The sequence below is a fragment of the Equus przewalskii genome, chromosome 12 (assembly GCF_037783145.1).
Source record: "Equus przewalskii isolate Varuska chromosome 12, EquPr2, whole genome shotgun sequence".
NCBI lineage: Eukaryota > Metazoa > Chordata > Mammalia > Perissodactyla > Equidae > Equus > Equus przewalskii.
The window spans coordinates 6,503,409-6,782,598 of NC_091842.1; the positions used below are offsets into that span (position 1 = coordinate 6,503,409).

The following is a 279,190-nucleotide window of genomic DNA, read 5'->3' on the forward strand; positions in this document are numbered from 1 at the left end:
GTTACGCCCACGAGCAAACCAGCTATTTCATTCGGTGTTCTTACAAAAATAATCATTAGACTTGCAATTTTCTACCACTTTAAATTTGTTCCTGGAGAGACACTGTTTTTGTGGGTCAACTTCTCTCCAGGAGTGGAATTACTCAGCTTTTGCCGACATCTTCGCAAAATCAGAGGTATGCTATGTGCTGCAGTTACAACCATAGTCATCACGGGCTAATCCATTCCTGAAAATAATTCTAAGATCAAAGGAGCCTATATCACATTCTTTTAAACGAGAAAATAAGAATGCACTCACCGCCTGTCCAAAAACTCCCAACCAATTTCTCTAAATATCGCTCAAACCCTCTTTAAACACCTAAAAATAATTCTCCAAACACTTCTGCATAAGATAAACATTTTAAACACCAGTTACCCAATTATTTAACACTTGAACTCCACCGTGATTGCTTCTGCGAGGAGTACACAACAATATACGCTCTATTGGATGAGAATTAAGTATTCCCTTTAACTTGCAACAAACATGTACTACAGAGCAAATAAACAACGTAATAATGTGTTAACGATATGTAATTAAGGCAATAGGATTTCACAAAATAAAATGACTTTTTTAAATGGTTACTTAACAAATGATTCTGGTAATGGAGAAATAGGGCAACAGAAAACTCTCTAATGACAATTAGAAAGGTGGACAAAATATACAAAACATCTACTCAAAGATAAGAGAGAGGTGATAAGGTAGTAAATAGCAGGTCAATATCCAAGAGGAAAGAGAACATCAGAGAGTGAGCCCAGCATTTTAGGACTGCTTTACCCCAAGGGCTATTTGCTGATTCCAGAACAGATGGCTGAGAGCCTGAGAAGTACTTTGAACAGCCTATCATGACCACAGAGACAAAAGCTGGAATCCAGGGCCCTCCAAGGATGAGAGTTCTGGCAAATGTCTCTTGTACTCGTCAGAGTTCTCCAGAGAAATGGAACCAATAGGAGAGAGAGAGAGAGACAGATAGACAGACACGCAGATAGAGATATACAGGTAGGCAGATAGATACAAAGAGACTTTATTATAAAGAATTGGCTCACATGATTATGGAGGCTAGTGAGAAAAACTCTGCAGAGCTGACGTCCCAGTTTGACTCTGGAGGCCAGAAGCTGCTGTGGAACCAGAAAGAGCCAATGTTCCAGTTCAAAGGCTGTCAGGCAGATAGAATTCTCTCTTACTTGGGGGAGGTCAGCCTTTTGTTCTATTCAAGTCTTCAACTGACTGGATAAGGCCCACCAAAATTACGGAGGGCAATCTGTTTTATTCATTCTACTGATTTACATGTCAATCTCCATAGCAAAATGTATTTACTATAGAGTTAAAATGCATGACAAGAACAGAATATAACTGTGAAGAAGGCTAATAATGGAGTTAAGCTTTTCTAAGACCTTTGCACTATCCAGGAAGAGAAAGTACTAATCAGTGGTGTGCTGGTAAATGTTTAACAACCAACTCTCCACAGGACAAAAGCCCTGATCTGCATCCTTTGCTACTTTCTATGCTGGCTGATCTCAAGCTACCAACAAGAGGTTACTGAACACGGAGTTGGGAAGAGATGGGCACAACTGGCTCTCCTGAGCCGGTGTGAGCCAGCTCCAGCACACCTCTGAATCAGTCCTTGAAAATGGAATAATAAAAAATAATCAACGCAAAAAAAGGCAGGAAAGAAGAGAAAAAGAAACAGAATAGCCAGGAGAAAAATCAAGCATATAAAAAGATGGTAGAGTTAAACTCAAATATATCATTAATTACTTAAAACGTAAGTGGACTGGATATTTCAGTCAAGAGATAAATACGCTATAAAAATAAAATGCAGCTATATGTTAAGGGCAACACATCTAAAAACATAAGGTAACAGAAAAGCTGAAAGCAAAAAGAGAGAAAAAGATACGCTACGCAAACACTAATGAAAAGAAGGCTAGTATAGATACATTAATATCAGAGACGTACATGTTAAGACAAAAAGCACTGTTAGAAAGGAACAATTCATAATGAAAAAACATTCATCAGAAGATGAATTTTATAACACAGAGACACCTATGATATAGCCTCAAAGTACAGTTTTAAAAATGACAGAATTAGGGGCCGGCCCGGTGGTGCAGCAGTTAAGTTCACACGTTCTACTTCGGCAACCTGGGGTTCGCTGGTTTGGATCCCGCGTGCAGACACGGCACCGCTTGGCAAGCCATGCTGTGGTAGGCATCCCACATATAAAGTAGAGGAAGATGGACACAGATGTTAGCTCAGAGCCAGTCTTCCTCAGCAAAAAAAAAAAAAAAAAAAAAAAAGAGGAGGATTGGCAGATGTTAGCTCAGGGCTAATCTTCCTCAAAAAAAAAAAAAAGAAGAAAAGAAAAAAATGACAGAATTAAGGGCTGGCCCCGTGGCCAAGCAAAGCTCGTGAGTTCCACTTTGGCGGCCCAGGGTTTTGCTGGTTTGGATCCTGGGCACGGACCTAGCCCCACTCATCAGGCCATGCTGAGGTGGCGTCCCATATAGCACCGCTAGAAGGATCTACAACTAGAATCGACAACTATGTACTGGGGGGCTTTGGAGAGAAGAAGAAGAAAAAAAAAGATTGGCAACAGTTGTTAGCTCAGGGGCCAATCTTTGGGGAAAAAAAAAGACAGAATTAGAGAGGAAACAGATAAATCCAGAATCATTTGGGAGACATTAACACACCTTTCTTAGTAACTGAAAGAATAAGAAGCAAAAACAAACGAGTAATGAAGCTGGAAATTATGCAATTGAGGTAGAAATCACTAACAAAAATATAACTTAAAACTCCCATGTTTAGAAACTAAGAAATGCCAAATCTATACAAAATCTTCCAGAAAACTGAAGAGAAAGAAATAATTCTGAACCCATTTTATGAGGCCAGAATTCCTGAGACCAAAACTAGAAATTACAAGAAAAGCAAACTACAAAACAACATCCTTCATAAGCAAAGATTTTAAATTAAATTTTAAATTGTTAAATTCTTAAGAAAATTTTAGCAACTGAATACAATAACGTATAAAAAGAATAATATATCAAGACGAAGTAGGACTTCTCCCAGCAACGCAAGTTTAGGTTAAGGGCAACACATCAAAAACATAAGGTCTAAAATCAATGAAAAACTATAAAACTTCTAGAAAAAACGAGGAGAAAATCAATATAACCTAGGATTAGGCAAAGATTTCTTAGCCATGACATCTGATAAACAGACTTCCTCAAAATTAAAAACTTCCGCTCTTTGAAAGACATCAAGAGAATGAATGAAGAGAAGCCACAGACTGGGGAAAAACAACTGGGAAATAGTAAATTATGACAATCAACTTGGTACAATATGTTTGAATAATAATTGCCACAATTTATTGAGTGCTTTTAATGTGTCAAGAACTGTCAAGCACTTTATGTACATTGTCTATTTTAATCCTTAGAACAACCCTAAGAGGTGGGAACCATTACCCTCATTTGACAATGAACTTAGAGTGGCTGGCCCGGTGGCACAGCGGTTAAGTTCGCACCTTCCGCTTTGGCAGCCCGCGGTTCACCAGTTCGGATCCCAGGTGCAGACATGGCACCGATTGGCAAGCCATGTTGTGGTAGGCATCCCACATATAAAGTAGAGGAAGATGGGCACCTATGTGAGCTCCGAGCCAGTCTTCCTCAGCAAAAAAGAGGAGGATTGGCGGCAAACGTTAGCTCAGGGCTAATCTTCCTCAAAGCAAAACAAATAGACCATAAACTTAGAGAAGTTGATTGACTTGCCCAAAGTCATAATAGCTGGTAAGCTGCAGAGTCAGTTCTATTTATTTCCAAAGTCAATGAACTCTCTTAAGCACTCCATCATACTACCTTTTTATTAAAATAATCTAAGATTGCATAACAACACGGAAAAAGTGTTAGAAACAAAATGCGTATGAAGTGGCGCTGCCTCCAGCAGATTTACAGACCAATGGCCTGCAGATTTATCAAATCAGAAAAACAATACTTGGTATTCATAAGTACGCTTATGTGCTTGCCTTGTAAGGATGGTATTTGTGACAGCATGCTATTTATATACCATCTGGACTACTTTATGCCCTTAGACACCCTATAAACTGGTCCCATCCCTGCGCTGTGGAAATGAACCGGGTGAGCAGCCTACAGTGGAAAAATCCACTTGCATTTTTCAATCCCTCTGCACTGAATTGTAGAAGATCCTTTCTACAGGAAACTTTCCCTCCTTGGCACGATACCCAGCAAATATGACAATATCTAAAGCCTAAGGATTAACACAGAGTATGCATTTATGTTTTTACCCTTTTGCTTATGCATAGTTTTTACAGGCACTGATTCAATAATATTTCCAACAGTCTCTGTGGTGAGTAGGTGGCAGGCACTGACCCACGTAAGACAGAAATGGAAGCAGATTGGCATTCAGTGTTCACTGTGGTTCAGCTGGTGGCACAAGTAAGAACCAATCTTCTTACTCTCCAAACCCACATTCCAGATACTAAACCAAAGCTCTCTTGAGCAGAAGGAAATCCTTAGGGCTTTGCAAACACATAATCTTTTGGATCTATAATTGGTGATAGTCCTGATGTGTCTATACAAGCCCCTCCCCCCCCATTCCCAACTGGTGGTAATCTCTGTGTTCTTTGAAATCCTAGACTGTTTATTTCATTCATTCATAGTTTCATTCAACAAACACTAACCAGGACCTTGCAGGTTCGAGGCACTGTGCATTTCCTTCTATTTAAAACTATCTGTGAACTGATCTTAACCCATTTTAAGTTCCTTGAGGACAGAGAGATATTAATCAACTCTTGAGCACGTTGCAGGAAATGCTTAACACAAGACTTGGCACTTGGTGTGTACTCAGTAAACATTTAATCGCATGAAGCTTGACCAAATTCCAATTCAATCCTATTCCAGTTCCAATTTAGTCAACAAAGCAGACAAAACCATCACGTGGCAGTGTCCAACTCCTCACTTCTTCCCATTTCCCATTTCTCAGTACCACCTTCCTTGAAACTAATTTTTTAACAGGGAGAGTCCTCATTTTGGATATTAAATCAGTGTCATTACACAAGTCTAAAAACTAAAAATAACTCACCCTCCTTAGAACCCAACGGCTCTTATACCCAGGCATGATGGGATAATGCGAAATGCTCTGGACTAGGCATCAGGACAGTGACTCTGGACTGCCGCTGACCTGTGTCAAAACTTTCATGAAATCTCAGAATCCTCTGGTCCTGTTTCCCCAGTTATAGAATAAGATGGTTTCCACCCAAAGAGCCCCTTCAGCAGTAAAATTCTACCATCTGGGATGACTCATAAAGTATGAAATGAAATGCATCAAATGATAAGCCTTGCTTAGGCTAAAATGCAAAACACGAACTCAAAAGATAGAACCAGAGATTAATATTAAAGGGCTTATTGATACTCTTCTGGGGCTAAGTTATTTCTCCCCTTGTCATCTATCATAAAACATCCGGTATTATTCATTTGTATGTGTTATTCTCATCTACCCAGATTACAAACTCCTTCGAAGAAGGAACTGCACTGTCCTTTGTAAAGAGGTGGAATCTAAATAAAACACTGTTGGCATGTAGACTCTGGGTACCAACTCCACATACTTCCGGGTTGGCTCATGTAACTTGCAGACACACGAGGAATCCTTGCTTCCATGCGGTGCTGTCCTTCCTTTTCCAAGACTTTGTCTCCGGGAGGAGGCAGTTAATCTACAATGATCTTTCCGCCGTCTCAATCTCTCCTCTATCTCCCTGGGACCCAAGACTTAGTAGCCACGGGACACAGTGACACCAATTACTTCCCGGGCACGCGTGCTCCACGAACAGCTGGATGAACTAGCCCCAGAGAACACAGTGTGGCTCGGTGACATCGGGAATTTGACGGGTTCACTAAGCATTGGGGTCAAACTTGCAAAGCACCCCAGGGAACCACACAGTTCCATCCGCAGTGGCCGCAAGGGCAGGGGTGCTGCTCCAGAATTCCTACAGGTTCAAGGGCGGCGGGTGTGGCCGGAAGTGGGGTTCAGAGCATCTCTAGAAGCCACATGGGCACAGCAAGCTCTGTCTGCACGTGTTTGGGGGGAGTTGCTAGATTCCCCCAATTTCTCTGTCCTGTGGCGCCATCTTGGGAGCAGGGTACAAGTGATCTGACCGAGGAAAGGTCGAGAAGGTTCCTCGGAGAGGGCTTTCCACAGAGGGGGACTGCCTCTGACGGGGGCACTCTGCGGGGAGAAGCACGCAGTCGTTCGTCGGCTCCATGTGGCTCGAAAGGCCCCAATTCTCAGTCATTCATTTCCTGACAACAGCACTCGTGAAAGCGCCAAGGCTCCACACTTCCGGCCGCGAGTCTGAGGAGCTCTTTCGAGGAACGGAGTAAGACATCCACGCCCTCTCGTCACCATTCTCCAGCCGTTGTGTGACGCCGCTTCAGGCACTCCGCGACCCGACCCTCCCCACGCCAGCCCCCGCCCGGGACCCGGGCCGCGCGCCCGAGCTGTGCGCGTGCGCAGACCGCCCGCGCGGCCACGCTGCGCAGGCGCCCTGGCCATTTCCGGGATCTGTCAGCCGCTCCCTCTGGGCCTCGGTCCTCCGCCCGCGCCCGCCGGAGCCTGTTCGCGTCGACTGACCAGAGTCCGCGAATTCTCCGCTCCGAGCCCGTCCGGACTGCCCCGACCCCAGGTAAGGGGCAGCTGGGGCGAGCTTCTGGCTCTGTCGGCGTCTGCGGCCCCGGACTGGCCCCCGCGGGGGCGGGGAGGCGGGGGCGTAGGCCGCGGGGCTCGAGGCCGAGGGGCGGGCCGGGTCTCCCTGCCCGGCCTCCTGAGGGGGCGGGGATGCCTGTTCTCCGTGGGGCCCGCCGAACCCCTGGGATCCCCTTGAGAGATCGCATCTCCCAAGATCTGCGAGCTCCAAGCCTCCTTCACTGCCAGAACTAACGAATCCTCCTGCGCTTCCATTGCCCTGTTTGCACCTCTTGTGGGCGTTCATCACAATTTGTGGAATTGTGGTGAATGGGAGCCCCTCCCCCGATCGAGCGTCACGAGGGCCCGTTCATTTCTCTCTTTAGCATCTAGAATAGGTCCCTGCACGCAGTCGTCGCGCGTGGGATGTCTAGGGCAGCCCTCAAGCCTTCAGCTGCTGGGGGACCCTCCCGAACTCGAGAAAAACCCTTCCCGGAGTTCTTTAAGATTCCCCCGCTCCGAGGCCTCCTTCCCTTGAGCTAGAATGGCACATCCTCGCTCCTCCTCGCTCCTTGTCTGTATGGAACCTCTTAGATGGCACTTGCGCGTTCCCACCCTCCCGTGGGACTGCCCCACTACAGTCCCGGCACCGCCACTCGGTTGGGGGACCCTGGGAAGATTGCTTTTCCGAGTCCCTGCTTCCTCATCTAAAGAAAGAAGATTTTTAGGGCTTTTCTGAGGATCAAGTGAGTTTGTTTGCATAAATTGCTTAGAAGAGTTCCTGGCCCGGAGAAGGTGCTCAATCAGTGTTAGCTATTATTACTGCTTCTGAGCATCCTACATCTATTCTCTCTTCCCTTCCTCTCCTACACCCCTTCCCCCAGACTTCGAGGACCAGAAAAGTGTCAGATTTATTTGAGTTTCTGGCTCCCACCCGGTACTTACTGTACACTGCTTAGATCTTTGATTATAAAGCCATCTGTTCTCATACTGCAGTTTTGGAACCTGAAGGAAAGGCTAACCTACTTTTTTCTACCTCGACTCGTTGCCTAAATGACCTGAATTATCCTACTTCTGACCTCATTTGTCAGTTTTATCTGCCCTTTTGTTTTGACCTAGGCCCTGGGTTCTTCGAGTATCTTAAAAAAAAGAAAAGAAAAACAAAGGACAATCCAACAGTCAGGAAGGTGTTTTTGCCCTGTGGCTGCTTCCTACCAAGGTGACTCTGTTGACATCACCATTAAAGGAAGGGATCATCTTGGAAAATGAAAACTCCTGCTTGGAGGGAGAGTGGCAGGATTTTGATCTAGTTAGCTAATCCTAGGCTGAGACAAATTCTGCATAAAGAAGTTTAAGATGGTCTGCTGGTGAGGCTGGCGCCTGGAGTTGGAATCTGTCTCTGGACGTGGTGGAGGGTGTGGTGACCTTGTTGGAGCACCTGGTACTGGTTGTGTAATGAGAGCAATTAGAAACTGGGTGAATCACAGTCTTGAAAACCGACCCTGAGCAGGGAACTGGAATTCCCACTGTACAAATACCTGCCAGCACCAGGGCCAAGAATTTAAAGCATATGTAGATGTTTCCATGTTCGGAGGATACCAACTGGTGTGTGCTTCTGGGGATAGTTCAGAAGCCTTGGGTCAAAGGAAGAAAGAGCACTAACTTACAGAGCATCTGTTTGGGGCTAGGCTTTGTGCTACATGCTTTCACTGTTATCTCATTTAATCCTCCCGCCAACAGCCTCGGGATGTCAGTGGTAGGTCCGTTTTACAGATGAAAAAATGAGATTTAGAGAGATTGAGTGACCTGCCGAGAGTCTCATAGGTAGTATGTGTCCAAGTCAGGTTTCATACCCAGGTCCCCCTGGCTTCAGAGCCCACAGCTCGCCAAACATCAGAATGACTGTACTCAAAGTGACAGGTAAAGAAAGGAGTTGGGGGCGGGCGTCTTCCTGGGATCATACTGTGCTATAAATCGTTCTCTCTGTCAGTGCTGGACAATAAAAGTTCATCAATAGAAGCTTGTTAAATTTAACGTCACCACCTTTTTGTCTGTCTGTTTTTGTCTTCTCTACCCCTCATTAAGACAGAGGTTTTCAGATTTCACTTAAATATTAGTCACAGCTTAGAACTTATAATTATCACCCTCCATGACAGAAGACATCTTTTCTTGGTGCAGGATTTAAGCTGCTATTATACTTCTGCTTTCACTGAGTTTGATGAATACATGCTGTGTTTACTGGGTGCCTTATAAATTTGACGAACCTGAGTGTTGTTTTGGCCCACAGACTCAAAATAGCCACATGATTATAGAACAAGTATAGGTCTGAGTCTTTGTCCAAATATGGAACTTGAATGACATAACGAAATTAGAAAGGCAATTTTAGAAGTAATTATGCCGTTGTGTAAATATTTACCTCTTTTGAAGGCTTTGCTGCATTGCTTATAAAACTGAGCTGAAAATGCGAAAGCCTTTGTCCGCAGCTCATGAAATGTGTGCTTTGATGGCATGTAGATATTCACATTACATTATTAATTTGCAGGCCAATTTTGTTTCACTTTGCAAAGGAGCCTATAAAATGTGTCTTTCGAACTAAATTGTTTTTAATTAAGGAGATATCTGTGACACATGTTATATTGAGTAACTATGAGTAAAACCTGTTGTAGGAGGTAAGCATCTGAAATCAGAGATAAAGAGGATTATGCAGTGAGCATCTGGAAGTTCCTTTTTTTTCTGAGGAATATTAGCCCTAAGCTAACATCTGCTGCCAGTCCTCCTCTTTTTACTGAGGAAGACTGGCCCTGAGATAACATCTGTGCCCATCTTCCTCTACTTTATATGTGGGACACCTGCCACAGCATGGCTTGACAGGCGGTGCATAGATGCACATCCGGGATCCGAACCAGGGAACCCCGGGCCACTGAAGCAGAACGTGTGAACTTAACTGCTGGGCCACCAGGCCGGCCCCCTGGAAGTTTATTTTTTAAAAAACAAATTAAGCAGTCTCATTTAAATTCCTGTAAAACATTTTTTAAATTTCCAATTAGAGGTCTTTATTTTTGAGTTGCAATTTGCGTTCTGGAACATGTAAAAGTAAAAAATTAATGACGTAAGTATCTTCACTCTTAGAATAGAATGTGAAACACTGACATTTCTCTGCTAGTTGCAGATATCAGATGTTTTATTTAAGGGTGCACTTATCTCTTTTGACCTTTGGGTTCCTTTACAACAATTAGCAGAGACGTTTCTTTTGCTTTCCGTTGAGATTGATTTCTGCTTTGTCTGCTGAACTGGTTCACAACTTTCTGGTGGCCCTTCCATTCGTTTCCTGCTTGCATCAGGATTCCTGTCTCACGTTTCAGTCTCCACCCTAGGTTAATGTGACTTGTACTTAAGTGTATTGAAATTTCAGAGTGTTGGTAGAGCCCCTCTTAGAAATGGTAAAAGGGGGGGCGGAGGAGCAGGGGAGGCTGGCTGCTTTTTTGAAAAAATGTCTCCTATTTCAGGTAGTGATTGCTTCTTCAATGGATCTAGGTTTGGCTGAGATAGAGAATTTTATATGATTTTTAATTTAATGATGTTTCACAGATTCCTGCTTTTCATTTAGTTACGATACAAAGTTTAAAGAGTGATACAACAAACATCTGCATATTCTGCCTAGATGCACCAGTTGTTAACATTTTGCCACGTTTACTATCTGCTTGTTCCAAAAGATTGAAAATAAGTTACAGAAGACATGATGACACTTCACCCCTAAACACTTCATCATATTTATGTCCTAAGTGCTAGGACATTCTCCTACCTAACAGCAAACAACTGCCATAGTTAAGAAATTGAAAATAATTCCTTACTGTCATGTAGTAGGTAGTCCAAATTTAACTTTTACCTATTGTACACAGTACATCTTTTATGGCTATTTTAAAAATGTCGATTCCAATCAAGCTTCATTGATCAGATTTGGTTTTCATAGCTCTTTCGATCTAGAACAGTCCCCCCAGCTCCATTTGCCTTTTTTGAATAGTCTAGGCCAATTGTTGTATAGAATGGGACACATTCTGGTTTTAACTAGTTTATTTCCCCTTGTGTTATTTAACTAATTCCACCCTTTATTTCCTGTAAACTGGAAATTAGGTCTGGATGTTGATTAGATTTAGAGTAAATACGTTTGGCATAAATACTTCGTAGGTAGCTTGGCCATCTTACCAGGTTTCTCCCGGGTAGTCTTATGACCTATTGTCACAGCGTGATTATTAATAGCGCCCCTTTTTGTTCTCTTAAAAGTGTTCTGGTCTGGAGGATTAATCATGTGCTCACTATTTATAAGTGATCACGTGCACTTCGTGTTGCTTCCCCTCAGAGGCCCATCAGATTAGATTGTTCCACTATTTATAATACTGAGTTCGATCACTTGGTTGAGGTGGAGACGTAGTTTTTTATTGGAAAGGCACGTTTTTCCCATTGTAATTAGTACGTAATCTGTGGGATGATAATTTGAGGCTGTGTGAATATCCTCTACCCCAACAATCTTTAACCCATCGTTTTAGTGTCCCTTGATGAGCCTTGACAGAATAAATTATACCTTGGTGGTTACAATGATAGTTGTATTTAAATGATTAAGTTTTTAACATTGAAATTGATTCTTTTTTAATGGGACAATAATGTTTTTGTTTATCCCCAAACATTTCAGGATTCCTCAGACAACTTAAATAGTGGTTGCTTGCCATTTTAAATGCTTTTTTCTGTTGCTCCTTGCAGCTTTCTGTCCTTTGAAAACACTAAGAATAATGTCCCTGCATCAGTTTTTACTAGAGCCGATCACCTGTCATGCCTGGAACAGGGATCGTACCCGTAAGTACACTGTTAACTTTGCTCCTTTATTTTGGTACCTTGGATACTTTGAGATTTAGGGACCTTTAGGGATCGCGCATTTCAGTGTCACATGTGAAAAAGACATAGACTTAGAAGGGAACTCAGTCAGTCCTTTGGTTTACAGCTAGACAAACTGAGGCCTCGATCACTGGACGGACTTTCCACTGGTTACACCAAGATGATGTCAGAGCCAGTTGCTAACACCCAAGGCTTCTGGCACTCTGTCCACGTCTTTTTCCACACTACCTCTTGGAGGACAGTTTGTATCAGAGAGATCTGTCATTGTCCTAAGAACCCAGTGTCTGGGGTGGTTTCACAATAACATCACACTCATCCAGCACTTACTAAGAATGCTAGGACCTAGAAATAACCTGTTGACAGAGACATATGGTTTACTCCGGAGGTACCGAGAGCAGTATGAACTAGTAATTTTTTTTTTTTTAAGACTGGCACTTGAGCTAACAACTGTTGCCAATCTTTTTTTTTTCTTCTTCTTTCTTCTTCTCCCAAAGCTCCCAGGTACGTAGTTGTATATTGTAATTGTCAGTGCCTCTGGCTGTGCTAGGTGGGACGCCGCCTCAGCATGGCCTGATGAGCAGTGCGATGTCCACGCCCAGGATCTGAGCCGGTGAAACCCTGGGCCGCTGAAGCGGAGTGCACGAACTTAACTACTCGGCCACGGGGCGGCCCCTGAACTAGTATTTACTATGTTATTTATAATAAGCTTAAGTTTCTAGTTTTCCAGCTCCAGCAAACTAGAAAGGGGTGGAGAAGACTCTCAGAAATAGGCACAAGGGGGCTGGCCCCATGGCCCAGTGGGTAAGTTCCTGCGCTCCGCTGCGGCAGCCCAGGGTTTCACCAGTTTGAATCCTGGGCACCAACATGACACCACTCGTCAGGCCACATTGAGGCGGCATCCCACATGCCACAACTAGAAGGACCCACAACTGAAAATACACAACTATGTACTGGGGGGCTTTGGGAGAAAAAGGAAAAAATGAAATCTTTAAAAAAGAAAAATAGGTACAGTACAGCAAGCAAAACGTCAGATAATATGACAAGGAGGAAGCAAAAAATCTAAAAACAGAGACAGAAGTGTAGTATCATGCCCATGCGTTATTTTAAAAAGTTAAATTATATTCATTATCTTTTTTTAAATAACAGCTGTATTGAGATATAATTCACATAACGTAAAATTCACCTTTTTAAATTATACAAGTCAGTGGTGGTTAGAATGTTCAGTTATGCAACAATCACCACTATGTAGTTTGAATATTTTCGTTACTCAAAAGGAACCCTCTATACTCATTAGTAGTCACTCCCAATTTTCCTCAAAACTTCCAGTCCTGGGCAGCTACTAATCTACTTTCTATCTCCATGGATTTGCTTATTCTGGACATTTTGTCTAAATGGAATCATACGCTACCTATGAGGCTTTTTGCTTCTGGCCTCTTTCACTGAGCATGTTTTAGGGTTCATCCATATTGTAACATGTGTTAGTACTTTATCCCTTTTTATGGTTGAATAATATTGTGTAGACACACCACATTTTGTTTATTCATCAGATAGTGGACATTTGGGTTGTTTCCACTTTATGGCTATTGTGCATAATGCTGCTATGAACATTCACATATAAGTTTTTATGTGGACATATGTTTTTGATTCTCTTGAGTACATAGGTAGGAGTTGAATTGCTGGGTCATATGGTAACCGTGTTGAACATTTTGAGGAACTACCACACTGTTTTCCAAAGTGGCCACACCATTTTACATTCTCACCAGCAGTATGTGAGGGTTCTAGTACTTCTCCACATCCTTGTCAACACTTGTTATTGTCTGTCTGTTTAATAATAGCTCTATACCCACTATATCCTAGTGCGTATAAAGTAGTGTCTATTTTTAGTTTTGGTTTGTATTTCCCAGATGATTAATGATGTGGAAGATCTTTTCATGTGCTTATTGTCTATTTGTCTTCTTTGGAGAAATGTCTATTCAGATCCTTTGCCCATTTTTTAAATTGGGTTGTTTGTCTTTTTATTGTTGAGTTATAAGAGTTCTTTATATATTCTGGATACAAGTCACTTGTCAGATATATGATTTATAAAATCTTTTTCCATTCTGTGGGTTGTCTTTTCGTTTTCTTGATGGTGTCTTTTGAAGCACAACAGATTTTAATTTTGGAGAAGTTGAATTTTATCTTTTTTTTCTTTTTTTGCTTTATCTTTTCTTAGATAAAGAAACCATTGCCTAATTCAGGGTCACAAAGATGTATACCTATATTTCCTTAGAAGAGTCATACTTTTAGCTCTTATATTTAGGTCTTGGATCCATTGTGTTAATTTTGTATATGGTGTGAGGTAGGGGCCCAGCTTCATCCTTTTGCATGTGAATATCTGTTGTCCCAGTTTCATTTGTTGAATACTATTCTCTCCCTGTTGAATTATCTTGGCACCCTTGTCAATCAGTTGACTGTCAATGTGGAGTTTTATTGGACTTTCAATTCTATTCCATTGATCTTTATGTTTATCCTAGTGCCAGGACCACACTGTTGATTACTGTAGCTCTGTACGTTTTGAAATTGGGAGTGTGAGTTCCTACTTTGTAGTTCTTTCTCATGCTTGTTTTGGCTCTTCTGGGTCCTTTGCATTCCTATATGAATTTTAGGATCAACTTATTAATTTCTGCAAAGAAACCAGTAGGATTTTGATATGGATTGCTTTGAATCTGTAGATTCACTATCTTTTTTAAAGCAGTTCAGACATAATTCACTCATTTTTAAATAAATCTTTGGTATATAAACAGTACACTCCAGGTTATTGTTGGATGAAGTGAAGACCTATATATGAGCCCCTGTCTTGGGTACTTGAAAATACGTTAACTTGGCAGGATAGTGAATCTAGAGCTTTTGTTTTGTGGTTGTCTCACAGAGTTTCGTAGCTGAGTTTCCTGTATCTTCTGTCTCCATTTTTCCATCTAACAATAGGTTTTTGGAGTATTTCCAGTTATTTTTAATAGAAATCCAGGGCTGGCCCCATGGCCGAATGGTTGGGTTTGTACGCTCCACTTCAGTGGCCCAGGGTTTTCCCAGTTCGGATCCTGGGCGCACACACGGCACTACTCATCAAACCATGCTGAGGCGGCATCCCACATGCCACAACCAGAAGGACCCACAACTAAAAATATACAGCTATATACTGGGGGGCTTTGGGGAGAAAAAGGAAAAATAAAATCTTAAAAAAAAAAGAAATCCAAGTTATCATTGTCCACATTTAAACTACTTGATAAACTCAATATATTGTCAGATTTTTTGTTATGCCACATATAATTTGAAATCTATAACATTTTCCAGGTTATAATTTGGGTTTAGCTCTTGAAATCCCTATATACATCTTAGAAATTTAGAGAAATATATAACTAGTTTCCAGAAAAGCACCTAAAGTCTTAGGATTTTAGCACTAGATAATTATCTAGTTCCACAGTTTCATCTGTAAAACAGATATAGCTTCCCTAAGGAGGGGAGAAAAGGTGATATATAATAGATGGGGGAACGTTAAATGACTGACCTAAAGTTTGGGTCATAGATCCCAATTTTAATTTTAAGAAATCACTGTTTTTTTAAAACTAGAAAAAAAAAATCAATATAAGTTCAAAAAAATCCATTATATATAGTTTTAATATTTCAGATTTGTCCAAGAGATTTCTCTTGAAAACAATTTTATTTTGTGATTTATATTGGTTTTGTTCTAAAGGAAAACTTAAATATAATTTATTAGCAAAATCAAGCTTTTTTAATAAACTAGTGGTTCCAACCTGAGTCCATGAAAGCTTAAATGCTATTTTCAGCGTTTCAGAAAGTCTAACAGAAATTAAATATTTATCGCTAATACTGTTGTACGGGTGAACTAAAATGTTGAATATCTTTGCTATGGGCTAAAATTGTGTCAGCTAAGTATAGTAACATTGTTATTTCTTGCTGGTTAGAATCTTTAAGTGACAGTTGTATATGTCTCTGATAAAATGAATTTTTAAATTTAGTTTTTCTACAAAACATTCAAAAATATGAAGTCCAGGGCCCGGCCCCGTGGCCGAGTGGTTAAGTTTGTGCACTCCGCTTCTGGGGCCCAGGATTTTGCCTGTTGGAATCCTGGGCACGGACGCGGGACTGCTTATCAAGCCACACTGAGGCGGCATCCCACGTGCCACAACTAGAAGGACCCACAACTAAAAAGACACAACTATGTACCAGGGGGCTTTGGGAGAAAAAGGAAAAATAAAATATTTTTTAAAAAATAACTAAATAATAAAAATATGGAGTCCAAATAGGTAAAAATAATGGAAGGAATTCTTCAGGGGTAGATATTGGGAATGCTTTTTTGGAAACAGCTTTCCTATTCCTTCCTTGAGTCTGTTTTTAAAATGCCAGCTGTAACATATCCCCTTTTTTGGTGACAGTTTCAAGTTCAGATGTTCACTGTTGACTTTCTCCTTCAGAGATTGCCCTTAGCCCTAATAATCACGAAGTGCACATCTATAAGAAGAACGGGAGCCAGTGGGTGAAAGCTCATGAACTCAAGGAGCACAACGGACACATCACAGGTAAGGGAAGACCACCGTGAGCTTCTGTTGTACTGACACATGTGCACTCTTCTGTTTAAACAAAGAGCTCGACACAGTAAGTCTGCCATAATGTTTAAAGTTGTGCAGCATTGGGCCGGCCCGGTGGCACAGCAGTTAAGTTCGCACGTTCTGCTTCTCGGCGGCCCAGGGTTCGCTGGTTCGGATCCTGGGTGCGGACATGGCACCGTTTCGCAAAAAGGCATGCTGTGGTAGGCGTCCCTTGTATATGGTGGAGGAAGATGGGCATGGATGTTAGCTCAGGGCTGGTCTTCCTCAGCAAAAAGAGGAGGATTGGCAGTAGTTAGCTCAGGGCTAATCTTCCTCAAAAACAAAAGTTGTGCAGCATTGACTGAGTTTTCTTTAGAAAATTTGAGGAAACGTCATAATAGTGATCTCAATTTGTAAGTGCTTCCTTTAGCCCCACTGGTGCACGGCACTCTGCTAGTGTCATGAAAAGCGCTGACCCTACTCTGAGGACTGAAGAGCTTAAATTAGGAGATGAGACGTGAAAGCGAAAACTAGACAGCGTGGCAGCTGTGTGAAAATGTAAGCCAGACTGCGTTCCCAGGTGCTGAGGGAACGCAGTGTCTTCCACAAGTTTCCTGCATGTTGTTTTTGGGGCAAGGAAGACATTCCAAAATACTGAAAAGAGCAAACGGTAATATAACGCACGTCAATATTCCCACCAAGCAGAATTAACTATCTTTACCTGTGCCGGAAAACTTAGGAAAGAAAGACTTACTAATAAGGAATATTATTCCAGATAATGGTAGAGTCCCCTCTTGCCACCAATCCCATTCCTCTCCTGCAGTCTGTAATTTGGTATGACATTGTCCCAATCCATTTTTAATACTTTTTCCTACCTGTCTATACATTCGTAAGCAATCTTTAGCACTACTGTATTGGCTAGTATTTTTAAATGTTAAGTAAATGGCATCGTATTGTGCATCTCTTGCAGCTTGCTTTGGCATTCTACGTTGTTTCTGCGCTCTATCTATGTTTGTGTATCTAGATCAAGTTTATTCCTTTTAACCGCTGTTTAGCATTTCAGACCTCATTTATTCACTCTTTCCTCCACTGAAGGGCATTTAGGTTGTTTCCAGTTTTTCCTTATTACATTCAAGTGCTAAGTCAAGCGTCCCTCTGCAGATCTCCTTGTTCACGTGTGAATGTTTGTCTGTGGCAGAGTTGTCACAGCACAGGGGTCTGTCCCTCTTCACCTTTGCGAGGCATCATCGGATTGCCTGTGTAAGAGTGCTTACTTTCCCACATCCCGTGCGTACTCGATATGGTCGCACTGTCTAATGAGTGAAAGTTGGTGTCTCTATAAGTTGCGTTTTCCTGATTAATAGGAAGGTTGAGTATATTTTCAGATGTTTATATGCCATCTGATTTCTTTTTTGTGACTTTACTGTTCATAACTCCTGACCATTTTTCTATTGAGTTTTTGTCTTTTTCTTGTTGACTTGTAGAAGACGGGATCTTAAAGCATTGGCTCTGTGGCAGATTCCTGAGTGTACATTAACTTTCATCTTTGACAAAAAGTATCAGTGAGTAGATGGATAGAGGGGGCAAGCACAGCAGTGCTAAGTTTTATGAAGCAAGTGTCAAATAAAGGAGGAGGAGGAGTCAGAGGTAAAAACGGGGAATTTTTGCAGTGGTTTTCAGAATTTAGTAAACCAAATTCTGATCCAAATTTCCAAAGAATGTATGGCTTTGTTCTTAAGTCATGTCTGGCTATTTTTAAAAAGCACATTTTCACTTACTGCTTTGTTCAGAAAGAAGTCTTGTTCTTTGATCCTTCCTAGTAGAGTTTTCTCATCCTGTTTTCTGGCAGACTTGACTCAACTGCTTGCTTTCAACAGTTTGGCCAAGCACATTAAAGCTGGTTCTCTATAGCTTTTCAGTTACGCATTTCTCACTGCAGTCTTGAGTTTCCCCTCTCCTCTCAATGACATTTGCACTTAAGTGGGCAGCAAAGGGACTGATAGGGATTGTTTGTTTAATTAGGACCCTGGAATTTTGCCTCTAATCCCCTAACATTCTGATTAACTTAAAGATATCCTTCCCCCAAAACAGAGAAAAACTGCGCATGTTTTGACCTTCTGCGCCCCAGCGAAAACCCAGGACCATCCCTTCTGGCTTTGACTGGTGATTTGTATGTGATGCTAGTGAGTGCTGGGAGCCGACTGACTGGATTACCGAACCAGCACCAAAAACATAATTTCTATTTTTGTCACTATTGCTTTCCCATGACCTTATTTCTATTAGTTTTGGCCTATTTTCTTGAAGTCCCTTTGCCAGTGGCTTTGTGGCCTAAAAATAAGAATGCTCATATTTTAAATGGGAATTTTAGCATTAGGAAATACTTGTAAATGACAAAGGGCTAAGATGAAAGACCAAAGAAATAGCAAAAAAAACCAAAAAGTGAAATATTTAGTTATGTCCTTTTTCTCCCCTGCTTCTCTTTTGGAATCCTTTGAACTTGGGCCTGTTTTCTGTCCAAATGCTCAAATGACATTTTTTTTAGATCTGAAAAAACTGTTGTTGGAAAAATCTAAATATAACTCTGTGGCAGGAGACCAAGGATCAAACATATTTTCTCAGAAGGATAGTAACTACAGGAAAAAAACTATCTTCTGAAGCTTTCTAGAAGAAAAGACTAATCAATCAGTACTACAGAGAAAAAGAGTATGGCAAACATCAAAGGGATGGCAGAGTTCTGGTGTTGTTTTCTGTAAGTTTATGCTTTTGTGTTAAATGTTTGATCACTGTCTCTCTTGAAAAAAACATTTTACTGTGGACAGTTTTAAACAGATGACAAAAACAGAATAGTGTAATGGGCCCCTATGTACCCATCACCCAGATTCAACAGTTATCAACTCACAGACAGTCCTGTCCTTTTCAACTCACCTTCCCTCTTGCTGTTCTATTTTAAAGCACATCCCAGATGCATCATTTCATGTTTGAGTTGGTATCTCTAAAAGATGAGGACTCTTCAGTAAAAACGAATACTCTAGTCTCTTCTAATTGGGATCCTACCAAGGTACACACATGGTTGTGATTGATCTCTCTCTTAAATCTTTTTGTTTTCTTTTGTTTATAGGTTCCCTTTCTTCCCTCTTTTAAGCCTTTGCAATTTATTTGTTGAGAAAATTGAGAAATCAAGTCCTTTGTTTTCCAGAGCCCGGATTTTACTGACTGCGAGCCCATGGTGCTTTACGTATTCCTCTGCCCTCTGTGTTTCCTCCAATTGCTAGTTGAAGTTAGGTGGTGGTTGGTTCTTTCATGAAGGAGGCACAGCATGTCTCGTCGTCTTTCTTTCTGTGATGTTAGCATCTGTCGATGATTGGTGCCGTCTCCTTTCATTTAGTAGTGGCTGCAACATGGTGATATTCTAAATCTACTATTTCTTCTCTGTTAGCGGGAATACATTTATAAAAGAGTCAATTACCTTCATTACTGCTGGGTTACCCTGAGACATAATTAGTACAGGAAAGATAGGATAGATGCTCGATTCCCCTCCTTTTCCTTTAAAGTCATCTGATGGCAGAAAAACTGAAAAAAAGAATATTTGCCTCTTACTGAAGGTTTTTTAACAAGTGTGTCTTTTTAAAAAAGTTTTAGGTTAATGTCATCTAAAATCGTTTGAGGCTCTAACTGTGGTTTACAACTCCCATATTCGAGTGAAAGATGTAGCTATAGAAGTAAGCTTAGAACTATAGAACCAAGCAGAAGGCAGTTCCCTGCATATTTCTTAGAGAGTAAGGAGCTATTGATTGTTATTTATTTACTTTTTTGGTGAGGAAGATTGTCTGTGAGCTAACATCTGTGCCAGTCTTCCTCTGTTTTGTATGTGGGACACCACTACAGTGTGTAGTGAGTGGTATGTATGTCCTCACCCAAGACCCAAACCTGCGAACCCTGGGCCACCGAAGCGGAGTGCACGAACTTAACCACTACGCCACTGGGCGAGCCCCTGATTTTGTTTTTTTTAAGCACCTCATGCTTAATAAGCACCTCACAAATTTTTGTAAAACATATATGTGTTTAATTAGAGTGATGGTCATTTGGAATAAAGGGTGAAATTTGAGATTGTCAGAATCGTTACAAAATCACTGAGCTTTCTCTTTACAAGGCAGTGTTCTGGATGTTAGAGGATATGTTAGTTTTCTGTTGCTGTGTAACAAATACTACAAACTTAGCAGCTTAAATTAAAACACATTATTATCTCACAGTTTCTGTGGGTCAAGAGTCTGGACATAGCTTATCTGGGACCTCTGCTTAGGGTCTCCCAAGCTGTTAGAAATGTAGGTGTCAGCCAGAGGAGGGTTCTCATCAGAGGCTCGGCCAGAGAAGGATCTGCCTCCAAGCTTCCTCAGGTTGTTGGTGGTAGAATTCACTTCCTTGCAGTTGTAAGATTTGTGGCGATTTGCTTCGTCAGAGCCAGCAATGGAGAAAGGGCGTGAGAATCTCTAGCAGGCGGGGCTCTGCACTCTGATGTAGTAATCTTGTACACTAATCACCCACATCTCATCACTTTCCAGCATTCCATTGGTTAGAAGTGAGTCACAAGTCCTGCCCACACCCAAAGGGGCGGGGTCACCCCAAGGGATGGGGTCACACAAAGGCATGGGTGCCAGCAGATGGGATCATGGGGACCACCCTAGGGTCTGCCCACCACAGTAGTTTCAAATACTTGCTTCCTCTTTTCAAGAAGTTTGTAACCAAGTTAGTCATAAAAATAAGAATATTTTGCATCACACTTCTGGGAATTTATCATAGATAATTTAACCAGAGCAAAAATGTATGTGCCTGAATGTTTATTCCAATTTTATCTGTTTTAACAAATGATTGGAAACTAACAAACTATTCAACAGTGGGGTGTTTTGGGAAATTATTATGAGAAGATCAATGTTCTAAAATAAAGTATAACCACTACTAATTTATAAAAAGCGGGAGAAAATGTTTGCCATGATAATATCATTTTGGGGGAGGAAAGTATGTGGAGATAAAGAACAGGGGCAGGGGCCAGCCTGCTGGTCTAGTGGTTAAGTTTAGCACTCTCTGCTTTCTGGGCCCAGATTCGGTTCCCAGGTGCAGATTTATACCAACTCATTAGCAGCCCAGCTGTGGCAATGACCCACATACAAAATAGAGGAAGATTGGTGACAGATGTTACCTCAGGGCGAGTCTTCCATAGTGAAAAAAAAAAGAAAAAATTGAGCGGACTGTTCATGTAGGTGAATGAATGAATAACTCTTCATACTATAAAGTCACTGTGCCTTATGACTGGAGACTCTGAATTTATATTCACTTTACTTTTTCCATACAAATATTAAGAATGCTAATTATTACTTTTTAGGGGGATATTTGTAATAAAAACTTAGTAGTAGTACTTCTATACTTTCATTGTGAAATTGCAGAAAATATCTCATCAATAACTATAAAATGACTCAGTCATAGCAAATTTTACTCTAGGTGTATAACAAACTGACCTTGACTTTGGGATCCTTCACAGAGGCGTCAAATAAGTAAAAGTCTGGTCAAATAAGAAAAATAAGCCTGGGGCTGGCCCCGTGGCTGATTGGTTGAGTTCACACGCTCAGCTGCAGGCGGCCCAGTGTTTCGTTGGTTCGAATCCTGGGCACGGACATGGCACTGCTCATCAAACCACGCTGAGGCAGCGTCCCACATGCCACAACTAGAAGGACCCACAACGAAGAGTATACAACTATGTACCGGGGGGCTTTGGGGAGAAAAAGGAAAAAAATAAAATCTTAAAAAAAAATAAATAAGCCTTACATTCAGATGCAAATTTAGGTCTCTTCCTGTTGAGGTGCGAAGATGCTCAAGGACTCTTTCATAGAACCTACATCATATCGAAAAGGTGTTTAGGTTCGTTTAAATGACAGTGACCTTTAGAAGAATATATAATGAATCTCAATTTATATTTTCCCCTCTATGTATTGAAGATTATTTTTATTTACACTGTATGTTGTTTTTATTTGGATGCCATATAGCAGACTTTCAGTTAATATCATGGAATGAGTCTATTAATGACTGGTATTAATGAATGAAGTTACTTTCAGACCAAAACAAAAAATTCTAATAGAGAAGAAAAAGATAATGGATCTTCAGGCCAGATATCTTCAGAAACCTGTGAGTGGGTAGAAAGAATGCCGTGTTTAGTTTTGTAACCTCTGCAATTATAAAACTGCATTATAACATAGCTCTGTTCTACCTGGCCTCATAGAGGATCCTGAGTTACGGGAACTTTGCAGAGAAACATCCTTGCTTTTGTGTGTGAGGTGGTGACCAGGACCATAGATGGGGGAAGGATGGGGCGGGGAGGAAGGTACCAGGCCCATATCTGGCGCCGCCTTGCCAGTACCCACCTGCCTGTGCCATGTCAGTGTCATTGGCCAAGCAAAGCAGATGACACCATGTCTTACCTATTACAGGCATCGACTGGGCTCCCAAGAGCGACCGCATTGTCACTTGCGGGGCAGACCGCAATGCCTATGTCTGGAGTCAGAAAGATGGTGTCTGGAAGCCAACCCTGGTGATCCTGCGAATTAATCGTGCAGCCACGTTTGTCAAGTGGTCCCCGCTAGAGAACAAATTTGCTGTAGGAAGTGGAGCGCGGCTCATTTCTGTTTGTTACTTCGAGTCTGAAAATGACTGGTGAGCAACATCTGAATATTTTTTATTTCTTTCTGTAGAACTGTACGTTTAGACCGCTGTGTCATTGGTTTCTTGAGGCACTAGGTGAAGCCTTAAATATAACTTCAGGTTTTTCCTCAGCTGGACCTTTTTTCCCCTCTGAAATTCTCCATTTTCTCTGATTGAGCATTTTTCCTTCTTAGGTGCACCTTAAGTCAAATCCCACCTCTTTCTCATGTTAATGTCATGCTGTGGCTTCCATGTACTGATCTCCTGACTTGTTTGTTGTTAAGATACTGCTGCTCTTCTCACGCTGTACTGTCCAAATTGCTGTTTTCTCCCTCTGATAGATAAATTCTAAACTCAAAGATTCTTGGTGCCCTGAGGAACATTTTTTTTTCTCTCTTTAACTATCAACTAGGATTCTTACAGATAACAGTGTTCTCCTTTCTTTAAAGTTTGTTTGCTAACCAAATCTGTCTTGAGATAATTATTTTACTTGTTTAAACCATTGAAGTATAAACTGACCAGAATCTTGGAAATATAATCAGACTGTTGTACTTTTTTTTTTTATAAATCACGAGTAGCTGAGCCAGTCAAAATACAGAGATTTGTTTTTATGCATAACGTAGTTGAACTACTCCTTCCTGCTTGCTTTGATAAGAAAATGACTCTGCTCTACCTGGCATGCATTCAGAAAGGGTGGGAAATACCTTTCAACATAGAGCTGTCATTCAGTATGAAACGGGCAGTGTTTGTATTTGCACTAAAAATAGCAGAGTACACATTACTCTTTGTGTTGGTGTTACTGTTTGCTTTCTGCTAAAATAGTGAAAGGAAGAGATTATCATATTAGATTTTGTAATTTAGTAAAACTGCAGAAATTTTGATTCTGTGAAACAAAAGTCTCTGAATTTGCAACAAGATTGATTTATGAATTTAAGACATGCATTTTTCTTTCAAGCATGCATAAAATAAATAAGGCTATCAGAATGTTGCCTGCTAAAAATCACTTGGAGTCTTGCCGTTAGGAATAGATGAGAAGCAACTTTTCTTCCTAGGTAACCTTCAACCTTAGCGATTGTTCAGATTTTTATTCATTGAAAAATGGTCTCAAATATAGGTCAATTGGGCTTTACTGTAGTACAAGGTACTGTCTTTTGAACAAGCTGTATGTTCAGGGGAGTTTCTCATTGGTACGATGCGCATACTTTAAAACAACGTCTGAAAAGCCTTTAGTTTTAAATGACTGCATTATAAAACAAGTTATAATATTGTCTGCTTTTCACAATGAAATTTTTCAGATAAGTTCTTAAGAAAAAGATTCTATAGAAGAGTAATAATTTAGCATTCAAGGAAAGGCATCTGGCTCGACATTAAGTCCCTCAACTTTTGAACAGCAGAACGTGTCTGGTTTTTAAGCAGCAGTTCAGGGGCAGAAATTTAGTTAGTTCAGCCAGAATAATGACTGATGTTAGACGTAAGTAAACTTTGGAGTGGAGCAGAGACCTGCCTAGAGGCCAGTCCCTAACAAGAGGTTCTGCTAAGTTCTCGGTGAAAAAAAATTGATGAAAAAAGAATTTGCAGCTTCACGGAGACTTAGCTATCTTACAACCTGAACTTAACCCAAAAAGAAGTAACAAATCACTGAATATTTGTAATGCAAATTCAAGTAATTTCAAACCTCAATTTTTGTTTCAGCGGTTAAAGTCACACATAAGCTGAAACTCCATGGGGCAGTACCAGAGTTAATCCATGAATATACTTACTAATGAGGGTCCCCTGGTAGCGGGGAAAGTTTGGAACCAGCTGCCCTCGTGGGAGAGTCAAAGCCTGTCTTTCAGGGACCCTTTGTGGCTCTCCTTCCTCTCTTCCTTTAGAAAGGCATCTTCTCCCTGGCAGGAGGCCTGGTAGCCACAAACCGTGTCTGGATGTCTTCACCTGACACACATTCTTGGGTCATTTGGGGACTGTTGCTTGATGTGTGGGTAGACTAAAATGGGTTTTCTCCTTTTGTAGGTGGGTAAGCAAGCACATTAAAAAGCCAATTCGTTCCACGGTCCTCAGCTTGGATTGGCATCCCAACAATGTCTTGCTGGCAGCAGGATCCTGTGATTTCAAATGCAGGTGGGAACAAATGAGAATTGGCAGGCAGACTCGAGCTGTTTGTTGTTCATCTTTCAACAAACATTTTTAAAGTTCCTTTTCTTTGCAAGGTACTGTGCTAGACACCGTGAGGGACTCTGAGATGAAAGGAGCTTGTGATCTAGAAAAGGAGCTAAAGCAGGTGCATAAATCACTGAGGTAGAAAGAAATGGACTCGGAGGTGCAGTAGGAGGGAGATGCAAGGGCGGGCCCCCGGAAGTTTTCCTCAGACAGAACGTCCATGGTTGGGAGTGAAAGGATAGTGTTCTCGGGCTGGCCCAGTGGCACAACGGTTAATTAAGTTCGCACGTTCCACTTTGGGGGCCCAGGCTTCTCAGGGTCAGATCCTGAGTGCAGACCTACGAACCGCTCATCAAGCCATGCTGTGGCAGGCGTCCCACATATGAAGTAGAAGAAGATGGGCACGGATGTTAGCTCAGGGCCAGTCCTCCTCAGCAAAAAGAGGAGGATTGGCGGCAGATGTTAGCTCAGGGCTAATCGTCCTCAAAAAAAACAAAAGAAAGAAAGTATAGTGTTCTCCCACCTCAGCCCCAACTACAGTATTGTTTGTCATTTCGTGACCCAGGCAGCAGACTCGGCAAATTCCAGAGCGAAACTAAGATTAACAACACATAGCTGAACAGTGCACTGCTGAGCTCTTATTGTACTGTTCCTTTCCACTTAAAGCTTTTTATTTGTCATTAGCATGAGGCTAGAAGAAACACAGCCACTTTGCTCAGAGCTTTAAGGATCATACCGTGTAATTTGCTTCTTAAAGTTGTTCTTTATCAAGAAGGCTTTTTTTCCCTTAGCCAAAAAAAAAAGCAAGTAAATGTTACTTGATGTTGACTGCGTGGTGGGTTGGGAGATGGGACACATCTTTCTTTAGTAGATTATGCGGAGAATTTCCAAAAAACCTGGATAGTGCTTTATATCCAAAAACATCTGAGGATTTTTTGTGTTTTGGGTTGATTTTTTTTTTTAAGATATGTGTGAGAGTGGAGGTATAGTAGTGTCAAGGCACTTTTTAGAAAAAGATTGGTTCTTCTCAGTAACAACCAATGCAACAGTAAAGATACATAGACATTCCCTAGATTTGTTTCATATTCAGGAGTTTTGTTGTTTGTGATGTGTTATCCGCAATCATTCTAGCTCCCTTAGAAGGAGGACTAAGTGGTACTGATCCATACCACCTGGATTATCAGGCTGTGTCTAAAAATCTGGTTGTGAAAATAGGTTGCAATTCTTTTGTTAATGTTGATTTCCACGTAGACCGCTTTGACTTGTGGTCCCGTGGGTCCGGGTCTGTTCCGTTCACACTCTCGAGTTGGCGGCTGAGAGCCCTCTGTTCTTTCCTGGCCTCTCATGGGTAAAGCAGTAGCCATCGTGGTGGTGATCGAAAGCACACAGATTCTGAGGTCACGTCACCTAACTGACGGACAACTCACTGTGCCGTTAGTCTCTTCAGTGCCCTGCCTCTTCAGAGCTGCTGCCGCCATTGTCATTTTGGGGGGAAATATCCCAGGTCATTTAGGGAGTCTTTGGGTTCAGAAGTTTTCGAAGAGAAGCTGTACAAAGTAAAAATAGCATTGGAGGGCAAAAGGGACTAAAAGAATAGATTCCCAGCTGGTTTTTTTTTTTTTATCACTTCTGCTTCCTATCTTTTGGTCAAAACATCCTCACATACAGCTTCATGGAATTAGAGAGACTAATGACACCAGGCTGTAAAGGCCCCTCCTTCATCTCCGACTATACCTGCCACAAAGGCTGGACAATGGCCCTGAGAGCTGAGGCCAGCTCTCCTCCTGACAGCACCAGGGAGAGCCTGCCCCCTCTCTCGCTGACCTCCCTTCACTTTCTCTTTGGAGATCCCTCTCCATCTTTAAATGGATTAATACCATTGGTTTATTGTAGGGAGGGCGAATGGTTTACTCTCTCCTAAACGCTGTGCTCATTTAGCAGAGTCTGTCGTGGGCCAGGGAAGAGTGGGGACACCCAGACCCTCCCCTAGAATGCGCACACCAGGAGAGAAGGGCTTTTGTGTTCGTTACTTCTAGAACCGCACGTCACAGCAGTGCCTGACACATCATCGGCGCTCTGTGAATGTCTGCTCGTTGAGTATGGATTTGCCAAACCTGGGGTGGCCTGCAGGCAGCTCTTAGAACCATTCTGTGTCTTAAGAAGTTTATGCGTCTGAACTTGTCCTTCATGTTTTGCTTTTTATGAATCAATCTCTTTGCGTTTTGGAATACCTTACAGCAGCTACCTGTGGCCTATTTCTATATACATATATTTTTATTTACTTTTTCCTTCTCTCCCTGCCCCTTAAACCGCAGAGTGTTTTCTGCCTACATTAAAGAAGTAGATGAAAAGCCAGCCAGTACCCCCTGGGGCAGCAAGATGCCTTTTGGTCAGCTGATGTCAGAGTTTGGTGGCAGTGGCACTGGTGGCTGGGTGCACGGGGTCAGCTTTTCCGCCAGTGGGAGCCGCCTGGCCTGGGTCAGCCACGACAGCACCGTGTCCGTTGCTGATGCCTCCAAAAGTGTCCAGTGAGTATTTGCCTTTGTTTGAATTTCGGACTGGGATCTCTCAGCAGCTGGCCGGAGACTCTTCTTCCCTGGGTGGAAGTGCAGGGTGTGAGCGTGAAAGGCCATCCCAGAACTGCCAGGCAGCCTTTAAAGTCACAAACACACTTAGATTGTCCATCTGGGGAAATTTTAAAGAGTTAGGTCTCACTTCCGTAAACACTCCTTAATGGGAGTACTGAGAGTGAGTCCTCTGAAGGACCCTCCTGGTTTGATAAGAGTTTCTGCAAATGGCCAGTTTAGTCCGCTACTGTGAATTTCTTACAACACGTAGATGTCATCCACCAGCCTCAAGTTAGATAGAAGAAATGTTCTTACTCTGTGTAGTCCGTGAACAATGACTCCATTAATTTGGAATTTCATTCAGTAATACTCAAACCCTTGATGCCAGCTCCTCTGGTGTGTGCCGGAAGAACTCGAATTGCGATGACTCAGTCGTGAGTGAGGTGCCTGCTCGGCCTTAAGGAGAGCGTGGGCATCTTGTCAGCCCTCACAACGCGTATTTGCTCCTCCCGTGCTGGAGGGAGAGAGGAGGTGGTTGGAACCCTCTTCCTCTTGTGAGTCTGTGTTCTTTCCTGGTGAATCCTTTCCACTGGCAGCTAAAGGGAACCCACCTTTAAAGCTTTCCTGACTTGTCGACCTGTTTGCCGAGAACTGGTCACATCAGGTGACTGACTCTGCTGTGCAGTGACATTTCAGAGAGGGTAATTTTTTCTGAACTGGATTGAATTTTTTTTTAAGCTTTGTTTTTTTAAAACATCCTCCCCCCATTATAAATGGTGTAGTCTTCCAGGAGATTTTTATACATATATGGGCACACACACATATATATATATATTTTTAGCACACGTGGGATTATGCTGTACATTTTGTGGAGTAGTTTGCTTTTTGTCATTCTTAATGTTTTGATACCGTAATTTGATTTATTTATGATTTGTTGTAATGCATAATAAGCTCTTAGTGTGTGCTTTTTACAAGCCCCTGTCTATCCTCATATTGATTTATTTGGCTTTTCCAGTCCTGCAAGTCAGATTACATTCTCCACTCTTCTCCTCAAACATAAATATTTCATCTAGTAAGAGCCACATGTGCCACAGTAAGGCCTTACGATGAGGTGTTAGGACCTTAATCTAATACCAGGAGTATTGGCAAGGGGCGAGGCGGGTGGAGGGCCAGTCTTCTGAGACATAGTTAGTTTTCAAAATGCATCATCTTTAATATGAAGGTATATGGTCCTAATTCATCAACAGACGTGTTTGCCTGCCGTATCTTTGTAACCTCTTGGCCAGGCGCTGGAGCAGATGACTACTGAGTATACGTGTATATGTAAACACACACCCAGCCTCTTTGCATGTGAGCCCCTGGCTGGCTAGGACTGCTGCTTGTTCAGTGGTAGCCCCAGCTCATAACCCACTGCCTGGTGGAGGAGAAGAATAGGCTCCTGTAAATATTTGTGGTCCCAGCCCTCTGGGGCCCACAGTGAGTGCAGGTGAGGAGAGGATGGCAGACTAAGATGTTCAATCCTGAGTGCCAGTGACAGTAAGAACTCCAGGAGGTCAGAGAAAGGAGAAGCCACTTTAGGCTGGAGTGGTCCAGGAAAGCTTCGTGGAGGCGATGAATTAGAGCTGAGCTTCAAAGACTAGGGTGCACGTTGGATGAGCGAGAGGAGCTGAGATGGCGTGTGGCTGAAGGGGTGTGGGAGCAAAGTCAGAGACAGGAAAAGCAAGGGCTTGCTGGGGACCAGTTTGTCATGAGTTGAGGAGGGGGCCTCCGAAGGGAGTGGAGCACCGGCCAGAGAGAGCTGAAGGCCTCCGTTTCTGTAGGTTATCTCAGGGCCGTCTCCCGCTGGAGGTTCCTGAAAGTCTGGGCCTTGGGGCTCGTTTTAAACATAGTGTGTGTTTGTACTGCCGAAGCCCCTGTGAGAATGGGGCCTTTGTCGTCTGTGTGGGTAAAGAAGCTGCGTGGTCCGTTTCATCTCGGTTTAACAAGTGTTCTTGTGTTCAGGGTCTCCACTCTGAAGACGGAGTTCCTGCCCCTCCTGAGTGTATCATTTGTCTCGGAGAATAGCGTTGTAGCTGCTGTAAGTATTTCTCTTCATTTTTCCTTGTAGTGCACCGTGTTTAATTCTCCAGAACAGGAACAATGTGTGCTCTGTGACTGTGCCCGAATACAAAGTAGAGCAGCCTTTTAGAAGAGCCGGCTGGCCTTTAATAGTCAGACATGCTTGTGGTGGGGAACGTTCTGCTGTGGGCTTGCTGGGTGGGCCGCGTGCCCTCCAGGGGCTGACTGATGTCTTGTTGCAGGGCCATGACTGCTGCCCAATGCTCTTTAACTACGATGACCGTGGCTGCTTGACCTTCGTCTCCAAGCTAGACATTCCAAAACAGAGCATCCAGCGCAACATGTCTGCCATGGAGCGCTTCCGCAACATGGACAAGAGGGCCACCACTGAGGACCGCAATACAGCCTTGGAGACGCTGCACCAGAACAGCATCACGTAGGTGCCCCCAGCCCCCGGGGCCCCCTGGGCTGGGTCTGACTCCCTGGACGCCGCCTGTAGCCAGCGCCCATCTGTAGACAGATGTTTCGGTAACCAGGCTGCCCTTCTTCCTGTCTCTTTCTTGATTGGCTCCCATGAAAGTTCTGTGAACTACCCCAGACATCCCTTCAGGAACGAGAGCAGCGAGAAGTCTGTAGCTTCCCAACTGCAGGTTCTTACTTTCAGCTTGTGAGAGAGCGAACCACCCCCACCTAGTCGTTCTGTCCTTCAAGGTCCAGGTGGTACAAGGTGTCGCTCGTGAGGAGCGCAGATCCTACTGCGAACTTGTGAGCTGGGCTGGCCTACAGCCTCTTCCCCGGCTTTGCCTCCTCAAAAACGTGATTGAGAACAAAAGGAGACCTTCCGTCATGTCACGTTCCTCTGGTAGTGATCACATGACAGGAAGATTAGTTCTATCCTGTTTGGAAGGGTACTTCTAGCTGTCGTTTCAACCATGGATTTCAAGTAACGTTTTCAAGTAAGAAGGTCATTTGTTGGAGAAACAGAATTCCTTAGCATCATTATGACAAAGCTGAGGAGGTTACTTACTTTTCATCAGGCATATGTGATTATATAAGATAGTTAGAACTGTGTTTGATCCAAGAAGCTTTATTTTTTTATTTCTAGAGGAGAAATGCAATATATTGTTGATATTTTAAGTTATTGCATTCAGAGTTGGCTACCATAGAATTTTCCGTTTTTGACTAGACCTTCTGTTTTGAGGGACTATGTTGGTAATGATGTTGGGAAGAATAATGGAAACCTCTAGACTTTCTCTTTGAGAGAATTATTAAACGCAGGTTGTGCTTTTCATCCTGTTCAGTGCAAATGGCCACTAGCCTTAAAATAGGCTGAAAATGTCTGTGCTGTATTGTAAAGTAATAGAAGTTGAAGGCATAGTGAAACTTTTCTGCACGCTTTTCAGATTTCTGTGTCTTAAATGACTTTCAGAATTGTTTCTTGTGAATTTTGTAACCTTCTATGCAGGCTCTGTATCAGAAAGGAAACAGCTCTCCTTGCCTCTTTGAGACTTTGAGGTTAAAAATAAAAAGACAAACTCTTGCAGATTGGCATGTCTACTTTTATCTGTAGATAGAAATCCTCTTTGCCCTAGAGCAGGGTCAGCCCTCTTTCTGTGATGCCGGAGGAAATATTTTAGGCTCTGAGGATCTTTGCAATCTCCATCACAACTACACAACTCTGCCGTGTGGCACGCAAGCAGCCGTGGACGATACATCAATAAATGAGTGTGGATGTCTTTCAGTAAAACTTTATGGACAGTGAAATTTGAATATCACCTAATTTTCACATCATGAAATAATAGTCTTTTAATCTTTTTTCAACCATTTAAAATTGTAAAAGCCATTCTTAGCTCACAGGCCGTACCAAAACAGGCCGTGTGTGCCATAGTTGGCCATCCCATTCCCTAGAGAGAATGTTCTAGACATTTTAGAGGAGAAAACAATATTGTCTGAGATGTGGAATTGATTTTCTTGAAAGCTCTGCAGATAATTAGGCTGAGACAAGTTGTTTCCTTAGTCTCTTCCTCTGCTTTGCTTTTTGGAATCTTGTGGTGGGTCTGCATGTTGCTAATGTTTATGGTGATTGGTTTCAAATGCAAGGAGAGCTCTTGGTTTATATGCCCTGGCAGCCTTGGAGGGTGACTTAGGAGGTTTTCTTTGGAGCCACTTGGATTTCAGTCATGCTTCGTCACGTCTCCAGTTTTTTTTAAATTGTTTCCATTTCAGTCATTGCTGTGGTCCTGCCCACACCCTGCTTCCAGGCAGTTTGCATGCTGTGTGGCCTGGTTGTCCTGTTTCTCACGTCACTCTAATTAATGCAAGTTCTTGACTTTTCCCTCTTTGCTGTCTTTTCTTTTCTGGACATCTGCTAATAAAGTGCGTTTGAATATTTTTTGAGTCAGATTGCTGCAGCCTAATATTGATGGCCAACTTAACATTCAAGAGTTGATAGACTGTTCGTTCCCTTAAAATGCCGTTGCACTGTTAGGAAGGGTGGGGCTCACTTCTCTCGCATACCTTACAATCTGTCTTCTTTTGGCCTTTTTTCAGTCAAGTGTCTATTTATGAGGTGGACAAGCAAGATTGTCGCAAATTTTGCACTACTGGCATCGATGGAGCCATGACAATTTGGGATTTCAAGGTATTTTTTATCTTTCAGAACAAATCTTGTTTGTGTTAAACTTTTCCCGTGAGAAGAATGTTTCTCATTTCTTGAAACAAAATGTCAAGTCCAGCACACATAGAAATGTAGGCCATTGGACTAAAGTTCTCTCTAAACCCTACAAGTCATTAGCAGGAAGAAAGCACGCTTTGTCAGGGCGCTGGAATACATACTTCTGGGTGTCCATTTAATCCTTGAGGAAAAGCTGAGTGCTGTTTTTGTAGTGGGCCCTGTGTTGGGCACCAGTCTGCTTAACTACAGACATAGATTTTTATGGTTTACACTGATTAATCTGATAAACATTGAGTAAGTGCCCACTGGGTGCGAGGCGTGGTGTGAGACCCTGAGGATGCTGAGGTGGAGGAGCTCTTGAGGAGCTTGTCTGGTGAAGAGGGGGTGGCGGTGGGGGCTTAGGCGGAGCTCCAGAGGAGAAGCCAGTGCCTCTGTTTTTATTTTCAGGACTTTGGGGGGATGCATGGGCTGTCAGCACAGCAAGGAAAAGATTGTGCCTGAGCTGCGTGTCCAGATGCAGTGGGATTTCAGGGTGCACGGGGTGGGTGGGGGCAGGCATTCTAAGCGGCACGAGCAGCGTGTGCAGACCAGGCCTGGAGCTCAGAGAGCTCACACCACATGTGAGGCACTGCCAGTGGGTTAGGCTATGTGTGGGTCATAGAAGCATGAGATGGAACTATAAAAAAGAACTGTGGCGTGGTCAGAGAGAGGAAGCTGGGCTTTGTCTGCAGACATCGAGGAGCCGTTCCAGAACCCGAGTAGAAAAGCACCAGGCTGTAAGGTGTGAGTGGGCTGGGCAGCCGTGGGCTCCGGGCAGAGGCCGTCGAGTGCAGTGAACAGGTGATGCCATGGGAGCTCCAGCTCTGGCAGGGGGTGTGGCCATGAGGTTCTGGACTAGAGAGATTTAGCGGCTGAATGGAAGGGGGTTGTGACGGTGAGAGAGAAATCCGGGAGGACTCTGCACACGCCCGCTTAGGGATTGGCAGACGGTGGGTGAGATGAGGGGCCAGGGAGGAGGAGCAGGGGTGAGAGAGGGTGGCTCCTGTGTGTGGCTCTGAATCGACCTTCTCCTGGTTAACCTCCAAAACAGGCGCCCGTTTACAGAGTGCCGCCGCTGCCTGTGCATTTCCATGATGTTCGATTCCTTCCCCTCCCCGGGTCAAACACCTAGTACAGAAAAGCCTCCGGAACGCTCTGGAGGAAGTCTTCTAAAAGTCCCCTCCCCCCTTTTCACCTTTACATGCTTCGTGTCCTGGACGTGGCAGCTCCTGTGTAGTTGGCACCAGCTGGGCCCTTTGTTCTTTGATCCCTCAGGCCGAGTCCTTTTCTGTCCTTTTGTCCTTGTGTAAGCCAGGAAGTCCCCGTGCAGTATTCTCTTTAATCCATCCCCCTTGGAGGGCCTGCTCTGTGTTGTGCACGAGGCTGGCTGCTGTGTGGCCTACACAACATAGGCGTGCCTGCCATGAGGGTGTCTAGAGGGTGGTGAAGAGGCAAGGGACATGCACACAGATGGCCCCCATGAGTAAGGACCACACAGATAAGAAGTGCGTGCCCTAAGAACACAGAGTCGCTGTGGGCTCGGGCGATGGGGACCAGGGAGCACATGGCCCGAAAGGGCCAGAAGGGGAGCCCAGTCCTGGGGAGTGTGCCGGGCAGAGCTGGGAGAGCTGTCTCAGAGGGGGGTAGGGCCGGATTTGGGGGTGCGGGGTCCTGCTCCTCAGCCAAGGAGGAGGGGGAGCAGTGTGGTGCCGTGGGGACGACGCCAGGGTGGACAGTCCTCAGTAACGCTCAGTGTTCTTCCTGCCTCTGCAAGACCTTGGAGTCTTCTATCCAGGGCCTTCGGATAATGTGAAGCTGAGTGAGCCTCCCGGATCGCGTGACAAACTGACACACCGCGCCCACGGCAGCCGCCCGCCATTTGCATGATGGTGACGAGAGCCAGCCGCAAGGAAACACTGAAGACACGTATTGTGCAAATATCGTGTGTTTTTGTTTGAATATAATTGGTGAAAGTGTTGGTTTTTTAAAAGCGGCAGTGATTTGGGTTTTTTTGTTTTTGCCGTTTCATTCCATTCTTGACCAAAGCTTCTCTTTAAGTAGTTTATTATGGAAAATTGTCACACTAACTTAAAGGGTGGGGAGGTATGGAAATTGTCTACTAAAAATTAAATAAAAATACTGAATGTGACTTTGATTTTGTTTCCTTATACGATTTCCGTTTTTAGTGGAAAAAGTAAATTCTTTGTTAGACTGGTTAGTTTTTAGAGTAAAGTCTTAGATTCTTAGTTTCTTAAATTGAGCTGTCTATACAACCTTTGACCAAAAGAGCCATTTATTGAATGCCATGTTTTAGTGTTGCAGTGCTTCTGCGGAGTGGGTGCCCTGTTCCTATATTGCACGTGAGGCACCGCCACTCAGCCGCCGGGCCCAGATGGGAGCCTGAGACCCCCAGGTCAGGCCTCTGCGCCCTGTGCCCACAGCAGGGGCAGCTGCTGCCCAGGGTGCACCCACAAGGGCGTGCTGCACGGGAGTGTGCAGTGGTGTGAGAAAGGAACAAGTTATCATTTTGGTTTAGAGATTATTGTCCCCGAACTAAGTTATTTTCATCATAATTAGACAGGAAGTTTGCCATTCTGAGGCCGAGAATCTTGAGAGGTGCAAATGTGACTGGATAGCAGATAAATACGAGTAGCCTTGAGCGTGCCCGTGTCTTCATCCCTGGCCCGGAGAGGCAGAGCGGTGATTCGAGCCCAGCTCTGGTTTTTGGGCACTGGGAACAGTGCTTTTCAGAGGCGCCGTGAGTTTGCCCATTTGGTGACTCCTGGGAAGCCTTAACTTCCCTCCCGGAGAGAGCCCCACACCTGGGGTGCCCGCGTGGTGGGCCAGCCTCTTCCCTCTGCTCTAGGGTCCTCTCTGGATCCCCAGTGCTGGAGCTCCTCTGTGCATACGGGCCGGCACCAGCACATCAGCAAGGCTGTGGTCACAGTGAAGAAGACAAAGGCCAGCCCCAAAGTAGGAATTAGCTAAAAGTTTCTTTTTAGTTTCATCAGATCACAAGGTTTGGCCGGCAAGCCCAGAGGTTTTTAGAGAAACGGTGTCTTCCATGAAAGGAGCAATGGCATCAGAAAACAAAATTTACTAACTTTCCCTCCAAAAACTTAATAGTCACAGTTGTCTTTTTTCTTTTTTAAACTTGGGCCGATTCTCACCCACGGAAGAACGCCCATCGTGGTCGTGGCCCCCAGAAACCCTCAGTGCTGTGCTGCAGTGCTGCGGGCTGAGATTGGGGAAGCTCCCTCCTCTTGCCCTACCCTTGAGACTCAGGCCAGGCCTGGGTCCACAATGACTACCAGTCTGCAGGGGTTCTGGGTGACCTCTGACGATGCCAGGACACACTGGCCAAAGCCCTTTGATTCGAGGCTTTGGGCTTTGGTGTCAGATTATAGTTCTGCCAAGTTGTGTGCCCTTAAGCGATATAGTTGACATCTCTGCGCCTCAGTATCCTCACCTGTAAAATGGGGGTGATACAGAATGAGTGACTCCTGTTAGATACTCAGTAAAGCTGAGGTTTGCTTTCAGGCTTCACACTGGCCTTGGAGACCCTTAGTGGGTGGAATGGGAAGCAGTGTATGAAGGATTTTGCTAACCAAAAAAATTCAGTTCTTTCCAAAATATGACACTGAGAAAATGGGTCAGCTTCAGAACCCAGATCAATTGCTTAGGCATGACTCTTCAGTGTGGCCCAACGGTCACCACACAAATGGTCTAGTTCCCATGTGCGCCCAGCTCTGGAGGCAGTGATGTGAAGGTCCAGGGTCCCCCCGTGCCTGCAGAGTAGCTGAGGCGGTGAAGCCGCCCATGCGGACTGGTCAGCACAGGTCAGTGTGTAACTGGGAGGTCATGTGATTTACGTTAGATAGTGTGTAAAGTTCTAATACTAGGTGTGGTAGGCAAAACAACGCCCCCCCCCCCACGCCCCGCGAAAAGACGTCCATGTCCCAGTCCCCAGAACCCGTGAGCTCTGCAGATATGATGAAGTTAAAGATCTTGAGATGGGGAGAGGACCCTGGGTTATCGAGGCCCAGTATTAGCACAAGGATCCTTAGAAGAGGAAGGCAGAGGGCGCGAGGGATGTGCCGATGGAGTCACAGGTTGGAGTGTCGCAAGGCCCCAGAGCCAAGGAATGCAGGCAGTCTAAAAGCTGGAAAAGCAAGCAGACGAGTTCCCCCGGAGCTTCCAGAAGGAACACCACCCTGCCCGCTGAGACCGACTGGGGCCTTCTGACTTCCGGAAGCGTAAGGGTAAGTCTGTGTCGGTTGCAGCCGCCCTGTTTGTAGTAAGTCGCTACAGCAGCCATAGGAAACTAACAACTCGGTCAGTTCAGAAAGGGGGAGGAGGTGTGGTCTAGAGCAGTTTTTCACACTGAGGCTCAAAGTCAATTTGAAAATGAAACGAGAAAATAACAGATTTTTGCATTGCCTGTAGTAAGTTGTTGCATGATACTTAGGTTTCAGCTGTACGTGGGGTTGGGTACTAGGTCACGATATATATCACTGTGGGTGGTGATCAAACCAAGTTTGGAAGCCAGAGAGGGGAGTGACAGCCTACGTGGCAATCCTGACAGTCTCTCCAGAGCCCCAGCGGTAACCACGAAGTATGTTCCCTTCAGGGCGGGGCAGGGAGGAGAGGTGCATAGTGACCAAGCCCAGTTGAGTTCTCCCAAGCTCAGGATGTCCTTGGAACTGATGAGAGGGGACCCTCTGACATAGCCTGTGGGGTTTCAGTGTAGACCTGAATTTCTCAATTAACTGACACACAACGCCGTGTGGCTTGGAACGGGGTGTGCGACAGGGCGCTGCCCCCTTCAGAACACTGCCTCCTGGAGCAGGACACATGTTCCGGGCCTTGGCCGAGACGGACATCTGCCTTCCTGGGCTTTGCCCACCTCACAAATACGTGTGGCCTGCTCACAGGGATCAGGTGGCAATCCCTTGATTCCAGGGAGAGAGATCCCTGGTCCCCACTCTGGGTGGGCACATGCTGAGACAGAAGGAGATCATGCTGGGGGTTCGTTTCCCTGGTCTCGCGCTGCCTTGGCCAGCCCACAACTTCCTGAGTCCAGATGCCTGGAGCTTGGCTGCCATCTTGTGACCAGGAGGCAGTAAGGCCAATGCAGAGAGGAGGAAGGAGCAGCAAGCCGGAAGGAACCTTGAAGGCCTGGAGACAAGACCAGCCCCTGACCGACTGCCCTCCCCCAAGTCAGCCAGCCCTGAAGTCGCCCCCGGTGTGTGGCTGCATTTCTTGGAAACCCGAGAAGGCAGAAAAGAAGGGGGAGTGTAGCATCTTCATCCAAGGGCACCAGGGGAGGCAGGTTCCAGGAAGAAACGGAAAACTTTCTCCAAAAGAAATTCTTCCAGCCCCAAGCTCCCCTCACCCAGGATGCTTCACTTAAGGCTTAGAAACTTTGTCCCCCAAGGGAGCCGTTCCAAAGAACACCTCCCGCGGCCTCCCAGTTTGAGGTGTGCTTTCCCACCCGCTGGGTCTTCCCACAATGGCCGCAGGCCTGTGAGGGTGGCGGGCGGGCGGCGCTTGTTATGAGTCAGCCTCGCTTTACAGATGCGGGGAACCGAGGCACTGCAGGAAGAGGGACTTGCCTGAAATTACTCTTCAGGTTGAGTGGCAGAGCCAGGGTTCGGTTCAGTGTTCTAACACCACTGTTCGTTCATTCATTCCCTCGCTCACTCACTCATTCAGCAGATGCGCACTGAGGGCCTGCTGTCTGCCAGGTGCTGTTCTAGGCTCGGGAGAGCAGCGTGAACAGTACAAACAGGGCTTCCGCTCGCACCGAGCTTCTGCATGACCTTTCCATCAATCAGGCTGCCTCGGTTCAGTTTTCACAACGAGAAAAGCGAGTCCCCCGGTGAGCACATCGGTCAGGACGCTTTCAAAGAGACCAACAAAAACTCAACTGGAACCAGCTTGAAAAGTGAAGTAGCTCGCCCAGAGGGGCTTCTTTGCCCTCCATCGTGATCCGAAGTCCTGGACTCCCAGAGAGAGGGGCCTGAGGAACTGAGGAGGGTTCGCGCCAGGCCACCTGGCCTCAACTTCATTGATGAGGCAGAGGGTAGGGATGGAAAAACCCCTGGGGACCACCTGGCCCAAGACCCAAATTCAGGTGGCTGCAAGCAGCCAGGTAACAAAGGAGCGAAGCTGCCCGCGCTGGAACAGAGGGGCAAGAAGGCAGCACTGAGAGACGTGCCGGGCCAGCCAGAGTCAGGCGGGGCGGCCAGCGTGCATCCCTGCCCGGGCCGCATCCTGGTCTTGCAGTGAGGACGCCGGGCGGGGAGGGCGGGGCTGGCTGCCTTGGCCACGCCTTACTGTCTACACCCGCACCGGGCCTGCACTTTTGGCGCCCGGCGGGTATCAGCTCTCGAATGAAGGGATGGTCCCGGCGCGGCTGGGGACCGAGGCCTGCAGAAGTTCGCTAAGTGGCTCGGTGGCCAGCGTGTGAGCCCAGATCCCGCCGTCCCGCGGTCCGGCTCAGAGGACACCGCCCTCCCGCCCCGCGCTGTCCACTCCCGGTGGGGGCGATGGGGGCATGCGCGCCCTGCCGGGCTCCCAGGTCCCCGCCCAGCTGTTCTCAGGCTGTGCACTCCTCTCTGAGCCTCAGTTTCCCCATCCATAGAGTATCAAGGGGTGGTCGCGGACGATTTCTGGGCGACTTGGGTCTGTGCAGCCCTAAACCCGGAGGGGTGGGCGGGGCCTCGGGTCTCCAGACCGCGGCCCCTGGTCCCCGCCCCGGTCCCCGGGGGCGAGGCTGGGAGGCCCCGCCCCCCGCCCACGAGGAAGTGGCTGCGGCGAGGCTAGGGGCCCAGAGCCGGTTCGGCGCGTCGACTGCCCAGAGTCCGCGGCCGGGGCGCCCCGAGGTGAGGGGGCGCGGGGGAAAGGGGGGGCGGGATGCGGGGATGTGAAGGGGCGCAGGAGGGGGCGCGTGGAGGTCGGGGGGGCGGTCGGGGAGGGGGAAAGGGGGAGGGGGCGCATGCAGGTGGCGAGTGCGCGGGGGCCGCAGGACCATGATGGTGGGATTAGGGGTCTCGCCTGGAGGTGAGGGGACGAGTGGGCGCAGGTGGCGGGCGGCGCCGAGGGCAGGCGGTGGCCTCCGGGCGAGGGAAACGCGGGGCTCTCGGCGCCCTCGGGGCGCCCCCCAGCCCCGGCCCCCTTCCTGTCCCTCCCCGGCCCCCACCTGCCGACCCTGCCCCGCGGCCGCTGTCCCCCGTTATTTCGGGCCGCGACGGCCCCACGCCCAGTCACTTCCCCCAGCCTCCAGCCTTCCGGGTTCTCCAGCCGGGAAATGAGCTGGCGCCCCCGCCCCGCCCGCCGCGCCACCCCCTCCCCCTCCCCCGCCCGCCTCCCGCCCCGGCCGTCGGAGGGGTCCGGCGACGGCCCTTCTGAGTCCCGGGCGCTGGACCCCGCGGATCCCAGCGGCCCCTCCCTCGCCGGCGGCGCAGAGGAGCAGCCGGGCCGCCCCGCGGGCGGGGACAGCCCTGCAGTCACGGCCAGCGTGAGCCTCGGGAGCTGGACACCGGGCTGGAGGCTGTCCCCGGCTCCTCCCGCCTGGCGGGCAGTGCTCCCTGGAGGTTAGAACGCCCATGGCCCTTGAGGTCTCAGGGCCCTGATTAAGAGTGCCAGCGTCTTCCTTCCCCAGCCGCTGACCCTAGTAAGCAACCTCACCTCTCTGAGCCTCAACTTTCCTTATCTGGAAAATGGGGACCTTTCAAGTCATGAGTCCCAAATGTGATAATGTGTGTAAGACACTGGGCAGCGTGCCAGGCACACACAATATCAATGGGGGCTGTTAGTATTGTCTCTGCTGTTGTAACGCCTGCACGCGTTTACCAAAGTGTCTCCCTGGGTGAACCTAAACTCTGGGGTTTGGGGTCAGAATCCCAAACTGTGCCATCTAGGAGCCATGTGACTTTGACCAAATCTTGCCTTTTGTCTGAGTCTCTTTCCTCCTGTACAAAATGAAGGTTGAAAGAAAAATACCAAAAAACTTCTTAGGTTTGCTTTAGCAGATAAAAGGGAATGTGTGTCAAAGTCCTGGGTAAACCTTTGGCGTTTACAGCTGTCAGTGAAGTTAGTTCATTACGTGTGTGTTTGTATATAACCCAAGTCTTTTCTAATACTTAAATAGTATCCCAACATGTTAATGTCACTCTTTACTTTGTCCATATTTGTAGTCATCTGGACTTTTCCACCCTGTCATCATTATAAAGAGGGTTATTATGAACGTGTTTGCTTAAAAAAAAAAAGTCAGTGGCTATTTTCTTAGCCCCAGAATGAATTTATGCAACCAAAGAGTGTTAACCATTTTTAAGTTCCTGTTCATGTGATTCTGTCCCGTTTGTTCCTACCCGACTGTTGAGAGTTATCTCATTGCTCTCCAGAAAGGCTGCTCAAATTAGCAACAAATGAGACTTTCTGCGCAGCCCTGCCCGCATTGAGTTTTATGTGTTTTTGGATTTTGTTTTGTTTGGATTACTTGAGCGGGTGCTTCATGGTGCCTTGTGACTGTTTTCATTTGTGTCTTAACTTGACTTTGCCTCGTTTGTAAGACTTTAAGAGCCGAGCTGGGGAGGAGGGTTGGCTGGTCGCTGTGTGGGGTGGCAAGGGCTGCTCCACACACAACAGGAAGTTGAGTAACCGCTTAGCACGCGTGCAAAATGGCTTGCTGGCAGCTCCCTCCAGCCTCTGAGCTGGGTGGGGACTTCCCTGAGTCCTGTAGGGCCGAGATCCTGGCTCCAGGCCGCTCCTTCTGGCCTCCCTCATATCCACCCAAGCCTCTGGGTTCAGAGAAGGCTGGCAGAGGTTCTCTGACAGCAAGAACGAACCTACGGCCGGTGCCCCATCCAGTTCCTGCCTTCTCTGGATAGAGACACGAGGAAAGTGTTGGCCGAGGGCGCCCAGGCGGTGTGGGGACAGCCAGAACCTGAACCCAGCGCTGTAAGGAGCGCTGAGGTCTGAGGCCCTTGGCCTGGCAGCCCGAGGCCTCGCCTGGCTGGCTTGGCTGTGGAGGGGAGCTGCATTCTCCCCACATCCAGAGAGGACCCTGGATTGCAGGTTTCCAGGCTTTTCTGATCATTGACCCCATCAGGGAAAAAATGTAAGCACATCCTGCCCAGGAAGTATTTACAAATTGCATATATGTGCTGCTGCAGCAACCGGCATACTCCTTACAGACCATCCCTTAAGGCGGATACGGAAAAAAGAATGTGATTCAGTCATTCAACCATGTTCAAAAAATATTTATCAAGTGCCTACTGTGTGCCAGGCCCTCTAATTGGTGGTGGGGATGCATTAGTGAATGAAACAAATATGCCTGCCCCCGTGGAGCTCACGTCCACACTCCAGTACATGGTCAATGGCGCCCCCGATGGAAACCCACACCCCACCTTACAGACAAACCCCCTCCCAGCCGTCATGCTGCCCTCTCTGTGCCCTGGACGCCCAGCCCCAGGCAATCCTGGGTCCATTCATACAAAGCGCCCACTGTGTGCCGGATATGGGGGAAGTGCTCCTGGGAGCACAGAGAGATCCTGGCTCCAGACTGGTGGGGGTGGTTTGGAGCCAGCATAGAGTCTGTCAGGGTTTGGCCCCCGCTCCGCCAGCCTCACTCTGTTTCTGGATGATAAGGGGCACAGAGCACTGGTCCCAACACAGTCCTCAGGGCGCCCTCCTCTCTCTTTGTCCTCAGCAGTCAGATAGGCCCATGGTGACAAGTGGGTGGATGTCCCTGAGTCCTCGGCCTCAGCCTACCCTCATCTCCACCAGGAGCATTGTGTTGTCAACACACTAGGACAAAGCAGCCCTAATGGCATTTTCCTCAGTGGGGTGGCTGGCTGGGCTGGAGGGGGTGGGGACTCGCCCCACCCTTGGTAGGGGAGATGTTTTCCTGGGAGTAAGACAGAGTTGCCCCGGCAGGGTGGCCCAGTGTGAAGGCTGCTTCCTGGGTCTGACCACATGGAACAATCCACTGATTCCTGATCTAGGAGGCTACAGCCCTGAGGCCACAGTGCCCACAGAAGGAGAAGCCACTCCCCTCTCTGCGCTCCCACTTCCTCATTTATAACGTGGGGGAGGGGAGTCATCCTCCCTGAGGTCCTGCTGGTTTCAGTTGCTTTGCAGAAGTTAGAAAAAAGTTATGAAAAGGGGGAAATGCATCTTCCTCTCTCCCACCCCCTTCACCCATACCCTCTACCCCCTACCCCCTTTAAGGTGTTGGTTCAGTGGACTAGGAAGTATTGCTGTCTGAATTCATGCTAAAGTGTGATTGGCTGATAGCTGTGGTCTGAACTGCCCTCCCTTGCCTGTCCCAGGCGCCTGTGGCCATCTTTACCAGCTGCTACCTCTCCCACTTGAGAACCTTTGGGTTCCAGGAAACAGCAGTCAGGGCTCCCCAAGTCCTCTCAGCTGCGTCGTTTGCTAGTATGGGGGCTGCCGTCCTTGGCAGACCCAACCTCTCCATCTTCACAGCGCAAGTCTGGATCATCAGCTAGCCCGGCTTTTACAGCCTGGCCCGCATGTCTGGACACTCTTACCCAGACCCCGGAAGGGGCAGAGACGCCCGGCAGCATGGCGAGTCTGTGAGTTGGAGCTGGGACATTGGCTCTGCTGACCAGCTCTGGGCCGGAGTCTAGGGTCCAGGGGCCACCGCCCCCTGGGGCTGCATCCGCAGGCCTTCTTGCTTCTGGGCCGCCTGGGGCTGAAGGGGTGAGGGTACTTGGTCTCAGCAGGCGTCCGGGGGCCACCAGGAGCCTGGCCAAGGGTGGGAAGTGGGCTTCTGGCTTTAGCGCTGGTCCTGCCCTGTCGGTGACCTGGGAAATGGGGGTGGACAGAGGTCACACAGGCCTGGCTCTCCCCCTCCTGAGTCCTGTTGTCTGAGGGGTGGCCAGCAATGACCCCCTGCCCCAGCCAGCTGGACATGGGTGCTGGTGCTGCCCAGCCCAGATGCCGGAAGCACTTGGGGCAACCCCATCAGGCCTGCTGACCGGCTGGCTCTGCAGCACCATCTCTGGGCCTTTGCCGCCTCCCACAGGGGCCTGTAAGGGGTGGGGGCTGTGGCGGCAGGGAACTGTGTGCTGTGTGATCACGTGAAGCTGAACACGCCTGCATGTGGAGCGGTGTGCTTATGTGTGTGAGGCTGAACACCCCTGAGTGTGTGGGAGCAGCGTGCTGGGTGTGCGTGCAAGGCTGAACACGCATGAGCTGCAGGAGCAGTGTGCTTGTGTGTGTGCGAGGCTGAATATGCCTGAGTGTGTGGGAGCAGCATACTTGTGTGTATGCGCGCGTGTGTGCCCTGTGCTGCCCCGGAGCTTTCCAGGCCTTCCTGCTGTGAAATGCAAGCAGGCAGTGTGGACCTGGAGTGAGCTGGGTGGGCAGGACGCCAGGTCCAGTGGGATTTGGGGTGCGACCTTGAGTGGGTGGTCCCTGAGCCCCGGATTCTCCTGTGCGACAGGCTGTGCTACAGCTCATGCCCGCCTCGCGCCTGGGCCCAGACTCAATGCTGTTCCTCCCAGAGAGGGCTTGGTGGAGCCCCGCTGCGGGAGGGGAGAGCCCCCGGGATTCTAGCGGGGCCCCAGCCGGCTGTGCGGGTGAGCTCACTTGAGCGGGAGCCCTTCTGGGGGTCTCCCACTGGCTGCCCGGGGCATCTGGGGCTCAGGCCACAGTGAGGGGCAGCCTGCCAGCAGCCCGGTCCGCAGGATGCACCTGCCAGGCCAGTGGGGGTGGCCACCAGGTGCCTGGTGCCACTCACCTGGGAGCTGTGTGACCCTGAACAGGTGGCTTCCCCTCGCTGAGCCGCAGTCTCCATGTCTGTCATCCGGGGCTGTGGCATCTGAGCACTGAAGTCAGGAATCCATAGAGTGGTGAGAGCTGGCAAGTAGGGAGCGTTCTGGAAATGTTCGGTGGTGGTATTCTTTTTAAAAATTTTTTAATAAAGAACTTTGCTGGGCACTAACAGCGATAAATGACATGTTCATGAAATACTTCTTGAGCACCTCCCACCGAAGCCTTGAGGCCTCGGGGACAGGACTGTGAACAAGGTGGTCGGCGGTGTCCGTCTCCATCAAGCCTGTTGTAGTCCCGTGGGGGAGGTGGACAGCAGGCACAGCCCATGAGTCCAGGGTCCCGTATGCTCAGGAACGATCGTCTGCGGAGAAAATGAAATGGGGACAGGGCAGGGCCGGCACGGGGGAGGTGGCCACAGTTTCCCATCGGTGGGGCTGGCTTGGAGCCCAGACTGGAATGGCAGCAGGGAGGGCAGGAACCGCATGGGCATCTGGGGGAAGAGCTTCGAAGGCCGAGGGAACAGCCAGTGCGAAGGTCTGAGGCCTGTGTGCCCCAGCATCAGCCCCCGGTCTAGCTGGGGAGGCTGCCCCCTGAACAGATGCTGTCCCATCCATGGTGGACTAAGAGTGGCCCTTTCCTGAACACCTACTATCTGCCGGGCGTGGCAGATCGTCTTATTCACCCTCTTAACGCCTCCGGGGGCAGGATTCCTGTTCCCATTTTGCACATGTGGAAACTGAGGTTCAGAGAGGGCGAGCGATGTGCTTGGGGTCACACAGCTGGCGAGCAGTGCTGCTGGGCCCCACACCCAGGCCCTGCGACTCTGGGAGAGAAGGGGTTTGAGGAAGTGATGGTCACTTTGGGTTTTTCCCGGTGAGCAGGGTTTTGCCGAATAGAACGGGGGTGGGCATTCGGGAGAAGGGCACGCAGGCATGAAATGTGGACAGAGCTGGCCTTGACATCAGGCTGCCTTTTCTGCAGACGGAACAGCATGTGCAAAGGCCAGGAGGCCAGGTGTGCCCCAGGCACAAAGGCTGGCGGAGGGCAGCAAGCTTGGCAGGAAGAACAGGCAGGGGGCCACCAGCAGGGTCGGCACAGCCAGGGAGGAAGGGGGTGGCCTGAGATGGGAATTGCTGGGAGGAGCAGCCTGTCCCGGGCATGGGGCCGAAATGAGCAGAGCTGAGTCAGGAGGGGCGAGGGCAAGGGGAGGCTGCCCATGACGCGCCCCCCCCACCCCAACCCCGTCACTCCTCAGGCCCAGGGGGCTCAGCGGCAGGGGAGGAGGCTGGCGACATGCAGGCAGGGGCTGAGCTGGGACATGGGGAGGGGAGGGTGAGTTGCTGCTCGATCCCAGGGCTGCACCGTCAGTGTGGGCCCAGCCCCCTCCTCCCAGCGCCTGGCTGCTCTCCATGTACCTCCGTCATCCCCACGGCCCAGCCACCTTGGGCCCTGGACACCCCACCAGCCACTCAGGTCCCAGCCACAGGAGCATCAGATGGGTTTTCTGGAGCAGACTGGGACGTCTGTCTGTCCGTCCGCCTGAAGTCCCCGCGCCCCCACCTGAGCGTGAGGGAAGACCCGGGCTCTGGGCGTGGAGCGCTGGGCGCCGCGCTCGGTTTATGAGATTGTTTCATTCATCCTCACCCCGTCCTTCTCGGGGAGCTTCGCCTGGGAGGAAACTGAGGCACAGACGATGAGCGATGGCCTGTCTGGCACAGGCTCAGCACACCCCACTCATGATAGCACCCCCCACCCATCCCTTGTCTCTTCTCCGGAGCCTCAGAGACATCCCATGAGAGGTGCTGTTTTTTGAGGAGGGAAACTGAGGCCCCAGGAGGGAAGCAACATGCCAGGCCAGGGTCAGGAGGCCTCCCCGAGCTCGGCTGGGGCCTGGTCTGGGGTAGGGGCAGGGGCAGGGCTGACTCGGGTCCCCTCCCTGTCCTGGGCACAGGAGCCGAGCGGCCATGGCCTACCACAGCTTCCTGGTGGAGCCCATCAGCTGCCACGCCTGGAATAAGGACCGCACACGTGAGTGCTGCCCCCTGGAGCATTTGTGGGTGCCCACCCCTTGCCCCCCGGAGCACATGGGTGCTAAGCAGCAGGCGCCCTGACTGTGGGCTCAGTGCGGGCTCCTGACCCCCTTCACCGCGGTCCTGAGTTTGAGGAGGAAGTGGAGCCAGGTGGGGTGGTGGGGGAGGTGTGGTGGAGGTGGGAGGGCAGCCCGCATGGCCCTAGCCCCAGGGGGTGTGACAGCCAGGCCTGCCCTCTAGGACCCACAGGTGGGGGAGGGCTCAGGGGCCAAGAAATGATGATGCACCTGCCATGGCAGGTAGTGAAAGGTGCTGGGAAGAGGGAGGCAGGGTGAGGGGAAGCGATGGGGGCAGAGGCGCCAGTTAGGAAAGCCAGGGCGAGCCCTCGGAGGAGGTGACATTTGCACAGACTTGAAGGAGGGAGGGGCGGGCGCAGAGGCCCTGAGGCGGGAGGGCCTGGCGTCATCAGGAGCAGCAAGGAGCCCGTGGCTGGAGCTGGGAGCAGAGGGCAGTAGCAGGGGACGGGGAGAGCTCCCAGAGGTCATGAGGCTGCTCTGGGGGTGTCCGGGGTGGTGGGTGCAGGCAAGGGGTGGCCAGTCCCTGAGGAGGTGTCACCAGAGGCCCAGCAGGGGGCCCCTGTGAGGCAGAGGAGGAGCCCCAGTCATGAAGACTCAGGTGTTGCCTGGGTGGCCTGGGAAGTGGGGACCTGGCACCCACGCCTCCTTCCACTCCCCACCCCCCGCCTGTCTCTCCCGCAGAGATTGCCATCTGCCCCAACAACCACGAGGTGCACATCTATGAGAAGAGCGGGGCCAAGTGGGTCAAGGTGCACGAGCTCAAGGAACACAACGGGCAGGTGACAGGTGGGTCAGGCTGGCTGGGATCACCCTCCTGAGGGGAGGCAGGGGCACAGGGCAGGGCCAGCCAGGGCCATCGGCTCACTCACTGTGTCAAGCAGGATAGTTTGGCTTGCAAGTAACACAACCCTGAGTCAAACTGGCTTAAGTTATAAAGGCATTATGTTGGTTCATGTTACTAAAAAACTCAGAAGTTTGTGGACTTCAGGAAAGGCTTGATCCAACAGCTCAGCATTACCAAGGACCCATTTCTTTTCTGTGTCTCGGCTTGGCCTTCCAGCATGTTTGGAGATAGTGTGGAGAGCTGTTACACCCCCACTCGGTCTAGTAGCACCCTCTGGAGCAGCTTTCATCTAGGTTATGGGCTCTAAGCCCCTCCTACAGGGACACTATAGAGCCACCTCTGCTTGGATGGCTTCAATCTAGTGTCCCCTCTCCACCCACAGGCATCGACTGGGCCCCCGAGAGTAACCGCATTGTGACCTGCGGCACAGACCGCAACGCCTACGTGTGGACGCTGAAGGGTCACACATGGAAGCCCACGCTTGTCATCCTGCGGATCAACCGGGCCGCTCGCTGCGTGCGCTGGGCCCCCAATGAGAACAAGTTCGCTGTGGGCAGCGGCTCCCGGGTCATCTCCATCTGCTACTTCGAGCAGGAAAATGACTGGTGGGTGCCTGGGCAGGACCAGAGTGGGCTGGGAGGGGCCCAGGGCTGCAGACCAACAGGTGGTGGGTGGTGTCCCAGAAAGCACTAGACGGGGTGTCGGGACCCCTGTTCATGTGACCCTGGGGAAGTGGATCCTCTCTGGACGTCGTGGGTGAGGTGAGGGTCCTTGCACAGCCCCGTCTCAGTAATAAGCGTGCAGACCACCCTGCACACATGTTGGCATTGGCTCCCCCCAGGCCCCTGGCCTGCGCGTCTCTTGTCACCCCCTCTTCACAGATGAACAAAGTAAGGCCCTGAGTCAGTCACTTGCCCAAGGAGCCCAGCCTGTCTCACCCCCAGGCCCCCTCGCCAGCCCTCAGCCACGTCATAATCTCCCCTGAGGGCAGAGGCCAGGCAGGACTCAGGCTGGAGTCTGGGAGACTCGGTGGGGGCCCACCTGTCTGTCCGTCTCTCCCACCAACCGTCTGACTCTCTGTCCAGGTGGGTGTGCAAACACATCAAGAAGCCCATTCGCTCCACCGTCCTCAGCCTCGACTGGCACCCCAACAACGTGCTCCTGGCCGCCGGCTCCTGCGACTTCAAGTGCCGGTGAGAGGGCGGGACCCTGACATCCACACCGGAGCAGGGACTGGAGGGTACCGGGGAGTCCTGTCCTGGGAGCCCCAAATTCGTCTTCCAGGCCAGCTCCAGCTCTGCTGACAACGGGGTGTCCTCAGTGAGAATCTGTGAGGTTTTTCTCTTTGGAGGCTCATCATTGGGTCCTGTCTCCAGCCCCTGGAGAGGCTTAGCAGGACGCATCCCTTGCCGCCTCTTAATGTCAGCTAGGTTTCTTTCCTAGGCCCTCCTCTCCTGCCTCATTAGAACTCCCCACCCCTTTAGTTTCCTGGCTTCTATCTGAAGGAAAATGAGTGGGTGTACTTTTTCATACTAAGGTATGAATGACTGATAAGTTGGGGACCAACTCTGCCTCATTATCTTAAGGCCTGGGATGTAGAGTCTCCAGTTGTTGGCTGTTTTTCTCTTCTGGGCCAGCACCCTCGAGTATCCCAAGGCCTGGGATTCTGAATCTCCACCATGGAAATGAGGCTGCAGCAGGTCCAGAGGCCCCACTGGAGCCCAGGGCGTGGAGAGGATGATGTCCTGATGAGGCTTTGTTGGTGGGTAGGAACTGGCTGGCCTCCTGGCCCCGCTCCATTGCATCAAGAGGGCACTGAGGCTCAGCCTTGTCCGAGCCTGAAGGCACAGGTCGTGCCAAGCTGGCTGTGGTCCCCACGAGCTCCTAGCCGGGTGCTCTGACCTCACCAGGCCGGTTTGGGAGAGGGAGTCCCTTCTCAGGCCGCTCCCAGACCCCTGGTCACCCTTTTTTTTTGGCCTCTCCTGGCAGGATCTTCTCAGCCTACATCAAGGAGGTGGAAGAGCGGCCGGCCCCCACCCCGTGGGGCTCCAAGATGCCCTTCGGGGAGCTGATGTTCGAGTCCAGCAGTAGCTGCGGCTGGGTGCACGGCGTCTGCTTTTCAGCCAGCGGCAGCCGCGTGGCCTGGGTCAGCCATGACAGCACCGTGTGCCTGGCCGATGCCGAGAAGAAGATGGCGTGAGTACAGGCCACCTGAGTAGGGGGCAACCAAGGCACAGAGCAGTGGGGGCTGGCATGGCTGACGTCTCTCTCTCCCTCAGTGTTGCGACTCTGGCCTCTGAAACGCTGCCGCTGCTGGCCCTGACCTTCATTACAGACAACAGTCTGGTGGCAGCGGTAAGGAGGGAGCGAGGAGGGGAGCAATGGCCAGTTAGCACAGGTCTCCCAGAGCCCCGAGGTGCCCAGGCAGCTCCCCACTTGTCCCCGTCTCTCCCTTCCTTCCTGCCATCCATCCATGTATCAGTATTGGTCGGAACAGGCTGGCAGTAACGCAAAAAATCCCCAGCTGCTGTGGCTTGACTAGTAAATATTTATTTCTCGCTCACTTTATATGTCCAGCGTGGGTGTTGTGGGGGGCTCTGCTCACTGCTGTGGGGGGCCAGAGAGTGGAGAATCCTGCCCTGGATCCTCGCGTTTCTGCTTTCATTTTACTGGCCAGTGCAAATGACACCGCCACTCCTAACTCAGAGGTGGCTGTGTGTGACGCAGTTCTACCACGTGTCCAAAAGGGCACGACTCTCCCTCTCTCCTCCTGCCCATCTATCTGTCCAGGCCCTTTTCATCCCTCGGCAAACATAATGGGGGGTCTCAGAGGGGGATAAGGCCCGCTTTGCCTAGAGAAGCTTCCAGCTGTGCGGTCTCTCCGGGAGCAGCTGTAACCGGCTGGGCAGGACAGAAGGCCCTGGGCTCCCAGGGGAGGCCCGGATAAGCTTTCCCAATCAGACGCGAGCCTTGCTGGGGGAGGGGCCGCCCCTAGATGCTCAGCCCCACCATCTGGTCCCTGTCGAATACACCTGGGGACGGCGGCATTGGCTTCTCGGTAGCTCCACCCAGGTCCCGCATCTGGCCCCCGTGGCCCCAGACTCGTGGCCAGACGCCCCTCGGTGTTGCGCTTTGCCTCCGGCCTCAGTTTCCCCGTGTGCAAATGGGGACGCTGCGCCTGCCCTCGGCCGGCGCTCCAATGGCACCCCGCCCCGTCGCAGGGCCACGACTGCTTCCCGGTGCTGTTTACCTACGACGGCGCCGCGGGGACGCTGAGCTTCGGGGGGCGGCTGGACGTGCCCAAGCAGAACTCGCAGCGCGGCTTGACGGCCCGCGAGCGCTTCCAGAACCTCGACAGGAAGGCGAGCTCGGAGGGCGGCGCGGCCACGGGCGCCGGTCTGGACTCGCTGCACAAGAACAGCGTCAGGTGAGGGCGGGGCCGGGGTGGGGCCAGGAGGTGGGCGGGGCCAGGAGGGGGGTGGCCGGCCTGGACTCGCTGCGCAAGAGCAATGTCGTGTGAGGGCGGGGCCAGATGGCGGGCGGGGCCGGGCGGTGGGCGGGGCCAGGAGGGCGGGGCGGGCCTGGACGGCACAACAGCGTCAGGTGAGGGCGGGGCCGGGGCGGGCGGGGCCAGGCGGTGGGCGGGGACAGGAGGGGCGTGGCCGGCAGGAAGGCGAGCTCGGAGGGCGGTGCGGCCGCGGGCGCCGGCCTGGACTCGCTGCGCAAGAACAGCGTCAGGTGGGGGCGGGGCCAGGCAGTGGGCGGGGACAGGAGGGGCGTGGCCGGCAGGAAGGCGAGCTCGGAGGGCGGTGCGGCCGCGGGCGCCGGCCTGGACTCGCTGCGCAAGAACAGCGTCAGGTGGGGGCGGGGCCAGCTCAACTCTCCCCCGCTCCCCAGCGTCGAAGAGCGGGCCCTGACTTAGGAAACCGGTCGATCTCTTTAGGTTGCACAAAAATAGCACCAGGCGCGGGCAGAGCGGTCCATCTCGCTCTGCATTTTTAAGACATGGCTGTAGGGGTGGGGCCTGCGGTTCTCTGGGCCGCCAGGCAGTGACCAGCCAGCTTCTTATGGGCGGCGCCGTAGCTGAAGCCGGCCTAGTGTCTAGAACCTGGAGGGTAGGCGCGAAACTGAGGGTCCCGCTGCAACCTCCCTTCGGAAGTGCGGTGGGACGAGGGAGCGAGAGTCCTTCCAAAACTCCCCAATCCTGCCAGCTACAGGTGTCCACCCCCGCGGCGAATCAGAGGGCAAAGTGTGGCAAGACTTTGCAACCGAGCCCCTCGGCCGCTTAAACCCTCCTGTGGCTGCCTGGTCCAATGTCTTCAGACTAAACACCCTTCCGCGGCTTTCGAGGCTCTTCAGAACTAGGCCTGCGTCCTTCCAGTCTCATGTTTTTCTTCTTTTTTCCCGTCCTGCCACAATACTGTCACTCTGCCCACTCCCCAGACACATATCCTCACGCCCTGCCCAGGCCTTTGTGTACCGTATTCCATCTGCCTGGTCTGCCTTTTGCACCTCGCACATTACTGTTCGTCCCTAACGCAGATTTGTGAGCCCCATTCTTTGTGATCCTTTGTCATCCTTTGTCACGCCCGCTCCCAAGCTGTCCCTGCATGGGCACACCCCATCTCAGCACTTCTCATGAGAGTTGGCTCCCCCAGAAGTTTGGGACCTCCTGGAGGGCAGGGTGGGCCGGAGTCCCGCATGGGCACAGGCTGGGATCCGGAAAGCCCTCATCCTCTTTGCAGCCAGATCTCGGTGCTCAGCGGGGGAAAGGCCAAGTGCTCGCAGTTCTGCACTACGGGCATGGACGGCGGCATGAGCATCTGGGATGTGAAGGTGAGGCTTGCCCCACCCTGGCTCCTGCCAGGCCCCCAGATGCCCCATCCCTCATTCCTGGGAGAGAAAGGCACTGTGTGGGGATGGGGGCGGGGCAGACCCTTGACATCTGGGCCTCGGCACCCTCTGGGGCACCACCCTTTAGGGCTGGGATTCAAACCCAGGTCTGTGTGACCCCAAAGCCCAGATCCTCTGACCTGTGCTAGGCTGGGGGCTGGGGTGGGTGTGGGCCAGGTCCCTGCAGAGGGGCTGTCTGCAGCACAGCTGAGAAGCAGCCTGTCTGTTCTGCTTGTCTCCTTCCAGAGCTTGGAATCAGCCTTGAAGGACCTCAAGATCAAATGACCTGCCAGGATTATGTTGCCCTCATCCCAGCTGCTGGGGGAAGGGGTGAGGGAGGCTACGGTCGCTTTGCTGAATGTTTCTAGGGTACCAGTTTGGGGCGCCACAGGAGCTGCTCCCTCAGGAGGGGAGGGGAAGGGGTGGGAAGCTTTTCTTATCTGTTGAAGGAACACGTGCCTTTTTCTTAAAGAAATGCTTTCGTTTCTTGTAAAAATTATCCCCAAAGCACTCTGCTGGTCATGAACTGCTTCAAAACTGGAGGTAATAAAAATGCAATTGTAGAAATGCTCGCCTGTGTCTGGGAGGAGTGACTGGTTTTCGCACAGTCATAGGTGGCTTAGTTTTGCTTGCCAGCAAGATCGACCCTTAAACCCAAGGGCCTTCCCCGCTAGTCCACCTGGGGGCTTCCAGGACCGGGTGTCTTTTCTGTCATTCCTTCAGTTGTCAGATTCCTAGACAAGTGCTTGCGTATTCCAGGCTGGTTCTGGGCTTCAATGGAAATTTTATCATTTCTCTATTTGATGTTTGCGGTTGGTTTCTGGTAAACGCTTACCGTTTTTTTAGGACGATTGTTTTTCATTCCTGTTTTATTCAGAGGGTATTTCTGATCGTTTAGTCACCTGCTTTTTAGTTACCTATTTACAGAGTCATGGTTTTTCTCTTCCAGTCTAACTAGGTAATGAATGACACCAACACGTCTCCTAATTGTGAATTCTCCCACATCTGCAGGACAAAAGGTATCTAAAGTTGCCTTCTCCCCCATTGTTCCAGGGCCTGTCGCTCACAGGAGCCTCCTCTGTTGGAAGAGACCCTATCGATTCTCTTTAAAATCACAATGCGGGAGAAATTCTAAGACCCCAGGAGACAGGCCACACAGCTCTTCCTGTTCACTAGATGCAGTGTCAGGGTCATCCCCGTCTGTGCCAGGCCTCTGCAAAGTGAGGGCCTGGGATGGCTCCCCGGGGTTCTGGTCCCGGAACTGATTTCCATCTCTTCCTGCAAGACTGGGGCCTGTCCTGGTTCCTGGCTAACCTCAGGGCTGAAAACGTGGCCCCAGAATGTCCAACCAGCGTTCTTCCCCTTCTCTGAGCCCCCGAGGAACAGGTTTTCCCCTGCTGTTGGAGAAATATGAGCCCCAACCACGCGCGCGTTTGCATGCAGGGACCTCAAAGACGGCAACTGTCCTCCTTCATTAGACTTGAGTCTTGGCTTACAATTGACAGGCTCAGTCTTCTGCTTCCCACGAGGGAAAGGTATTACGTGGGACTGTTGGGGTGGGGCTGGGCTTCTCCAAGGGTGGCCGAGGCTCCTGTGACAGGCGGGAAGTCCCATCAGGAAAGGGGGGGACCCTGGCCCCTGCTCCATGTTGCACGCATCCCCTAGTGGGTGCTGGGACCACTGGCTGGGCTCGCTGGGCCTGCCCTGTGCCAGGCCCTGCTGGATGTCGAGACAGTTGAGGGGGCACAGTTGCTGCCTTTGAGAAGCTCACAGTCTGGTGGGGGAGATGACAACCCAGTGTCTCAAGAAAAGGAGGGGTTGGCACCCACGGAGGGTTCCAGGAAAGTAATAGCTTGCACAAAGGGCTGTGTGCAAGAGTCTGGCACCTTCTAAGAGCTGTAGGACTGATGGAGTGCAGGACAGGGATGAGGTGGAAGGCGAGGCTGGGAAGGTCCCCAGGGACCAGTTCCTGGAGGCCCTTGGCATCATGGGCAGTCAGGCCACTAAAGCTGGAGAGACACATGGCTAGGTTTGCATCCAGAGGCCAGATTGGAGGCCTGCAAGGAGAGTGCTGACTGTGTGGGTGTGACAAGGACCAGGGCAGTGGGGGTGGAAACAGCAGGGGCCCCGGGGACTGACAGGATGAGGGGACGAGGGCCAGGGAGGAACCAGGACGGCTTGGGCGACTTGGGTGAATGGTAGAAGACACAGTTGGAGGAGTCCTAACACACCAGTCAGCGTGTCCTCCCTCGGGAAGGAGGCCTTGTCATCCCCATTTTAAAGAAAACCGAATGCCAGAGAAAGAAGTTACCTCCCCAGAGTCTCACAGACAGAAACAGGCAGAGCCAGGATCCAAGCTCAGGTGGGACAACCAACCTCCACTGGAGGGGCATCTGCTGAAAGACTCGCTGTGAGCCCGGGGCTCTGCCTGGGCCAGCAGGGAAATGCTTTGAGGAGCTCTTGTCAGCACACCACCCAGGTAGGCAGGTGACATCTGCAGACCCGCTCAGAGGCCTGCAGGCACCAAGGAAGCCCTTGCCTCTGGCCTCGCCCCAAGGTCAGACAGGAGCAGGGCTGTCCTGGGCACAGAGAGGATTGCTGGCTGGGGCCAAACACAGCCCCTTCCGGCCGGCCCTTCATGTGGACCGAATACTTCCAGCACGTGTGTTACAAGACCCCTCATTAAGGCCGGTGTGGCCCCAGTTCTGCTGGCTGGCAGCACCCAGAGCCAACAACAGGCCGCTTCGTCAGCCAACCTTCGCCTTCCTCGTCTTATCAGAGAACTTCGTTTCTGTGACACAGACCTGAGTCTGGGCAGCAGCGGCTGCACGACCTCCTCCAGGGACCTCCAGGTTTGGCAAAACCTTTGAGGTAACTCCTGCTTCAGGGCCAGGGTCAGAGGGGTCTTCCGCAGGCCAGGGTGACCTGCAGATGCTGGCAGCTGTGGTACCCCTCCCTCCTGGGGCTGTTGATCTCCAACATGTCAAGCCCAGGGGGTGTGGCAGAGGTCACTGGGAGTCAGGGGCTTGATTCCGTCTCTGCCGCTAAATCTGTCTGACTTCGGGCCAAACCCCCTGCTTGGTGCTATCACTGACCTCTCAGGACTGTGTGCAAAGGATGCTGCTGTCGTGAGATGGAGCACCCCTCACGGGGGGGCGCAGGGACCGGACAGGCACTCTGGTTGCCCTTCACTGGGCCTGAGTCTGCAGGCAGCCCACACGATGGCGCTAAGCCTCAGTTCCCCCACCATACAGGGTGGTAAGGACTGAATGAGGTAATGCCTGGCAGTCATACATACCTCCTCCCGACACTGAGATCCTGAGGCTTTCACCACCAGGGGGCACCTGGAGACAGCACAGGACATTGAGGCGGGGTACTGCTGCTCCTGCCTGGACCGACGTGGCGGGTTCCTGGCCGCTCTGGCCTGAGGCCTCTACTTGATTAAAAAGGGGAGGGGATCTCTCCCAGCTCAGATGCCCAGGGTCAGTCCCCGCACCCTGCTCCTACGCGTGGTGCCACCTGAACCATGTAGGGCAGGCCCTGCCTGAGAACGATACCTGAGAGTGACACCATGCCCTGCTGGGTGAAAATAGCCCAGCACGGGGTCCAGGAATGGCTCTCGAACAAGCATTACGATAATGTCAAGTTTAATCTGGCAAATATACAAGTTGGATTTCTGGAGCATGTTTTGCCTGGGTGCTGCACAGTAAACGGAGGGTTCTTGAAATGCTCGATGGGTAGGGTTAAGAACGGGCCCAGGCCCTGGCCAGGTGGGTGGGAATGAGGCAGGGAAGGGCAGAGGGGAGGCCTCAGTCAGAAGGGACTGGCTGGGGACGAGCCATGACCCTCAGGGACCCAGGGGCCTGGGCTCCCAAATGACAGCCCCTCTGAGTGAGCACCCAGGCACCAGACAGGCTGGTTGTCGCGAACTTGTCAGCAGCTGCCCCAGGCACAACCGCCCCTACTGTGCAATCTACGGGACAAACGGAAGCCCTTCTTACCCCACTCCCAGGCACCCCAACCAGGGTTCTGAATTCTAAAAACAGCAAACACATTCGAATGGTTACATATGAAATGCCGTCCTGCATCTTTCTGTCTCAAAGATAGCAGCTGCCCCCTCCCCCCAGCCCCCCACCCACCATCCCCCCAAACGATTTCTGTGCCAAGATGAAGAGGAGGCCCCAGGCCGTGGGGGGCTCCTCGTCGTGAGGGGCTGCTGCGGCGGCGCCAGGGCACAGGGTGGGCGGGACGCGGCAGCGGTGCTGGCAGCACGGCCCAGGTCCCTGGTCTCTCCTGCCACGGCCGTGCTACTTATTCAGGGAGAGCGACTGCATCCGTTTTCCTGACAAAGTCGCATCGTCTTTCGCTGAGGAGTGAGAAGGGAAGGGTGGGGGTCAGAACAAAACCACCCTCCACACACCAACGCCACACCCCCCCGAATCACAGATCTGTAGGTCTGAAAGGCTTCAGTAAACATTTTGTGCGACAGGCTCAGCTGGCAGAGGAGGGGATCCAAGGAGAGGGCCCAGCCTGATGTCCTCCCAGGGACAGGATTTCTGCTGGAACCACCGGACCCAGGTGTTCAGCCCTCACCGCGTCTGGGTGGCTGCCCCCTGCACAAAGGCCCACCAACACAGAAGCTACTGGGCACATGGAAACTCTTACCCCCCTCCCTGCTAGAACCCTGTAATTCCAACCTCTCCCCATGGATTCGCAAGTCTCAAATCAGCAACAACGTTCAAATAGTTTCACACGAGTCCTCTCCTGCTTGGGACTGTGAAGCAAGAGCTGCTAGTGGGGAGGGGGGATAATCGGGTATCTCCAGAGTGGTGACAATGCCCTGGGCAACTGATCTCCCATTTTTAGGCCTCGGTTTCCTTGTGATTTGGGAGGAGGCAAGACAGCAGGATCTCTAAGAGCACTACTGGCCTCACAGGTGGAGACGCGGCCAGGAGACACAAGGTCACGAGTCAAACGCTCCCATAAACTAGACCAACTCCCCACAGCCAACCTGGCCCAGAGGGACCCCCGCCACCTTTGGCCACACTCGAGGGAGGGCGTGGGGGAAGAGGGATGCCTGGGCCAGATTTCTTTTGGGTCTGCACTGTTAAATCCAGCCTAACCCCGCCCCAGCCTCCCCAGCCTCTCGGATGGCCAGCGGCGATCCCAGGCGGATCTGCGGCCACACAGGCCACCGGAGGCCTCAGTGGGCCTTCTGGTCTGGAAGGTCTGCACTAGGTGCGCCTCCGAGGCCTCCCTTAGGTGCCCTGGACAGCGCTCTGCTGAGAGTCACAGCCCTATCTGACCGTGCTGTGGCTGGACCCTCCCGGCACCCTGTGAGGCGGTGGGCGGGAATGCCCACCTTCCCAGCAGGGAGGAAGGCAGCTGTGTGCACACGTGTGTGCGCGCGCGCACACAGAGACACACACACACGTGCATGGCGTGGGCCTCCACTGAACAATCTGACCCCATCCATTCCACAACAAGGACACTGAAGTGGATGGTTGCGGGTGGCCACCACGGCCCAGCCAGTGGCTCAGAACCCACCTTTCCTCTCTTCTTCTTTCTTCCTAGCAGCCTCCTCCCGCTGTTTCCGGATGATCGCCAGCCGGGCAAGGTCAGCCTTGGCTTGCTCTGTCTTCCCAGCTAAATGCATTTTCATGTAACGCTCTTTCGCTTTCTGCTTCTCGATTTCTTCTCTGTTTGGATAAAATGGTGTCACAGAGGACATCTCCCCCACCATGATCAGCTGAGCTGGACGTGGGAGCCAGAATAAAGGCCTGGGGCCCAAGTGGAAGAGGGCACCCCGGCTGAGGGAGGGGCCTTGGCTCCCCATACCCCCTCCCTGATGGACATGCACCAGACAGACAGACAGGCCTGGACTTGTGCATGGGTAGGCTTAAGGGGCTGGAAGTTCAAGTGGTGCACTCGGCTTCCCCAGGCAGAAAACACGAGACGGGCATGGGCTCAGCACCTGTGACCTATGGAAAGCCGTAAGGCGGAGCGGACAATGTACGGGGGGAGGGGGAGCTGACGAGGGTCTGGTGTCCGTGGTAAGAAAGGGGGATCAAAACCTAGTGAACTGTATGTCCGGAGAAGATGACCAGGAGGAAGGCACTGGAAACCACATTCTCTAAGGAGTGGACCAAGAGGCCAGATGGGAACCAGGCACGCCCACCCTCGGGTCGACATGGCAGGACACACACTGAGTCAGAGCAGCTAGATGTGCACGAGGCTGCCTCCATGGGGTGAGCCCCATTAGGGGTGTAGGAAGGAGAGACTGCGCAGGACAAAGGTGTCGGTCACCAACTCACTAGGCAGAGAGGGGTGAGAGTCACTTGGTTCCCTCTGAGGACCTTCTTCCCATGCCTGAGATTCTGAACTGGAGTGGGTGCCCTTCGAGGTGTGAGAGTGGAGGGTCCCACTTGCACCAGGTTCCTGGAAGAGCCAAGTTCTGGAGGAGGGTCAGGGAAGCCCTGCCTGGCAGGAGCTTGGGGGAGGAACTTGGCCTCCCGGAGGCCTTCACTGTGCACAGGCTGAGGGTAGGAGAAACAGGCATGGGGCCTGGCTGGAGGGGAGGGAGAGAAACCCAGCCACCAGAAGTCGGATGAGCAGATGTGTCACCCAGGAGACTCTGGACAAGACACTTGCTACAGAGACAAGGAGGGAACACCGGTCAGCCCAGCAGGTCCTATCCTGGGAGGGAGATGCAGAGTCAGGAGCCTCAACACTGAGCCCCAGAGCACCAAACCCGGGGGGACCAGAAAGGCATCTGGAATGATGAGCAAGGCTGCCCGAAGGCTCTGTAGAGCCCCCTCAGTGAAGGCTAAGTGCCAGGCAGCCTTCCAGCCTTTATAGCTTTCATCTCGGCAACCCCAAAGGGCAGGGGTAGCAGAGGATCCCCCTTTTACTGGTGAGAACAGTGAGGTCCAGAAAGAGCAGTGACTTGTCCAAGGGTGCACAGCGGCTGCGGCAGAACCTGGGCGGGCACTAGAGCCCTTCTGCTCTAGGAAGGCTGGCAGCAGCCCAGGCTGCTGGGTTTCTGGGGACTCGGTCCTGAGAAGGAAGCTACTGGAGCGGTAGCTTCTACACCCCAAGCTCGTGGGCCTTGCCCTTGGGGATTTCAGACATACCCCTCAGCCAGCAGGGGTCAGCACAGGAAGGTGGATTTAAACCGAGCAGTCAAGAGGGAACCCCGGACTGCTTTCCCTGGTGGCCTTCAACCTCCCACAAGGCCTCTGACATCACCTGGTGGTCCTCAAAATTCAGGGCACTACCTGTCGAAGACTAGCCGTGTGCCAGGCACGTTAGCGCGTGACTGGATCCTCACACTACACATGAGGAAGCTATCTTCCTCACTACAGCTCCAGCTCCACCTTCACCTGGGACTCCAGGAGGGCTGGGGCAGCCGCAGGGCTGAGTGGGACCTCCCTGCACTACTTGCCGTGCGGATGGCCCAGGCCCCAAGGCCCCTCCCAAGCCCCAGGGCTATGACATCACAGATGGGCGCAGGCCAGCAGCAGGCAGATCAGGCTGGATGAAGAAGTCTCCCTGGAGTGGGGTGCTCTGGGGGGTAACCCTCCATGTCCCCGGGCATTACTTCAATCGCAACGCTCAGGTCTGCATCTGCTGTTCCATTTCCCCTGCTATGTTTCTACTGGTGAAAAAAAATCTTTTTTTCTTTTTTCTCCTTTTTGGAGAAGCTACTACAGAGCCTTTGAGGAATGAGATGAAACAGAAATAAACACTGTAGCTGGAGCCCTACCCAGCCACCCAGGAATCCAGGTGGAGGAGCCGGGCGCCTCATCCCGGCAGGTCAGCCCCCGGCCCATGTGCCCAGAAACGAGGCCCAGCAGCAGAGGTTACCGTTCTCTCCTTGAAAGCTCCTTGGGCCCGTCCAGGTCCAGCTGTGTGACCTTTTTGGTTGTCTGTGCCACCCGGTTGGGGTTCTCGATGTCGATGAGCCCTTCCACGCCTTTGCGCTTTTGCTAAGAGAGGACAAGAAGCTGGCCGTTGGACAAGTTTGGGTCTGCAGAGCCCCTGAAGGCCACTCCCCCCATCTCCCAACAGCCCATCTGGACTGGGACAAACTCCTGCTCCACCCCCAGGCCAACAGGTTGCTCAGCCCAAGCCTCACAGTGGGGAGAGCATTGAGGAGTATCTTCATCAGCCTGGGAGGGGCAAGGAGAGTGAGTTCATGTGACAAGGGCCCAACCTATGCTGAGTCCCAGCAACCAGGGGTTATGATCCCAGTTTCAGAGGTGACAGAATGGAGGTACAGGGTAAAATAACTTGCCCAGGGCCAACGGGAAGTAGACAGTAGACGAGATGTGAACCCAAGCCTAATTCACTTGCTCTCAGCACAGGGCACTACTCCCTCACTTCAAGCTCAGGCTCCAAACAGTTTTCCACTGAATCTTGTACCCAATTGCAATGAGCAATGCTGGAGCCCCAGAGGAGGGTGGGCCAAGGATGTGTGTTCTCAGGACCAATTCCAAATCCTAGCCATCTCAGCTGACGGGAGGGAAATGTGACTTGAGAATGACCCATCACATCACACCGTCTATGGGTTTGGGAAGCTGGCCCAAGAACCTGGAGCCCGCACCTCCCCTGGGGAAGTTCGGAAAGGAAGGAGAGCACAGGTTCTCGATTAGCAGGTTTGGTCCAAGTTTCAGGCTCTGTTAATCCTAGCTTCTCACTTTAAGCAACCAGGGCAATTGCTTCCAAATGCCAGTCAGTCTTACCACCATACAGCACTCCAGACGCCTACACCTCCACTGCAAGACCTGACATCGCAAACTTCACACGTCTAAACAGAACTCGAGATGCACCCCCTCACCCAGCCCACTCCTCCCACAATCCTAAGCATGGCTTTCCCTCAGCCCCTCGGCCTATCCTCAGCAAGTCCCAATGAGTCTCTCCCTAAAATATGGCCTGAATCTGCCCACTATTCACCTCTGCCCTTGCCATCACCCTCAGGCAAGCCATAATTTCTTTGTCTGGACACCTGCTGCCATCTCCAGGCTTCCACCCTCAACACCCTACAACTCATTCTGCAGAGAAGCTAGAACAATCTTTTAAAAGCAAATCTGGTCATCATCTCTCTCTCCACCAAGGCTCCACCAGCTGCCCACTACTCACTATCGTGAAACCCAACTCCCTTCAGGACAGGTGGCTGCCCTCACGACCCTCTCCTCATTCACCCCTGACCACCCGACTCCTGACTGTCAAGCCACAGCCCGGCCAGTTCTTCTCTGAACGTGCCCAGGTCATCCCCACTCCAGGGCCTTTGCACTTGCTAACCTGACTGTCTTGACTGCTCTGCATGCTGGTTTCCACAAGGCTGGTCCACCTTGTCTTTCTGAGCTTGGTTTAAAGTCATTTTCTCACCACACACCACTCCAAGTACCCTTCATCACAGTCCGTCTGCTTTGTAATACTTCTCACCAGCTGCAATTACAGTGTTCGGCTACTTCTGTACTGTCTACGGCCCCCCGGTAGGATGTAAACCCTCAAGAGCAAGGACTCCGTTTGCATCTGCCACCAGGGCTGATAATCAACAGGCGCTCAATGAGTGTTTGTTGCATGAACGAGTCTAAGTCCCAGGCCCCACCAGCCTCAGTACCTGGTAATCATCTTCCTCATCCTCACTCTCTTCTGAGTCTAGAGATTTCTTCTCTTTTTTGGGGTCACCTGTAGCCCCATCTCCACCTTCTTCTCCTTGCTCCTCTTCTTCCTGTTTCAGAAATGGACAACCTGCAGAATCAAAAATGCAAAACAAGCCCCCAAGACTGTGACCCCCACCCCACCACCCCAGGCTGTGGACCTTGAGAGAGTAAGCTTCTGGGAGGCTGCGACTAAGTATGACAAGGGTCCTACTCTGTGATCCTGGCCCCCAGTGGGGAACCTGACTCAGAGGCAGCCTGTCCACTTCGCTCCACAACCTGGAAGCCATTCCTACGGTCTAGCAAGCCCCTCATACAGCCATAAATGGCCTTGCTCCCCTTCCCAGACCAAGTAGCTGGGACAGCCTGGGTGAGAAGCTCATCTCCCAGGATCAGAAAGACTCAGCCATGTGGCCGGACCATAGTCCTCCTCAGCTCCGCTCCTGCTCCCCCACCTGCCACACGCAGCTGCCACTTGGTACTCGCTTTCCTGGGCAAGTCCTCCTCTGCTCTCCACTCCCACAGTCAGTGGAAGGCCAGCCACTCCAACTTGCTGACACAGATGCCCTGCTGTGCCAGCTTCCCAACAAAAAAGCCCGGCATGCCACTACCCTCCACCTTTCTTGCCTCGCCACCAAAAACCTCCCTTACAAAACCATACATCCTTCCTTCCTCAGCACTTGCCCGCACACTCTTCAAGGTCCTGCTGCCAGCTCCGGCACCAGGCCCTCCCCCCATCTCCCTTCTCGCGGCTCCCAGGGGCTTCACAGCTGTGCCACTCATCGGGCCTGACTGTGCTCCCTTCAGCCCTCAAGCAGACGAAGATCTAATGGTGTGGTGGAGGACGTGGATACCGACAACGATGGAAACACATTCTGTTTCCTGACAGGGAGCTAGAAAAGTACCACGGGAACAGAGTAGAGGGATCCACTAGGCTCAGACGGGACAGGGAAGTGTGGTAGCATCAGCGAGTGTCCCAGAGGAGGCGACGCTGAGCAAGGTCTGGAGGAGTAAAAAGTGCTTTGCCTGTTGGGGTGTGGGAAGGCAGGGCCTAACATCATGTTGAGTCTGACAAGCAGTCCTGCATTGCTGAAGAAGACAGGTGGGGGGTGCCGGGTGTCTGAGATGTGGAGGGACGGGGCCTGGCAGAGGGAGAGCCCCCAGAAGGCAGAAAGACAGGACCAAGATCAGAGACCCAGTAAGGCAACTCTTGCCGTGTGAACAAAGTTCTAAGTGACCCAGTCAGAGGGTGGCTCCCCTCTTGACTGTCATTAGTTGTTCTGGGATTACGACCTGCTGCCCGCTGCCTGGCCCCCCGACCTCAGGTGCTGGCTTCTTCCTGAGAATGCGTGGTCCTGGCCGGGCCTCTCTGAGTGCCAAAGAGGCAGGGCGCTACCCCGGGCCACTGGCGTAGCCTAGACAGGCACGTACTCACCCTGGCTTTCTGCTTTTCAGCCTGGAGCTGTGCGTCGATCTCCTCGGGGCTCGTGTACTGCCGTGCCCGGCCTTTGTGGCCTCCCTTTCTCCCTGCACAAGGATTGGCAGTTGAGGAAGGCCGGTGGGAAGCAGCTGCTTTGACTCCGAGCCCCAGGCAGCTGTCCCGCTCGAGGCGCTCTCATCAGAGGCTGCAGAGACCTCACCCACCCCTCACCAAGCTCCGCCCAATTCCATACTTCCCCACCGTCACGGGTTCAAAAGGACACAAGAGGCACCACGTGACCACCCAACGCACCACCAACCTGTGTGCTGGATGCAGGCTCCCAGGAATAAGACCCGAGAGCAGGATATGGGGGAGGGTACACCGCATGGAGTGACTGACCAAATCTCCCTTGGAATCCAAACATAGTGGACTCAGATGCAATCACAAGAATGCGTGACATGCCCCTGATGTCACTACAGAGCTTTCTACTTGCAATGCTCTGTCACAGTCGTGGCCTCTTTTAACCCTCAGAACAAACCTATGGTGCAGGAGTCACTGCTGATCCCGTTTTATAGACAAGGAGACTTAAGACCAAGGCAGACGGGTGAAGAGCACAAATGTTGCAGTCCAACCTCTGTGTTCAAATCTCAGCTCGCTGCTCACCAGCTCTGTGACTTTGGGCAGGTACTCAACCTCTCAGAGTCTGTTTCTTCATCTCTGTCCCTACCTCAGAGGGTTGTCACAAAGATGGATTTGTCAACACGTGCAAAGCTGTTGGAACAGTACCTGGCACTGAATAAGCTCTGCAAAAATGTTTGCTATGACTGTTACTTTTCTCTCTAATACAGCATTCGCTGGGGGAAAAGAAAGAAAACCAGTGGCCACATCGGTATCTTACTACAGATGTCAGGGAATATAATAAAATATTTCACGTTCACCTAAGTGGTATGACAGAAAGAGAAAACTTCAAACCTAGAGGAGAAAGCGTTCTTATGCTTGGAGTAAGAAATATGGCTTGCAAACAGCGTTAAAGTTGAAAACAGACCTGATTACCCTCCAAGAATTAAAACGTGACTAATAATTACAGTTCATCTAAGAGTATCAGTTTTATAGTCTGACCCTCTTGAGCCAGGACACCAGACTGACTCCTGCTAAAGCCATCAGCCAGATTTATAGCAGAGTGGTACCCCTTCTGCTGGTCCCAGAGGACGGTGGGGTGGCTGTGGCCTCGACCCATCCCCACCTCCCCTGGAAGCGGCAGCCCAGCAGGTTTCCAAAGTCCCTCATTGTGAGCAGAGATCTGTAATTAGACAGCCAGAGCTGGTCCAGACTCCAGAGACAGCAACAGATACTGCGCCCCCCCGCCCCCCGATTTCCTAGACAGCAGCTGCAGAGCGATAATTGCACTGCTACAGACCACACCACCCATTTTTAATGACTACCTGGGTTCCCAAGGGTGTCTCAGTCTATACTCATGAAAGTCCTATTGTGAGAGATCAAGCTTGCCATTAAAAAAGCCAACACCCTTTCTTGCGCTCTTAATATTCCAGACAATAGTAACTCAAAATTGGCTACTATAAGCTCTCATCCTGCACACTTGGCTATGGGATACCGACCTTATCTTGGTCTACAGCGACTTTTATCAGAAGCTCTTCATGCCTTTAAAAATGCTTCACAGTTACATAATGGAAACAAGAGTTGGTCCTTTGCTTTTAGGGAATTTTACACTTTTTTTTTAACATCTTCATGTTTTCTTTTGCTTTTCATGCAAATTAAAACAAGTAAGAAATGTAAACCTTGTCTATCCACAAAGCTTTTCACCAGCCAAAAGGCCAAGTCACTTAACCAAGAATTCATATTTAGGATTTTCTAATTGTCACCTCCAACCATGGCTCTAAGTAGCTATTAAGGAGGACTCTACAGCCAGAATTCTGGAGCAGGAAGGGCTCATTTAGCACCCTCCTTTTGCAGAACAGGAGACTGAGGAACACAGAGGAGACATGGCTCTTTCTACTACAGAATAAATCAGTAAGGGCTAGGTTTAAATGGAGCCAGCTCTGTAAACGTGGAACTAGAGAGTCAGGAAGTCATTTCGGTTTGAAAAAGCTCCAAGCAGATTTTCCTGTGGGCTGATGTATTGCAACCAACATGACACATGAGCCATCAATATTACACGAACATCTGTTCTGTGCCAGGAGCTAGCCAGGCACTTCGAGTGCTCATTCATTTCACGACCCTTATCTCCAGCTCTCCAAGCTAAGACTTACTAGCAGGTCTTAGCAGGAAAACAGGCTAGGAAAGGTAACTAACTTGTTCAAGGGAACAAGGTTAGTGACACAGCTGCGCTTCATACTGGCTCAGGGCAAAGACAATGGAGGACGATCTACACCGTACTGGAAAGCCATGGATCCTTTACCTTCTCGGCCAACGCACTGGCAAAGTCTTACAAACAATAGTTAATGATTCCTGGGCACTTAACGACCGCCCGGCACCGGCTTGCGCACTCCCACTCCACGTGGGTTACCTAGTTCAAGCCTCGATCAGCACTATGAGCTGGGTACAATCAGAACCCCCATTTGCAAATGAGAAAACTGAAACACATGGAAGTTAAGCGCCGAGCTCAAAGGCACACATCGAGCCGCCGCCGGAGAAGGCAGCCCGAAGCCAGGTCTGCCAGGCTCGCGAGCACCCAGTTCGGTCTCACTGGGCAAGCCCGGCTCGCCCACAGCCCGAGAGGGTCCACGTTGTACGCGCGAGTCAGGCGGGCCCACTACGGGCGCGGGGCGCGGTGACTCAGTCCCCGGCGAGCCTGGAAGTGGGAGCGGTCTCCAGACCCCCCCAGGCAGGAGAAGCGCGCCCTAGATCCCGCCTTCCGCGCCGCCGAGGACCCTGAGCCTCCGAGTCCCCTGAGACCCCCGAGGGAGTGGCTCAAGGCCACTCCGATGCTGCCTCCCATCCGGACAATTGGGCGTCGAGGCCCAGGCCTGGCCCTCCGCCGGCGCGGACGTCCTCCCTCTGCGCCGCTCTCCGAGAACCCGCAGGCTGAGGGGACAGCGGGAGCCGGACTCGGGCGGCCCCTTGAGGCCCGCGGGCCACGCGCGCCCGCCCCTCACCTCCTTTAGGCATCGCGGCTCCGGCAGCTGCGGCGGCGGCGCCTCGAACTGACACCGGAACCGGAAATACCTCGGCCTCGACTTCTTCCGCCCGGTTCAGTCCCCTCCGCGCGCCTCCGCCACCGTCGCCGTGAGGACCGGGGACCTCAGGGAGGCCACGGCACGAAGCCGGAGTGTCCCGCGCGCCGCCTGAGTCCAGGCTCGCCCGCGCGCTGCCGGGCGACAGCGCCCCCGGTCTCCCCGCCCGGGGAGATGTGTGAGCCTGCCGGCCACCCCCCGGGACGTGAGAGCTAAAGGCAAGAGCCGCTCTGGAATTCTATGCAGGCAGATATACAGACACCTAAGATGACGCAATCTCCGCGCGGAGCGGGGCGGGGCTCCGCGAGGACCTTATCCGGAAGAGATCGCCTGGGAAGCGGAAGTTGAGGAATGAGAAGCGGCGGCCGATGGCGGCGGAGGCTTGGGTGAGTGTTTTTTCCTGCTCTCGAGTACTTCGGTAACGGAAGGGGCCAGGGATCGGAGGTCTGCACTGGCCTGGAGGGCGTTCTGAGCGGCCGGACTGGGACAGGTTCGCGCCTCTGGGCCGGGAGGTCGGAGTGAGTTCCCGACAGGAGGCGGCACTTCGCCCGTGGAGATTGGGGGATTCTCCTGCTTCTAGACTTCCCCTGTCCCCCCAGGCGCTGTTTTCTTTGCCGAGAACGTTTTCTGGCTAAATGTTGTTTATTCTTGTAAGCCCCGTTTCTGATGTCGTTCTCTTTATGAACTTTCTGTCCAATCCTGACTGTAACGTCTTCCCTCCCTTCCTCCGAATGCCATTCCACTCGCCGTCTCTCTTTTACCGCCCGACGCCTCCTTCTTCTTGACCTAGTTACCTCCTGCCTGTCACCTCCCCTGGGAGGCTTCCTCTGCCTCTCAGACGGGGCCAGGGCCCTCGAATTTCCCTAGGTCGTGGCAAAATGGTCATTCCGTGTCTTTGTCCTACCAGCCTGTGCGCGCTGGGGCAGAGACCAGATTCCATCCATCTCTAGCTTCAGCTCAGGGGAGACCGGTGCAAAGACCACTGATTTGGAAGTGAGGAGCCCCGAGTCAGAGATAGACTCTGCCAGTTCCCAGCTACGCGACCCTGACTTTCTTTCTTGGAGTTTGATTCCTCATCTGTAAGGTTATTACGGAGCATTCATGAAAGGAGGCTGTCTGTGTCTGTCGGGGAAGAGGGGGTACTTTATAAACCGTCAGGCACCTTATGGAAGGGAGGGACTGAATGAATTTGGGAGAGATGAGTGTGCTGTGCATAAAAATAAGAAACAGTCTGAGTTCTGTTTGCTGGCTAGGAAATGCTGTGTGGTTTGAAGAATGCTTTGCTGTTTAGATTTGGACTGGCCTGATGTATGGGCTTTACGTGACTTGGCTTCATGTAGCATATTTGTTGGGTTTAAAAGAGACCTTGGCGATCTGGCTAATCCTCTGCCGTCATTTTTCAGATGAGACTGAGGACCAGAGAGGGAAAGTGACTTCCTCAAAGTCACAGAGTAATTGGGAGAGCTGGACAAGAACCTAAGCCTGTAACTGAAGAGACCAGAGATCTTTCTCTTACACTCTTGGGAAGCAGATCGCAAGGTATTTTGGTTTTACAGTCATCTTTTTCCCTTTTAAACACTTATCCTCGCGGCTCCCCCAATTATAGACCTCCTCACACTGTATTGTAACTGCCTTTTCCCTGTCTATCTCCTTGCTGGAATGTCACCTTATCAGGGACAGAGGTGGTGTCTTATTCTTTATTCTGTGTTCTCAATATCCAGTACCAGGCTCATTCTTCATGTTAGTTAATGATAACGGCAAATGTATGTTAGCACACATTAAACGCCAGGCCTGTTACATGTAGTTACGATTAGGTCCTCACAATGATCCTGTAAGGTAGGCTCTATTATCCTCATTTTATAGATGAGAAAACAGACATAGGGAGGTGAACGTACACCAAAACTTTGGCTGGTGAGGGCCTTTGGCCATCTGAGGTCCAGATACTAATTCATTGAATCTTTCCCCCCAGCTCTTTGCAGACTTTTTTGTGAGGAAAAAAATGCCCAAAGTCAAAAGAAGCCGGAAAGCTCCCCCAGATGGTTGGGAGTTGATCGAGCCAACTCTAGATGAATTAGATCAAAAGATGAGAGAAGGTGAGTGGGGGAGCTCCTGTCTGGGTGGGCTGTGCCCAAGGCTCAGAGCTCAGGTGCCTCCAGGAGCCAGGCAGAAATGCAAGGATAAATGGGAAGAGACAGGTGGCAGCGCTGTGGCCTCCTGGGACGGACATGTTTTATTTGCTGATTAACTCAGAGGAATATTATAAATGCCAGAAAATAAGATAACACTAATGACAAAGTCCTCACAAATGTTTTTTGGCCAGCTTAAATATAAAAGTGTTAGGGAATACAGATCAAACAGTGTACCTAAAATTATGTACCATTTTGGTTAGATGTACATTCAAAATCATACAAAATATATTTACTTGGAAAATCCTGTACTTTTTCGTTTTGGTATTTTCTGAAATATTTTTATTCACATAGTTGTTGTAGCTTTCTGACACTGTTTTCATCATCATTGAGTTTTTGCATCATCCTCCAGTTTTCCAGAATGCACCATCCTCACTTCCCTCTAAATGTTACATGATTCTGCCCTTTGTGGATCGGTGTCATATGCTGTCTTTGGAAGTTTTATCTGAAGCCACAAGCATCTGTTGGCCTTATATGATCACAGTGCAACAACTTACTGAATTGCTTTTTAAAGTGATTTTTTTTTAAGCTTTTTTGTAACTAATCCAACCCTTGTTATTATGAGGTCAAACCTCTAGCAATAATTACTAATCAGCATTAAATTACTTTGCCTCCTTTTTCCAAAACTGATTGTGTCAGATAACCTCTATTAAATACCCAGAACTTGCCGTAATCAAGGTCATTTTGGGCTGAAAGATTTCTTCCCCAAACAGATCTTTATGCAAAAGAAAAGAACTTGGAGAGTGCTGCAATAGAAGAGATATTGTGAGTCCTTGAAAATAAATCTACTTCCTGTTTTAAGGGATGACTTTTTGGGGAGAGTATTGATGTATGTGATATTCTTTACCTCCAAAAGAAGTATTCTTTCTCCCATTTTTATTTAACCATTTCACCCTTCAGCATTTCTTTGCTTTCCCATTTTTGATAAATACGTGGGTTTAAGACTTGCTATCCCATTACTCTTGCTGCCACTATAAAGGAAGCAGCCCGAGTGGGTGCAGGTGGTGCCAGACTTGGCTTCAGCTCTGGACAGGGAGCTGTCCAGAGAGCTGTGGACAGGGGCAAAAGCTGCTCGTCACCTGGAGCCCATTTTACCATGTACGATGCAGGCTCAGCATTGCCAAATCTGCTGATTTTCCCCCCCAAGAGAAGCCAGAAATTCAGCTGTTTTATGTGAACTCTTCTAAATAAAAATTCAAACTTAAAAAAAACATATTTGTGGGAGCTGCCAAACAAAGCCTGCCTTTAGGCTGGCTGGGGCTGCCAGCTTCCAGATTGTTGCCTGCAGCACAAATTTTGCCTGTGGGATCTGTGGCCATGCTCCAAGGCCACGGAGGACCCTCGTGTGGCCTTCACACAAGGAAGCCCAAAGCCAGTGGCGTTACGAGGCCTGTCCTCCTGATCTGAGGGCTATTTACAGGACAGCTCACACTAACTGAAGTTATCTTAGGAAGGAACATTCTCGTTTTCTCCTTTAGTTTGTCCCCAGTATTTCCTAGCTGAATACAACTACCCAGCTTTCAAGTGTTGGTAGAGCCACTGGTGCCTTATAAGGCCCCAAACAAAAAGAGCCTGAAGATAGGGACTGAGAGGCCGAGATAAGGGAAATTATGTGTGGCAGGGGGTTTTATGGGTGACTGAGAAATAAAGGCACTATCTCTGTCGACTGTAACCAGGACTTATAAATAACTTTACTTTTATAACAACTGAAAATCAAGCATAATGAACACTTGCATAATGAACACTTAATTAGACTTTTTAAGAATAGCACTTTAAAAGAGTTGTTGCCCAAGTGCTGACATGATGGGCAGTTTGGCAATAGCAAAGAGGCTAAAAACCAAAGTCTCATGTATGCCGTGATGCCCGCTACTTCTGGCCTCTTTTCATAGCCTCATAATGGCAGGACTCTACATTGCCCATCAGAAGCTGCCTTCCACCTTGTGTGTGAACCTGTATAAAAGGATACCAAAGAATGTTGACATGATTTTGTGAAAATGGGTCAAAAAGAGATTTAAAAAATGCTGGTGATGCTATGATTAAAAGATTGAGAAATGACTCAAAAGCACAAGGAGAGACCTTCCACTTCCAGGACAGCAGCATAAGGAGCTCCCTCAGTGGTCTTCTCCAGTCACATGGTTTCCCACACTCTCCACCCAGGTGACCAAATGTCTTCTCCAGCCCAGACTCAACACTGAGACTCTATACCAGCTGCCTCTTGCATGGCCCCATTTGGATATCTAGAACCATCTCAAAATTAACATGTGCAGAACTGAATCCTCACTCAGCCGCCCCACAGCTCTTGCCTTCTTAGGCCGCAAACCATGGAGTTGTCCTTGACTCCCCTCGGTCCTTGATTCTTCCTATCCAAGCATCCGAGACATCCAGATTCCTAAAAAGGGTGGCAGAACAGGGAAAATTGTTACAGATAAGGAAGACTTGAGACAGATCAACCACATACAACGTCTGGATGTTGTTTGGAGCTTAATTCCAACACACCCGTTGTCAACAGGTATTTTTGAGGCAATCAGTGAAAATTAAACATGGACCGAGTGGGGCCGGCCTGTGGTGCAGCAGTTAAGTTCACATGCTCTGCTTTGGTGGCCTGGGGTTCACCGGTTCCGATCTTGGGTGCAGACCTACGCACCACTTATCAAGCCATGCTGTGGCAGGCGTCCCACATATAAAATAGACGAAGATGGGCATGGATGTTAGCTCAGGGCTAATCTTACTCAAAAAAAAACATGGACTGAGTGTGGGATACTAATAAGGAATAGTGGTTGATTTTGTTGGGCGGGATATTGGCATTATGGATAGTTTTTTCGAGTCTTTAATATGTTTTAGATACAGACATATTTATGAATGTGATGCTTGATGTTTGAGATTCAGTTTAAAAACACTCCAGTGCCCTCCACCCTCAGAAGTGGAGGGAACCACATAAAATAAAAATAGGTGAATGAATGTTAGTAATTGTTGAAGCTGGGTGGTAAGTACTTGGGAATTCAGTATACTGTTTTTTCCTGTGTATTTGAAATTATCCATAGTGAAATCTTAGAAAATTCATGAATCTAAAATCTGACTCCTTTTATGCCATCTGCCCCCACCTGCTGGTCCAAGCCCCCCCACCTCTCCCCTGGATTACTGCAGTAGCCTCCTGCTTCCCCTCTCCCTCCAGCCTTCTCCACAGGGCAGCCAGGGTGGGGGTTTTGAGTCAGATCGTATCACTGTCTGCTCGGGAACCTCCAGTGACTCCCCTCCCCATCAGAGTAAAACCAGAGTTGCTCCTTCCAGGTCCGACACATACTCACCCTGGCTCCCTCAAGCTGCTTGCCCCCATGAGCTAACATCTGTTGGCAATCTTTTTTTTTTCCTTCTTCATCTCCCCAAAGCCTCCCAGTACATAATTGTATATATTCTAGTTGTGAGTGCCTCTGCTTGTGGCATGTGGGACGCTGCCTCAGCATGGCTTGATGAGCGGTGTCATGTCTGTGCCCAGGATCCAAACCATGAAACGCTGGGCCCTGAAGTGGAGCGCGCGAACTGAACCACTCGGTCACGGGGCCGCCCCTACGGTATTGTTAACTATAGTCCCCATGCTGTACGTTACATCCACAGGACTAATAACTGGAAGTTTGTACCTTTTGACTCCCTTCACCCACCCTCCATTCCTACCCCACCTGCCTCGTTTCTTAAGGTCTCTGATTAGATGTACCTTTGTGCCTTCTTTGATCACCTGTATAAGATAGCAGCCGCTCCCCTGCCTTTCCCGACTCACCGTGCCCTTCCATGTTTTTTTTTCCTGTGGCTCTTACCACTTACCACCAGGTGCTGATCTGCTTTCCTCCTGGAACGCAGCTCTGGGCCTCCTCTGTCTTGCCCGCTGCTGTATTTTGGGCACCCAGAGCTGGGCCTCGCCCCTAGCAGGCATGCAATGTTCGCTTGCTGAGTCCTCAACACCTGCATTTTGCTGGGATCACAGAACCGTTTGTGGAGCTGAATTACAAATCCTAGGTAATAGAATGGCCTCCAAGTCAGAGAAAGGGAGGTCTGGTTTTCTTGACCACTCCTTGCCTTTGTCCTCTGCTCTGAAAACTGAGAGGAGGTGGTAGACAAAGATCAACTCATAGCTGCTTAAGGGAAAGAGAGTTTCCTTGTGGCCGGTGTGAGCTGCTCGCTGACCCCACACGTCTTGACAGAGCAGTTATTCTTGCAGGCCCACTGTGCTGAGAACTTGCAGACTTGTCCAGTTTGGGTTTTTTTCTCATCCCTAAAGGACTTTAGTTGGGAAATGGACTTAGAGGTACCTTAAAGATGATTAGGATGCCCATCTGTGGGCCCAGAATTATCTTGAGAAACTGTTATGCTGTAGAAATAGGTGTGGAGGGGGCCAGCCCCATGGCCGAGTAGTTAAGTTCACGCACTCGGCTTCGCCGGCCCAGAGTTTCACAGGTTCGGATCCTGGGCGCAGACATGGTACCGCTCATCAGGCCACGTTGAGGCGGCGTCCCACATGCCACAACTAGAAGGACCCACAACTAAAACATACAACTATACTGGGGGGATTTGGGCAGAAAAAAATAAAAAAAGATTGGCAACAGTTGTTAGCTCTGGTGCCAGTCTTTCAAAAGCCAAAAAGAAATAGGTCTAGAAGGATAAACAGCAGGGTGTTAACAGAGGTTTTCTTTGAACGATTTTTTTCAATCTTCGTTTTCTAATTAAAAGCGCATTTTTAATTTAAAACAATTGTTTAATCATGTGGCTGCTTATCTTTTTTAATATAACAGCTCTGTTGAGATACAAATCACATACTGTAAAATTTGCCCTTTTAAAGTGTTCAGTTGAGCGGTGTTTAGTATATTTATGGAGTTGGGTCACCATCACCACAATTAATTTTACATTTCATCACCTCCAAAAGAAACCCCATACCCTTTAGTAGTCATCCTCCCCCTCCATTTTCTGTCTCCCAGTTCAAGGCAGCCGCTCATCTCTGTTCTGTCTCTGTAGACAGAGTCCTACAATAGGTGGGCTGTGGGGACTGGTTTTTCACTGGCACGTTTTCCAGGTTCACCCATGCTGTAGCATGTATCTGTACTTCCTTTTCACGACTGCATAATCCGCTGCAAGGGTAGGTGACATTTTGTTTATCCATGCATCAGTTGATGGACCCTGGGGTTGTTTCTGCTGTTTGGCTGTTGTGAGTAATGCTGCCGTGAACATTCACACACAAGCTTGTGTGCGCACGTGTGGTTTTCAGCTTTCTTGGGTATATTCCTAGGAGTAGAATTGCCAGGTCATCTGATAACTCTATGTTTAACTTCTTGAAGAACTGCCAGACCATTTTCCACAGCAGCTGCGCTATTGTACATTCCCGCCAGCAGCATCTAAGGATTCTAATTTCTCCACATCCTCAACACGTGTTACTGCCTGTCATTTCGATTGTAGCCACCCTAGTAGGTATAAAGTCCGATTCATTAACTCTAGTTATTAAAAAGATAACACTACATCCTGTGCAGATTAACCCTACCCCCCAAAACAAAACAAACACGCACTTTGTTCTCCCCAGCTGAAACAGAACCCCATGAGGGGAAGAGGAAAGTGGAATCTCTGTGGCCCATCTTCAGGATCCACCACCAGAAAACCCGCTATATCTTTGACCTCTTCTACAAGCGGAAAGCCATAAGCAGAGGTAACGGGCTAACTTCTCTCTTGGCCTTTCCAGCTAGTAATTTAAGTAATGGCTCTTATTCTTGCAACCTCAGCAAGTGTCATGATTTTTCTTACCAGTGTAAAAGGGAGAGGGGCCAGTGTTGGCTAAATACTCTATAACTATGGGTGGTGATGGGCTGGGTTGGGGAAACTCTGTTAAACCTAATCTGAGGCCCTTCCCCATCTTTTTGACAGAGCTATATGAATATTGTATTAAAGAAGGCTATGCAGATAAAAACCTCATCGCAAAATGGAAAAAGCAGGGCTATGAGAACTTATGCTGCCTGCGGTGCATTCAGACACGGGACACCAATTTTGGGACAAACTGCATTTGCCGGGTCCCCAAAAGCAAGCTGGAAGTGGTAATGTCTCCACCCCTGTAATGTCTGACAGTTGAGTTTGATGTTTTTTTCAGTTCACAATTCTGCTCCAGTTGACACCAAGGGATTTCACACTAGTTTGCTGGGCTGGAATCTAGTTTTGTCCTGGGACGTCCTGCTGGCCATCCCCCCTGGGAGTCGCTCTCTTCAGGAAGCCATGCTAGGCAGTTTGGCAATAACCCTGTTGGTTAGGTCTGGGAGCCAATCTCACCTCCATCTTTGGGAAACTGATTGAATTCCTTTCCTCACTTACGAAATGGGGATGATTTAGTTGGGTTTCACCATCGGATCTCGTTTGCATAGCCAAGGGTCTTGCTCCTCCAAAGAAGAGGAAAAGAGAAAATAAACACAGACCACTGCTCTGGGGTCTTCTGTCCCCTGGGCAGGCCCCTGGCCAGACATCGGGCCACACCTGGCCTGGGGACGAGAGGGTTCTGCTGCCATAGAGATTCAAGTACACACCCTTCTTCCCCCCTGTGCCCCCACTAGAAAGTTCCCCAGCCCAGAGGAGGCCCTGAGGCCCCTGGCACTGAGCCCCCTGAGCAGTAGCAGACCCACCTCCAGCTCATTGCAGGATATGACATGCTTGCTTTACAAATAACAAGAATCATTCACACAGTTTTCCCCCTCTTTGCAGGGGCAAGCGTGTAAATTAAAGTTGCATATATTAAATGCGAGTAGAGATGGAACTTCAGTGTCAACAGCAGCTGTTTGCATCTTCATGGGGGAACCTGATTTCCCCCATCCAGAACTGTCACAGAGGGGCTTCTGAGGAGTGTCCTGTAGGGAGTCAGTGTCCTGTTGCCACCTCTGTTGGCGGGAGGATTACTGTGCGTGTGCACGTGTGTGGGAGTGGCGTGTGGCGGGCACAGTGTCTCAGCCGTCCTCTGTTGCAGGGCCGGATCATCGAGTGCACACACTGTGGCTGCCGGGGCTGCTCTGGCTGAGGCCCCTGGCCCTCACCCATCTCCACCCTGGACTTTGGACTTCACAGGCTTCTGCCACCCCCTTTCCGAGGAGCAGCTCTTTTCACAGAGCGGTGCCCCAGGCCTGAGCAGAGGCATGGTCTCTACATACGAAGGCTTTGCTGTTCATCAGATGTGATTTGTAGAAATAAAACTTTTAAACCTTTTGGGCCCTGCGTTCGTTCTTTCACAGAGCCAGCTGGAACCCATTGGGAGAGTGCAGGCCCTGGAGACCGCTTGCCCTTGGCACTGGATCCTGACTCCACCTTGTAGGTGATGCGTGACCATGAGCAGTTCACCTTCCTCATCAGTGATGGGGGTGACAACTTCTCAGGCAAGGATGGCCTGAAATGACACAGCAAGGTGGCTCAAGCTGCTCCTGGATCTGCTGTGAACTTGTCAGCACCCTGGGCCCAGCGTTTGTCCTTGTACCCACGCCTGCAAAATGCTGCAGCTCTTACTCTGAGCCAGACCTTTCCCTCATGCTTGAGGCCACACCAGCATGTTCACGTATCTTTAATATGAACGGGACTCCTGGGGCTCCCACAAAGCACTGTGAAGGCCGTGCACTTTGTCCCATCTCTGCTGGCAGTCCCCGGGGGCCTCCCCATCACCTGCCCCCAAGGCCTCCATCCACGTCGGCCTTGGGGATGGTGTCTTGGTCCCCCTTGGGCTTGGTCCGGAACTTCTGCCATGGGTGGGGGGTTTCCTCTGCCGGCATCACTTTCAGCCACTGCTTATAATAAGCTCGGAAGCCATCAATCTTCTCCAAGTAGGTGTTTTTCCCTTTGTACTGTAATTGGAAGAGTACGGGGTTTAGAGGAGCCATGATTAGGATCACTGCATGCTACCTACAGCTAATCCCAAACCATGGCAGCCGGCTCAGGCCTCAAGGAAGCTGTTCCTGCTTCCAGGTGGTTAAGGGGAAAGGGCAGAAAGGCTGTTCAATACCGAGTAGCTCACTGGCGAAAAAGTTGCTGTTCCATGGGCTAACAATCCTTCCCAAGTAGGTGCTGCTCTGCTCCTGTACCCAGGGGTAGGAGCCCCAGCCCACAAGCTAGAGTGGCGGGGTGCCCCCAAGCCTGCCTCCAGTCTGCTGAGCACCTCCTCCTTGCCACAGCCACTGCCTCTGACCATCCTCAGTGGTAGTGGTCTAGCGTGGTCTCCTTGGAGAGGTGGGAAGCAAAGGAGGAAACGATGCACCAGGCAGACAGCAAAAGGAAGCTGGTAGAGGAATACATAGGAAAAACAAAGTATCAGAGAGAGAGACTGCTACCACATGGTGATAAAAGGGTTGATTCGAAAGATTTAACAATTCTAAACTTGTATGTACCTAATATAGCCTAAAAGCATACAAAGCAAAAACTTGACAATCACAAATAGAAGTCAGTCTGTTGTCATAAGGGAGTGCGGATGTATGGTTTGAATTCAATAAGCTTTAGGACTGTGGTAGTCTGGTGACTGCTGACTGAACCTGAGAAGACCCCTAGTGGGCCCTACACTCTAGAGTGAAGACACAGTCCAGTAACTAGAAGATATCTGTAACATGGAACCAACAAAAGACTAGTATCTAGACTATATAAAGAACTCTGAGGAATCCATAAGACAAGACTAACAACCAACTCTTCAAACATGCCCGGCTCTGCCCTCCGCCTGACATACTCTCCACTGCTGTCTCGCTAATTCTTACTGAGCCTTCAAAGTGGCGCGTGAGTGTCGCACCAGCCCACACATCCCTGACCCCGTGTCCCCATGGCTTAGTGTGTCCTTGCTGCCTTGTCTCCTTCCTCACTGGGATTGTGCTCCTCCAGCCACGGCTACTGTGGAGCCGGTCAGCACAGGGTCTGACTCAGTAGACCTAAAAACCGAACCCTCGGAGCCAGATAGCCTCAGAATGGCAGGGACAGAAGTGGCCATGACAGAACATTCCATCACTGCCCTACTGCCATCCACATTCACTCAACAAACCACAGTCTGTATTGGGCACCAGGCATTGACCGGACAGGGACCGGGGACCCAGGTGAGGAAGGCAGACGGTCTCCACCTCTAGGGGCTTATGGTTGTGTGAGGGCAAGAGTGACACGTGAATTAGAGGCTGTGGAACACGGTGAAAAGGACTAGTGCTGTATGTTGACAGGAAGGGAGGCAGGCAGGGGGCATCTGAGAAAGCCGTTTAGGCTGAGACCTATAGGATGAGCAGCAGCCAGGTATGTGAGGAGCAGGGGGAGCCTGGTCAAGGCAGAGGGAACACAAAAACCCCGGGGCAGGAAAGCGGCTGGTGGTGTCTTCAGAAATGACGGAAGGCCGCTGGGACTGACAGTGAACAAAGGGAAGAGAGGCCTGAGATGAAAGAGCCATGTGGACAGGAACTCGCAGGCTGTGGTCTAAGGAGTCTGGAATTTCTCCTGAGGGAAGCCACTGACAGTTTAAAGCAAGGGAAGGCCAACCCTAGCAGCCAGAACCAGGGGTGGGGGTGGTGCTGGTTAAGGAGACAACGGGCACGTTAGAGCTTGGTGCACAGACCCGGTCAAAGGTGGGTGGGTACTGGGCGGCGAACTCCAGCTGGCGGATGACCACTTCATTCACGGGCACGCTGTTCCGCCTCATGTCCTTCAGGATGTCGATGAGATAGGTGTAGTCCAGCTTCTTGAGGGCGGCGTTGATGAGGGTGCTGTAGATGTGGGTGTTCGGGGTCATCTGGGATTTCTGAAACAGCACAGACACAATCAGCGAGATGACGGTGATTGCTGGGACAAAGCAGCCCGCTGTGGCATGTCCAGCCTGGGCCATTACCCTGCCAGTCAGGTCTGCTCAGCTGACCAGCGACCAGGGACAAGAAGGGCAGAAGCTTGTAGCAACAATGGGCTGCAGTGCCCTCCAAAAGGAGAGCACGGGCGCCCCACTCTGTGCTTCCATCCCACCCTGCTGAGGACCCCGCCCTCCCAACCTGCAGAGCTTGGAGAGAAGGACGAGTGTTGCTCTCAGAGATCAATGGACTCAGGCAGAAGACCACCGCCTCAGCTCTCGGCTGTGATTTACTGCACCCCCCGTCCCCCAAGAATTCTGATACATCCCTGCTCCGGTAATACCCTCCACCCCTTCAGAGGGTTGGGGCCAAGACCTGTCCCCACCCCTCAATCTCACCCCACTGCCACCACCTTCAAGATGGTAATACCCCTTGCTTTCACTGGCCATTCCTGCAGCGGCTCACCAGGGTCTACTTTCTCCCAAATTGGGCCAATGACCATTCTACACTTGAAGTGAGAGCAGCCCCACTCTCCATGCCCCACCCCCACCCCCACACTGTTTACCTTCTGGGTGCAGAGGCCTGTGGGGTTCAGGAGGCCCCCACTTCCCCCCACCCAGCTTTCTTCCTGAGCACCCCCAGCACCACGGGTCTTGTCCAGGTCTGGGCCCACTCACCTTCATGTCTGCAAGCAGCTGCAGACCGTCCCGGGGCCTGCGGCACCCAATGGCCAGATTACAGAACGTCTGCAGGTTGGGGACAATTCCCCTCTTTGCCAGGACTGGCAGTAGTGCCTGTGGGGACAGACATGGCATCACAGTAAGCTGTGACCCACCAGCCCTGGTGACAGCCTTCTCTGGTACAGCCCGTGCTGGACACTGGACACCCCAGGGGCACGGCTCTGCTCAGAGGCCTCCTGGCTCCCTCTGCTGACCACACTGGGCACTGGCCCCAGTCCGGCATTCAAGGGCCCCATGTCCCGTCCAGCCGTCTCTCAGGGCCCAGCTGCCCGGGATTCGGCTGCTCTGCAAGTGCACCCTGCCTTCCAGCCTGCCTGTCTCCCGCATGCCCTCCCTTCTCCCTGAACGCCCTTCACATTCCTGCCCCTCCCCGCTCCCCCACTGGCCATCCAACCCTGCACTCGGGCCTTCGAGCAGCAGGGTCCCTGGGGGCTCACGGTCCCCCACTCCATGGTGGAAGACAATGCTGACAACAATCTGAGAAGCGCTGGCTGAGGGGCCCCAGGCTAGGATGAGGAAGAGGACGCCTGCTCAGCCTGGCTGGCTCAGGGAGGGTCCCGGGGAGGGGCTCTATCACGTCTGGCTTGTCTGGAGAAGGGTGTGCTCTGCACTGTGGGCTGAAGGCAGAGGCTGTGTCTCTGTCACATGATGCTCATGAGTGCCCAGGTCAGCGCTTCTGGCAAAAAAGGCATCATATGGAAATGAGTGGAACAAATGGACAAAATCCTGAGGGCCCACGTCCCCACCTGTGAAATGGGGAAGCTGCCTGGTGTGGTTACTAAAGAAACAAACAGATGTGAAGCTCTCAACACAGCGTGTGGCACCAGGTAAGTGCGATGGCAGTGTCAGGGGGAGGTGGCTAAGGCATGGGACACTCAGGCATCATTATGAGCCACCCACCTCTTGAGCCACATGTCCCCACAGCCCCCTGTGGCCATTGTGCCCCTCGTCAGTGTGAGGGTGTTTGGCATTGCCTCCCACCAATCTGTGAGCTCCTCGAGGCGGGCGGCTGGCTAGGTTCCCAGCTTTTCACTCCAGCGCAGGCCCAGAACAGGGGCTCCGGTCCGTCTGCCCACCGACGGCGGGACGGATGGCAGACCTGGCAGGGGAGCCAGGTCCTGCAGTCGGAGGGTCAGAGGAGGGAAGGGGAAAGAGGGGCCCCAGTCGAGGGCCCCATGCCTGCCTCTGCACACCTCACCTTCGCCCCCTCCAAGTCACCCAGCTTGCTCTTCTTCCTCATCAGCGTGTTGAAGAACGTCACATCAGCCTCCACCTGGTGCGTGTCCAGGATGGTCAGCAGCGAGGACTCCGCGGGGCTCCCGGGCTCCACCACCTCAGCCAGCAGCGTGAGGGTTTTGATGTCGGGCTGGAGCCCATGCTCCGCCATCTGGCCCAGGAAGCCCTCCAGGCCCCCCATCAAGGCCAGTCTGTCGGCTGGGGTGGCCACAGTCCCAAAGGAGACCACATTTGGGGAGACCGCCCCCAGGGTCAGGAGGTTGGCCTTCAGCCTCCAAGGAGGTGGCTCTGGGGTCACGGAGGCAAGGGCCACTGTGGGATCAGGCTCCACCTTGGTTTCCACCTCAGTCTGGACCTTGCCAGGGGCTCTAGCCTCCTGAGGCTCTGGAGGCCCCTCAAGAGCCTGAGAAGGTTCCAGAAACAGCTGCCTCTCCAGGGCCTCCACATGCAGCCTGGCTGACAGGCCGTCACCCATCCTGGCCCGGGCTCTCCTCCTTGCCCGCCGCCCACTTGCTGAGGCTCGGAGCAGGACCGTCTCCTCCCTGGGCCTCAGAAGCAGCGCTGAGGCCACCTCTGGGTCCCCCAGGCCGCAGTCCCGAGCTGCCCCCAACAGCAGGTTGTAACCATGCCGGCTCGGCTGGAGCCCCAGACTCAGCATCTGCCTCCACACCTGCCGGGGAGAGACAAGCCTCAGCTCTGTGCTCCCTCTAAAGGAGCAGGTTCTGGGAGCCAGCAATCAGCCAGAAAACGCGAAGGGCGCGAGAAGGACCCGGAGAGTGTCTAACCCAACACCAGTCTCTGGGCAACTAGGAATCCTAAGGATCTGGGGACTCTGGGACACTTCACGGGGGTGCCAGTCCTTTCCTCTCTCTAGCTCACCCCAAAACCATTCTTGCAGTTCCATCCCTCTGCCCTCTCCCAGGACCCCTGCACCAGGCGACAGGCTTTGTCCTGGGTCTCTGCCCATCTTCTCTGCACTCCCCTGGGGAGTTCAGTGCGGGGGTCTGGCAGCTCTGTTTCCTCGAGAGATGAGATCATTTTCATCCCACAGTGTGGTGTCCATACACTCGGTGTGTGCTCCAGCACCAGGCTCTGCCTGGCTGAGTCCTGCTCCCCCGGAGCCCACTCCACGCTCTCAAAGAAGTGTGAGAAGGCTGCACGGGGCAGTGTGCACAGTAGGCACTCAGGAAGTGCAGCCGAACCCAAACCTTAAGTTGGCCTAGACTCTTCCAGAACCTAGCTTCTCTGGCCGTCCCTCCTCAGGGGAGTACAGGTGACCGACCCACTCTGATTATGTCTGGGTGGTTCTGACACCAAGACTGCGCCATTCCTAAGACGCCGCACAGGCTCACTGGTCTCACTTGCTCCTCTGTCTGCGGGCTTCACGGGAAGCCACACCGCAGTGGGGCTAAGAGCGTGACTTCCTACCTTCATCAGGGACAAGTGTGCAGACGAGGCGGGGCGGGTCACCTGGCAGGAGGACTGCTGCCCACTGGACAGGGTCTCGAGGAAGGCAAGGGTCTTGGCAGCCACTTCCATGGGGAATGTTGACAGAACCGAGGATTAGCAGGGACACACAGATGCTACCCCATGGCAGCAGGGATTTGGGCTGCAGAGTCATACGGACCCTGGTTCAAATCCTAGCTCTGCCATTTAGTGGCTGTGGGACCTTAGACAGTTACTTACCCCCTCTGAGCCTCAGTTTCATCTGTAAAACGGGGCTAATGGTGCCTAGCTCGAGCAGTTTAATAAGTGCGTGACACAAACTGGCTGTTAGCATTACAGACCGTTTCTAACTAGAACAGATCTAGGCCGAGGAGTCGTAGGAACTAGATCTTGGCTGGTTTTCACTAAAAAGCAGCCAGAGGGCAGCCAGCAGCCCCTGCTTCCAGGGAGTCTGCAGAGGGGAGGCAACTTTGGTCCAGGGCTGCCCAGGTCACTGGGGCTCAAACTCCGTGTGGACCGACCACCTGGGGATCTTGCTGAGATGCAGATCTGGACGCAGTAGACCTGGGCGGGGCTGAGACTCTGCACTGCTGACAAGCTCCCAGGTGACGCTGATGCCGCTGGTCTGTGGGCCCCACCCTAAGTTGGAGGGTTCTACGTGGGCTTCACGTCCTCCTCAGCTCTGAGAAGCTAGGAAAGCAGCGGTGGCACTTCTAATATCACCTCCCCGCTTGATAAGGGGGCCCTCTCTGGGGGTCTGAGGTGGGATTAGAGCAGTGTGTCTCAACTCTGATATCCTTGAGCATCTCTCAGGATGAAATGCAGGCTCCTGGGGGCCCCCTGTAGGGACGCTGAGTGGGGGGCTGTGGCAGATGGGTTGTGAGCACCCCAGTGGGCATGCTGTAGGCATTCAGGGACCATAAGCTCAGCGGATTTCGGCTGGCTGCCCAGAAGGCCACCCAGCAGAGTGGGAAAGTGTGGGCCGGCTGCGCCCGCACTCAAAGGACAGCCAGGCCGCCTCTGTGGGCCTCCTTTCCCTTACACCCATAAAACAGGGAAGCACTGTGCTCTGGTAAGCCCAAAAAATCACAAATATAAAAACACCCAGCACACGGCAGTAGCAGGTGCTCAAGAAATGCACACAGGATCGTGACTTCCACCTGACGCAGGCGCACGGGGAAGGGGGAGAGGCGGGAGGGCAGAGCCGGAGGGACAGACCTGCAGGGCGGACCGGAAGCCTGTCTTCTTGTCCTGGATGCAGCCCATGAGCAGGAAACTGAAGGTCTCCTCTGTGACTGCATGCCCTTTGTGAACAATTTCCTGGGGGAGGGAATGAGGAGGTCCCACTGAGCTCCTGCCACCGAGCCCTGGCCCAGCCCGACGTGCCTGACTCAGGGCCGACACTCTGGGGCAGGCCCTGGTCTCGAGCGCCCATGGAGAGGTGGGGCCTGAATGTGGCTCTGCAGCTGGATCAGAACCAGCTCCGGAGCAGAGCTGTCCAACTGGTGCCTGCACTCCTCCCCCTCTCCCCCCGGCCTCTCTTCCTGGCTCTGCTATTATCACTTCTGCACAGCCCCTCTGCAAAGACCACCCCAGTGGCCCCTTTTAGGCGCTGTCCTCGAGGCTCTGGAACTGCACAGAGGTAGCTTTAAGCCCCGGCTCCACCACTGGCCAGCGTGGGGGTGGGCAGGCATCAAGCTACCTGGTCTCACTCTCCCCCTCCGTGGAGCGGGGTCACCCGCAGGACCCGCCTTAGAGGATCTCTGGAACGACCCCACGAGATGGCGTGCTGCCTGCCCAGGGCAGAACAGCTGCCGTCCGCCTCTCACGGGCGTGTCTGGGTTGGCCATTGCCTTCTTGAGATGTCCCTTTCACCTCTCAGCACCTCGGTGTCTCCTCCTGGAGCCTGTCTTCCTCTGCCCCTCTTGTCAGCTCCCAGCCCCACTGCTGCCACTCCCCTGCCTCCTCCTCTGTCACCAACTCTTGCACGTCACTGAGGCTTTAGTCCATGCTCTCCCTTCCTGGACAAGCACAGCTGTCTCTTAATTGGTCCCTCGCCCCGACCAGCCACAGTGACCTGCCTAAAGTACCAATCTGACACCTCTGGACAGCTCAGGCCAGAGGCCTATCAGCCATGCTGCCCTCTTCTGGAAGCTTCAGGTACCTGCCTTGCACATGGCACCCTATGGAGAGATTTATCACTCACAAGGATGTCTCCAGGCTCGAGACCTCATGATCCTGCCTCTTCAGCAGGGCGCGCCAGCTCAAAGCAGCCAACCCAGGGATTGACCAAAGGCTGCTGTGCACCATCTGGTGCCTGGCCAGCCCATCAGCCCCTCTCTCCTGGGATGGGGAGGCGGGACCTCACCACGTGCAGTGAGGAAAAGTGTCGGTCAGCGATGGCAGGAGCGAGACAGAAAGCAGCCTAGTCACAGTGGGCAGAACTTAAGAGAGGAGAGAGCACCGCACCTGTGGCGCCTGTGGGAAGAGCAGGAGGACAAGGCTGCCAGGGTGAGCTGACCCCCACACTGCCCTGGTTCTCCTGAGGCTTGGCTGAGGGAACCGAAAGCCTTGCCTGCTTCCCACAAGCCTTTGTTCAGGTGTTAACTCGCATCTGCCTCGCCTCCCTGCTACCTGAGAACCACCTGCTTGTGGTCTTTCCTGCTCAAACTCCCTCCTGGTCTCCCTCTCCGTGAACTGGGAGTAAAACTCTTCTTACAGGGTGGCTGGGGAGTAGAAGAGGCTGTAGGCCAAAGCCTTAACGCCGATGGGCCCCAGCTCAGCGCGCCCACGCCTCCACTCGCCTGTTTCCTGCAAATCTGACACACTCACCAGCCGGACTCCACAGCCCCCTGGACACCAGGACTTCTGCGCCCTCTGCTCTTTCTAAGCAGGAGGCCCTCCCCTGGGAGCACTGACTCATCCTGAATGCTGTGAAGCCCACCCTCCTCCAGGGCACCCACACAGCGGGACACAGCACGCAGCAGCACACACAACTCACCCCATCATGGGGCTCGGGGCCTGTCCGACCGTCAGACCGAGGCCTCTGAGAGCAGAGTCTCAGGATTCATCTGTGAAGCCCAGGGCCCAGCATGGGGTTTGTCTCACTGGCCCCTGAGCCCTCCTGCGTGAAGGACACAGACAGCCGCAGCCTCACGCTGACACACGGGACTGTCAAGAAGGAAGAGGCACCCCCACCTTGAACACATCGAGGCACATCCTGAGGTCAGCGCACATGGCAGCCATCTTCAGCAGGGCGTGGTACGTTTTCAAGTTGAGCTGGAAGTTTCTGGCCTGGAGCTGCTGCCGTAGCTTCAGGGCGCTCTGCAGGGCAGAGTCCTTCCAGGGGGACTCAGCGCAGACATTGAACAGGGCTGTGTAGGTGGCATCTGAGGGCTCCAGGTCCCGCTTTTTCATCTGTGGAGAAACAGAGGTGGCTCCAGGATCAGCTGGACGCACAGGTGACAATCACCTTGAGAGGAAGCTACAGAGGACTCCGTTGCCACATTACACACACCTGAGAGAGGGGTCTGTGCTAAGGCAGAGCTGAGTGACATGTCATAGCTCGGCTCTCCAAACCCCCGACTCAGCCTGAGAGAACTCTGAAAACTGAGCCAGCACTCTAGACACACCGGACAAGAAACGACCCTTCCCCCAGCGCTTGTCAGCCCATCCTGAGCCTGAGGTGCTTTGCAGTGGGGTCCTCCCAACGTTCCCACCCCTGGCCGACCAGGGCGCCCCAACTGCTAAGGGGCCATGGGATGGGTCTGGTCTGGGAAAGGCTGGGAGGGGGCAAGCGAACCCCAGCTCTGGTGTTTACTAACTGAGGGGTCATGCAAGTTAGCTCGTCATGGGAAAAATCAGATGATACTGTCACCTTGAAAGGCTGTTGCAAAGGTCGGGTAGGAGAGTGGCCCCCGGACCAGCAGCCGCCAGGAGCGAGTTACTGCGGCACCTCTCAGGGCCCCCCTGCCCTGCTGGGTCATAAACCCTGGGGGACAGTCGACGCTGTGCTGATCACGCTCTTATCAGGGTCACTGAACACACTCCCTGGTAAAGGCCAAGTGCCCGCTGTTTCCTAGAGAAGGGCCAGCTGCCTGAGGGCAGGTGTCCGAAGAGTATAAAGAGCAGTTAGAATGAGGCCATTTGGGTCCCGAATCCCAACTCCAGCACTCTGGGGTAGGGTAACCTTGGACACGGCCTTCATGTCTCCGGGCCTCAGTTTCCTTAACTGAAAATGAAGAGGGGTGAGGATGGGGGTGAGAGAGAAGGAACATGGACAAACTGGGGGTGGCAGTGGAAAGGGAAGGGGAGAGGTGGGGCCTGCCATGGTCCAGGCCGGTGCTGAAGGACGTTTCACACCATCTCATGTATTTATCCACGGTCACGTGCATTTCACAGATGGTGAAACTGAGGCCGGAGAGGTTCAGTCATCCGCCCAGGGTAATGCACTAGCAGGTAAGGATCTGCACCTAGTTTTTTTTCTCTGTTTATTTTTTTGGTGAGGAAGATTGGCCCTGAGATAACATCTGTTACCAATCTTCCTCTTTTTTTTGTATGTGGGACACTGCCACAGCATGGCTTGATGAGCAGTGTGTACGTCTGTGGCCAGGATCCAAATCTGCAAACCCTGGGGCAAACTCTGACCTCTGAAGCCGAATGCACAGACTTAACCACTCCACCTCTGGGCCAGCCCTGCATTCAGCTCTTTTTTGTCCCAAAGCCCACGTTCTTTGGAGCCTCGCCCCTGCCGCCCCTGCGCCCCACACTCACGTCATTGTAGAGCTTGAAGGCCTTCTTCAGGTAGCCGGCCCGCCCGCAGCCCCCGATCAGCACTGTGTAGTTGCACTCAAGGGGCTGGAGTCGCTCTTCCTTCAGCATCTGTCTCTCAAATAGGTCCAGAGCCTCAGCCAGCTGTGTCGGGGAGGAACAAGGGTGGGGCTCAGGGTGGCCCCAGAGACCCTCAGCAGAGGGAGGGAGACTGAGGCTGAGGGACCCTCCCTGGGGCCCAGACCAGGCCTGCCCAGGAGTCAAGCACCCACCCTGGGCCTCTGCCACCAGCCTCTTGGTCCCTGTGCTCTGCAGCAAGGGAGCTTCGTGGTGACCAGGAAGGAAAGCCCACTGGACTGCCAGCACCTATGGGAGCTCTTGGCCCCACTGCAACGGCTGCCTCCCCTCCAGCAGGATAGTGAACTCCTTGAGGGTGGGGCCAGTCCTTGCATATCTGTGGGCCTAGAGTGGAGCCCGGGCCTGGCACTCAGGAAGTCCTCAGAAAATGCTAATTCCGTGGATCCCAGGATCTGCCTGTCCTTGCTTCCTCGGTGACCACATCTGCAGTGCCAGCCCCCTCCGTCGGAGCTGACAGGAGTCTGGGTTCTGGTCACTTGGTGGGGACGCTCAGAGTCACTGTGCTGCACAACTGCAGGGGGCCATTCACAGGGACAGCCTCCTGAGATGGCACAGGATGGCAGCCCTGGGTGACTAGCTTCCTCTGACTGCAAACTCCCTTGGCCCTCAGTTGTCTCTGTCCCATCCCGACTCCTACACCATCCCCTTTAAATCCTCAGTTCACTCCTTTACCACTTAATTATTTTTTTCATCCATTCATTCAACCAGTAATCATTGAGTCCTACTATGTACCCGGCAAGGTCTATTTGCTGGGGATACAGCTGTGAATAAGACGGAGCTCCCTCGTGGAGTGTATCAGCTAGTGTAGAAAGACAGATGCCAAATGAGATAACTGAGAAAAATACACAGTATGTCAACGGCAATAGGTGCTATGAAAAAAATAAAGCAAAAAGTGCCAGAAGATGGGTGTGGGAGATTCAGTTTTAGACATGAGAGCCAAGCAGGGCCTCACCCAGAAGGTGACAGGTGAGCAAAGATCCAAAGGAGGCCAGAAAAAAAGAAGGAGCTACGTGGCTATCTGAGGGAATAGCCAGTGCAAAGGCCCTGAGGCAGGAGTGTGCCTGGGAGTTGGAGGAACAGAGAGGAGGCAGGGGTGGCTGCAGCAGAGTAAGTGAGCGAGGGGGAGATGAGGGCACAGAGATAAGGGGGGTGGAGGGCACATCGTGCAGGCTTCATAAGCCACTGTGAGACCTTTGGCTTCTCTTTGTTTATTTCTCAACTTTTCATTATGGAAAATTTCAAATATACACGAAAGTAGAGAGAACAGTTTAACTACAATGATTATTAATGTTCAGCCAATCTTGTTTCATCTATACCCTGCACTCTCCTCCAACCTGAATTTTTTAAAACAAATTCCAGACATTCTATCATTGCATTCACAAAGTCTTCAACACGTACCTCTAAGAGATTGTTAAACAGAAACAGAGTGTTGTTATCAATATCTAAGAAAGTGAACATCACTAGTGTCAGTGAATACAGTGGGAGTTCTGGAGAGAGCAGTAACACTGTCTGCTCTATGCTTTAACAGGACGGCTCCGTGCTGCCAGCCAACATCTGGGCAAGCGGAGGAGAGAGCCCCGGGGAGCCCAGTGCCAAGTGTCACAGCAGCTGAGGGGGGCGAGGAGAAGGCTGGGCCTGGGCATTCAGGGGTGGGGTCATGAGAAGTATTAGGACTGGTGATGCTGTGAAGCCAGAAGTGGTGAGAGAAAGAGAAGAGCGGGGGCGAGCTGAAGGCATTCGGCCTGGGCGGATGGCACAACGCCAGTGCTCTGCAGCGAGATGAAGAAAGTGTAGGGTAAACGAGGTTGGGGAAAAAAAATTTCGGTGGATGTGGGTAAGTGTAAGACAGATGGCGAGGAGGAAGCTGGATACACAAATTGGGAGACCACGGGAAGGCCAGGCTGGAGATACAAGTGCCAGAACTGCATCGAGGAGGGGGGCACTGAAAGCCAGGATGCTGGCGGGTCACCTGGCACAGCACCCAGGGTGAGTGAAGCCAGAGGAGAGAAGAGCCCGGAGCATCCCAAGATTTGGAGATTGGGAACGCGGGGCCCCTCACAGACCACCGAGCCAAGGGGAAGGACGAGCCAGGGGCAGCAGAATCACCTTTCCTTCCTTGATCAGGCGTTTGCACTGAAAGAAGTACCAGTAAGGAGTGTTTCTCCGGCCCCGCCATGGTTTTGGCTCCGGCTCCCTTTCCTCGTCTTCTTCAACACTCTGTTCCCTGAGCCGCAGGTTGTACAACTGGGCTGTCGATTTGCGGAACATTCTCCGGGAAGAGTATTTGTCAGAGAGGGTCCCAAAGCTTTCCTCCTCCTCTTCCTCCTGGGTGGCTGTGGGGCTGGGCTGGCTGGGGTCTGAGCTGAGGCTGCCCGTCTTCTTCTGGCTCCCCTGGCCGAGGGGCAGCTGAGAGAGGGAGCTGCGGAAAGCTGCTGGCGCTGGCCGAGGCAGCCCCATGGCCCTCAGCCACACAGGCCCCTCCCTGCCTCCTGCCCACCTGGCTCTGAGAGGGTCAAGGCGTTGCAGGAAGGATGGTCCCACCGGGCGAGGCCGAGAGAAGAGCAGGGCGAGTCGCATGAGGTCCATCTCTGGCTTTCCCCTCCAGGGCCTGGCAGAGGTCAGAAAAATAATAAAGTCAAGTGGGGGTCGCAGTCACAAAAGGCAGAAAGAAGACAGACAAGTGGTTACAAGCCCGGGGCCTGAGGCTAGAAAGCCTAGGGTCAGACTTCAGCCTTGCCAAACAACCATCCATGAGTCCCTGGGCGCTCGCTGCTCTGGCCTCAGTCTCCTCGCCTGTAAACTGGGGTTAACTGCAACGTCGCCCACAAGCACTGCGGCAATGACTGAATGAGGTCTCAGATATACCGCGTGCAGCACAGCGCTGGCCCAGGACGCAGCCGACAGACATAAACTATTCTCAAGCCGCGATCTACAAGATAGGTCACTAAACTCAGAGCGGAGTTTGAGTCCTGGCCAGAGCTGTGTGACTGGGCCCACTGCTCGATCTCCCTGTGCCTCACTCAAATATGATATGGAAATAAGTATCAAAATGTTCTAAAAACAAACTTACGCTATACTAGTATACACGCTTCTTTTTCAAGGCATTAAATAACAAGACCCCATGGTGTCCAAGCAGTCATGCATGTAAATGACAGCTTCGGGCGGCTGCAGATACTGTCCCCAACTATCCGTTCACACTCGTCCCCACCTGACATCACGACTTAGCTTCGGGCACTGCTAACGCGACTCCGCCAGGGCGAAGCTCCATTTCGCACAGAGAAAAGAAAGGTGTCATTTTCTTCCTCCTCAAGTTCATTAACCTGCCCAGGCTGGTAACCCCTGAATTAGAGGCACGCTGTCGCTGTCCTCCCTCGGGGACCCGCTCCGCCGCCGACGCTCCAGGGACCCCTGTCCACACTGGCCTTCAGAGCCTCGGTTTCCTCGCCAGACGCCCCGGCTCCGACCCGGCGGCGACACTCGCTGCCCTTCTGGCCTGTCCCCGCCTGGGTTCGGGGCTCCCGCGAGGGTCAAACAGGAGCTCACGCCAAGGGTCTGGCCCAGGGAACGTGGTCCCGCCTCGGCCCCCACGCCACCTTCCACGCCTCCCCGCGTCACCCCAAGTGCCCCCGACTCGGACACCAGCCGCGCCGCCCCGCGCCGCGCGCCCCTGCGACCTCGCGCAGGCGCAGTCCGCGTCACGACTTCTCGGCGCGCGTGGTTTCAGGTTACCCGCGGCCGCGAGGAGAGGCGGGCGTTCGGCTGGCGGCTAGCCCGGCCTATCGGAGCGGCCTGTCCTCCGCGCTCGATTGGCCCGGTCTGGACGGGCGGAGGGCCGGCGCGGGCTCCGGGCGCTCCCGGCATCCCTCGGGCGGCGGTGGCGGCGGCGGCGAGGCGAGGCGAGGCGAGCGCGAGGCGGCGGAGGACGGTGTGCGGCGGGACCGGAGGAGGGTGGAGGTGTGAGGGCGCCGAGGGACCTGAGGGGGAGCCGGGCCGGTGGGGCCGCCGCCGCCGCCATGCAGGAAATCATCGCCAGCGTGGACCACATCAAGTTCGACTTGGAGATCGCGGTGGAGCAGCAGCTCGGGGCGCAGCCGCTGCCCTTCCCCGGCATGGACAGTGAGCGCGGGCCCGGGGCCGGCGGGCGAGGGGCGCGACCGACTCGGACCCGGGAGCCTCCCTCGGTCCCAGGACTCTCTCCTCCGGGCTCTGGGACGCCCTACCCCTGGGATCGGGACCTCCTTCCCTTCGGTCCCAGGACCCCGTCCTCCGGGACGCCCTCCCCCTGGAGTGGGGACTTCCTCCCCTTCGGTCCCGGGCATCCTTTCCCCCCGATTCTGGGATCCCCTTCTTCCTGCACTCGGACTCCGGAGCCCCCTTTCCTCGGATCACCGAGCCTCTGGGCTCTTGTAAGGCAGTCTTCGGGACGGCAGGACCCTGTCCGCCTGTTCAGAGTTCTTGAATGAAGGCGCGTATCCCGGATTGGCACTTACTCTCCCCTCCCCCCAGCTACAGGAAAGTACTGAGAGAGCCCCCTTGCGCACCTCCAGCCCCCCGCTTTGAGCGCCCTCTTCTTGTTTTCATCCAGACTGGGTTGGAGGAGTCGTGCTGAGGGAAGGACCGCCTGTCCCTCTCTGCCAGAGACCCATGATTAGGCTCTCAGGCTCCGTTCCCCTCCTAGGACTCCCGCGCCTGGGAGCCTATCCCCCACTCTTCCTCTGGACCCCAACTCTGGGTCATTCCTGACACCTAGGCAGTTTCCTGAGCGCTACCTTCTCCGCCCACCCCCAATTTAGGTGGGATGTCTAGGACTTGAAAAGAAAACAGCAGTTTTCTTATCTTCTCTCCTTTCTGGACACAGTTGACATCTGATGCTGTAACATTAAAGCTCGGAGGGCTCTTAGAGGTCACTGAGTTCAATCCACAGATGGGGCAACTGAGGCCTGGGTGGGGGAAGGGACTGGCAGGAAACCACTGAGTGCGTGGCCAGCCAAGTGAGCTCTCAGTGTTCTTGACCGGTTCTGTTTGCAGCTCCCTGTGCTGTCTGTCTTCCCATAGCTGCCAGAGGACTTTGGCCCGTGTTCAACCACCTGTCCCTGGTCTGGTACAGCCTCCCTGCAGCCTCATTCCTCTCAAGTGGCCACTCTTGTCATGCACACATGACCTCTGAGTTGTCCCACTTGTGCTGACACTTCTGTGCGAGATATTGCTTATACCTAAGAGACTTACCCTCAGACAACCTGATTTTATACATGCACGAGCACCATCTCCACTGTGCTTGTCTTATAAGCAACTGCTCAAATTCAGATACACACTTATTTATCTACCTTGATGCATGTGATCACTGTGTTTGTATGCATACATCCGCTCTGGCACACATGGCCTTTTCCTGTGTTGATGGCACTAGCTTGAGACCATGGAAGGTCCGTGCAGGGACCTGCTCTTTCCCTCCCGCCCTACTTCAGCCTGGGACCACAGATAACTTGAGTCTGTGAGGGCAGGTGCAGTGGTGAGGCACCCACATACCTGTCCTTAGGGAGGGTCAAGGACAGCCTAGCCAGGGGGTGGCCCTAGCTTCCAGCCTCAGACTTGGTAGGCGCCCTCAGCACTCACTGCCTGCTGGAGATTGGGTTCAGTTTGTTAAAGCCCAGGGAGGCCACAGCCCCCCCTCCCTTGTCCCTGCACTTCAGTCCCCTCTTGGTTTAGGGAAGATGTGTCAGTTCTGCCCTGAAGGTGTGCTCTTCTGTCCTGTCCACTTGAGACCCAGTCACCAGGACTGGACTTCTGGCTTTGAGGAATGAAGCAACCTTAATGTCTGAAAAGAATGAAGGCCCAGAAATACTCTTAAAGGATACAGTTTTCAGTGTGAGTCTTTTCAGACTTTTTGAAATGCAAATGAATGACACCATGATGACTCCCAGTTCTGCAACCTTAAGTCTGTCAGCAAAACCTGCCTGCTTCCGAGGAGCCAAGGGATCTCTTGCAAGTTAGCAAGTAGAGGCACGTAAGTGGCCTTCGGAGATGCTGTCAGTTGGTTTTCAGCAATTCTAAAATGCCTGCTGATAGAGAAAACTGTTTTGTTTTATTTTTTTAAAGATTGGCGCCTGAGGTAACAACTGTTACCAATCTTTTTTTTTTTTTTTTACTGCTTTTTCTCCCCAAACCCCCCCAGTATGTAGTTGTATATTTTAGTTGTGGGTCCTTGTAGTTGTAGCATGTGGGATGCCACCTCACCACGGCCTGATGAGCGATGCCACGTCCGTGCCCAGGATGCGAACCAACGACACCCAGGCCACCAAAGTGGAGCACACGAACTTAACCACTTGGCCACGGGGCCAGCCCCCAAGAAAACTGTTTTTAAAGCCACGAACAATTTATTCTCTAGCCGTGGTGGGTGAATTTCTGGTGTCATTGGAACAGCTTGCCCCTGGAGCCCACTGACTTCCACCACACTCACTTTTTATTCTCCTGTCCCCGTCACCTGAACCAGCTGCATCTGTGGAAGTGAAAGACTGTGCTCCTGTCATAGTTGTGTGTTGGTGTTGTGTGTTAAGAGTAGTCCTGCTTCTGCATCTTCAATTATGCTTTTCCCTCCAGAATAGCGTCCACCTCTTCTCTGGAGCCTGTCCCTACTCAGAGTCCCCATTTGCTTATTTGTGCTTCCTGCCTCACATTAAAGTGCCTTAAATTAGCCCTCTGGAAGGTCCGAGCTGGGGGTAATTAATTTCTGTGATGTTGCGCTCCATCCTTCCTTCTCCCACCCACTTGTAGCTCTCTGAAAGCATCTTACTAATAGGAGATTCTTAGAAAGCGCTGAGTAAGGACCAGTCTTCAACGTATATGTCTCATTTTGAGGGAATGTCTGAAATAAGCAGCTGTTTCCCTGCTTGGTCGGGCTTTGCATCCTTTTGCCAGTCTGTTTCCTGTATCCTGAACCCTCCGTGGGTTAAAGGCCAGAAGGCTTCCCTCCCCGTCTTTGATGTCACCAGGAGCAGTCGCACTTTGCTTTCTTTGATGCCTCTCCTTTTCTCTCCTTTCTCCAGAGTCGGGGGCTGCTGTCTGCGAGTTCTTTTTGAAAGCTGCCTGTGGCAAAGGTAAGAGACCCCTGGCTCCCTCACATTCCTCCTGCGGTGTCTCCCACCACCTTGTCCCCTAGCAGACTTGTAGGCTATCAGGCTTGCATTGCTTTCTGTCCTAGATGACGCTGTGGTTTGGACAGGCTAGGAACACGTCGGGGTGGTCTGCCCAAAACCTAAAACACAGGACTGAACCCGGCTCTGAGTCTGCCTTCTCACCTCACTTTCCTAGTGGCCACGAGTTGACCTGTGAGATGGACAGAGGCCCCTAGCACCGAGGTGTTCAGGAACTTTCTCAAGGTCACAGAGTTAGTGAGTGGCTGAGGCCTTTCTGATTCTACAGGCTTCACAGGCTCACTGTCCTCTGTGGCCTTGCACCAGAAAAACCTACAGTGGTCTGTCTCGTGGAGTCTTGTTCACACTAACCAGCCCCAGCAGAAGCTGCACTGTCCACTAATGAGGGGACCATCCACTAATTTATAAGGATAAGAGTCGCTGGGCAAGACCTTACCTGTATAGGTCCGGGCGTTTTTCTCCCTGTAGGCAAATTTACCTGGAAACTAAATTATAATCAGAAGCTTAAATAAGGAGCACAGAGTTAGAGCAAGGGGGATGGGTTTAATGGATGATTTTTCAAGTTTGGGTTCTCTGACTCAGTCATCTACCATGGAAGCGACAGACCTGCCAGGCACATCATCCAGCTTGACCTCAGGCCATCTGGTCGGGCCGTTTCCCCTGCTGGGCTCCTGGTCTCATTGCCATGTCTTCGCTCGGTCATTCTGCCCTTCTGCCCAGCCACCTCTGTCAGCACAGCTGCCCTCAACATGGGGCACTACGACTGTGTCTTTGTTAACTAATGTAATAGCCACTAGCCACATGTGGCTGTTTCAACTTAAATTGATTAAAATAAAATAAAAAACACAGTTCCTCAATAACGCTACCCATATTTCAAGTGCTTAATAGCCACAGCATAGATAGAGAATGTTCCCATCGCTGCAGAAAGTTCTGGTGGCCGGGGCTGGTCTAGATCTGCCGTCATAGCCTCGTGCTGGTCGGGCCTTCCCAGTAGTCCTGCCAGGCCTCTAGTTAGAAGTCCTTTCCTAGGGTGCGGCTCTGGCCCATCTGGGGGATGATCACTTGGGTCCTGCTGCAGAGGGCAGACCTCTCCAGTCTGTGTACACTGCATTGCTTCAGTTCTGAAGTTGATCTGTCTTACTTCTTGGAGGCTAAGTGGGCACTTTTAACTAGAGATGGACCCTGCCTTGAGTCCAGGCTTCTGCTGGTGGCCGTCTTTACCGTCTGTACTTTAGGGCTGTGTGTCCCACACCCCAGGCTTTCTTTTACCACCCCTACAAGTTCCATGTACCACTGGAACTATTCTTTAAGCAAATTAAGAAATAAAGTCACTCCCCTCCTCAGGCTTGTCAAGCCTCCATTTTACAGTAATATCTGTGAAATCCGTGAAATGATTTGGTATTTTAGATTCTTACCCAAACAAAATAAAATACATAGCTATTAAAACTTAAAATATGTGCCCATGTACAGAACTGTCTAAAATCAAGTTGCCTTCTGCCAGGGGCACCTACACCACCTTCCAGGACATGCTACTTCCAGGTGCCTCAGGGAGGTGTGGGGGGTGAGCACCTCTGCTCCCGTGGCCCAGTGCGCCGGGCCGAGGGCTGCCTCTCTCCTCACACCGCCCTGTCTTCCTTGGCAGGGGGCATGTGCCCATTCCGCCACATCAGCGGCGAGAAGACAGTTGTGTGCAAACACTGGCTGCGGGGGCTATGCAAGAAGGGGGACCAGTGCGAGTTCCTGCACGAGTACGACATGACCAAGATGCCCGAGTGCTACTTTTATTCGAAGTTTGGTAAGGAGGATGTCCAGGCCTCCCCTCCATCCCGACCCCCAGCCTCAGGTGCCCTGGGGAGGGTCCCCCAAGAACCACGGCCCAGAGGGGTTCAGCAGCTGCTCAGGTGCCTGTGGTGTCTGCTGTCTCCTGTCTTTCCAGCTTCCCATGAGAACCTTGGGCAGTGCCTTCCAGCCTCAGCTGGCCTTTAGTTACAGGAAGTTATAGTTATTCTCTCATAATCCCCATGGCTCTGTACTGCTTCTGTTTTTGAGCATTTTCAGGTACTTTGGGAAGTTGAGACTAATTCACGGTGGGTGAGTGAGCAGTGCAGCTGGCTGGAGGCCTTGTTTCTGCTCAGGTCGGCCTTCTCCCTGAAATCAGCCTTTGCTTCTGGCGTGGGACTGATTGTCCCTGGACCTGAATTAGGTGCTTCTCTCTGGGAGTGTGATCCAGGGTAGTAGCCTGTCTGTCCTGGACACCCCTTAAGAATAGCAGGTCTGGGGAAGCCCTCCTCCTCACCTTGAAACTGAGATTGCCTCGATCCCTGCTTAGAGGACATGTCGCCTCAGGTGTCCTCAGTGGACTGCATGGAGAAGCAGGGGTGGGCTGGGGGTGGTGGGGCTGGATGGTTCTGATGGAATCCCCTGGCTCTCTGCTCTGGGCGAGGTTGCCCAGGAAGAAGCCATGTTGGTCAGGATGAGAGTGGGCTCTGGCCCCAGGACTGCCAGGCCCGGGCCTGTGCAGGGCCCAGCGGGAGGCTGGAAGCTTGCTGTACTCTCTGGGGGCGCTGAGGAGTGCTGGGCCTGCTGCACGCTTTCAGAGCACTGTTGCCGGAGGAGACGTTAATTATTTCAGCAGCCCAACAGCCTTGGCTTGCTGGCTTGTTAGTGGTAATGTGGCTTTTTAAAAAAGTTGAGGTCATAAGAGTTTATAACGTTGTGAAATTTCATTTGTACGTTATTTGTCAGTCACCACATAAATGTGCCCCTTCACCCCTTATGCCCACCCCCCAATCCCTTTCCCCTCTGGTAACCACTAAACTGTCTCTTTGTCCATGTGTTACTTTATCTTCCACATATGAGTGAAATCATATGGTGTTTGTCTTTCTCTGTCTGGCTTATTTCACTTAACATAATACCCTCTGGTCCATCCATGTTGTTGCAAATGGGACAATTTTGTCCTTTTTATGGCTAAATAGTACTCCATTGTATACATATACGTCTTCTTTATCCAATATCAGTGGGTGGGCGCTTGGGCTGCTTCCACGTCTTGGCCTTTGTGAATAATGCTGCAGTGAACATAGGGGTGCATAAGTCTCTTTGAATTGTTGATTTCAAGTTCTTTGTGTAAATACCCAGTAGTGGGATAGCTGGGTCATATGGTATTTCTATTTTAAATTTTTTGGGAAATCTCCATACTGTTTTCCCATAGTGGCTGCACCAGTTTGCATTCCCACCGTGTGTATGAGGGTTCCCTTTTCTCCATATCCTCTCCAACATTTGTTATTTCTTTCTAATTATAACCATTCTGACTGGTGTGAGGTGATATCTTACTGTAGTTTTGATTTGCATTGCCCTAATAATTAGTGATGTTGAACATCTTTTCATGTGCCTCTTGGCCATCTGTATATCTTCTTTGGAAAAATGTCTGTTCATATCCTCTGCCCATTTTTTGATCGGGTTGTTTGTTTTTTTGTTGTTCAGTTGTGTGAGTTCTTTATATATTTTGGAGATTAACCCTTTGTCTGATATATGATTTGTAAATATTTTCTCCCAGTTGGAGGGTTGTCTTTTTGTTTTGTTCCAGGTTTCCTTTGCCTTGCAAAAGCTTTTTAATCTGATGAAGGCCCACTTGTTTATTTTTTCTTTTGTTTCCCTCATCTAAGTAGACATGGTATTTGAAAAGATCCTTCTAAGACCGATGTCAAAGAGTGTACTGCCTATATTTTCTTCTAGGAGTTTTATGGTTTCAGGTCTTCCCTTCAAGTCTATGATCCATTTTGAGTTAATTTTTGTGTATGGTGAAAGATAACAGTCTACCTTCATTCTTTTGTGTGTGGCTGTCCAGTTTTCCCAATACCATTTACTGAAGAGACTTTCCTTTTTCCATTGTATGTTCTTAGCTCTTCTGTTGAAGATTAGCTGTCCATAGATGTGTGGTTTTATTTCTGGGTTCTCGATTCTGTTCCATTGATCTGTGTGTCAGTTTTTCTGCCAGTACCATGCTGTTTTGATTACTATAGATTTGCAGTATATTTTGAAGTCAGGGATTGTGTTGCCTCCGGCTTTGTTCCTGTTTTTCAGTCTTGCTTTAGCTGCCTGGGGTCTTTTGTTGCCCCATATGAATTTTAGGATTCTTTGTTCTATTTCGGTGAAGGGTGTCATTGGGATTCTGACTGGGATTGCATTGAATCTGCAGATTGCCTTAGGTAGTATGGACATTTTAACTATGTTTGTTGTTCCAATCCATGTGCATGGAATATCTTTCCATTTCTTTATGTCCTCATCGATTTCTTTCAATGATATCTTATAGTTTTCATTGTATAGGTCTTTCACCTCCTTGGTTAAATTTATTCCTAGATTTTTTGTTGTGATTGTAAATGGGATTGTATTCTTGGCTTCTCTTTCTGTTAATTCATTATTAGAGTATAGAAATGCAACTGACTTTTGTAAGTTGATTTTGTACGCTGCAACTTTGCTGTAGTTGTTGATTATTTCTAATAGTTTTCTGATGGATTCTTTAGGGTTTTCTATATATAAAATCATGTCATCTGCACACAGCAAGAGTTTCACTTCTTCAATGCCTATTTGAACTCCTTTTATTTTTTTTTCTTGCCTAATTGCTCTGGCCCAAACCTCTGGTACTCTGTTGAACAGGAGTGGCAAGAGTGGGCACCCTTGTCTTATTCCTGGATGATTGTGGCTTTTTTGTAGAGGCAGCATAAGCTGAGAAGGCGAAGTGCAGACAGACAGAAGTAGGGTCTAGGCTTCCCAGCTCCCCCGATCTCCCTGCCCTTAACAGCACTGTAAGGGGGCGTTGGCTTCTCCAGGGGTGCTGTCTCCTATCTGGCCTCAGAGGATGGAGCCAGCCTTCCTGGGCAGACTTTCAAGGGTGCCTCTGCAGGCTGGCCTGGGTTCCCTCCTTGCCTGCTGATGGTCCCAACCTGGAGCCCCCGAGGCCTCTATGACGCTCCCTGCCTGCCCTTCCCCTGCAGAGCCTGCCCTGGTGCAGATGCACTGTCTGCAGCTCCTGTCACCTGTGGCACAGGTGAGTGTCCCCCTTCTAAGCACTGGAGGGACAGTAGTGAAGAGGATAGACCCAGTCCCTGCCCCGTGGAGCTGTTGCTCTGGTGGCCAGGGAAAGAGGCAGCAGATACACTAGTGAGACAGATAAAAGAAGAGAATTATTCTCGATAATGCTCTGAAGCTGGGACCACAGGAGGAAATCTGCTTTAGGCAGCATGGTCAGGGAAGGCCTCTCTGTGGAGGTGAGACCTGAGCTGGGATCTGAAGGCCAAGAAGGGGCCAGCCCTGGCAGAGGCCTGGTCTTGGAACATCTCAGGGCCACTGTGGCTAGCAGGAGGAAGAGACTGGGGAGGCGTGGGACCTGTGGCGCTGGGAAGGAGTTTGCATTTTCTCTGCACAGCAGTGATGAGGTTGGCCTCTCTGGAGAGGACAAGCATGGAGGTGGCCTGGCCAGCCAGGTGGGCAGTTCGTGGAGTTAGGTGAAAGGTGCTGGGGGCCAGCTGGATAGATTGCTTCTGAGAGGGGCTGTCATAGAGGCTTGATCACGTCCTTCCATGGAGACCCAGCCTTGAGTTCCAAATCTTGCCCGCTTTTGTCCTAAAAGGTAGAATTTGCAGACCTTTCCCTTGTCCCAGCTGGTTTGTGTGGAGAACTGATCAGAGTGGAACAGTCATTTCCTGGTCTCAACTGGTACATTTGCATATCTGGGCCCCCATGGTGCCCGGGACGCCCCCTCTGACTGGGTAAAGGCGGAGCAATGAGTTATTTGATGAGTGTGTACCCCGTGCCTGGCCCTGTCAGTGTCATTGACCCTCGCAGCAGCACAGACACATGTGAGAGGACCCTCACAGCCCGCGTGCAGGTCAGGAACCAGGCTCTGAGACACTCTGCCCTGGGTCTCAGGGCTCGCCGGGCCAGGACCGGACGCCAGAACCACCTGGTCCTCCTTGCCGCACGGCAGGCCCCGGCCTCGGGAGAAGCTGAGGTGGGTCTGGGTCTGGCTCTCCCAGAGCTGTCCCAGGTGGACGCATGTCTGGGTTTCCCTGCAGGGGAATGTAGCAACAAGGAGTGTCCCTTCCTGCACATCGACCCCGAGTCCAAGATCAAGGACTGCCCTTGGTACGACCGAGGCTTCTGCAAGCATGGTAGGTGTCGGGGTGCCTGGGCCCCCCGCGAGAGGCCGGTCTTCCCTTCCTCTGCCCACGACTCTGCCTGTCCCGCCTGTTCAGCAAAACCTGGTGTTAGGCATTTGGGGGCTGGTGAGGCTTTTTCACACCCTCAGCTCACTGGAGCCTCCCGAGGCTCCCGTGTGGGCTCGTTCACACTTGTATTTTTAATAAGGAAACTAACGTTGGAGAGGTTGTGTGCCCTGCCCACTGTCCCCTATGAATAAGAGGCAGAGCCAGCATTTGAAGGCCTGCTCCTGCTCTCTGTACCCCAGGCAGTGTTGTGGGCAGGGCTCTGACTGACATCCCCTGAAGAGGGGACTGGCTGCGTGACCTGGATGCTTGGCTCCACAGGTCCCCTTTGCAGGCACCGGCACACGCGGAGAGTCATCTGCGTGAATTACCTTGTGGGATTCTGCCCCGAGGGGCCCTCGTGTAAATTCATGCAGTGAGTAGCCACCCCTGTCCCCCTCCCCTGCTCCTGCCCCTGCCCCTGCTCCTCCTCCATGTCTCTTGCTGGGTGGTGTCAGCACAGGGCCGGGGAGAGGGGTCGGGGGAAGGGAGGACCACTGCTGCTTCCTGAGCCCAGAGGAGGCTCTGCCTAGACCAGCACTTAACCTTTATTGGGTCACAGGCCATCTGGGCATCTGATGAAAGCTATGGCCCCTGTGCTTCAGAGAAACTCATGCCGACATAGTCTTGCATATCATTAGGGACCTCAGGCTAAGAACCTGTGCCCTAAAGGAAGGGAACTGCACTTTCAGGGCCTCCTATATGGGGCCCTGCACTTGGGCTTCCATGTACACTAGTTCGTGTAACTCTCACGAGTGTGAAAGAGAGAATGTGCCCATTCCACATGTGCGAACGCTGAGGCTCAGAGCTCGGCCACTGGCCGGGGTCACGTGGTGGCACCTGGTCAAAGGCAGGTCTGTGGGCCTCTGAAGCCAGGTTGTCCTTGCCCAGCAGGGCTCAGCGCTCCTCTCCCGGGCCTCAGCGTACATGTGTCAGTTTGGGTGGTTGTAGGGCTGGGCTTCTCCTGGGGTGGTGCCGGGACCATGGAGTAGCATCCCTCCACCCCACCCCTACCTCTGTGCTGTCTCTGTCCACACCATTGACACCCACCCAGAAGCACAGTGCCCTGCTTCCTGGATGACAGCCCAAGAGCCTGCAGGTGGCACAGGGATTCCTGCTGGCAGGGTGGGCAGGCGTGCCCTCCAGGGATCTGTGTCAAGGTCTGACACTTGAGTCAGAGCCCCCAGGGAAGAGTGTGTGGTTGGAGGGGCTTGTGTCTAAAGCTCCTCGTGGAGCAGGCTCATGCCTTCTGACAGTACAACTGCTGTTCCCTTCATTTCTCTGAGCAGCCCTTGCCCCGGGTCTCACAGCCAGGTGCAGGCAGAGCTGGGCCTGAGCCCAGGCACATCTGATTGGTTCTCCCCGCCGTCCCGTGGCCTCGGGTAGAACTGAGAGCCAGCACCCACCCCACATCTGGGCGGTTCGTGTTGCTCTGTACTTGGGCAGGGGCTGGCTGTGATTTTCTGGGGCCAAAGTTTGAGAACACCGCCTGGCCTGCTTCCTCTCTCATCCCCTCTTCTCCTTCTCCTGTTCTTCTCCTCTCTGGCTGCTGGGTGACCAGCCCTCGATTTGAACTGCCCATGGGAACCACCGAGCAGCCCCCACTGCCGCAGCAGACGCAGCCTCCAACAAAGGTACCGTGCCCCGGCCCTTCCTTGGCCTGTGGTGCTGCCGGCCCTGGCAGTGTCCTTGCAGCAGAGAACTCGGTGCCTGCCCTGGTGCATGAGCTGCTGGAGACCTAGCTGGAGCCCTTGTGAGGGGAGAGAAGGGGAGTCACCCTGTGTTCCAGCAGAAAATTTAGGGAGCAAAGCAGTTTGCATCTCTCTGTAGAGATGGGGGGCTGTCTGTTAGAGCTGACTGCCCACTTGGCTTCTCTTCCCTCCTCGCCTGGTGAGTGCGGTGGCAGCTCAACAGTGCCTGCCGTGGGAGCCAGAGCAGAGGGCAGTGTGGGCCCCATGTGTCTGCTGCTCTTGCTTCCGGTTCAGACGCTTCCCTTTACAAACGGGGAAACTGAGACTCCTAGAGGGAGGGCCTTGCCTGAGGTGCCACAGCTGGCCAGGAGCAGACCCGGGGTGCTCTGGCCAGTGCCGTTATTGCACTGTGTGAAGGTTCCCAACTGCACAGAACAGAGGGCCGAAGGACCAGCTGGCCCATTTTCTAGACACGGGGGTCCCACAGCCCAGCAGTGGGCGCACCCCCTCAGGTATGAGAAAAGAGGGAAATGCTATAGACAAATGGGAATCTGCAGCAGCCCTCCCCAAACCAAGGGCACCCTGGGTTTGGTGATGGGAGTGGGGCGCAGAAGGGCTGGCCAAGTGCGCCAGGCAAGGTCTCAGGCTGAGTAAACCTGCCCGCCGATCCTGCCTCCTTACGTCTTACCTGGTTGGATTCTGAGCCCGTTGCCAAAGTCCCGCCAGGCCCTCCTCAGTGCTAGACGCTGAGCAGCCAGCAGGGGGCGTGGCCGTACCTACTCCATTGCCCCCACCCGCAGGAGGTTGGGCAAATCAGACTGAACTCCTCACCAGCAAAGCTGGGAATTCCTGGGTGTGGCTACAGCCAGGACAACTAGGGCTTTCTAGCTCGGGGTGCCTGCATTTATGGGGGCCAGAGCCAGGAACCCACTTGGTTGGGTTTTGGCCTCGCTGTCCCGTCCTCACACCAGGAGCCCCCGTCCCCCTTGCTCTCATGACTCCCTAGTGGAGGGCCCTCTCAGCCCCTAGACCGCAGGTCAGCGTGTCAGCCTCCAACTGTTTTTCTGTGACTGTTGCTCGCCGTGTAGGCTGCTAAACATCTGGCTGAACCAAGCGTTCATCCTGACCTGAAGCTAGAACCTCAGAAACAAAAGTAAGGCCTGCTCATGCCCTTGCCCCGCTGCCCCAGAGACCTCCTTGTCTCTTTGATGTTTTGTTTTCTACTTTTATTTTTCGTTTTTGTGTGTCTGCATGGTGTTTTTCGGGCAGCAGCTCCTGCCATCATCACCAGATGTTTCTTTTCCGCCTGCTCTCCTGAGTGGGGCCACCGTGGAAGCCCTTCTTCCTGCTGGTCATGCGGGAGAAGTCCCGCCCTCTTTTTTCCTGTCCCCATTGGTAGTCTGCGTGCACGTGTTTTCCGCAGTAAAACCGTGTTGTGTAACTCTTTCCAGCAAAGTAACAATCCGCCATTACAAAGGTCGTCCTCCTTGATCCAGTTAACGAGTCAGAACTCTTCTCCCAATCAGCAGAGAGCCCCACAGGTCATCGGGGTCATGCAGAGTCAAAACAGCAGCGCAGGCAACCGGGGACCCCGGCCGCTGGAGCAGGTCACCTGTTACAAGGTGAGTCCTGGGGCTGGGGGCGGGCTGGGGTCTTCAGTCAGTGGCCAGTTCCATTCCCCAGATAGTTAATTTTGAAAAATGAAAGCGCCTTTGTTTTTGCTCATTGTAAAAGTGGGCCACTCTGCTGGGCTAGAGACCATCCTACTTCCTTCCACGACACACCAAGGCCAGGGGAATGATTAAACACGCTGCTGAATGAATGAAGCGCGCTTGCAAGAAAGGGAAGGAAATCTTCCAGAGGCTAGGAATAAAATGGAAACACAAATTGAGGGATGGCAGTGAGCTCTGGAGCCTGTGTTGTCCTCAGAAGCCACGTGGGCACACCCAAGGGAAAGGGACGAAGCTTAAGGCCCACACAGGGAGGAATCAGATTAGAACAGGCTTCTCCCCTACGCACACATACATAACATAGGACACGTTTCAACTTTTACAGGGTAAACTTGAAAAACCTACTAGAAAACTTGTCTGTCTCATTCTTGGCTCTGCATGGAAAGGGGAGATAAGAGTCCCTTGAGAGTTTGTAGCCTCTGGCGGGCCCTTCCATGACTTCAGGCCTGTATTCATGCCCTTGGTGAGGGCTGAAAAGCTGCAGAGTTTTCTAACCTAAAACAGCCCTGGATGAGTGCCTGGCTCTTTGAGGAATTTATTCCCAGCCCAGACCACACAGAATTCCCACAGCGGGGTTCTGAAGATGAGTTCATAATTAAAAATCACAAAATGTAGGAGGAAACGAGCACCACCGAGTCAGTCAGTGGAAACAACTGACAACAGAACTGGACTCACAGAAACTTCAAATTTGGGAATTAGGAGACAAAATACAAAGTTAGTACATACTTTTTGTAAAAACTTTTAGATGATGTAGAAGTGTTGAGGATACAAAGTGAGTGTTGTCCCTATGCCTGCCTTTCCTACAACAGCCGCTTTATTCAGTGTGTCCTCACCCTTTTTGGTTTCAGTACTCCTTTACACCCCAAACTCCTAGCGAGGACCCCGCCAGGGCCCCTGGACCCTACTTGGAGAGCTGCTCTGCTCAACTTCCATTCACACAAGCACAGGATGGTATATATTTTTAACATCTATAGGGCCCTAGTATGTATACCATTCCTATAATTTTTTGTTTACAATATATTGTGGCTCTCTCTACGTCAGTATATCTAAGTCTAATCTTTTTCAGTGGCTGCATAATACAACCACAGTTTATTTTCCCAGTTCTCTGTTGGTAGACAATTAAGTTATTTATAGCTTTTGCTGCTAAAAGCAGTGCTGAATCTGACACTTAGACATTTGTGAGCTCTTGTCTGATGATGTTGACTCCAAGTAGAAGGTCATCCGTGACTCCAAGTGGAAGGTCCAAGTCAAAAGGCGTACACTTAAAATGTTCATAGACATTTTAAAGAAAGGCCGAGCCACTGGGCACTTCCCATGGCCGTCAGACACTCACTGAGCACCTGCTCTGTGCCGGCTCTGCTGAGGAAACAAAGACTGGTGCTGCTTCCCTGGAGGGATCTGTGTTCCGGGGTTGCGGAGGCAAGTGCCCAAAGACACCAAAGCTAAAAGTGCACGTGGATTCAGGGAAGACCTCAGAGATGTCTGAGCCTGAGCCCTGAGTGAGGAGAGTACAGAAAGTAGGTGTGGAGAAGTGAGGTGAATGGGGAGCCTGCCCCACACAGAGCAGACCGCTTCCAAACGGTCAGTTCTCGAGGACAGTGAGGAAACTTAGGTGTCCTGAGGCAGCCCAGCTGACATCTTGCCCTGGCCGGGACTCTTCAGTAGTGCTCCCTCTGTGAAGTCCTGAACTCAGAGAGGCGCTGGGGGGACCTGACACCTCTTCTTACCAAGGGCGCTTCACAGTTACTATCAAAGATGCCTCCTGGGGAATCCTGGATTCCCCAGGATTAGCCATGGAGGCCGATGGACATGACAAGTGCTGTGAAGGGGCCTGCATGGCCCCTCCCTCTGGTCCTCACATCAGCTGAAGGGCTGACTGGCAGCTGCACAGGCCACCCGTCCACACGAAGGTCACACCTACAGACCAGACAGACTTGAGAACATGGGGACTGTAGGGTCACAGGAGTACAGTAGGCAAGAGTGCTGGGCAGTGACCAGGCAGAGCGTGGATTCCAGGCCGAGGAAGCAGGGACTGGGAGGGCAGTGGGTGGGGAAGTGCAGAGTGGTGCCCTTGCCCATCTCCCAGCCCCTTGTTCAGTGCCTGAGGCTGCTGTTCACTCCCTTTCTTACAGTTCCCTCCTGCTTTCTGAGGAGTAACGGGAACGAAGGAAGAGAAGCTAAGGAAGGGCCAGGATAATCAGAGCCAAGACAAGTCAGGGTTGGTGCTAGGTTTTTGAGAGGTGATTCTACAGGTCTGTTCACCCAAGTCTAACCGACGCCCCGTCTCTCTGATCCTGTGACCAAAACCTGTCCCCAGGGGTAGCTTAGGCAGGTGTGCAAGAGCCAGGAGGGAAAGCTCTGGGTGCAGCCCACCCTCAGTGTCCACAGCAATGAATCCCTGAGTTGGGGTAGGAGCCAGGTGGCTTCTCTTGTGTTGTTCCATCCCCCGTCTCCAGGGAGTCCCAGAACGGTGCCTCAGAGGTGAGTGACTGGCCAGCTGTGCAGAAGGGTTGGTCTCTGGACAGGCGGGGCAGTCCGATGCCATGGGCTCCTCTTCACCCTGTCACCCACGGTGAGAGCCCTTCCGTGGGCAGGCCCCGTGTTGGACATGGGCCCACTCGAAGCAGCTCCTGCTGTGCGCTCTCAGATCCTCCTCTCGCCCCGGCAGTCTCTCTTCCATCTGCTGAGTTGCTGGCTGCAGTTTCTGCACCACTGTACCTTCCGGAGCTCCCCTCCCCTCGGGTGTGAGACAACATCTGTCCCAGTGAGAATGTCAGAGTCCCCGTCCCCAACCTGGTATTTGGTGGGTGCTGCCTTAGTTGAAAATTGCATTTGAAAACGGTGTTTTTGTCTCCTCCTTCCCTTCTGCTGTTCCCAGTGTGGTGAAAAAGGACACTACGCCAACAGATGCACCAAAGGGCACTTGGCCTTTCTCAGTGGACAGTGACAGCAGCTGGAGGCAGCTCAGAGCAGCCCGAGGGGCCCTGTTGTTGGAGACAACTCTGGGTCATCCTTGGGAGCGTGCATTTAACTGTTTAATGCCAGCGTTGGTGCAACTCTGGCTAGAGCTGGCAGGCAGGCATGCTGGGTTCATCCTTCTGAGGGGCCACGTCTGTCAGTTTCCCTATCATTTTGCTGTAATCTTTTTTTAAAACGGGGACGTGTGTTCCAGTTTGGTCCCTCAGGTCAGCATCATGTTTGTCTAGGCATCAAGGCCTCCTGGCTGGGACTCCTTGCACACTGCCCTCTGAGGAGGGGAGGAGGCAGGGGCAGGGCTTGTGCTAAGCAGTTCTGTGTAGGAGACGGTCCTTCCCCTCAGGGTCTCATTAAACACCCGTTCTTGGTGACCCCAGGGGCTGGTGGGTCATTTAAAGCTGCCGCCAGGTCAGGCCTGCTTCCTCCATATCCTGCTGGATTCCGGAGCTGTGCCTATCAATGTGATTTGAAGGAGGCAGCCCTTCAGGGCAAACTCAAGGGCGCTTGTTGCCTTGGCCTGGTCCTGCTCCTGCTCCAAGGTGGCAGTGGCTGAGAGGCGTGCAGGCCTCTCAAGGTGAGGCTCTTTTTCCTCTGGGCTTATTTTCTTGGGGCACCTGCTTAACAGTGTTTAAGGTATACCTTAAGCTGGAGCTGCAGACCACCCTTTCAATAGATGACCCAGTCCATCTGTGCACCTACCTCCTGCCCCATCAAGCGTCTGTGCTGTCATTCAGACACCTCTGGCCTTTGGAGGAGACCACCCTGCTCCTGAGCCTGGAAATGTGAAACTGTCACCTGCAACCTGCTGGGCAAGTGGGCCTATCCAAGTTCAATTACAAGAACAATTTTTATGAAGTTGATTAAAGCTTGTTTTTTAAGCTGCGTCTCGTTACTTCCGGGACTCTGTGCTGAGGAGAGGACTCTTGCTACTGGCTGCACTAGCCGTCTGGCACGAAGCTCTGCTGGCAGCGCCCACTTGTCCCCTTTCAACAAATGTGAATCTCACAAAGGGAAGCCATGCTGCCAGCGAAAGAGGCCTTTGTACTGGCAGCTGGTAAAGTCTGGAAGCTTGGCCTTTGGAACAGCCACTACCTAGCAGGTCTCTTGATCTTCATCTCAGATGTTGGATATGTGTTTACTCAAATTCGCATCCTCTAGAAGATACTTAGCCACAGCATCCCACCCCCTTATACTCCACGCAGTACATAAGCTCACCACACACCCCTCAACAAGCAACTGGTTGTGGCCTTCATGTCACTCACTTTACTGAGGACCTCCGAGGGTGTAAGGAGGGTGCTGGATACGGGGGCAGCTGCAAGCTCCCATAGGGCTGTCCTTTCCCTCACCCTCTGGGTCATCCACTGAGCCTCCTGCAGGTGAGCCTTCCTTACCTGGAGGGCCCATGTCACCACAGCCTCCCATTCGAGTCCCTGATACCCTGGTAAGGCAGGAAGATGGGCAACACAGGGCTTCTGCTTTATAGTGTGAAAGCCGCAGCTGACAGAAGGCTGAGAGTGCTTACGACGCCCAAGGCAAAGAGCAGGGGAACAGCTCTGGGCATTGCTGACAGGGAGCTCTAGATGATACCCACCCCCCTACTGAGCTGGGACAAGATCCCAAAACGGTGGTGTGGGGAGCCCACCAAGGCATCGGAGTTCACAGCCCTGGGCTGTCTGGACAGCCCCCCTTTGGGAACTGTACTCATGCCGCCATGGGCAGCAGGTGCTCCTAGAGCCCTGAAGTGGCTCCACCAGTGAAGCAGTCTGTGTACCAGTCATCTTTTATTGGGTTCTCAGGATATGAAAGGGCTCGGGGTGCCGGGCAAAGGTCACGGTCAGGAATGCAGAGTGCGCCTCCACACTGGGCCCTCTTCAGTGGTACTTGCGCCGCCGCTCGTGTTCTGAAGTTAGAAAGGCAAAACAGTAAGTTTCTTAAAAGGTATAAAGAAAGCACAAGATGATTGCAAGGGTAGGAGGCCAAAGTCGTGGAGAACCATCCAGAGAACTCCTTTCAGGAGACGACCCAGAACCTGCTGCCAGTGTCTCAGTGGAACTGGCAGATCTGGGGGCAGGGAGGCACCTCGAGCTATCTGCCACCTGGCCAGCCTCTTCCTTCCCAGAAGGAACACCCACTCCGACAGACAGCCCCTAAGAACCCATCCTTCAGAGCCAGCATCCCCTCGGATGCCACAGACTGGCTGGGGGCTGGACGCCGTCAGAAACAGCCCCTGAAACCCAGTCAGCGTCTCCCACCAGACAAGCTCCTCTTAGGTCTCAGAAGCGGGAACAGCTACACTTTTCTAGAACACTGCACAGACACTGGATCATACCACTCAACCCATTTCCCTCATTGTGTTGGCTGCTAGCAAGATGAAGCCAAACTTTCCACCAACCTTTCGCACAGCCTGCAGTATCTTATAGGACGCTTCCTAAGTATTACCTTTACCCCAGTTTCATCTTATTTTTCCTGTCTTTATTTTCTCTTTGCCACAATTTCCTCACTTAAAATAATATCCTATATACTATATTCTGATAAGTCCCTCCAATTCTTCAGCTGTCAGTAGAATGGTGGACTTCTGAATCTGACCGTGAACCAATACCACCCTCTCATGGGAAGCCCCACTCCAGACAAGGCAATCCAAGAGACACTCACTGAGTTCCTTGTAAGAACGGCAGTAGTTGAAAAGCACGTAAGCTGCCAGCACCATAGAAATCCCAGCGACACTCCCTTTCTTCACATTGATATACTTATTGTAATACCTGTAGTAACCTGCAAACAGGAGAGGAGGTCACCATCCTGCTTTGCTGTGAACGCTTCACGCAGTGCAAAGTTGAGTCTGGCTTAAATTCAGGGACCCAGTCCTGCTCTGGCTCTAAGCCGCTCGCCCTACATGCACCGGTTGATCAGGGAAAAGCACAAATGCCCCATAGGGTCTTGGGTTCCCAAGAGCCCAGGACAAGCTCCAGCTAGGCCCACCTTGACCCTGCCCCTTCTCTTTGGTCTTGACCTTGCCGTAGAGCTGGCTCAGCCTCTCGGCCTTTGATCCTACCTCACCCTCACCTCCAGCCCTGCGGACCCCCTTACCCTAATTCTGACCGAGAACCCAACCCCCAGTAAGGGCCACTTGGCTGTGGCCAGCTGCGTCAGCCTGCCCTCGGGGAGGAGGAAGGCTTCGTGCATTCATCTCTTTACTGGATGCCCCCACCAGTGAGGAAAGACACAGTCTCTGCCCTTGGGAGGGGCTCAGGGCCTAGTCAATAAAAAAGGATGAAATGATCACAGGCCCCAGTGTACAACAGTGAGGGATGCCAGGAAGGAGCAGGGCAGGGAGCTGTGCGCACGAATAGGCCACACTCATCTCCACTGAGGAGTCAGGCACTGTTGTAACTAAGGGTGCGAACGAGGCAGAGCATTCTAATCTGAGAGCAAGGCTGAGGAAAGGCCTCAGGCAAGAGGAAACGTGGCACAAGACAGCCACAGGGCAGCCAGAATCTAAGGAAAAACACAGAAGGAGGGGCCCTGAGGCGGCCGCACACCAGGCAGGTCCCTGTGGGATGATGTGGTCTTTATTCCTGGAAGGATGCCACGGGCTCCATGGGACTGATCTGACTAGTCGAGCACTTGAAAATGCACAGACCTGAAGGACAGACCATTTCAAATATTCATCTTGGAAGTTTTGCCTGGCAGGGAGATAAGCATTATATTATGGACTGATATCCGCTATGCTACAAACTCATTTTCCTCTCAAATAAATCTTCTGGTGTAAAAATGCTCATGGACATTTCTTTAAGATGTTGGCAGTGGTACCAATTCAAAGCAACGGAAAACATTTTGGCCGAAGTATCTCAGAGCCAGCCTTGGGTAGGCCCAATCAAACATGGCAATTCCAGGGTGAACAGTCGCTCCCTGTCCTTCTCTCCATAACTTACTGGTCTGAGGCAAGGCCTTTACTGCCCACATCAATTCAGGGCAAACGAGAACTGAAGACTCAAAGATTTGCTTTTGTCTACACATGTCCGTAAGGCTGGCTCTGACCTCTTTGAAACGCTCCAGCAATGCCCTTAGGGGTGAAATCCCGCATCAATATCCAGCTTGGCAGCTCTCCTAGTTTGACTTCCATGAGTTTCTTCTCCTTCAATGGTACTGAAAAGGAAGAGCAGAAAACACACACACTGAAAAATCTCCCCAAAACACAAAACATCCTTTTATGTCACTTATTTCACCCATTCAGTAAAGGTGCGTTCTGGGGGCCAGCCCCGTGGCCGAGTGGTTAAGTTCGCGCACTCTGCTTCAGCAGCCCAGGGTTTCACGGGTTCGGATCCTGGGTGCGGACCTAGTGCCGCTCTCAAGCCATGCTGAGGCGGCGTCCCACATAGCAGAGCCAAAAGGACCTACAACTAGAATACATAACTATATACTGGGGGACTCTGGGGAGAAAGAAGAAGAAAAAATAAAGACTGACAACAGATGTTAGCTCAGGTGCCAATCTTTAAAAAAACTAAAGGTGCATTCAATAACATCACTACACAGAGGCTGCACGTAAGTGATGTTATGAATAAGTATGTCATACCAAGTGCATTATTTTAAGCTGGAGTCTATACAATGGCAGAACTGCTGCAGCGACAGCTTTATTAATGAAGAGGATTTTGAATGACAGCTTGCTGGGAATGACTGTGTAACAAGAGAACCAAGGGCCACGAGGAAGAAAGTAATAAAGTGGAGGAGAGAATAGAAAGGTTACTGCAAAACTAGTATTTACTTTACATATATTAGCTCATTTAATCTTCAGACAGTTGTTGATGCCTTTATTTTAAAGAGGGTGGCAGGAGTGACTTAGAAAAGTTGGGCAACTTGGCCAAGGTCACACAGCGTGCAGGCAGTGGAGGCTGGACACAACCTCAGGTCTGGCCCCCGCACTCCTGCAGCCAATCTGATTTCCACCTCAGGCATCCTACTTGGGACCACAGATGTCAACTTAGTAAAACCCACTCCAAACGATCCAACAGGCCCCGTATTCCAATGAGAGTCTGGGGACTGAGGACAGGTAGGGCTCCTGGTTGAGGCCATACTGTACTCATCTCTCAGCTGAGGAAGAGAACCGGGGGGGGTTGGGGAGGGGGTGGACCCGTAAATGGCCAGATGCCCCTAAGGAGGAAATGGTCTCCCTTCCCCTCTCCCCCTGCAGAGATCAACTTTAAAAAGCTACCTAGCGGGGCTGGCCCCGTGCCCGAGTGGTTGAGTTCGCGCGCTCCGCTGCAGGCGGCCCAGTGTTTCGTCAGTTCGAATCCTGGGCGCGGACATGGCACTGCTCATCAGACCACGCTGAGGCAGCGTCCCACATGCCACAACTAGAAGAACCCACAACGAAGAATACACAACTATGTACCGGGGGGCTTTGGGGAGAAAAAGGAAAAAAAATAAAATCTTAAAAAAAAAAAAAAAAAAAAAAGCTACCTAGCAGGTGTCTTCTTCAGGGCAAGGAGTCCAGGACAACTGTCCCTCCCTAAAAATGACCAACCACAGGAGGAGCCAGACTGATCACTCCAAGGTTTCCTCTCCATTTTGGGGATCCAAGGAAAGACTAAGGCTCCTTAAGGACCAGTCTCAAGAGTCCAGCTGGGGAATCCCACAGGCCTCCCGACATCTCCCAACCCTTAACAAGGGCAAAGGCTGTCAGGCCATAAACAGAAATGCAAAGCTTAACAGCAGCTTCTAATCCGCCACAGTCACCTGGTGAACCAGACACTTGGCCTTGATGGGCCAGACCGACAGCTTGTCAAGAAACTTGCATACATGGCTTTAGGGTCACAGTTTAGGCTGCCTGTTCCAAACAAACTGGCCCCAACCTTCCAACTAGTCTCATCCAGCAAATGTGGGGCAGCCACCATATGCCAGGCTGCACGCTAAGCACTGTGGATACAGCACTGACCGCAGACAAGAGCCTTCCTCTCAGGAGCCAATGTTCTATGGGGAAGACAATCGTCTCATATCCACTCATCCTCTCCGCTCACCACACTTCAGCCAACCCCCTTCCGTTTCTGCTAACGGACAGGATTGTTTTCACCCGAAGGCCTTTGCTTTGCAGTATCCCTGGATCGCCACAGGGTGTTCTCAACGTAAGTGTCATCTCCTAAAAGGCCTCCTTCCTATATAACCTTTGAGCTCCAGTTTCCTCGTCTGTAAGATGGTTTATTCCAAGGACTGAACGAGAATCTATGTAAAAGCATATGGAACAGTGCTCAGAACTGTAAACTGTTATGATTACTGTTGAAATCTCATTAAGGTTTACGTGAAACACCAAAAAAGAAAAAAAGGAGAAGAGTAGAGAAAGAAATGGCATATAAACCAACTTTAGGACATTTTAAGCATGTAGATAATCACACGGGGATAATCACACCCTTTAGTTCTTCTATAAACAGAAAATGGTAATTAGTTTGGTAATATTTTTGAAATGTGTGAAACTCTCAAATGAATTTCAGGATATGTTCCAAATCTCTGTTGCAAAGATTAGTGTCAATGATATTGAGTTCAACACCAAACAATAATGTCATCTGAGAATGACCTATACCTTTCTCTGTCACCTTCCCTGTGCTATTTCTAGAAAAGCTGAAGAAGCACACATCTTACATCCCAGTTTTGTCTTCACTCGCATCGGTAGGCTTTTAGTCCAAGGACTGCTGTACCACATTTCTTCCTGAATAAGAAGAGAGTCAGTACCTCTGTGACACTCTCAAAGCCTTCGCGCATGCGCTGAGGAGTGCAAACGTCATTCTAAAACCAACTAGCAGGATGTCACTAACTGTTGACACTGGGTAATGAGTATGAAGCGTTCATTACATTATTCTATTGCCTTTGTATCAGAAATCTTCCATAATAAAAAGTTTAAAGATGCTTTTAAAAAATAGAACTATGTTGGGGGAGATGTGCCAAAGAAAAACAGTATTTTGAATCAAAGTATTTTTGATTGGTATAAGGCTGGTGACTCAAAAAAAAAAAAAAAGTCACTTCTGGGTCCAGTATGAAGCTATTTTTTCACATTCACACAAACTATGAAAATATATTCTGCATTCTCATGACCACATTCAGGGGCTGGCATGGTGCCCTGGCACATCACAGGAGAAAAAAGCCAACAATTTAAAATTTATTTTTCTACATATTTGTGTGTCTGTACTATGAAGATAAGAGTGTTTCCTTAATCCAAACTAGGAAATTTTTAAACATAGAAAAAAAAATCACATTAGCCTTAAGGAGAGCCAAATATAGCACCCCCACAAAACTCCAAGGGACCATCACATTGATCAGAGATGCACCCACACTTATTCCAAGGATTTCTTCTTTAGTGGAAGACAAAGGCCTCAGTCCTTGGCAGCCACACTGGAACCCTCCCCCGACACTCACTCCTCTGCAGTCGCTGACTCACACCAGTAGAGGGCAGTCATGAACAGAGCCGACTCTGGGGTCAAGTATTCTGGGTTAAGTGCCACTTCCTAACTGCTTGAGCATCTGGGCAAGTTACTGCCCTCTCTGCCTCAGTTTCCTCCTTTGTAAAATAAGGGTAAAAACAGTACCCACCTTAGTACTTGGCTCGAGGTACTACATAAATGGGAATTATTATGATCTTTCTGCCTATGAGCTATCTGAAGGCGGGAGCATCCCCACACACAGTTCCCCGTCATGACAGACTTTCAGTGAAGGGTGTGGAAGGCCCACAGGTTCTTGGCTGGGGACGTGGCTACCTGGCCTGATTTTACATCAAGAAGCATACTGTCTACCTATGTGGGGAGGCATGAAAATGCCAAGTGTTTCCTGGGTGCTAAATCCAACCTAGGGATTGACCAGAGAGTAAAGAGTTTAGGCTCTGCAGGCCACCCAAGCTCTCTGGAGCATAGTCTTTTTTTTCTTAAACAAATTTTTAAAAATCATAAAAACCATTCTCAGCTCACGGGACATACCAAAACAGGCCCCGGGAAATCCAGCCCATTGGCCACAGTTTGCCGACCCCTGATCTCATCTATTGCTGTTAATTCACAGTTCCATCACTTTACTTGCTAGTGAACTAGTGGTGCACGCTCTGGCAGCAGACACCCTCTAAAAGAGCATCAACACTTAAGAGACCTGGACTCCCAATTCCTCCACCTGGGGTGATGCTGAATGGGCCACTATGTGACATGACCTTGCCCAAGGGTCACAGAGTGAAAGCTGGCATGACCAGCACTCGACTGTGGGCCAGGCAGTGTTCCACGTACCTCACGGGTACAAAATTGTTTAATCCTCAGACCACACTGCTCTTCACAACAACCCTCTGCTTAAATAAGACGCCAAGTCCCAATGATTCCCTTTTACATGTTGCCTTGTTTAAACAGCTCACAGCCACCGTGGGTAAGTATTCTCACGCCTGTTTTCACAGATGGGAAAAACAGCATCACTCTCATCTTTTCTGACCCCCTCTTCGCTTCACCAGGCTGGGACTAAGAATATAGAAATTGGGGTAAGACACACACCGGTTAATCAAAACTCTGCCACTATGACGCAGTGTGACCTCAGGCAGGCCACCCCACATCCCTGTCCGTTATTTGCCTCATCTTTAAAATGGGATCAATGTTCCTGGCACTGACTTCCTGACAAGGCAACTGTGAAGATCGAGGGCTAAAACATGGTTTTCGTATTAAAGGGAAAAAATCAGTGTGCACAGTCCGGTGAGTGTAGAGATTTATATGTCACCGAAAAGCCTGCTGCGCATAAGGTCATCTTTGGGAATAAATCTCAGCTTACCACGAGACGAGCCCCCAGACTCCTAGTTTTGAATGGCAGCTCAGCCCTCTCACTAGTTGTGACCTTGAACGGGTCACTCCACCTCTCTGAGCCTCTTCGGCGCATATTTAACAGAAACGCCTCGAATCTTAAGCGGTGTCAGGCACCGTCTTGGGCTTAACTTGAGCTTCAGCTTCGGGAAAACGGACAGAAGCTGCGCGCAGGGTTCAAGTGCAAAGCGCCCGGGTGGCGGCGGGGACGAGAGCACCTACTCCTCAGCGGGGAGAGGCAGGGTGGCCGAGGGGCGCGGTCCGAGGCCCGGGGGCGCGGCGCTCGGCTGCCCTCCCCGTCCCCGCTGCGGCAGGGGGCGCGGGCCCTGCACCGGCTGGTGTCGCGGCGGGGCGAGCGGACAGGGGTCGGATACGCGGGACCCGGGGCGTCTCAAGTGAGGGCGCGGTGAAGGTCCTGAGCGACGGGCAGGCGGCTCCGCAGCTCCCTCCCCTCCCAGGAAGACTCGGGACCCCGGACCCCGGTTCCCGCCGCCAAGCTGGAGGCCCCAGCGGGGTGCAGACACTCACCGACTGACGCCATCTTGGAGTCCTGGGTGTCCGCTGTGCCGGGCCGCGCGAGGCCTGCTGGGAAAGGAGCACGCGCCCCGCGGCCGCGGGGAGCAGAGGCTCACGGGAAGCAGGTCGCGACCACTACGAGGCTGGGGCTGCAAGTGCGCCATGGAGTGAAGGGCGAAGTCCGTGGAGGGCAAAGCAGTTGGGGGCGAGGAGAAGCGGGGCTCAGCTTGGGCTCCTAATCCTAGGAGGGAGGAAGCGGGGGAGGCTGGAAGGGACCGAAAATGGGAAGTGAGGAGAACAGAGCATCCTGGCTTTCCTACTCTGTCGCCTTTCCTCCTCTGAGATACGCTGCGACTCTCAAGGAATTCCCAGGCGCCACGAAAAGCTGATCCAGGTGTAGGCTCCAAATACGTAGGTTTGATTCAAGAGTACCTATATGTGTCCCAGCTCTGATCTGAGACCTGAGGACAGAAATAAGCAAGACCCTAGGGATACAAAGCTCCCGCCCTTCTTTCTGCCACTTCTCCAGGCACAATGATGCTTCACCACGATCTTTATTTTTCTGCGAAGGCCACGATCTGGTGTTGATAAGAACTTGAGTAACTGGGCTCCATTCCTGGTTAAGCAATTCTGACTTGGGCAAGACACTGGATTCTCTGAATCTCAGCTTCCTCCTCTCTAAGATAGGGATGCAGCCCTCACCTGGCATCCTTGTTGTTGGAATTAAATGAAACAATGTGTCACAATAAAGGATTAAGGGGCCGGCACTGTGACCCAGTCGTTAAGTTCGTGCCCTCCCCTTCCGCGGCCCAGGGTTTGGCTGGTTTGGAACCTGGGCACCGACATGGCACTGCTCATCTGGCCATGCTGAGGCGGCGTCCCACATGCCACAACCAGAGGCACTCGCAACTAGAATATGTGCAACTATGTACTGGGGGGCTTTGGGGAGAAGAAGGAAAAAAAAAAAAAAGATTGGCAACAGATGTTAGGTCAGGCGCCAATCTTTAAAAATAAATAAATAAATAAAGGATTAGGAACTGAGTGGATATTAGGAACTGGACCAGTGAACTGATAACTTCATCAGAAAAGTGACTTGGGGGAGTTAATTTTCAAACTCGTCTTTATCAGTCGTTTATTCATTCACCAAACCCACACTACAATGTACTGGGCACTAGGGACATAGCAGTCAATCAGACGTGGTCTCTGTGCTCTAGGATCCCTGGTATTGGGTGGGAGGCAGATGTGTAGACAGGTGAGAGCACTGTCGTGGATGCGTGTGAAGGTGTGCAGCAGGGAGCCATGAACTCCTAGGGAGGGAGAGATTTAGGGGGGCTTCAGGGAAGAGATGTTCATCTGAGCTGGCTTTTGAAAAATGAAGATGCAGGGGGTGGCCCCATGGCCTAGTGGTTAGGTTCGTGTGCTCCACTTCAGTGGCCCAGGTTTGCCAGTTGGGATCCTGGGCACAGACCTACACACCACTTATCAAGCCATGCTCTGGTGGCATCTCACATAGAAGAACTAGAATGACCTACAACTAGGCTATACAACTATGTACTGGGGCTTTGGGGAGGGGAAAAAAAAAAGAGGAAGATTGGCAACAGAGGTTAGCTCAGGGCCAATCTTCCTCACCAAAAAAAAAAAAAAAAAAAAGAGCTTAAAAAAAAGAAATGAAAAATGAAGACACAGTTGACGAGCAGACACGCTGACAAAGGACACTCCAGCCACCAGGAACTGCATGTACAAAGGCATAAAGGGATAGAGCCATGCAGTGGGTTTGGGTCAGAATGGTGGGACTTGGGTGTTATTGTTTAATGGGTACAGAGTTTCTGTTTAGATGATGAAAAAGTTCTGGAGATGGATAGTGGTGATGTTTGCACAACAATATGAATGTACTTAATGCCACTGAATTGTACACTTAAATATAGTTAAGGGGCCAGCCCGCTGGTGCAGCAGTTAAGTGTGCACATTCCACTTTGGTGGCCCAGGGTTCAGTGGTTCAGATCCTGGGTGCAGACATGGCACCGCTTGGCAGGCCGTGCTGTGGTAGGCGTCCCACATATAAAATAGAGGAAGATGGGCATGGATGTTAGCTCAGGGCCAGTCTTCCTCAGCAAAAAGAGGAGGACTGGCAGCAGATGTTAGCTCAGGGCTAATCTTCTTCAAGAAAAAAAAAGTTAAAATGGTAAGTTTTATGTATATTTTACAATAAAAAAATAAAAAGAAAGAAGAATGGTGGCAGCGATGTTGGAGATGGATGAGTCTGGAGAGGCAAGCAGGGGTCAGAACACAAAATGCTGTGAATGCTAGGTGAAGAGTGGAGCTTATCCTGAGAGCAATGGGGAGCCAGCCAGGGTTTAAGAAAGAGAGTGGCATGATCAGACCTACATACTAGAACAATAACCCAGGTTGCTGGGTAGATAATAGATGAAGGGGGTTGGGGGGTGAGGGTGTAAAACTGGATGCAGGCCAGCTATGCAGGGGACATAGTCCTGCAGGATGCTCATGTCAACAAGTATTGAGTGCTACTCTGTGCCAGGTACTGTTCCAGGCACTGGAGATCCTGGGAAAGCAAAGCAAATAAAAATCCCTGCCTTTTGTGGAGCGTTCGTTCCAGAGGAGAGAGGACAATAAACAAACAAATGGAATTTATAGTCAGGATGGGCTGGGTTTGGCTGCAGTGAAGAAAAACCAAACCAACAAACAAAAAACCCCTCCAAATCCCAGGGATTTTATTTTAAAAAGGTTATTTTTTACTGACCCTACATGCCCTTCACAGGTAGTCAAGAGATTCTACTCGTTGTACTCACTCAGGGCTTCAGACTAACAAGCAGCCACTATGTCAACCAGCTGACTGCCACGCCAGAGGAAAGAGACCAGTTTGGAGCCGCATTGCAGGTCCACACCCTGGCCTGGAGCTGCACCGCTACCGCCGCGCACACTCATTGGCCGGAATTGGTCACGTGGCCTCATCTGCCAGAGGGACCCAGAGGCGCAAAACCATCTTCCGCTCCAAAGAGACGTGGGAAATGGCCACGATCTCACCATTGCGTTTGATGGTGATGAGTGGAGAAAAAGAAAGCTGTGAAGGTCAGCGAGTGCCAGGGGACGTGAGGCAGTGGTTTTAAACAGGGTGACTGAGCAGACCGCCCCAGAGGTGACACGTGGCAAAGGCCGGTGGGGGCGCGGAGTGAGCCACGTGGACGTCTGGGGGTCGCGAGAGGCGGCAGGCAGAGAGGGCAGGTTGGCCTGTTTACAGAAGGGAAGCAATGGAGAGCAGGGACAGACACATTCAGCGGGCAGATCCTCCGGGCTTGGGAGTGGACTGTGTTTGATAGCGGGTGGTGGGAAGGGGTCGAGGACATCCTCAGTTTTCTGGCCTGGGAGGGGATGGGTGGGAAAACTACCACTGAGATGGGAGCAATTAGACCAGCGCTGTCCCGTAGACCGGTCTGTGGTGATGGAAACGGTCTGTGCACTGTCCAATTCCATAGCCACCGACCACATCTGGTTTTTGAGTCCTATTTACTTAATTTCAGTTAATTGATTGATTGATGAATGTGGCCAGTGACTAATATCTAGATCATGTTTTAAAATGTAGGTTTTATTATTATTCACATATAGTGAGGTCAACAGATCGGGAGATGATTGCCAGTGAAAGGATAGCTCATTATTTACAGTTTCCAAGAGAAGGGGATGTGTGTGTGGGAGTGGGGGGGGGGGGGGATGGGACAGAGAACAGAGGAAGCAGCAGGTGGGTCAGAAGGCAGAGGGAGGGAGGAAAAATGTGGGCAAGAGCCTTTGTTGTGGTTTCCATGGGACAGAACAGGTGAGGCAGGGAAAACAGGTTTAAGATTGGCAAGTTTGAATCATTTCAGGGGGCTCCAGGGTGTAGGCAGTGGAGTGATGAGGGCAGGTGGCCTGGAGTGTAAGAGCCAAGGAAAGAAGGTGGTTGGGAGTATGGGCTCGGGAACGATTTGCATTTGAAAGATGTGCTCCTGCACAGGTTGTTAGAACCACATTCGGGGATTTCATCGCAGGGACAAACACTGGCCCCTTCCCAGCCAGCAGGCACCAGCAGACAGCGGCAAGGGCAGGCTTGGGTAGAGCTGCCCGCCTCCGGGTGCTTTGAGGACTGTACAGTTTTCTTCTCTATTCAAGGAAGAGCCTAAGTGTGAAAACCAGAAGGATTTGTGGTTACGTAAAAACCACGAGTCCAAACAAAGTCTGGGGTCACCATGTCTGGGTTTACCCGTGACCCATGATTTCTAATCCCTAGTTGCTCATCCTCAGAAGGAAGCAGGGACAAGGAAGGGGTGAACCCAAAGGTCCTCCTGTCCCAGGAGCACCATGTAACCCCCCTGGCCCCGAGGCTCAGCGTCAGGTCCACACCCTGGGCGGAGGGCTGGAATTTACTCCTCTCCTAGGTCCATCAAGAAAACAGACTCTTCACTGGGGAGGAGATCCAGTTTCTTGACATTCATCTCCTTTGGAATGCTTTTTCTTTCCTTTCTTCTCTTAAAACAAAAACAAACAAAAAATCCAATGCTGTCTGAGGAAACTTCAGATGGCAAGTTTTTCTTGTGTTGTCAAGTTTTTCTTGTGTTGCCAGAATAATTCATCTCAGGTCCTGCCAAGTTCAGCAAGTTGTCACCAGCAGTGTGCAGGGGTGTAGGAGCAGGAGGCATGGGACCCATTAAGACTTGTTCTAAGGGGTTTGCATTTCTGGGGGTGACATATTGGGATCTGGTTTCCAGAGGGGGTGCAGCAGCTCTCTGTTAGACGGAAAGCTGTGGCCATTCCAGCTTTGGTGACCTTGAACGACCTTTCTTATCACCTCAGAAACAATAGGGGTGCCTCCTGCCGGGAGAACAGCCCCATATCGGGGAGCTCATTACAGTTAATAAAGGCTTTTGCGATCATTGTTGCATCTTCCAAGGTTCTGGAGGGTAGGGGTCATTACCTTCACTTGCCAGATAGACACAACATCAAACAATATTCCCTGTGATCCTGTTCTTATTGGCGAGTACGCTGTGACCTATGTCTGCAGTAGCATCCATCAAACTCGAAGAAAATGGTCAGTTTACTTTTCTGCTTCATTCAGTATAAATTGAGCTCCTTTTTAAAGCTGTGTTTCAGTACTTAAAGTGTGGTTGTCTCATCAGAGATGTTCAGTAGATGTTTGTTAAGTTATTGTGTGAAAAAATAGACGTAAATGAACAAAACAGTGCATAAAAGAATCACGCTGAGAGTGGAAGAGAAGCAGAGTTATTATGATGGTGAGGAAGCTTAAAGAGGTGGTGCATGAGAGGACGCAGCCTGTAGGGGGGAGGATAACAGGGGAGAGACGAGAGGTGCTGAAGAGAGAGAGAGAGAAGAGAGAAATCCCAGAGGATCTGATTTATATACAACTAAAGGGAAATAGGACAGAAGGAGGGTAACAAAGGGAGAGACCAGGTTAGGAGAAAGCAGGAAACAGAATGAATGAGAAGATAATTTTAAAAGGCAGAAAGGTTAGAAATGAAATTTATATTCCAAATCAGGAAGACACAAACAAGAGAAGAGGGGACATAAAATTAAATGAAGTTGTAAATGATGGCTGAAAAAAATTAAAAATGGGAGTAACAAAAATACAACACATTGTGAAGAGAATGCGAGACAGAGTTGCAGACAAGGAATGGTATTGAAACACAAAAAAGAACTGAAAAGCAAGAGAAAATTGTAAAAATTACAAATTAGGAAATGATGAAGGACTCAATGCAAGGGAAGTGAAGAAGGAGGGTGTGGATGTGCGTGGAAATGGAGAAATACACAATCTTAGAAAGACCGAAATATAACAATGAACAAAAGAGACTGTCTTCATCAGTTTGAGGGGCTGTAACAAATTACCACAGACTAGGGGGTTTAAACAACATAAAATTTATAGCTCACAGTTCTGGAGGCTAGAAGTCCGGGAACAGTGTGTCTGCAGATTCAGTTCTTGGGGAGGGCTCTCTTCCTGGTTTGCAGACGGCCACCTTCCCATTGCATGCTCACAAGGAAGAGAGCAGAGAGGGAAGCAAGCTCTCTCCAGTCTCTTACAAGGGCACTAGTTTCACCTTGGGGGCTCCATCCTCAGGACCTAATTCCTTCCCAAAGATCCCACCTCCTAACACTATGACCTGGGGGCTTAGGGTTTCAACATATGAATTTTCAGAAGACACAAACATGAAGTCCATAAGAGGAATCTAAGGCAGTGATGGAAATAGAGAGAATTAAGTAGTAATTCTCCGGAAAATCCTCCCTGGGGCTCTCTCTTTCAGCACCTACACAGAGGGGACCCACAGGAACTGGTTTCATGGCCTCAGCACGCTGGTATTGAATTGACGGGCTGTGTCTGGGGGGATGGCTGGATCTATGTTACAGGAACCTGGTGAAGTGATCTCCTTTCACACTGGGATGTGGTTGTCATGTCGCTCGCATGGGTCCCGACACTTTCCAGGGTGGGAGTTTCTGAAGAAGGTGACAAAAATAACAAGAATGTGCCTTCTCTGGGAATTAGTGCTGAGAAATCTATTGGGACATATCCAGAAATGATTTTGGTGTTAATAGAACTCTACCTGTAAGTTAGAGTTGGGGTTCGGTACTGTAAACCTTAATTGTATACTAAGGAAGCAATAATTATGTAATAATTGAGCAATAATTAAGACACTAGCATAGTAGCCTTGATGGAACGCAATGCAACATTTAGAGTTATGATTAAAAGGATTAGGCAAAATGGAAGATGTAATATTTAAAGTAAAATAGATTCTGAAATGGTATTTATAATTTTTAAATATTTAAGACAAAATTCTTGCAAGTGGATAATATGTGAGAGGAATGTTAAAATATCATTGTTAAATGATGGGCCTTTGGTTTTGTTCAAATGCAATTTTCTTTTAATAAGGTTGTATTTTCAGGATCCCCTATAGTTATATATAAGCTCCTGGCCTCACCACCAAGCTGCCCATGTGTGGATCTGACCCTAAACTGCATATCAAAGGTTTTGAGAACTGAGCCACAGGGTAAACAACTACCCAGGCCCCAGACTGACCGGTGCATGGGGCACATGCAGGACAACGCCAAATAGCACTGCAAAGCATTTGTCAAAATCCAACACCGTTCATGATAAACACTCTCAGTAAACTAGGAATGGAGTGGAACTTTCTCAGCTTCATAAAGACTATCTACAAGAAACCTACAGCCAACATCACACTTACTGGAGAGAAACTAGAACCTTTCCCACTAAGATCAGGAACAAGGCAAGGATGTCCCCTCTCACCACTCCTTTTCAACATGGCACTGGAAGTCCTTGCTAATGCAATGAGGCAAGGTATACAGACTGGGAAGGAAGATATAAAACTGTCTTTGTTCATGAATGATATGATCGTCTATGCAGAAAATCTGAAAGAAATGACAAAAAAACTCCTGGAACTAGTAGGTGATTATAGCAAGGTTGCAGGGTACAAGGTTAATATACGAAAGTCAATTGCTTTCCTATATACCCAGAATGAACAAATGGAACTTGAAATTAAAAATACCATTTACATTAGCACCAAAAAATATGAAATACCTAGGTATAAATCTAGCAAATGTACAAGATGGACACGAGGAAAAGCTATAACACTCTGATGAACAAAATCAAAGAACTAAATAAATGGAGAGGTATTTCAGGTTCTTGGATAGGAAGACTCAATATTGTCAAGATGTCAGTTCTTCCCAACTTGATCTATAGATTCAATGCGATCCCAATCAAGATCCCTGCAAGTTATTTTATAGATGTCGATAAACTGATTCTAAAGTTTAAGTGGAGAGGCAAAAGATCCAGAATAGCCAACACAATATTGAAGGAAATGAACAAAGTTGAAGGGCTGATGCTACCTGACTTCAAGACTTACTATAAAGCTACAGTAATCAAGATAATGTGGTATTGGGGCCAGCCCTATGGCATAGTGGTTAAGTTTGGCATGCTCTGCTTTGGTGGCCCAGGTTCACAGTTTCAGATCCCAAGCGTGGACCTACACCACTTGTCAGCCATGGTGTGGCAGCAACCCACATACAAAATGGAGGAAGATTGGCACAGGTGTTAGTTTTCTGAACGTGTGCACTTGGAGAATTCCCCAGGTATGCTCTGATGGAGAAGTTCCCCGTGAGGATCATTGTGTGACCCTAAATCTTCATGCCATCACATCTTATATTCAAACAGTAGAGGTGGGTTGTTATCCAATTAGCCACCAGGGGGCACTATAGACACAGAAAAAATATCCTTCGGCTGACCCACCAGCCCAACACCTCCCCCTCCTCCCCCCCCCCCCCGCCACTGATGACAGAATTTGGTCACATCAGCCAGACCCTCAGACAAGGAGGGTCTGCAGCTGCTGGCTTTCCCTTAAGGGGAGCAAAGCAAGGAAACCAACAAATAACATGCCCCCTTTTTGTGAACGAATAAGAAAGATTATGTGCTGCTGAATTTATAATAGGTGACAGGCACCCAACTTATATCAATGCTTTTGTGTCTCTTCCCAAATCTTTAATTGCAGTGGGGTCTTGGACAACCGTTTCTTCATTTGGTCACAGGTTCTTCATCCGTAAGATGGAAATTTTGGAATGAGTAGTGTGCAAGGTCCCATCTGGGTCAGAATTCCTGGGGGTCATGATTTAGCTTGGGGCAAGGAACCTCTGTCATTGAGTCTTGATGATTTGGGGAAATCAGATAAAAGCAGTGAGCCCTCTCTCCATGCATTGCCAGCCTCATGATCTGTAACCACTTCAGGGTGTTCACTGTGTCCCGAGGCCACCCATGGTCCTTGGTTAAACAGCTCTGCCTTGCATTCTGGTGCCCACCCTTACTGGTCCCTCCCGCTCAGGGCATCATTCACAGCTGGATGCCTCAGCGTTAGAGAAGCAGTTCAGAGACTGACCCACTCTGGGATGTTGCCTTTTGTTTTCAAGAATTGAGACACTAAGAAATGCTTCTTTGGGGAGAAGAAATGTGTCGTTGTCACGTTCTCCAACCCAGCCCCAAAAGCAGCCTCAATTGTTTTCTAGAAAGTGGCAAATGGTTTCTGCAGATTCTCTCTCCAAAGTATTGAGTTGTCCCCGAACTGGAAGTGAAGTCCTCTTAGCTCTCTGCTCCTGCTCCTGTGGGCACAGTTAACCCAAGAGAGATTTTTTTTTCTTGGTCTCCCAGCAATATGGCCTGCCTGAAGTTGGTGCTCTGGGTCTCCCTAATGTGGGAACTTCCTTCACCTTCTCCACGCAGGTGAGGAACATGGCAGAGGCAGCCAGATGGAAAGGGCGCCCCTGGGTCTAAGCAGAAGTACGCACTGACATTGTCATTATGACAGTCATGCTCCATGAAGAGGCTTATCAGAAAACCTAGAACATTGTGGACACTTAATAAATGAAAGCTATTGCCTGAGAATACACACGCAGAGTCATTTATACATAACAGACACACACAAAAAGCTTCTTTCTCTCTGAAGCCCAACGGGTAACCCTGGGACAGGAACCCAGCGCTGAGTATGTCCCAGGAGCCATTTCTGTCCAAAAGCTGGTGAGATGGAGCAGGAGGTCAGAGGAGTAACCCCAGGAGGCCATGATGCAAGTGACCTTCCTGCCCAGGCAGCCTGCCCAAGATGACCATCATGGGCTCTCTGGAGCTGGACTCGGGGGGGCAAGGAGTGTGCAGGATCCTGTCTGGAGCATGCACAGAGGATGACCGTGGGGGCTCCAAGAATCTACGCTGGCAATGGAGAGAGAGGAAAGAGGAGGGGACACGCCATCCACACTTTAGCCATTCCAGCTCAGATCTACTGAGGAGTCCTGGACAATGAAGTGAATCCTTCATTTACACATGGGAAAGGTGAAAGGCTGAACCATGATCATCCTGGGAGTTAGAGATTTCGTCTGGTTTCCTTCCCAGACCTGCTCATAGCCTGAGCCCAAGCTAAGGGTGAAGGAGGAAAATCAGTCCCTTTCTCCACCCCCACCCTTCAGAGGTTGAGTGCTAATCTCTGTGCTGTCAGATGGACGCGGGGGACCTGAGAAGGTGGAGTAAGAAAGTAAAAAATAATAATAATAAAGAATTACACACCAAAATCACAATAATACTAACTTTTAGGCTAATAATTTTTAAAAATGTATTAGTCTCTTAAATCTTGTAGATAACAAAAGGTGGCATTACAAATGTTTCTTACAACAATATTAGCTTTTATAATTGCCAAAAAATAAAAGTCCGACAGCCCTGGCTCCCTCTGAGCTGTGATCAAGAGTAGGACATAGCAGGGGCACAAATCACTGCTTTCCTGGATATGCTGGGACTTGTGTGGCCGAGGGCAAGTTCCCCCTCTGGTCCTAGCTTCCCAGCACATGATTCCAATTCTGACACCAGTTCCAATATGTGGGGTTTTTCCCCTCCACAGCACCAAGCAATTCTCTGACACCAGCTGAGTGTCCTACAATTCAACTCAGTTCTGACACTATCTACCTAGAGACAGCGTCAGATCCCACCGGTTAAGGGCTCAGTCCTGCAAGACTGCCCTCCCCCAACTTCAGACACCAATTGCAAGTCCAGGTTGTCACCTGGGCTTCTGACCAACTGGCTATAGAGAGGAGGTTCTGATGACCCCCACCTTCAGTTTGATTAATTTGCTAAAGCAGCTCAGAACTCAGAAAAACATTTTACTTACTAGATTATTGCTTTATTATAAAAGGATGTAACTTAGGAATAGCCAGATGGAAGAGATGCATAGGGCAATGCAAGAGGAAGGGTGTGCAGTTTCCACGCCCTCTCTGAGCACGACTTTCCCAGCACCTCCACGTGGTCACCAACCCAGAAGCTCTCCAAACCCTGTCCTTTCGGGTTTTTATGGGAGCTTCATTGCATAGGCATGACTGATTAAATCATTGGCCATTGCCGATTAAACTCAATTAATACGACATTCATAAGACAAAACTTAGCCACACTGGAAAAAACCAGAACAGTGGTTGTTTTTGTGGGATAGGCGTGGGGATTGACTGGGAAAGGGCATGAGAGAATCTTGTGGGGCTGAGGTTAACGTTCTATAACCTCACAGGGGTTCGTGTTACATAGGTGTATGCATTTGTTAAAACTCATCACTTAAGATGTGCATTTCAGTGCAAGCAAATTTTAACTAAAATGTATACTGTACAAAATGTGGAACTCTAGTTACCATGCCTTCTGAATTATTTAAGGAAAGTATACTGATGTCTGCAATTTTGTTTGAAACAGATAAAATAAGATGGGTTGATGGATGGGATGGATAGATATGTGACAAAGCCAGAACATTTAAATGTTAATGATGGAATTAATGCTGCAGGAATACACGTGTCATCTGTAAAGTTCTTTCACTCATCCATAATGTTTCAAAGTTTTCATAATTAAATGCTGGGAAAAAACTTTAGGAGGCCCTTCCTCTTTTCACGTTTTGTGGAGGTCCCCCATTCAAAGGGATGTGAAGTTTTAGGGTAGCTGATCTGTTGGGATGCCAAGACAATGGGGGAAGAAGCCTGTTCAAAGCAAGAATACGATAAGATAAGCTATCACCCAGATTCTTTCAGGGACTTCCAGCAACCTCCCTCCCTCAGTGTTCACTTCCCTCCAGGTTCCTGGACAGGTGCAGGGAGGCCTTCAGAGCTCAGAGGGGAGCCATGGAGTGCAAGGGGCATGGCTAGGCCCCCATGAAGCGTGCAGTGCTCCCCAAGGGTGCCTGATGGGGCTAAGTGTTAATATCACAGGTGGGACAACCTTTGTGCTGGCCACTCCCCCATAAAGGATTCAGTAGCATGGACTCGCATGTTCATTCATCCAGTTTGAAGGAGAAGAAAATGCACTAAGTGAGGCCGAGTGGGCAGCATACTTTTCTTTTTCTCCTCCTTTTGCAGACTCAGGACCTCTGACAACGGTGCTCATTAGGGCTCTGATTTTTTTGGTCCAGGATTCCACCTACATTTTCCTCTCTGGCTTGTGACACATGAAGTGAGCACCCCTCATGATTCAGGCTCCTCAAGGTTCATCCAGCCCCTGCCCACCTGACCCTCCATTTTCCTTCGGCTTGGGAAGAAGTCTGTATCGTTTTCAACACTGTAAAAGACCGACTATGAGAAATACCTGGCACCTGCCCCTTCTGAGGCTGTCTTTTTCACTCTGGTGTTCTGCAAACATGCCGATAGCACTTCACGCCCTCACTTCTATTTTCTTTGTCAGCCAGAGTTCCCGAAGCTTTCTGAGGTTTCCCATAATACTGGGATCACTGAGCTCACGATGTTGTTCATTCTCGTGATGCACTTCCTGTCGTTGCTACTCCACCAGCACTGGAATTTTGGTGTTTCCGTCCGAACCCAGTGGGGTTCAGCTTGGTGTTTCTCTTTTTCTTTGGCTTTCCCAAGGGTAGAGAAGGTACATATGGATGAGAAGTCCGTGCCTGAGCTCAGAAGAGGAGCTGTGGGTCAGAGTGGTCACTTCAGCAGAGTCAGCTTTAAAGCGCTCCTGGAAGGAACCAGCAGAAGGAGCAGGAGCTGGAAGGCCTTCTCTGGGCGCCAAGACTCTGTCAAGCACAGGCCCTGGCGACGTGGGCTTTTATCCCCGCCCAACGGCCAACCGGCCAATCCCCTGCAGATCTTCCTAGTGCATCACAATGGGAGGTGGCGCTAGTCCCTAAGCCCACCTGACTCCTTCGGGGATGTCATCCTGAGGGTCCTTCCCCTCCTCCATCCCACCTACTCTCAGCCCACTGTCGAGTCAGGAGACGTCTCACGGCTTACTGCGGAATTTATTGGAGCTTAGAGATCGTGACCTGGTCCAGGATCACACCACCAGCTGGGATCGGACAGGCCACCAAACACAGTGACCTCCCTCCTATCCCCCAACCCGCCGGCAGGGCGCAGTCAGCAACAGGAACCACTAAAAACCCAGCACGAAGGCCCCGTAAGGACTGGTGGTGGGCGGGCCCCCGAGCCACGACCCTCAGAAGCCCCGCCCCCTGAGCAGTTTCCTTGGTGACGGTAAGCCAGCCTCAACAAGCCCTTCTTAATTTCTCAATTGGTTCCTAAGTGTGTATTTCTCCCCGTTCGTCATTTGTCGACCTTAATCAAGGAGCTTTTCTTTCTGGTTTGTAAATGTTTCTAGTCTTTGTATTTAACGTTTATTTTGGCAACAGGCAGTTATATTTAGTGAAACTTGAGGTGGTGTTTGGTTACGAAAAGTATCAGGGGAGGAAATTTCAGCGAGTGTGCTGTGTCAAAAAATAAAGATTGATAGGGAGGCCCCCATCCTTGAACAATGCCTTTCGTGCCTATGGCCCCTGATGTTGGGGTGAGTTGATTTAGGAATAACGCTAAGAAGGAAATCTAAGAATGCAGAAAATGAGGCACTAAAATTCAGAGGTCGACTCTACTTCCTGAGATGGTATGGAATGATGTGGGTTTTGCTCTTGAAAATTACTAGGTAGCTATCACCGAAATAAGTGAACACAGCCCCCGTGGAGCGGAGGATAGTTAGCAAAGTAATGAAAATTGCAAACCAGGCTTTACCCAAGATCTCCAAACCCTCTGTTCTCCAAGGGCTTTCCATCAAGAGCTCTGTGTGGGTAGGCAAGAGGTCAAGTCAATTTAAAAGTGTTAACCAAAACGTTTACCTTTTTCTTTTGGCAAGTCCCTCACCATAATAGATCTATGCAAGATACATCCAACTTCTTCCCCTCCAAATGCAAAGGCAATGTCGCATTTCTTAATTCACAGTACCGTTCTCGGAGTCGGTTCATATTTCTTCACTCCTTGGTGATGAGGGAGGAAATCACTTGATCATAAGACTCCTGTGTGTGATATTGTGCTGAGCATCCCAATGGGAAACAGCTGGGAGACTGGGCATGACTCAGATTATATAGATGACTAATTATAACACCCTGCATGTAGAGAGATGGGTCAAAACCCTCCTCCCTAGGTCTTGGTCCTAATCTTTCCACTCCAGTGTTTGAACTATGAACTCTAAAATACCAGAATAATCTGCTTAGCATTCCTTTGACTTGGCCATCCCCAAGTACAATGTCTGCCTCAGTCACACCAGTGATTCCCAAATGGTTTCCACTCAGACATGTTTTCTGTTAGGAAAAGTCAGGGACTGGGTTCGCCCCAGACTGGCCGAGTTTTCTCGGACACTCTACAGTTTGAAACCTGCAGCTGAGGGATGGGGTAGTTGAAGAAAGTCCTTTGATGGAGAGACGCCTGAGGCTATATCAGCAGCTCTAAATTTACAAGAGATTCTGGCTTTCAGAATTTCTGCATTTGAATTAAGGGATTAAAATCAACAAGAGAATTTGGGAACAAAGGCCTGAGATTTCATCTTCAGTAGTGACCTACGCACCTAGGGCACAGTAAATCATCCACAGAAAACTATCAGAATAGGGATGTTCTGGGAACCCACAATCAACCTCCTTGACAACCTTCCATCCTGGCTCAGAAGCTTCCTACAGGGTATCAAATACAACCTGCTAACCATGAGACATCCATTTAATGGCTACAGCTGCATCTCCCTCCACCAGGTCGGGATGGATGTGGACCCCTGCCTCCACCCCAATCTCATCCCTAGGAAGGGATGGAAGGGTCTCATTCTCTCCTGCGTAATGAGGGGGCACGAGGACCTTTCCCCTGCACAGCTTATAAAGACCTATTGAAACTTTTCAGGACCGAAATTGAGTTGGTATTTCAGGCACAGTGGTCATGGTTGAGAGACATTTCAGAATGAGACTTACTCTGGGACTGCCTTTCCGTCCACCTGTACTTATGGGTCTTTCCACTCGGGTTGACTGTCTCTGACTGAGGAAAGCTCAAGGATTCCCTGGAAGTTGAGGACAGTCCTGTTTTCCACGTTGCTTATCACCAGTGAGATGCTCTGGTACCACGACTTTTGCTGACTGCAAATTTGACTTCGTTTTGAAAAAACTAGGGATGCTGTCCTGGCATTAGACAGGGCTGCACTGAAGGCCAGGGTAGCTGGACTCCGGGTGTCTGTTCCGACATTAACCGAGGGGCTTGGCCTTCCCTGCTCCGGATTCAAGCTCCCTATTGCTATTGGGTGAATCATCCAAGGCTTGGTGAACCCCGCCTCACAAGGATAGGGAGAGTTGTGGTCCAGGATCAAAAAGTGCTGATTAGGCCAGTTATCCCGTGGTAATTTTTATGACACCTCCTGCTTGAAATCCCCAAATCAGAAGGATCACCAGGCTCTGCGTTCATTCCTGCTGAAAATCAAGATCAAGCAGACTTGTACCTTTCTGCTCCAGGGAAGTTTCAACCCTACCTGCGTTGCCCATTGACAGGTACCCCTCCCCAGCCAAAGACCCCATCTGGCACTGTGACCCCCCCCCCAACCCCGTGGAGTTGGGACATGGGGCAAGAAGGGAAAGTCCCTGGCGGTAGCCTGTACTCACTGAGTCAGTGAACAAAGGACAGCGACAGGGGACACCTCACATCTCTTCACTTGGCCAGGCCAGAGTCAACCTCAACTGGTCTTCTTTCTGGCGGATTCCGCCCGATCCCCTGGCTGCGCTTGTGCTGTAGCTGGGGAGAGCCACTGAGCGCCCGCCATGTCCAGAGCGCCCGGCCCTCTGACTCCGCTGCCCACTCCTGTCTCTCTCCGCCAATGGTCCTGCATCATCCATCTTCTGAACGCCTTCCTCAGCCGCCCCCTCAGCTATCCGACTCCCATGGCCACTGTCCTGTGTCTAAACCAGCACGGTTTCTGGAGGCTGATGAGCGTCGGCATCCCGCGCCTGAACCCGGCCTTGCCTTCACTCCCCCGCACAGATCTGTAGCGAGCTGGGCTTCTCACCCATTTAAAGTCTGAGAATAAGTTGAGCTCTTTTGGGCCCCCAGACCTCCAATCATCCTCTTCATCGGAGAAAGCTGCGTATTTCCTGCTAGACGGACAACTGCTAGAAGGTTCCATGACTTCTTTGCAGGTGTCCCAAGTTGTGCCGGCCGATTTGCATGTCAGGACCGCTCGCAACCTCCGCCGGAGTTGACCGTCTTTCCAGTCCTCACCCGGCTCCTGCTCCGGGTCCCCGCGCGCGGCGGGCGGCGGTGCGCCCTGTTCGGCCTGGAGGGGCCTCGCGGTCCCACCCCCGCCCGCCGGCGCACTGGCCTTCATCTTCATTTCCCCCTCTCGTGTGCGCCCGTCAGGGTTTCAAGACCAGCCAGGCGCGGAGGCGACATCGCTCCCGAGCCGGTGCGCTCAAGGTGGAACTTAGTCCACACCCGCAGCTTCGGCCCTTGAGTGGCAGTCTCCTCCCCTCCCCGCCTCGCGCCTCGGGATGGGGGTAGGCGAGCGGCTGCGCCGTGGGAGGGGCCGCCACCACACCCAGACTAGGGGCGCCGGCGTCTGGGATGAGAGCGGCAGTTGACGCGGAAAGTGGGGGGAGAGCTCCTCGATAGTCGTCCTGATGTGCTGGTCACCGCTGTGGGGGCAGTAACACCCTCCTCCAGGCGGAGGGGGCAGCTGACTTGCCCTCCACTCTCCTCTCCACCCCCCAGCCTCCCTGGAGCAGGTCCCCGCGCACCGCTGGGTGGAAAAGCTCTCCACCCGCCTCCCCGGCTCCCTCCACATCTGGGAACAGGGAGGGCTGGAGAGTAAGGCCTCCTCTTCCTGAGACAGGACCCCTGCGGAGTGAGCCCTCCAGGCCGACTTCCTTTTTACGTCGAGGGCTTCACGCGCCCCTGAACCCTCCCTTCAAAGTTAATTTCAATTTTTCCTTATGATGCTTATAATGACCACGGACGGTGTCTGCGCGTATAACTGAGCCTGAGATGGGCCGCCGTTCGAGGCAGGAGAGACCAGCAGTTGCGCTAGTGTCTGTAACTCCCACCCTCCGGCCAAGACCTGCATCGGCGGGATCTGAGCCCGCACCTGTGGCACCGGGACCGGGTCTTCCGGACCCGAAGTGTCCGGCCCTCTGCAGGGCGGGGATCCGGCGGGGGCCCTTAGTCACAAGCTTAGTTCACCAGGGAATCCTTGTAAGTTTCACTGCGCTAATTTGGTTGCACTCAGAAGGTGCCAAGTCCCGTCCGAGGGTCTGATCTAAGGTCGCAGCTGGGAGAGGGGAACCGCGGGGCGGGCGGCAAGACCACAAGCGTTCGGGCTCCCGGGGATGCCGGCCCTGTCAACTGGAGGGCAGGGCCTGGGGAGCCGCAGGACCACTGTCCGCAGGGCCTCACACCCGCACGCAGTTACGCGGGCAGGAGCGGCCGGTGGCACCTGCGTCCCCTCCTTCTTCTCGCCTCCTCCACGCCCTCCCCGGGACACGCGCGGGGGTCTCCGGCGCCTCCCGACCCAGCATGCGGACACCCTGAGTCTGGGATGCCACAGAGAGAGGCCGGAGGGGAGGGCCGCGATGGCGCCTCTCTTGGGTGGAGGGAAGGGCTGAGGGGACTTTAAAATCAAGCTATCATTTTATGTGTACAAATGCCAAAGTGTCAGTTAATGAAGGGGGAGGGGAGAGCAGATTATTCCGGAGATACTTGTATTTCCCGTGACAGCATCAGCTGCACGTGCGTTCTCACCTGAGCACTGTTAATGCATTTTTCAGAACCGAGCGACCATGATGGGAAACTTAACCACGAGGTGAGAACTGTGTTTGTACTTCAAAGCTCTGTGCTTTGCATGGTGGAACGTCTCAGGATTGTTCCTGACAATGACCTTTCAAAGCTTATCTGCAGACTGTTGACGAAGTTGGCACTAAACAGCTATGTGGGAAATTGATGAAAATTCATATCTATAAAAGAGAGGGTCCCCTGTCCTGCCGTGCTACGTGTACAAATACCCCCATTTTAAGAGGAGGAATATTTTTAAAAGAGATGATCTCCACTGATGTACTGGAGGGGTTTGAAATTTTTACCTCCAAGGGTGACCCAGAATAACCGACCCACCCAAAATGTCGGTCGGGGAGCTTGTTCACTGGAGAGTCTGCCTAACCAGGAAAATGAAGGAAAATCAGGGAGGGTTGTTCCCAGGGCTGTCGCTTCTTAGATGACTCATTTTGGGCTATTGGGTATCACCACGAATTCAAAATTACCTACAGGCTAAATGGGCAATCAACATTGTCCAGCGTCAAAAGGAAATCTGGACCTAGTAAGGGAAGAGTTTACTGGAAAAGACTATTGCAACAGGGAAACACTCTGACCTTGGGATCTGCAAGCACCTCAAAATCAAGCAGGAAAGGGGTTTGCTTGTATCAGTAGGCGTGAGCAGACAGCATGATCCGGGGACTAACAGGAAGTGTTTCTCTGCATGAGCTGTTCAGGGGATGTTCTGCACCTTATTGCTTGAGCACTTGTGCAAGCCAAAGTTTTGGGGCACGTGGGAAGGACAGAAACCTGACTCGTCTGGGCAGTTATGAGCACACAGTCACTAGAAATCAATAAGTTCATGTTTGATTAACATTATTTCGATTAACTGATAAACATTATTTTCCCTGAAACCCCAGCATCTATAACCAGTCTCTTCCATGTTCTTCTAGCCTCTACGCCCCCTTCTCTTAACTTGATGATCTTGCCTAACAACTCACTGAGAAATAGATCCCATTAGGTGAGAGCTGAATCATCTTCCCACACCACCCACTAAAATTATGTGCCCTGCGCTGTACCCTTCTTTGCTGCATTATATTAGAAAATATCTCCATCCTCTTGGTAGAAAAGCTAAACCCGAAATAAAAGATCTATATTGTATCCAGTCTCACTTTTAAAGGGATTTGCTCTGTTGGTTACATCTTTCTTTCCAGCCTCTTCAAATTCTATGTTTTCACTGAATCATTTCTTTAGTATGCTAACTAACTCTTATCTTAAACATTCTGTTAAGGCCACATTGCCCTCTTCAAGACCCCTGTTTTTCTGGGTTCCTTCACAGTTAAACTTCTAAAAGTGGCAATCAACACTCACTCAGAATTCTCACCCAACATTCACTCTTTATTCCACTACACTTTCACTTCTCCCACCAAATCGCTACAAAAAAATCGCTCTTGACATGGCCACCCGTGACGTCCATGGTGAAAATCCACTGGACACTGTCTACTTACCATCCTGCTGGATATTCTAGCAGTAGTCCAGGTAAATGCTCATCTTTGTTCCTTAGAACGCTCTCCTTTCTGAGTTCCGTTTAGTCCTACCTTTTGTAAAGCTCCTTCACAGTTTTTGCCAGCAAATATTCCCCTATGTGAGTTTTAAATTAAAAAATAATCCAACATTAAAATCTCGCTCTTTCTCCTCATTCTACTTGTGTCCCAAGCTTTTCCATCTAAATAAAGTGTGCTACTGTTCACCTGGTTACTTCACTCCAAACTCTGGAGGGATTTCTTCACCATTTATCTCCCTTCCTCGTTAACAACCCATTGTAAATCGTGTGCATTGTTCCTCCAATATATTACGCCAAACCACATTTCTTTCATTTATACTACGACCCGAATAGTGTTAATCAATGTTCTTTCTCCTCTGGACTATCCCAATAACCTGTTTCTGGTGGTCATTTGATTTTTTAATTAAGCTTTTAACCTTTGTATAATAGTAGATTCATATACACTTGTAAGAAATAATACAGAGAGGTGCCATATATCCTTTACCCATTTTTCCCCTATGGTTACATCTTGAAAAATTATGACACTGTATCACAACCAGGATATTGGCACTGATAATGTTGAGATACAGAACATTTCATAATCACAAGGATCCCTCATGTTGACTTCTGGTCGCCATACCCATTATCCTCCTGCCACCGTCCACCAATCTGTTCTTCATTGCTATAATTTTTATTATATTTATTATTTCAAGAATGTTATATAAAGGGAATAATACAGTATGTAACCAACTTGAGATTGGCTTTTTTTTTTCCATTCGGCGTAATTCTCTAGAGATTATTCCAAGTTGTTGCATTGTATCAACAGTTCATTTTTTCCCCATTGCTGAGTAGTATTCTGTGGTATGGTTGTACCATAGTTTATTTAACCACCCACTGAAGGATAGCTGAGTTGTTTCCAGGTTTGGGCTATTATGAATAAAACGGCCATAAACAATTGTATACAGGTTTTTGTGTGAACATAGGTTTTCACTTCTCTGGAATAAAATTGCTGGGTTGTATGATAGTTACGTGTTTTAGTTCTTTTTTTTTTCTTTGAAGAAACTATCAAACTGTTTTCCAGAGTGGCTGTCCCATTTTACATTCCTCTTAGCAATCTATGAGTGATCCAGTTTTCTGCAGCCCTGCCAGCATTTGGAGTTGTCACTTTCTTTTTAGCGATTCTGATAGATTTGTAGTGATATCTCAACTACATAGTGACGTTATGACTATACACGGCTGTCACTGGAGGGTTTCCTGCTGTGAGGGATTGTCCCTTCTCTTGCAACCGTTCAAATCACTGCCCAAATAAATTTCAGTGTGTGCTGTTGCCACCTTGTGGTCATGTCTTTTCCCTTGATCAGCCTCTAAATCCTTGAATTTACCCCATTATGACAAATCTAATTACCAGTGTCCAGATTCAGCAAATTCCCCCGGATGTGGAAATGTCTGGCGATCTCACCTCACCTAATAAGGGCTCTTCACTTTCTGGAATCTTAGTGCATCCGATCCTCTTTGCTTCCACAGGCTTTGGTGTTTTAAAGCATAACAATTTTTTTAAGGTATCCTTTTTCTCTAGTTGTTGTCATGCTTTTACTTAATAACCCTACCTGGAGGCAGAAGTTCCTGCAATTTTTTTCCAGCTTTATTGATATATAATTGACGTATAAACTGTGTAAGTTTAAGGTGTATAACATGGTGATTTGATACACGTATATATTGTGAAATGATTACCACAATAAGATTAGTTAACACCTCCGTCATCCAGCAATTTTCCTAGCACCAAATGCCAGCCTCTTTCTCTTCATCCCAGAAAGCCTCTTCTTTCTGTTTGGACTCTCTTCTCCCACCCTGAAAATTTGAAAATGCCCCAGAGGGAAGCCTGTGTGAGCTTGGCATCCACATCATCGTAACTCCCTTTTTTCAGGGATGGTAGCTCCTCGAGTCGTGTCTGCGCTGGCTTCTCCCAGTGTCTTCAAACAGTTTTGTGTGCTTTGTTGAGCTTTATAGCTGACTTTGGTGGGTCAGTCTGACAAAAGCTGCTGGATACAATCAGAACCTGAAATTCTTTTGCCCTGAAATGTTATAAATCAAAGAATTTTTTTTACTTCATTTTTATATAGAGAAACACTTAAACAGGAATTTCAACAGCAATCATGACAATTGTTCCAGTGAGAATTCTCCATAATTAATTATTAGGAGTCGCATTAAATCCTGATGTATTCTACTCAGATCCTATTAAAATATACATTTATTTTTCATTTTCATTTTTGCTGATGAGTTTGTATCAGATATATCTTATGCACCACTCAGATTCTTTTGGCTACCCATCTCTCTGGTTTTACATTTCACGGTAGGAACCAGCTCTGCAGAGCTCTCACGTTCATTATGCAGTTGCCATCCAAGAGCACCCTTCGTTTTGTACCTGTGCTACATGCCTCTCCCCTCCCAGGCCTGGACCTCCAGGGGGAAGCTGAAGAGTGAAATGCCCCATGGTCACAGCCCACACGTGCACAGCCAGGTTCCTCTTTGTGTGTCAGAGCATTTGTGGAGAGCATTTGCGTGTGATCACAGGGTGTGTGGTCATTGTGGGATGTATGGGGTTCTGGGCTGAGTATGGATAGTCAGGATGTGTGTATATGTGTCGCTGGGATATTTCACATCTTGTGATATCAGGTTTTGCGTGTAGTCATAAGGCTTCTGGTCATTTGGAATCTGTGAGTATGTGTGTTGTCCGCGTTTGCTTGTGTCCAAGGATGTGTGGTCACCATGAGCTATGTGTGTGTGGTCAGGGTATGTTCAGAGGGTGAGGGTGGAGAGAGCATTGTCTGACTGCTACCTGTTCAACACTCCTCACCTCTGGTGCATCACTGAGTCCAGTAAAGGCTCAAAGCAGATTGAGAGTCCTGAGGAAAGGAGGAAGGAGCAGTGAGGTGCAGGACCTGCGAGGGCTAGGGAGATTCGAGAGACCTGGATCCGGACCAGTGAAAGAAACAGGAAGTCAGGGTCTGAAGGTTGGGGGACCTTCAGGTCTGTGTGGGAGAGTGACTGAGGTGTTTGTCAAGAGGTTAATGGAGGATGGGAGGTTGAGTTACAGGGCTCTGGCTTGGGTGTCTCATTGGTTGGGGAGTAGGGATCAACGTGATCTGTGATTTGGGGATTTTCAAGGGTCAGTGATTGTGGTTGAGTGGGGTCAGTGATGGGTGACTGTTAAGCAGTGACTGGGCATGTGAGGGGTGAAAGCAGATGTTCTTGTCTTTTCCTATATTAGAAGAACAAGCTTCATCTCAATGATCAGAATCTCCTTCAGTGGGCGGCTCATGGAGCCCCACTGAGGCCCAGCTGGTTCCCATTTCCCCTCGCTCATGGCCCTATGCAGACCATCAGGCAGAACGCCCTGGAGGAATCACGTCTTGTTTTTTAAAGTAAACATGTAATAAGTTCCCAGAAAATTCCTAAAAAAATGATCCTAAAATCTTCAGGACCAGTAGGCACTGCCAACCTGAGGGAAAATATGTAGTTTTTCGTGTGAGCTATAAGAAACCTATAGTCCACATCATACATTCTGGTGAAAGACTGGATGCTGTCTCCCTAAAATCAGGAAAAGGCAAGGAAGTCTGCTGCCGGCCACTGGGGCGTCAAGGTCAAGTCTGAGCTCTTGGGGGCAGAGGAAGGTTGGGCTACGGATCTGGAGGTCTCTGCTTCAACGACATTTTGGGTCAGGGTGTAGGTTTTAAATCTGAGCGATATTCAGGCTTCTTCATTTTCATCCTAACCAACCTTCCAGAAGCGCCGCACAGGTGCTGGCGCGGAGCTGCTTCGCGATTGGTCGAGTCCGGCCTCTCCAGAGGGAAGTACTGTAATTTTGTTTCACTAAAAATGCGGTTTTTGAGACATCAAGTGTAGCAGTCTTCCTTTGTGATTGGTGACAGGAAGTTTCTTGTTTCAACACATTTACTTTTTTTCCCCTTCTAACGTGAGACAGGGAACAAAAGGAAAGCGCGTCTCTGCGACCGAGACCCGCGAACCATCTGCGCCAGCCAAGAGTGGTCCACGTGGGAGGAGCCGCGGACCTCAATCCGGACGCAGGCCGCCAGCGGCTGAGCCCACCCTGCGAGGGCATCTGTGTGAGGGGTCTTCCTGGCGGGATAGATAGCGGGGCCGTTCCCTTCAGCTCTCTCCACGCCCCACACCTCGGTTCGAGCGTTGGGAGAATTCCTCGTTTCAGGCACGGAAATGATGTCCAAGTCTGCATCCGGGAAGCGCTCACTGTACTGTTATTTTAAAATCGACTCTCATTAAAAAGAATACGTATTTATATATTCCACTAGGAGATATATCTATAGATTCTTTACATCCCATAAGTCTGTATCTCCAATAGAAAGGGAAGCTAGTATCACTTGCTATAGTCGAAAAATAAAATACATTATTGAAACAACAAAAAACTACATTTCTTCGTGTTGCAACTTTTAGTGGCGCCGTCTGAGCTCTGCGAAACGCCGGGGAGGGTGAAGACCGGCTCTTCAGTCGCTACAGCAAATTCACCGCAGCATCTCCGGTGGAAGCTTTGCCGTGGGTGCTCCTGTATAAATGAGGTGGGACCTCCTAAATGTCTTGCAGGAGGCCTGTATGTGGGGAATAAAAAGCAATGCCAGTGCCCAAGGCCAGCATAGAACCTAAGACCTTCCAGGCTTCAGTCTAAAGCGTTCCCCGCAGGGCTAGTCTGTCAGTGTGGGGCTGTGACACACAAATGAGGAAATTAGACTATTCTTTGTTCCCAATTCAAAGTCATCGCTCTGTTCTGAGTGTCCTAAAACTCGGAGATGGAAGGTTTCCGGTTACGCTAGGAAGGATATGGAGAGATAAGCCTCGGTACTTCACCCAGGAGGTCTTTATGGTGCCCCAGTCAGGGACCGCTGGCCGCCCCATGACTCCCGCGCCCAGAATCTCCCTGATGCCAGCTCCTCCCCATTCTACTCAGCGCAGTGAACAGAGCGCTGAATCCTATTATCCAATTTACAATTTCCAGGACTGAAATTCTGTTATCCGCCGTCACACTCAACCTCCCAACCCCAATCATTAATCTCCCCTCCCCAACCCCCTTCTTTAACCTGAAAGATCACGTCAGGTGGCAAGATGTACAGAGCCCCATGTCTGGCAGGCTCTCAACACTCCTTATTGTAGTTTTTTTGTTGCCGTTGTATTGTCTTTGTTTGTTTTGTATCCAATGAGGTTTCTAAAATGAGTGCTATTTTTTAAAACAGAAAAAACAAAAACAAGAAAATTTTCTAAGTGCCCTTTTTAATAAAGAGGACTAGTTTCCTCCGACGGTGTGACCCACGTGCAAATCCTCGTGGTGCTCCGCGTGCAGAAGGGCTGAGGAGAAGAGAACCCAGATCCCTGACGACCCCACTCCAGGTTTCCTTGTGAGCTGCCTTTCGCGTTTTCCACAGTCTCTTCCCAAATCTCCTAAGAGCCTCCGTAGGGAGGTGGGTTTCCCCCGGGGCAAGTATTGCCTGAACCCTCAGCTTGTCGCCTGCTTCATTGATATTTACATCTCGGGTTGCACAGCCCGGTTATAAAACGGACCAAGAGCTCATGGTCAACCCCAAGCCAAAATAAGGGCTGTGTAAGAAACAAATACTGGAAATTGCTCCTGACAACCCCTGAACTTGTCCTTCTAAAGGACAAAAAAGAGGGCAGCTCCCAAGGCCTCGTGGCGCAACGGTAGCGCGTCTGACTCCAGATCAGAAGGTTGCGTGTTCAAATCACGTCGGGGTCAAGGTTGTGACTTCTCTTTAGCAACCGAGGTAAATTTTGTCTGGCACCTCCCAACGTCGGACTCTCTCTTACCTTTTCTTTACTCCAAAGGGAGTTCTTGTGAACAACTCAGCGTTGGACAGGCACCTAAGCTGGAGGGTAAGGATGACCCAGAAGGGAAGAAAAACCCACACGAGCTGAAATTTAGGTTGTTCTGTTCGTTTCCTTATCAGGGCTGTGCTTCAGATATGACATTAAAACAGGGCATGAGGAGACTTTGTTAATGAATTTACCCTGGTGTGAAAGTGGTTTTATTGGGTCCCAAAATGGATATGGCATGGTGTCCCTGGGTGGATATTTGTGTCACCTTGATGAAGAAGTCAGTTTCCCAATTCTCTTCTCCTCCTCCCACCCCTCACACACACACAAATACACACACACACATTTTTCATACTTTGAGCTTCCTTTGTCAAAAGCCCCTGAACACTGTGGTTAAAGGGAAAATACTGTGAAGCTGATGAACAATTTATGTTGAGGGTGCGGTCCTTGAACTCTCTGAGAGTGGAAAATTATCCTGACATTTACCTCCTTTTTACTTAGGATTCATCTAATTGCGTCCCTCCAATAGGACTATGAAACAATCAAGTTCCAGATACAAACCAGTTGTTGTAACCTGAGAACAAGGAAAAACCCAAGTTTGCACAAATGGAGATCTTTGTGGCTTTGTCAGGATTAAGCTTTCACTGCGTGAGCCCCACTCCCCATTCAGTTTAAAACCTGTCCTTTGCTGAGCTTAAGGAAATAATAAAAAGGCTCTTCTAGGTATGGTTTTTAAAAGGCACAATTGATGAAATCTTCAAATTGACAGCATAGCACTTGCTTTGAGGTCCAAGTAATTTGAACACCCAACCTTCGGGTCCAAAGTCAGATGTGCTAACACTGTGCCAGGAAGTCACAGACACCAACCCTTTTCATATATTTAACGTATGCTAATTTCTCAGTTGCAAAGTTCGGTATTTACTATCCATGTGTCCAGACAGTTTGGGATTCCTTCTAGGCTCCTTGTCCTTTCATCAGAAGGATGTACAAAAGCAAGGTGAAAAGGTGGGAAAAGTAGAGAAAAACTTAGAGCAGACTTGTGGATGGGGGCTCAGGGAATACTTGCCTTTAGCAACTGCAAACAACCAGCTCTCCCTGGGGCTTTTGAGGCTCTGGCTACGCTCTGAGCTGGTCCCGCCCTTTTTCCAGGACTTCTGGTTCCAGCTGCCATTGAGCTTTACTCAGAAGGAATGTGAGGTGGGACGGGGAGAGTTCCCTTTGGCAAGGGAGCGTCCTAAGGACCAGCAGGCGCCTGGGGGACTTTCTACCCATGGGGGAAATGGGAGAGGAGCCAATGGAAGCAAACGCTTGGAGTCGTTTGTCTTCCCAGGAGTGGGTGTTTGGGAGCAGCCTGGGTTCTAGCTGGAGCCCTGTCCTATTCAGGGGACACAAAGTGGCCTGGGGACACAACCTGTCCTCTCTCTACCTTCACATTCCTGAGAATGACCTGCAGGACTGACTCCCCATGTCATCTGCCCAGGGACGGTCATGCTTGACCCTCCCTCCCTCCCTCCCATCCCTACGTTCAGATGCCTGGAATTTAGCTGGGGCTCTGAGCGTTGCGGGTCTTCTGTAAAGAGAAACGTGGGCGCTGCTGTGGGAATGGGCTCTCTGTGCAGTGGCTTTCGCTTCTGAAGGTTTTCTTCTCTTTAGAGTGACCCTAAGAGCAGTTTTCCTAATTTGTTTCCCAAACATTTCCATAATTGTAACAAGTCTCACATACACAGACACAGACACAGACACACACACCATATTCTAGGATGTCCAAGCACTGTTTTAGTTGCTGGCGACAGGTCAGAGAACAAACGAGACCCAGCTTTCAGGGAGGCACCAGTCTCAGAATGTACCTGAAGATATTTGACACCTGACGGGCACAACACATAGGGAAGCCTGAGGAGACGCTGATGTCTGGATAGGGCTTCTCTTCCTTCCAGCCCTTCACACAAGAGTGTACTAGAGTCGCACCTATGAAGATGACTTTGGTTTTTCTCTATTTTATTTTATTTTATTTTAGTGTGTGTGTGAGTAAGGAAGATTGGCCCTGAGCTAACATCTGTTGCCAACCTTCCTCTTTTTTTTTTCTCCCCAAAGCCCCAGTACATAGTTGTATATCCTACTTGTAAGTTATTCTAGTTTTTCTACATAGGATGCTGCCACAGCATGGCTTGACAGGTGGTGGGCAGGTCCACGCCCAGGATCCGAACAGGCGAAGCCCAGGCCACCGAAGCAGAGTGCCCGAACTTAACCACTATGTCACTGGCTGGCCCCTCTCTCTATTTTAAAAAGAGGATGATTGCTACTTTCTTTTCCTCTTAAAAGTAAAATATGATTTTTTTAAATACAGGAAATTTGGAGGAGAAAAGTTAAAATTACCCGTAATCAAACATCTCAGAGAAATCAAGGCTGTTGTGGGATGTGCAACTTCCCTGGTATTTTTCTATATCTGTATATCCTGAAACATTGCTTCCTTATAAAAAATTTTTTTGTACAACAATTTCCCCAGTAGTACTATACTGACAGGTATTACCTATACATTTAATGTGTATTTTCAAAACAGCTTTATGAAAGGAAGGAGGGAGGGAGACAAGGAGGGAGGAAAGAAACTCAAGAGAGAAAGAAAAAGGTTGCCAACTGGCGACCCCAGTGGAGAGCCCAGTACACTCCCCATTGCAAAATCCTGTACAGCCGGATAGCCAGGAACTGCAACGGGTGTTGCCTTCCCAGGGTTCTTGGCTTACATTGAATATGGTCCATTCATTCCACATTTCTGGGTGTGGCACGTTGATTTCACCTTTGTTTGAATTGGTTTCTTTTCCAGAAAATCTGAAAGATTCCTCATTAGTCATTCGGGTATTAGATCATTTGAAAAATGGAAATTTCCAAAACAATTAAGTCACACAACTTTTTTTTTTTTTTACCCCCAAGAAAAGAATTTCTGGTGTGAAGCATGTAGAAGCTTCTTTCATTAAAACCCCTGGAAAGAGGCAGATGGGCCTTATCGGGGAGTCCATAAACTGTGCTGGCTGTCGCTCCTCCCCCTAGTGAAATCCAGTTCTTTTTCCTCTTCTGCTTTGAGCCAAAATCACTGCACATTGTAGGGACTGAGAAGGCGTTGAAGCTACTTCACCATTCCCACGACTTAGAGAGGAAGGAAAGCAACTCAACTCTAGCCAAGAAGAATGTGAAATTGCCCATGGTTGCAAGGGCTTCTAGGAGCGATCAACTGGTTTCCTGGGCCCTTGGTTACCCACTAGCCTCGGAATCGTCAGGCTGAGAGCAGGTTCCAAGGTGTCCTTTAGGCTCTGCTAGTTTCAGCTCTGCACAGGTGGAGCATCTGCAGCATTTTCTCCAACCCAGTGGGGCACAATTTGGGACACACTGCTGCTTCCTACATCAGGGCCACGGGCCACCTGACCCTCAGTTCTTGCCTCTGCAGAACCGAGATGCAGAAATCGTTGGTTTCTGGGACTGAGACACGGGTCCTTGATCCTCTTTAGCTATGTAAGGGGCTCCTGGATCCTCTGGAACTGTCCGGCAACTGATGGACAAGAAATGAAACTAGGGGTGGGATTCAGGGTTCTGGCCCAGAGTCTCCTGTTCTTCCAGTTGAGATGGGACTGAGTGAGGATGCCAACCCACTAGGATGAGCCTTGGGAGCAAAATTTAAGGGGGTGTCCAAAACCTCAGTAATCAACATCAATAATATTTTAGTTGTGATGAAATACACGCAACATAAAGTTTTCCACTGGGACCATTTTTAGGTGTACGGTTCAGTGGCATTAAGTACATTCATATTGTCGTGCAACCACCACTACCATCCATCCACACAACTCTTTGCATTTTGCAAAACTGAAACGAACTCCCCATTCCCCTCTGCCCTAGCCCCTGGCAACCACGCTTCTACTTTCTGTCTCTGTTTGGCTGCTCTAGTTGCTACTTTAGATACATGCTCACAAAAGTCCTGAGAAGGCCCTAGAATTTAGCCTTTGGCTGATTTCCAGGCTCAGTGCAAGTGAAGCGAAGGGAAGGAAGTGGAGGCAGGGTTATAAATGGCCTGGCTGAGTATTGAATGAAGACCCAAGCATAGAGCTAACCTGCAAAGAATGAGAGTTCCTCTCCCTCTCTCTCTTTTTGCCTCCTGACATTCAAGAAATCTCTGTCAAAACCCTAGCTGAATGCATGCTAAAGGAACAGAGACTTCAGAGACCACCCAGGACAAAGAATACAGACTTTACAAAAATAGTTTAGAAAAGACACTAAACAATCAGCTGCAGCCTACAGCAAGCAACAGAAAAACCCTGAATGGGGGATGAATCAGATTTTCAGGGTTACCACATTCTACTATTAAAAAAAATTCATTTTCAGCAAAATGTTGTGAAGCATGCAAAGAAATAAGAAAGATGATCCATTCATATAAATCAACAGAAATTCTTGATGAGCCTGAGTGTAGAAGCTTTATTTTACTCTATAATTATAGGGATATACTGGAGCCAGAATTTCTAACTTTTTAATTTTTAAAATTGTAATTCAGGGGCTGGCCTGGTGGCTTAGCGATTAAGTTCACATTGCTTTGCTTCAGCGGCCTGGGGTTTGCTGGTTCGGATCCCGGGCGCAGACATTGGCATCGCCCATCAGGCCATACTGTGGCAGTGTCCCATATACAAAATAGAGGAAGATCGGCACAGATGTTAGCTCAGGAACACTCTTCCTCAAGCAAAAAAAGGAAGATTGGCAACAGATGTTAGCTCTGGGCCAATCTTCCTCACCAAAAAAATAAATAAATAAAATAAAGCTGTAATTCAAGCCTAGAGAAAAATTGTGATAGTAAATGAATTCCCATATTCTCCCCATCTAGACTTACTAGTTTTTAACATTTTGTTGTATTTGCTTTGTAGGTATATAAATTCACACACATACACACACATATACATATATTTATATGCAAACATATATACATATTATTTGTATTATTGTCATTGTTGTGAATCATTTGAGAGTAAGTTGCAGACCTCATGACACTTAAGCCCTAGACATTTTAGCATGTATCATGATAAATTTTAGCATATATTATGCTAAAGAACAGAGGCATTCTCTTATATAATCACAGCACAATGATCAAATCTTGGAAATGTAACATTAATACGACAGCGATATCTAATATATACAACATACTTAGATTTTAAAAATTGGCCGAATAATGTCTTATACAGATTTTTTCCCTAATTCAGCATCCAATCCAGGATTATGCATTGCATTTAGTTTTCATGTCTCTTTAGTTTCCTTTAACCTGGTATATTTCTCAGCCTGCCATTGTTTTTTACTACATTGATGGTTTTGAAGAATATAGGCCCACCGTTTTTTAGAATGATCCTCAATTGGGGTTTATCTGATTGTTTCTTCACGATAAGATTTAGGTTATACAGGATTTTTTTTGCTAGCGAAAATGCACAGGATAATGTATCCTTCTCAGGAGGAAATTCTAAAGCAGTGGCTGACATTCCCCAATATGCTGAAAAAGACGTTAAGGGGTTTGTACACCGGGAGGAAAAAAGGGAAGCACTTACTCCCTCAAGATAGTAACAACTACTAATAGCCAATATTTATTAAGCTCTTCTTCTCTCATTTAGTCTTCACAATAACCCATGAGGTAGGTACAATTATTATGCCTATTTTGCACATAACAAAACTGTAACTCAGGTTAAATCACTCTTTCAATGGCACATGCGCGTGGGCTTTGGAATTGGGATTTGAATCCTGGAATCTGGCTTAGCGACAAAGCACTTAACCATTATCTCTGAAAGATTACTAGCACTTCGCTAAGAAGGCAGAAGAGGTGTGGTAAATAATGTCACAGAAATCATTGCCTTGGTTGGGATCCAGTTGGAGGAAAGAAACAATCAACTGGAAGAAAGTTTGAACACACTAAACAAAAAGAGTGAATGGGGGAACTGCTGACAAAAATCACCTCACCGAGGAGAAGCAGCACAGGCTCAAACTCAGCCTTCAGAGCACAGTATATGTCCTTCACTCAGCGAAGCTGATGCATGGGTTTGGAGCTTCAACAAAATTAGAGGTTGACAGGCAGGGGAGAAAGAATCCTTCACCAACAACTACTCAAGGCCATGCATCATTCCCAACCTGCTCGGGAAGCTAAAAGACTCTACAGTGAATGCAAACAAATACCATGACCTCCACTCACTTTAAGAGAAGAATTCCCTCACTATATAAATAGTGCTCAGATAAACAAGATGAGTCAAAGAGAACGCACCAAAGCAAGCATTTTATATAAAGAGTGGGCCCTGAAAGATCTGTTTATCTTCAAAGATGATTAAATTGAGTTCTATTTATGGTTGACCAGAGGTTTGGACCAACCCTCCCATGGAGTGCAAGCTAAATAAAATAAAACAGATGGTTGAAGCCATCAGAGAGCTACCCAGGCAATGAAAATTTGCAGAGACAAGATCTAGAGGAGCCAAAGGAGGTTGAGCTCAACATTTGGGGCCACATTTCTCTTTAAGAGGATTGCTAATTACAAAACCTAAAGTGGTAGCTAAGAGGCTGAGACACTGAAAAGAGCTTTCAGCAACTTCTCAGGGCTGGAGGGACAAAAATCAGAGTCCAGGGCTCACCATGGAGGATGAGACCTGGTGAACAGTGCAGGCAGGCTTTTCACTCGGACCACTGAGGGGCTGGAGCGTAAACAGGGTGAACGAGACATAGACCAGACCTCTCCAGGACGGAAGTCCAGCTCAAACCTTGATTCTCTATTTCTCATTACGTCATTTTTACCATTTCATTTTTAACTTCTAATTTATTGATTATCACTGAATTTGGTGTTGTCAGTGATATTTTAATTTTTCCACATATTTCATGATTTCTCATATATACTTTCACTTACTATTTGCTTTTTAAAAGTTTCCAAAATTTATCTAATTTATTTTGAATATTTTTATTTGCTCTTAAGTTTACTTTTGAATTGATTATATTTGCATTGTTTTCTTTCTCCTAGATTCTTTAACATTTTTGTTTTGTTTTCCTGAAATCTGAAATATTCAAACAGTTTATCTTTTCACTTTCTTTTCTAATAATGAAAATATTTAAATGATATTATTTTTCCCCTGAATATTTGTTTGGCTTTCTTTCATGAGTCTTGACATGGTAGACTCGTATTTTAAAATGATTCAATAGAAATATAATAAGATTTTATTCATTTTTATGAGCAAAACGACAAAAAATAAGTACGAATCTAGAATATGTGAACACTAAAACTTATTTTAAAAACATAAGTGATGCTACACCTTAAATATTAACAGTCAAGTTTACCTTGAAAACTTATTTTAAAATTATAACTTACTTGGCCTGATAAAAATGCAAATAAATGGAAAGAAGGAAAATTTATAGGTCAATTTTGTGATTATAAGGCAATAAAATTTATAATTAATACTGAGTCAACTTATATACACAAAAAATAAAACCTCAAGTACTGAGAAATTTAAAATTAACTTTTTAATAGTAATTGAGAAAATATGAATAAAAAAGACTCAGGAGTCTGTTTTGTCGTGAAAGAAAGACTCATAGCAGCAATAGTGTAGCAGAACAAACTGTTCCCTAATAAAGGATATGTGGAAAAGTTAAGGATAATGATGATAAATGTAAATAATAGTTGTGATTTATTGAGTGACTCTCAGAGGTCAGGATACTTTTTTATTTATTAACTAAAACATATATGCAAACACTCCCCTCTGGATATAAATGCACTTTTTAACGTATGCAGTTACTCATTCTGGAGTTTGAAACAAGTTGAACAGTGGAATTTGTTAGGAAAGAAGAATTTCTGTGCCGGGTGTGAAGACGCTCCCATTGATCAGCTCACCTGCCCTTTCCGACTTTGGACCTTCCATCTTTGAGTTTGTGCTTCCTTGCTTTGGTTTAATAGATGCAAAACATTCAGGGAGAGGAAATAAAAGAGCACAGGGTCACTTTTCCATTTGGAGAGAAGCTGATGCAGAGAATCAGATAAAGCAGAACTGCTAATGATTTTTACAGAACCTCTTTGTGGAGATGAGGGGGAGGTTATCATTGAAGTGTCCTCTGCCCCTTACATCCTTACTAGCGTGTATCCTCCTGGATGAGCTCCTTGGAGAATAGGGGAACACATCTGAAGGCATTGCTTTTACATTGATGGATCCTCTGCAGCTCATAGTGTAACCAAACTCACTGGGTTCGCCTCTTGGTGAGCGTGGAGCTAAAAACACTACCAAGGATGAAGTGGGTGGAGAAAAAGGTTTATTGCTTGCTCAAGCAATGGAGAACACTGGGGATAGCTCCCCAAACAGTGTCTCTCCGAGCTTAGTGCTGGTGGAGACTTTGTACATCAGAGTGCACAGGATATGTTACAACTGTGTAACAACTGGGCTCAATCAGGGCACAGGTACAGACCATTACATAATGAGTTCAAGGCACCATTACATTACAAAGTCAGGGTACCATGACATAGCAAGTTCAATGGAACATGCCATTACATACTGAATTCAAGGAACATGTCATTACATAATGGGTCCATGGTAACTTTTGGTCACTTAGAGCTGGAGTAATTTGTAGGAGTCTTGCAGCAATTGTGTAAGTTTCATTGTAGGATGGCAATGTCTGCAAAAAGGGGCACATCAACCTCTGAAAAACTGCTCATTTATTTTTCTCCTTGTCTGGAAAACATTTGACAGACCATGTTAATTACGGATCAGATTCTCAGTAACCCTTTCCTTGCCTGGTTTCTGGTCACAATAGGAGGCATAGAAGGGTCTTGGGAGTCCAGACAGTGGGACTGAATTGGAAATGGTTTGGGGCTAGAAGTCATAGGGCCCATCTGTTCCTGAAACATTAAAAGATCCAATTCACCTGGTCTTCCCCTAAGATACCTACTTTATGCTTTCTGATTATCTATATAAATAGCTTTGAAAATAGTCCTGCTTACTTGCTGGTTCCTCTGGAAATCTTAAAGGAGCTCTATACCTGGAGCAATCTGAGCTCAGGAGAGTTCCCACTTGCACTCCTGTAATTTCGTCAGGTTCCCTGGCTTAGGACTTCAGGATCCCTTAAGACCCCTCACTGGGTTAATTGGAACGAATTCTGGACATTTCAAGGATTGAGGCAAACAAACTCCTTCCCAGAGCAGCATGGTGTTTGCCTTATGAATGAAACTCCTGGGGAAAGAGAGAAAAACGTAGTCCCATAACCCTAGCTGGAGAGGAAAAGGAGAGAATCACTAAGATGCTCCAGAACATTCTTTCCTGTGCTCTAGGCTCTTGTTGCCTCTAAGTCTGTTTTTCAGGTACTTACCTTATTTATTCTGTATGCATAGTATGGTCTTAGTTTAGTCAGCTTGGATCTGAAGGTTCAAAATTATTTCCTTACCTTGGGCAGCAAAGTGGAATCATGGCCCTTAAAAAGTGGACCTGAGGCCCTGGACACTGTCCTTCATCAGCTCTGAGATCCAGGCTTCAACACAGAAAAGCACAGAACTACAGAACAAGAAGAGGTATTAGAGAGGATTTATTTTAGAATTTTTCATTTTACAGTTCCCCAAATAAGTATAAACAACATGAAGCATTCTGTAGATTCTAAGGCACTGTGGAGTGACAAGATGCACCATTGTTTTCTGTGTCACCAATAAAGAAAAAACACTGCCAACTGAATTATGACATACTTTCTTATTGTTTTGACCTTTTATTTCACATTATTAATAGATCCCTTTTAGACTTATTTAGACCTACTTTTAATCATACATTTTAAAATGAGATATGACTCTCGTACTCATGTAGAAAGGAAAATAAAATGGTTAAGGCATTGCTAAACTTTTCGTGTTCAGAATCCTATTCTTTTTGTGGTGAGGAAGATTGACCCTGAGCTAATATCTGTGCCAACCTTCTTCCATTTTGTGTATGGGATGCTGCCACAGCATGGCTTGATGAGTGGTGTGTAGGTCTATGCCCAGGATCTGAACCCGTGAACCCTGGGCAGCTGAAGAAGAGTGTGTGAACTTAACCACCAGGCCAGCCCCCAGAATCCTATTCTTCTGAATAATTTTTCCATTCAGTATTGTCTGTGCCTATGTTTTTCCACCCAGTATTGTTTTCCTTGCCGCCAAGAGTATTAGTACCACAGCAATTCTTAAGTATGCTCCACTATTGTGTCTGAGATTGTTACTGAGCAAGAGCTTGTTGCTTGATGTGCATAGAAGCCAATACAATGGCACTGGCTTTTGAGAGAAGAAAGAGCTTTATTGCAACGTCAACCAGCAAGGAGATAGGAGGCAAGGCTCAAATCTGTCTCCCTGAGCTGAAGCTGGGACAGACTTTTAAGGAGTTGGGAGTAGGAGTAATTATGCATAACACTAGCTTGTTGGAATCTGATTGGAGGGTGGGAGTGTAACACTCTTATAAGTCCAGTGTGCTACAAGTCAAGGGACCCTTCGCTTCTTATTAGGTTCCCCTCACCACTTTCTTCTCACACTGAGTTCCGTCAGGGAACTTTTGGTTCCCTGTGGCTTGAGGTCATCTGAGGGCAAGGTTTCCATCTTCTGAGCACATTCCAGCTGCATGTTTTGCAGTTCTTGGTCGTTGCCCCTGCAAGATGACCTTGACATTTCATTATTGATACAATAGGGCCAGTACAAATTGGTTTACGATGGTTCCAGGATTTTCTTCCAAGCTGTTGAAACCTATCCTATGTGCCTGTGTATTGGCACGAGCATGACTACTCACCACTAGCACCTGTTCAACAACAATTATAAGGTACTTCTGGATTTCAGATACGAAAATATAAAAATATTGCACCTATTAAAATCAGTGAAAACAGAAGGATTCACAGTATAGTCTTCTTTTCACGATAATACAATCACTCCTGAATCATTTCTGAGTAGCTGGTAAATTGTGTGTTCCTTGCCTGTGGTGTTCAGATTCAAGCTGAGAAGTGTCATAATCGTAGTCTCTTGACTAGCTTTGTGAGTCTTGTATGGACAGTAGTAGTATTGTGGGTATCTGCACAGCACACAACAGAAAGATGTCTTGTTAATTTAATCATACTTGTTAGAATTTTGCACTTCAGCTGGTATTTATATTCTACAGTTTTAACTTTAACTTATAGGACCTAAAGTTGGCTGCTGTGTTTTTGTTGGGGAAGATGTTGATACTGTTGTTGGGAAAAATGAATTATTTAAAACAAAACAAAATAAAATAAACATACATGCATTTGAAAAGTATTACCCTCTTCGGTGGCCCGGGGTTTGCCAGTTTGGGTCCCGGGTGCAGACATGGCACTGCTTGGCAAGCCACGCTGTGGTGGGTGTACCACATATAAAGTAGAGGAAGATGGGCACGGATGTTAGCTCAGGGCCAGTCTTCCTTAGCAAAAAAGAGGAGGATTGGTGGCAGATGTTAGCTTGGGGCTAATCTTCCTCAAAAATAAATAAATAAATAAAATTAAATTTAAAAAAAAGAAAAAGAAAAATATTACCCTATAAGTGCTCCGAAAGCATCTTGATGCTGACTCCATCAGGATGGGCTAAGTTATGCTATAGAATTGAACAACCTGAAAAATCTCAGAGATAACAACCAAGGTGTCTTTCTCACTCATTCTACATATCCATGTCTTCACTCCAGAATACAGGCTGATGGAATAGTCTTATATGAGATATTCTAAGTCTCACGGCAGAGGGAAAGGAAATGCTAGATGAGAAGCTGACTCTTAAACAGGACAAAAATGCACATCTTTTTCAAAGAGGAGATTATTGCAAGTCACAGGTCCAAGCCTGAGTTCTACTGGGCAGGCAAGTATGATCCTCCTGCAAGTAGGGGCAGCAACAATTTTGAACAATAATGTAACTACCATGGGTGCATAGTTAACATACACCTATGGAGGGACAACCTTGAAGTAATCTGTGCTTCCTTCCATACTATGCCTTCAGAATTGAGTACAGGGAAGTTGTATTGTCAGGGTTCTCCAGAGAAATAGAACCAATAGGATATTATAGATAGATAAAAACAGATTTACTATGAGGGATTGGCTCATGCAATTGTGGAGCTGAGAAGTCCCATGACCTGCCACCTCCAAGCTGGAGGCCCAGGGAAGCCAGTAGCATAGTTCTAGTCCAAGCCTGAAGGCATGAGAACAAGGGGAGTCAATGGTGTGAGTCCTGGTCCAAGTCAGACGCCCCGAGATAAGAGTGCCAATGTCCGTGGGCAGAAGACAGATGTCTTAGCTCAAGCAGAAAGAGTAAATATACCCTTCCTCCACCCTTTTAGTCTATTCAGGCCCTCAATGGATGGGATGATGCCCACCAGCATTGGCGAGGGCAATCTTTACCACTCTACCGATTCAAATGCTAATGTCTTCCAGAAACACTGTAACGGACACACCCAGAAATGTTTTACCAACTATCTGCACATCCCTTAGCCCAGTCAAGTAAACACACAAAATTAACCTTCACAGAAGCTGGATATATTCCCATCTGAAAATCTCTCATTTTTCTGTGAAATAGATGGTGGTGAATTCATTGACTAAGAAAGAGGGGTTTGGTGACGAGGTAGAGAGCTGAGGAGAGCAGTATCTGGAAAGGCTCTGGAGTCAGAAAAAAGGACAACCACAGAGAAAATGAGATAACCATGGACAAATAAAGGACTGCTAAATGATGCTAGGACCTAGCTGACGTTGAGAATAGTAAGTGTGGAATGGCAGCTTCCCGACACTCAACTTTGTCAGGCTCTTTGCTTAGCACTTGGCACAGTGCTGCACAAAACATGCATGGTCTTTGATCTCATGGAACTTACAGTCAAGTGGGGAAGATGTCCATTAAATAGCAGCACAAATTAATGTATAGTTACAAATTGTGGCAAGTCTATGTGATGCCAGCCCTGATATCAGTTCCCCTACATTAAACCCAGCATACATGGGGTTAAAACCAAATCACTCTTTCCCTGCTTATTCCCTGGCTCCCAGAATTCCCTATCTGCCGTGAAGACAAACAGCCAAGGTCGCCCACCTGGGTTCCTTATCATCTCCTCCTTCTTCCTGCAAGCAGCATCCCAAGGTGGAACACAGGCAGGTGGGAAAGCTCCGACCAGCCAGGCCACTGACTCCCCCCACTCTCTACAAGCAGCCACATTCCTCACAAACCTTTAAAACCCCTCGCCTCCCCTCTTTTGGGGAGGAGAGAGGAAACGAGACAAATATGAGGGCTCACTCTTGTCTCCTGGCTGATGTCATCTGAAATAAAAACCCTCTCCTTGCCATAAGCCTGGAGTTCCAGTTTGTATTTGGCCCCTCTTGTGTGGCGGGTAAAGAACCTATGTTTGTAGGTGCTAACATACAGAAATAAAAGGGTTCTGTGAGAGAATTAATTTGAATTAAGGGGAAGGAGGTCAGGGAAGTCTTCACTGAAGAAGAGCCATTTGAACTGACATCTGAAGGATGACCAGAGGGAGATGTTCTAAACAGAGGAAATGTGTAGATTAAGGGACAGCAAAGAATTTGGGATGTGGGAGATACTAAAAAGCCCACGTGACCCGAGGACAGAGAACAACAGGAAGATAGCAGCAGGTAATTCAGGACTGGCAGAGCCAGATTGCAGGGTTTTATAAACTGTGTTAAGGGGTTTACGCCTTACTCCAGGGCAGAGGGCGGCCACTGAAGGGTTCTGAGAAGAGTGACATAAACAGATGAATCTTTAAATGTCCATCCTGGCTGCCTTGAACAGCAAGGCTCGAGGAAAGGCAAGATTAGATGTCGAGACACGATTCAGGCGACTATGGTAATTTGGACTAGAACGACACTTGTGATACAATTGGTCTTTCCCCGATTCCCATGAAGAACTGGAGCTACAGCCCAGAGTCTCTGACACTGAGTAAAAAAGCCTCTTTTGTCTTGGTTTATGTTTGGCTCAGGGCGAGCGGCCCTTCCTGGACCTAAACTCCAGGTCCGCACAATTCTCCACTTCAGAGCCAACCTCCCTACTTCTTTTTCACATCTTACTCTTCCTCGTGAACTCATTCTTAACCATGTTTCTTCTTCTACGTCTCTTCAATCAGCCCTGCCCGTGCTCTTTATTTATCAGCCAGAATGCCTTCAACAAAATCAGCAGTAGCAACTCAGTTTACAGATTTGGGGCTTTATTCTAAGAAAGAATGAGAGATACCAGGGAAAAGACTGTGTATCAGGTCCTCATCCCCCCACCCCCAAATAATCATCAGACACTAAAATCATTTGGAGCTTTTGGAGCCCTATCAATCAGGTGGGGAATTATCTCCATTTTAAGGCTGACAGGAGAGAGCCGCCGTTCTGCCCCCTCGCTCTGCAGACGCCCCCGAGGACAGGCACCGAGTCCCCGAGCCCTCTGGGAAGTGCAGTCCTTCGAGCGGGATCCCCGACCGGGCGCGGTCGCCTCCAAGTGCGCAGATGCGACTCCAGACGGAGCCTGAGCCTTTTGTCTCCCCGCGGCTCCGTGGGTCCGCGAGGCGGCTCTGTCTCTCCCGCCCCTCCCAGAGCGCAGCCCGGCGGGATCCAGCTCTGTGGCCGGAGCCAGGTCCGCAGCGAGTCGCGGGTAAGAGAAAGCGGGCCTGAGCGCGGGTCTCCGCGACCCGCCCGTCCCTGCACGGCTCTAACGCCTCGCGCCGCAGCCCGGGCCGGGCCCTCAGCTTCCGGCCTCGGCGGGGGACGGGCTGGGCCCTGCCTGAGCCCCGGCCCCACACCTGGGCTCTGCGCGCGCTACCCCAGGGGGGGGTCTCGAGCCAGCTTTGTGACTTTCTGAGCGGACGGCGTCCCGGAAGCGGGGTTGCCGCTAAGCCCTCTGGGAAGTGGAGTCCGGCAGCGTGAAGGGGGCGTGGCGCAGCGGGGGATTCTGGGAGTGGGAGTCCGGGGGCTGAGGGCAAGTGGTCCCACGTGCGGAGAGCTTGGGTCCCTCCCCCTGGTTTTGGCCGTACGTCTTGTCACTCCACCGAGAGCGTTAAGGTGTTGAACTTTTGGGGTAGAAAGGAAAAAACGGAGTCCATGTCTTACTCATTGCCCTTATGTGCTTTGCCCTACCAGAGTTTTTGGCCTGTCTGTGCTTGGGGGCCAGTTCAAGGGGTTCGAGTTCGAACGTGCAAGGGAATCCTGGCCTGTATATTCTCAGTCTTAAAGAGCGAGTGAGGAATCGGCTGTCTGAGAGCCCCGTCTATCAACTACCTTGTGTTTACGAATAGCAGGGATGAACCAAGTGAGGGACCCCCGCTTCTAGTTACTGCCACCATGATCACAGGCCGCCTATGGCCACTTGTGTGTTTAGGGTGTTTCTCATGGGAGTTTCTGCACTGTCTGGAACCGGGTGTGTGCCTGAGGCTCATACTTCACTGCCCTGATTCTTTCCTGCTTTTGCCCTGGTGTGGCATGTAGTGACTGATCTTGGTGATCCAGAGGATGGTCTTCCAGCTGTGGAGATTAATTTAGCCTAAATAATAAAGATTCCAAGTAAATTAGGGTTACTTCTGAGGCCCTAGGACTTAAATCCATAGGAATAAGCCTCCTCGGAATAGAGAGAGAGGATGATGCCTCAAGGAGCAGGAATCAGTTCCAGAAGAGGAGAAGCCTAACCTCAAAATCTCCTCCCAGAGCTTCAGAGTAGAGTTGAGTGATTTACACGAAGAAGCAGATTATGTATTGCTGAAAAGTCCGCGTTTCTCTCATTCGAAACAGTGAATAAGGAGGGAGTCATAGCAATAACAGGATAAAGAAGAGAAGCTGATAATGGATTATCTGACCATTGAAGTTGAGGAAGAAGGTAGGAATTACAGAAATAAACGTGGAGTTGAAAGTGGAGGAAATACCCTTGATGAGAATGAAAAGGGAACAGACACATGTCAGGAGAAAGCCCTGAAGTAGAGAAGTTCTCAGTAAACTACCATGTTTGGAAATCACTAAGTGGTCTCCTTGTAGTGCATTCTCCGGCCCCATCTTCCTCTTTCAGCACTTCTGTGCTCATCCACATTCCCTCTGAAGCTGTGGAAGGGAGAATGTTCCATAGTGCTTGCTTTTGTGATAAAGGGCAGGTCACACTCTTCCACCCCCATTGGACTGTTCCAAAAGGTTGATGTATTTGTGGCTCTGTGGGTTTAACTTTTTGGTGAAAGCACTTTCACTTAATTGTCTTACCCTAGCTTCATCTGAGCTTTTTGAGTTAAGTAGAGTAGGCCTTATATATATAATTCAGCTGGCTTGCGATAGCTTTTGTCCTAGTGAATTTGGGAGTGGGAAGATAGAGTTTACCTCTTTCATGGCTTTTTTCCTGCTCCTTCCAGCCGTGACTCCTGCTGATGCTTCTCTGCCCCAAAAACAGAGCACAGAAGAAATGGAATCTACTGTTGAGCTCCTTCCTGTGGAGTTCCAGGCGAGTTTGGGTTTAATTTCACTCCTCTGAAATCTTAGCTTGTTGTTCACAGTGTGTCCTCATTTCTTTCTTCATCTTGCTTCTGAGGTCCATGGAAATCCCCTCTAGAGAACTGAGCCAAAGTAATTTTTCCTTGAAGACTTGAAGCTCTGGGAACAGCTCAGGCCGGAGCTTTAAATTTGGGAATAATCTGTGTGGATGGTATTTACAACCATGAAACTGTGATCAGTAAGGGAATAAGTGTAGCTAGAAAAGAGATGAGATCTTATTACTGAGTCCTATAGCTCTGCAACACTTAGAGTTCAGGGAGATGAAGAGAAACCAGCAAAGAAGACTGAGATGAAGTGGCCAGTGAGGTAGGAGGAAGCCAAAAGTGTGGCATCCTGGTAACCAATTGAAGAAAGTGTTTCAAGGAGAGGGGAGAGATCGCCTGCGTTAAATGCTGCTGCTAAGTCAAGTAAGATGGGGCCTGAGAATTGGCCATTGGATTTTAAAATAGGAAGATCATTGGTGACCGCCAAGGGCCATTCCATGGAGCGGTAGGCGTGAAGCCTTGTTGGAATGGGTTCAGAAAAAAGTAAGAGGAGAGAAATTGGAGGCGGGGACTACAGATAACTATTTTGGAGAGTTTTACTCTCCAGGAAAGGATAGAAGTGATAGCTGTAAGGAGTAGTAAGACCAAAGAGGTTTTTTTCCCCTAAAGACGGGAGAAATAAGAGATTGTTGATAGGTGTGTAAGATGGATGGAGACAAGAAGATGTCTAAGGACTGCACTCTGGAGAACTCCAGCGTTTAGAGCCCCTTTTCAAACATTGCTTTATTTTAAATTAAATAATCCTGTGATTATTTATAACCTGTTTCACAGATGAAGAAACTGAGGCTACAGTAACATGCTCAGAATCATAAATGGTTGAGCCCTGATCAGAACCCAGGTATGTCTGATGCTAAATCCTATGCCTCTAACGACTCTATTCTTTTACGGACATCCTTTCCCACAAAGTATTCTCCAATTAATTATGGTCAACAAAGGACGCTCATGTGACTGTCAATATAACATAAAGTATGAATCTTATCTTAGAACATTTGATCCTTTTCAATGTAAAATCAGTAAATTCACTCATTCAGAACAACTTTAATTGCTAAAGGATAACTAAATAAATGTAAAAGTCATGGCCCTAAGTACAGAGAAAGAAGGCGCCTCTATTAGAAGAGCATGAGAACAGCATGAATGTCTACATACATTCAGGACATCAAGCTGAATTTCTGTAAAATCTTGGACTAGCCCAGGAATCAGTATAAATTACTTATCTGAGCCTTATCCCATCTACAATATAATCAGTAATTAACGTTTGGTTATCATTCAGTGGTTATATTACATTTATTTAACAAAATATGTAAGAGGCAGAAGAATATAGTTATATAATATAAAAGAATATATATATATATATATCTATTCTATATAATATAGAAGAATATAGTTAAAAGTATAGCTTTCGAGTGAGACTGCCTGGGTCCAAATCTCAGATCTGATCCTTACAGCTGTAAATAATGTTAATAATAGTACTTACCTCATATAGTTATTATTACAAGAGATAGTTCATTCAAAGGACTTAGCACATAGAAAATAAATTATAAATGTTAGCTATTATTATTATTTTCCCTAACACAGATTAATACTTGGAAATTTTAGAATATTCCATTAAAATGGTTAAAATAAAGATTTAACCTTCAGATTAAAAGACACTTCGTCTTCTAGATTGTTCTCTTCCCTCAAGGATTACGAAGAATGTGCTTGTACTTCCAGGAACTGGTGACAGTGAAGGATGAGGAAATGGATTTTGCCCATGTGGAGGTGGACCAGCTGAATTCTGCCCAGAGGAACATGGGCCTGGATCTGGAGGTGGAGAATTGTGGAAGCCTGGTATTTTGGGGTAAGGAAGTCATTTTGTAATGCAGAGTGCTTACTGAGATGTCAGCTTCCTTAACAACTAATGACATCTAAAATGTCATAGTTTTGCTTAGGATCTGGAGAGCCCCTGATAACTTGGAGCTCAGAATTGGGCTTCTTTTCTCTTTTGGCAAGCAAAAGTTCACCATATGTGGAACTGAAAAAGGACAGCTTCGTTATATTGCTTTTAAGACTTAGAAGCTACAGTAATTCAAACAGTGTGGTATGGGTGAAAAGATAGGTGTAAACCAATGGAACAGATCAGATAGTCCAGAAGTAGACCCACACTTATATGGTCAATTAATTTCTGACAAAGGTGCAAAAGCAATTCAGTGTTAAAAAGAGAATCTTTTCAACTAATGGTGCTGGAACAGGTGGACACCTGTATTAAAAAAAAAAAGAATCTCAATCTATACCTCCCACCATATATAGTAAGTAACTCAAAGTGGGTCACAGACCTAAGTATAAAATCTAAAACTATACAACTTCTAGAAGATAACATTACGGACAGTCTTTGTAACCTTTTGTAAGGCAAAATTTTATTATATATGACACCAAAAGCTCGATCCAGTAAAGCCATCTGGATCTCAAGTTTGCTTTCTTGGAAGGTTTTTAACCTTGAATCTAAGTCCTTTGCTAGATACAGGACTGTTCAGATTATCTATTTCTTTTTGAGTGAGCTCTGGGAATGGTTTCTCATCTTTCATTCCTGATATTGGTAATTTGTATCTTCTCTCTTTTTTTTCCTTTGTTGGTCTTCCTAGAGGTTTAACAATATTATTGATCTTTTCAGAGAACCAGCTTTTGGTTTCATCGATTTTCTCTATTGTCTGTTTTCAATTTTATTCATTGCTACTCTTATCTATTATTTTCTCCCCTTTGCTAACTTTGTGTTTAATTTGCTCTCTTTTATTAGTTTTTTAAGGTGGAAGCTTGATCATTGTATAAGATCTTAATATAATGTAATACAGTCACACGCTGCGTAATGACGTTTCGGTCAATGACAGACCACAAACATGATGGTGGTCCCATAAGATTAGTACCATATAACCTGGGTGTGTAGTAGTCTATACCATCTAGGTTTGTGTAAGTATACTCTGTGATGTTTGAACAATGACGAGATTGCCTAACGATGCATTTCTCAGAATGATCCATCATTAAGTGACACATGACTGTCTAATGTAGTATGTTTCTTATTCTATCTTGATCATTAATATAAGATCTTCATATAACATCTTTATTCTCTTCTAATAGGAACATTTAATGCTATAAATTTCCTTCTAACTGCTTTAGCTATGTTCCACAATGTTTTTTTTTTTATTTTTTAATTTTTTTGTGAGGAAGATTGGCCCTGAGCTAGCATCTGTTGCCAATCTTCCTCTTTTGCTGAGGAAGACTGGCTCTGAGCTAACATATGTGCCCATCTTCCTCTATTTTGTATGTGGGATGCTGTCACAGCGTGGCTTGATAAGTGGTGCCTTGGTCCACACCTGGGATTCGAACCTGTAAACCCTGGGCCACTAAAGTGGAGCTCACGAACTTAGCCGCCACACCACCAGGCTGGCCCCATGTTCCACAATTTTGATTTGTGGTATTTTCATTTCCATTCAGTTCAAAATAATTTCTGTTTTCACTTGTGATTTCCTCTTTGACCCATGGGTTATTTACAAGTCTCCAAATTTTAGGTGATTTTCAATAAATTTCTAGTTTTGATTTTATAGTTTGATTCTGCTGTGGTCAGAGATACTTTGTATGATTTCAGTTCTTAAAAGTTTTTGAAGTTTGTTGTATTATCTATAATCTAATCTTGATAATTGTTCCACGTGCACTTGAAAATCAATGTCAATTATTGTCAGGTTGATTGACAGTGTTGTTCAGGTCTTCTCTGTCCTTACTGATTTCCCATTGGCTTCTATTGATTACTGACAGAGGAGTGTTGAATTCTCCAATTATAATTGTGGATTTGTCTATTTCTCCTTTTAGTTCTGTTAGTTTTTGCTTAATGTATACCGAAACACTTTTGTTAGGTGCATACACATTAAGAATTGTTATGTCTTCTTGGTGAATTGACCTCTTTTTCATATAATGTCCTTCTGTAACCTTGGTAATATTCCTTGTTTGGAAGTTAATTTTGTCTGATATTAATATAGCCACTCTAGCCTCCTTCTCATTAGTGTTTGCATAGTATATTTTCCCATTCTTTTTGCTTAACTTAAGTGAGTTTCTTGTGGACAGCATGTAATTGGGTCTGGTTGTTAAATCCATTCTGACAATCTGTGATTTTCAGTTGGTGTGTTTAGACCATTTACATTTAAAGTAATTATTGGTATGGTTGGATTTAAGTCTTTCATACACGTAATTGTTTTCTTTTTTCTTTTTTTTTTTTAAAGATTGGCACCTGGGCTAACAACTGTTGCCAATCTTCTGTTTTTTTTTCCCCTGCTTTATCTTCCCAAACCCCCCTGGTACATAGTTGTATATCTTGGTTGCAGGTCCTTCTAGTTGTGAGATGTGGGACGCCGCCTCAACGTGGCCTGACGAGCGGTGCCATGTCCGCGCCCAGGATCCAAACCCTGGGCTGCCGCAGCGGAGCGCGCAAACTTAACCACTCGGCCACGGAGCCAGCCCTGTAGTTGTTTTCTATTTGTTCTTTTTAGTGTTCATTTTTTTCTTTTTCTGCCTGTTTTTTTGATTATTTCTTATTATTGCGTTTTATCTGCACTATTAGCTTATCATTAAAACTTTTTTATTTTATTGATGTCATAATAGTTTATAACATTGTGAGATTTCAGTGGTACGTTACTATTTGTCAGTCACCATATATATGTGCCCCTTCACCCCTTATGCCCACCCCCTTCCCCTCTGGTAACCACTAATCTGTTCTCTTTATCCACGTGATTAAACCTTATTTTTAAAGATTTTCTTTAAGGGTCGTCCTAGAGTTCCCAATATGCTTCTTTCATTAATCATAGTATCCCTTTACAGAATGTTATAACACTTCATATATAGTATAGGAACCTTACTTCTATAAGCTGCTAGTTCTTCCGTCCCATCTTTTGTATGATTGTTGTCATGCATTTTGCCTTTATATATGCTATAAATCTACAATATATGCTACTATTTTTGATTAACACAGTCAATTATCTCTTGGAGCATTTTAAAATAAGAAAAAATGAATTTTATATTCCATTTCTAGCACTCTTCATTTTTTTTATATAGAGCAGGCGTGGGCAAACTTTCTCTATAAAGGACCAGATAGTGAATATTTTCTGTTTTGTGGGCCATACACTCTCTGTTGCAACTGCTTAACTCTGCCATTGTGGCATGGAGGCAGCCGTAAACAGTAGTAAACAAAGGGAGTGGGCAGATTTGGCCTGTGGGCCGTAATTTGCTGAACCCTGATGTAGATCTAAGTTTCTCACTAGTATCAGGTACTTCTGCCTGAAGAACTTTCTTTAACATTTCTTATAGTTCAGGTCTACTGGTATTGAATTCTCTCAGCTTTTATTTGTCTGAAAAAGTCTGTATTTCACCTTCATTTTTGAAAGATGTTTTCACTGAATGTGGAATATGGTGACAGTTTTTTTTTCTTTCAGCACCTTAAATGTGTCACTTTATTGTCTTCACGTTTATAATAGTTTGTGACCAAAAGTTTCTGTAATTTTTATCTTTGTTTTCTGTATGTAATGTGTCTTTTTTCTATGGCTGCCTTTAAGATTTTCCCTTTATCTTTGTTTTTTAATAGTTTGAATATGATTTATCTAGGGATGTGTGTGTCTGTGTATTTCATCCTACTTGGGGTTATCTGAGCTTCCTTGGGTCTTTAGTTTAATGTCTTTCATTAGTTTTGGAAAATTATCAGCTATTAACTCATCAAATATTGTCTCTGTCCATTCTCTTTGTCTTTTCTCCTTCCAGGATTCCAATTACATGTATGTTCAAGCATTTTAAATTGTCCCACAGCTCTTAGATGCTCTCTTCTGGCTTGTTGGTTTATTTTTCACTGTTTTTTCCTCATTGTGTTTTAGTTTGGGTAATTTCTGTTGACTTATTTGTGAGTTTACTCATTCTTTTCTTAGCTATGTTGACTCTCCTGATGCACCCACTGAAGACACTCTTCTTCTCTCTGATCATATTTTCTCATTTCTAGCATTTCCATTTGACTTCTTCTTATAGTTTCCAACTATCTGCTGAAATTCCCCAACTGTTAATGCACACTGTCCACCATTTCCACTGGAGCCTTTTACATATTACTCATAGTTATTTTCAATTCCCTTATAGTTCTAATTTCTGGGTAATCATTGAATCTGGTTCTGTTACTCTATGGTTTTATACAATCGAATTTGGATGGGGCTGGGAAGGGGTGCATGGAGAGAGGATGCAAGCAGACCCATTGTGAGGCTGCTGCATTAGTTTAGATGAGAGATGATGGTGGCTGAACCAGGGTGGTAATAGTGGGGAGGGAAAGTACAGAATGGATTTGAGAGAGATTTGGGAGGTATAATCCATAGATCTTGGTTTATTTGCTGTGATTGGTAAAGTAGAATTCAATGTGATTCTCAAGTTTCTGACTTTCGGCTGGAAAACGTGTTTAGGCTTTTGTGAGGATTAGATATGTACATGTATTTAACCTTTCAGAATAGTAGCTTACACATAATAAACACTATATAAGTGTTTGTCTAATATTATAGTTCACAGCATAGATTAAATTTTATGTACAATGATATTCTCAACTTCTGAAAATCATGACAACATTAAAAATATGTTTTACTCGGGGCTGGCCCCGTGGCCGAGTGGTTAAGTTCGCGTGCTCTGCTGCAGGCGGCCCAGTGTTTCGTCAGTTCGAATCCTGGGCACGGACATGGCACTGCTCATCAAACCACGCGCTGAGGCGGCATCCCACATGCCACAACTAGGACCCACAACTAAGAATATACAACTATGTACCGGGGGGGCTTTGGGGAGAAAAAGGAAAAAAATAAAATCTTTAAAAAATATATGTTTTACTCAAACATGGGTTATGTTTCTATAATGGGATGAAAGGATCTTAAGAAGGGTTTATCATCATCCAACGTTGCCTCACTGCTTGTATTATTTGTGTTCAACTCAGTTCATACAATATAGATTTAACATGTGCTTGCTCTTCACCAGCGCTATGATGGGCCCTGAGAAATATCAGTGAACAAAAGAGGTGTGATTCCTACCCTCAGAAAACTTACCTTTTGATGGTAGAGTTTATATTTATATTAATGTCTTTTTATTAACATGAATGATAATGGCGATATTTTCTTAGGTGGCAAAACCTGGGGAATGTACAGCTTGAGGAAGAAGATGAGTTAGGTATGGATATAATGAATTCGAGATTTCCAAGTGAATACGTGAAGTAGATAGTTGAATATATGGATCTGGGGGAGAGAGAACTAAGCTGGAGATATTGATTTAAGGTCATTGATATATAGAAAGCAGTTGTAACTAGTAGACAAATAAGTCCTGGAGATCTAATGCACAGTGTAGTGAATATAGACGAGAATAGTCTATCATAATCATCAAACTTGCTAAGAGACTGGGTCTTAGTTATTGCATCATAAAAAAGTGATAATTATGTGACATGATAGAGGTGCCAACTATTGCTACAATGGCAATCATATTATAATATATAAATGTATCAAATCAACGTGTTGCAGACCCTAAATTTACACAGTGTCATATGTCAAATATGTTTCAATAAAAAAGGCACTTAAGGCCATGGACTGGATGTCTTTCAAGGAGATAGTGTGGGTAGGGTAGAGTGGGGGCAAAAGAGAGGAGCCTAAGACTGAACACTGAGAACCATCAACATTTAAGAAGAAGAAACAGAATAAGTTCCAAAGAGATAGAGATCAGAAGAAAAACATGGAGAGCTTAGAATCGCAGAGTTGAGGGGGAGAATATATGTCAAATATATCTGAATAAAGTTGGGGAACAAAAGGGAGAATGTTGTTAGGAGGAAGGCATGGTCGAGACTGTCAAGTGCTGTTGAGAGGCCAAGCTAAGCAAGAAATGAAAAAGATCTGCTGGATTTAGGTGACATACAAATGGCTAGTGATGTCACTGAGAGCAGTTTCAGTCAAGTGGTGGGGAGAGAAGCCAGGCTGCAGTGGCTTCAGGAGCAAGTAGGTGATGAGCAGATATACAAAACCTGTTTGAGAAATTTTGCTGTAACAAAAAAGGAAGGAAGAAAGGAAGGAGAGAGAAGGAAGGCAAGGAGAGAGGGAGGAAGGAAAGAAGGAAGAAAGGTGGCCGTGGTTAGTGGATACACAAAATCATATGTAAAGCATATGCTAAACATATTTTAAAAATCTGTGCCTTTAAAAAAGGGTTAAGGGTAATGATTTAAAAAGTCAAAACTGGTTGTCTCCAGCTGGTATTATTATAAGTGATTTTTTTCTAATACTTTTTCAAAACTGCCCAATCTCAACCTATGTTTTCATCTTTCCCCTCCTTCCTCATTTTATGTTAACATTTATTCTCCTCCCTTCTGGTTATCCTCGTCCCTGGTTAGTCTGTTCAGTTTTCCATTCTCTTAGGTAGAGCATCTTCATTGTCTGACCTTTTGCTGTGCCTTATCTTAGTGATTCTCCCATCTCTGTTATTCCCTGAGACTTATTCATCTGCCATTGCCACAAGGCTCTTTCTGAAACGTTGAAATAAGCATTTTTAATAGACATCACTTTTATTTTCTGTATTCTCTTGCCACCTCAGCAGTTTTCCTTCTCTCAGCACAGAGAGCACAAACATTTGTCCTTTTTATTTATTTCAGATTCTGAATCTATACCTGAAACTAAAGTGTCCCTTTCAAAGCAGGAAGTTTATGAAGTATCATCTGAAAGGCAGCTGGTAATAGAAAGACTTAAAAAGGATGATTCCTGGGATCCCAGATTGATAGAAGCCTGGGAATGTGAAGGCACATTGGAAAGGCAGAAAAGAAATCAGGAGAAAGATTTAAGGCAAGTCATAATTAAACACAAGAAAACCCCTATGGAAGGTTGTAGTGATATGGGGGAAAAGTCAAGCCCAATTAAACATCAGAAGGTTTACTCGGTAAAAAAGCCTTGAAAGTGCAATGAGTGTGGGAAGTCCTTCGGTTACTACTCAGCCTTTATCCTACATCAGAGAATTCATACTGGAGAGAAGCCCTATGTATGTAATGAATGTGGGAAGGCCTTCAGTCGGAGCTTATCACTTATTCAGCATCAGAGAATTCACACTGGAGAGAAACCTTATGGGTGTAACAAATGTGGGAAAGCTTTCAGTCATCGCTCAGCCCTTATTCAGCATCATATTATTCATACTGGAGAAAAACCCTATGAATGCAATGAATGTGGGAAGGCCTTCAACCAAAGCACTTACCTTATTCAACACCACAGAATACACACTGGAGAGAAACCCTATAAATGCAAAGAATGTGGGAAAGCTTTCAATGACACCTCATCCCTTCTTAAACATCAAAGGGTTCATACTGGAGAGAAACCCTATGGATGTAAAGAGTGTGGGAGAGCCTTTAGTGACAGGTCAGGGCTTGCTCAACATCACAGAACTCATACAGGGGAAAAGCCATATGGATGTAGTGAATGTGGGAAAGCCTTCAGTTACTGTTCAGCCCTTATTCAACATCAAGGCACCCATACTGGGGAGAAACCTTACAAATGTAACGAATGTGGGAAAGCCTTCAGTGACCGCTCAGCTCTTGTAAGACATCAGAGAATTCATACTGGAGAGACACCTTACAAATGTAAAGAATGTGAGAAGGCCTTCAGTCAGAGCTCATACCTTACAAAGCATCTGAGAACTCATACTGGAGAGAAACCGTATAAATGCAATGATTGTGACAAAGCCTTCAGCCAGAGTTCATCTCTTATTCAACATCAGAAAACTCATACAGGAGGAAAACCCTACAAATGTAAGAAAATTGAGAAAACCTTCAGTGTGCATTCAGCCTTTCATCAACATAAAGAAATTCATGATGAACTGAATGCAGTAGATTCATGAAATAATTATGTATTTTCTCCTGATTGGATAGACCTGTTCTAACTATGACAGGGTATATTGCAAAAACTTGTGATGCTGTGTCACACAGAAAATAGCCCTCTTTCTTGAAATGCTATTAGGTATGGAAGAGGACGAGAGGTACATGTGGGTGTCTCGGTTACGAAACCAGAATACCTGAAGCAGTGGAGAAGAGAATTTCCAGGGAAGCACAGAAGGAGAAAGTCTAGTCAGAGAACAGAGTAAAGAGCTAGGCATCTGTATCAGTAGAAAACCAATCAGGGGAGCAGACTGAATGTTGCTTGAGGCTGGTGACTCTCTAGATAGTAGTTTCAACCTGAAACCAAAGTGGGGGAGGATCAGGACCCCAAAGAGGAAAATTACCAGGAAGTTTCACTAGGGAATTAAAAAGAGAAAAAAGTCTGAGCCCAGAAGAGCCTCCTTTCTCTGTCCCTGCCCTCCAATTGTTCACTCACACATTTGCAAACATTTAAACCGGTGGTTATTGACCCTGGATGCACATTGAAATCATCTGAGAAGCTTTAAAAAAATACCCGGGTCCCAGCCCCAGCGATTCTGATTCAATTGGATTGGGGTGTAGCCTGGGCATCAGGAATTTTTAGAACTTCTCAGGTAATTCCAACATGCAGCCCAGATTAAGAACCATTGATTCAGATTCTGCACAAGGATCAACTCAATACGATAAGAGGATTACAGGCAACCAAAAGGATAAGAGTTCCTTGTGTCCTTGCTGCTGCTTTTCCTTTCTCTTGCTAATTGTATAACATCATCTTTTTGACCTGATTTTGGATCCCTTTCCTTGGGCCTTTTTTGTTTTCTCTGACTTTGTGTGAACCAACCTGCCTGACACTAACTTCTGCTTTGACCGTGAATCTTGCTAAATGTGCTCCTTGAAGCCTGGTTATTGCTTTCTCAACCATTTCTACCTACTAGAGTCATAAATTGTGCCTGCTACCCATGGCTCAGTCATAGCAAAAATTAACTGTAAGAAACAAGCTTAGAGGAGGGCCTGAAGATCGGAAATCAGGATTGAAGACAGAGTGATGGGAAGGGACTTTCGAAGAGTTAAAATTTTGACTCCAACTGGATAGTATGTATCTTAGAATTTCCAGAAATTATAGTAAAATTTAGTTGTGTGCATGAATTAATACTCAACTTTAAGGGGTATAGGTGGGAGGGAGGGTAAATCGAGAATGTTCCTATATCTAACATGAAGCCCAGTAATAACTCTAAGGAGATTATTACAGATCATGTCATCTCTATAGAACATCCATTAAAAGATACAGCAAGTAGAGGAATTTACATATTAAAAAAATCTTTAACCCAAAAGAAGTCAGAAAAGGAGGAAGAGAGAAACAAGCAGCTGAGACAAATAGCAGAGAGCAAAATGGTAGACCTAAATTTAACCCTGTCAGTAATTACATTAAATGAAAAAGAAACACCCCAGATAAAATTCAAAGATTGTCAGACTGAATAAAGAAGCTTAACTCAACTGTATCTGAAAGAGGCACACTTTAAATACAGAAGGGCTTACAGGTTGAAAGTTCAAAAGATGAACATGGATGTTGGCTGTGGGTTTGTAATAAATGGCCGTTATCATGTTGAGATGCTTTCCTTCTGTACCCGTTTTGTTGAGAGTTTTTATCATAAAGGTATGTTGGATCTTGTCAAATGCTTTCTCCGTGTCTATCGGGATGATCATGTGATTTTTATTCTTCATTTTCTTTTTTTTCCTAAAGCTTGGCACCTGAGCTAACAACTGTTGCCAATCTTCTTTTTCTTTCCTCCTTTTTTTCTCCCCAAATCCCCCCAGCACATAGTTGTGTATTTTGGTTGTGGGTCCTCCTAGTTGTGGCATGTGGGATGCCACCTCAACATGGCCTGATGAGCAGTGCCATGTCTGCGCCCAGGATTCGAACTGGCGAAACCCTGGGCCACTGAAGTGGAGTGCGTGAACTTGACCACTTGTGTTCCCGAGACCAGCTAGGCAGCCAGCTGAAGGGGTGGATGGAATTAATAGACAGAACACAGTCTATCTAATAGACACAACACACTCTACATTTTTTAACAGGACAGGGGACCAACCATCAGTCTCTAGGACAGAGGTGACATCCCTCTGATCGCCACGTATTTATTTGCAGGCCAAGAAGTACAAGCATAGCAGGAACTCTTGCCAGCAGGGATATGCAAGTCAAAGCTCAGCAGTTCTAATCTCCCCCCCTTCAATGTACCCCGGCGTTACGCAAGGCCATTCTCTGAGGGAGTATCCTGGGAACAAACAATCTGGCAAGTGATGCAGATGGTGTTCCATTCCTGCAAGGGCCCAGCGTCCTTAAGCCCCTTGCCTTCATGTTTGTTAAGATACTACCTTCTGGCCTTTGATTCCAAAGCACAAACAATCTAACACAGTAATTTATGAGAATCAGCAGATTGCATATTTCTCAGTCACACATTTTGTAATTTGTTCTTGCTAAGCTTAAAGCCTTGCAATAATGTAGCTGTGCTCTCCTGCAATGTATGTTCAGTGTTGATTTGGGCTTTGCTCCTTCAGTTCTTCTTCACCATTATAATTTCCCTCTTCTCTCTTTGTGTCTAGCCTTACAGACTTCCATGATTTTTAGCTCAGTGATAGATTTTTTTTTTAAAGATTTTATTTTTATTTTTTCTCCTCAAAGCCCCCCACTACACAGCTGTATATTCTTCGTTGTGGGTCCTTGTAGCTGTGGCATGTGGGACGCTGCCTCAGCGTGGTTTGATGAGCAGTGCCACGTCCGCGCCCAGGATTCGAACCGACGAAACGCTGGGCCGCCTGCAGCGGAGCGCGCGAACCCAACCACTCGGCCACGGGGCCAGCCCCCTCAGTGATAGATTTTTAAAATATTTTATCTACTATTTTATGTGCTTGAGACTGAAAGGGGAATTGTGTTTGTTATCTGCCATCTCACCTGGAAGGCCAAGTCTCACTTTTATATCTCCACTCTAAGAATACACAGTAAATAAGACACATCATTGCCCTCCAGATTAAGTAAGAACATTTCCTGAATGATTGTGGCCTTTCTGTAGTCCCAATTTCTTCTCCAGTCTCATCTGTGTCTACCATCCCTGCTTGCACATTATGCACCAGCATTTATGATCAGTCAGTTCCTCAAGCATCACCCCCTCTCTTGATTGGGGGCCTTTGCATATACAGCAGCTTCTGCCTGGAACATTCTTGTGACCTCCCTTCATCTGGTTTACTCCTCTTCATCCTTCCAGTATTAATTCAAGTTATCCCTGACTTACCTCTAATATCATGTTCTTCCAACCACCTTTAGTTCTCCTGACATCATCACATTTTCTTATCATTTCTGGTTCAATGTCTTTCCCATGATATGATAAGCAGATACTTTACTATAATTACTTGTTGAGCATCATTCCAATGATATTATTAGTTCTGTAAGGGCAAAGAAATAGTCTCTCTTGTTTACTGCTTTATTTTCATTGCATGCCATGTATTATATATTTAATAAATCATGGTGAAATGATAGAGTGGATGAACCATGCCTAACTTGACAGCTACTCAGAATGGTATATTTGCTTTGGAATTAGAATCAACATGAAAAGAACCTTGGATTTGGACCAAGGAGTAGTCCTTAATTTGCCACTAACTCGCTCCATGATTGGGGGCAAGTCTCTTAAATTAGGAAGGCATGGTATCCTATTTTGGATGGTGAAAATTATGAGTTAGATAATTAAATGTCTTCTAAATCTCCAGTGCTCGGTGTTCTCTGTGTCTGGAGTCACTAGGATCCCATAACTTGCCCACTTGGTCCCCACAGAGCAAAATTCGTTCCCTTTCAAAGAGGGAAAGGATAGATTATTGTTTTAAACACAACTTCTCTACTATTCCACCCCAGTTCTTAGCCCTCTAGATGATATTCTGTGAGACATCAACGAATTCAGTGAGTTACTGAAGAGTTCCTGGGAGCCTCCATGGGCCTCCATCTGTTACTATAATCCTGATGTTGCTGCGAGACATTTCTCACTTTATTTCCAAGCAGTTTCATCCAGCTGCTCCTCATGGTCTAAAACCAAGGGGGAGTAATTACAGAAGCCTGAAATTACCAGAATTAGCTGAATTGATTCCAATTAGCACACTAGCAGCTCTGAAGCAAAACCTTTGTCCCCATGGCCTTGAGGTCAAGACCAATTGCAGTGGGGTCTGAGTCCTTTCCTAGGCCCAGAAAGGCTCTTGAGAAGTGAGTCCTTCTGAGGTTCCTTGAGGAGTTGCATCGGAGTTGGGAGGGAATGTTTGGGGAATGGGGGAAGCATTTCTAAGTCCACTTACGTGGACTCACTTATATGAACTCACTTATATGGACTCATTTAATGAGTGAGGATAAATGATACCCTGGAGAGAAAGCCAAGAGCAAAACAAATTTCATGTTACTGAGTCTCAGGGCTCTAAACACTGCAGTCTTGAGTTGTTTTCAAACGGGTCTCATTTCCTTTCCCAAGACCCATCGAGATTTCTTTTAAGTCTGAGGAACCAGAAAGTGTGAAATTTTGATTTCTCTTCTCAGACAAATACTATTTGATCCCGAAAGATCCTGAGAGAGATCAATAGGATAGGAGGGTCCTGAATATGTAGATTAATGGTCAGCAGGTGCCCAACAGCCTCCTACAGGGTCATTACCACAGGCTCCGTCAGAGGCACCACTGACTCTTCTTTCTTGATCCTCTGCACCTCTCACCCCTCAATGTGAAGGTGACCTGCATCCCAGAATGTTTCCCTGCTCTCTGCTTGCCTTATTCCTGAGTGCCCTGCCCATCACCAACACCACAGAGTTAGAGAATCCAAACAAAAAGATGGGAACCCCAAGTTTGGAGCAACCAGGGGATGTGATCATTGGAGGCATCTTTCCGATTTACATGACAGAGCCTTCATCGCCATTGAATTTCACCTCTGGACCCATTAAAGTGAGTAACTTAGTTGGTTCTGACCACTGGTCTAGCACTTGGACAGAGAAGGTGAGGTGCATTTTCTAACGATATCCTCAAATATCCTGGCGCATAGGGGGCGCTCAGTAACTTGTAACTACTTTTATTTTAGATACTATCAATGTTAACAACATCTTGGCCTGTCTTTGAGTGAAGGCCAGCTTGTTCTGCTCTATTGTGTTCAATGTCACTCTTTTTTTAAAATGTCGTTAAAATGCTGTCCAGTATATTCTTGATTATGTTTTTAACAAAACTTTTATATGCGTGATTTTCTATATAGGTGGATTTTTAGCAATGATTTTTATTGAGTTTTCTTCAAAAATTACAACAGAAATACATGTTTACCACAACCTGTGAAACAATATAGAAATATATATTAAAAAGCCGTAGTGTTTAGCTCCTACTTTCCATTTCCTCACTCACATCCTTGAGAGCACAGTATATATCATTCTATACATTTCTTCAATTATCTTCTATTCAAATATGTATAAATGAATAGGTTTTTAAAAAATTCGCTTTACTGTTTATTGTCTATAAAAAGTGAAATTGTGCTATATGAATTACAATGTAACTTGCTTTTCACTTTTTTTTTTTAAAGATTGGCACCTGGGCTAACAACTGTTGCCAATCTTCCTTTTTTTTTTCCTGCTTTATCTCCCCAAAGCCCCCCTGTACACAGTTGTATATCTTAGTTGCAGGTCCTTCTAGTTGTGGGATGTGGGACGCCGCCTCAACGTGGCCTGACGAGCGGTGCCATGTCCGCGCCCAGGATCCGAACCCCGGGCCGCAGCAGTGGAGCATGCGAACTTAACCACTCGGCCACGGAGCCGGCCCCGCTTTTCTCTTTTAACATTAGCTTTTCATTTTACAGAAAAGATTTGGAAAGTGGGATTGATCGGCCAATATGAACATGTATTTTTTCAACATGAATTTTTTGTATTAATAAAAATTGCAGATTACTTTCCACAAATCTACAAAGTAATGGTTCTCCGTGTAGTGTATGAGACAGTCAGTGACCATCAGTCCATGCATGCCCACAAATGCTGCTCTCAAATAATTTCCTCAGCTGGCCTCTGGACTGCAACAGATGGTTGCAGGTCAAACTCTATTCTAGTGGTTCTTGAATTTTGCTGTGTATATAAAAATCAACTGAAATGCTTGTTAAAATTTTAGATCCCTTAGTCTCACCCCCGGAGGCTTTCTCTCGGTAGATAAGAAGAAGAATACAGGAAATAGCCCTTTTATACTGCATGTGCCACTTGAGGTGGTTGTTTCAAGAGCCATGCTTTGAGGAACACTCTTCAACCCATGGCACCATGAGTTCAGAATTTTTGGTGGTCTGGTTCAGTTCAAAGGTGATTTAATGTAAGATTTGGTGGATACAGAACCTTCATGTTTCCGTCCTCTCATTCCAAGCTTGCATATCCCACACGATATACAAAACAATAATAAAAAGCCTAGTTTTCTAAGGATGTGTGTTTTGTTAGCTCTCAGCACGGGAACCATTCTCAAGTTGTTCACTTTCCAAGAATTACTTGTTGAGAATGGAAGACTAACTCCAACTAAAATTACCAGGGAAATTCCCAAAAGGAGTGTGTGTGATATAGGAGTTTATCTGAGTTGCCGAATAGAAGAAGCTGATTAAAAGGTTCCTAGAGGGGCCGGCTCCGTGGCCGAGTGGTTAAGTTCGGATGCTCTGCCGCGGTGGCCCAGGGTTCGGATCCTGGGTGCGGACATGGCATCGCTCGTCAGGCCACGTTGAGGCGGCATCCCACGTCCCACAACTAGAAGGACCTGCAACTAAGATGTACAGCTATGTACAGGGGGATTTTGGGGAGATAAAAGCAGGAAAAAAAAAAAGATTGGCAACAGTTGTTAGCCCAGGTGCCAATCTTTAAATAAATAAATAAAAAGTTCCTAGAAAAATGTATAAAAGTTCTGACTGTGGCATCCAATAAAATGCTCAGTTGTCACCAATCTATATTTTTCGTATGTTTTCACAGATATGATCTTGTATCTCATTCATAAGTATGTAATGCCTAGAATGTGGCTCCTGAAAGGAAACCCTCTAAAGCAAGTGGGTGCCTATAATAGAAATCACTGAATGAAATTGAGGGTTTTTCCAAGAATGCAGGAATTGATGTAATACAATTATTATTACTATTTTATTATTTTATTTATTACAAAGCTTATGTGGCATTACATATATTAACTCATTTAATCCTCATAACTCTATGATCATTATCTTCGTTTTACATGGGACAAACGAATGCAAAAATAAATGGAATAATTTACCAAAAGTCAAAATAAATAAAATAGTTTACCAAAAATCACATAGCTAGTAAGTGATAGAGCTAGGATTAAAACCCAGGCGGTCTTTGTGGTTTATAGTCGAAACCACTTATCATAAACTGCTTCTGAAATAGGTAGACAATAGATAATTGGGATTTGACTAGATGAAGAATAACAAATGAGGGTTGTCAGCCAAGTTAAATCGTATTTTATTATAGGAGAATTCTGAGGAAAGGCTTCCGTCACTACAACTGGAAAGGAGCAAGGAGTTACCTAGTCCAGCAGGGCAGAAGATGAGAGTGTTGGCAGGGAGTCTGCTCTACAGAGAAACAGAATTTCAGAATGAGGAAGAAAGGGGCCGTGATTTGGATTCTTAGTGAACAGCTTTGGACATTACTAAGCCGTTCCACCCCACCCACTCCCTATGTCCACATGCTACCCAGACTCCCAACCGTCATGAACAGAGAAATACTAACATCCTAGAGGGAGGTAGACCCACATTAGAAAGGTGATCAGAGAAAAGAGGGAACCAGTGATGTTGATATTGGAGGATACCAGGGGAGAAAGAAGAATCAGAGAAATATTTACCATTCTTCCCCTTGCCTCCAATGAGACCTCTCTTTAAGCCCCCGACAAATCATAGTGTCTCTTTTCACGCATAATGTCTGTAACACAGAATTTTTGAGATGCAAAGATCCAAGGAGATTATCAAGTCAAAGCATTTTAAAAGTTGTAGAAGGAACTAGAATAGATCTGGGAAAAACATCCCTTCATGCTACTAAGTCAGATTCCCTTTCTATATCTCCCATAGCATGCTCTGATCTATCCCTTTTCAAATATCGCTGTGTTTATTGTGTTGGATGTGGTTTTTCTCTAAATACTCCCATTTCAGTGTTATATTATGATCTTTATCTCCTTTTATACTATATTTATTGATTTTAAGAGCCTTACTTTTTCAAATTTTAACACAGCTGAAAATAAGACGTATCTTAGAATCAAAACATTTTATAATTATAATTGGCAGTGCTTTTTCCTTCCTATTGGTACATAAAATAATGTTGCATCTTACAATCAATGGCATCATAGATTCAAAATATTTGGGAGTTATGCCTTGTCTTCTGGAGTTTCCTGAATTGTAACTCCTTTAAGGAGTTTCCTCCCTGAGGATAGTTTAGGTTTTGTTGCAACTATTTTAGTTACTTATGTTTCCCTTCCCTTTCTCAAACACATCTAAAAATGTCCACCTTCATAGACTCATTCTTTGGATCCTGCACTGTTTTAATGTCTTATATATCTAATATATCATAACAATGTAAACAGTAAGAAGAAAATAATATCATCTAATTTGGAATCTTCTGGTTCTGAGTAGAATAGTGCTTTTGAGATGATCGATGTTACCTCGAAAGCTACATGAAATGCAAAAAAGTCTCTCTTAAATGTATGCAAGAGGTGCTGAAGCAATGAGGACTAAAGGGACTAAGATTCAAGGAAAGAGAGAACTGCGGAGAAGTGAGCTGAAAATCTGCTCTACTTTTCTCTGGGGTCAGTTGCTGACTCTAGGCATGGGCAAGAGGCAAAATCCAGGCTTTGACTAGTCGGAGGGATACTTCTGGGGAGCATAAAAGCTAGCAGGGCTTTAGGAAGTCTAATAGAAATGGAGTGACAGAGGAGGAGACATTTTAGGAGCCTCAAAGAGAAGACCCGTTCTCCTCTTAAGACAAGTCTGTGACTTCTGCCTGCTGCCCTCTCTCCTGTGTTCATTCTCTCTCCATCTCTCTCTCTCTCTCTCTCGTCTCTCTGCATCTCTCTGGGCCTCTGTGTCTCTCTGTGGGGCTGTGTCATTTTCTGTCTCTCTCAGTCTCTCCCGGTCTCTGTTTCTCTGTCTCTTTCTCTCTCCATTTCCATCTCTTCTTCTTTGTCTCTCTGTCTCTCCTCTCTGGCTTTCTGTCTGTGTCTCTCTCGGTCTTTCTCTCTGTCTCTCTGATCCGTTGTTCAGGAGAAGCAAGACGAGATATTAGGAGCTGCGCTTGGTGGCCCGCGTGCAAAGAGCTAGCAGAGGGTCCCGGCTCCCAGACGGAAAAGACTCCCAAATCCATCCAAATGGCGTCCTGCCGATAGTCGGGCAGTGGTGTCCGAGACAGCCCCCGCCCCTCTAGCCTCCGTTGAGCCTGCAGCCTCAGCCTCCCGGGAGACCTGGAGGCAGAGGTTCCTAGCAGAGCTGAGCCTGGATCCTGGGAGAGAAACGAGGAGGTGGTGCCTGTTTGTTCTCACGAGTACTAAGTCAGGGTCGTGCTCACACCCAGCCTAGACAGCTAGGAGCTCCTTCCAGGCCTGAGTCTGGCCCTGCCCTCCTCCCCTCCAGCCTCCTCTCCTCCCCAGCTCTCTGCAGCCACTCTAGCTCCTTTCTCACCTCCTCTCGGCCAGATTCCCTTGCGCCTCCGAGTGTCTGGCCCTCGGAGCTTCCCTTGGCACACTGCTCCCGGCTGTGTGCAGGGCTGGCTCCTCGTGTCCTTCTGCTCGTGGCACCAATGTCCGCTCAGAGGACTTTCGACCCACCTCAGGGCTGCAGGCCCTCCCTCCAGCACCCTGCTTCCTTGCCCTCTAGCACCTGCGCGTCTTTACCACATGGGTTTGCTTCCCTCACTTGGTCCCTTCCCCTTGCAGGCGGTGAGGTCCTGGAGGACACGGGCCACGTGAGGGCTTTCAGAACCGCCCCCAGGCTCACACCGCGCCTTCCCAGAGTGAGCGCAGGGCCACAGCAGCTGAAAGAAGGGGATGACCTCAGAGCCCCCTTCCGCCTCCGAGCACCTCCCATCGTGGCCATGGGCGCCAATCATGAAAGGTACCTGTTGCTTTGGCCAGGGGAACCCCCAGAAGCACCGCTGAGTGTACCTTCCCTCTTCCAGTTACTCCTCTGAGCACGAGCACGAGTGGCCACCAAGCCCCTGGTGGTCAGGCCCAGCATTGCAGCAACAGGCGGGAAAGCAGGCCGTGAAAGACACACCTCGGTTCGGGGCCTGGAGGCAGCGGTTCCAGCAGGGCCCAGGGCGCAAAGGAGAAGGCCGTGCAGGCTCCGGGGGTGATGTGAGGGACCTGCGAAGCCTCTCTTGCTCCCTCTCTCCCTGCACTGGCCCCGGCGTGTGCACTTTCCCCACGAGGCCTCCTCACCGCAGCCAGGGCACTGACTCCACTCCACGTCCAAATGAGGACCCCGAGGCTCCAACAAGGATGGCCTCGGTCCTGCTCTGCAGAGGAGGGGTCCTGTGCTCTGCCACGTTCTGCAGTAGCCAGGTGCCCAGCCCACCTACAGCTCAGGCTGCCCTCTGCCCAGAAAGGCCTCGAGGGACTAGAAGGCCCAGTCCAAGGCCTCGGAGCACGGTGGGTCATGGATGGACAACTGAGATCGATAGACTCTTCTACCAGCTTGTGGGGTCCTTGGAGTCACTCCTCTAGGCTCCTCAATTGACGGAGGAGTAACCTCAGGCCTTCCATCCACTAGCCCCTTCCACACTGGGGGCGGGGACATCCTCCATCCAGGTGCCCAGAGTGGTGGACACAGGACCCCAGACCTTGTCAGGCATCTCTCCTCCTCATGCTGCAGACCTGGGCATGTTGCTAGGGGACTGGAAAACCCTGGGCCGAGGCAGAGCCACCTCTTTCTTCTTTCCAGCTGTCACCTCCCCAGTGTGCACTCCCCTCCTGACCCCCACCCTGGGCAGGCAGAGTGTGTGTGAGTGTGAGAGTGAGTGTGCGCCCAGGTGCGGATGCCCAAAGGAAAGGGCCCCCAATGGGAGGGCGTGGACAGAGGTCCCCCAGGATCTTAGGGGCTCTCCTTCCCAAGGCCAATCTCCTGGGACGCTAGAGCTGGCCCAGGGGCCTGGAAGCCTCGCTTCTCCTCCGGACTCTGCCCACCTCGTGGGCCCAGGGCCGGTCCCTGTTTCCCCTGGCCTCAGCTTCCCAACTGTCCCGTGAGGGTTGCGCAGGAACCGCATCAGCCCTGCTCGGCATGGACACAGCCCTGGCCTCCTGCCCCCCTGGGTGTGGCGGGGCTCCCAGTCCTCTCTCGCTCGGGGCAGCCGGGCCTCCTGTCCCCGGCCAGGCACACAGAGCAGCCCTGCCGGCAGCACACGTGGGGGTCCCCGCCCCCAGCACGCCTGTGGACCACAAGAGGCTCCTGACACGGCTGCTTTCGATCAGTGCTTCTGAAAATATTGCATGATTCCACTGATAGGAGCCATCCAGAAAAGATTGACCAAAACCTGCCAGAACACAGAATAGGCGTTGTCAGGGAGCCAAGGAGGAATGAGGCATGAGCGCTTTGGGAAAAGGCTTCCCTTGTGGAGAAGGGAATGTCCAGCAAGCGGACAGTGGTGATGGAGGCCGAGCATTGGGACTGTGCTTAACGCTCGGGAATTGTACACTTGAAAAGGAGAAAATGCGGAGTTCTTAAAATATAAATAAATTTATTTTACAATTTACATAAAGACCAAAGAAAGACAAGAAAACGAGCAACATAAACGGCTACACAGACATACAGGGGAAGCAGGGAGAGGAAGGGAGGTCGTGGTGAGGGAGCATGTGGAAGGGATGGGTCAGGAGCTGGGGATGACTGGGGTTGGAGAGTGAGCTCTCCCGGGGACAATGCTGGGGCCTGAGCGGGCTCCAGGGCTCCAGGAGGCTCTGGAGCAGGGGATGGCTCTCCCTGCTCCCTGGCGACCACTTCAGCCTGCCCCGGGGCACTGGCAGGAGCCCAGAGCCGGGACAGGGGATGGCTCTCCCTGCTCCCTGGCGACCACTTCAGCCTGCCCCAGGGCACTGGCAGGAGCCTGAGCAGGGGATGGCTCTCCCTGCTCCCTGGCGACCACTTCAGCCTGCCCCGGGGCACTGGCAGGAGCCCGAGCAGGGGATGGCTCTCCCTGCTCCCTGGCGACCACTTCAGCCTGCCCCACTGGCAGGAGCCGGGAGCAGGGGATGGCTCTCCCTGCTCCCTGGCGACCACTTCAGCCTGCCCCAGGGCACTGGCAGGAGCCGGAGCAGGGGATGGCTCTCCCTGCTCCCTGGCGACCACTTCAGCCTGCCCCGGGGCACTGGCAGGAGCCGGAGCAGGGGATGGCTCTCCCTGCTCCCTGGCGACCACTTCAGCCTGCCCCCGGGCACTGGCAGGAGCCGGGGCAGGGGATGGCTCTCCCTGCTCCCTGGTGACCACTTCAGCCTGTCCCAGGGCACTGGCAGGAGCCGGGACAGGGGATGGCTCTCCCTGCTCCTTGGCGACCACTTCAGCCTGCCCCGGGGCACTGGCAGGAGCCGGAGCAGGGGATGGCTCTCCCTGCTCCCTGGCGACCACTTCAGCCTGCCCCGGGGCACTGGCAGGAGCCGGAGCAGGGGATGGCTCTCCCTGCTCCCTGGCGACCACTTCAGCCTGCCCCGGGGCACTGGCAGGAGCCGGAGCAGGGGATGGCTCTCCCTGCTCCCTGGCGACCACTTCAGCCTGCCCCGGGGCACTGGCAGGAGCCGGAGCAGGGGATGGCTCTCCCTGCTCCCTGGCGACCACTTCAGCCTGCCCCGGGGCACTGGCAGGAGCCGGAGCAGGGGATGGCTCTCCCTGCTCCCTGGCGACCACTTCAGCCTGCCCCGGGGCACTGGCAGGAGCCGGAGCAGGGGATGGCTCTGCAGGGGATGGCTCTCCCTGCTCCCTGGCGACCACTTCAGCCTGCCCCGGGGCACTGGCAGGAGCCGGGGCAGGGGATGGCTCTCCCTGCTCCCTGGCGACCACTTCAGCCTGCCCCGGGGCACTGGCAGGAGCCGGAGCAGGGGATGGCTCTCCCTGCTCCCTGGCGACCACTTCAGCCTGCCCCGGGGCACTGGCAGGAGCCGGAGCAGGGGATGGCTCTCCCTGCTCCCTGGCGACCACTTCAGCCTGCCCCAGGGCACTGGCAGGAGCCGGAGCAGGGGATGGCTCTCCCTGCTCCCTGGCGACCACTTCAGCCTGCCCCGGGGCACTGGCAGGAGCCGGAGCAGGGGATGGCTCTCCCTGCTCCCTGGCGACCACTTCAGCCTGCCCCGGGGCACTGGCAGGAGCCGGAGCAGGGGATGGCTCTCCCTGCTCCCTGGCGACCACTTCAGCCTGCCCCTGGCTCTCCCTGCTCCCTGGTGACCACTTCAGCCTGCCCCGGGGCACTGGCAGGAGCCGGAGCAGGGGATGGCTCTCCCTGCTCCCTGGCGACCACTTCAGCCTGTCCCAGGGCACTGGCAGGAGCCGGAGCAGGGGATGGCTCTCCCTGCTCCTTGGCGACCACTTCAGCCTGCCCCGGGGCACTGGCAGGAGCCGGAGCAGGGGATGGCTCTCCCTGCTCCCTGGCGACCACTTCAGCCTGCCCCGGGGCACTGGCAGGAGCCCCAGCAGGGGATGGCTCTCCCTGCTCCCTGGCGACCACTTCAGCCTGCCCCGGGGCACTGGTAGGAGCCGGGGCAGGGGATGGCTCTCCCTGCTCCCTGGCAACCACTTCAGCCTGCCCCGGGGCACTGGCAGGAGCCCGAGCAGGGGATGGCTCTCCCTGCTCCCTGGCGACCACTTCAGCCTGCCCCGGGGCACTGGCAGGAGCCGGAGCAGGGGATGGCTCTCCCTGCTCCCTGGCGACCACTTCAGCCTGCCCCCGGGCACTCGCAGGAGCCGGGGCAGGGGATGGCTCTCCCTGCTCCCTGGCGACCACTTCAGCCTGCCCCGGGGCACTGGCAGGAGCCGGAGCAGGGGATGGCTCTCCCTGCTCCCTTGCGACCACTTCAGCCTGAACCGGGGCACTGGCAGGAGCTGGGGCAGGGGATGGCTCTCCCTGCTCCCTGGCGACCACTTCAGCCTGACCCGGGGCACTGGCAGGAGCCGGAGCAGGGGATGGCTCTCCCTGCTCCCTGGCGACCACTTCAGCCTGCCCCCGGGCACTGGCAGGAGCCGGGGCAGGGGATGGCTCTCCCTGCTCCCTGGTGACCACTTCAGCCTGCCCCAGGGCACTGGCAGGAGATGGAGCAGGGGATGGCTCTCCCTGCTCCCTGGCGACCACTTCAGCCTGCCCTGGGGCACTGGCAGGAGCCGGAGCAGGGGATGGCTCTCCCTGCTCCCTGGCGACCACTTCAGCCTGCCCCGGGGCACTGGCAGGAGCTGGAGCAGGGGATGGCTCTCGCTGCTCCCTGGCGACCACTTCAGCCTGCCCCGGGGCACTGGCAGGAGCCGGAGCAGGGGATGGCTCTCCCTGCTCCCTGGCGACCACTTCAGCCTGCCCCCGGGCACTGGCAGGAGCCGGGGCAGGGGATGGCTCTCCCTGCTCCCTGGTGACCACTTCAGCCTGCCCCAGGGCACTGGCAGGAGATGGAGCAGGGGATGGCTCTCCCTGCTCCCTGGCGACCACTTCAGCCTGCCCTGGGGCACTGGCAGGAGCCGGAGCAGGGGATGGCTCTCCCTGCTCCCTGGCGACCACTTCAGCCTGCCCCGGGGCACTGGCAGGAGCTGGAGCAGGGGATGGCTCTCGCTGCTCCCTGGCGACCACTTCAGCCTGCCCCGGGGCACTGGCAGGAGCCGGAGCAGGGGATGGCTCTCCCTGCTCCGCTGGTTCCATGAGATCCGGCTGCATGGCTCCTGCCCGAGTCTGAGGAGGGTCTGGCTCTCCCTGCTCCCATCCTGGCGCGCCGCTTGTCTCCTGCCCTTGTGCAGGAGCTGCTGGAGGTGATTGTGCTCCCCGCACACGGGCTGGGGCCTGTGCTGGCTCTGATCCTTGTGCAACAGTCCCTGAGGACGGCAGCCTTTTCCCCACGCCTGCCGCTACGCTGTTCCTGCCCAGCTTCTCCTCCCTCGGGGAGCTGGACTCCGTGTCCCGAGTGGACCTCTGCAAAGACAGTGACCAACAGTCAGCCCAGAAGCATCAGAGCCCTGCTCAGCTGCCCCTGCTCTTTCTTCTGCCCTCTGCGCCTAATGCTCCCACATCAGGCACCACCCTGTGTCTGCGCAGAATTCTCCCCGGGATGAAACAGATAGACCTCAGGGGCTCGGGAGAAACCTCGGGCAGACGGTGCTGCCCGGCACTCCACGCCCCACCCGATCAGCCATGAGCTGGGGTGGGAATGGGCCCGGCCCACCAGGCTTCTAACCCCTCATCAGCCTGCTCCTCCTCGCGGTGGTCCACTCACACAAACCACCCTTCCACACACACACACACATGCACACACACACTAACACACACACACACACACCCAGGGAGGGGACGTAGGGCTGTCCAAGTGGGACCACAGTGGTGGCCTGGCCTGGATTGGCCCACCCCGGGCGTCCCTGTGTTACCTTTGTGTCCCTCCGCACGAACGTCCAGAGACGTCTTGAGCGAGACAGGAGCCCGCCTTTGCGTCCAGGGCGCTCCTTGCGGGCTCTGCTGAGGCTGCGGCCCCGGCAGATAGGCAGACAGCAGAGAAACATGCTGCTCCTTCTAGACGAGTGCTAGACGAGTGAGCTGTTGGGGGCTGTCTCTAGGAGCTGGGTGCCTAGAGACCAGGGTTCCAAGTTCTCTTGGGCCCAGTGAGGTCGCTGCCTGGGGTCCCTTCCCTAGGCTTCCTGCTCACACGAGACCTCCCTAAGGGCCCCCTGGGCCGCTGACGGCTCACCCTCCATCCCAACACCACGGCCATCCACAGTTGCACCAACACAGCCCACCTCACCGTCCCCGAGGAGGCCTGGCTCGAGTCAGATGCCAGCGTTGGGGACGCAGAGCTGGTCAGACCTGGCTCCTCCTTCTTGCCAGTGATGTCCCCCTGGACAGCCATGTGCCTCTCAGGGCCTCCCCATGCCCCCATGTGTGCAGTGCGGGTCCTTCTAGTACCTACTTGCTAAGGGTGTCTTCAGGTGTCTAGACCTATCAATCCCTCTAGCGCCTGTCAACCCATGGGCCGCTACCCCGTGGAGCTCCTGCCCAGACTTAGCACGGGAAGGGTTCCCCAAAGGGCTGGGCGGGACAGACAAGACAACTCCAACAGACCTGGGGCTGCTCTGGCATCTGGGAAAGGCACTGCCCCTCCTGCCTGTTTCCCAGTGTCCCCAGGGAGCGTTGTCATGAAATGCTGTTCAGACATCATCTCCCTCTGGCTCACAACCTTCCGGGGCCTCCTGTTAGGTTCAGACTCAGGTCCAACGGCCTCCTGTCCGCCTCTGTGCGTGGGAGACCCCAGAATGGCTCCCAGTGTTCCCACCCCCTAGCCACACATCTTATGTGATCCGGCCTCCTCGCGGGGAAGGAACTGGGTTCCAACCAGTAGAATATGGCAAAGGGACGGGATGTCCCTTCCAAGACGGAGTTCAGGACATGTCTGTGGCTTCTGCCTGCCGCCCTCTCTCCTGTGTTCATTCTCTCTCCATCTCTCTCTCTCTCTCTCTCTCTCTCTGTCTCTCTCTGTCTCTCTGCGTCTCTCTGGGCCTCTGTGTCTCTCTGTGGGGCTGTGTCATTTTCTGTCTCTCTCAGTCTCTCCCGGTCTCTGTTTCTCTGTCTCTTTCTCTCTCCATTTCCGTCTCTTCTTCTTTGTCTCTCTGTCTCTCCTCTCTGGCTTTCTGTCTGTGTCTCTCTCGGTGTTTCTCTCTGTCTCTCTGATCCGTTGTTCAGGAGAAGCAAGACGAGATATTAGGAGCTGCGCTTGGTGGCCCTCGTGCAAAGAGCTAGCAGAGGGTCCCGGCTCCCAGACGGAAAAGACTCCCAAATCCATCCAAATGGCGTCCTGCCGATAGTCGGGCAGTGGTGTCCGAGACAGCCCCCGCCCCTCTAGCCTCCGTTGAGCCTGCAGCCTCAGCCTCCCGGGAGACCTGGAGGCAGAGGTTCCTAGCAGAGCTGAGCCTGGATCCTGGGAGAGAAACGAGGAGGTGGTGCCTGTTTGTTCTCACGAGTACTAAGTCAGGGTCGTGCTCACACCCAGCCTAGACAGCTAGGAGCTCCTTCCAGGCCTGAGTCTGGCCCTGCCCTCCTCCCCTCCAGCCTCCTCTCCTCCCCAGCTCTCTGCAGCCACTCTAGCTCCTTTCTCACCTCCTCTCGGCCAGATTCCCTTGCGCCTCCGAGTGTCTGGCCCTCGGAGCTTCCCTTGGCACACTGCTCCCGGCTGTGTGCAGGGCTGGCTCCTCGTGTCCTTCTGCTCGTGGCACCAATGTCCGCTCAGAGGACTTTCGACCCACCTCAGGGCTGCAGGCCCTCCCTCCAGCACCCTGCTTCCTTGCCCTCTAGCACCTGCGCGTCTTTACCACATGGGTTTGCTTCCCTCACTTGGTCCCTTCCCCTTGCAGGCGGTGAGGTCCTGGAGGACACGGGCCACGTGAGGGCTTTCAGAACCGCCCCCAGGCTCACACCGCGCCTTCCCAGAGTGAGCGCAGGGCCACAGCAGCTGAAAGAAGGGGATGACCTCAGAGCCCCCTTCCGCCTCCGAGCACCTCCCATCGTGGCCATGGGCGCCAATCATGAAAGGTACCTGTTGCTTTGGCCAGGGGAACCCCCAGAAGCACCGCTGAGTGTACCTTCCCTCTTCCAGTTACTCCTCTGAGCACGAGCACGAGTGGCCACCAAGCCCCTGGTGGTCAGGCCCAGCATTGCAGCAACAGGCGGGAAAGCAGGCCGTGAAAGACACACCTCGGTTCGGGGCCTGGAGGCAGCGGTTCCAGCAGGGCCCAGGGCGCAAAGGAGAAGGCCGTGCAGGCTCCGGGGGTGATGTGAGGGACCTGCGAAGCCTCTCTTGCTCCCTCTCTCCCTGCACTGGCCCCGGCGTGTGCACTTTCCCCACGAGGCCTCCTCACCGCAGCCAGGGCACTGACTCCACTCCACGTCCAAATGAGGACCCCGAGGCTCCAACAAGGATGGCCTCGGTCCTGCTCTGCAGAGGAGGGGTCCTGTGCTCTGCCACGTTCTGCAGTAGCCAGGTGCCCAGCCCACCTACAGCTCAGGCTGCCCTCTGCCCAGAAAGGCCTCGAGGGACTAGAAGGCCCAGTCCAAGGCCTCGGAGCACGGTGGGTCATGGATGGACAACTGAGATCGATAGACTCTTCTACCAGCTTGTGGGGTCCTTGGAGTCACTCCTCTAGGCTCCTCAATTGACGGAGGAGTAACCTCAGGCCTTCCATCCACTAGCCCCTTCCACACTGGGGGCGGGGACATCCTCCATCCAGGTGCCCAGAGTGGTGGACACAGGACCCCAGACCTTGTCAGGCATCTCTCCTCCTCATGCTGCAGACCTGGGCATGTTGCTAGGGGACTGGAAAACCCTGGGCCGAGGCAGAGCCACCTCTTTCTTCTTTCCAGCTGTCACCTCCCCAGTGTGCACTCCCCTCCTGACCCCCACCCTGGGCAGGCAGAGTGTGTGTGAGTGTGAGAGTGAGTGTGCGCCCAGGTGCGGATGCCCAAAGGAAAGGGCCCCCAATGGGAGGGCGTGGACAGAGGTCCCCCAGGATCTTAGGGGCTCTCCTTCCCAAGGCCAATCTCCTGGGACGCTAGAGCTGGCCCAGGGGCCTGGAAGCCTCGCTTCTCCTCCGGACTCTGCCCACCTCGTGGGCCCAGGGCCGGTCCCTGTTTCCCCTGGCCTCAGCTTCCCAACTGTCCCGTGAGGGTTGCGCAGGAACCGCATCAGCCCTGCTCGGCATGGACACAGCCCTGGCCTCCTGCCCCCCTGGGTGTGGCGGGGCTCCCAGTCCTCTCTCGCTCGGGGCAGCCGGGCCTCCTGTCCCCGGCCAGGCACACAGAGCAGCCCTGCCGGCAGCACACGTGGGGGTCCCCGCCCCCAGCACGCCTGTGGACCACAAGAGGCTCCTGACACGGCTGCTTTCGATCAGTGCTTCTGAAAATATTGCATGATTCCACTGATAGGAGCCATCCAGAAAAGATTGACCAAAACCTGCCAGAACACAGAATAGGCGTTGTCAGGGAGCCAAGGAGGAATGAGGCATGAGCGCTTTGGGAAAAGGCTTCCCTTGTGGAGAAGGGAATGTCCAGCAAGCGGACAGTGGTGATGGAGGCCGAGCATTGGGACTGTGCTTAACGCTCGGGAATTGTACACTTGAAAAGGAGAAAATGCGGAGTTCTTAAAATATAAATAAATTTATTTTACAATTTACATAAAGACCAAAGAAAGACAAGAAAACGAGCAACATAAACGGCTACACAGACATACAGGGGAAGCAGGGAGAGGAAGGGAGGTCGTGGTGAGGGAGCATGTGGAAGGGATGGGTCAGGAGCTGGGGATGACTGGGGTTGGAGAGTGAGCTCTCCCGGGGACAATGCTGGGGCCTGAGCGGGCTCCAGGGCTCCAGGAGGCTCTGGAGCAGGGGATGGCTCTCCCTGCTCCCTGGCGACCACTTCAGCCTGCCCCGGGGCACTGGCAGGAGCCGGAACAGGGGATGGCTCTCCCTGCTCCCTGGCGACCACTTCAGCCTGCCCCAGGGCACTGGCAGGAGCCTGAGCAGGGGATGGCTCTCCCTGCTCCCTGGCGACCACTTCAGCCTGCCCCGGGGCACTGGCAGGAGCCCGAGCAGGGGATGGCTCTCCCTGCTCCCTGGCGACCACTTCAGCCTGCCCCCGGGCACTGGCAGGAGCCGGAGCAGGGGATGGCTCTCCCTGCTCCCTGGCGACCACTTCAGCCTGCCCCAGGGCACTGGCAGGAGCCGGAGCAGGGGATGGCTCTCCCTGCTCCGCTGGTTCCATGAGAGCCGGCTGCATGGCTCCTGCCCGAGTCTGAGGAGGGGCTGGCTCTCCCTGCTCCCATCCTGGGGCGCTGCTTGTCTCCTGCCCTTGTGCAGGAGCTGCTGGAGGTGATTGTGCTCCCCGCACACGGGCTGGGGCCTGTGCTGGCTCTGATCCTTGTGCAACAGTCCCTGAGGACGGCAGCCTTTTCCCCACGCCTGCCGCTACGCTGTTCCTGCCCAGCTTCTCCTCCCTCGGGGAGCTGGACTCCGTGTCCCGAGTGGACCTCTGCAAAGACAGTGACCAACAGTCAGCCCAGAAGCATCAGAGCCCTGCTCAGCTGCCCCTGCTCTTTCTTCTGCCCTCTGCGCCTAATGCTCCCACATCAGGCACCACCCTGTGTCTGCGCAGAATTCTCCCCGGGATGAAACAGATAGACCTCAGGGGCTCGGGAGAAACCTCGGGCAGACGGTGCTGCCCGGCACTCCACGCCCCACCCGATCAGCCATGAGCTGGGGTGGGAATGGGCCCGGCCCACCAGGCTTCTAACCCCTCATCAGCCTGCTCCTCCTCGCGGTGGTCCACTCACACAAACCACCCTTCCACACACACACACACATGCACACACACACTAACACACACACACACACACCCAGGGAGGGGACGTAGGGCTGTCCAAGTGGGACCACAGTGGTGGCCTGGCCTGGATTGGCCCACCCCGGGCGTCCCTGTGTTACCTTTGTGTCCCTCCGCACGAACGTCCAGAGACGTCTTGAGCGAGACAGGAGCCCGCCTTTGCGTCCAGGGCGCTCCTTGCGGGCTCTGCTGAGGCTGCGGCCCTGGCAGATAGGCAGACAGCAGAGAAACATGCTGCTCCTTCTAGACGAGTGCTAGACGAGTGAGCTGTTGGGGGCTGTCTCTAGGAGCTGGGTGCCTAGAGACCAGGGTTCCAAGTTCTCTTGGGCCCAGTGAGGTCGCTGCCTGGGGTCCCTTCCCTAGGCTTCCTGCTCACACGAGACCTCCCTAAGGGCCCCCTGGGCCGCTGACGGCTCACCCTCCATCCCAACACCACGGCCATCCACAGTTGCACCAACACAGCCCACCTCACCGTCCCCGAGGAGGCCTGGCTCGAGTCAGATGCCAGCGTTGGGGACGCCGAGCTGGTCAGACCTGGCTCCTCCTTCTTGCCAGTGATGTCCCCCTGGACAGCCATGTGCCTCTCAGGGCCTCCCCATGCCCCCATGTGTGCAGTGCGGGTCCTTCTAGTACCTACTTGCTAAGGGTGTCTTCAGGTGTCTAGACCTATCAATCCCTCTAGCGCCTGTCAACCCATGGGCCGCTACCCCGTGGAGCTCCTGCCCAGACTTAGCACGGGAAGGGTTCCCCAAAGGGCTGGGCGGGACAGACAAGACAACTCCAACAGACCTGGGGCTGCTCTGGCATCTGGGAAAGGCACTGCCCCTCCTGCCTGTTTCCCAGTGTCCCCAGGGAGCGTTGTCATGAAATGCTGTTCAGACATCATCTCCCTCTGGCTCACAACCTTCCGGGGCCTCCTGTTAGGTTCAGACTCAGGTCCAACAGCCTCCTCTCCGCCTATGTGCATGGCAGACCCCAGAATGGCTCCCAGTGTTCCCACCCCCTAGCCACACATCTTATGTGATCCCGCCTCCTCACGGGGAATGAACTGGGTTCCAACCAGTAGAATATGGCAAAGGGACGGGATGTCCCTTCCAAGACGGAGTTCTGCCTGCTGCCCTCTCTCCTGTGTTCATTCTCTCTCCATCTCTCTCTCTTTCTGTCTCTCTCTGCATCTCTCTGGGCCTCTGTCTCTCTCTGTGGGGCTGTGTCATTTTCTGTCTCTCTCAGTCTCTCCCGGTCTCTGTTTCTCTGTCTCTTTCTCTCCCCATTTCCATCTCTTCTTCTTTGTCTCTCTGTCTCTCCTCTCTGGCTTTCTGTCTGTGTCTCTCTCGGTGTTTCTCTCTGTCTCTCTGATCCGTTGTTCAGGAGAAGCAAGACGAGATATTAGGAGCTGCGCTTGGTGGCCCTCGTGCAAAGAGCTAGCAGAGGGTCCCGGCTCCCAGACGGAAAAGACTCCCAAATCCATCCAAATGGCGTCCTGCCAATAGTCGGGCAGTGGTGTCCGAGACAGCCCCCGCCCCTCTAGCCTCCGTTGAGCCTGCAGCCTCAGCCTCCCGGGAGACCTGGAGGCAGAGGTTCCTAGCTGAGCTGAGCCTGGATCCTGGGAGAGAAACGAGGAGGTGGTGCCTGTTTGTTCTTAGGAGTACCAAGTTAGGGTCATGCTCACACCCAGCCTAGACAGCTAGGAGCTCCTTCCAGGCCTGAGTCTGGCCCTGCCCTCCTCCCCTCCAGCCTCCTCTCCTCCCAGGCTCTCTGCAGCCACTCTAGCTCCTTTCTCACCTCCTTCGGCCAGATTCCCTTGTGCCTCTGAGTGTCTGGCCCTCGGAGCTTCCCTTGGCACACTGCTCCCGGCTGTGTGCAGGGCTGGCTCTTCGTGTCCTTCTGCTCGTGGCACCAATGTCCGCTCAGAGGACTTTCGACCCACCTCAGGGCTGCAGGCCCTCCCTCCAGCACCCTGCTTCATTGCCCTCTAGCACCTGCGCATCTTTTCCACATGGATTTGCTTTCCTCTCTTGGTCCCTTCCCCCTGCAGGCGGTGAGCTCCTATAGGACACGGATCGTGTGAGGGCTTTCAGAACCGCCCCCAGGCTCACACTGCGCCTTCACAGAGTGAGTGCAGGCCCACAGCAGCTGAAAGAAGGGGATGATCTCAGAGCCCCCTTCCGCCTCTGAACAACTCCCATCGTCGCCATGGATGCCAGTCACGAAAGGTGCCTGTTGCTTTGGCCAGGGGAACCCCCAGAATGACCACTGAGTGTGCCTTCCCTCTTCCAGTTACTCCTCTGAGCACAAGTGGCAATAAACCCCCTGGTGGTCAGGTCCAGCATTGCAGCAACAGGCAGGACAGCAGGAGAGAAAAAACACACCTTTGTTCCAGGCCCTGGAGGCAGCGGTTCCAGCAGGGCCCAGGGCGCAAAGGAGAAGGCCGTGCAGGCTCCGGGGGTGATGTGAGGGACCTGTGAAGCCTCTCTTGCTCCCTCTCTCCCTGCACTGGCCCCGGCGTGTGCACTTTCCCCACGAGGCCTCCTCACCGCAGCCAGGGCACTGACTCCACTCCACGTCCAAATGAGGACCCCGAGGCTCCAACAAGGATGGCCTCGGTCCTGCTCTCCAGATGAGGGGTCCATAGCTCTGCCAAGTTCTGCAGTAGCCAGGTGCCCAGCCCACCTACAGCTCAGGCTGCCCTCTGCCCAGAAAGGCCTCGAGGGACTAGAAGGCCCAGTCCAAGGCCTCGGAGCACGGTGGGTCATGGATGGACAACTGAGATCGATAGACTCTTCTACAAGCTTGTGGGGTCCTTGGAGTCACTCCTCTAGGCTCCCCAATTGATGGAGGAGTAACCTCATGCCTTCTATCCACTGGCCCCTTCCATACTGGGGGTGGGGCGGGGGGGGGGGGAGTGTCACATCCTACATCCAGGTGCCCAGAGTGGTGGACACAGGATCCCAGACCTTGTCAGGCATCTCTCCTCCTCATGCTATAGTCCTGGGCATGTTGCTAGGGGCCCGGAAACCCCTGGGCCATGGCAGAGCCACCTCCAACCTCTTTCTTCTTTGCGGCTGTCACCTCCCCAGTGTGCACTCCCCTCCTGATGCCCGCCCTGGGCAGGCAGAGTGTGTGTGAGTGTGGGCCCATGTGCTAATGCCCAAAGGAAAGGGCCCCCAATGGGAGGGCGTGGACAGAGGTCTCTCAGGATCTTAGGGGCTCTCCTTCCCAAAGCCAATCTCCTGGGACGCTTGAGCTGGCCTAGGGGCCTGGAAGCCTCACTTCTCCTCTGGACTCTGCCCACCTCGTGGGCCCAGGGCTGGTCCCTGTTTCCCCTGGCCTCATCTCCCCAACTGTCCCGTGAGGGTTGTGCAGGAACTGCATCAGCCCTGCTCGGCATGGACACAGCCCTGGCCTCCTGCCCCCATGGGTGTGGTGGGGCCGCCCTCAGGGGCTCCCAGGCCTCTCTCCCTCGGGGCAGCCGGGCCTCCTGTCCCTGGCCAGGCACACAGAGCAGCCCTGCTGGCAGCACACGTGTGTCGCCGCCCCAGCACGCATGTGGACCACAATAGTCTGCTAGTGTGTCTGGTTTCCTGTGTCCCCCTCCCCTCCTTCGGCATGGCTTCCTGCCCATGGGCAGCATTCCTTGGCAAAGGTCTGCTAGCCCTTTGGATCCCAGACTGCCGAAGGCACCTGAGGCTGCCATTGGTCCATTGGAGGCCAGGACAGCCTGGTGACTGGCCGATATCTTGCCTGCAGCAGGAGATGTTCAGGGTGACGGTGCTCCCTGGTGGCCCGGGCCAGCAGCATGGACAGAAGATGCCCACTGTGTTTTTGTCACCCTCGTCTGTAACTGCTTTGCTACCCAGCTAGTCAGACCCTGGGGAGGGTGGCCCAGTGGCTGAACAGCACTAGAGACTTTTGCGAAGGTGACCTTGGCAATATTGAGTCCCTTCTCTTCATGTGAGGGAGGGCGGAGCTGGCTCCATGCCTGACCTCACCTCCTCGGTGAAGGTGAAGGTGGGCTTCTTCAGGACAAAGTCACAGTAGGCGGCGAGGTTATGGCGCTGAGCACACTGGCATCAGCAGAGGTCTTCATCTTGCTGGGGGAGGGGCAGAGGAAGAGTCTGCTGTGCTGAGCATGGCCACAGCAGGGAGAGGGAAAGGCACAGAGACAGGAAGCAGACAAGGGGTCGTCAGGAGCTAGGGAAGTGGGGGTCGGGGCATGGCTGCTTAATGGATACACGGCTTCTGTTGGAGGGACAGAAACGATGGGGAGCTCCAGAGTGGGGACGGCGCACAGCAGAGAGGAGCCAGTTCATGGCCCTGCGTTCTACACCTTGAAGTGACGAAAACATTAAGTTTTACTAAATCTAAATTTGAACACATTAAACATCAAAACCCACAACACATAAAGGAGAAGTAAACTACTTCCCTCCCAGGCAAGGAGAGGGCCGCTCCGGGGTGGAGCTGGAGCTGGCTGGGCCTTAGTTGCTGGCCGCGAGGATGCTGCTGGAGCTGGTGTGGCGCGGGAGCCACTGCCGTGGCTGATGCTGAAGATCCCACCAGCTCTGGCTGGGGAAGGGGTCCAGGAGCCGCACCTGATCTGGGGCTCGAGCGAGGTCTGTCCCAGGTCACAGTGCCAGAGCTGCTTCTCAAACGGCTCCAGTTCTGAGACTGACTCGAACTCGGCCTTGCGGCCAGATTTGGTGCAGGAACCAGCGATGGAAAGGGCTCCTGCTTCGGAGCTGGAGTGAGCTCTACTTCTGCAGCTGGCCCCCACTGAGCTCCACAGCTGCTGTCAGAGCTGCCACTGGTCCACAGCTGGTGTGAGATCTGCTGCTTTAGGTGGCTCTAACTTTGGAGGTCGAGGGACCTCAAGCTCTGCTGCTGGTGACCGAGCCGGCTCTAGCTCCACAGGTGGTAAACAGCGTGCTCCGACCTCATGATGGCCTCAGTGACATCACCAACCAATCATGACGTTCCCATCAGAGGATGGAAGTGTGCCAGCACATCGTCAGATATGACACTAGTGTTATTTCATCTCAGTTACAGTCACACATTCATTTTCAGGTTGCTAAAAGGACACTAGGATCACACAAACAATTCACTCTTTGCTCCAATTGAACGGAGCGTACTCTCTAGACTTCATTGTTCAAGAAATATTACAGACACAATTGAAGTCACCGTTCTCATTCCTCTCTCTTTCCTCCCCAGAGCCAAATACTGTTTGACATTCATTTATGTATTCTGCACACCATGTTTCTTTTTGAGGAAGATTAACCCTGAGCTAACATCCACTGCCAAGCCCCCTGTCTTTGCTGAGGAAGATTGGCCCTGAGCTAACATCCGTGACCATCTTCCTCTGTTTCACACGTGAGACATCACCACAGCATGGCGTCATAAGCCGTCTGTAGGTCCACACCCAAGATCTGAACCAGAGAACCCCAGGCCACCAAAGCAGAGCATGCGATGTAAACCACTGTGCCACCGGGCCTGTGCCACCATACACATTTTCTTTGGCAGAAATACAATTGTCCCAAATTTGCTGAGTTTTTTTATAAGTGGCTATCAAAGATACGCATCCTAGCAGAGGGTGTTAAAATTCTGTCCTTTCAAAATAAAGATAACAATCCAACAATTAGCTGAGAAATTCCTTGCTCTTTGGCTATAATTTTTAAAAGAGGTTTGAAAACATCTCCAGTGTGTTACAGTGGATTCTCCTTATTGGGAAGAGTTACGTTCTATAAATTCTTGGCTGGCCCTACAGGAGCAAGACTGAACCAGTGCTCTTGGGGGAAGGGCCAGGTCAGGTCTCTGCAGCCTCTGGTCGTGACACGTCTGTGAACCTGTCAATGCACAACGTTGTTTTCTGTGTGTCTCTCTAAAGACCCCTGATTTCCTACAGGCTGTTGACTCATGAGTTGAGCTCCCAGCCAACAGCACCGTCTATGACTCAGGCCTGCAGGAAGCTCATCTACCACGAGCCTGTCCCATGGGAGGCCCATCACTGGCTTCCTGTGCTTAGGAACACTAGACAGCCCTTCAGCACGACATTTGAGGGCCATCGTCAAGAGCAAATCTCCAAGAAAAAGCACAGAAGGGGAAAACGTAGCCTTAACTTCATCAGGAAAAGCACACTCGTTGACATGAGAGCTGAAATAAAAGTGTCGCCCTGTCCCACCTCAGGTGGTAATGTGTGCCTCAGGCAGCTCCAAGTTTGTACTGCTCTGCACATGCCCAGGAGTTCCCAGGGAAAGCGCGAGCACTATTGGGTTTGGATTGACCCATAAAGTTTAGTGAGCAGGTGAATTCACAAATTCAAAATCAGTGAATAATAAGAATTGATTCTCTTTGGTTGCCCAAACCAGGGAGACCATAAAGCCCTCCAATTTCACAACTTAAACCCAGAAACAGTTCCCGAGTCTCCTTTCAAATCTTCTCCAGGAAGATTGGCGGTCTTCCAGCCATTTGTTAAAAATGTCCAAACACACATCTTCTGACTGGTTGAGAAGAACACCTGATTGCCCTCAAGAAGACCTGTGTGTACACACACTCTCTACTTTGTCTCATTCTCTCTTGAACCGGTTCTGATGGACCTCTGCCCTGCCACTGCAGCTGTTCCCCCAAGGTCACAGGTGACACCACCTTGCTGAATCCTACGGTCACTTTATAGTCTGCAGAATACATGGTCTATTGGCAGTTGAATTACCAATCACTGGGGCTCTTAATATTGTCTCTTAATAACCAGTAAATTATTGGAGGAAATCAGATCTTTGTTTGGCAAGATATCAATCAATATACCATCTGGTCTCATACCACTCATAAAAGTCCACTCCAAATCTAAATAGAAAGGATAAAAGTATTAGATGAAGTGCTCACCAACATTATAGAACATCTTTCTAGCTTGGATAACAGGCTGTCTTCCCAAATAAGACTCAGAAAGCCAAAGCTCTAATAGTTAAGATTAATCAAACCAACAACATCAAAATACAGCTTTGGAAGAAAAAGGGCCCCATAAATCAAGTAAAAAGAGAGGAATAAATATATCAACACATAACCAAGTGTTTCCAAGCACAATATAGTAAGAACTCCTATAAATTCATAAGGGACCAACCGCCCAGTAGAAATGTCGCCAAGGATTTGAAGAGCCAAACAATTCTCAATGGAGGATATATCAGATGCCAGTCACAATACAGCGTTCAACCTTCCTAGACATGACAGAAATACAAAATAAATCAACAAAGAGAGATGCTTTCAGTATCAGATGGAGAAACATTCAAAAACTTTCTTTCAGGGCCGGCGTGGTGGCGTAGCAGTTAAGTTTGCACATTCTACTTCAGGGGCCCGGGGTTTGCCGGTTTGGATCCCCGGTGCGGACACGGCACCGCTTGGCAATCCGTGCTGTGGTAGGTGTCCCACATATAAAAGTGGAGGAAGATGCGGATGAATGTTAACTCAGGGCCAGTCTTCCTCAGCAAAAAGAGGAGGATTGGCAGCAGATGTTAGCTCAGGGCTAATCTTCCTCAGAAAAAAAAAAAAAAGCTTCTTTCAGGTGTGTGGTATATGGAAAAATGAATCCACTCATATACTATTAAAGAACAACTTTTGGAGAACCCAGTGAAAATATCTATGAAAAAGTGTTAAATGAGATTTTCTAGGACCCAGCAGTTCTGTTTCTCAATATCTACCCAGGAGATGACCGCACACAGGTGCAAAAGGAAACACGTATGAGAATATTGACCGTAACATTGTAATGTCAAAAACAGAACCACCCAAATGCGCAGCAAAAGAAGAAGCATTGAGGAAGATGTAGTTTATTCACACTGACATGCAGGAGTGAAGAAGAGTGGGGTACGTCCAAGCAAAGTGCTCCAGCAGTATCTTCCATATGGTTTTGAGTGAAAAGAGGAGGTGGCAGAATAGGGTGCACACCATACCATGATGTTCTTTATACACACACACGACAAAAGGAAAAGTAATTTTTCTACATATATATGGGAGGTTGTGGTAAAAAGAGGCTTTAGCTTTATGCAGATATAACTTTTACTTCTTTTTACAAAGGTATGGCATCATATACTATTAATTTATAAATAAAAGTTAACAACAATAATAATTAAAATGTATAAGATTAATGACGTTCATTCTTTCCCAAGCTAGGGAATTACAGCTACCCCAAAGGCACTGAAAAGTTAGAATGCCCACAGGAAGATGTCGTCGTTGGTGGGGAATCTGAGCTTGGCTGACAGCAGCAGACATGTTCACGCTTTGGGGGAGCTGGGATTTTGCTGTAGGACCATCTGAGCCACGCAAACCTTTGGCAAAGGAAGGCCAGTGTTTAACAGGACACAGCCAGTGTACAAAACCAACCTGGTTTTAATGATACAACATCCAAGCCCAGTTGTCGCTATAAATGCAGCTCTTCTGTGGCCACCACCGGCTTTGAGGCTGTTTCATCCTAGTTCTCTGTGAACAGGAGCCACAAAATTGGTGGGCAAGCATCGCCACCTGGTGGCTCTGGTTCACGTTGCCGAGTTCGTCACTGTACCTTTTGTCCCTCAAATCTCAAACCAAGGGCTCTGTCGTTTGGCTACGCAGGATAAGTTCAATTCATGAGAAATTCAAGACACCCACACAGGGTGATCAAGTTTTGCATCCCGACAAGTAAAGTTATTCCAAAGCCTGCTATCTACCATCATTGCCAGTTTGTAAGAGAACAGATATTTCAAACCAAAAAATAACAGAGGCCATAAAACTCAGATAAACGACAGTCCTGCTCATGAAAGAACAGGTGAAAATGGTATATGCATTTCATAAATACATAACTATCCCATAACTATATTAATACTCGTGGCGGTTAGTTATGCTGTTGAATGTGTCCACTTGACTAGGCCACGGGATGCCCAGATAGCTGGTTAAACGGTCTTTCTGCGGGTGTCTGTGAAGGTGTTTCCGGAAGAGCAGCATTTGAATCAGTGGCCTGAGGAAAGCAGATTGCCCTCCCCCGTGTGCAGGGGCCTCATCCCACCCACTGAGGGCCCGAACACAAGAAAAAGGCAGAGGAAGGTTGATGTCTCTCTCTCTGCCTCACTGTTCGTCCTGGGACATAGGTCTTCTCCTGCTTCAGACCTGGGACTTACACCACTGTGCCTCCTGGTTCTCAGCCCTCTGGACTCAGACTGAAACTACGACACCAGCTTTCCTGAGTCTCCAGCTTGCAGACGGAAGATCCTGGGACTCCTATGTCTCCTATTGGTCCCCTCTCTCTGGAGAACCCTGAGTGATACAACCAGATTTACATAATTTCCCTTTGTCAATCCATGTCTCAGCCTGGTCAACCAAGCAGAGTGGGAGACAAGGTCTTGTACACAGAGACTTCATTAGGGAGGGACCAGGAGAGAGAGAGCAGGGAGAGGTCTGGAGTAACAGCATCCTTGCCATGGAGAGGCAGCCTGCCCTTGACCCTCCTTACCGCTGGGACTGGAAAAACCCCACTCAGCAGATCAGTATCCCATAGGAAGTTCTAGAAGCTGTGTTCATCTGTTGCAGTGAAATCCTACTGTCATCACAGCAGCTCTGATTGGGCTACGCCCTTGGCTAAGGTTAGAGCAGTTTATGACCATTGTCTAGTACACTTGACCTGGCTTTTGCAGGAGCCAAACAAGTGAACTCAATGGAGCTGTGAAGGGCACACACACGCCTGAATCCTTTAGATCTTTGAAGATGGTGCTCAGGTCTACAATTCCATCTGTGATGCAGCACCTCCCCTGATGTAGTGCTGGGTGGGTGAACGAGTGTGAGTGGCTAAGGATATCTAGCCCAGTTGTGTTCTTGGGAACCAGAGACGTTTCCACAGGGTGGGTCCACGGTCACATTTGACCGCCTGTGGGAGAGACTTGTGCCTGGCTCCATAAGCCACCACTCTACCTGGGGGCTTTCTTGCTGTTTCAGGTCCTATAGTGTCAGTGTCAACTCAGACCCTGCATCCAGCTCTTGGAAGACCTGGTTATTCTCAATTTTCCAGTGTGTAGTCCCTGTGATAAATTACCCTTGGGGAATTGAAAAATGAAATGAAAAGGAGAATATGGATTGACTCTACTTGTGGTGGCTCTGCAGAGTCCTTCCTCAAGTGGACCCAGCCACCCCAAGTGGAATTTCTGGATTCTGGGCTGAGAACTGGGTCAGATCCTAACACTGGCTGAGGGATTGACTTTCCATTGTACTAACCGATGTCAGTCTTCAGATCACCAGATCTTTTCTGGTTGACCCAGGTCAAGGAAGCACCCTAGCTGTCTGCCCTTACTTCTTACCCCTCAGAATACCGTGGGCAGGGAGCCAATGCCACAGACCACGGGGGTCAAGGCATGGCAGTTGCCATTCTGCCCGTGCTTCCTGTCCTACCAAGGCCGTCCTCCCTGCTTCTGAAGGTGAAGTCCAGCCACCCGGCTCTGTACTTCTGGAACGCTACCATGATTTTTGGGAATCTAGTTTCAGAGCAGCATCTGCTACTGTCACACTGGTCTGCACACCCTGAGCTTCGAAAAGATGCTGGAGTTTCCTGACAAGTGCATTTCTGATGCCCTTAGTGAAGGAAGAGTCCTCCGGACCCACCCATGGGGGCTTCTCTGGTCTCATGGATTCAATCTGCTCTATCATTCCCACCTCCCTCAGCCTTCTGACTCTTTTCTCGCCCAGGGAGGTTTAGCATCTCCACCTCATTTACTGTATCCTATTTCATATGGAAACTTTGTGGAGCCATCCCAGCAGCAGATTAGAAGTGGCTCCTTGGCAGGAGGTTAAATCCTGAAGGAGATGCCCGTGAGTCAACAAACTCTCTGCATCTACTCCTTTATTCTGCCCTTGCTAAAGACACACATATATCCACACGTATTGCCTAGTTCCTGCTGGCTCCCATGAGCCAATACTACAGTTCCATCAGTGAGTAAGCTATTTCCTCCTGCAAAAGGGGCTGTTTTTCCTCACTCAGGCTCTCCTGAGACTTAATCCAACATATTGGTGTAGAGGTGATGAGGCAAGGTGTGTTGCTTCTTGAGATGGATAAGCATCGTTTTGTGAGGTATTCGTTCAGGTGGAGTTTTAGCATGGTGCCTAGGCATGGGGAGGCAGCTCTGCTGTGTCCACGAGAGAGGGCCACTTCTGCTGGCCTGCAAATGATCAGGCGGTTTCTGTGTTTGAATATTGTCAGGTGCATGGTTCCAAAACGCCCCATCCCAATCTCAGGTTTCCACTCCTTCACTATGAGGGCCTGACCTCAGCACAGGAGACCTGCCAAGGCTGTCCATCCAGCCTCCTCTGTAACGCTGTCACCCTCATGACAAAATCGCATGCCTATTGCTCCTTTGTGGCTGCAGGAAATGCAAGTCTTTTAAACAGCAGTATGCAGGCCTGCTGGTTTTCATGGCATGCCCTGAGTGAAGAGCTGGCTGACCTGAATCTGTCAGTATCTTTCCACAAGGACTCCTACACAGTTGACAAAGCCAGCCATTAAACCTTGCATTGCGTCTGGTGTCATGGTTTAGTTGGCGAGCTCGCTTGGGCAGCCCTGGGTTCGCCAGTTCGGCTCCTGGGCATGAACCTATACATTGCTCATCCAGCCATGTGGTGGCGGCATCCCACATGGAAGAACTACAAGGCCTTACAACTAGGATATACAACTATGTACTGGGGCTTTGGGGAGTTGAAAACAAGAAAGAAAAGAGGAAGATTGGCAATAGATGTTAGCTCAGTGCCAATCTTCCTCACAAAAAGAACACTTGCGTTTATCTTTCACCTCATCCTTGCAGGGGTTATGAGAGATGGACAGCTTAACCCAATGCTTTGAGCCTGCCTATACCTCAGCCCCCACCGTGAGTAAGAGTCTTAGGAATCATGATGCTACAACAAGCCTGGGTGATCACCAGCCCACTTCTGGGGCCAACTGTTTTAGCTTTACTCTCCCACAGGCTTCGAGTAACACTTGTGCTCCAATAGCTTCCTTGGGAGGTGTCAACTTTAAAGACTTTTCACCTGTCATTTTACCCACAAAATGAGTTTATTCAGGAATATTTGAGAGGATTGCAATTTGGGATGCGCCTCCTATGGCAAACCCTAGACAAATCCAGAAGACAAAAGAGGGGAGCTGCTTTGAAAGGGGAAAAGGGGGAGGTAGGGAGGGGCTGCTCTAAATGCAAGTTCATGGCGGAAAGGAAGCATCCGGGGCAGTAACAGGTTCTCATTGGCTGAGCTCCAGCGTTTCTCATTGGCTGGGCTGTGACTGGGTGGGGAGAGAAATCTGCCTCAGTAGGAAAGTAGTGCTACTTCCTGTAGAAGATGCAGACTTCCAGCCTCCCCCTGGATGGTGTAATTGACGTTCTCTGATAGGGCGTGAGAGCTCCCCCTACACACCTTCCCAACCCCAATTTGAAGTTTCAGAGTTTCCCAGAGGGGATCCTAGGGAGAGGAGTGAGGGACTGGCAAGAGTCAGGCAGGAAATGGCAACACAAGAGACTCTATTGAGGTCATCACTGTGATCACTGGAGTCCTGAATCTGCCAGGACTCCAGAGCAGTGGACAGAGGGCTGCCCCAAATGGACCACAGGGGTACTCTTTACCCATTGGCTCCTAACCCCCTAGATTGAACGTTGCCTCTAGGATGTTAATTCCCCCTCACTTCCAAGCTGTATGTGTCTATGGGCCCCATGAGCTCCTTTCTGCGTCTGAGGCATCTGTGGAGCTTCCTGGTAGAAATTTAAACATGCACGGCATGCACATGGGACAAGAAGCTTGAAGGGAGTCAAAGCCTGTGGGAACTGTTCATCCCCCCATGTCGGAGATCCCAGAGGTAAGGCTGGGAAGAAAGACTGAGGACGTGGAAAGCTCCTACTCCAATACACATCTATAGCTTTACAAACTTAGATGAAAACCCAAATTTTACATTGGCCCCATGGCCAAAGTCTATTGGCTGCCCTTCCTCCATCTTTCCAGCCTCCTCTCCTACCTCTCTCCACCTCCTCACTCACCTCCAGCTATCCTGCCTTCTGCGTGTCTGTAGGGGGAGGGGGGGGTCCAAACACACTCCAGGTGTGCTCACTCAGCATTTCATCAGAAGAGCCGCAAACCAGAGGCAGCTCCCAGGAGCCTCCAGCCCTCTCTTTCCACCAAGATTGCAGGGTTTCCTCAGTAGTTCACGAGGGTTGAAAATGGGTTTGGTGAAATGAGTGACTTGTTAATTGGTGTATCAGTCAGGGTTCAATGAGGTGACAGAAACACCCTAGTGATTCGAAGAGACAAAGTTTAATATAAAAACCCACGAACTAATGGGATAGGTGCACTCTGGAACTTTATGGAAATCCACCCTTTTGAAGGCTGAGAAAGACGTTCGAGGGGAGGGGCCTCATGGGAGGCGTTCAGCTAGGGCCTTGCCTGAGGGGGCTGCTGGAGGAAGCTGTTGGCGGCTCTGTGCTATGGGCCAGCACTAGGGCAGGAGCCTGGCGCTGGAGAAGCCATTTGTGCACCTGCAACCAGGAAGGAAGTCCTCTTTCCCCGGCTCTGTCTTTCCAAGAAAAACACATAAAGGGCCCAGCTGCATTCTCCCAAAGCAGGCCATGAAGAGTGGATTTGGAGCCGAGAGGCCATATACTGATACCTGACAGGACTGGCATTGGAGGCTAGGAGAACGGGGCCGGCCTTTGTGAAATCAGTGGTTGTCAAGAGTTGGAAAGCAGATTTTGGAGCTATTCTTTCCCTTGCGTGAACAGGTTTGAGAATCAGGTTTGGCCTTTACTCTTAGAGATGACACCGGACGTTTGATCCTCAAGCAGTGCCCCTCGCGCACACGAGGCAAAGTTTTGGTGGCTATCCTCATCTACGAAAAACAAGTTAAAAGTTGAGCAGGACTATTTGGGGTTAGCTGAACCACTTGGGTTCTTTGCAGCACACACACCCAAGCAGTCTCACCTCTGGGCCTTTGTACTTGCTATAGCCTCTGTCCGGACCCTCTACACGGGATGTTTACATGGCTCACTCTTTCATGGCTTCGAGCCTTGGCTCAAATGTCCTCTGAGAGGTACACAGCAAGACAGGCTTAAATGCATAAGGGGTTTGTGCAGGGAAATGCCTCTGTAAAAGAAAATGGGGTGGGGAAGCCTGGGAATGTGGGAGAGCCATCAGGCCACGAGGCCAGTCAGACTCCAAATGAGGGAGAGAGAGAGGGAAGGCCAGGTAAAGGGGACGTGCACAGCTGCAGAGTCTAAGGAAGGCTCGGTAAGGCCACTGGGGAGTCTGGGAGCCCCAGGAGACCAACAGAGGAGTCCATGCCTCCCAGGGACAGGTCTGCCCAAGTGTCCGTCCGTGTCTCAGTCACTGGGAGCGGTGCAAGGGAAGCAGGAGCTCCGTGCAAACAGAGGATAGGGTTCCCGGCCCAGCAGACCACTGATCTCACACCTTTGTTTCCTGACGTTCCCTGGAGTTGGCGGCCTTGGACGAGCAGTTCCCTGGATACCTTGTCTTATCAGTCTGCAGTCCATGATCACCCTCTAGAAAACAGCCCTAGAGAACGGTCAAACAGCAACCACATTTCACCAGGAGACTGTAAAATCATGTTTCACAGACTGGATACAAGGCACATTGCAGGACAGCAAAACAATTTGAATTGGTCTCGGGAGTAGATTAAAATTGGATTCCTTCCAGGGATCAAGCAATACAAAGAGAAAGAGAGAGAAGAAAGAAAGGGAGAGAAGAAAGAAAGAGTTTGCCCTCAGCATTTGGGACTAGGATTTGGGAACGCCTGTCATGGATCCTAACGGGCTGGAAGACATCCAACAAGCCCTAAAGTCAAAACACCTCATTCATTTAAAAAGACTGATTTCATGTATTGATTCTTTCTCAGTCCCTCATGTTAGAAGTGAGATCCAGAGAAAGGAGACAACTTCCCAACAGCACGTAGCAAGTCAGCAGCAGAGCCTAGACAAGAACCCAGGTGCCCAGACTCCCCAATCATTCATTCCTGAGGGCCTCCCTTGCTCCCAGCTGCAAGCTAACCTCTAGGAGGACAATGGTGAGGACAATCTGAATGAACTGAATTCCTGCCTTCACAGAACTTCCAAGGAGGTGCTTGAGCTGGCTCTTCCAAGACGAGTAGGAGTTTGCCACACATGCGCCGGGAAGGAGGGCAGTCGAAGGACATTCGGGGCACTGTGTGCAAGTAGAGAGGCCTGAAGCAGCACAGGGAGTCAGCAGTTGCATTCCAGCCCTCTGATTCCAGCAGAGTCAAGGGCTGAGGGCGAGGTGATCTGGAGAGGAGCATGCGCTGTGAAGACAACAGGAAAGCCTGGCAGGGGTTTGGGCAGCGAAGGACAACAGTAGGAGCTACGCTCTAATCACTGGGGCTGGAGCACGGACTGAGCGGCCTGGTAGCAGGCGGCAGTGGGGAAAGGCCGCGACAAGGCCAGGTAAGAAATGAAGAGGGCCAGAGGCAAAGGGAGGAAACAGGAGAGGGAAGGGCTCTGTCCTGGAATTGTGCAGGGTGGGCCACCCTCAAGGGTCCCCCAGGCCAATGCCAAGAAGCAATGGGCCTTGCAACAGGAAGCGCCCTGCGCCCGACGAGCCGGGCAGACGCTCGGAAACGTGCGGGGCGCGGGTAAGCGGCTGCGTTCAGACGGAGTGGAAGCTCGGAGGAAGCTCGCGCACTAGGTGGCCGAGCCGGGACCTGATCCCCAGCGTTCACACGCTCAAGGTCCCTGCCCTCCCGCCGCCGCCCCCAGTTCCTTGATCGTCAGCCAATAGGAACCGAGACCGCCGGCGGTTCCGCTTGGGCGTGGGGTCAAGGGTCACCTATGATGGCGGCGCTCAGCAGCAGCTGAGGCGTGAAGCGGAGAATGGCGCTGGCGGCGGAGGCTCGGCTGGGGCGCCGGCTGAGCTCCGGGGCCGAGGCGAAGGCCCTGGACCGCGGCCGGGCGCTCGCGGAGCCCTCGGAAGGCGGCCGCGCCCGTGGTCCGGTAGGAGGGCGCGCGGCCCGCGCCGAGCGCATGTTCCTTCAGCTTCAGCCTCTCGGGGCGCCGGACAGGCCCCCTTCGTGCGGCCCAGCTCCGAGCCAAGCCCCGCCGGTTCGCGGCCGCGCCGCAGGCCCCCGCCAGTGCCCTCCCGAATGGAGCCGGAGCCGAAGGTCCGGGCGGCGCCTCCCTCCCTCCGTCCGCCCTCGCCTCCGCCACTGCTCCCCGGGCCCTCGGCCTCTTGGAGAAGCTGCGAGGCACGGGGTCTGCCTCCGGGCGGACGCCTCTCCGGCGGCTGCAGGCCCCGGAAGGGAAGGCGGTTGGCGCGCTGCCCAGTGATGGAGCGGCTGGGCATCCGCTCCTCCCCCGGGGGTCGGGGTTGTCACCACAGTTGAGGGAGGAACGGGAGGCTCAGAGAGGTCAAGGGACAAGCCCCGGGCCCACAGCTGACAGGCGGACGCACAGTGGCCTCCGCACTCGGGCCGTCCTGACTCCCGAAGTTCTGCTGTTCGGAAGGGCGGCTGCCAAAGGTCAGGGAAGCCGTGGGCCGGCTGGAGTCGCTGAGCAGCTGGGAAAGGACGTGTCGCCCGAGCGGGTGCAGGGGTGAGAGAGGAAGGAGCGAAGGTCCGAACGCACTCGAATGGCTGCACTGCAGGCCTCTGCGTTGCCTCAGGTTTGAGAAAATGGCAGCAGAGGGCGGCTCCCCGGGGCGGCTCATCTGGGAGCCCATGCTCGGAAGAGCGAAAATGTGTCAGGATGCGTTCTCGTTGGTGCCGGTTGTGGAAACCTTGGTGGGGGATGAAAAAGAAGCGGATCGGGCCAGTTTGGCTTCCGCCTTCTCTGCCAAGGGTGAGGAGTGATCTTTAACTGAAAAGGGGCGAGAGCAAGAGAAACAGGATTTCAAGCTCCAAATGAATGAAAAGTTGAGTTGTTTCCTTCTTAATAGGGAGTTGTAACAGTGATTTATGTGTTCCAGATGGATAGAGGTACCTTATGACATGTAGGATATGTGCGAGTATTTGCTGCCAGTCCGTGGCTTTTCTTTGTATTCTCTTGAGAGTGTCCTTTGAAGAGCAAAATTTTTTTTAATTTTAGTGGAATTCAATTGATGGCTTTTCTGCCCTGGATTGTGCTTTCGGTATATCTAAGAAATCTGTGCCTAACCCAACATCACAAAGATATTTTTCCCATGTTTTCTTCTAGGAGCTTCATAGTTTTAGGTCTTGTGTTTAGGTCTATGAGCCAGCCACTTGAGTTGATTTTTGTGTATGGTGTGGGTTACGGGCCTTTTTTGCCTGTGGATACCCAATTGTCCTAGGATCATTAGTTGAAAGACTATCCTTTCCTTGTTGAATTGCCTTGGTGCGTTTGTTGAAATCAATTGGCTGTAAATCTAAGGATTGATTTCTGGCTGCTCAGTTCTGTTGCGTTCATCGATATGTTTGTCCTTATGCTAAGATTAAACTCTCTTGTCTTCTGTAGCTTTATCAGAAATTTTGAATTTTTGAAATAGAAGTCCTCCAGCTGGTCCTTGTTTGTGGAAGTTGTTTTGGCTGTTCTGGGTCTTCTGCTTTTCCATACAAATTTTAGGATTGGCTTGTCCCTTTCTGCAAAAATTCTTTTTGGATTTTGATAGAGATTGTGTTGAATCTGTAGGTGGATTTGAGCACAAATGCCATCTAAACAATTGTGAGTCTTTCAGCCTATGAACATGGAATATCTCCCCATTCAAGTAGTGTTTAATTTTTCTCAGCTGTGTTTTGTAGTTTTCAGTATACAACTCTTGGATTTCTATTGTTAAATCTATTCCTAAGCATTTTATTGTTTTTGCTGGTATTTTGAGTAAATTGTATTTTTAATTTCGTTTTTGGAGTGTTCATTGTTAGTATTTTCAAATGCAGTTGGTGTTTGTATTCACCATGTGTCTTGTGACTTTGCTGAGAACTTGTTTATTTCTGTAGATTTCTGTGTATTTCTTAGGAGTTTCTACCTATAGGATCATGCATGCTCTCTGGTTGTCTGTGAATAAAGACAGTTTTACATCTTCATTTCCAATTTTGTTGGCTTTTGTTTATGACCACCAGTGATCGTAGTGAGTACATCCCATCACTCTTACGTTGTCACATACTGTTTACTGTAGGGGCTTTAGCTCTATTGACTCATTTAGTTCTCACAACAACCCAATAAGAGAGACACTGTTGTCATCTCCGTATCGCATAGAGGGAAACAGACACCGAGAGGTTAAGCTGTCTACCTAGGTCACAGCTGGTAAGGGTCTAACAGCTGTAGACCCCATGGTGTTGCCAAGATTCAAACTAAGGGAGTCTTCAACTAAACTGCTCTGCGAGCCTGTGTCTTGCTGAATGGGGAGGATATGACACCTAGATCACTGGGTGAGTGTGAAGGTGAAATGAGATAGTGCCTCTCAGACACTTAGCACATAGTAAATGTTCCGTATAGTGTTAGTTGCTGTGTTAATAGTGTGTGTTCTTGGAATGGGTCAATAAGCTGCCATTTCTTGCCAGAAAAACTTGACATCGCCAATCAGTTGATGCTTTCTGGGAACTCTTTTTCAGATTTCCTCTGCCGCCTGTGGCTATGGATTCCCGCTTCTGTCCTCTAAAACCAAGGATGTGACGAAAGTTTGGGGAATGGGACTCAAAGGTTCTCAGCTTGGATTTCACAGGAGCCGGAAAGAGAGAAGTGTGCACTCTCCCCTTGGCTTTCTCTGCTGTGACTGGGCTGAGAAAGCTCCCTCTGACTTTCAGGAATCTGATGACACAAACCAAACCGGAACAACAACACAGAAGGAGGCTATAATGGTGCGTTGTTTGAAACCCTCTGGACTACATTATTTTTCAGCCTGTTGGGTGATAACTGTGAACCTTTAGACAAAAGGGCGTTTTGTGATAAGAAAGATGTTGTCTTTTGGCCCCAGAGAGACGACCTTTCTTTGCTGGCTTGGAGATAGCCTGAAACACTCTGCAGAGCCTAGAATGTGGTCTGGGGAAAATTCAATGAAATCCTTAAGATGGAGGCCGTATTCCAGATATTCGAAATTGGATTGCGGTAATGCTAGAAGTGATTTATGATGGCTTTTCAAAAAATAGACATTAGTCCATCCATATTATAAGTACAATAAGAAACATTTTTTAAAATAAAGGGGAAATTACCTGGAAATATATACTAGACAAACCTTTCTTTTCACTTTTCTCTTCTTCCCTCATTCATTTGTAAATATATTTTTTATGTAATTCTGATCATAGCATAGGTTTTGTTTTCTGCCATTTTTCACTTCATTTTATATCACAATTCTTTTATACTTAGTATTGCACGCTTTATGTGCTGTGAGATGCCACGTTGCCTTTCTTTATCCGTTTCATTAGGAACAGTTTTAGACATGCAGACGTCGACAGAATAGGATAATGCATCCCGCGGACCGTCACCAGCTTCAGCCATCATCAGCTCATGCCCGGCTTGTTTTATCCGTTTCCCGACCTTCCCCCTGATAAATTTGGAGCAAATCCTAACGTCATTGATGTTTGTTCATAAATATTTCAATATTTATCTTAAAAACTAATGACTCAAAAGCAAAAGGTAAATGCAACATCATTATCGCACTTAAATGTTAAGAGTATAGTCTCTTCATATCATCAAATATCCAATCAGTGTTCAAATTGCCAGTTGTCTCATAAATGTCATTAGATTTTTATTTTTTTAATTTAATTTTTTTTTTTTTAAAGATCGGCACCTCAGCTAACAACTGTTGCCAATCTTTTTTTTTTTTTTTTCTGCTTTATCTCCCCAAACTCCCCCAGTACGTAGTTGTATATGTTAGTCGCGGGTCCTTCTAGTTGTGACGTGTGGGATGCTCCCTCAACGTGGCCTGATGAGCAGTGCCGTGTCTGCGCCCAGGATCCGAACTGGCGAAACCATGGGCCACCACAGCAGAGCGTGCGAACTTAACCACTCGGCCACGGGGCCAGCCCGGATTTGTAATTTTTTTAAAGCTTTTTCTTCAATCAAAATCCGGATAACATTCAGACATTGCAATTGATTGATAAGACTTTTAAAAATCTTTTAAGTCTCTTTTAATGTTTCTTCCTTGAAATTTATTTATTGATGAAATCACATCGCTTATTCTGCACAGTTTTCCAGTCTGAAGTTTGTTGAATGCATCCGTGTTGTGCCATTTGACATGATCCTCTGTCATCTGTATTTCCCCTCAATTGGTAGTTGGACCTAGAACCAGATTCCCTTTGAATGTTGTGTGTGTACTGCTTGCCAGGCCCTTAGGAGTCTGTGCAGGTAGTAATGGGGGATGTGAGTTACTTTTCAGTATTTTAAACTATTCTGCATTTTCAGCTTATAGGGCTGTATAGGCTAACATCATTGTCCAGTTTCTTTGATTTTGCCTAGAATCACATCATCTCATTATAAAAAACCAGTTATTTGATGCAGATCGAAGCTCTGTCTGAAATTATGTCAGTCGTTGATGGATACTAATGGGCGAGTGTATTATAGTAGTAATAATGCTATTTATTTGGTGGGGAAAATCTTGTTAAACATGGGGTTCCTAGGAGAAAATAGGGCATCGTTAGTGGGGAGTAGGTTGAGACTAGTGTATTTGCAGATATTCTCCTCACCTCCAGCCTCCATTGTGAATATTCAAAACCTCATCGTTTAAAACCTGTGTGAGGAAGTGAGCCCCAGTGGCTTAGTGGTTAAGTTTGGCGTGCTCTGCTTCAGTGGCCTGGGGGCGGTTCCCTGGTGTGGACCTACACTACTCACCCCTGGCCATGCTGTGGCGGCAGCTCACATACAAAAGAGTGGAAGATTGGCCATGGATGTTAGCTCAGCCTAAATCTACCTCAGCAAGAGAGAAGGAAGACTGACAGCAGATGTTAGATGAGGGTGAATCTTCCTCAGCACAACAAACAAGAGACCTGGGAGAGGAATTCCTTACGAAGACCAACCTGGCTTCTCCAGTAGGGTTTTAGAGAACAATAAGGTTCTTCTTTAGAGTGACTCCTAAACATCTTTCCTCCTTACTTATTTAAATATTGAAATTGTCGATTTTGAATAGATAACCTATTTGCATAATTCAGAATCCTTAAGGTGCAGTAGAAGATGTGATGAAAAGTCTGTCTTCCACCTCTGTCCTCCCAGCATCATGGTTTTTCTCCCTGTAGACAACCTGTGTTAACAGTTTTCAGTTTGTCCTTCTAGAGAGAGTTAATGCATCTGCAAAGGAGTACATCTGCGTATTCTTTTGGTCTCCTTTTCAGATAAGTGGTGTCATATAACATGCTGTTCTTCACCTTCCTGAGGAATCGGAGTGGATGTTGCAGGAAGAAAATGTTTTTCCTTTCCTGAAAAATTCAAGTGGTATTAAATGACGTGGGAGAAGCTTTCTTTACTGAGACTAAGGATGCTTTTCAATAAGTCAGTGTGTCATGGAGGTGATGTGGTGCAGTGGGCTGGAGCTGGAGACCGGCTTTCTAGTCCTTGCTCGGCTCTAACATATGTGCCTTGAGGAAGTCATTCTGATATCTGACTGGGTAACAACGTGGGGGTCGGGCAGTATGACCTTTAGTGTTACAAATGCTATGACCCTCCATCAGTGCACTGACCCTGGTGGTGGGTCAGCAAGGGGATAGGAGGATGTTTTGGAGCCCTCGCCCGTCCCACTGCCTCTGGACAGACCTCAGGAGACACGGGTGCTACAGATCTCCTGCGGCAGAGCCCACCCTCTTGTCCTGGCAGATGGCGAAGGAGATGAGTTGACCTGCTGGAGATTGATGTCGGGGGTTGGGGAGCCACTTGCCTGCTGTTGAGCCTGAAGTGGGCATTTCATTGAGCCCCATCTGCTTTGTGAAGCTGTGGGCATTCCCGAGCCAATCAGTAGGATGGCTCCAGAGAGCTGTGTTGACAGACCTTGCTAACTCTTTTCTGTTCGCTGCTCTCTGTGGCTCTTGGGAAGTCTCAGTTATTATTGACATGACAGCGCACAACAGGCAGCCTCCTCAGGGCCTCCTGCTCCCTTTGCCGTGAAGTCACCGAGCTGGACTGCGTGTGCAAATGGCTTTTCCTCTTGTACTGAAAGAAGCCCATCTGCTAACACTTGTTCTCCATAGCGGGGGCTTTCAGAGTCCGGGATCCTGGGTTACCCCAAGGCTCTTCAGAAGAGCGGTTGTTTCCAGGGAAGGCCAAGATGGCTGAATTTTTCAAGTTTCCTTTTCTGGTGCCGTGTGCTTTGTAGGAAAACACAATGGTGGTGTTTAGGAAGTCTTTCAAGAGGGGTGTTGGCATTGAGAGCAGCCTAGTGACAGATCCAGGGAATGGGGTTGCTGAGGCCTTTCACAGGAGGTGCTCACCTCTCGTGGACTTTCCGGGAGGCAGGAGGACGGCCCAGAGGGGAAGCAGAGGGACAGTAGAGGTGGCCTAGCTGAGAGTGTGCCTGCACTGGCTGGGAGTGCTGGAGGAGGAAACCCAGTGGCCATTGAGTGAGCGGTTGGACTGGCACCACTTTCCAGACCCCCTTCCGGTCCTAACTTTCTTGGATCCCCGACCCTGCAGAACTGATTTCCCTGCTGGTGGTTTCTTTAGGCTTCAGCTTGCGAAACAGCTCTTATGGGCAGTGTGCGTGGAAGGTGATCAAAAATGGAATTTGCTCATGAGCCTCTGCAGAGACGACCACTTCCAGAATTGTGTTGAGCATTAAACATTTCTGGAGTGGCTAATGTGGGATCGACCCACAGAGCAGAGAAAGCCAGGTTCCTCGTGCCTGAGAGGAGCAGGGAGCCCTCCCCAGAGAGCTGTGGGGAGGCTGTTCCGTTGCAGGGAGAGCTCCGTCTGTGAGCCTGGTGGGAGGGAGGGGGCGTGAGCGTCTTGTGATGCCTGGACCCTCTTTGAATCCTTCTTTTATTTTTAATCAAATTGACTAAGTTCAAAAATTTGTCATGTTAGTCTGAAAAAACTTCCCCCCAGCTCCTCACATTATGCTGGTGGATTAAACACCAGTCGCAGCTCTGGCAGCAGGTGAACATCACCAAGGGATTTGCTGCTTTTGTTTTACTTTGCGACCCGCATCTAACTCTGCCTTCTCTCTGACCTAACAGTTCCTATGTGCGTGTGGGGCCGCCAGTTAGGGGTGATGGGGAGGGGCCAGAAGCCCACATTGTTCACCGTGACCATATCTCTTGCTTCTCCCCAGATTGCTCCCAGCCGTAGTGACAGTCACGAAGTCCACAGAGTGCAGGACTTCGATGAACAGGTGTTCCAGGTAAGAGACGTGGGCTGAGAGCCACTTATTCTGCCCCTGGGATGCTTTAAAAGGCTGAAATTTGGGTGGGGTGACGGCATATCTATTAGGGGGATTTTCTGAATTAATACATTATTTTAGTAAAAATTATTGCCTGCGTTACCTAAGCCAGGATGTATGGTGGATTGTGAGGTACCAAGTTTGATCAGGTTTGGGGGGATAACACTCGTGGGAGAGACAGGTTACAAACACTAGCTGTACCAGAGAAGAGAGTGTCCCAGCACTGTGTGTGTTCCAGGCTGACTTCATCTTGCTCATCATTTTGTTCCCATCCCTGGGGCAGTGCCTAGCACGTGGTAGGTACCCATAGTCAATCCATAAATGAATGCAAACAGAAAGTGCTGTGAGAGTAGCAAAAGGGGAATTGGTAAGTCTCCCAGGGTGGAACAGAAGGGAGAGAAGGAGGTGGCAGGGAATTTACCAGGTAGACTGGGGATGGGTGGCAGGAAAGGTTCCATGGCAGAGGGGAGGGGCAGGGGGAGGCTTTAACTGCTGAGAGCCTGAGGGGCGGCTGGAGTTTGGTGTGCTTCCAGGGCAGCAGTGTGGGAGAGGCTGGAGGACAGGTGGAGAGTGAGTGATGCAGGATTTTGTGGAGTTGGGGGAGGAGGTGATGAAGGCCACTTGGGGAGCTGTGGGGAGAAGGGATAGGTGGGGAGACGTGTAAGGAGAATTGACCGGATTTGGGGCTTGATTCGATGGACGGAGTGAGCTAGAGGGAGTCGAGCATGACTCCACAGGCCAAAGAGCTGCTGCTGATGTTCTCAGCCCAGATCGGGGAGTCCCAGAGGAGGAGCGGGCTTGGGGTGGGTGGGAGGGGGAAGCAAGGAGGAAGTAGAGAGTGTATCTGCTTTTAGGGTTGCGGTAGAGTGTAGTGCTTCTTGCACAGGCTTCAAAGTCACATGGATGCGAGTTCAGGTCCCTGCTTCCCCAAATAGTAACTGGATGTCTTCGGACAACTTACCAACCTTCTCTGAGATTCAGTTTCTTGTTAGATGGTCTTGGATATTGTCTTAGCACAGTGGAAGGCATGATAAGCAGTCATTAAAGGTGCTTTTCATTAGGCTGTTAGAAAAATAGATCTGGAACTCAGTAGAGTTTTGGGGACTGGACGTAACAGAGTACAGTGGAAAGGGAAAGTCTTGGGAACAGATGCTGCCTCCCAGGGGAGGGTGAAGAGTGAGGAGAGAAGAGGGCAGAAGACAGACGTTGGAGGAGGCTTCCAGCACTGAAGGGTGAGGAGTAGAGGCGGAGCTAGTGACACACATTGGAAGCTCTTAGAGAGGCACAAGAGAGGGATGGGGAAGAGAAAGGCTCCTGGAGGAGGGAGTGGTTCCTCTGGGGTGCAGTGCGATGGAAGAGCTCTTGGGTTTGCTTCTTAGGATGTCGGGCACCCTCCTTTAGCAAGAGCACTTTCTGTGCAGTGGGACAGAAGCCAGGCTGCAGTGGATTGAGAAAGAATCTGATGTGGAGGCCGTGTGGGGCAGCCTGCCTGGATCCAGGCCCCTCGGGGCTCAGGAGGAGTAGGGAATGCTACCGTGCTTTGGGTCCATCGACTAGGACACTGGGCTTCCAGACTTCTTCTCATCAACCTCTGCTTTGTTTGTCTGATAGGTTGTGTGTGGTCAGGATCATAGTCTGTTCCTAAGGGACAAAGGAGAAGTCTGTTCTAGTGATGGGGCACAGATGGACAAACAGATAGTGCCCCTCACACCCCCTTGGGAGGGGCCGTATGCAGATGTGAGCTATAGGGCTCTTGGGGCTGGAACCACGTGCCTTACTTTGACTTATCATTTCCTGGGGACACCATTCTCTTTGTCCAGTCCATTTCCCCTCACCCCAGCTCCCATGGACAGGAACTGCCAAAAGGATGGATGGAGGATTAGAGCTGCCCTTCAACAAAGGGCCTTTCTCTCTGCAGAGTGAGTGCTGAGCCTTTTAAAGAAGAAACAAGGGCACCAAAAGGGAGCTCAACTTGAGCTGATTTGAGCAGAATGTGGGTAAGGGAGAGAGGAATGAGAGAGAAGCTTTCTCAACCTTGTATAGTTAATCTCATCTTTTTGTGTTTGATATTTGTCTGAAGGGAGGGCCTTTAAATTAAGACTTAAATGTGGTATAATCCTCAATAATCCTACCACCGCATCAGATCATCTTTGCTCACTGTCTCGTGTTTCCTTCCAGTCCTTGTTCCTCTGTGTACATCTTTTATACTGTCGTCGTAGCATAGGTGTGGCTTTATATGCCCTTTTATCATTTGCGTAAAACATTTTTCCATGTTGGTGCAATCAGTTTTCACAGTTACGGTTTTTAATATTTGTGTGATATAGCATCAGATTAATTTACCATAAGGTAATTAATCCATTAACCCTTTTATCAAGTCGTTACTTAATCATCACCCTGTTGTCAGCAGGCATACTATTTTGGGGAGTGAGTGCAGCAGCCACTGGGGATACTGTGACATTTATCGTGTGTACATATATAGCTTTTGCTTTCATTTGGATTATTGCTCTAGGATAAACCCCGTGAGTGGGTCAGAGGATTAGGATATTTTTATTGTTGTCAGAACGTATTGTTCAATTGCTTTCCAGATACTTTACCAGTTTATACCGCCAGCGGCAATGGAGAGGAGAGCCGCTTTCTTCCTATCCTCACTAGCAGTGAGTATTGTCCATCTAAGTGTGCTCATTTCATTACTGTGCCAGGTTTTTAAACGGGCTTTTCTTTGATAGCTACAAATCTGAAGCTTCTCTTTATTTTCACAGTCTTGGGGTGGGTAGATTTTTCACATCAGGTTTTTGTAAAACTACTAAAACAATTGATTCTGAAGCAGAGACAGGAATAAGGTGAAAAGTAGAAGTCCCACTGGCTGGAGATAACCGTGCTTATCAGTTTCCTGGTGCCATTCTGGAACTTGCCCTCACCTGCTGCACCTTCTCCCCTCCCTGCCCTTGCTTGCCAGGCTCTGAGTCAGCCCTGCTGCCCTGCCCTCAGTCCCTGGAGCGAGCCCTCCTCTTGACTGCCGTAGGGCCTTTGACCGTGCCGTCCCCTTAGCCTGGAACGCTCTTCTTTGCTCCCCTTTTCCTCCTGGGCCTCAGGTCGGGGGTTATCTCTTCAGTGAAGGCTTCCCTGACCATTCTTTCTAACTCGGTGGTTCTTTCTTTCTTCCGGTTTCTCTCCCAGCATCCTGTTCCTTTCTTTCATGATCCTTCAACAAGTCAAGTCACTTTTTAAAAATCTTTTTGATTATGTCACATTATGGTGTCTGCGGAAGCTGATGTGTAGGCAGTCCAATTGACCTACACATTCAATGCAATCCCTGTCCGAAGCCCAACTGCCTTATTTGCCGAAATGGACAGGCTCGTCCTCAAATTCATATACAGTCACAAGGGACCACCAATAGCCAAAAACATTTTGAAAAAGGACAGCGTTGGGGGACTCACTTTCTGCTTTCAAAATGTCCTAGAAGGCTATGGTGATCAGAGTGTGTGGTACGGGCATGAGGACACACACAGATCAAGAGAACAGAATTGTGAGTCCAGTAGTAAACACACACACTGCGATCCATTATTTATATTGAGGTACAGTTGACCTACAACATCCTATTAGTTTCAGGTGTGCAACATAATGATTTTATATTTGCATATAGTTCTGAGGTGCTCACCATGATCAGTCTGGTTAACGTTGTCACCATACGTAGTTACAGAATTGTTTTTTCCCATGATGAGAACTTTGAAGATTTCCTCTCTCAGCGACTTTCTAATACGAGATACAAGTATTGTAGCTGTAATTGCCAAGCTGTACATTACATCCTCGTGACTTGCTTATTTTGTAACTGGAAGTTTGTACGTTTTGGCTCCCTTCACCCATTTCACCCACCACCTCTGGCAACCAGCAATCTGTTCTCTGAATCTATGAGGTTTTTTTTTTTCTTGATTCCTCGTATAAGTGAGATCGTAGAGTATTTGTTTTCTGTGGCTTTTAGTATAGTCACAGGGTTGTGCAGTCATTACCACTATCTAAATCCAGAACATTTTCTTTTCTCCCCCTGGAGAGAAACACCTCATACCCCTCATAGCCAGTTTTCTTGCATCTATAATTCCATCTACTTCTTTGCCCTGGATTATTTTCAAGCAAATCCTAGATATCATATTTCCTCCATAAAAGTTTCAGTATGTATCTCTGAAAGATAAGGAGTATTTTAAAAACATACTCCCTTCCTTAATATCATCAAACTCTGCCGACATCCAGAAGGGTTTTAGATATGTGTTAACAGGTAACAAGATCTGCTTACAGGGAAACTAAAGGTCAGCTAAGAAGATGAAAGACTGCATTCTCTCTGGTCTGGTGCAGTGGCTAGAAGTACATACAGATTTGGCTCTGAGCTTCCTAGTAGCCAAAGCAAAGAAGAAAACATGGTCATTTAAATGGTGCATTGTTTCTATAAGATAAACAGCAAATAACTTGTTTAGGAGAAGTACTGCTCTCCCTGATACCAAGGCTGCAAACTTGTCTCCCATGGACTTCCTGTGGGGGCAGATCAGTGTTGTGTCGTTGTTATCTATCGCCACGTAACAGATGACCCCAAGCCTTAGTGGCTTAAAACAATACCCATTTCTCATCTCCGTTTCTGTGGGTCAGGAATCTAGGAGGGGCTTAGCTGGGTCTTTGGCTCTGAGTCTCTTGAAGGCTGTGGTCATCTTCGGGTTGCACTGGGGAAGGCTCTGTTTCCAGGACTGCACCAGTGGTTGACGGCAGCTGCAGGTCCTCGTGGACTGTTGCACTGGGTCCCATTGCCTCACTGGCAGTTGTGCAGCTAATGCTTGTTGGCCAAGCCTTTCTTGGCTCCTAGCAGTGTAGGCTTCTCCATGTGGCAGCTCCCAACATGGCAGCTGGCTCCATCACAGCGAGCCAATGAGAAAGTAAGAGACAGAAGCCAGTGTTCTCTCATTGATCTTGGCAGTGCCCTCCGTCACTTTTGCTGGCTTTCTGCAGGTCACTAGGCCCAGCCCCCACACAAGGCTGGGGATTACACATGGCTGTGAGTAGCAGGAGACGGGGTTCATTGGTGGCCATCTTAAAACGGCCCACCACAACCATGATCTTTCCTGTGGCCTGAGCCTCACCCTGTCCGTAACAACAGGGGTGCGTTTCCAGAGGCTCTTTGGCAGAGCGCAGGTAGGTAAAGCAGCTCTCTGGGAGCCAGGCAGCAGAGACCAGGCCCCAGCTCTGACAGCCTCATTCATCTAGGCATAGATTTTCTGGATCACTAAGCCCCTTCATTCGTTTTGTGTCAACTTAGGGACTGTTATCGTCCAGCTGTCTTCATTTGAAAATGACTCTGTAAAGATTCATTGCTGTCACTAAAGCACTTAAAATCTGTCCATCCAGAGTTCTTTCTCAGCAGAGCGCCAAGATCAAGTCCTGCCCGAAAGCTAAGCTGGCCACACTTGCTCCCATCTCTCACTCTCAGCCGAAACACTTGCCTCCTGTGTCGTTGAGGAAACAGATGCCGTCAGCTGAGAAAGCCCTCAGTGTCCCAGTTGGACTCCCGCCCACTTGCTGGTAACTGTGCCCACCCTGGGCCCCTTCCCTTTGTAGCAGCAGGGGAGGTATGTCTCTCCGGTTGGAGCTGGTGCTTCTCTCTGTGCCCTGCATCCCTCTCCTCCCATCTCCTCCAAAGCCTCACTCCATGTGCTGGGCCTTCTTTCCCACAGCCTCAACCTCCCTCTCTGCTGGCCCCTCCCCATCAGTCTTTACACCTGACTCAGGTGTCTTCATCTTAAGAGGCCCTGTGTGGACCCCTCGATCTCCTCCCGTTCCCCCACCCCTTGGCTTCACCTCCTGCCTTGCCTTCTAGGCCAAACTTCTCTCAGCTGCATTGACTTACTGTCTCCATTTCCTTGCCTCCTTCTCGTTGCTCTGCCCAGTCCACTCAGCTTCCACCCTTATCAGGTTGCTAAGTGCCTCTTGCTAGGGTTCCAGTGACCCCCATGTTGCTGAAAACAATAGTAAAGAACCTGGAGAACATTGTCAAGTCTTGACCTTTCTTGACCTCTCGGCAGCATTTGACGTTGGTCATGACATGCTGACCATCTTTGTGAAGACCAGTCTTCCTTTTGCCCTGGGACTGGACTGTCCATGGGCCGTCCTCCTTTCTCGTCCCTTCTCCGTCTCATTTCCTGGGCCAGGCCTTCCCGTGTCGGAGGTCCTCTGTACAGGGACTGTGCTGTCCTTTCCTCTGTGCTCTCTGTCTGAAGGACTCATCCTCACCATGGCTGCATCGCCGTCGTGAGCTCAGGCCTCTCCAGCTGGCAGGTCAGGCCCAGGCTGCTCTTCGGAGGTGCAGACATCTCTCAGTGCCACTTGACATTTGCCCTTGGCCGTCTCTTGGCACTGCAAGTTCAGTGCGTCCAAGACTGAACTGCTTGTCCCCCAGCTGCTCCTTCTCCACTGTTTCCCACATCCACTGGCGGTCCCCTCTAGAGGTCATGTCCCTCCCCTACTTAGAGCCCGTATTGGCTCCCCGTTGTGCTTAGAATAAAGATGAGAGACTTCTGTGGTCTACAGCATCCTGGTGATCTGCCCTCCCTGCTGCCCAGCAGTGTCTTGCAAATACTCCCCGTCGTCCCTGGCGGGATGGGATGGGTCGGGTCCCTTGGGTTCACAGGCGGCAGACCTCAGCCTCAGGGAGGGCTAGTGGTTATGGGCAGAGCTAGTTAGATGAGCTCAGGAATAGCAGGGGAGAGTGACATTCCTGACGGAGAGGTGATAGCCGTGGTTGATATGTAAACAGATGGAAAGCACAGAGCTCAGTAATTCTGTAGCGAAGCTCTGGAATGGAGAAGGAACTGCCATTTCCCCTTCCCTTAGCCTGGGCCCCCGACGCCTGTCCTGCCTCCTCCCGAGAGCCTGCGCTGAGAAACAGAGGCAGGTGGAGAAGAGCCTTGGGGTTTGGATGCTGAGCGCCACGCCTCCAGGACTTGACGTCTGCCACCATTGATGAGTATTCAGCTTTTGATAACCAAAAAGTCATTTCAGAGAATTTGAAGCATCTGGCAGAAGTTGTTTGGGCCTTGGCTTGCCCTTCTGGTCAGTGTGAAACTTACAGCTGTTAGCAGGGAAAACTGTCCTTCTAAGGCTCTTCTGCGTTCACAGAGGGTTTCTGGGTAATTTATGGCCTGGGCCCATCCAGGTTACCCTCAAGATGTGGGAAGTTTGTATTCTGAGATTGGTCAGCTGGCTAGACTTACTCCACGAGCAAGAATTTGAAAAAGGAGAAAGAAATGGCAGTGTGGGGGCTGGCCCTGTTGTGCAGCGGTTAAGTGCGCACGTTCTGCTTTGGGGGCCCGGGGTTTGCTGGTTCAGATCCCAGGTGTGGACATGGCACCACTTGGCACACCATGCTGTGACAGGCGTCCCACATATAAGGTAGAGGACAATGGGCACGGATGTTAGCTCAGAGCCAGTCTTCCTCAGCGAAAAGAGGAGGATTGGCAGCAGTTGGCTCAGGGCTAATCTTCCTCAAAAAAAAAAGAATGGGCAGTGTGGCTAAAGTCACAAAAGTGATGTGAGAGTAATGACAAGCAGTGTGTGAAGAAGGCAGAACCCAAGGAATGCATGGCGCTGAAGGTTACGTTAACTTTTCTCCTAAGAGCCATAGAAAGTTAGCAATGAATATAAGGCACATATGTTTAGATGATCAACTCTAATAGATATTCCCCGTTGTGATTATAGTTGTCTGAATTGTTACCTGCAGTTAAAAGAAGATCACCAAGTAGAATAACGGTTGCTCAGATTAAACCATAAAATGACCAATGTACTAGACCATCTCTTAATGACCATCTTTTCATTTATAGGAAAGAAATTCACTTCTAAGATTTTTAGCATTGCAACTCCCATGCAGCAGAGAATTGTAGTTTGTAGACGAAAAGAAACGTATTGCTATAATCATTGTCTTGGCATGGGGAGAGAGAATATAGACTGCAAGAGATAAATTCCTTCTTTGTTTACTTAGACTCCAGACAGCGTGTCAAGTGTCCAGACGATCAATATCCAAACAAGCAGAAGAACCACTGCCTCCCGAAAGCAGAAATATTTCTATCATTTGAGGAATCTTTGGGAATGGCTCTGGCCTGTGTGAGCATTTCCTTGTCCATCCTCACAGCTCTAGTTCTCGCACTCTTTGTAAAACACTGAGACTCTCCCATAGTCAAAGCCAATAACAGAGCTCTCAGCAACACCCTCCTCATCTCTTTCATCTTCGCTTCTACTGTTCTTTGCTTTTTATTTCTCGACCTACAAAAGCCACTTGCCTCCTTCAACAAACAGGTTTTGGAATTGTATTCACTGTGGCTATTTCTTCTGTTTTGGCCAAAACCATCATGGTAGTCCTAGCGTTCAGAGCCAAGAAGCCTGGGAGTAGGCTAAGGATGCGTATGGCATGCACAACCCTCAAAACTATTGTTCCTGTCTACTCACAGATCGAAGCCACAGTCTGTGGGATTTGGCTGGGGACTTCTCCCCCATTTCTAAACAAGGAATCTCACTCTGAGCGAGGTGTCATCATCATTGAATGTAACAAGGGCTCCATCACTGCTTACTACTGTGTCTTGGGCTACATGGGCCTGCTGGTGCTTGTGAGTTTCATTGTGGCATTTTTGGCCAGGAGCCTACCTGACACTTTCACTGAAGCCAAGTTCGTTACATTCAGCATGCTGGTGTTCTGCAGTGACTGGATTTCTTTTCTTCCCACTCACCATAGCACCAAGGGGAAGGCCAAGGTGGCTTTGGAGATCTTCTCCATTTTAGCCTCAAGTGCTACATTATGCACCTTCATATTTATTTGCAAGTGCTATGTCATTCTGCTGAGGCCTGAAAAGAATGTTGAGGGATGTTTAAAGAAGAGATGACTCTATAGTATTTAAAAACTAGGGAATTAAAAAAAAAAAACTCAGCTATTAGATGGCATTAAGTTAAGAAAACAGACAGATGAGAAATGTCAAATGCACAGAGACTCCTCATAAAGGTACTCTTCCAACATAGGGCACATTAAGTTCTGAGTAATACTGGAAATATTTACCACTGTATGGCATGGGCACCACCCAATATGAACAGACCCTGTGCAATCAGAATAGATGGTGGTAGGAACACTGTAGTGGTGTGTACCAGTTGAAAAGCTGCCCCACTTTTACTAAATTTATGGTATAAAAGATATTTGCAGAGGGCTAATTGTGAGCAGATTTTTTTAATTGAGGTCATAATAGTTTATAACATTGTGAAATTTCAGTTGTACATTATTATTCATCAGTCACCATATAAATGTGCCCCTTCGTCCCTGATACCTACCCTCCAACCCCCTTCCCCTCTGGTAGCCACTAAACTGTTCTCTTTGTCCGTGTGCTAGTTTATCTTCCACAGATGAGTGAAATCATACGGTATTTGTCTTTCTCTGGGGTATTTCACTTAATGTCAGTACCCTCAAGGTCCATCCATGCTGTTGCAAGTGGGATGATTTAAGGACAGGCTTTAAAAGAAATTGTTTTGCATCACTGGATAACTTTTTGGAAAAAGACTAAATTTAAATCCATAACTTCCACCACATACCAGGTTAAACTCCACATGGATTAGAGATTTACATATTAAAGAAGCAGAAGCAGAAGCAAAAGACGAAGAAGAGGAGGAGGAAGAGGAAGAAGAAGAAACCAGAAAAGTTAAAAAGTTAACCTCGGAATGGAGAAATATTTCTAATGATGTCTCAAAATCCAAAATCCATAAACTATATGCCAAGAGAAAAACATCCAAATATAATATAGACAGTTCATTAAAAAATGCAAATAGATTTTAAACATGAAAATTTCAACTGCATTCATGATAAAAGAAATGCACATTGAAACTATACCAAGTTTCCTCTTCTGGCTGTGATGCAGTTACTAGGACTGGACTGACTGACTGGACGCATTGTAAAGAACTATGAACCTAGACAGAATATATGAAAAAATGTCTTCAGGCCTTGGACAACAGGCGGTACAGACCCAAAATCCTGGAGAAAAAGGAAATAAATGAGGCGAGGCCTATGATTGCTCTGGCTTTCCAACTGGAGGTACTTTCTAGACCCCAGTGCAGAGGAGAAAGAACTCAAACAGATGACAGCTGGCTCTCTGAGTTGAGGAGACAGGGACTTGAATTCAAGGAGGCAGAGGTAGCTGGGAATTGGGTAGGGAGTCCTAGAGAGCTGAAAGCTACATGGAGAAAGACCTCTGGAAATCTCCATAAGGGGCCTCTCTGAGTCTGTTCCTAGCAGACTCAATGCCAGCCAAAGAACACGCAGGAAACTAAGCTGAAATTCTCAAAGCTCACACAGAGCTGGGAGATGTTCGTGTCCTGGCCAGCCTTAATAGAAAGTCCTCATGGAACACCTGAGGCATTCAGTAGAGATCCTAGAAAGATAATGCTAATAGTTTCGTAAAATGCTAATACTAATAATTTAGTAAAACTACTAAACTAGCCCTAGAGTACTTCAAGATCTGCTCATGCATTCAAGCCAAGATCATACTCTTTTTGGGGATGACTCACCCTTACAAACCTTGAAAACAAGCATTGAAAGAGTCAAGCTGATCTGAAAGTAGTTTGAATTATCTGCCAGGAAAAAAAAAAGTTTTTTTTTTAATTGTGAAAAAATATACATAACATAAAATTTACCTTTTTAATCATTTTTAAGTGTGCAGTTTAGTGGCATTAAGTACATTCACATTGTTGTACAACCATCACCATTACCCATCTATAGAACTTTTTTCATCTCCCCAAACTGAAACTCTGCACCCATTAAACACTAACCCCATTTCCCCCTCCCATCAGCCCCTGGCAACCACCCTTCTACTTTCTGTCTCTATGAATTTGACTACTCTACGGACCTCATATAACTAGAATCATACAATATTTGTCCTTTTGTGTCTGGCCTATTTCACTTAGGATAATGCCCTTGAGGTTCATCCATGTTGTAACATTTGTCAGAATTTCCTTTCTATTTAGGGCTGAATGATATTCCCTTGTATGGAGAGACCACAATTTGTTTATCCGTTCCTCTGTCCAGGACATTTGGGCTGCTTCTACCTTTTGGCTATTGTGAATAAGGCTATTATGAACATGGGTGTACAAACGTCTGTTTGAGTTGCTGCTTTTAACTCTCTGGGGTATTTTCCCAGAAGTAGAATTTCTGGATTGTATGGTTCTAATGCTTTTTAAAGGAAGACAACAAATTCTAACATTCAATGTAAAATTCATAATGTCTAGCATCCAATCAAAAATTAATAGATATGTAAAGAAGAAGGAAAATGTAACCCCAAACCAGGAAAATAATCAGTCAATAGAAACAGATTCAGAAGTGACGGAAATTATGAAATTAGGAGACAAAGACTTTAAAATAATAATTATGAATATGCTCAAGGATTTAAAAGAAAGCATAAACAATGAACAGAAAAATACAAGGTAATAAAAAGAAATAAATAGAACTTCTAGAGATTAAAAAAAAACCCACAACAATATTTGAAAGGATCAGTGATCTTAAAGAGTAGCAATAGAAACTATTGCATATAGGACTTATAATTATTGATCTCCTCTCTTATGAGATAAAGAGTGGTCTTTATCTTGTAAACACTGGGAGACTGGAAAATCCCTCTCTTCCTTTCCCCATGGTTTAGTATAACTCTTTAGCCTCCTGCTCCATGTAGCTTCGGATAGCAGTAAATATCTTGATAGGGAAACTATCCCTGAATTTGAGGCCCCCCAAGTCTCCAATGTTGTCACTTTAGCACAACACGATGTCAAAAGTTCAACTGGTTTTCTGTCTGACGTCACTAGCCCTTTGCCTGGATCAAGCTCTAAATACTTTGAGTAACATTGAAATGTGTAATATTTGAAATTTAGGAGTGCTTGGCACATTGTAGCACTCAAATATTAATTGAACAAATGAATGTTTTTTTTCTGATTTTCTTAAGTGTCTTTCGAAAGTTCAACTGCTACAACAGTGAGTCAACGAATATCTGTATTCATCTAAAGATGTTTGGAAAACTGAAGGTTTTCCCTCTAATACTTCAGGAACATTTAATGTGTGCCAGACATTGTTCTAACATATATTGACTCATTTAAATACTCATAACAATCCTATGAAATTCATAGTACTAGTTTCCTCATTTTACATGTATGGAGACTAAGATACAGAGGAGGTAAGTAATTTGTCCCAAGTCAAACAACTATTATGATACTGGTAAAACACCCTATATAGTAGTTTTGGTAAAACACTACACTATATATATATTTTTTAAACCCATGGGAATCAAGACGTAAAGGGAGATTCCACATAATACTTCAAAAAGTTTTTTTTTTGTCTGTATTCTCTCTTACTTTTTTTCACCAAACATGTGGAATCCTATCAAAGATTAATTAGTCCTACTATCAATTACAACTAATTGCCACTTTGGTAGTCCTGTTGCTTTGCTTAAATAACAGCATTCATGTCACAGAAAATGAAATAATTCCAAATAATTTAATTTCAGATAAATACCTATTTTTCATATTTTTATATGAAAGTAATAACACGTATATAATAATTCATTATGTTCAACATATTACGTTTTCTGTCTGCTATGGCTGTGTCCAGGGTTGGCTTTCTAAGAAGTTGGTCACTCTGCGTTAAACTCACATGAGGAGCGTTTATAAACATCCAACTGCACGAGGTCCTACCCCTGGAGATACTGATGCAGTTGGTGTGAAACAGGAGGGTTTTGGTAGCAGCATTTTTAAAAGCCACGGCGATCCTTACTAGAAATTCTGGATGCCCGAGCGGGCGAGACCCGGCCGGGGCGGGCCTGGAAGTCACGTGGCCGAGCTGGCGCCCTTTGCGGCCGTTGATTGGCCGGGCCGGGGGCGTGGGTGCGCGAGAGGGGAGGCCGCCGCTCTCAACCCGACCAGAGAGTTGCGGAGCCTCCGCGGTTCCTAGAAGGTACGTGGGCGGGGACGCTCTGCTCGGTGCGCGCTAATGGGACGAATGAGAGGCGCCGGGACCTTCCGCGTTCGCGCCCTCAGGTGGGAGTTAGCTGGGCGACCGTGAGCGGATTCCCGGTTCGTCTCGGCCTTTCGACAGGGGAGCCCAGCCCCCATGGCCGCTGCAGGTGGGGACTGAGAACTTCCTGGAGGAGGCGGCGCCGCGGAGAGTCGGAGGCGCGGAGCAGGTTTGGGGAGAAAGGAGCTAGTCTGATGGGCTGGGCGGGGCAGGTGTCAGGGCTCGAGAGACCCCTGGGCCTTCAGGGGAAGTTGCATTGATGGAGAGTCTTCCTGAAGACGCCAGCTTTGGATATTTTCCGCTGTGTCAGGTCTTTGGCATTCGGAAGAGCAGAGTCGGATCAATGAATGGTCGATTGATCCTGTTTGGTTTGGTTTGGTTACGGGGGAAAACGAGATGCGATTAAAAGTTTAAGGGGTTCCCATTATTGTTGTTAAAAAACAAATTCAACTGAGTAAATCTTAAAGATTTTCTCGGCTTTGTTCAACGATTCATGAATGGGCAGCATCCCATGTAGCGGATGGAAAGGAGCCCCCGAGGAGTTATGCAAAGTCCAAGACTTACAGACAGAAGGGAGCGGGTCGAGGAAGTTACACTAGCAAAAAGTGGATTGGTTGTGGCAAGGTTACCTGCCGTTAGGGGCTGGCAGGAGTCTCTCAGGCAGATGACCTCACTAGTGCTGACCAGGTAGTTCTAGATGGACTAGTTTAAGATTTCACTCCTGGGAGAGGCCGAAAGTGTAATTAGGTGAAGTATATAGTTTCCTGGTGTGGTGACTGGGTCTTAGCATGAGTGACTCCACGTGGGGTCTGGTGCCTTGTTTTTACCCTTGCGAGATGGCATTTTAGAGTCTGACTTCCAAACGCAAAGCGTTCACAATAGATAATATAGTTTACGTAGTGAAAGGGATGAGGCCCCTCCCCAGCCGGGGAGCCATTGATCAGGACATTTTCTGGGGTCCCTCCCTGCTAAAGAGGGTTTCCCAAACAGTGTTTTTAGGGAACGTGAACAGTGTGTGAGGGACTTTCTTAAAAATGCAATTACATAAACCAAGGTTCACTGGTGGCCAGAAAAGTACAAGGAAAAAAAGAAAAGAAAATCCTCTGTATTCCATCACTGTGCTTCCTGAGAGTAACAATATTGAATTTATAGTGTTAAAGGAAAACCAAAATTGAGACCACAGTTTGGGAATACTCCTAGGGCAACCACCCATCGCCGGGGAACCGAAACCTAAACTGTCCTAATTTCCCCCAAATGCTGACTCTATCTATTGTTAAAGGAAACTTAAGCTTTCTTGACATCAGGGTGACCTTGCATCTTCCTAGCCAATCAGCTACAGACAAGTAAACTTGTACAGTGCTGCTCTTCTCGAAGGATTGCAAGCATCTAGTAACCAGTCACAGTAGAAAACGATGTACTTCCTCTTACGTGCAGGGGAAGAAAAATAATTTTCTCTCTACCCTTCTGAATTCTTAGCTGAGACCCCTGCAATAAAAGATTAAAGAAAAACAGAAGTTTATTAGCTTGTATGCCTCATGCATGCGTGGGCGATACAGAGGTGGGGAAAGGAGTAACTCCTGAAGTGGCTTAGAATTCAGACCTAAATACCGTGTTAATAGGGAAAGGGGAGGGGGGATCTTGGAGGAGAGTAAATGATTCTTAGGAAAGAAGAATGGACCCTAGAAGAATAGATGGGAGGTCTGATGGCTTGTGACAGTTTGTCTGGGTGTGGTGTCGACTTCTATTCTCTCCTGCGATGAGTCAATCTTCCCTGGTTGATGAAACTCCCAGGGAAGTGATTTATGATAATTGAGTTCCTTTTGGAGGATCTGTTTTTAGGCAAATAAGGGGAGTTCAGAATGTCAATAAAAATATCTACAATCCAAGAATTTAGTTAGGAAAACGTTGTTGCTCATATAGTTTGCAAACCGGGGAGATGCAGCCTCCAGAACAAATCAAAAGTACGCTCCAGGGAGGGCGTGCGAGGGCAGAGCTTATAAAGGCAAAACCACAGAGCCCAGGGATTGTGTTGAAAGGCCTCTGATTCTTTGGTTCCCCTCTGGATACTAGTGTTCTAAAATCAGCTGTGTCAGGCTTCTGGCCTTCTGTCAGGAAGGAGCGCTGGGTTTCAGATAGGATTTGTGGTTTTTCTGAGAACAGAGTATGTGGCTGCACCTCAGTCCTGGCGTGGCTGCTTGACTGTTTTCTTTTAGGGCCTGGTTAGCCACGCAGAGTCCATTGTGTCTTCCTCTTTTAGGGGTCCTTCTTAATTCCATGAGAGAAAGCCTCTCTGTATTTGCGGTTTTTCAAGTGCCTGCAGCTCAAAATAACCGATATTCCACAGCCGATTATTTTGGGATGGCGTGTCCCTAGCTCCTACAGTCGTATTTTGGGGTGGCATGTTCTGCTACCCCTCACATGCTTTATACACTGAGCTGAACTGCTGAGAGCCCACCTTCGAACACTTTCAGTTTTGAAGTCTCCTCCTTTACAGTTTGTTTCTCCATTGATAAAACATTCATATCAGGTAAAGCTCTCTGAATTTTCTTTAGACAGTGAGTACCTCTCTGTATATAATATATAGCCTGAAATCTTTGATAACGGCCCTAAAATCATTTTTACCCTCTGAGCTGATTATGTATGATGTAGAAACAAAGGAGGACCACCCCAGTGACCACCCCAAGCAAAGACTTCATTCAGAGCCTGCTCTAGCAAAGGAGTTGGCCGCCATCGCTTGTGTTTGGCAGAGACTCAAAGGCAGGCAAAGGAGAATTTTAGAGTGGGGAGAAAGGGGAAAGCTCAGATATGCCCAGTCTAGAGGTTGTTGGCTTGGGAAAGCTGGAGGCAGGTTAGATAGATGGTAGCGGACATCCTATAGGTAGGGGAGCATATTTGACTTTCTCTGTTGGTCTTAAATCGGAGTAGGGGGAGCATATTAGAGATAAGCTGGAAGTTATTGAGCAGGTCCTGATTTGGGGGCTGTTGCTGCGTTGGTTGTGGTTTGGGCTCTGGGCTGGTTGCTGCACATTGTGGGTCAGAGTCCTATTTTTATCTACGCTCTGGTCCTTTTGTGTGTTCCGTCTCTCAGTGTGGTCCTGCAGAACATAATCTAGGGAGAAGCGGAGGGCAGAGCCACAGGTTCACTTGAATAAAGCTTTGGAAATTGAGCTAGCTTCAAAAATTCCTAAAAAGACTATGCTAGTGGCTCCTTTCATTTTATCACATTTCCCAACACCAAACACAGTGACTGTATTAGCTGAAATTTGTCGAGCCCATTGGAATTCCCTGTCCCAGGGCTGCCTAGTGAGAGAGCTTCAATGTCAGGCTGGCCTTACTCATTCTTTTTTCTCCTTCAGCCTAGCCTGATGGCTGGGATCCTGCCCCACCTCGGAGACCAGGCCATGGAAGCTGTGTTCCTGACAGCCCGGTGGAAGGTGAGCTGTGGGTCCTCCTCCGCTTCCTCAGTATAGTCCTTGTGGCAGGTTGTCACCTGTGCTTCTGACCAACTGGCTATAAACTGGATTTTCACATCCCCCTCCTTGGTTTCCATTGATTTGCTAGAGTGGCTCACACAACTCAGAAAAACAGTTTATTTACTAGATTACTGGTTTATTATAAAAGAATATACTCAGGAACAGCCAGATAGGAGAGATGCACAGGACAAGGTTTGTGGGAAGAGGTGCAGAGTTTCCATGCTCTCTCCAGGCATGCCCTGCCTCCCAGTACCTCCCCCTGTTTTGGGGTTTTTATGGAGGTTCGTTACAGAGGCGTGATTGATGGAATCATTCAAACTCCAGCTCCTTTCTCCTCCCCAAAGGTGTTGGAGCGGGGATGAAAGATCTAATCACATGGGTGGTCCCCTGGCAACCAGCCCCCATCCTTAGGAGCTTTCCAGAGGTCACATCATTAACATGAACTTAGGTGTCGTTGAAAGGGAGTTGTTATGAGTAACGAGACATTCTTTTCACTTACATGGCTCTGGAGCTATTTTGGAAACCTGGGTCAAAAGACCGAAAGGATGCTCCTTTGTTCTTATGCCTTAGGAAATTCTAAGGGTTTTAGGAGCTCTGTGCCGGAAACAGGAATAAAGACCAAATATATATTTCTTATTGTAAATCACAGTATCACAAGGGAAAAGAGGGTAAAGGTATCGAAAAGGAAGAGTCATCGTCTTTAGATTGAGACCCTGGAGGAGACGTGAGAGAATGGAATCAAAGGCAGAGGAGGAGGGATTTCTAGAAGGGCAACCACTTCCTCTGAGGGAGAAGAGAGGAGGATGAGAGAAAATGTGGGTAATGTCTAGGGAAGATAGTGGGAGTGTGAGAGGAGTTAAAGACCACGTGCCCTGTGGCTCTTTTCTGGGACGTAACTGGGCAGTGCACCCTGAAAGAGACGGGGTGAGGGTGAGCAACATGTCCTCACAGCCCCCTCTAGTTACCTCCCACGGGATCATTGACCTCTGAATCATTACCAACTTGACTTCTCCATCTTCCACCGTGGACCATTCACTCCCTAGAGCAGAGATCAAGGCTGCTAGGCCGTTGTACAGGTTGTGCACTTAGCAACTGTAGGGGGGCACATTCACACAACTGTAATGGTGAATGGTGTCCTCGAGACGTGAGCAGTGCACAGCCTGAATAACTATATCCTGTGGCCTCTGCAGGAGCTGTAAGCTTTATTCATTTTTATACTGGCATATAGCATGAAGGCTAGCAACTTATCAGTGCTCAGTAAGTGTTTCATGAAGGAACAAGAGTGATAAGGGTGTAGAGTACCACTGGTGAGAAATATGAGAGCCAGAATTGTTGAGCAACGTTAAGGGCCCAACTATAAACCTAAATGTACAGAGAGAACTTGATGGGAGATGGAACCATGTTATGCCCTAGCGATTGTTAACCTTCACGTAGCTGCCAAGAATGCAAACACTGAGTTGGGGTCAGGCTGAGGAGACCTGCAGGGCAGCTGTGGTAAAGGAGGGCCATTCGGGATGGTGGAAGAGAGGGCTTGAAACCGTAACCCTGGAAGTCAGCTTTCGTGCGGAGGAAAGAAAGATAATTTGAGAGATTCTGTTGTCTGTCTTCAGAGCGGAGCTAGCTACGTGAAGTTTCTCAGATGGGGTGCCTATTTCCTTTTAATGATCGCTCCTTCCCTACACAAACACCCTGTGAACCCACACAATGTCTCGTAAGAGGAGGGGGGCGGGGGGCGCAGACATGGCCTCTCTGCTCCAAGAGCTGCAAGAGTGTGTGAGTGGGGCACCTTCTGTTCCCAGCCCACAGGGGCTGAACACACAATTGCAGATGGAAATTTCTACCATGTACATTGTGCTAAAGAATCTCTGTTTGCCCCCTCTGGATCTCTCTCCACTCATCCCTCCTTTGGTCTGTGCCCTGGGAAGCTGCCCTTTATATTTACCATCAATGGGCTCCCTTGCCCTCTGGCTCCTGATTGGCTTTTGGAAATGGAATGGAGGGGGTCAGGGGACCAGAGGCCTGGAGGAAATTGATGTTGGGTGTTTATTCCTACAGCTCCCTCCCTGCTGGGCTGCAGGATGATAGTGGCCGCATTCCTCTAAGGCCCCGGCCTCCAGTCTTGCTCCCTCTCCAACAGCTGTCTGGATTCCAACAACCACTCTCCTACCTTCCCCTTCAGAGCTCGTGGGTAATGGTTCCCCATGATAGCCAGTCCCTGTGTGCTTCAGCATGCCTTCTTGGTTTCCTTTAAGCCTGTCCATTCCTTTGTGAATAGTCTGCTCACTAACCTATCCTCAGTAACCTCATTTGAGTGTGCCATCTTTTTCCTAAGGGAACCTGGAGCCGAAGAAATATATTATTTGTCAAAGGTAGTATTGTATAGAGCAAACTGACCTGGAACTGTTAGTAACATTTTATTGGCACACAGCCACGCCCATTCGCTTTCTGTTGTCTGTGGCTGCATTTGGGCTGTAGCAGCAGAGCAGAATAATTTCAGCAGAGACCAAACGGCTCGAGAAACCTAAAATATTTACCATCTGGCCCTCTAGAGAAAAAGTTTGTTGACTGTAGTATAGAAGAAAGAAGGAGCATGGCCTGACGGTCAGAAGACTTGAGTTGAGCCCTGAATCTACTTAATAATTGAATGAGCTCGGCCAAGTCACTTCACGTCATCAAATAGAATATTGTAGAATGATAATAATAGTTCACAAAGTTATTGTAAGAATGGAAGCTGTAATTAGTCACTTTGTTTTTAGGAGTTGCTGTCCTTTGAGGATGTGGCTCTGTTCTTCACCAGAGAAGAGTGGAACCAACTCGACTGGGCTCAAAAGGACCTCTACAGAGATGTGATGCTGGAGAATTACAGAAACCTCATCTTGCTGGGTAAGGACTCGACTTGAAGATTTGGCTTTGAGTTCTCTGAGTGTCTGCACGAGTCCTCAGTCTCTCACCTGCAATTCCAAAATCGGAAAAAGCTCTGAAAACCAGAAGTTTTTTCATAACTCATTTGGCTACAAGACCCAACTGGAAGTCATCAGGTGGTAAAACCTGATTTCATCCTACAGGAAGCTATTTGTCATCCTTATTTTTCCCGCTTGGTCTTTGTATCTATATATTTAGCGTCAGAAATATGAGTGTGGTTGATTAAGTACAGTTCCAAACCCTGTGGGGGTGGGACGTGATAGAAAATATACACACCAAGTCACCTTTGTAAGATTTGGGAAAATTCCTGAATCCTGAAACACATCTGGTCTCAAGGTTTTCAAATAAGGGATCGTGGACAATGAGTAGTTTCCTTTTGTTTTAGAAGTCAGGGCTGCTTAATCTGTGTCCCCCCGTGCCCCTGCATCCTCCCGTCTATAAGGCCTCTAGGAGGTGAAAAGATTATGGCTGATTTGGATTCCAAAGGCTAGCTTCTTTTTCTCTTGAAAAGTCTTTTTCTTTCTTCTCTTTGGAATTGGGTTCCTTCCTTGTTTGCGACATCACTGGGCACCCAGAAAATGCTTCTTAACTGACTTCATTTCCGACCCTTCACTGCTTCCATCTGCCCAGGAGCCTGCTTTTGTCTTGTTCCAATGCAGAGTCTCCTACTGTGGGAGTTTCCTCAATAAATAGTTTTCTTTCTGGGGCCACAGTTTGACTTCCCCACTGACACTCTTGGCATAGCGTCTTGACTACCTCTTGTGTGATTGTCCACCCACCTCTGGATTTTTTAATGTGTATTTTCCTTTTAAAAGCATTACAAGAGCATACTTTGAAATCATGGAAGGTATAGGAAAGTATGAGGCCCGGGGAAAACATTCAGGGCTAACACTATTTGGGAAGATTTCCTTCCGGTTTTTTCCCCCCTATGCTTGTAAAAAATGTAGCTGAGCGTATTCTTTGTATAATTCTATAAACCCTTAAAACTTAACATTATAGCATCAGCATTTTCCCTCTGTTATTAAAAGCCCCCACAAATATAGTAAATGATCATAATATAAGTCTACTGTATGATCCATAATATTTCATTTTCCCATTGGGGGTGTTCAGCTTGGCTTTTTGTTTGCTAATTTCCTCGTGTGTTTATCATTTTCTGTATTATGATGTTCCAATGGATGTTTCTGACTATAAGTCCTTGTATCAATTTCTGATTATTCCCCAAGATATATTCCCAGAAGTGGAATTTTGGAGTTAAATAGTATGGCGCTTTTAAATCTCTTAATATATATCACCGAATGATTTTTCAATGATAGAGTAGAAAATAAAAATCATCGACATGCCCACTGCCCAGATATAACCCATGTTCAGATTTTGGTGTACTTTTCCCTCATCTTTTCATATACATGTACACTTATATACATATACACACACATATATAGTTTTTAAAAATAAAATTTGGATCATACTTTACATGAGTTTTGTAGTCTGCTTTAAAATATATAGGGAGTTTTTTTATTTTAATAAATATTCTTTGAACACGTGGATTTTTATCTGCCTAATACTTTTTGCCCCTCGTGTTAAAATGTTACACTTTAATGATTCCCCTGTTGACATTTAGTTTATTTTATTTCCAGTTTTGCTCTGTTATAACTCTGCTGAACATCTCTGGTAGATTAATCTTTGTCCTAATTTTTCCTTACACTGTATAGGTCTTCCTCGACTTATGATGGGTTTACATCCTGATAAACCCCTTGTAATTTGAAAATATCATAAGTTGAAAATGCATTTAATACACCTAAGCTACTGAACGTCATGGCTTAGCCTGGCCTCCCTTAAACGTGCTCAGAACCCCTACATTAGCCTACAGTTGGGCAAAATCATCTAAAGCAAAGTCTGTTTTATAATAAAGTGTTGAATATCTCATGTAGTTTATTGAAAAGTGTGCTGAAATTGACAAACAGAGTGGTTGTCGGGGTACAGAATGTTATAAGTGTATTGGTTGTTTGACCTCATGATCACATGGCTGACTGGGAGCTGCGGTTCACGAGAGAGTGTCATACTGCATATCGCTAACCCGGGAAAAGATGGAAATTCAAAATTTGAAGTACAGTTTATATTGAATACATATCGCTTAAAGTCAAAAAAACTGTAAGTCAGGGACCGTCTGTATTTGTAGGAGTGAAATCACCACATCCTAGGCTGTGGCTGTTGTTCAGGCTGTCAGTAAAGATTGCCAGATTTTCACAAAGACTGTGCCGATTTCTGTTCTCACCAGCCCTTTTGATTAGTCTCCTTATCTTTGCTGCCATTGTCAACCCGGAGGGGTCCAGCTGAGCTCTAGGACATCTCTCTGTAACTCACTAACCACCACATCCCATTTACTTCCCCGTGAGTAGGATTTCAGTTTCCCAAACCTGAGGTGATCTGTCAGCTGGAGCAGTGGGAAGAGCCGTGGATCCTGGATCTGCCAAGAGCTGGGACTAGGAAGGCTTCCGGTAGTGCTTGCCCAGGTGGGTGAGGAGAAGACCCGGTCCAGTGGAAATCTTGCAGCGGAAGGGAAGGAACGTTAATGAAGCCCCTTCTGTGTCCCCGATGCTGAGCCAGGTGTTTGGCATATGTTCTCCCACTTGTTCGTCCCTACTGCCCTCTGATGGCGGTAGGTGTGACCATCACCCCATTTTCCAGATAGAGAAACTGAAAGATTAAGATATCTGTTACACAGTCAGTGGATTGCGAGTTGGGAATTAATTTCAAGTCTGCAAAGCTCCTCCTCTTTCTAGTGCAGTAAAGTGCTTCTCTGAGGCAGCTGGTCTGGTCTTTCCTGACAGCTCTTATGCCATCCTAGATACTCCTTTATTCTACCCTCATTTCTTATCTTTTCTCTTGTTCCCTTGCTTTCGTTTTGTTTTTCATATTCCCTCGGTGTTTCTTGATATACCTACTTCTAACTACTTGCTGTGACCTGATTGCTGCTTCTACCCTTTTTCACATCCCTCTACCCTGTGGTTTCTCAACCTCGGCACTGTTGACATTTGGGGCTGGAAGATTCTTTGTCGTGGGGGAGCTGTCCTGTGCATTGTAGGATGTTTAGCAGCATCCCTGGCCTCTACCCATTAGATTCCAGTAGCACCGCCCCAGTTGTGACAACCAAAAATGTCTCCAGACGTTGTCAAATATCCCCCAGGAGGCAACACCACCATTGGTTGAGAACCATTGCTCTGTTCCATTGGCTTTTGTACCTCCCACTCTAGTTCCTTTTCGATTCTATCTTATACTTTCTCCATTTTTAAGGAGTTGTTTCCTCCAGAATTATTAAAAACATACTTATCTAGAAAGTATAAAATGCTGCTTTTTTAAATATTTCCTATTTCCCCTGTATTTATGTGACACTACTGAGTGCCTAGAGTAAGTTGTTTTTCCTTTGATGGTGATGGGTTTGCTCAGTCGTTGCCTTCTCTGATACAGGTTCTTGTGCATGTTTTAGTTGGTTAGTTGATGTCCAGAGCTCTTTCTGTTAGGAGAGCCAAGAGTCCTGTGAAAATAAGAATTTTGGCCACTTCAGTATGATGATGTCACTAGGGGAACACTTCTTAGCTTCATTTGAGTGTCTGATATCACAAATAGTTGGCTTCTCTTCCTTTTTTCGTTCTGTGGTGGACAGGTCATTTATGTATATTTTTTTTATTTGGCTAGGTTCTGAAGCCAGATACAAGATGAAAAAGCTACCTCGAAAGCAGAAAATGTCTGAAGATTTAGAATCACGTAAGATATCAGTGGTAAAGCCGAAACCGGCCAAAATACCTTCAGAAAAATTACATAAATGTAATGAATTTGTGGACGTTTACAGACTTGCACTCCCTACTGTTGGTGGTAAACGCAGTAAGGACTTCCTTCAAAACCTTAACCTTATCCAAGGTCAGAATGCTCAAACAAGAAGGAAGTGGGGCAAATGTGATGAATATGGAAAACGCTTCCATCACAGATCATTGCTTTGGAGGCACAATCAGATTCTTACAAATGTGAAATCTTATGAATGTAGTGACTGTGGAAGAGTCTTCAGGCGTCAGGCCAATTTTGTTCGACATCAAAGAATGCACACTTCAGACTATCCCTTTGAGTGTGACGTGTGTGGGCAGGCCTTCAAACAGAAGTCTGCACTCAGTGTCCATAAACAGTGTCATTCTCAACAAAAGCCGTATAAATGTCATGACTGTGGAAAATTTTTCCGTCAGATGGCATATCTTGTTGAACACAAGAGAATCCACACCAAAGAAAAACCCTACAAATGTAGTGAATGTGAAAGAACGTTTAGTCAGAATTCAACCCTTATTCGACATCAGTTGATCCATAGTGGAGAAAAGCCCCATAAATGCCTTGAATGTGGAAAAGCCTTTGGTCGCCATTCAACCCTCATGAGCCATCAACAGATTCACACTAAACACAACACTCATAAGTGCCGTGAATGTGGAGAATCCTTTGGCCGGAACGTAGATCTCATTCAGCATCAAAGAATCCATACCAAGGAGGAATTCTTTGAATGTAGAGAATGTGGGAAAACTTTTAGTTTTAAGGCAAACCTTCATCGACACGAGGTCATTCATACTGGAGAGAGACCCTATAGATGCGATAGGTGCGGGAAATCTTTCAGTTGGCGCACAAGCTTTATTAAGCATCAGAGTACTCACAGAGAGCAGATATCTACTTGATATTAGCTGGAAAAGCTACCATTTAAAGACCAGAACTTAAACTTTTTGCAAGTATTTGTAACTCCATTGTTTTAAGAAAATAAACAGCAACTGACACGGGTTCTGTGGGGACCCTCTTTTTGTAGCTAACCTTGCTGTGGTCCGGAAGCACTTAATAGAAAATGTAATAGGCTGTTGTGTTCAGTCTCCCTTGAGCCCCCTATACATACCTTTGTTCCCCTAAGTCAGGTTAAGGCAGAAGGGAGGCGTAGAAGCTTTGCTCTGTGGTCCCCCAGGCTGGAGACCATGTGATGGATCGTGAACAATTTAATGCTTTATTTGGTTTCATATAGAAAAATGATGTGATACTTTGTAGACATTTTAAAAATAGAGTAAGGGCTACTCACTAGTAACTGGTGAGATATAAAGAATTACTAAAATTGGGGCCGACTCCCTGGTGTAGTAGTTAAATTTGGGGTGCTCCCCTTCAGCAACCTGGGTTCACAGATTTGGATCCCAGACGCAGACCTGCTCCACTCATCAGCCAAGCTGTGGCGGTGACCCACAAACAAAATAGAGGAAGACTGGCACTGATGTTAGCTCAGGGCTAATCTTCCTCAAGCAGTAAAAGAGGAAGGTTGGCAATGGATGTTAGATTGGGGTGAGTCTTCCTCAGATAAAAAAAAAAAGAAAGAAAGTAAACTTTATAAACTAAAGTTAGTGTGCTACTACATCCTCCTGAGAGTTCGAAGCCAGTGCTTGCAGCAGATGCCATTGGTGCCCGGCCCCACCCCTCCAGCCTTACCCCTTCTGCATGCTTCATCTGACTTGCACTGTCTGTTTTTCTTGGCCTGTAGGCTTTTTCTAAAACCATGGAAGGCCACTGCTCTGGGCTGACTAGCATATCCTGGGAGCAGGCCTCAACCCATGCTTGATGAGAAATTGATAAATACCAGATCTGCCTCCCCCCTTGGGTGAAACATCTCTGAAGCATGGGTTTTACACTGCTTCCGAGTTTTCCCATGGGATTATGCCCATTCACTCACAATGGTCGCTGCTTTGTTAGCTGTCTTCCCTTCTGTGTATCTGTTGTACACTCCCCTGCCAGTGTTTCAACACCTCTCCCCACAAATAAATTGCTTGTACAAAAAGTGTTGACTGTAGTCCTTGAGGAGCCACATCCCTTCTGTTTCCATAGTTAGTCCAAGCACATTCCTAGGTTCAGGTTAAACAGGTTGAGCTGACTGTATTTCTCTTACCTATAGCTCACCAATACAAGAAACCCATTTGAAATTCTAATATCCTAATCATCAGCCTAGGTCTCCATTAAAAGTTGCTGCTATTTAGACCCTCTCTTATTATTCAAACCCCCTCTAGTTTCTTCTTGATTTTATTATTTTCTTGCTCCTACCAATTCTGTGACTTCCTGCCCAGCATACAGAAACAAAAAAGTTCTACTGAGAATGAGAAGAAAGCAAGTGGCACCCCATAAAACTGAGAAATCTTAAGTCTTGCAGAAGGAAAATAATTAGTATTAGATTTTATGTTGGGTTCAAAAATACCTGATCAGCATCCTTGTACTGGTCATCATGAATTGGCTAGAAGAAAGGGTTGCCAAATTGTATTTTCCTAAGCAAAATTAAGAAGTTGAGACTTCTGACTGATGAGGAAATAAGTGAATGAGAGATATGTACCCCTTAAAACAACCTTGGGAGATGGAGACCTGTGAAAAGCAGATCCAGGCTTGAGTACACAGAAGTCTGATCCAGGTTATTAAATCTGTTCTGTTCGGATAATGCACAAGCTTCCAGCTTTCCAGAAAGAAAGAGCACAACTAAAGAATCCAGGGATAACATGAAACATACCTGCCATCAGCCACATCCGTCCCAAGGGAAAGAAAAGAGCTAGGTTATTCAGTATGGTAGCCACTAGCCATATGAGGCTATTTAAACTGAAAAAAACAAAACCGAAACAAAATGAAGTTCCTCAGTCAAAAGCCACATTTCAAGGTCAGTGCCAATACAGAACATCCCCATCATCACGGGAAGGTTTTTTGGACAGCACTGGTAGACAGACCCTAAGGACTTCGTAGGGAGAAACAGGGAGCTTACACTTGGTTCCACTTCGGTCTCTATTTACAACTAAATTAAATGGGCTTCTTTCCCCTTTATAAATGACCCTTATAAAATGTTGGATTTGCTGAATATATTTTTTTCAGTAGAATTCTTGGGACACGAGGGAGGGATGGGGCTAGTCTGGAAGCATTGCTGAACTAGCTTGCTTTGGGAGAAAGGAGCCCCCACCTCAAGGGAGTGAGCTCAGGTTAGGCTTCCTGCCCGCTCCAAGAGGCTAGATAGTCGCTAGGCCAAGAGCACCAATTAGCAACGTCAATGACAGTACGTGGTCATGTTAACATTTAGCACTACAGCAAGAGCTCCAACCAGCCCTCCATAGAAGATAACAGGGAGGAAATGCTCAAGTTTTGGCTTTCCTCTTTGGCTAATGGGCTGGACCCATTGTGCTCCATGACTGGGTAGACTGACCAACCATCAGCTCAACTGGTAAAGGTCAGGAGAGTCTGGCATTAACAGTCTAGAATATTCCACTGGACTAGAAAAGGCACATCTTTTCTTGACAAGACCAGTGAAACTTTATTCACCACATTTAAATCAAAGAGAAAAATAAATAATACAAATATAACTTGCCTACTTTAGCTAATAATGCTAAAGTATAAATTAAAAAACAGGCTGTTAAAATTTAAATGAGTGAAAATAAGATAAAAAATTGATAAATGCTTTCATTTTCTCTTGTTTTTCACAAACTTGGGTTGCAGTTGCCTAAGATGTCGCATAACGTGATCATCTGCGTGACTAGTATGCAGCTCACACCATCCAAATTTTGACAACACCTGTATGGGTCTGGACCTTGTTCAAGTTCATTCTCAGCTGTAGTTTTCATCAAGGTGGGTTCTCCATTTGTCAACATTTCTTAGCTAGTGGAAATGAACAAGAGGGGAAATTGGGTGCAAGCAAGTATAAAGCAAAAACACTACTTGAAGTTCTAAAGTGAATTTTAAAGTAGAAATGGATGACTTACTGGCAAAATTATGTTTCAGGTAAGTTCTTTGATTTTTTAAATTAAATTGGTGGCTAATTATCTGTGTCGCCGTGGTAAAGGGATGGTTTTCCCACTTGGATTTCAAAGTGCATACTGCTAATATATGTGAATCAGTACTGATGTCGTTATTCTGAAGTAATTTCCAATTTACAGCAAGTTACAAAAGTAATACAGGAAACTCTACACCGTCTACCCAGATGCACCACATTTAACATTTTGCCACCTCTCTGTCGGATTACTTTATAGCGGTTTGGATAAACTGGATCTATATGCATAAACATAAATCAATCTAAAAATGGGAAATCTGATTCCAAGATGACATTTGGAGTATAATATGCTCTGCATAAAATTTAAAACCTGCAACAGGACATGTATTGTTTATGGATGCAAGACCTTGTCAGTAAAGTATAAAATGGAGAAAAGAAGGATACATAATTTCAGGGTTGTTATTCCTTCTGATGGGAGAGAGAAAGGAGGGCGATTAGAGAACGCGCATGAGGGTCCTTAACAGCACGTAATGTTTTATTTCTTTAAAAAGGATCTGAAACAAACACGGCATGTTAAGAATTGATAAATCTGTATGGTGCAAACATGAATGTTCTTTCAAATCTTTCTCTATTTTCTCTACTTGTCTGTATGTTAGCAATATTTCAGAATAAACTTGTTCATGCTTATTGTGAAATAGTATAATTCAAATGTATATGAAGATATGTGACAGTGAATAATAATAATAAAAAGAACACCCATGCATCCTCATCCTCGTTCAGAATCACAAAAACCCCTAAATCCTCTCCAACCTCATCTCCTTAATTCTTCAGCAAAGGTTAACGAATACTGAGTTTTATGTTAATCATTCCATTGAATTATCTATACATACCACCTATCTGTTTATGTCTTGACAATATATTACTTAGTTTCGCTTTTTCTGGAATTTTACAAACATGGAGTCATACTCTTGTTCTTTCATTGCACCTGTGATTTGAGACTCATCCATATTTCTGTGTAGCTGTGGTTCAGTCATATTCACCGACACTGAGAATTCCATGGCAGGAGTGTGCCACACTTGATGAATCTGTTCTTTTGTTGATGGGCTTTTGGGATGTTTCCAGTTTGGGGCTATTATAAAACATGTCAACATGCCTCTTAGTTCCCCGTGGAAGGACCTAGAAATAAGATAGATACATTTTCAACTTTAAGAAGTAATGCCCAACTGCTTTCGCTAATAAATGTAACAATTTACACACCCAACAGCAATAGATGAGAGTTCCCACTGCTCTATATCTTTGTCAATATTTGGTACTGACAGATTTTTAAAGATCTGATAATCTGTAAGGTGTGAAATAGTATCTAATTGTGGCTTAATTTGCATTTCTCTTATTACTAATGTAATTGAGCATCTTTTCATCTTCATGGGCTGTGTTTCCTGTTTCATGTGTCTTTTCCTAATCTTAATGTAGTTGAATTTATCAGTCTTTTATAGTTAGTACTTTCTAAGTCTTGTTGAAGATTGCTACCAGTTTATCAAAAGTTTGTTTTGTCTTCTTCCTGGACACACAGCTAGATTACATTTCACAGCTGCTATTATTAAATGTGGCCAGGTGACTGAGTTCTAACCAATGGAGTGTGAGTAGAGATGATGTGTCCCACTTCTTGGCTTGGCCTATCAAAGCCCTCTCACATCTCCAGGCTCTTTTGTCCCTTCCATTTGACGAGGTTAGAAAACCCCCAGGGGATCTTGGAAGCCATGTATCGAAGATGGTGGGGCTGCCATCACATTGATGGCTTGTAGGAGAACCACCCTGCCAGTCATGTATATCAGCCTTAAACTGTTCACAGGAGTGAAAAATAAACTTCTATTGTGTTTAAGCAACTATACCTTTTTGATTCTATTTGTTAGAGCTGTTATCATTAAGCTAACAGTACGTTTGAGATGTTTTTCATTGATCTGAGATCAGAACAATACCTCCTACGTTTTTTCCCAAAACATGAAGCATTTTGGTAAAGAATTGAATAAATTATTGGACAAATAACTCAACTTCTGCAGCTCCCATCTGTTGTGGGCTGAGTTTTATCTCCTCCTCAAATTCATATGTTGAAATCCTAACACCCACTATCTCAGAATGTGGCTCTATTTGGAGACAGGGCCTTTACAGAGGGAATTAAGTTAAAATGAGGTCATTAAGGTGGGCCCCAGTCCAATGTGACTGGTGTCCCTATAAAACGAGGAAATTTGGACACAGCTCTGTATAGAAGGAAGACCATGTGGAGACAGAGGGAGAAGACAGCCATCTAGAAGCCAAGGAGAGAGGCCTCAGGAGGAGCCAACCCTGCCAGCACCTTGATCTTGAATCTCTAGCCTACAGAACTGTGAGAAAATCAATTTCTGTTCTGACTGATTGGGTTTCTGGTGAGGACTCTACCTGGCTTACAGACAGCTGCTCTGTCCTCACATGGCCTTTCCTTGGTGAATGCAGATAGAGAGCGAGCAAGCTTTCTGATGTCTCTTCTTATAAAAACACTAATCCTATTGGATCAGGGCCCCACCCTCATGACCTCATTTAACTTTACTTCTTTAGAGGCCCCATCTCCAAATACAGCCACACAGGGTGTTAGGGTTCCAATGTATGAATTTTAGGGGGACACAAATCTTCAGGCCATAACAAATATCTACAATTACATGCAACAATATGGATAGGGGCTGACCTGGTGGTATAGTGGTTAAGTTCACATGCTCTGTTTTAGCAGCCTGGGGTTTGCTGGTTCGGATCCTGGGCATGGACCTACACACCACTCATCAAGCCATGCTGTGGGGGCATCCACATACAAAATAGAGGAAGATTGGCACAGATGTTAGCTCAGTGACAATCTTCCTCAAGCAAAAAGAAGAAGATTGGCAACACATGTTAGCTCAGGGCCATCTTCCTCACCAAAAAAACCCCCAAAACCCCACCAATATGGATAAATTTCAGAAGTATAAGTGAAATAAACCAGACACAGAAGAATACATACTGAATGATTCCAATTATGTAAAGTACAAAAATCAGTAAAACTAATCTATGTTGCTGGAAGACAAGTTAATGCTCTGGGTTGGGAAATAGTGATTGGAATGGAGCACAAGGTGGAGGGACTTTTGAGGGCTGGTAATGTTTATTGATCTGCATGCTAGTTAAATCGGTATGTTTAATTCGTGAAAACTCATCTAATTTGTTTATATTGTAAATTGTACTTTATTAAAAGGTTTTTAAAAAATCTGAGGGGTCCAGTGATACAATGAAAGAGGCACTTTCAATTATCAAGGGCTTTAAAATGCCCATCCCCTTTAACTTTAGTTATGCTGCGGAATTAGGGAAACAGCTTTTGCTGGGTAAGGAAGGACTCACTGTCCTTACAGTTTAGCCTTTTTTGTTTCTAGATATCCATCTAAAATTTTAGGTAGACAGATATAGATACGTATAAATTTATATTTATAAATATACATATATAAATGTCCAGGGCCTATATATATGTGTATCTAAATGTTTACAATTCCTTTTTTTTCCCCAATTCTAAAGTCCAAAAACTTCTGAGGGTAAAAACGTTTTCTCATAATCCATTTGGTTACCAAAGCTGAGCTGACCTGAACTTATCTGGTGGTGAAATAAAGACTAATTTGTAATCTTTACCTGAATTGGCATGCATATTCATATATTTTGTTCCAGAAATATTAATGTGGTAGATTATGGAGTACTGGCCCCAGTCCCTACATGGTGTTATGTAAATACATTATCCTTCTAAAAGCTGAAAAACTCTGATTTTTGAAAACACATATGGCCCCAAGCCTTTAGAGCAAGGATTTTGGACCTACGTGTAGTGGAGATTTTAGAGCTCAGAGTAACATTAACCTTCTCACTCCCCTCCACAAGAAAGACCTTGAGGGGGCATGTGTCGCATCAATGAAGAACAGCAGCTGTACTACTGGACTGACAATAAGCCCTCCCAAGGACTTTCTTTCCCCCATGGAAGTGGAAGCCATAAAACCCCTCGATAAAGCGAAAAATGGCAGCTTGGTTTCCTGATGGCAGCTCTGGGTTGTATGGATGAGAACTATCTGAAGATCAGCATTCTGGCCTGACAGAAGACTGAATTATGGGCAGTACACTTAGCTAGAAGAGAACTGGAGAGATGCCCTAAAGGCTGTTTTTGTGGCCAACAGGTAATCATACAATCCAGCAAGTGGGCCTTGGATAATTGCAAATAATCAAAATGAGGAGCCCAATTATGAGAAGCCCTTGGTTCACCAAAAGAATCCACAGTGGGTTCTGAAGGGGACAGGAATGCCAAGACAGATGCCCTGGTCCAATCATTTGAAGTGGCAGTGTGGCTATCTGGGCACCCAAGATGTATGGCTACGGAGGCCCCCAAGCCATGCTGTGATCTCCGATGACCCCACATTCCATTGGGACATCTGCTGGGGCAACAGCGGCTGCCAAAGACTGTTCAGAATCCTGCCAGAAGGTAAGCAGGGGCTCACCTGCTCAGCCTCGCCGGCCTCACTGCACTGCCTTGTAGACAGCCCCGCCCTACATCCATCCCCTCTAGGAGCTGCAGATGCTTTGCCACCCTCTGGTTCCTCACTGTTGTTGGGCTAGTGAGAGGGAACAGATCCCACCCTTGCGGTTCCCACCTTGGGCCCCGGGAGCTTCCCTTTTAACTTGTGCCACTGCCCTGGAGACCTCGAAGTCCCAAGCTGGGCACAGGACCTTCCAGAAGAATAGACCTTGGAAATGTTTGAAACAAAGACGTGTTAAGACAATAGGTTTAAATAACTTTGTAACTCCTCTCGCAGCTCCAATCAGGTCTTCTATCACTTTGTTAACAAAAACCTAGATTTACCATTTTTCAAGATGCTGTGCTAGGTGCTATGGGGGAATACGAGTAACAAGATTGTTCCTCACTGTTACGGATTGAATTGTGTCCTCTGCAAAATTCATGTGTTGAAGCCTTAACCCCAATGTGACTATATTTGGAGACATGGCCTTTAAGGAGATAATTAGGGTTAAACGAGGTCATAATTGTGGCACCCTCACTGATAGGACTGATGTCCTTATAAGAGGAAGAGACACCAGAGATCTCCCTCTGTGCACTACACAGAGGAAAGGGCATGTGAGGACACAATGAGAAGGCAGCTGTGTACAAGCCAAGAAGAGGCGTCAAAAGAAACCAACCCTGACGGCGCCTCGATCTTGGACTTCCAACCTCCAAACTGGGAGAAAAGAAACATCTGGTGTTTAAGCCGCCCAGTCTGTGGTATTCTGTTCTAGCACCACAGCAGACCCATACGCTGACCCTCTGCAATCCTGCGATCAGAGATGGCATGTACACATTAACTTACTGTATATAGCAGTTTGCCTGGTAAGTGACAAAACCTACGGATGGTGTTAGTTCAGTAGAGGAAGTATTTTGGGGTAGGATAACTGAGATTTGACATTTTAAAATTGTTTTACAGGAGTGGAGTTTTTCTTGTGTTAATTTGGTGGTTTAGGGACTGGGGGAAGGGAGCTGGGATTAAAAGCTAAGGAGGTATTTTGACCAAAGTCTTAAATGTGGGAAATTCAAGTAGTATGTAGACAACAGTAGATGTCTATAGAAGGGAGAAGAGAAAAGAATAGAGGAAAAACTAAAAGTGCAGAGAGGCCAGTACAGTCTAAGTTCACAGAGTTCCCACAGTAAAAAGAACACTAGGATCAGAACCTGTACCAGGTTATGTACGTGACTACTGCTTACTAGTTCTATGAACTTGGGCAAATAACTTGGATAAGCTTGGGGGAAACACTAGTCTGATACAGCTCATGTTCTGCTTCAACGGATACCATGAGCCCAGTACTCTTGATACTAAAACTCATTTAAATAGGTTAAATTCTCTGCATGACACCCTAAAAACCGAAGGCACCTAGGCCAGCCCTCTCACAATCTCTCCCGTTGGTTATAAGGAAGGTCAAAGGAGAAAGCTTGCAGTACTATTCCACCATGTTCAAGGCCAAAGAGGTGAATCGTGAAAGACAATTAAGTTGGTTTTGACTTTTGTACATTTAGGGAAAAAAACACAAGGTAAGGTGGCAATGCTAAAGTAGACCTCTCGTAATAGATTGTAATTTGGCACTCTCTTTGGGGGAAAGAAATTGGAAGGTGTATTAAAAGCCATAAAATAGCTCACACACTCATCAAGGAATTCTGGGAACTTAGCCTTAGATTCTAAAGAACAGTCTAAATTATGCTAAAATTATATTGATATTCACTGCAGCATTGCTTGCAACAATAAAAAAATAAAAATGCCTGAAATGTCCAATAAAAGGAAAATGGCCCAATCGTTACATCTGCTTGATGGAAAATGATGCAGCCATTAAGCATAAAGGTTATAAAAACCATGTAAAATCATTAAGACATAAGATTAAAGATACAAAATATAAACACTGATTTTTTATTATATAAAAAATAAGCACAGCAAGAAGTCAGAAGGAAATACACCGAAATGCCAGACACAGGTGGATGACGGTGGTGGGATTATGGGTAATTTTTTTCCCCTACTGTTTTCCCAAATATCCAAAAATGTGCTTATATTCCCTTAGTTAAAAAAAAAGGTTCAAAAATAATTTGGATGCAATGCACGTCATCAGTGTGTAGAACTAGAGAGTAAGACAGATCTAGGCTCTAACCCAAGTTCTTAGTTGTGTGCCTACAGTTTAACCCAACAGGGAAAGAGTAGGAAAGAACAGGGGTTCTGCAAGAGACCTTTTTAAAAAGGCCAAAAATACAGAGTGCCTCTTGTATGCACTGAACTTTACAAGGTGTTCTGGATTAGAAAGTATTGGAAATCCTCTCTACCATCTAAGTAGACGACAATTCTAGGTGACTAAAATTAATTCCTGGGGAAGTAACTGGAGTGGGGAAGATTGCAGAGGTCCAATGCAGAGGTAGGAAGAGTGAAGAGACAGGGACAGAACTCTGTCGCGTGTCAGGCTGCTCTCGTCAGAAGGCTCTTCCATGGAACCCTCTTAGGAGGGGCTCCTGACTTCTGCATTCCTCCCTCCCAGCCACGCTCTATCCAGGTTTGTATCGAGACGAGTCAGACTGAATCTGTCCTGGGTGTGATGCCCAAGGAACTATGATCCACAAGTGACTGAAATACTCCAAAAGCCAAAGAATGTAATTTGTGGGCAATGAAATAAAAACAAGAAAGAAACACCACGGCTCATGCAGAGGGACGTTAAAACGATGGGACTTTATTTCTATGGATTCTTTGGTGTCGGATAAGGTGTGGACTCTGTCTAAAGCTCTCCCCACATTCAAGACATTTGTAAGGCTTTTCCCCAGTGTGAGTCCTCTGGTGTGTAATGAGGGTCGCGCTCTGACTGAAGCGCTTCCCACACACAGAACAGCCATAAGGCTTCTCCCCGGTGTGGATTCTCTGATGCTTTGAGAGGTCAGAGCACCGTTTGAAGCTCTTCTCACATTCTTCACACGTGTAGGGTCTCTCCCCTCTATGGATTCTCTGATGTCTAAAACGGCTGGAAATAGGGCAGGTTTCCCCACACTCATTACACTGATAGCGCCTCTCTGCTATGTGGATTCTCTGGTGCCGGTTGAGATGTGAGCTCTGCCTGAAGCTATCCCCACATTTGGGACACGTGTACGGCTTTTCCCCGGTATGTGTCCTCTGGTGTTTAATCAGGGCAGCACTCTGACGGAAGCTCTTCCCACAGTCCTGGCATTTGTAGGGTTTCTCCCCAGTGTGGATCCTCTGGTGTTTAAAGAGGTCCGAACGCTGTTTGAAACTCTTCCCGCAGTTATCACACTGATAAGGTCTTTCTTCCCGGAACCACCTCTGGGTCTTAAAAAGGCCCGAACTATGGAAATTTTTCTCACTGTCAGTAGACTTGTGAGGTCTCCCTACTCTATGTTTCACACTGTCTAAACTCTGTCTGCAGCTGTTCCCACGTTTGTCCCCATTAACGGGCCTCTCTGCTGCCTGGACACGCGGACAACGAACAAAGTCTGATCTTGCAGCACTCTTCCCAAATTCATTCAATCTGGAGTCTCCCTCTTCTGTGGGACCATTCTTGAGATCTGAGGTGCTGGTGAGTCCTTGCTCTTCGGGAGAGTTTTCGAGTTTCAGCGATGAGGGGTCTGCTGACTGTTTTCCTACCCTGTCCTCGGGGGTGTCACCACACTCGGAAAGCAGGGGAGCCTTCTCCTGGGAACCTCGTGGTTTCCCCTGTGGCTCTACTTCTTCTAGAATTTCTTGCTTTGGAATCAACTCTTTGTTCTCAGGTCTAGTTTCCAAACCTGAAACATTGAAAAAGAACTGCTGACATTTCATCCCTGTGCAAGAGTGAAATAAGCAAGTGCTAGCAGAAAAACAACCTACAAGAAACCTTTTTAATATTCTCCTTGAAACCAAGCCAAAAGTTAAATTATTTCCATTAACCTGTCAGATGTGCTCACATTTACCTGCACAAACTGTGTTTCTCTCCTTTTACGCTTGTGCCTACAGCCACCAGCCCCTCTCTTCTCCCCGGCCCGACTCCTCTGTTGTATGAGTCACCGTATCATAAGAGGCAGCTCTGGAGGGGGTGTTGAGAGGGCATACAGCCTTTACCCCATGAACGAAGGGTGATTTAACAAGAGAAACGCTATCCACGTGATGAGTTAGAGTAACAAACATAGCAGGTGCCACCAATGTCTGAGGGCAGGGTCTGGGTTGGAGACCCATCTAAGACTGATGGGAAGTCTATAAAAGAACAGTCAAGCCACCAGATTCCAGCCCCCAATCCGGAACTTCTGCAGTTTACCCTCTGGAAAGGCTCAATCAGATAAATTCTATATCAGGGACATGAGGCATGGCTGAGAACATGGGATGGGTACCAGTTTCACATCAGGAGAGTCACTAATTCGTAAACCTCAGTGCACTGTCCTCTGCTCAGGCCCAAACTGTTGGTTTCCAAGTTTACATCCTCCAGGCAGAAGGGCTTCATTTCATAGGCTTCAGTCCCCATTGTACCCTCAGCACCTACAACAGCACCTAGCTTACTGCAGAAACTCAATAAAATATTTGTTGAATGCCTCTCTGTGGTACAACTTACCAGCCCTGGCCAAAAGACCTAGAGACACCGGCATACAGGAAATCCCTAGTAAATCAGCACCTGGTGACCGACCCTACCGTGAAGATCACCAGTTTACAAGTCCTACCCCAACACACAGTTTCCAGGCAGAATTCTTGAGTTTGACTACTAAATACGCATGGAAAGTGAAAGGTTACCAACATTTCAGGAAAACTTCTGATATAAATGCCGATAAAACATGGAAGGCATGAAACAAGAAAATTTAATAACCCATAATTAATATTCTTAAATAGGATATTGCATCCAGGAAACAAGGAGGCCATAAGAAAAGGAATATTTAAAGAACAGGAAAAAGCTCTTGAAAATATTAATGAAAGCAGAAATATTTTAGCATTAAGAGTTGGAAAATAAAGCTAAGGAGAGCTCCTAGAAAGTGAAACAAAAGATAAAGAAAAAGGAAGGGGTTGGGAAGAACCTTACAGGATCAGTCCATGAGTTTCAACATCCAACTGAAAGAAATCCCAGAAATAAAACAGAAAAAATTAGATAAAAATAAATAACTCAAAGACATGGCTGTCTAAATTATAAGGGCCCACCAGCTACTGAGAACAATGAATAAAAATAAATAAAACCAAACCTCACACTAAAGCCAAGCCATTGTGAAATTTCATACAAGCAGGAATAAAGAAAAGATTCTAAAGGCTTCTATACAGAACAAATGGATCACACACCATGGATAAAATATCACAGTGGCCTCAGATTTCTCAACAGCAACATGGCAAGCTAGCTAGATTCACTATCTTCAAAATTCAAAGGTAAAATAATTTCTAACATGGAATGCTGTATCTAGCTGTACTATAATCCAAATGTGAGAGAGGAAAAAAGATATTTTCAGACATGCAAATTTTCAAAAAATTTAGCTCCCAAGTATATGTTCTCTGGAAGACACTGGAGGATGTTCCCCATCAAATCAAGGAAGTAAACCAAGGAAGAAAATGGTATGGGATCCATGAAAGAGAAAAGGAATTCCAAGGTGATAGTGAGGGAAAGTTCTAGAACAACAGCTGTGTAACAGGCCTGGAGAAAAAGCCCGTTCACACTGCAGCAGAAGGTCCAGGAAGATCTCGCCAAGGGGGAGATGAAAGTGATGGCGTATCTGATACACCTGAACACGCTGAGAGGAATTTTACATTTTCAACAGAAAGCGTGTGCATGAACTAGTGTTCAGTAGTTAGAAAAGTAGGCACACGCAAAACAAAGCACTATTAATTCCAGGGAAAACTAAAACCTGTAAAATAAAAGAACATACAATCGTATATATGATGTGGGTGAATACAGATAACATCTACATAAGCAGAATATTGAAACATTATATTAATGAACAAAAAGACTGATTTAACTATGAGAGAATTACAGACTGCTAAATGTGTACACATTGTGGGGACAGAATTCTTGTCTTCCTCCATAGGCAGTCAGGAGATAGGAACTGAAATTGGGGGGAAAAACAGCAGAATAAGCATCTTATTTAGAAATATGAAAATAAATACCACTGGAAAGAGTTAAAAGATTTTAAAGTTGTTGTCTCTGCAAAGATGAAAACAGGATTGAGAAGGCCTGATATTTTCCTAAGAAGATTTGAAAAACATAAACCATAAAGTAAAAGATTGAAAAAACCTGACTATATTAAATTTAAAAATTCTATATAACAAAAGATGCCATGGTGAAAAGACAAGCCACCTATATAACCAATAAATAACAAAGGATTAGCGTCAAAAATATAAAGAGCAGCCACAAAGCAATTAAGAAAAAGATAACGGAGGAAAGGAGAGGAGATAAGGGTATTAACAGGCAATTCACAGCAGAGGAAACCAGGATGTCCCAAAGGTATCTGGGAAGATATTTAACCCAGTAGAGATCAGGGGAAGGCGAGTTGCAGCAACAGGATACCTACCCTTCACTCATCAATCCAAATATTATCTACTGAGCACCTACTCTGTGCCAGGCACTGCTCTAGGCACGTGGGAGACATTAATGAACAAAACACACAAAATCCTTCCCCTTGGGAAGTTTATATTCCAGAAGTGGCAGTCAGACAATAAACATACATAAAGTAAATTACACAGGATGTTAGAGGGTGACAAATGCCATGGATCAAGTGGAGCAAGTAAGAGATGGGTCAGCAGCGTGGGAGGAGGAGACAGGTAGGCAAAGTGCAGCATTAAACCGGATGCTCCGGTCAGGCCTCAGTGAAAGGTGAGATCTGAGCGAAGACTTGAAACAGGTCAGGGAGTGTGCTTCATGGAGATCCAGAGGAAGAATATTCCAGGCAAAGGGATCAATCAGAGGAAAGACCATGAGGCAGGATGCCCGCCATGTTCCAGGAGCTGCAAGGTCAGTGGGGCTGGAGCAGAGTGAGTGAGGGAGAGAGTAGGAGGTGGGTGGGTGAGGTCACGGGGCCATGTCACATTAGGGATCCTAGACTTTTACTCTGTGTGAAATGGGGAGCCACTGCAGGTTCTGAGGAGAGGTGTGACATAACCTAACATTTTAAAGGGAGCAGTTGGGCTACTGTATTAAGACATCATGCCATCAGCTGGACACCCACTGTTGACAAGGATGTGGAGAGAGAAGATTTCTCATATACTGCTGGTAGGCATACAAATTGGGTACAATCCTTTGGACAGCAAGATGGGCATATATCCCTAAGTATATTCTCTTCAGAAACCCATACATATGAACACAGGGAGAAAAATACAAGAATGTTCGATATAATAGTGTTTGGAACGGTGAAAAATTGGAAGGCTTAATGTCCATTGACAGGACAATGGATAAATGAATTTTAGAATGTTCATATAATGAAATATACAAGTGATAAAATGAATAAACTAGAGTTATATGTATCAACATGGATAAATCTCAAAAATGTAATGTTGAGAAAGAAGGCAAGGTACAAAAGAATTATACAGTAATATCATTTATATACCATAAAAACGAATAATATGTTCACATGTTTATATATTTACAAGTTTATACACATGCTTATAGAGAGAGAGAGACAGTGTGTGTGTATGTTGCTACATGTACGCAAAGAAAGAATATAAAACACACACAGAAATGATCAATACCACAATCAGGATATTCGTTGCCTCTGGAGAAGGAGCAAGGGGAAGGGCTTCAGGGAGGGCACACAGGGCTTCACCTATAGCTGTTACATATTGTTTCTTTGAAAAAAAATATGAAGCCAATATGGCCAAATATTAAAATGTGATAAACTAGGTGGTAAATACACAGATGCCCATTATATATTTTATATTTTTCTGTATGTATTTTATTAAAAATGAACCAAAATAAAAAGCTGACTCTATCACTTAACAGTACAGAACAGAAAGATCCTTCTTGGGTCACGAAAGAGACTCCAGCCGAGGCTCTCAACCTGTGTCTGTGAATGGCAGGCTGGCTCAGGGATCTACTGAAGCAGGCCCTTCACAAATCACACACGGCTGGACAGTCACGGCACTTACTCGGCGAGACCGTGTCCCCATAATCCTTCGGTGCGCTCTCCCTGTGGAAGTCCCTCTGAGCTGGGTCTAGACGCTCCCATTCCTCCCAGGATAGAGACACAGCCACATCCTCGACCGTCACCAACCCCTGAAACAACACGAGACCTGCCCTCAGCACCTGGTGTCCCAGGATAGTTACCATTAGTCTCAGGATGAGGCCAGACTCCAGAGAGGAGTCCGCAAGCACTGAGAATCAATTGGCAACCAGGGCTGTTGAGTCTCTCCCAGTGAGTCTTGCATTGATGGGGGACTTTCAAAGTGACCAAAGACAGAGGGTAACATTCTCCTGCAGTCCTGAGAAGGCTTCTGTGGACTGTCTACGCTAATCTGGGGTAAGAGCAAAATAGTCATTTGAGTTATATCACTGTGACTTATCAAAATGGAAAGCTGATATGGTTTGAGAACATACAGATAACCAGCAAGTCCGGAGCTCCAGTGCTGGCTCTGAGACAGTTTCCTAAAGTGTGAAAAGGTACGAAGATGAAGGTACCCCACGGACAGCAGGTGCTCCGTAAGATTTCCTTTCCCTTCCCTTGACCACTGTGTCATGAGATAATTATCCAACAAGATGCTCTTTTGAGATGGTTTATTTAAATGTAAGTTGACCATTCTCTGAAGGGAAAGCCACAGTTCTTGGGGAAAGTTCTCAAACTGGTGCAGGGAGACGGTTGTGTAGGTTCCAGTGATGGGTCACAAACTGACTCCAAGCCTCTCTCTCGCTCAATGATGGGAAGGGAATGTATTTTTTAAATTTTCTGTTAAGTTTTGTAATATTTTATGTTATCTTCTGACATCTTTAAACAAAAAGCTTTTTGGCCGGGGAGACTGCCCCTGGGAGGGGGAGCCAATTAGAGAGCAAAGGGCTCAGTGGAGACTGGTTAATCCAGAGCCAGACGTCTTCTATCTGAGCCATACACCCCAAGAGGCATCAATCCTCTGCCTTAATCGTCCCAGGGCCAGGTACCAGGCAACCCGGGACCACTGCTATAATTGAGAGCCCACTGAAATTATTCAAACGAGCCAACCCTAAACTGTTCACCCAGCCATCTTGCCCTTCCCTCCAATACTGCAAAATAGGCTCTGGCCTAAACTTCCCCCTAGCTCCTGTCATCCGCCTCCTGACCACACTGGTCTCTTTCCCATGAGGCTGTGTGGCATGCGATGCCTCTTAACTCTAACACCTGAGCATAATAAATTTTGGTTTTTTCCTGAGCCTCTCTTCTGTCTCCTTGTAAAGGAAAAACACACTCCTGTCTCTTCTACTCTCAACACTGAATACTCTACTTACAACACTACTTCACTTCTGACGCCAGATGTGTGTGTTTCCACATGTCAAGCAATTCTGTGACACCAGCTGAGTGTCCTACAGTTTAACTCAATTCTGACATTACCTACCTGGAGACAGAGTCAGATCCCACAGGTTAAAGGCTCAGTCCTACGAGACTGCACCCTCTCCAACTTCAAATGCCAATCACAAGTCCAGTTCTTACCTACCGACCTGCTTCTGACCAACCGGCTATAGAGCAGAGGTTCTTCCAACCCCCTTTGGGTTCAACTAATTTGCTAGAGCAGCTCCGGAACTCAGGAAAACAGTTTACTTACTAGATTACCAGTTTATTATAAAAATATATAACTCAGGAACAGCCAGATGGAAGAGATGCATAGGGCAAGTTCTGGGAGGGTGCCAAGCTCAGGAACTTCTGTCCCCCTGGAGTTGGGGTGCCTCAACCTCCCGCTAAGTGGATACCTTCACCAACCTGGAAGCTCTCCGAACCCCATACTATTGGGATTTCACGGAGCCTTAGTTATGTAGGCATGATCAATTATTATGTCCATTTCCAGGCCCTCTCCCTTCTTCAGAGTACTATTATCAATTGTGGGAGGAGGGGGTCCCCAAACCGTTAAAAACTAAAAACGGATCCTCACATTCAAAGTGGTGGGGAACTGCTGTTCTGGCATAAGCAGTTCAATGACGAGTCCACTTTCCATCCTGACATCTTTCCTTCCCAAATAGTCTAGTCAGACAAGAGGGTCTCTTACAATGGGCAAGCAATACTCCCCTGTTGTTTTGGGCTGAGAGGTCTATATGTGCTGGATGGATTGTCACTGTTTCCTACGGAAAGGGAAGAGTTTCATGCACATCCTGAAGTTCACAGAAAATGTAATAACGCAGAAAAGAACTTCGGAGACTCACAGCACCCCATCCACCTCCATTCCCCACACTCCAGCCCGAGAACGCGTTCACGCCTCACCTGGGGTGAGGTCCCATCAAGCGCTCCCTGCAGGGCCCGCACGGCGGCCGCCGCCTCCTCCCCGCTCTCCGGGCACTGCTTCCGCACCCACGCCTGGAGCTCCGGGGGCAGGATGGTCAGGAACTGCTCCAGCACCAGCAGCTCCAGGATCTGCTCCTTCGAGCGCATCTCAGGCCTCAGCCACCGACGACAAAGGTCCCTGAGCCGGTTCAGCGCCTCTTCGGGTCCGGCCGCCTCCTGGTAACGGAACTGCCTAAAACGCTGTCGAGAAGTTTCGGGATGCTGACAGTCCCTGGACGGGGCGGACTCCCCGAGCGAGTCTTCCTCCACTTTCACTACCAAAAGCCCATCACGCGGGGGCGGCGCGGCGCCCCCGGCCCTCGCGGCCACCGTCCGGGCCCCCGCCTCAGTGTCACAGCTCGAACTCATCCTCCCCTCTCACGTGTTGAGTGTGCCGGAGTTTTGCCTCCAGGTGAGAAGACAGCGAACCCTGCGAGACGCCCCGGAGCTCACCGCCCCGCCCCAGAAGCAGGGGTGCACGGCTGTCCGGCCCCCAGCACGGTTCCACCCCGCCTGGGGCCCCGAGAGACTCCGCCCACCCGCAGTTCGTTCACCCAGAACCCTCCCCCGCCGGTGACCGCAAATATGAACCCAGGACGGAAGTGCGTCTCCGACTCCCTGCGGTGCCCACCCCTCTCGGGCTTTTTCTGGGCCTCTCTAGGCGCCCCGGAGGACTGAGATGCATCTTGGTGGTTTGCCGTCCTCGCGGTTTCCGGAGGTACACTGCTTGTGTATCTTGCCTTGTGGAGCTTATTGGCCTTAAGGTGAGGGAACTGAAGGATAGTCTTCTTTTAAAGCTTAGGTATCATTCTTTAACACACTGTCCGTGAATAACGTTTTGTAAATTTTGTTTTAGGAAAAGTTAGAGGTCCAGCTGTACAATGAGGGCTAAGCAGTCATTCATCCACGTGGGTATTCACTTAGGCAAGAAAGGTTGGTAGAGTATCTTCTACATGCCAAGACGCCGTGCTTGACACCATAGATACAACACTGGGGGAGACATGGTCCCTGTCCTCAGGTTGCTGACAGTCTCCTCGGAGAGACAGACACAAACAAATCCTTTCAGAGCGGTGTGGTAAATGCACACTTTAAGGTGTACACAGTGTTTATTTGTATAAACAGAGGTGGAAATAATCACTCATGGCTGATGGGGAGGATACAGTGAAAGACTTCACAGGGGAAATTAAAGCTTAAAGAGTCCATGTGGACTGAAGACTTCCTCTTTTTTTGGTGGGGAAGATTGGCCCTGAGCTAACGTCTGTTGCCAGTCTTCCTCTTTTTGCTTGAGGAAGATTGTCGCTGAGCTGCCATCTGTGCGTCTCCTTCTATTTTGTATATGGGACGCCACCACAGCATGGCTTGATGAGCGGTGTGTAGGTCCTCGCCCAGGATCCAAAACTACAAACCCCAGGCCACCAAAGGAGAGCACACGAACTTAACCACTATGTCACCAAGTCCTCCCATGGGGTGCTGAACATGTGAACCTGGGGCTGCCCAAGCAGAGTGGGCCACTATGCCACGTGAAGACATATTTTAATTCAAAAATGGTTTAGATAAATTCATAGGTAATAAATCCATAAAAGATTGTGTCATCCTCTCTGACATTGTTTTCTATGCCCAGCTCTCGTAATGCCTCACACTCGGTATCAAAGTTGCCAAGGATTTTGTCCTATGCTAAGCCCAACTCTTCTGTTCTGTCATTTTCTCCCTCTCTCCCACTTTTAAATGTTGACATGGACCCTGCCATCTCTCCTCTTCTTTTCTCTGCTACTCTGGTTTCTATTACGTATATCTGTTTTCTGGTCTTACATTGAATATACAAATCAATCATTTCCTAAAGAACTAGGAGTTAAAAAGCAGATAGAAGGACATCCAGATTGTTTTGTGTTATAACATGTTGTTTCAACCAAAGGTTGTTTTTTTAAAAAATGCATCCTTCATGTACTAGAACTTTAAAAAACAAAGCCAAGAGGCCAAACTCTTTGCAATTCATAAGAAAAAGTATTTTTCACTGAGAAAGAAAAGGCGATGGGCACAGTCTATGCTCATGTGCCTATTTCCTCCTCGTGGGTCCAGGATCTTTGTGTTGTTTTCTTTTAACTGCTAGTTTAAAAACTGATGAGTTTGACATCTTTAAGACGAGTATAACTGAGGATAAATGAAGAAGGATAGATATTTTTTGAGGTCGGGGAAGAAGAAATATAAAGAGTGCAGCTTGCTGCCTACCTTGAGTTCAAGCAGCACACATTCAAATTAATTTACTCTTGTTATTGCTACAAGGACAAAGAACAAAGAAAACAGCTATTATAGATGGTTATTCATTGTAAACAGACTAATCAAGCACTGTTAATGTAGGCTGAGTTGTGGAATGCAAAAACAGTTTTGTTGAACAGAGCTTGTCCTTATGAATGGAATTCCCTGTAAGGAACTTCACTTGTGATCTGCATCATTAAAAATATCAATGTTCACTTCTAATGAAACTTCACCTTCTTTCTTAGTCATGAAGAAATTCCACAAAGCACTTTTGTATCAGGAATTGAGCAGCGGATGATTTAATCTTCATCTCATCCAGGGAAAGGTTTTTTTAAAAATCTTTGTCTTCTGCTGTGGCACCAGCCCAAGGTGTACACACAGCCACAGGTGACAGGGCTACATGAGGCCTTGGCTTCTCAAAAACAGACAGCATTGCCATTTCCTGAGAGCCTGTTAGAAATGCAGAACTTCCAGCCTTGCTCCAGACCTACTGAATCAGAATCTGCATTTTAAAGAGATCCCCAGGTGATTCGTCTACACACTTAATCTTGAGAAGCAGTGATCAGAGGAAACTTTCTGAGCAGTACAAGACAGTTAACTATTGTGTACATAGAGATAAGCTGGAGCATACATAAGCCGCATCCACTATTCTTTGTTATCTGTAGTGCCGTTCTCTGCTACTCATACACATTAAGTATTTTGTGAGAGATGATGATGTGAAGAAGAGCTGTCTCCCAGGGGAAATCCTGGAAGGACTGACGCTCCACCGGCAGGCGTCTTGCCTCCAAGCATTTGAAACTAAGCTTTCATTCAGTTTGCAATAGGAGTAAACGACAAATTGTAATTTGGGTTATTTTTTAAAACTTCATTTTAAAATATTTTGTGCTGATTTGATTTTGACCCTAGGACTCTACACGACTGTAACTTTTAATCATAAGATGTTGGAAAATATAAGATACCAAAGACTTATTTAAGTATCATAGAAACCTTTGCACCCCATGTACTCAGAAAAGTCAAAACAGATAATAATCTAGTGTTTAATAGTGGAAGATTTTTTCCTAGTGTTTTTTTTCTTGCTTCAAGAAACAGAATATATAATAAAAATACAATAACCATCTTTTACATGTTTCATATCCATTCATATTTCAATGTTCAGAAAAGCAAATCATGCAATGAAATGAAGGATACTATATGGTAGTTTAACATTTAGATTAAATCATCTGCATTATTTAACAAGTGAGGAATTATCCAAGTTATGTTATAGGTAAATTCATTTTTAAAATTCATTTGTTTAAATGAGTACAATTAATGTCCTGGTTTATGAATACAGAGTCCCAGGCAGGGTCAGAATTCCATATGACATCTCTATGGACTAAAGTTTAAATTATAAACTAATACTTTATCTGAAAGTTGTGCAAAAGCAAAGGTAGTCCACCTCTACTTTAGGCTTCAGTAGCTAAGTGGTTGTAGCATTCTGTCATGATTTGTTTTGTTTAAACATTAATAGGACATGAAACATGCGAAGACAGATTTTTCAGGATTAGTTTTTATGACAAATCCACTTCTAGAGAAACAAATTCACTACTCTCAAGGCTCAGATTTGTCATTCTAGACATTTGGAGCAATATGTCATAATTTAATGACATTACTTGTCACATGTTTAGATCTGATCTCTCCAAGCGGTTTGAAAGTCCCTGGAGGGCACAAACTGCACAAGTCTACTTATTCATCTGTGTGGGAATACTATCATCATCTGGCAGGAAGGCAAAAGCTCTCTTCCCAGTATTGCAGGACAAGGTTCTACTAGGGTTGGGTAGACAAGGATGGGGGAGAGAATTAAGAGCAGAATGCAAATTCATAAATAAGAGAACCCTTTATAGTACAGGCAAACCTAGCTCCAGAAAATACCCACCTATACTAAGTATGGAATCTCGAAGAGAATATCAAGTACTCTGAGGACAGTAAAAGTACATTTCATCTCCTCCCAGCAAGGAGAGATGTAAGTTTGGTCTGCTTACCAGTCTGCCTCCACCAGCTTCTGTCTCTTGGTTGTGTGACTATGGACTCTGATCATGATATACTAGTTTGCTTAGCTCTTTTCTCCCTTTCTTCTGTGATGTAACATTTGCCTTCATCTGCAGAATGTCAAGTGCTTTCATTTGCTCTCAGTGATATCCCTGAATGGAATATTTCTGTGTTCCCAATGCCTTCTTTGGTGCTTTGTACATAGAAGTTAACCGAAAAATGTGAGCTGCCTCGCCTTTAAAACAGAATTAAGTGAGGGAATAATTAAGTGAGAAAAGGAAAATAGGGCAGGGATAAGTAAGATAAAGCCAGGGATAAGATGGGATTACAAATTGCCTAGTGTAAACTCCGGTGTACTGGCAAAAGATAGCTCACAGTTTGGCTCTGAAAAGCCCCAGCAGCCAATTCAAGAAGAAAACAAGATCAGTTACACAATTTGCAGTGTATCTTGGGTAAAAGCAAACTAAAATTAGTGACTTAGGAGAAATCCAGCTATTCTTGGTACCAAGAGAGAAGAGAAATTTCCTATGAGTGCTCAGAAAAAAGATACTATGTGACACAGTGGACAGTGTCTTAACAAGATCTCTGTGGTAAATAAGATTAATGGATTTTAATGCCCCTTCAATGTTAGCTGATGGCAGGTGTCAAAGCACAGTTCAAAAAAGCTTATTCTGTGAAGCAAGAAACGAATGAAGTTTAAGGATTCAGCTCTCTTAAGGTCTAGTTTAATATAAGGACAAAATTCAAAGTGCCTAGACAGCACTTTCCAGAACTTTTACGATGAAATGAAGGCTGACAGTTATGTGCAAAATCCATTCCCAGCACTGGATCATCACCCATTTCTCTCCTCTTAAGATGGAACATCTTATTGTGGTAAAGGTAAAACAAAAAAGAGAAAATACTAGGTATTTCTCCCAAAGGTAAAACAAAAAAGAGAAAATACTAGGAATACACTTCATGGTTCCTCCTGTCAAGAAGTAGAGTCTACTTCCCCATCTTCTGAATTTGGCTGGCCTGGTAGCTTGCTTTGACCAACAGAATGTGGCAGAAGCCACACTGTGTGAGTTTCAAGCCTATGTATCAAGAACTCTCACAACCTCTGTTCTCTTGCTCCTGGAGCCTGCCACCAACAAGAGAACAAGTCCAAGCTAGCCTGCTGGATGATGGAGACATGTAGCCCAGTCGCCTCCTGCCACTCCAGCTGACAACCAACCAATCCCCAGAAGGAGAACTGCTTAGCTTACCAGCAGCTGACTGAAGACAGAAGGAGCCCAGCGGAAGAGCCACCTAGATAAGCCCAGACCAAATTGCCAGCCCACCGAGTCAGAAGCTAAACAAATGGTTACTTTTTCAGGTCACTAAGTGTGGGGGTGGTTTGTTATGCAACAAAAGGTAACAGACATACTTTCATGTCTTTTTAGTTTTAAAAAAACTAGACCAACCCAATTCACAATATTAACAAAAAAAGATAAAACACTTAGGAATCAACATAACAAGATATGTGCATAAACCTATATGAGAAAAACTTTTAAAACACTCCTGAAGTATCCAAAAGGAGGCCTTTTTCCACAAATGGAAGGACACATCATGTTCTTGGATAGGAAAACCAACTTTGTGGCAACGTCGATTCTCCCTAAGTTAACATAAATTAAAAATGATCTCAATACAGATTTCTTCCTGGAAATAGAAAAATTGAGTCTAAAGTTAATTTGGAGAAAATAAAGAATAATACTTTGAAAAAGAATACAATTGGGGTCAGTCACCTTAAGAGATATTAAAACTAGTTATTAATCCTCAGTAAATTAAAACAGCACGGTATTATCACATGCGTAGACAAATAGAACAATGCAACAACAGAAAATCTAGAAATAGACCACAGAACATACGCGAATTTATTACACGACAAAGGCAACGGGGGATAAAGACATACTTTTTCGTAAATGTTGGGACAACTGGGTAGCGATTTGGAACAAGATAACGTTGGATCCAGACTTAACACCATACATCGAGATTATTTTGAACGGATAAAGACCCAATGTTTAAAAGTGAAACTATGCAAAATTCTAAGTGTAAAAGGAGAAACCAAAAAATAGTACAATGCACCAAACATACCGCAGTGTCAGTTTAAGTGTGTCCAGCTAAAGCTCTCTTTGGAAACAGTAGGGAATTTTCTGAATTTCTTCATTTCCATAAGGTAGACCACAGAGCTAGCAAGACATTCTCAAAACGCCATCCCTGATTTGAGTGAAATTTATCCTATACACTAAAACATAACCCGCGGAGTATCCAAGGATCTGCGCCTTTTGATTCAGAGCGGAGTCGGCGAGCCTCATTTTCGCGATGTGTAAAAGAGTGGCGATAGTGACTTTTGTCCTGCCTGTCGAACAGCTTTGTAAACGGATACAAAAATGAGAGATTATTAAAGATGGGCTCTCTTGGCTAGAGAAGGCTTGCACAGACGACGCCCCTCTCTTCCCAGGAACACGAGGCTTCCGCCCCGACCCTCACCAGCCTGGAATACAACCGACCCCGACGTTCACAGCCTCCCAGGCGGAGGCACTAGAGGAAACGCCTTCCTGCCTTTCCGCATTCTGATAGGCCCGCGAGCCCGAGGCTGCGAAGAGAGCCGCGGCCCTATTGGCTAGCGGCCGTGTCCCGCGCGGGGCTTCCTGGGAGATATAGTTTCGGGAGTTGCAGGCTCCGGGGACTCGCGGGTGTGACGTCAAATGTGTTGGCCCTGTGAGCTGACCGCGGCGGTGGAGAGGCGGGTGTGTCGGGACACGGGGTTCGGGGAGTGGGGAGGATTCAGGTGAAGAAACCGAAGGGTCCCAAATTAAAGAAAAGTGAGGGTTGCGGGTTCGCAGAAAGGTACGGACCCACTTCGAATTGGGGCCCAGAGCGTTGGGGGTGGGGAAGCGCAAGTTCCGCGGCCAATCAGAGGCTAGCGACTGTTGCCTTAACAACCGCTCCAGACACCTGAGGCCCCGCCCCTGCCCCCCCCCCCAAGGAAAGGGGCGGAGCTCGGGCTGTTTAAATGGCTTTGGGGTGGGGCGGGGAAGAGCGGAGCTCCGTTTTCTCCTCAGCTCTAGTGACGCTGACCCTGCGGCTCTGTGGGCTGGGAACGGCCCAGTTGCTGGAGGTGGATCCCGGGCCGGCGCCCTACCCCCCCGCCGATTGGCCCACAGTCTCGGGGGCGGGGCCGGGGGCGGGGCCTGGGGCGGGCCGCTCCCGCCCGCTGCGAGGCGAGGACCTCCGGGATTCCTAGAGAGGCCTCGGAAGTGCTCTCGGGGGTGGGATTTATGGCCCAACCGGGTTGGACAGGGAAAGCTTGGACTTGCTTATTTCCGGCGAGGAAGTGTTGCGAAGTGTGGGCTTTGGTTTTCTCTCGGTTGTAAGAAGAAACCCATCTTCGCAGCCTTGGCTGCAGGAGCTTGGTCTTCCAGGAGAGCTTGCCGGGACTGGGGCTTTGAGGAAAGGCAGTGGGCTTTGTGTCCGGACGAGGGTCCTGTCTCTAACCTTGACCGGGCCGGTCCCGTGTCTCGGGGTCAGGGGCGATTTCGAGGTATCCAGGTCCAAATCTGTAGTTATAACCCTGTTTCTCTTCTGGGCCAATGAAGTCTCCCGTTGGTCTGTCAGGGTCTTATGGCTGAAGGACAGGACCAATTTTGACCATTGTAGTGTTTTGACCCCTGTTTTGACTTGCGTTTGGCTTGTGGTAAAGAGAAGGAGCGGCTGCGTCTGGAGTAGTTAGTAAGTCTTGTCCTATTTTGTATATGACATTTAGTGTTCTTCATCACTAAAATTGTGTTTGGTTGCGCCTCATGTCAGATTTTTATGGCTCTCCTTTACATTTTTTAAAAGTTGGAAATATTCTCTATTAGTAGTTGTTTTATGGGTGGAGTGATGGCTGTCTTGTAATCCATATTTTCAAGTAAATTACTCTGTTGAGTGGTCGTTTTTAATATAGATGACCCCTTTATCATATCTTTGCTAATAATGATTTTCAATATATCAGTAGGTTGCACACTAATGAAAGCGTCCTTCAGTAGATCTTAAAGAGCAGAAAACAGATTCGATCAGTGTAACACAGCTAACCTGGAGAGACATCTCTCTGAGTTGGAATGATAATGACAGAATCTGGGGAAGGTATAGACTTAGACCCTCCAGCTGAGACTTCACAAGAGCAAGACCTTCTGATAGTGAAGGTGGAGGAAGAAGACTGCACTTGGATGCAGGAGTACAATCCACCAATGTTTGAGACTTTTTACCAGCGCTTCAAGCACTTCCAGTACCATGAGGCATCGGGGCCCCGGGATGCGCTGAGCCAACTGCGGGTGCTCTGCTGTGAATGGCTGAGGCCCGAGCTGCACACCAAGGAGCAGATCCTGGAGCTGCTGGTGCTGGAGCAGTTCCTGACCATCCTGCCTGAAGAGTTCCAGACCTGGGTGAGAGAACATCACCCGGAAAGCGGAGAAGAGGCTGTGGCTGTGGTAGAAAACATCCAGAGAGAACTAGAGGAACGCAGACAACAGGTGAGTGGGTGAGGAGACATTAGAGCAATGAGGAAGGAGAGGAAGAGAGTTAAGGAGCTGCTGAGCAGGGGTGAGATCGTTAGTGGTCTGGTGCTTCATTCATATTCTTTTGTTCCCCTGGGATTAGGTACACTGTGGAGATTTCCTGCCACTCCAGCAAAGAGAAGCAGTATCCAGTGTGTTAACCTGGAGAAGACAGTCTGCGATTTTATTTGTTTTAGAATTACTGTATTTATTTTTTGAATGACATGATACAAAATTCAAAAGGTACATAAGGTTGTAATGAAAAGTAAGTTTCCCTCCCATCCTTAACTCCCCAGCTGCCTAGATCTCCTCACCAGAGACAACCATTGTGACAGGATGCTTGTATATCCTTACTGAGGTATCCTGTATTCTGTATACGTAAGCCTATATGTGTAGGCCATGCTTTAAAAAAAACAAATGTTTTTAAATCACTGTGCACTTCTGCCTCTTGCTCTTTTCTTATGTCTTGGTTTGTTCCGTGTTGGTGCAAATAGAGCTGCGTCACTCTTTGAAACTGCATTATATTCCGTTGTATGGCTGCCCATGATTTATTTAACTCCGCTTGAAGGCCATTTAAATTGTTCCTTTAGATTGTTTCTGAATTTTTACTGTAACAAACTTCGCTGCAATGAATATCCTTTACATACATTATTAATTGTAGGAGTCAAATTGTTGGTTCAGAGACCATATGCATTTGTACTTTTAACAACTGTTGAGGGCTGGGTTGGTGGCGCAGCGGTTAAGTGCCCACGTTCAGCTTCTCAGAGGCCCAGGGTTTGCCACTTTGGATCCCGGGTGCAGACGTGGCACCGCTTGGCAAGCCATGCTGTGATAGGTGTCCCACGTATAAAGTAGAGGAAGATGGGCACGGATGTTAGCTCAGGGCCCGTCTTCCTCAGCAAAAAGAGGAGGACTGGCAGATGTTAGCACAGAGCTAATCTTCCTCAAAAAGGGAAAAAAAAACAACTTTTGACAGATTGCCCTCTGTAGAGGTTATAGCAATTTATGTTCCCAACAGCAATGTGTGAGAGAAATTTTTTACCTACAGCCTGTTAACATAATGTTATCAAACTTCTTGATTATTGCCAGTCCGAAAGATACAATATTTCATTTCTCTGCCATTTTAATATTCATTTCTCTTATTATGAGTGTTTGACCACAGCATATATTTTAAAGAGCTATGTGTTTACCTTTTTTTGTGAATTACCTGTTTATACTATTAACTATTAGAAAAAATAAGCACTATGTCTGTCATCTGAGTTGCAAGTGGTATTTTTCCAGTTTGTTGTCTGTCTTTGCTTATGGAGATTTTAGCTTTGCAGGTTTTAAAAAATTTTTATGCAATCTGTTCAAAATCTTTTATGGGTTCTGGGTTTTGTGCCATACTTAGAAAGGCCTTCTCTGCTACAATATTATGAGAAACTTTTCTCATAGTTTCTTCTCCATTGTGGGTATTTTTTTTTAACACTTTGAAATGATTGCTCCATCTAGAATTTATTTTGATGTAGGGTGTTTGGTATGGTTACAATTTTATTTTTTTCCAGTTATCTATCTAGTTGCCCCAGCAACTTCTGTAGTAATCCCTTTTTCTTAACTCTCTGATTAAAATACCATCTCTATTCCATAGCAAATTTCTGCATGTATTTGGCTCCTTTTCTGGCCTTTTTATTCATCTTACTGTCTCTGTATCAGTATTTTAATTATTTGAGCTCTGTAAAATGTTTTGGTATTTGGTAGGACTACCCTTCTTCCTTCTAAATTTTTTTTTGATGTTTTCTTTTTTCTTTATAAACTTTAGAATTACTTGTTTAGTTTCTACCACCTCAAAAATCCTATTTGGTATTTTTGTTGAGATTGCTTTAAATTGTGTATTAATTTAGGGAGGATTGGTGCTTTTGTGTTGTTACGTCTTCTTGTCCTTTCTTACTCATTTATAACCTGACCTGCTACTTTCTGCTTGTTGTAGGCTCACAGTCTGTTAAACTTTAATTTTTTTTTTTATAGCAAAGAAACAAAAATGATGGTTTCTTAGGTCCGCGAGAGTTTGAAGCTAGTAGAGAATTTCCTTCATTCTTTAGAGCCATTGCACTTCCGCGGAAGGCACCACAGCCTCCTTATTCTTCACCTCTGGGTAAGAGGTCCTTGAACATTGCAGAATACTCTCAGGCTCTTCAGCTGGTTTAGCTCACTCCGGGATGCAGGTGGGCAGCAGAGGGACCCTGCAGCTGTGCTCAATGCTTGTCCTGCAGACGGGAATGTTTGAACCTTTTTGTCACTTCTGTCAGGACAGGAAGTAAAGATTCATGGTGACATCGGGTTATTCCTTTTCTTAACCTAACTTGAGACACTAATGGACAAACTCGTCCGTACTGTTTTATAGTAATAAATATCCAAAAGCATAGCTGAAAACAACAGACGTATTTAAAATAGAGGATTTACAGCAGATATTACAAATTTACTTCTCTCATTGTAATGTGCAGCCCATTTTTGGAAGGGACACAGAGGAAAATATTTCTTAGTGGTAGTCAGGGATTTGAGGCCCATAGAGGGAATTTTTTCAGGGGCCTCCACAGCTTACCGTGTTTCCTTTCTCTCTGCCTGCCTTCTGTATCCCCAGCATTGTTCCTCAACTTATCTCCAGGCAGTTCTTGTCTCCGGCAAGGCCTGTTCCCAGGCTTTATCCTTTACCCCTCGTCCTTGGTTTCTCTGTCCCAAGGGCTGCTCTGCTTCTTTGGCGCCCAGGTGCCCTTTGACATACTTGGCCTCCTCTTAACTCTTGTTCTGAGCTGGTCCACAAGGACACACAAACTTCCATGCAGAGTGATATTTGCCACAACTGTTTTGCAGCTGCCTCCTAATGTGACTCCTGTACCATGTTTTGCCAGTACTAGGAGGGTTAAAATTTAAAGTGCTTTGAAACATAAGGGAGGGGGAGAGGGGGAATGGCAATTCTGTCTCAGTGCAGGATCTTATTACCTGCTAGGATGCCGCTGAGCTAGTGCCTTCCAGAACAGGCAGGTTGTAGAGTGGTTGTGGCAGAGTATTTGTGTGTACCCTAGGGTTGAGCAAGAGCCAGGAACAGAATGATGAAGGACTGTACATGCCGGACATGAACTGGCTCAGGTCTTGGTGTTGGTCTGTCCTGCTTGAACCTGGTTTGCCAGGGAACCGAGTGTGGCTTCCTGAGTCCTGTATTGACCTTTCCAGCCTGCTTTCTGGCCTCTCTCCCCTCTTTGCTAAACTTGACCTACATTAACCTTCTTATGGTTCCTTGACTGTGCCAAACACCCACTTTCTATCTGAGGATCTTTGCTTATGTCGTTCTCTCTGCCTGGGACACTCCTTACTTTTCTCCTGGCTGGCTTCTTTCATCCTTTAGTTTTACTTAAGTGAAACTTCCTCTGAGAAGCCTTCTTGGCCAGCCAATCTAAAGTAAGTCCCATCTGTTCTGTTTCTTGGCACCACTTTCTTCTCCTAACATATGACATGGTTTGTAGTTATGTATTTATTTTTGTGTTGATATATTTAATGGAAGTCTTCTCCAACTAGATGTAAACCATGTTTATCAAGCCACTGTTTAATAGTGCCTGGCTCATTGTAGACACACGTTAAATATTTGGCAAAGGAATGAATGAAGGTTTAACGTGAATTTACTGGATTCTTTCATAGCCTTCTAACTATGCTGATCCGTGTGGTTGTGCTTATTAGATTGTGGCATGTCCTGAAGTCCTTCCTCAGAAGATGGTGCCACCTGGAGCTGTGCAGGAGTCCTTCAGTCACCAGCTCCTGTCCGTGGACCCCCAGCCTGAACAAGAGCCACAGAAGCCTCATCTTCTGGAGGAAAATGGTGAGGACCTGTGATTCAGTGGAGCCGATATGGCTCAAGAGTGGGTACCCTGACCATGTGGGTAAGCAGTGTCTGTAAGGGAGAGACTTGGGCCCGGCAGTCTCTCTGCGGTCAGCAGCATCTGGAGGTTGGGAAGGGCTGGGGACTTGGAATTGAGTCCCTGTTGTTAAGAGAAGGGTCCACTTACAGGATGGCTTGGAACTGTACCACAGTTGTATTCAGAAGCCATAATGCAAATGATGGCAACTCTAAGTACAGGGACTGTTAAAAGATCTACAAAAATCTTTTACTGTTAAAAAATCCACAAAAATCACAATTGTTTTGCAACAGTTTTCCAACTCTACCTCATAGATTTTGGTATATTAATGCTTATGTAAGAAAAAGCTCTCCAGTTCCTAATTGCATTCGTTTCTGGCTACTCAGTCATTCACCTTGAAATCTTATTTGAAGCAGTGCTTCAATGACCTTGAGAACATTTGCTCTCTCTTTCCTTCCCTCCCTCCCTCTCGTAATTTTATTAACTTGTATTAGCTACATCAAGGAAAAAAGTGAACAGCTGAGTATCTTAGTTATGATATATGTCCACAAGTCTATAATCCCCAGTCAGAAGCTCTTGCTATCAGAGAATTGAGATTTTTTTCTGAAATTTGTCTATATTTTAGAATTTGGAATTTTTTAGGTTTAGTAAGATAAACATGATTTATAGTCCATACATTTCATGACCAGCAGGATTTGAGGTGGTACCCCATGATCACACATGATACTATGTCGGCAGAGAAATGTATGCATATTTTCAGTAAGTGGATTTCAATGGAAATTTTAAATACCTTCATATCAGGTCAGGTCAGGTTTTGCTGTCAGATTAGGTCAGTGTCTAACTTAATGACAAAACCCCTTTGGTGTTGAGACCTTTGGGATTTCAGAACTGTGGATAAGGAGTGGGGAACCTGCCTTTCCTGTTTGGCTGCAGGCTTTCTTTGAGGCTCCCCTCAGTGGTCAGGTCTTTCACCTGACATGCCCCACGGCTGTCACCTTTCCCAGCTTTCCCTTCACTGCGGTGATAACAAAAGCAGAGGCAGCAGCAGCAACTATTACTTATGTGATGCTTACTGTGTGTCAGGAGCTGTTCTCAGGCTTTACCTGTGTGAACTCATTTAACCCTCATCTTTTACCATCTGGGGCCAATGGGTCCTTGTAAAATTTTTTTTTTATATTGGGGCCGGCCCCATGGCCGAGTGGTTAAGTTCGCGCGCTCTGCTGTGGTGACCCAGGGTTTCGCTGGTTCGGATCCTGGGCGCGGACATGACACCGCTCGTCAGGCCGCGTTGAGACGGCGTCCCATATGCCACAACTAGAAGGACCTGCAACTAAGATATACAACTATGTACCAGTGGGGATTTGGGGAGATAAAGCAGAAAAAAAAAAAAAAAATCAGCCACAGTTGTTAGCTCAGGTGCCAATCTTTAAGAAAAGAAAAAAAAAATTTTTTTAAATATTTTTAAGTCAGTTTGTGAATAATTTGCAGAAGAATCAAAGGATAGTGAAAATTAATTAAGGCTCTATCAGTTACATTTTGATAATATAAACATAAAAGAGGACAGAATACTGTCACACAATACTGTCCCTTTAACAAAACCAATACTTTCCTTTTAGCAAAATGGGATGGTCCAGAATCTTGTTGCAAAATATTGCGTGATGAATTCCTTCCTATTGAATGACTCACTGGATGAAAATGTCTTATTTCCTTTTGGAAATAAGAAATACAGTGTTCACCATTGATTCTTGCGTTTGAGAGAATTCATCTAGGATATGGTCATTTGTAGATTCATCCCAAGGTTTCCCTTAGACTTTCAGTTTCATCATCATCATTAGAGAGTGTGTTACTCTCGTCTCTACATCATCTTCTCATTCATCTGATGATAGTGAAACATCTTCCACTGCAGATTTTCTTCTCTTTGCTGATATGAAAATTCTGAATTCTCAACTAAACTTCAACAAAGCTAACAGGAGATGTCAGCAGTCCTATACCATCTTGAAAATGAGGCAGTACTCTGGGTAGTTCATTTAATACTTTGAGAATAGTGAAGAATGGTGATTTATTTCACTAGTGTATGATCCTAACTATTTCCTTTATTCTCCCATTTTCTTATTTTTTTAGTCTTTTGTAGTATCATTGGTAATAATCTTTGAATACTGATTAGTATAAATGAAATAATTCCTGGGATGATGAAATAAAAAAATGATTCAAGATAGAGGGAAAAAATAAGATCACTCAGATCCCACAATGTAACCTAGATTTGTAAAAGGGCCCAGTGGATCTATATAGAAATTGAAGATAGAATGAATTTTATTCTACTTTTTAGTAATACTAAAATGTTTTCTTTTTGTTCTTCAGAAGATTGCTAAAAGAATAAAAGTCATGTAATACCATTAAAACTAAAAAAGAAACTCCAAATCCAAAATTGTGTCTCATAGACCTGGCTGGCTTACCACGAGTTAATGCTCACACTAACCCAGTGGAATGGATACTATTGTTATCCTGTTGATATCAGGATAATTTCTAATATTACAAAATGTCAGAAATTAAAAAGCTGAGACCTAGGAAAGTTAAGTAATTTGTCCAGGATCACAGAGCTAGTAAGTGGCACAGCTGGGATTTTAACCTGAGGAGTCCAGCTCTAAATCTACACTTTTACCCCAATTTGAGCTGTCCTGGCTTTGCTTTCCCACCACGTTCTCCCAAGCACAGAATCCTGCCCTCCTTAAATCACTGTCATCTTTCCTTCGCTCTCAGAGTCTCCTCAGATCAAGCTGCTCTTTTCTTCTCTTCCTACATACCGCTTCTCTTCTCTGCCATGTTAGCCAGACCCTAGCAAGTTTCTTTATTCCAACAAAATTACCGTTTGCTCAGAGACTGCATCCATCCCTTTCTTCAAGTCCTATTTTGACTCTTAGGCACACTTCTGGTTTCAGATCCTGTCTCTATTTGTGGCTTTCATCTCTAACCATTGTCTCCTCTTTTTTGTGTCCTTGCTCATTACTTCCTAGTCCTTGGAAACAAGCAGGCTACACAGGCGCATATGTCTCCAGGACTGGGGAAACCATAGCAAGGTCTAAACCATCAGGTTAAAGGTTAGTACCAGGTGGATCAGTCCAAGTCAGGGTACACATAGACAGTGAGATCTGGATGCACCATGAATCATGGACAAAGAACAAGCAGAGGTGACAGAGGAAGGTCAGATGGTCACCAGCATCTGGAGATCAGACCCTCCAGGTGTTGCACACTCGGTGCACTCTGCCTGGAGAGCACTCTCATCCTGCCCCACCTTGCCCCTACTTCCCAGAGTCTCTGCCTGTGGAAAGGCTTTCATGATGCTCTTCCTGCCCTTCTTCCTTCTGTGGGTGCCCTGGCCTCTGTGTTCCCACAAGAACTTGGGTGAACTTCAATTATAGTACTCTTTACCCTGTTCTGGAAGTAGGAAAGGCTTACATGTCTGCCCTCCCTATTAGACAGTGAAGTTTTTGAAGGCAAGAATTGTTTTATCTGCCTATTCCTAGAACACACAGAATAGACATAATACATGCTAATTGGCTGACTATAAAGCAACCATCGTAGTTCCTTGAAGGGAGAGAATGTGGACTAAGGCCTTGCTAATCAAAGTGTGATCCCAGGAGCAGCAGCACCAGCAGCACCTGGGAGCTTGTTAGAAATGCAAAATATGGGAGCCACCCCAGAACTGCTGAGCCAGAATCTGCCCTGTACCAAGACCTCCAGGTGATTTGTTTGCACATTAAAGCTTGAGAAGCCCTGGGCTCTAGGCAGCACTTCAGCTTCCTGGAAGATGTGGGACTTTTGGTCATTCTTTGAGATAACTGGATTTGATCTTGGCAGAGCAGAGTACATCCTTTATAGGGAACAGCACAATCTGAGGTCAGCGGCAGGGATGAGCCTGACCAAAGCAGGGAGTCTGGGTTTTTTGGGGGGAAGGATGAATATAGCGAGGTTTGGAGTGGCCAGATTGTAGAGGGTCTTGAGAGCCAAACAATTTGGCCTTGATGCAGCAGGGCACCATTGTGCATTCTTGAGCAAAAGCAGAGCGTGATGGCAGGTGGAACTGGGCAAAGATATTCTCACTGACACCTCTTTTTCTCCCCCCTCAGCTCTTCCTGCTCTCCAAGTTCCTTCCCTTCCCCTGAAGGACAGCCAGGAGCTGACAGCCTCACTTCTCTCAGCTGGGTCGCAGGTGAGCTGACGTCCCTGTGCCCGCAGTGAGGAGCCATGTCTCTTCTTGGACAAGTAGTTGCCTTAATCCTGAATCTTTGTCAGGTGTTCTCTTTCACCGGAGACCAGGCCCATCCTGGGTTCTACTAGAATGTCTTTCTCCATTGTATGCAGTACCCCCCGCCCCATCCTCTTTGAAGCATAGTCTCTCCAGTTTCCTTTCTTAACGCTTCCAATTCTTCCTCTGACTCTGAATGTAAACATAGGGAATGGGAATTTAGTGGAGATCTCATGTTTCAGAAGTTGGTGAAAATTGAAGATGTGGCTGATGTGGCTGTATCCTTCATCCTGGAGGAATGGGGACATTTGGACCAGACCCAGAAGTCCCTCTATAGGGACGACAGAAAGGAGAATTATGGGAGTATTACTTCTATGGGTAAGAATATTTCATCTGCATGGATTAGGATATCTTAATTTTGTTTTAAAGAGTATTTCTAGCACAGCCTATAAAAGCATGTGTGTTTTAATTGCTATGACTTTGCTTATTTTTTTCTGTGAAAGAGTAAGTCAGCCTTCTTTTTTTTTCTTATTCAGCTTATTCTGATTATTTCTATCATAATAAGGGTATGATTGAAAACCGATCATGCTTGGGGGATAGTATTCAAAATCCAGCATATGTTCTCTGTATACCACTTTAAAAGCACTTAAAACTAACTGGTTTGGATTTTAATAAATTCATCATATTCATAGACCTCTATTCCTTGACAAATTGAGTAATTCTTAACGGAGTAATTCTCATTTGTGAAAGCATCTCAGACTTTGCTGAATAACTTTGTTATAGTAGTTATCACAATATCTCAATAGCATTAATTCTTTTCCATTCTTCTAGTGCACGGATGGCTAGTTGTTCACTCCATTATCGTTCTTAGATCGTGATTTTATGATGTTTGTCTTGCCACCATATTTTGCATGTCACATCCCTTCTTAAATTTTGTGCCCCAAATGAGGTTTTGAACCTATTGGTAACTAAGTTATGATCCTGGAAACTAATATGTATTTGGTCCTGTTGCCTGGAACAATTATTAAAATCTCAGCACTGTGGCAAACATTTTGGAGCTTATGGCTTTCAGCTTCTTTTGAGTGAATTCTTTCAGAAGAAGCACTATCTGTCAAGCGCACTGGTAGACTTTAGATGAAATACATGTGTAATGCCACATTTCTTTTTAAAAGCATTATACCAGTTTACATGTCTAAGGGTTTTGGTTCACTCGCAGGTTCTTATTTAAAAAGTAAAATTGACTGCTGCTCTTTTAGATTTTCCGTTTCTTTTATTACTATTGGTATACGTTTGTATTTCCTTTTCTTTGATTTATTTGTACCTGCCCTGTGCTTGTTTATCTATTGGGATCTTAGTGGTGGCCTTTCATCTCAAGGAATTATTTATATAGTATAAATATCATATTTCATGCCAATTTTTTATCTTTTTAAATTAATTTCAAATACCTCACTTATCTATTTTGAGTCTATTAGTATTGTTTAATCTCGTTCAGTTATTTTACAGGTATTTAATGGGTTTCAGAGTTAGAGGTTATTGGCACAGTTTATTTTTTAATTGAGGTAACATTGGTTTATAACATTATATAGATTTCAGGTGTACATCATTATATTTCAACTTCTGTATACACTATATTGTGTTCACCACCAAAAGTCTAGTTTCCGTCCGTCACTGTACAGATGTCCCCCTTTACCCCTTTTGCCCTCTCCCCACCCCCTGTTTCCCTCTGGTAACCACCAATCTGTTCTCTGTGTCTGTGTGTTTGTTTGCTGTTGTTGTTGTTTTTATCTTCCACTTATGAGTGAAATCATACAGTATTATCTTTCTCCATCTTGACTTATTTCACTTAGCAAAATACCCTCAAAATCTGTCCATGTTGTTGCAAATGGCAAAATTCCATCCTTTTTGTGGCTGAGTAGTATTCCATTGATGGCCACTTGGGTTGTTTCCATATCTTGGCTATTGTATATAATGGTGCAATGAACATAGGGGTGTGTATATCTTTTTGAATTAGTGCTTTTGTATTCTGTGGATAAATACCCAGAGGTGGAATAGCTAGATCTGGTGGCTCTATTCTTAATTTTTAAGGAATCTCCATACTATTTTCCATAGTGGCTGCACCAATTTACTTTCCCACCAACAGTGTATGAGGTTTCCCTTTGCTCCACATCTTCTCCAACACTTGTTATTTCTTGTCTTTTTAATAATGGCCATTCTGACGGGTATGAGGTGATATCTCATTGTAGTTTTGATTTGCATTTCCCTAATAGTTAGTGATGATGAACATCTTTTCATGTGCCTGTTGGCCGTTGGCACAGTTCTTTTCTATACCATTCTCTAAGCAGTTTTAAATTCCTTCTTTCTGATTTTTTTTCTCATTACTCATCTCTTTACATCATCTTCAGTATACTCTTCTATATATGTTCAGTGGTTACTGCCTTCTTAACTTCTCTGGGAAGGCCACATTAGATTATTTTCATGCCTTTGGGTTCCTCACAGCATCAGAAAAGGTCAAGATTTAAAAAATATCCTTCAAATTTAGAAATGAGAAATAAAAAAAGGAATCTTGGAGACAGCTGTTTGTTTGGCGTGACTGGGACGTTTGGATACAAGAGACAGTTTCATTGAAGGTTGCAAAGGAGAGCATCTTCTCTTTGAATTTGAGAAATTTGAATTTGAGAAAGCTCTTAGAGTAAACTTTCAAGAACCTTACCTGTGAAGGGTTAGAGAAAGAGGGCTGGTCACTGAAAGAGTGCATGGCTTAGAAGGATGGATTATTTCAGTATGTTCTTTTATTTAGTGGGAGAAATTTTAAGCATACTTAAATGCTGCTGGAAATGAGCTAGTAGAGAGTGAGTTTGAAATGTTAGGGCAAGGAAGAGCGGATAATTGTTGTAAGGAGGTCCCTGGAAAACAGGATGGTGTGGTGACATCCAGGGTCCAGGAGGAAGGATTGACCTTGATTAGGGAGATTGCCCTCTTCCACTGTGAGACGAGGGGAGAATGAAAGAATAAGGCTGCCAGCAAGTTTATAGTTGTGGTTTTCAGATGTTCAAGTTCTTGTCTGAATAGCTTTGACTTTTCCTGAAATAGGAGACAAGTTGCCTGTTGAGAGTGAGCAGGTAATGGAGTAGGTGGTGGAGTAGAGGTTGGGTGCAGTGGAGAACTTTGGTTTTAAAAAGGTCACGTGTGCACATGGTAAAAAATACTCAAATAGTGTAAATGGGTATAAGGTGAAAAGTGAGTCACCTGTGCCTGGTCCTCAGTCTCCTAGTCTCTCCCAGAGGCAGTGACTGTTACCAGTTTCTTGATTGTATCACTAGACATATTTTGCATATATAGAAGTTCGTGCAAAAATAGTATGCTGTACACAGTATTGCATTTTTAAATACAGTGGTATGTCTTGGAGATCATGATGGACATGTTTTGATGTAGCCGCTGGGAAAAATGAGTGGGAAAACTCGCCAACCTTACAACCATAGAATGCCGCTGTGAGGTTGAAGAGCATGAATTTGTGAAGCACCAAATCTGCCTGATTGGGTGTTTTTGTAACCCCATCCCCCCACCCCACTGTATTACTAAGCAGCTGGGCACTGTATTGAGCAAGGAGCACAGTTCTCTGTCAAATATACAAATTAACCAGGAGAATCAACAGAAAGCTTGTTGTGTACATGGTGAAGGGGCGGGGAAAGAGGGACAAAGCGAATCTGTATGCCAACTAGTGACAACCTGTGTCATCACCTTCTCTGGAGAAGGTTAGTTGTCTCTAGTCCCAACAAGGTGCACTGGGCTAATCTGATTTTTTTCAAGTTCACCCCCAGAGAAAGAAAGCCATGAGCTTGTTTGACTTGTCAAATGGAGATTTCTAATAAGAATAAAATGTGTGAGTATAAGTAGATGTGAATAGCAGAGAAAATACTGTGGTGGCTGGGATTACCTGCCTACTTAAATGGGGGAGGAAAAAACAGGTAACAAGTCTCATTTTATGAGATGATTTTTTTGTTTCCACTGTTACAATGTCTTTTTAGGAAGAGAATTAAGTAGAAATAGTTACAAATTAAAATTAGAGTTGTCTTCATGGTACACAAATTTTAACTTCTCAAAAAAGGATAGTAATAGTATCTGCCTCAAAGGGTCCTTGTAAGGATTAAATGCCGTGAAATCATAAAGCGCTTCCAGGCGTAGAGCCTGGTCCATAGTACACACTCAGCAAATGTTAGCTCTTATTATCATTATTATGTAATATTTGAAAACAACTTTGCTTTTTACAAAAAGATCTTATTAGAAAGTTCTCAATAGGCCGTGATGTATCTGTCTAGCATTTAAAAAATAATATTCCCTATTTTTTTTAACTTGAAGATTTGTCTCTGCAAACTGTATTAAGTGTCAGTGTTTTGAGTGAAATATATCTTGCTGATCCAGTTACAAGGGAACTGAATGCAGTCTCTTAAACCTCTGTATTCATCAGTGACTGTTGAGTGTTAGGCCAGCTCTTGACAGTAGTAGCCTCTTGTCTGGGTTTAGAGAGAATGCCTTTTTTTCCTTTAGACTAATTCATACCAAACCGAGATTCTTTGGGGATTTAAAAAGCTAGAAAGATCCTCTTTCTTCTTCAGGCTCTGAATAAACAGGAAGAGGGAGGCAAAAACTGGGTTAGCTGCATAACCCATTAACAAATTTTATTAAGAATAGTGAACATTGCACAGGTATTCACAAAAAGGTACCATATGTAAGTACCATACCAAGAGGATATCATCTTCATTAAGCATAGTGACTGCTCTCCCAGTCTCATCCCTTTGAAGCATTCTTGCCAGCTCTTTCTTCCCTAACCTGTCTCAGTTCCCTGCTTAAATATTCTTTCTCCCGTCCTGTATTGTGAAGTCTTTTTGCAAATGATTTTCCAGACTCATGCATTGCTAGCACATGTTGGTTTGATTTAATCATCCTGTATCCCTCAGTCATTTTCTTTCTTCTAGTCCAGGGAGTAGCTAATTTTTCTCTTTCCCTTCTATTATTTCAGATTATGAGTCCAGGAGTGACAATATGGAACTCATAGTAAAGCAGATTTCTGATGAAGCCGAATCGCACTGGATGACATCAGGCGGCACTGAAAGAAATGTTCCCCAGAGTCAGGAGTTTGGAGAAGTTAGTGACCTTCACGACATGGTAGAAAGGTGGCAGGTAAACCCCACTGTGGGGAAGTCAAGGCAGAACCCTTCCCAGAAAAGAGATCTTGGTGCCATCACAGACATTAATCGTAAGCAAAACACAAATGGCGAAAGAGGCCACAAATGTAATGATTGTGGTAAATTTTTCCTTCAAGCCTCAAACTTCATTCAACATCGGCGAATCCACACCGGAGAAAAACCATTTAAGTGTGGTGAATGCGGGAAAAGCTATAATCAGCGTGTGCACCTTACTCAGCATCAGCGGGTCCATACTGGTGAGAAACCCTATAAATGTCAGGTGTGTGGAAAAGCCTTCCGCGTGAGCTCCCACCTCGTCCAGCATCATAGTGTGCACAGCGGAGAGAGACCCTACGGATGTACCGAATGCGGGAAAAACTTCAGTCGGCACTCCCATCTGATTGAGCACCTGAAGCGCCACTTCCGAGAGAAATCCCAAAGATGTATGTGTCAGGAGTTTGTATTTGGAGAATCAGTGGAGGCAGACATTATTTTATTAGCTTAGAACAATAGGACAGATGGGTTGTGATATTGGAGCAGTAGGGAGGGGCAAAGATGACAGTCTATTTTATTATTATTTATACTTTAATTAATTTTCAAATTAGTAGGCAAAACCCTATGCTCTCTCCACCATCCCCACAGCTTCCCTTTCCCCAGAGGTACCTGCTTTCAGTTCTTACTTGTTTCTTCTGGTAATTCTATATTTTTAAATAATACTGCTATTGCTTGACTCATCAATTTTAGACATTACTGATTGACTTTCTGTTGTAATAAATGAGGATTTTGGTTCTCTTACATGGTTCTTTCCCTCTTCCCCCTTCTCCCAATTTAGTTATTTCACTTATTTTAAAATGATAAAATAGTAGTACAGGAAGTTTGGAGGAAAGAAAGTGGGAGAAAAAAATCACTCATACTCCTACCATCCCAACTAATAAATTATTATTTGGTGTATTTCTTTCTATCTTCATAAGCCTATTTTTATATAGGTATACTCATAGGGTACAATTAAATATTAGACGTATACATTTTCCGGTGTTGCTTGGACCTCCTATTTTTTGTTTTTGACCACCTGCCATTGTATGGAGACATCATAATTTACTCAGCTGTTTCCCAGTTGAACTTCTCATTTTTTCTCTTTTGTCCTGATAACTGCGCTTATGCCTTTTTCTGTATGTATTTAGGATTATTTCCTTATAATAGATGCCCAGAAGTGGGATTAGTGGATGATAAAGCCAAAAGCATTTTTATGGCTCTTGATACACGTTGTCAAATTGCTTTTTAAAACAATCATACCACATGTGAGAGTATCAGTTGTACTAAATTTCTTCCAGGGTCATCAAAAGTTTTTTATAACAAATTGAGTAAGCAAAAGAGAATTCTTTGCTATATCCATTTTCAGTAAGTTGGTTATGAATAAGGTTGAGTCATTTTCCTGTTTGTTTGCTTATTTGTTTATCCATCAAGTGACTTGTATAAGGATAAGATCACCATAAACTGCTGTGAACTTAGAGGCTGTCATTCATAGTCTTCAGAAAACTCTAAGCCTGGCCAAAGTTTTTATTTTTAAATTATGCCTTTGATGTCCCCAAACCCAGCTACTTGTCATTCACATTAACAGCCACTGTCACCTCTTACATCATAGCATAGAAGTTTATGAAGTGCATAGTGCCCTTAAATCTGGGTTGAGCTGAGCTATCTCCTCACCAGGTCTGCCCCATTCTACTTGGTGGCTGCCTCGTTAGGGAAATCCATCTGCTAGCACTCTTGATTTGGAAAGCAACTGCTTTAAAATAGTACCTTTTCTTTTATATCTTCCCGGCAATTGTTCTTATGACTAGGTTATTGACTGATTGTTCTTATGACCTACCTCCCCCCATATTTCTGGGTCAAAGGAGGCGTACGTTGTGTGCTCATCCAGCTGTATTTATTGAGAGCCTCTAGTGCGAGGTGCTTGGGATAGAGCAGCAAACAGAACAGATACAGTTCATGCCCTCATGGAGCTGGGTCTGCTGGGAGTAGCAGATACTGAAGGTGATGAGCATTCCCAAAGGGGAAGTACCCAGTGCTGTGGGCGGGAAACGGAAGCTAGAGTGTCCACTAAGGGTGAAGAGAGTGGGGGTTGAGACATCACCCACCCTCTTGACAATATATTTTACTGGCTCATTTCTCTTTTTCCCACCTCCTAATCGGGTGTTCTTCTGACTTCATAGCCCCTTCATAATCCTTTGCTTCCCATTCTTCCACTTTATGTCAGTTCTCACCACCCAGTTGTGTATTTCTGGTCGGTCTCATTCTGTCTGTCTAACTCATGTTGGGGTAACGCTCCCCGCCACATATCCTACATCCTCTCCCACATCAGAACTCCTTTCTCTCCTTCGTATATAATAAAAGTGTTTTGCTTCTCCCTGTGACTGCCTAGCCTCAGTCATTCTCACCACCCTTCTGATCAAGCCTCTTCTTTGTCTTGTTCTCTTCACTGGACACAAATACCTAAAGCTTCTTTTTGTTCATGCTGGCATCAAGGACATACATGCAGCCCCCTTTGTTACTCCTATTGCATCATAGTTTCCTCTGATTATCCTCTTTTTCCTGACAGTTTATTTTTCTTCTGTAAAAGAACTGATGACATTTGCATTTCCTCTTTATTTTTTCAGGCAGTGACAAAAGAAGTAAGAATACGAAATTGAATGTTAAGAAGAAAATTTTAGAATTTTCAGAAGCAGACATGGAACTCTCAGGAAAAATCCAAAGAAATGTGTCTCAAGGTCAAGATTTTGGAGAAGGCTGTGAACAGCAAGGCAAGTTGGATAGAAAGCAGGGAATGCCCATGAAAGAGATACTAGGACAACCTTCTTCAAAGAGGACAAATTTCAGTGATGTCACATATGTCCACAAAAAATCTTCTGCAGGAGAGAGACCGCATAAATGTAATGAATGTGGAAAAAGCTTTATTCAGAGTGCACATCTTATTCAACATCAACGAATACACACTGGAGAGAAACCCTTTAGGTGTGATGAATGTGGGAAAAGCTACAATCAACGTGTGCACCTAACTCAGCATCAGCGAGTCCACACTGGTGAAAAACCCTATACTTGTCATTTATGTGGGAAAGCATTTAGAGTGAGGTCCCATCTTGTTCAGCATCAGAGTGTGCACAGTGGGGAGAGACCCTTTAAGTGTAACGAGTGTGGGAAAGGCTTTGGGAGGCGTTCACACCTGGCCGGGCATCTGAGACTCCATTCTAGAGAGAAATCCCATCAGTGCCATGAATGTGGAGAAATCTTTTTTCAGTATGTTAGCCTAATTGAACATCAGGTGCTCCACATGGGTCAGAAAAATGAAAAAAATGGCATTTGTGAGGAAGCATATAGTTGGAACTTAACAGTGATTGAAGATAAGAAGATTGAGTTACAAGAGCAGCCTTATAAGTGTGATATATGTGGCAAAGCCTTTGGTTATAGTTCAGACCTTATTCAGCATTACAGAACTCATACTGCAGAGAAAACCTATAAATGCGATCTGTGTAGAGAAAATGTTGGCCAGTGTTCCCACGTAAAACAATATCAAAAAACCTATTCCAACATGAAATCCCATCAATGTAATGAATGTGGCCGAGGCTTCACTCTGAAGTCACATCTTAATCAACATCAGAGAATCCATACCGGTGAGAAACCCTTTCAATGTAAAGAATGTGGGATGAGTTTCAGTTGGAGTTGTAGCCTCTTTAAACATCTGAGAAGTCATGAGAGGACAGATCCCATAAATACCTTAAGCGTATAGATGTTTATATTGTAGGACATC

General features: G+C 48.2%; 13 protein-coding genes, 3 long non-coding RNA genes and 1 other non-coding gene across 104 annotated transcripts in view; 9 read left to right on the top strand and 8 right to left on the bottom strand.

The window, feature by feature from the left end:
- The first annotated feature begins 392 nt into the window (after window positions 1–392).
- On the top strand, window positions 393–34,524 carry ARPC1A (actin related protein 2/3 complex subunit 1A). Its single transcript, XM_008516056.2, has 10 exons — window positions 393–6,721; window positions 11,476–11,568; window positions 16,080–16,184; window positions 22,670–22,892; window positions 24,891–24,998; window positions 27,353–27,565; window positions 29,606–29,681; window positions 29,905–30,098; window positions 32,213–32,303; window positions 34,150–34,524. The coding sequence occupies exons 2-10, from the start codon at window positions 11,505–11,507 to the stop codon at window positions 34,186–34,188; spliced, it is 1,113 nt and encodes a 370-aa protein (XP_008514278.1). The 5' UTR covers window positions 393–6,721; window positions 11,476–11,504; the 3' UTR covers window positions 34,189–34,524.
- Window positions 34,525–38,910: 4,386 nt separating this feature from the next.
- Window positions 38,911–52,598, top strand: ARPC1B (actin related protein 2/3 complex subunit 1B). Of its 2 annotated transcripts, none has more exons than XM_070567487.1 (10): window positions 38,911–39,262; window positions 46,135–46,211; window positions 46,972–47,076; window positions 47,517–47,739; window positions 48,220–48,327; window positions 49,124–49,330; window positions 49,414–49,489; window positions 50,356–50,561; window positions 51,880–51,970; window positions 52,274–52,598. In XM_070567487.1, exons 2-10 carry the CDS (start codon window positions 46,148–46,150, stop codon window positions 52,310–52,312), a joined length of 1,119 nt encoding a protein of 372 aa, XP_070423588.1. In that variant the 5' UTR covers window positions 38,911–39,262; window positions 46,135–46,147; the 3' UTR covers window positions 52,313–52,598. The 2 variants fall into 2 exon arrangements, with proteins under 2 accessions (XP_070423588.1, XP_008514279.1); XM_008516057.2 differs by lacking the exon at window positions 38,911–39,262 and adding an exon at window positions 42,622–42,979.
- On the bottom strand, window positions 41,627–45,862 carry LOC139074835 (uncharacterized). The gene is made up of 3 exons (XR_011524685.1): window positions 45,599–45,862; window positions 44,149–44,544; window positions 41,627–43,210 (listed from the first exon to the last, which is right to left on the bottom strand). It is a non-coding gene; the product is annotated as an uncharacterized lncRNA (long non-coding RNA).
- Window positions 52,599–55,657: 3,059 nt separating the features above from the next.
- PDAP1 (PDGFA associated protein 1) lies at window positions 55,658–66,358 on the bottom strand. The gene is made up of 6 exons (XM_070567499.1): window positions 66,226–66,358; window positions 63,128–63,219; window positions 61,653–61,763; window positions 59,894–60,015; window positions 57,575–57,726; window positions 55,658–56,393 (listed from the first exon to the last, which is right to left on the bottom strand). Exons 1-6 carry the CDS (start codon window positions 66,236–66,238, stop codon window positions 56,335–56,337), a joined length of 549 nt encoding a protein of 182 aa, XP_070423600.1. The 5' UTR covers window positions 66,239–66,358; the 3' UTR covers window positions 55,658–56,334.
- BUD31 (BUD31 homolog) lies at window positions 66,324–75,704 on the top strand. 4 transcript variants are annotated; one of them, XM_070567503.1, is made up of 7 exons: window positions 66,611–66,689; window positions 67,211–67,387; window positions 67,707–67,842; window positions 68,273–68,396; window positions 74,050–74,172; window positions 74,388–74,554; window positions 75,469–75,704. In XM_070567503.1, exons 4-7 carry the CDS (start codon window positions 68,303–68,305, stop codon window positions 75,517–75,519), a joined length of 435 nt encoding a protein of 144 aa, XP_070423604.1. In that variant the 5' UTR covers window positions 66,611–66,689; window positions 67,211–67,387; window positions 67,707–67,842; window positions 68,273–68,302; the 3' UTR covers window positions 75,520–75,704. The 4 variants fall into 4 exon arrangements, with proteins under 4 accessions (XP_008514268.1, XP_070423601.1, XP_070423604.1 ...); XM_070567501.1 differs by having other exon boundaries at window positions 66,637–66,689; window positions 75,210–75,704; XM_008516046.2 differs by lacking the exon at window positions 67,211–67,387 and having other exon boundaries at window positions 66,324–66,689.
- Window positions 70,157–90,381, bottom strand: PTCD1 (pentatricopeptide repeat domain 1). Of its 9 annotated transcripts, none has more exons than XM_070567485.1 (10): window positions 89,934–90,381; window positions 88,720–89,221; window positions 86,479–86,619; window positions 84,904–85,122; window positions 82,924–83,025; window positions 80,222–80,929; window positions 78,961–79,077; window positions 78,061–78,243; window positions 70,793–70,878; window positions 70,157–70,439 (listed from the first exon to the last, which is right to left on the bottom strand). In XM_070567485.1, the coding sequence occupies exons 2-10, from the start codon at window positions 89,197–89,199 to the stop codon at window positions 70,409–70,411; spliced, it is 2,067 nt and encodes a 688-aa protein (XP_070423586.1). In that variant the 5' UTR covers window positions 89,200–89,221; window positions 89,934–90,381; the 3' UTR covers window positions 70,157–70,408. The 9 variants fall into 9 exon arrangements, with proteins under 9 accessions (XP_070423586.1, XP_070423581.1, XP_070423587.1 ...); XM_070567480.1 differs by having other exon boundaries at window positions 89,822–90,318; XM_070567486.1 differs by having other exon boundaries at window positions 90,036–90,305.
- A 99-nt stretch (window positions 90,382–90,480) lies between these two features.
- On the top strand, window positions 90,481–111,867 carry CPSF4 (cleavage and polyadenylation specific factor 4). 10 transcript variants are annotated; one of them, XM_070567493.1, is made up of 8 exons: window positions 90,481–90,729; window positions 93,654–93,704; window positions 95,404–95,556; window positions 99,833–99,928; window positions 100,304–100,397; window positions 101,583–101,655; window positions 103,242–103,334; window positions 106,321–107,296. In XM_070567493.1, exons 1-8 carry the CDS (start codon window positions 90,627–90,629, stop codon window positions 106,387–106,389), a joined length of 732 nt encoding a protein of 243 aa, XP_070423594.1. In that variant the 5' UTR covers window positions 90,481–90,626; the 3' UTR covers window positions 106,390–107,296. The 10 variants fall into 10 exon arrangements, with proteins under 10 accessions (XP_070423594.1, XP_070423590.1, XP_070423595.1 ...); XM_070567489.1 differs by lacking the exon at window positions 106,321–107,296 and adding an exon at window positions 111,604–111,867 and having other exon boundaries at window positions 90,483–90,729; window positions 103,164–103,334; XM_070567494.1 differs by lacking the exon at window positions 106,321–107,296 and adding an exon at window positions 111,604–111,867 and having other exon boundaries at window positions 90,483–90,729; window positions 103,239–103,334.
- Window positions 108,183–128,324, bottom strand: ATP5MF (ATP synthase membrane subunit f). 2 transcript variants are annotated; one of them, XM_070567504.1, is made up of 5 exons: window positions 127,884–128,324; window positions 115,748–115,976; window positions 110,454–110,561; window positions 109,071–109,187; window positions 108,183–108,318 (listed from the first exon to the last, which is right to left on the bottom strand). In XM_070567504.1, the coding sequence occupies exons 2-5, from the start codon at window positions 115,758–115,760 to the stop codon at window positions 108,290–108,292; spliced, it is 267 nt and encodes an 88-aa protein (XP_070423605.1). In that variant the 5' UTR covers window positions 115,761–115,976; window positions 127,884–128,324; the 3' UTR covers window positions 108,183–108,289. The 2 variants fall into 2 exon arrangements, with proteins under 2 accessions (XP_070423605.1, XP_008514275.1); XM_008516053.2 differs by having other exon boundaries at window positions 127,569–128,324.
- Window positions 128,325–128,403: 79 nt separating this feature from the next.
- Window positions 128,404–139,315, top strand: LOC139074836 (uncharacterized). The gene is made up of 2 exons (XR_011524686.1): window positions 128,404–128,776; window positions 138,856–139,315. It is a non-coding gene; the product is annotated as an uncharacterized lncRNA (long non-coding RNA).
- Window positions 139,316–140,580: 1,265 nt separating this feature from the next.
- TRNAW-CCA (transfer RNA tryptophan (anticodon CCA)) lies at window positions 140,581–140,652 on the top strand. Its single transcript has one exon. It is a non-coding gene; the product is annotated as a tRNA-Trp (tRNA).
- Window positions 140,653–158,802: 18,150 nt separating this feature from the next.
- LOC139074838 (zinc finger protein 892-like) lies at window positions 158,803–168,809 on the top strand. The gene is given in 2 exon segments (XM_070567622.1): window positions 158,803–159,074; window positions 165,891–168,809. Coding segments are annotated over 2 exon segments (1,374 nt in total). The 5' UTR covers window positions 158,803–158,929; the 3' UTR covers window positions 167,120–168,809.
- A 10,043-nt stretch (window positions 168,810–178,852) lies between these two features.
- LOC139074837 (skin secretory protein xP2-like) lies at window positions 178,853–182,999 on the bottom strand. Its single transcript, XM_070567537.1, has 2 exons — window positions 182,733–182,999; window positions 178,853–182,283 (listed from the first exon to the last, which is right to left on the bottom strand). The coding sequence occupies exons 1-2, from the start codon at window positions 182,862–182,864 to the stop codon at window positions 180,529–180,531; spliced, it is 1,887 nt and encodes a 628-aa protein (XP_070423638.1). The 5' UTR covers window positions 182,865–182,999; the 3' UTR covers window positions 178,853–180,528.
- A 3,486-nt stretch (window positions 183,000–186,485) lies between these two features.
- Window positions 186,486–188,488, bottom strand: LOC139074839 (skin secretory protein xP2-like). The gene is made up of 2 exons (XM_070567631.1): window positions 187,824–188,488; window positions 186,486–187,374 (listed from the first exon to the last, which is right to left on the bottom strand). The coding sequence occupies exons 1-2, from the start codon at window positions 187,953–187,955 to the stop codon at window positions 186,511–186,513; spliced, it is 996 nt and encodes a 331-aa protein (XP_070423732.1). The 5' UTR covers window positions 187,956–188,488; the 3' UTR covers window positions 186,486–186,510.
- A 12,495-nt stretch (window positions 188,489–200,983) lies between these two features.
- LOC139074846 (uncharacterized) lies at window positions 200,984–203,477 on the bottom strand. The gene is made up of 5 exons (XR_011524699.1): window positions 202,750–203,477; window positions 202,153–202,257; window positions 201,667–201,828; window positions 201,356–201,574; window positions 200,984–201,224 (listed from the first exon to the last, which is right to left on the bottom strand). It is a non-coding gene; the product is annotated as an uncharacterized lncRNA (long non-coding RNA).
- A 45-nt stretch (window positions 203,478–203,522) lies between these two features.
- On the top strand, window positions 203,523–235,277 carry ZNF789 (zinc finger protein 789). 31 transcript variants are annotated; one of them, XM_070567562.1, is made up of 9 exons: window positions 203,533–203,872; window positions 206,276–206,521; window positions 208,988–209,087; window positions 210,916–210,984; window positions 213,609–213,677; window positions 227,434–227,511; window positions 230,307–230,433; window positions 232,869–232,982; window positions 234,166–235,277. In XM_070567562.1, exons 5-9 carry the CDS (start codon window positions 213,639–213,641, stop codon window positions 235,176–235,178), a joined length of 1,371 nt encoding a protein of 456 aa, XP_070423663.1. In that variant the 5' UTR covers window positions 203,533–203,872; window positions 206,276–206,521; window positions 208,988–209,087; window positions 210,916–210,984; window positions 213,609–213,638; the 3' UTR covers window positions 235,179–235,277. The 31 variants fall into 31 exon arrangements, with proteins under 31 accessions (XP_008541778.2, XP_070423655.1, XP_070423653.1 ...); XM_008543556.2 differs by lacking the exon at window positions 208,988–209,087 and having other exon boundaries at window positions 203,523–203,705; XM_008543557.2 differs by lacking the exon at window positions 208,988–209,087 and having other exon boundaries at window positions 203,525–203,872.
- A 2,500-nt stretch (window positions 235,278–237,777) lies between these two features.
- On the bottom strand, window positions 237,778–254,829 carry ZNF394 (zinc finger protein 394). 5 transcript variants are annotated; one of them, XR_011524687.1, is made up of 5 exons: window positions 253,185–254,829; window positions 250,894–251,020; window positions 240,978–241,078; window positions 239,247–239,437; window positions 237,784–238,149 (listed from the first exon to the last, which is right to left on the bottom strand). XR_011524687.1 is itself a non-coding variant. In XM_070567599.1 (4 exons), exons 1-3 carry the CDS (start codon window positions 253,611–253,613, stop codon window positions 240,999–241,001), a joined length of 636 nt encoding a protein of 211 aa, XP_070423700.1. In that variant the 5' UTR covers window positions 253,614–254,829; the 3' UTR covers window positions 238,242–239,437; window positions 240,978–240,998. The 5 variants fall into 5 exon arrangements, 3 of the variants coding, with proteins under 3 accessions (XP_070423700.1, XP_070423701.1, XP_008541801.2); XR_011524688.1 differs by lacking the exon at window positions 240,978–241,078 and having other exon boundaries at window positions 237,778–238,149; XM_070567599.1 differs by lacking the exon at window positions 237,784–238,149 and having other exon boundaries at window positions 238,242–239,437.
- Window positions 254,830–260,183: 5,354 nt separating this feature from the next.
- The window catches only part of ZKSCAN5 (zinc finger with KRAB and SCAN domains 5), a 20,182-nt gene continuing 1,175 nt past the window's right edge, over window positions 260,184–279,190 (top strand). Inside the window, exons 1-9 of one of the 32 annotated variants that reach the window (XM_070567523.1) lie at window positions 260,203–260,290; window positions 261,538–262,054; window positions 262,182–262,321; window positions 264,083–264,209; window positions 265,787–265,925; window positions 270,087–270,169; window positions 270,448–270,583; window positions 275,223–275,831; window positions 278,043–279,190. The exon at window positions 278,043–279,190 is cut by the window's right edge and continues 1,175 nt beyond it. In XM_070567523.1, coding sequence (XP_070423624.1) covers window positions 265,820–265,925; window positions 270,087–270,169; window positions 270,448–270,583; window positions 275,223–275,831; window positions 278,043–279,169 — 2,061 coding nt within the window. In that variant the 5' untranslated portion in view covers window positions 260,203–260,290; window positions 261,538–262,054; window positions 262,182–262,321; window positions 264,083–264,209; window positions 265,787–265,819 and the 3' untranslated portion in view covers window positions 279,170–279,190. Of the gene's footprint in view, window positions 260,391–260,729; window positions 262,055–262,181; window positions 262,322–263,303; window positions 264,210–265,786; window positions 265,926–270,086; window positions 270,170–270,447; window positions 270,584–275,222; window positions 275,832–278,042 lie in introns of those variants that run through there. The other 31 variants (XM_070567525.1, XM_070567524.1, XM_070567522.1 and 28 more) reach the window with 31 other exon arrangements.

What these genes read in the sequence shown, in the direction of transcription:
- ATP5MF (XM_070567504.1), bottom strand. An exon ending in TGCTGGAGCGTTTCAAAGAG is followed by an intron (nt 109,188 to 110,453) that starts GTCAGAGCCAGC and finishes TCCTGTTTGCAG; the next exon opens with GTTACTACAGGTATTACAAT. An exon ending in CCGTTCTTACAAGGAACTCA is followed by an intron (nt 108,319 to 109,070) that starts GTGAGTGTCTCT and finishes TTCTAACTTCAG; the next exon opens with AACACGAGCGGCGGCGCAAG.
- ARPC1B (XM_008516057.2), top strand. An exon ending in TCCTGCGACTTCAAGTGCCG is followed by an intron (nt 48,328 to 49,123) that starts GTGAGAGGGCGG and finishes CTCTCCTGGCAG; the next exon opens with GATCTTCTCAGCCTACATCA. An exon ending in TGAGCATCTGGGATGTGAAG is followed by an intron (nt 51,971 to 52,273) that starts GTGAGGCTTGCC and finishes GTCTCCTTCCAG; the next exon opens with AGCTTGGAATCAGCCTTGAA.
- PDAP1 (XM_070567499.1), bottom strand. An exon ending in CTGAAAAGCAGAAAGCCAGG is followed by an intron (nt 61,764 to 63,127) that starts GTGAGTACGTGC and finishes TTTCTGAAACAG; the next exon opens with GAAGAAGAGGAGCAAGGAGA. An exon ending in GAGCTTTCAAGGAGAGAACG is followed by an intron (nt 57,727 to 59,893) that starts GTAACCTCTGCT and finishes TTATCCAAACAG; the next exon opens with AGAAGAAATCGAGAAGCAGA.
- ZNF789 (XM_008543556.2), top strand. Translation starts at nt 203,586, where the DNA reads ATGGCGCTGGCGGCGGAGGCTCGGCTGGGGCGCCGGCTGAGCTCCGGG. An exon ending in GCGGCCGCGCCCGTGGTCCG is followed by an intron (nt 203,706 to 206,275) that starts GTAGGAGGGCGC and finishes ACTCTTTTTCAG; the next exon opens with ATTTCCTCTGCCGCCTGTGG. An exon ending in TTCCGGTAGTGCTTGCCCAG is followed by an intron (nt 232,983 to 234,165) that starts GTGGGTGAGGAG and finishes TTATTTGGCTAG; the next exon opens with GTTCTGAAGCCAGATACAAG.
- ZNF394 (XM_008543579.2), bottom strand. Translation starts at nt 253,613, where the DNA reads ATGAGTTCGAGCTGTGACACTGAGGCGGGGGCCCGGACGGTGGCCGCG. An exon ending in TTGATGGGACCTCACCCCAG is followed by an intron (nt 251,021 to 253,184) that starts GTGAGGCGTGAA and finishes GTGTTGTTTCAG; the next exon opens with GGGTTGGTGACGGTCGAGGA. An exon ending in TGGGGACACGGTCTCGCCGA is followed by an intron (nt 246,597 to 250,893) that starts GTAAGTGCCGTG and finishes TCAATGTTTCAG; the next exon opens with GTTTGGAAACTAGACCTGAG.
- CPSF4 (XM_070567498.1), top strand. Translation starts at nt 90,627, where the DNA reads ATGCAGGAAATCATCGCCAGCGTGGACCACATCAAGTTCGACTTGGAG. An exon ending in CCGAGGCTTCTGCAAGCATG is followed by an intron (nt 99,929 to 101,582) that starts GTAGGTGTCGGG and finishes CTGGGTGACCAG; the next exon opens with CCCTCGATTTGAACTGCCCA. An exon ending in AGCAGGTCACCTGTTACAAG is followed by an intron (nt 103,335 to 106,320) that starts GTGAGTCCTGGG and finishes TGCTGTTCCCAG; the next exon opens with TGTGGTGAAAAAGGACACTA.
- LOC139074839 (XM_070567631.1), bottom strand. Translation starts at nt 187,955, where the DNA reads ATGTTTCTCTGCTGTCTGCCTATCTGCCAGGGCCGCAGCCTCAGCAGA. An exon ending in TCGTGCGGAGGGACACAAAG is followed by an intron (nt 187,375 to 187,823) that starts GTAACACAGGGA and finishes CTGTCTTTGCAG; the next exon opens with AGGTCCACTCGGGACACGGA.
- BUD31 (XM_070567500.1), top strand. Translation starts at nt 68,303, where the DNA reads ATGCCCAAAGTCAAAAGAAGCCGGAAAGCTCCCCCAGATGGTTGGGAG. An exon ending in AGATCAAAAGATGAGAGAAG is followed by an intron (nt 68,397 to 74,049) that starts GTGAGTGGGGGA and finishes TGTTCTCCCCAG; the next exon opens with CTGAAACAGAACCCCATGAG. An exon ending in GCGGAAAGCCATAAGCAGAG is followed by an intron (nt 74,173 to 74,387) that starts GTAACGGGCTAA and finishes TCTTTTTGACAG; the next exon opens with AGCTATATGAATATTGTATT.
- PTCD1 (XM_070567477.1), bottom strand. Translation starts at nt 89,199, where the DNA reads ATGGACCTCATGCGACTCGCCCTGCTCTTCTCTCGGCCTCGCCCGGTG. An exon ending in GCCTGATCAAGGAAGGAAAG is followed by an intron (nt 86,620 to 88,719) that starts GTGATTCTGCTG and finishes TCCCCGACACAG; the next exon opens with CTGGCTGAGGCTCTGGACCT. An exon ending in GTGACTTGGAGGGGGCGAAG is followed by an intron (nt 79,078 to 80,221) that starts GTGAGGTGTGCA and finishes CTGTCCCCACAG; the next exon opens with GCACTACTGCCAGTCCTGGC.
- LOC139074837 (XM_070567537.1), bottom strand. Translation starts at nt 182,864, where the DNA reads ATGTTTCTCTGCTGTCTGCCTATCTGCCGGGGCCGCAGCCTCAGCAGA. An exon ending in TCGTGCGGAGGGACACAAAG is followed by an intron (nt 182,284 to 182,732) that starts GTAACACAGGGA and finishes CTGTCTTTGCAG; the next exon opens with AGGTCCACTCGGGACACGGA.
- ARPC1A (XM_008516056.2), top strand. Translation starts at nt 11,505, where the DNA reads ATGTCCCTGCATCAGTTTTTACTAGAGCCGATCACCTGTCATGCCTGG. An exon ending in TCCTGTGATTTCAAATGCAG is followed by an intron (nt 24,999 to 27,352) that starts GTGGGAACAAAT and finishes CTTAAACCGCAG; the next exon opens with AGTGTTTTCTGCCTACATTA. An exon ending in GATGCCTCCAAAAGTGTCCA is followed by an intron (nt 27,566 to 29,605) that starts GTGAGTATTTGC and finishes TCTTGTGTTCAG; the next exon opens with GGTCTCCACTCTGAAGACGG.